General features: G+C 47.2%; 1 protein-coding gene and 1 long non-coding RNA gene across 2 annotated transcripts; both read left to right on the forward strand.

Annotated features, from left to right (window-relative positions):
* Positions 1-38,634: 38,634 nt before the first annotated feature.
* On the forward strand, positions 38,635-134,038 carry LOC138301823 (major histocompatibility complex class I-related gene protein-like). Its single transcript, XM_069242321.1, has 5 exons — positions 38,635-38,817; positions 81,604-81,873; positions 82,779-83,051; positions 127,044-127,313; positions 133,626-134,038. The coding sequence occupies exons 1-5, from the start codon at positions 38,754-38,756 to the stop codon at positions 134,036-134,038; spliced, it is 1,290 nt and encodes a 429-aa protein (XP_069098422.1). The 5' UTR covers positions 38,635-38,753.
* A 6,317-nt stretch (positions 134,039-140,355) lies between these two features.
* Positions 140,356-182,312, forward strand: LOC138302210 (uncharacterized). Its single transcript, XR_011205340.1, has 4 exons — positions 140,356-140,470; positions 148,418-148,447; positions 169,058-169,102; positions 181,939-182,312. It is a non-coding gene; the product is annotated as an uncharacterized lncRNA (long non-coding RNA).
* The last annotated feature ends 71,334 nt before the right edge of the window (positions 182,313-253,646 follow it).

Here is a 253,646-nt window from a genome sequence, read left to right on the forward strand (position 1 = left end):
CTATCAGGAATACTGCTGCTGCCACCATGGGGTCCAAACCCCAACCTCTGTCTCTCTTTTTCTAAGTCTAGGGATTCCCTGTCTAGAGCCAGCTGTTGCTGTTTAAGCTTCAGCCTGGACTCTTCCACTCTCAACTTATTGAGTTCCCTTTCTAACATATTGTCATCAGGGTGGGTGGGTTGGGAATGTTTTGACACAGAAGAAAGATTTGAATGAGCAGAGGGAGACCTGTCCCTAACAGTTGGCACCCTGACAACATGGCCTACAGGAATAAAGACATCCCTACTGTGATGGGAGCTTCTATTACTACCAGCATTGCTAGGTGGTCTGCTAAGGGGCAGATTAAGAAGGGAACCCTGTAACACTCTCTCAAGGGGCTCCCCTGAGTCAGAGTGTGAGTTATCTATCAACTTTTCAGATGAGGTGCGACCCTGGGCCTTATCATTCTCAATAAGCATATTAGACAGTAACTCTCTAGAAGGGTTCTTACCTACCAATAAACCTCTATCAATGCAGAGACTCATTAGGCTCTTAAAGTTAAGGTGGTCATAAGTAGTACTGACCAAATTAAGAGGGATTCCTACACCAGACATGATAGAAAAAGGTTTAGGGACAGATAAAAGAGAGAAAAAGTTTTTGGACTTTTTAAAAAACAGAAAAAAAAACTTTTCAACTTTTTAGAAACTTTTTGATAGTTTAGGAGTACTTTTCAGCACTTAGCAAATAGTGTAAGAAAAGAAAAGCAAAACCTTTTGGTTAGGTGAACATACACTGAACTTGTTTTGTATATTATTCTCTTATGAAAAGTACACAATGACAAAGTGGTAAGTAGTTACAAGTACTTATCCCACTGCTGCACAACCAATGTAGGAGGCTGGCTTGGCTTGTAGGGGGTACCAAGGGGTACTTACACTCTGTACCAGGTCCAGTTATCCCTTATTAGTGTAGAAGAGGTGTTTCTAGCAGCTTAGGCTGATAGAAGGTAGCTATAGCAGAGCAGCTTAGGCTGAACTAGGAGACATGCAAAGCTCCTACTATACCACTGGTGTTATATGCCCAATATCATAAGAAAGCACAATACACAGATATACTAAAAATAAAGGTACTTTATTTTTATGACAATATGCCAAAAGTATCTCAGTGAGTACCATCAGTATGAGGATGCCAAATATACACAAGATATATGTACACAATACCAAAACTATGCAGTAATAGGAAAAGGAAGTAATGCAAGCAATTTAAAGTTACAGTAGATTGCAATAGGAGCACATAGGTATAGGGGCAACACAAACCATATACTCCAAAAGTGGAATGCGAACCACAAATGGACCCCAAACCTATGTGAGCTTGTAGAGGGTCGCTGGGACTGTAAGAAAACAGTGAGGGTTAGAAAAATAGCCCACCCTAAGACCCTGAAAAGTAGGTGGAAAGTGCACCTATAACCCCCAGAGAGCACAGAAGTCGTGATAGGGGGTTTCTGCAAGGAAGACCAACACCAGCAAAGCAACAACAGTGGATTTCCGGACCTGAGTACCTGTGAAACAAGGGGACCAAGTCCAAGAGTCACGACAATGTCGAGAGTGGGCAGATGCCCAGGAAATGCCAGCTGAGGGTGCAAAGAAGCTGCCACCGGATGGAGGAAGCTTTGGATTCTGTAAGAACGAAGAGGACTAGGAACTTCCCCTTTGGAGGATGGATGTCCCACGTCGTGAAGAAGCTTGCAGAGGTGTTCCCACGCAGAAAGACCACAAACAAGCCTTGCTATCTGCAAGGATCACAGTTAGGGTTTTTGGATGCTGTTGTGGCCCAGGAGGGACCAGGATGTCGCCACTTGGATGAGGAGACAGAGGGGTTGCCCAGCAAGTCAGGGAGCCCTCACAGAAGCAGCCAGCACCCACAGAAGGTCCGGAACAGGCACGTAGAAGAGGAGTGAACCGGAGTCCACCTGAAGTCAGAAAAGGGAGTCCCACGACGCCGGAGGACAACTCAGAAGGTTGTGCACTGCAGGTTAGAGTGTCAGGGACCCATGCTTGGCTGTGCACAAAGGAAATCCTGGAAGAGTGCACAGGAGCCGGAGCAGCTGCAAATCACACGGTAACCAGCAATGCAGTCTAGCGTGGGGAGGCAAGGACTTACCTCCACCAAACTTGGACTGAAGAGTCACTGGACTGTGGGAATCACTTGGACAGAGTTGCTGAGTTCCAGGGTCCACGCTCGTTGTGCTGAGAGGGGACCCAGAGGACCGGTGATGCAGTCTTTTGTTGCCTGCAGAGGCGGGGGGAAGATTCCGTCGACCCACGGGAGATTTCTTCAGAGCTTCTGGTGCAAGAAGGAGGCAGGATACCCCCAGAGCATGCACCACCAGGAAAGAGACGAGAAAGCCAGCAGGATGAAGCTATACAAGGTTGCAGTAGTCGTCTTTGCTACTTTGTTGCAGTTTTGCAGGCATCCTGAGCAGTCAGCGGTCGATCCTTTGGCAGAAGGTGAAGAGAGAAGCGCAGAGGAACTCTGGTGAGCTCTTGCATTCGGTATCTGAAGAATTTCCCAAAGCAGAGACCCTAAATAGCCAGAAAAGGAGGTTTGGCTACCTAGGAAAGAGGATAGGCTAGTAACACAGGTATGAGCCTATCAGAAGGAGTCTCTGACGTCACCTGATGGCACTGGCCACTCAGAGCAGTCCAGTGTGCCAGCAACACCTCTGTTTCCAAGATGGCAGAGGTCTGGAGCACACTGGACGAGCTCTGGGCACCTCCCCTGGGAGGTGCAGGTCAGGGGAGTGGTCACTCCCCTTTCCTTTGTACAGTTTTGCGCCAGAGCAGGGCTGAGGGGTCCCTGAACCGGTGTAGACTGGCTTATGCAGAGATGGGCATCCTTTGTGCCCATCAAAGCATTTCCAGAGGCTGGGGGAGGCTACTCCTCCCCAGCCCTGACACCTTTTTCCAAAGGGAGAGGGTGTAACACCCTCTCTCTGAGGAAGTCCTTTGTTCTGCCTTCCTGGGCCAAGCATGGCTGGACCCCAGGAGGGCAGAAACCTGTCTGAGGGGTTGGCAGCAGCAGCAGCTTCAGTGAAACCCCGGGAAAGGCAGTTTGGCAGTACCCAGGTGTAGGAGGCTGGACTGGTTTGTAGTGAGTACCAAGGGGTACTTGCACCTTGCACCAGGCCCAGTTATCCCTTATTAGTGTATAGGGTGTCTAGCAGCTTAGGCTGATAGATAATGGTAGCTTAGCAGAGCAGCTTAGGCTGAACTAGGAGACGTGTGAAGCTACTACAGTACCACTTAGTGTCATATGCACAATATCATAAGAAAACACAATACACAGTTATACTAAAAATAAAGGTACTTTATTTTTATGACAATATGCCAAAGTATCTTAGAGTGTACCCTCAGTGAGAGGATAGGAAATATACACAAGATATATATACACAATAGCAAAAATATGCAGTATAGTCTTAGAAAACAGTGCAAACAATGTATAGTTACAATAGGATGCAATGGGGAAACATAGGGATAGGGGCAACACAAACCATATACTCCAGAAGTGGAATGCGAACCACGAATGGACCCCAAACCTATGTGACCTTGTAGAGGGTCGCTGGGACTATTAGAAAATAGTGAGAGTTAGAAAACTAGCCCTCCCCAAGACCCTGAAAAGTGAGTGCAAAGTGCACTAAAGTTCCCCTAAGGACAAAATAGTCGTGTTAGAGGAAAAATGCAAGGAAAACACAAATCAGCAATGCAACAACGATGGATTCCTGACTGAGGGTACCTGTGGAACAAGGGGACCAAGTCCAAAAGTCACAAGCAGCTCGGAGATGGGCAGATGCCCAAGAAATGCCAGCGGTTGATGCAAAGAAGCTCTTACTAGGCTGAAGAACTGTGAATACTGCAGGAACGACAAGGGCTAGAGACTTCCCCTTTGGAGGATAGATTCCCCACGCCTTGGAGAGTCGTGCAGAAGTGTTTTCCCGCCGGATGGACGCCAACAAGCCTTGCTACACGCAAATCGTGCGTTTGGCGTTTTTGGACGCTGCTGGGGCCCAGGAGGGACCAGGAGGTCGCAAATTGGACCTGCAGAGAGAGGGGACGTCGAGCAAGACAAAGAGCCCTCACTGAAGCAGGTAGCACCCGGAGAAGTGCCAGAAACAGGCACTACGAGGATGCGTGAAACGGTGCTCGCTGAAGTTGCACAAAGGAGTCCCACGTCGCCGGAGACCAACTTAGAAAGTCGTGCAATGCAGGTTAGAGTGCCGTGGACCCAGGCTTGGCTGTGCACGAAGGATTTCCGCCGGAAGTGCACAGGGGCCGGAGTAGCTTGCAAAGTCGCGGTCACCAGCAATGCAGCCCAGCGAGGTGAGGCAAGGACTTACCTCCACCAAACTTGGGCTGAAGAGTCACTGGACTGTGGGGGTCACTTGGACGGTGTCGCTGGATTCGAGGGACCTCGCTCGTCGTGCTGAGAGGAGACCCAAGGGACCGGTAATGCAGCTTTTTGGTGCCTGCGGTTGCAGGGGGACGATTCCGTCGACCCACGGGAGATTTCTTCGGAGCTTCTGGTGCAGAGAGGAGGCAGACTACCCCCACAGCATGCACAAGCAGGAAAACAGTCGAGAAGGCGGCAGGATGAGCGTTACAGAGTTGCAGTAGTCGTCTTTGCTACTATGTTGCAGGTTTGCAGGCTTCCAGCGCGGTCAGCGGTCGATTCCTTATCAGAAGGTGAAGAGGGAGATGCAGAGGAACTCGGCTGAGCTCATGCATTCGTTATCTGAAGTTTCCCCAGAGACAGAGACCCTAAATAGCCAGAAAAGAGGGTTTGGCTACCTAGGAGAGAGGAAAGGCTACTAACACCTGAAGGAGCCTATCAGCAGGAGTCTCTGACGTCACCTGGTGGCACTGGCCACTCAGAGCAGTCCAGTGTGCCAGCAGCACCTCTGTTTCCAAGATGGCAGAGGTCTGGAGCACACTGGAGGAGCTCTGGACACCTCCCAGGGGAGGTGCAGGTCAGGGGAGTGGTCACTCCCCTTTCCTTTGTCCAGTTTCGCGCCAGAGCAGGGGCTAAGGGGTCCCTGAACCGGTGTAGACTGGCTTATGCAGAATTGGGCACCTCTGTGCCCAACAAAGCATTTCCAGAGGCTGGGGGAGGCTACTCCTCCCCTGCCTTCACACCATTTTCCAAAGGGAGAGGGTGTCACACCCTCTCTCAGAGGAAGTTCTTTGTTCTGCCATCCTGGGCCAGGCCTGGCTGGACCCCAGGAGGGCAGATGCCTGTCTGAGGGGTTGGCAGCAGCAGCAGCTGCAGTGAAACCCCAGGAAGGGCAGTTTGGCAGTACCAGGGTCTGTGCTACAGACCACTGGGATCATGGGATTGTGCCAACTATGCCAGGATGGTATAGAGGGGGCAATTCCATGATCATAGACATGTTACATGGCCATATTCGGAGTTACCATGGTGAAGCTACATATAGGTAGTGACCTATATGTAGTGCACGCATGTAATGGTGTCCCCGCACTCACAAAGTTCAGGGAATTGGCTCTGAACAATGTGGGGGCACCTTGGCTAGAACCAGGGTGCCCTCACACTAAGTAACTTTGCACCTAACCTTTACCAGGTAAAGGTTAGACATATAGGTGACTTATAAGTTACTTAAGTGCAGTGTAAAATGGCTGTGAAATAACGTGGACGTTATTTCACTCAGGCTGCAGTGGCAGGCCTGTGTAAGAATTGTCAGAGCTCCCTATGGGTGGCAAAAGAAATGCTGCAGCCCATAGGGATCTCCTGGAACCCCAATACCCTGGGTACCTCAGTACCATATACTAGGGAATTATAAGGGTGTTCCAGTAAGCCAATGTAAATTGGTAAAATTGGTCTCTAGCCTGTTAGTGACAATTTGAAAGTAATGAGAGAGCATAACCACTGAGGTTCTGGTTAGCAGAGCCTCAGTGAGACAGTTAGGCACCACACAGGGAACATATACATGCACACCTATGAGCACTGGGGCCCTGTGTGACAGGGTCCCAGTGACACATACATATAGGCCACAAACCTATGAGCACTGGGGTCCTGACCAGCAGGATCCCAGTGACACATAACAAACATACTGAAAACATAGTGTTTTCACTATGAGCACTGAGGCCTGGCTATCAGGATCCCAGTGAGACAGTGAAAACAGTGACAAACACCCTGACATACACTCACAAACAGGCCAAAAGTGGGGGTAACAAGGCTAGAAAGAGGCTACCTTCTCACACCAGGTCTGTGCTAGAGACTTGGGGGATCATGGAATTGTCTCCCCAATGCCAGAATGGCATTGGGGTGACAATTCCATGATCTTAGACATGTTACAGGGCCATGTTCGGAGTTTCCATAGTGACGCTATACATAGGTAGTGACCTATGTATAGTGCACACGTGAAATGATGTCCCCGCACTCACAAAGTCCGGGGAGTTTGCCCTGAACGATGTGGGGGCACCTTGGCCAGTGCCAGGGTGCCCACACACTAAGTAACTTAGCACCCAACCTTCTCCACGTGAAGGTTAGACATATAGGTGACTTATAAGTTACTTAAGTGCAGTGGTAAATGGCTGTGAAATAACGTGGACGTTATTTCACTCAGGCTGCAATGGCAGGCCTGTGTAAGAATTGTCAGAGCTCCCTATGGGTGGCAAAAGAAATGCTGCAGCCCATAGGGATCTCTTGGAACCCCAATACCTTGGGTACCCAGGTACCATATACTAGGGAATTATAAGGGTGTTCCAGTGTGCCAATCAGAATTGGTAAAATTAGTCACTAGCCTGCAGTGACAATTTTAAAGCAGAGATAGAGCATAAACACTGAGTTTCTGGTTAGCAGAGCCTCAGTGATAAAGTTAGGCACCACACAGTGAACACATATAGGCCACAAACTTATGAGCACTGGGGTCCTCGCTAGCAGGATCCCAGTGACACATATCAAACATACTGACAACATAGGGTTTTTACTATGAGCACTGGGCCCTGGCTAGCAGGATCCCAGTGAGACAGCAAAAACGCCCTGACATATACTCACAAACAGGCTGAAAGTGGGGGTAACAAGGCTAGAAAGAGGCTACCTTACCTACACATCCCCCCCACCCCTCAAACGAAGGACAATAAGGCTAACCTTGGCCAGTTGGGTCTTTATTGTCTAAGTGGTGATAATTGGAGAGTAGCTCTGCAATAGATTGGTTATTACCTTTATCATTCACTATATGGTTACTTCCCTGTGGGGATGTAAACCACCCTGTTTGAAGTTGTTTAGCTAAGCAACAATGTGAAGATGTATTTTCAGAGTTTCTATCAGTAAGTTTTAGTTTAGAGCAGTGGGAATTGTCCACTGAACCTATTTGTAGTGATGGAAATGCCAGACAGGGATGCTGTCTCAGAAAAGCCATAGCTGGGCAAAAACTTTGTCCACATGGCTGTAAGAGAGAACAGGGATGCTGGTTCTCTTGAGTTGGAGCAGGGCAGGGATGCTGTCCTATGAGCTCCACACTAGGGCAGGGCTGCTGTCCTAAGTGTTTTGAGGCAGTGCAGGGTTGCTGCACTAAAGTTTCTCTGGGAGGGTTGGAGGGATGCTCCATGTTAACTAAAATGGTGCACTTTTTCTCACCAATATGAGTTATCCCACAGAGAGGTACTTCCACCTCAGGGAGTACAGCTATGCCAGATGATGTTTCCCTTGGTACAGGTGCCACCCCAGGAGAGGTTTCTCCCACCACAGGAATGGTATCCTGAATGGCAGGGTGGGTAGGGGAAACTTTGATGCCCTTTTCATCTGTTGTTGGAGAAGGATTCTGAGTTTTCAGGCCTTTTTCTCTCCTTCGCTTTTTCATTTCAGCTGAAATGAGAGGAAGCAATTCCCCAGGGATACCCATCATGGCTGCATGGGTATTAAGCTCTACCTCAGCCCAACCTGAGGCCTCTAGGTCATTACCTAAGAAACAGTCTACAGGTAAGCTAGGTGATACTACCACCTGCTTAGGGCCAGTAACTCCACCCCAACTAAACTGAATTATAGCTAAGGGAAGAAACTTAGTGGAGTTATGGACATCAATAATCTTGTACTGTTGTCCAATGATGTGTTGTGCAGGAGACACTAGGTTTTCATTCACCAAAGTGGTAGTGGCACCTGTGTCCCTGTAGGCCTGGGCCTCAACACCATTTATTGAAACTGTTTGCCTGTACGTATCCATTGTAAGGGGACAAGCAGCCAGTGTGGCAAGGCCAATGCCACTAGGTGTGACAGAAACTGTCTTGGGACTGACTACCCCAGTTTCTATGATGGACCCATAAGTGAACCCAACTACACCCTTATTTTGACTGTTGCCAGCAGTCCTACCACTATTACCACTACTGCTAGTGGCACTAGAGTTTGATGTATTAGTGGTGGTAGGCTCAGGGGGTTTACCTGGGCAGGACATATCCCTTGGCCAATGGCCTTTATTTTTACACACATAGCAGCAAGGCTTTTTAATGTGTGTGGGTTGTGGAGAAGAGGAAGAAGTTAATTTATCCCCACCCCCTGAAGAGTGTTTAAGATTTGAAGAAGGATCTTTGGTTTTACCTTTATCCCCTCTGCTTATCCTGAGATTTCTCACCATCTTTCTTCTTGCCATCCTTGTCACCTCCTGTATGAACCTTTCTGTTCACTCTTGCTCTGACCCATTTGTCTGCCCCTCCCAATTCTTGGGGAGAGGTCAGATCTGAGTCTGCCAAGTACTGGTGCAACAAATCAGAGACAAATTGTTAAGAATATGCTCTCTCAGGGTTAGATTATACAGGCTTTCATAGTCAGAAACTTTACTGTCATGCAACCAACCCTCCAAGGCCTTCACTGAACAGTCCACAAAATCTGTCCAGTCTTAAGAGGACTCTTTTCTGGTGTTTCTGAACTTAATCCTGTTTTGTTCAGTGGTTAAGCCAAATCCATCCAAGAGTGGATCCTTCAAAACTTTGTAATTATTGGCATCACTTTCTCTGACAGTAAGGAGCCTATCCCTACCCTTTCCAGTGAAAGATAGCCACAAGATAGCAGCCCACTGCCTTTGAGGGACCAACTGTACCATACAGGCCCTCTCAAGTGCAGCAAACCACTTATTAATGTCACCCCCCTTCTTGTAAGGGCGGGCTATCTTATGCAGGTTTCTGGAATCTTGCTCTCTAACAGGATTACTATCTGAAACACTGCTGCTGCCACCATGGGGAACTAACCCCAATCTCTGTCTTTCCCTCTCTATAGCCAGGGATTTTATGTCTAAGGCCAGCTGCTGCTGTTTAAGCTTCAGTCCAACCTCAGCTTTCTGAGTTCCCTTTCCAATAAGTTATCCTCAGGGTGGGAGGCTTGGGAATGTTTGGACACAGAGGAGATTTGGGATTTGGCAGAGAGAGACCTGCCCTAACTGGCTGGATCCTAATAACCTGGCCTCTAGGAGTGAAAGATGCTCTACTAATGTGAGACCCTCTAACACTACCAGTGTCACTAGCTGGCCTGCTAGATGGCAGGTCTTTGTAAGAACCCTCCCCAGTATCTTCAGGGAACTCCTCTGAGTCTGACTGGGCAGCTTCCCCTCCTACCTCCTCTTTCTGAGATGGGCCGGACTGGTTCTGGTCATTTTCTAAGAGCAGGTTAAAGAGGAACTCTTTTGTAGGGTTTTTAACCATTGCTTAAACCTCTTTCTAAACAGAGACCCCTCAAACCTTTGTATTTGAAACTCTCACAACTTTGGGAGTGAGCTCTACTGAAGACATGATAGAAAAGGTCTAAGACAGAGAAAGAAAAAGTTTTAGAACTTTAGAAAGCACAGAGAAAAACTTTTTCAAACTTTTAGAAAACTTTTAAAAGTTTTCAGAACTTTTCTGAAACGTAGTAAAAAGTTTTAGAGCAGAACAGTAAACTGTTTCGGTTCAATGTACATATATTGAAATATTTGGTATATGTTTTTCTTATGAAAAGCACCAAATGACAAAGTGGTAAAGCAGTTACAAGTACTTATCCCACCGCTGCACCACCAATGTAGGAGGCTGGCCTGGCTTATAGGGGGTGCCTTGTGGTACTTACACCTTGTGCCAGGTCCAGTTATCCCTTATTAGTAGAATAGAGGTGTTTCTAGCAGCTTAGGCTTATAGAGGTAGCTATGGCAAAGGAGCTTAGGCTGAACTAGGAGACATGCAAAGCTCCTACTATACCACTTATATCATATGCACAATATCATAAGAAAACACAATACTCAGAGCTACTAAAAACAATGGTACTTTATTATAGTGACAATATGCCAAAAGTATCTCAGAGGATACCCTCACTTAGGAGGTAAGTAATATACACAAATTATATGTACACAAACCCAAAACAGGTAAGTAACAGTTAGAAAAGTAGTGCAAACAATGTGGAATCACAATAGGACACAATAGGTAGAAATAGGCCTAGGGGCAACACAAACCATATACTCCAAAAGTGGAATGCGAACCACGAATGGACCCCAGACCTAGTGTAGGTTGTAGAGGGTCGCTGGGACTGTGAGAAAACAGTGAGGGTGTCCAAGATACCCCACCCCAAGACCATGAAAAGTAGGAGTAAGGCTACCCTACTACCCCAGGAAGACAGTATAGTCGAGATAGGGGATTCTGCAAGAACCACAACCACCAGCAAAAGACTGAAGACGGATTCCTGGACCTGAGGACCTGTAAAGGAAGGGGACCAAGTCCAAGAGTCATGCAAGTGTCCGGGGGGGCAGGAGCACACTAAACCCCGGATGAAGGTACAAATGGGCTGCCTTTGGGTGGAAGAAGCCAAAGATTCTGCATTAATGGAAGGTGCCAGGAACTTCTCCTGTGGTCAGAAGATGTCTTACGGCGTGGTGGAGGATGCAGATGTGTTTTCACGCAGAAATACTGCAAACAAGCTTCGCTAGCTGCAAGAGTCGCAGTTGAGGTTTTTGGGTGCTGCTGAGGACCAGGAAGGAACATGATGTAACCCCTTGAAGGAGGTGACAGAGGGGTTGCTCAGCAACTCAGAGAGCCCCCACAAAAGCAGGCAGCACCTGTAGAAGTGCTGTAACAGGCACTTAGAAGATCTGAGGACAGCGGTCGACTCAGAGTCACAAAGGAGGGTCCCACGACGTTGGAGTCCAACTCAGTGAGTTGGGCAATGCAGGAAGGAGTGCTGGGGACCCAGGCTAGGCTGTGTACAAAGGAATCATTGGAAAAGTGCACAGAAGCTGGAGCAGCTGCAGATCATGCAGTACACCGGATTACTGTCTGGCGTGGGGAGGCAAGGACTTACCTGCACCAAATTTGGACAGGAGGGCCACTGGACTGTGGGAGACATTTGGACCCAGCTCCTGTGTTCCAGGGACGCCCTCCTCAGGATGAGAGTGGACCCAGAGGACCGGTGATGCAGAAGTTTGGTGCCTGCGTTGGCAGGGGGAAGATTCCGGTGACACACGGGAGATTTCTTCTTGGCTTCCAGTGCAGGGTGAAGACAGACAGCCCTCAGAGCATGCACCACCAGGAAACAGTCGAGAAAGCCGGCAGGATGGGGCGCTACAATGTTGCTGGTAGTCGTCTTGCTACTTTGTTGCAGTTTTGCAGGCGTCCTGGAGCAGTCAGCAGTCAATCCTTGGCAGAAGTCAAAGAGGGAAGTGCAGAGGAACTCTGGTGAGCTCTTGCATTCGTTATCTGAGGAATAGCCCAGAGGAGAGACCTTAAATAGCCCAAAAAGGAGGATTGGCTACTGAGAAAGATAAGCACCTAACAGAGGGGGTCTCTGACGCCACCTTCTGGCACTGGCCACTCAGAGCAGTCCATTGCGCCCCAACACCTCTGTATCCAAGATGGCAGAGTTCTGGGACACACTGGAGGAGCTCTGGGCACCTCCCCTGGGAGGTGCTGGTCAGGGGAGTGGTCACTCCCCTTTCCTTTGTCCAGTTTCACGCCAGAGCAGGACTGGGAGATCCCTGAACCGGTGTAGACTGGCTTATGCATAGACGGGCACCATCTGTGCCCATCAAAGCATTTCCCGAGGCTGGGGGAGGCTACTCCTCCCCAGCCCTTCACGCCTATTTCCAAAGGGAGAGGGTGTAGCACCCTCTCACAGAGGAAATCCTTTTTTCTGCCTTCCTGGGACCAGGCTCCCCAGGCCCCAGGGGGGCAGAAACCTGTCTGAGGGGTTGGCAGCAGCAGCTGCAGTGGAGACCCCGGAAAGGCAGTTTGGCAGTACCCGGGTTCTGTGTGAGAGACCCGGGGATGCATGGAATTGTCCCCCCAATACCAGAATGGTATTGGGGTGACAATTCCATGATCCTAGACATGTTACATGGCCATGTTTGGAGTTGCCATTGTGATGCTACATATAGGTAGTGACCTATATGTAGTGCACGCGTGTAATGGTGTCCCCGCACTCACAAAGTCCGGAGATTTTGCCTCGAACAATGTGGGGGCACCTTGGCTAGTGTCAGGGTGCCCACACACTAAGTAACTTTGCACCTAACCTTCACCAAGTGAGGGTTAGATATATAGGTGACTTATAAGTTACTTATGTGCTGTGAAAAATGGCTGTGAAATAACGTGGACTTTATTTCCCTCAGGCTGCAGTGGCAGTCTGTGTAAGAATTGACTGAGCTCCCTATGGGTGGCAAAAGAAATGCTGCAGCCCATAGGGATCTCTTGGAACCCCAATACCCTGGGTACCTAGGTACCATATACTAGGGAATTATTAGGGTGTTCCAGTGTGCCAATGTGAATTGGTAAATTTAGTCACTAGCCTGTTAGTGACAAATCTGGAAAGCAGAGAGAGCATAACCACTGAGGTTCTGGTTAGCAGAGCCTCAGTGAGACAGTTAGGCACCACACAGGGAATACATATAGGCCACAAACCTATGTGCACTGGGCACTGGCTAGCAGGATCCCAGTGAGACAGCAAAAACACACTGACATATACTCACAAACAGGCCAAACGTGGGGGTAACAAGGCTAGAAAGAGGCTACCTTCCTACAACACCCCTCTACAAGGGCTGTTCGCAATGGTGCCCAGTACTGAGACAGAAGCAGCAATGCACCTCTATACCGAGCTGATCTGCACATGTCTAACCCTCTGCGGACACATCCACGGAGCTCTCGTGACACCCCTCTACCAGGGCTGTTTGCACTGGTGTCTCGGTACTGAAAATAAATTAAGGGAAATGGTTTTAAAAAAAAACTGTTTATGAATGAATCAAGGTCTGGGGAAAATACAAGAGAAAGTAACTTATAGGACTATCAATAACAACAAGTTTGACAACCTCCTAATGCTACAGGCATATGGGAGACTGACATTGGTACATTTGATGACCTAGACTGGGAAGCAGCGCTGATGTTCCCCCGAAAAGGTGGCTATTAGAGCCGGACTACATCTTATTCAATTTGGAATCCTGGATTGATCTACTGTGACAGAACTCACCTTCATAAACTGGGAAACGCAGCCTCACCACACTGCTTACGCTGTGGGTACGAACAGGGTGTCTTCATTCACACACTCTGGACATGCACAATCTTACAAACCTACTGGCATTATGTGCTCTCAGAGGCTGGCACCATTCTGGGGGTGCAACTCCCGAATGACCCTCACTATGCTGGGAATACCCAATAATGTGGATATACCACAATGTAGGATCGGACGATATTGGTGAGCGGTGCCATGTAGATGTTAAAAAGGGTCGGGCTGAGTGAGGTTGTTTGGGGAACGTCGCAGATGGTCTTGGTGGCTTCAAAAAGAAAGGAAGGGAGGGAGGCGGAATCTTTGGGTTCTGCCGGAGAGGAAGGATGTGATCCAGTGCAGGGCTTTGTGGTGGATCCCTGCATTGTGGAGACAGGTGCGAAGAGTGTGGTGGCAGACGGTGTCGAAGGCAACCGAGAGGTGTAGGAGGATAAGGGCCGCAGTTTCGCCTTTTTTGAGCATGGTCCTGATGTCTTCGGTTGCAGCGATGAGGGCGATCTCGGTGATGTGGTTGCTACGAAAACCGGATTGAGAAGTGTCCAGCGTGTTGTTGTCTTCAAGGAAGTGGGTCAGTTGTCCGTTGACGATCTTTTCAATGACCTTCGCCGGGAAGGGGAGGAGGGAGAGGGGCCGGTAGTTTTTTAGGTCACTTGGGTCTGCTTTGGGTTTCTTCAGCAGGGCGTTGACTTCGGCGAGCTTCCATGTTTCCGGGAAGTTGGCGGTCTCGAAGGAGCTGTTGATGATCAAACGGAGTTGAGGGGCGATGATGTAGCTTGCTTTGTTGAAGACATGGAAGGGGCACGGGTTGTAGGGTGAGCTGGAGTGGATGGTGCTCACGGTTTTGGTGGTATCCTCGTCGTTGATGTGGGTCCAGGAGAGCAAGAGAGCAAGATGGAAGATGGAACTGAGAGTTTAGTACATATTGCAATTCTATAATAAAATTTTAATTTATAAGAAACAATCAAAAGCAACTTTAAACATTTTATTATGACAAGACAATTTAACAACAATACACAACTACAACTATATTAACAAACTATAGCAACAGCTATAAAACACACAAAATAAAACAACTTTATTAACATATAACATTTTTCTCTGACGATCATCAGTGTGAGAAAGTAGCCTCTTTCTAGCCTTGTTACCCCCACTTTTGGCCTGTTTGTGAGTGTATGTCAGGGTGTTTTCACTGTCTCACTGGGATCCTGCTAGCCAGGGCCCAGTGCTCATAGTGAAAACCCTATGTTTTCAGTATGTTTGTTATGTGTCACTGGGACCCTGCTAGTCAGGACCCCAGTGCTGATAAGTTTGTGGCCTATATGTATGTGTTCCCTGTGTGGTGCCTAACTGTCTCACTGAGGCTCTGCTAACCAGAACCTCAGTGGTTATGCTCTCTCTGTACAAATTGTCACAAACAGGCTAGTGACCAATTTCACCAATTTACATTGGCATACTGGAACACCCTTATAATCCCCTAGTATATGGTACTGAGGTACCCAAAGTATTGGGGTTCCAGGAGATCCCTATGGGCTGCAGCATTTCTTTTGCCACCCATAGGGAGCTCAGACAATTCTTACACAGGCCTGCCAGTGCAGCCTGAGTGAAATAATGTCCACGTTATTTCACAGCCATTTACCACTGCACTTAAGTAACTGATAAGTCACCTATATGTCTAACCTTCACCTGGTAAAGGTTAGGTGCAAAGTTACTTAGTGTGTGGGCACCCTGGCACTAGCCAAGGTGCCCCCACATCGTTCGGGGCAAACTCCCTGGACTTTGTGAGTGCGGGGACATCATTACACGCGTGCACTATACATAGGTCACTTCCTATGTATAGCGTCACAATGGTAACTCCGAACATGGCCATGTAACATGTCTAAGATCATGGAATTGTCACCCCAATACCATTCTGGAATTGGGGGGACATTTCAATGATCCCCCGGGTCTCCAGCACAGTACCCGGGTACTGCCAAACTGCCTTGCTGGGGTCTCCACTGCAGCTCCTGCCAACCCCTCAGACAGGTTTCTGCCCTCCTGAGGTCCAGGCAGCCCTGGCCCAGGAAGGTAGAACAAAGGATTTCCTCTGAGAGAGGGTGTTACACCCTCTCCCTTTGGAAATAGGTTTGAAGGCTGGGGAGAAGTAGCCTCCCCCAGCCTCTGGAAATGCTTTGATGGGCACAGATGGTGCCCATCTCTGCATAAGCAAGTCTACACCGGTTCAGGGATGCCCCTGCCCTGCTCTGGCGTGAAACTGGACAAAGGAAAGGGGAGTGACCACTCCCCTGACCTGCACCTCCCAGGGGAGGTGCCCAGAGCTCCTCCAGTGTGTACCAGACCTCTGCCATCTTGGAAACAGAGGTGTTGGTGGCACACTGGACTGCTCTGAGTGGCCAATGCCAGCAGGTGACGTCAGAGGCTCCTTCTGATAGGCTCTTACCTCTCTTGGCAGCCAATCCTCCTTCCTTGGTAGCCAAACCTCCTTTTCTGGTTATTTAGGGTCTCTGCTTTGTGGAATTCTTCAGATAACGAATGCAAGAGCTCACCAGAGTTCCTCTGCATCTCCCTCTCACCTTCTACCAAAGGATCGACCGCTGACTGCTCAGGACGCCTGCAAAACCGCAACAAAGTAGCAAGACGACTACTAGCAACATTGTAGCGCCTCATCATGCCGGCTTTCTCGACTGTTTCCAAGTGGTGCATGCTCTGGGGGTAGCCTGCCTTCACCCTGCACCAGAAGCTCCGACGAAATCTCCCGTGGCTCGACGGAATCTTCCCCCTGCTAACGCAGGCACCAAAAGACTGCAACACTGGTCCTCTGGGTCCCCTCTCATCCTGACGAGCATGGTCCCTGGAACTCAGCAACTCTGTCCAAGTGACTCCCACAGTCCAGTGACTCTTCAGTCCAAGTTTGGTGGAGGTAAGTCATTGACTGCATTGCTGGGTACCATGTGATTTGCAGCTGCTCCGGCTCCTGTGCACTCTTCCAGGATTTCCTTCGTGCACAGCCAAGCCTGGGTCCCCGACACTCTATCCTGCAGTGCACAACCTTCTGAGTTGTCCTCTGGCATCGTGGGACTCCCTTCTGTGACTTTGTGTGGACTCCGGTTCACTTTCCTTCCAAGTGCCTGTTCAGGTACTTTTGCGTGTGCTGCCTGCTTCTGTGAGGGCTCGCTGAGTTGCTGGGTGCCCCCTCTGTTTCCTCCTCCAAGTGGCGACATCCTGGTCCCTCCTGGGCCACAGTAGCACCCAAAAACCTCTACCACTACACTTGCAGCTAGCAAGGCTTGGTTGCAGTCTTTCTGCGTGGGAACACCTCTGCAGGCTTCATTGCGACGTGGGACATCGATCCTCCAAAGGGGAAGTTCCTAGTCCTCTTCTTTCTTGCAGAACTCCAAGCTTCTTCCAACAGGTGGCAGCTTCCTTGAACCCTCAGCTGGCATTTCCTGGGCTCCTGCCCACTCTCAACACTGTGGCGACTATTGGACTTGGTCCCCTTGTCTTACAGGTACTCAGTTCTTGAAATCCACTGTTGTTCCATTGCTGGTGTTTGTTCTTCCTGCAGAATCCCCCTATCACGACTTCGGTGCTCTCTGGGGATAGTAGGTACACTTTACACCTACTTTTCAGGGTCTTGGGGTGGGCTATTTTTCCAACCCTCACTGTTTTCTTACAGTCCCAGCGACCCTCTACAAGCTCACATAGGTTTGGGGTCCATTTGTGGTTCGCATTCCACTTTTGGAGTATATGGTTTGTGTTGCTCCTATACCTATGTGCTCCTATTGCAATCGATTGTAATTCTACACTGTTTGCATTTTTTTACTTGCTATTACTTACCTAATTTTGGTTTGTGTACATATATCTTGTGTATATAACTTATCCTCATACTGAGGGTACACACTGAGATACTTTTGGCATATTGTCATAAAAATAAAGTACCTTTATTTTTAGTAACTCTGTGTATTGTGTTTTCTTATGATATTGTGCATATGACACCAGTGGTATAGTAGGAGCCTTACATGTCTCCTAGTTCAGCCTAAGCTGCTTTGCCATAGCTACCTTCTATCAGCCTAAGCTGCTAGAAACACATCTTCTACACTAATAAGGGATAACTGGACCTGGCACAAGGTGTAAGTACCTCTGGTACCCACTACAAGCCAGGCCAGCCTCCTACAGTCAGGCTTATCTCAGAAGCAATGTGCAATGCATTTGCACATAACACACAGTAATAAGTGAAAACACTACAAAAGGACACCACAAAAATAGCCAATATTTATCTATATAAAAGAAGACCAAATATGATAAAAATCCAACATACAGTAATACAAATATGTATTCTGCAAGATTTACTCAAAAATACAGTTCCTTGAAGTCGATAGCTCCACCTGGGCTCTCACAACATCGTGATCAACAAAACCAACAGTTCAGGCTGGCCGTGGCATTGCGGGCCAGCAACGGCTTTGGGAAGATCCGCAAACAGTATCTTGGATGTGCAGGGCTTCATGATGGTCGCGGTGAGCTCCGGAGAGCAACATCGCAGGTGTCGCGGTGTCAGTTCCAGAGGCAGTGCGGGAGTCGTCGGGCCCTTGAAGTTCACATGCATTGTGGATCGAACTCCAGGCTGATGAAGTCAGGTGCACCGGCGTGGATGGCGTCGGGGCTGTGGTGCAAAGCGGGACGATGTATCGTGCGGTGCCCACAAGTCACGGTGCAGGCAGCGGCTCAGTGACGGCATCCAGCGGCGTCGGTGAGACCAGGTCTACGGTGGGAAGCGGGCAGTGTGGCGTGCGGTGTCCACAGGTCACGGTGCAGGCAGAGGCAGTGTAGTTGCTGAAGCGCTGTCGTTGGTAGGCACAAGCCAGTGGGACGGGACAGTGCTTCGTGACCCTCATGAGCGGTGTCCACAGGCCACAGTGCAGGCAGGATGCCTGGTGACGACACGGGAGTCGATGATGCTGGCGTCGGTGGACCGGGGCTGCAGAGTGGGATGGGACGATGCTTCGCCTACCTCACGAGTGGTGTCCACAGGCCACGGTGCAGGCAGCGGCGCTGGTGTCAGCAGGAGTGTCAGGGATGCTCAGGCTGCGGTATGAGCAGGTGATGCCGGAGTGCTGGGGCCCACAGGTTGCGGTGCGAGCAGCAGCTCAGTGAACTCGTCCGATGACGGCGTCGGTGAGACCAGGGTCACGGTGCGAAGCGGGGCAATGCGTCTCCGTGCGGCATCAGCAAATCACGGTGCAGGCCAGCAGTGTCGCTGACGGCGCCGCAGTGGTTTCTCCTCTTGAACAGCACAAAACACACAGTTTCCAGTGCTGCAGGTCGAGGAAACTGAAGTCTTTGGTGTCCCTGAGACTTCCAACAGGAGGCAAGCTCTACTCCAAGCCCTTGGAGAACTTTTGCAAGCAGGACACACAGCAAAGTTCACCCTTTGCACTCTTTTCAGACAGAAGCAGCAACTGCAGGCCAGTCCAGCAAAGCAGCACAGCAAAGGGACAGTACTTCCCCTTCAGCTCTTCTCCTTGCAGAAGTTCCTCTTGATTCCAGAAAGATTCTAAAAGTCTGGGGGTTTGGGTCTTCCTTTCATACCTCTTTCTGCCTTTGAAGTTGGCAAGCTTCAAAGCAAAGTCTCAAGTGTTTGCAAGATCCTTCCTTGTTCAGGCCAGGCTCCAGACACACACCAGAGGGTCAGAGACTGCATTGTGTGAGGGCAGACACAGTCCTTTCAGGTGTGAAAGACCACTCCTCCCTCCCCTCTAGCTCAGATGGCTCATCAGGATATGCAGGCTGCACCCCGACCCCTTTTGTGTCACTGTCTAGAGAGGTGCAAAACAGCCCAACTGTCAAACTGACCCACACAGACAATCCACAAACAGGCAGAGTCACAGAATGGTTTAAGCAAGAACATGCCTACTTTCTAAAAGTGGCGTTTTCAAACAGACAATTTAAAAAACAACTGCAATAAAAGATGTATTTTAAATTGTGAGTACAGAGACCCTGAACTCCACATTGTTATCTGCTCTCAAGGGGAATCTGTGCATTAAGGATATTTAAAGGCAGCCCCCATGTTAACCTATGATCGAGATAGGCCTTACACAGTGAAAACCGAATTTGGCAGTATTTCACTGTTAGGACATATAAAACACACTGGTATATGTCCTACCTTAAACATGCACTGCACCCTGCCCCTGGGGCTACCTAGGGCCTACCTTAGGGGTGTCTTTCATGTAGTGAAAGGGAAGGTTTGGGCCTGGCAAGTGGGTACACTTGCCAAGTCGAATTGGCAGTTTAAAACTGCACACACAGACACTGCAGCGGCAGGTCTGAGCCATGTTTACAGGGCTACTCATGTGGGTGGCACAACCAGTGCTGCAGGCCCACTAGTAGCATTTGATTTACAGGCCCTAGGCACCTCTAGTTTACTTTACTAGGGACTTACTAGTAAATCAAATATGCCAACAATGGAAATGCCAATCACCAATACACTTTACACAGAGAGCATATGCACTCTAGCACTGGTTAGCAGTGGTAAAGTGCCCAGAGTCCTAAAGCCAACAAAAACAGGTCAGAAAAGTTAGGAGGAAGGAGGCAAAAAGATCGGGAATGACCCTGCATAAAGGACCAGATGCAACAAGTGCATTGAGAAGTATTCATTTAAAAGTGATAGTTTTCAAACATAAATTTAGAAACTTAAATTTGGAAACATTAATTCTTCCCCTTACCCTGAGAACAGCACCAACAGTAAATTAAAGAGGCAAGTCACTTGGCATGAGCACTTTATGGGCGGCCTGGGTTCCTATCATAAATTAACAACATTATAGTTTATTAAAGCAAACCTTGGTTTTGTGTAGATCACACCATGAAATCATGTATTTCGAGGTCCTCTTACATGTGATAATGCAGATAAAAGAGAGAAAGTGAAATTAAACAATTGCCTAGAATCACACAATTTGGAAAAGTGGGGAAGCGGGGATTAATTCCAGATTTTCTGGTTTTCCTATTGTTCATTTCAGCCACTAGATGTATATCCTTTGCTTCTCCTACACCTACCTTACTACCAATCCCCCGAGCCACCCCACCCAACCACCACTGCCCTGGCATCAATGCGGCCCCTGGGCACATCACAAACCAAGCTCTTTGGCCCTTGTAAAAATGCTTGCAAGTACCCATGGTCTAAGCTTTACTACACTTTTCACCCACAATCAAAATTTATATCTAGTGCACCAGAAACTTCTTATCCCTTTCTCCTTAAAAATTACACACCTTCAACCAGTCTATTTTTATATTTCTGCAATAGAATTATAACATGCCATGAACTCTGCTCAAACAACTGTTTAGAAAGTAACACATTGTAGGAAGCTGGCCTGGCTTATAGTGGGTACCTGATGGTACATACACCTTGTGCCAGGTCCAGTTATCCCTTATTAGTAGATTAGTAGTGTTCTAGCAGCTTAGGCTGATACAAGTAGCTATAGCAGAGCAGTTTAGGCTGAACTAGAATACATGCAAAGCTCCTACTATACCACTTATATCTTATAGGTACTATATCAGAAGAAACACAATACTTAGGGTTACTAAAAATAAAGGTATTTTATTTTAGTGACAATGTGCCAAAAATATCTCAGAGGATATACTCCCTTAGGAGGTAAGTAAAATACACAAAATATACACACAAACCAAAATCAGGTAAGTAAAACAGTCAGAAAGTAGTGCAAACACTGTAGAATACAATAGGATGCAATAGGCCTAGGGGCAACACAAACCATATACTAAGAAAGTGGAATGCGAACCACGAATGGACCCCTAGGCTAGTGTAGTGAGTAGAGGGTTGATGGGAGTGTAAGAAAATACTAAGGGTGTCCAAGATACCCCACCCCAAGACCCTGAAAAGTAGGAGTAAAGTTACCCTACTTTCCCAGAAACACACTAAACTCCTGATAGAGGATTCTGCAAAGACCACAACAGACTACAAAGCACTGAAGACAGATTCCTGGACCTGAGGACCTGCAAAGGAAGGGGACCAAGTCCAAGAGTCGTGAAAGTGTCCAGGGGGGCAGGAGCCCACTAATCCCCGGATGAAGGTGCAAAATGGCTGCCTCTGGATGGAAGAAGCTGAAGATTCTGCAACAACGAAAGGTGCTAGGAACTTTTCCTTTGTGCAGAAGATGTCCCACGGAGTGCTGGAGGATGCAGAATTGTTTCTTTGGAGATAGACTGCAAACAAGCCTTGCTAGCTGCACAGGTCGCAGTTGAAGAAAAAGGGTGCTGCCCAGGTCCAGGAAGGACCAGGATGTTGCCACTTAGGAGAGGAGACAGAGGGGGCCCTCAGCAACATGGAGAGCCCATGCACTAGAAGGCAGCACTGGCAGAAGTCCTTGAACACGGGTTCAAGAAGACTGAGCATGGCAGTTGTCTCAACACTACAAAAGAGGGTCCCACGAAGTTGGAGATCAACTCAGGGAGTTGAGCAATGCAGGACGGAGTGCTGGGGACCTGGGCTAGGCTGTGCACAAAGGATTCTTTGCAAAAGTGCACAGAATCCCTAGCAGCTGCAGTTCACGCTGTGCACAGGATTACTGTCTGGAGAAGGGAGGCAAGGACTTACCTCTTCCAAATTTGAACAGTTGGACCACTGGACAGTCTGAGTCACTAGGGTCCACCACCTGTGTTCCAGGGGCCACGCTCGTCAGGATGAGAGGGGTCCCAGAGTACCGGTGATGCCGAAGTTTAGTGCCTGCTGGAGCAGGGGGAAGATTCCGTCAACCCACGGGGGATTTCTTCATGGCTTCCAGTGCAGGATTAAGGCAGGCAGCCCCCAAAGCATGCACCACCAGGAAACAGTTGAGAAAGCCGGCGGGATTAGGTGCTACAATGTCGCTGGTTGTCTTCTTGCTACTTTGTTGCAGTTTTGCAGGTGTCCTGAAGCAGTCAGCGGTCAGTCCTTGGCAGAAGTCAAAGAGAGAGGTGCAGAGCAACTCTGGTGAATTCTTGCAAGTTGTTATCTGAGGAAAAACCCACTGGAGAGACCCTAAATAGCCCTCAGAGGAAGATTGGCCACCTAGTCAGGTAAGCACCTATCAGGAGGGGTCTCTGACGTCACCTGCTGGGACTGGCCACTCAGAGGCCTCCATTGTGCCCTCACACCTCTGGATTCAAGGTGGCAGAGGTCTGAGACACACAAGAGGAGCTCTGGGCACCATCCCTGGGGTGGTGATGGACAGGGGAGTGGTCATTACCCTTTCCTTTTCCAGTTTCGTGCCAGAGCAGGGCTGGGGGATCCCTGAACCGGTGTAGACTGGCTTATGCAAGAAGGGCACCATCTGTGCCCTTCAAAGCATTTCCAGAGGCCAGGAGAGGCTACTCCTCTCAGGCCCTTCACACCTATTTCCAAAGGGAGAGGGTGTAACGCCCTCTCTCAGAGGAAATCCTTTGTTCTGCCTTCCTGGGACTGGGCTGCCCAGACCCCTGGAGGGCAGAACCCTGTCTCTGGGGTGGCATCAGCGGTAGCTGCAGAGAAAACCCCAGAGAGCTGGTTTGGCAGTACCCAGGGTCCACAGTGGAGCCCCAGGGATGCATGGAATTGGCACCCCAATATCAGATTTGGCATGGGCGGACAATTCCATGATCTTAGACATGTTACATGGCCATATTCTGAGTTACTATTGTGAAGCTACATATAATTATTGACCTATATGTAGTGCACGCGTGTAACGGTGTCCCCGCACTCACAAAGTCCAGAGAACTTACCCTGGATTATGTGGGGGCACCTTTGCTAGTGCAAGGGTGCCCTCACACTTAGTAACTTTGTACCTAACCTTCACTAAGTGAGGTTTAGACATATAGGTGACTTACAAGTTACTTAAGTGCAGAGTAAAATGGCTGCAAAATAATGTGTGTGTTATTTCACTCAGGCTGCAGTGGCAGTCCTGGGTAAGATTTGTCTGAGCTCCCTATGGTTGGCAAAAGAAATGCTGCAGCCCATACGGATCTCCTGGAACCCCAATACCCTGGGTACCTAGGTACCATAAACTAGGGAATTATAAAGGTGTTCCAGTGTGCCAATTAGAATTAGTAAAAATGGACACTAGCCTATAGTGACAATTTAAAAGGTAGAGAGCGCATAACCACTGAGTTTCTGGTTAGCAGAGCCTCAGTGATACAGTTAGGCACCACTCAGGGAACGCATATAGGCCACAAACTATGGGCACTGGGCCCTGGCTAGCAGGATCCCAGTGAGACAGTAAAAACACCCTGACATATACTCACAAACAGGCCAAAAGTGGGGGTAACAAGGCTAGAAAGAGGCTACCTTCCTACAACACCCCTCTACTAGGGCTTTTGCACTGGTGTCCCAGTACTGAGACAGAAGTAGCAGTGCACCTCTATAGTGAACTGTCCACGCATCACTAACCCCGCGGACAGATCCATGGATCTCCCGTGACACCCCTCTACCAGGGCTGTTCGCAATGGTGCTCCAGTACTGAGACAGAAGCAGCGGTGCACCACTTTGCTGAACTGCCCTCACATAACTAACTCCCCCTATGGACACATCCACGGAGCTCTTGTGATACCCCTCTACCAGGGCTGTTTGCTCTGGTGCCCCAGGACTGAGACAGCATCAGCAGTGCACCTCTGTACTGAACTGTCCACACATCACTAACCCCCCTATGGACACATCCACAGAGCACTCGTGACACCCCTCTACCAGGGCTGTTTGCTTTGGTGCCCCAGTACTGAGACAGCATCAGCGGTGCACCACTATAGTGAACTCTCCACGCATCACTAATCCCCCATGGACACATCCATGGATCTCTCGTGATACCCCTCTACCATGGCTTTTGCACTGGTGTCCCAGTACTGAGACAGGAGTAGCGGTGCACCACTATAGTGAACTGTCCACGCATCACTATCCCCGCGGACACATCCATGGATCTCCCGTGACACCCCTCTACCAGGGCTGTTTGCACTGGAGCCCCAGTACTGAGACAGAAGCAGCGGTGCACCACTATAGTGACCTGTCCACACATCATTAACCCCCCCTGTGGACACATCCACAGAGCTCTCGTGACACCCCTCTACCAGGGCTATTTGCACTGGTGTCTCAGTACTGAGAATAAATTAAAGGAAATTGTTTTAAAAAAAATCTGTTTAGGAATGAATCAAGGTCTGGGGAAAATACAAGAGAAAGTAACTTATAGGACTATCAATAACAACAAGTTTGACAACCTCCTAACGCTACAGGCATATGGGAGACTGACATCGGTACATTTGATGACCTAGACTGGGAAGCAGCGCTGATGTTCCCCCGAAAAGGTGGCTATTAGAGATGGACTACATCTTATTCCATCAGAATCCTACATCGATCTACTGTGACAGAGCTCACCTTCACAAACTGGGAAACGCAGCCTCACCACGCTGCTTACGCTGTGGGTACAAACAGGGTGTCTTCATTCACACACTCTGGACATGCCCAATCTTACAAACCTACTGGCATTATGGGGGTTATTCTAACTTTGGAGGAGGTGTTAATCCGTCCCAAAAGTGACGGAAAAGTGACGGATTTACCACCAGCCGTATTACGAGTCCATTATATCCTATGGAACTCGTAATACGGCTGGTGGTATATCCGTCACTTTACCGTCACTTTTGGGACGGATTAACACTCCTCCAAAGTTAGAATAACCCCCTATGTGCTCTCGGAGGCTGGCACCATTCTGGAGGTGCAACTCCCGAATGACCGTAGCTATGTTTTCATGGGAATACCCAATGAAGTGGATGTACCAAGCATGAAACTGATGCTGTGTAACATGGGCCTGGTGATTGCTAAACGTGACCTTGCTAAGTGATGGGGTGCACCTGAGGCACCTACGAAGGCGGAAAGGAATGGACTTTATTGTGGCAGCGGAGAGAGTGACTTATAAAAGCAGAGGCTGCCCATGCAAATTTCAGAAAATACGGGGAAGCTGGATTGATTACTATGGTATGCCCTGGAGGATGAGGGTATTGCTGTGCCACACAAATAAGTATACGATGGCACTGACTCCTCAGTATCGTGTTACCCTTAATTGTAATTCTGCTCTCACTCGTGTTGATTAACAATATAACTGTTCTGGAAAACTGTAGTCTTGCCGACACAATGTTTTACTGGGGCACCTTTTGGTGTCCCCTATGTTTATCTTTGCAAAACCTCAAAAAAATATTTCTTAAAGAAAAAAAAAAAGAATGACTCATGGTCATCAGGGCAAGACTCTCTGCAGAACACGGCTGGCTCTATGAGGGGCCCTGGGCCTGAGTCCACTTTCCGAAGCCTTGGAAGGTCTTGGACAGGTATGCACGGTGGGCTGTGGGGGGGACTGCCCTGTTTCCTGACACATCTCCTTTGCATGGTATCTGCAAATTAGTGGGGGGCAGACTTGCCTCCATCTTGTGACCTGTGTCTTGGATGGTGGGTGTGCACATGAGTGTGTGAAAAGGGGCTAACCTCTCTGCCACAGCTCTCCCCAGGATGACAGGTGTACAGGTGAGGTGTAAGGATGAAATTACCTCTTTGTTAAGACATCTATCTTGCATAATAACTATAGAGACTAGGGTATAGAAACACACTGCCCTGTCAGCTGAGACATCTCCCCAGAGTCACATGTGCAAAGCAGGCTGTGGGTAGAGACCGCTCTCTCTGCACATACCTCCCTCCATACTGACGAATGTCTGTGACCGAGAATAAACTGGAGTATCTTCTCTGGTGAGCACTCTGCCTTGGAGAAGTGACATCCATATTTGAATGTGGGGACACACTCGCCTTTCCTTCAGATGTTGCCCAATGCAGACAGCTGTACGTAGTAGGATGTTCACATGAACATACCTCTCCACTTAAACTTCTCTTCAGCGTCACAAACATATATATTTACTTCTGCAGACAACTGCCCTCTCCACGATGACATCTCCAGCATCTGGTAGGAGTGCGTAGTAGAATATGAAGATGACCTGCCCCTGTACCAAACTACTCTCTCATCTCAGAGGTCCCTATACTACAGTCTGAACAAGGACTAGGCTCTCTCCTGACAACTCGCTGTGATGCGACAAGTCACCGTAGCTGGGTAGCAAAAGAATTGGTGTCTCATCACAAGTCTCTGTAGATGAAAGATTAGCATAGTACCATATAGATACATATACATGCAGCAGTATATTTACAGTCCCTGAAGATCAATCAATCAGTCATTTGTAGAGCGCTGGTTGCGTGTGTGGTCCGTGGGCGTTGGTGCAGTTCCTAGGGTGGCCAGCCACCAGGAGTCATCCCATGCAGAGAGGTTGGAACCGAGGATGAGGATCTCCGTCTTGCCTGAGTTCAGTTTCAGGCAGCTGCTCACCATCCAGTTGGAGATGGCCTTTAATCCGTTGTGGAGGTTGTTTTTGGCGGTGGCGGGGTCTTTGGTGAGTGAGAGGATCAGCTGGGTGTCGTGTCATAGGAGATGATGTTGAGGTTGTAGGATCGGATGATATTGGTGCGCGGTGCCATGTAGATGTTAAAAAGGGTCGGGCTGAGTGAGGATCTTTGGGGAACGTCGCAGATGGTCTTGGTGGCTTCAGATAGGAAGGGAGGGAGGCAGACTCTATGGGTTCTGCCAAAGAGGAAGGATGTGATCCAGTCCAGGGCATTGTGGTGGATCCCTGTGTCGTGGAGACGGGTGCGAAGGGCGTGGTGGCAGACGGTGTCGAAGGCAGCCGAGAGGTCTAGGAGGATAAGGGCCGCAGTTTCGCCTTTGTTGAGCATGGTCCTGATGTCGCCAGTTGCAGCGATGAGGGCGGTCTCGGTGATGGGGTTGCTACAAAAACCAGATTGAGAAGTGTCCAGCGTGTTGTTGTCTTCAAGGAAGTGGGTCAGTTGTCTGTTGACGATCTTTTTGCTGACCTTTGCCGGGAAGGGGTGGGGGAAGGAGTGAGATGGGACGGTAGTTTTTGAGATCACTTGGGTCAGCTTTGGGTTTCTTCAGCAGGACGTTGACTTCGGCGTGCTTCCAGCTTTCCGGGAAGGTGGCGGTCTCGAAGGAGCTGTTGATGATCAAACGGAGTTGGGGGAGGATGATGGAGCTTGCTTTGTTCAAGACATAGACGGGGCACGGGTCGTAGGGTGAGCCGAAGTGGATGGTGCTCATGGTTTTGGTGTTATCCTCGTCGTTGATGTGGGTCCAGGAGAGCAAGAGAGCAAGATGGAAGATGGAACTGAGAGTTTGGTACATATTGCAATTCTATAATAAAATTGTAATTTATAAGAAACAATCAAAAGCAACTTTAAACATTTTATTATGATAAGACAATTTAACAACAATACACAACTACAACTATATTAACAAACTATAGCAACAGCTATAAAACACATAAAATAAAACATCTTTATTAACATATAACATTTTTCTCTGACGATCATCAGCAGTTGCTAACGTTTCCCCTCTTTTTTGCTTTATTTGCCTATTGGATTTTTCAGTCTTTTTCCCACCTTAGCCTGCCAAAGCATCTTCAGTTTCCTGCTATTTCACGTCAGGCTAGGTGACAAAAGAGTGTCAGCAACATAGCATATCTATAAATTACAGTTTGTAAAAAAGAGTTCACAAAGCATAGCGCGTGCGGAGTTGGCTTGTGCTGCTGAAGTGGACGACTGTTCAGGCGACTCCACATCCTTCCGACCTGAACACACTCTGCCTGAAGAGGTAGTTGTTGCTGAACAGCACAATAATCCTGCTTGTCTTGTCAAGGCTCTTCTTTGCTGCTTACGTAAGCAGATCATTATTTCCTCTTAGACAAGTTTCCACTTTCCTCCTAAAATAACACAAAATAAAAAGGATAAAAATGACATACTGTTCAATAATTGAAAACAGTGACACAACGCTCTATTGTCTAAGCCATGGATACTCAAAGTACGGCCCGCGGGCCTCATGCGGCCCGTCTGAGCTTTACATGCGGCCCCCTGGGCAACCGGAGCACTGGGCAGCTGTGTGCTCAACTCGGCACTAACAATATAAATATTAAATAGACACACAGTAATTTATTACAAACTTAATTGGTGTTGAGGAAAGGAAGTAACTAGGAACTCCTGCGCTTCACTTTAGAAACGCCTTCATTTTCAAAGACATGTTGCAGCATAAGAGTAAAACTTTGACAGTCCCTTTAAAATTAAAAAAGTATGTTTAGTTTCACCTTAGTATAGTTTATTATATCAGTGCTGTTAGAAATGGGGTCTCTAGTTGGCAGTCGGTTTGGGCCCTGTCCAAGTATGGACACTCACTCTAGTCAGGATACGGGAGATACCCGCTTAGATAACCCCTGCTCCCCCCTTGGTAGCTTGGCTTGATTAGTCAGGATTATCTCAGAAGCAATGTGTAAAGCATTTGCACATAACACACAGTAATAAGTGAAAACACTACAAAAGGACACCACACCCCTTTTTGAAAAGTATCCAATATTTATCTATATAAAACAAGAGCAAATACAATTTAAATCCAACATACAGTAATAAAAAAAATGAATTCTGCAAGATGTACTCACAAATACAGTTTCTTGAAGTCGATAGCTCCACCTGGGGCTATCATGGCGTCATGATCAACAAAACCAACAGTTCAGGCCGGCCGTGGCATCGCAGGCCAGCTACGGTGTCGGGAAGATGCGCAAACCGTACCTTGGATTTACAGGGCGTCGTGGTCGGTGCAGGAGTCATCGGGCCCTTGAAGTTCATGTGCGTTGCAGATCGAACTCCGGGCTGATGAAGTCAGGTGCGCTGTGTGGATGGCGTTGGGACTGCGTTGTGAAGCTGGACGATGCGACATGCAGGTCATGGTGCAGGCAGCGGCTTGTGATGCCGTCCAGCGCGTCCTGAGACCAGGGCTGTGGTGTGAAGCATGGCGGTACGACGTGCGGTGTCCACAGGTCATGGTGCAGGCAGTGGCGTTGTTGTTGCTGAAGCGCTGTCATCGGTAAGCTCAAGCAAGCGGTGCGGGATGGGACGGTGCTTTGTGACCCTTACGAGCGGTGTCCACAGGTCACGGTGCAAGCAGGATGCCTGGTGACGACACTTGGGTCGATGATGCTGGTGTCTTTGGACAGGGGCTGCGGAACGGGATGGGACGGTGCTTTGTGTACCTCACAGGCGGTGTCCACAAGCCACGATGCAGGCAGCAGCGCCGGTGTCAGCAGGAGCGTCGTAGACAAGGATGCCCAGGCTGCCTTGTGAGCAGGCGATGCCGGAGTGCGGGCCCACAGGTCGCGGTGCGAGCAGCGGCTCAGTGAAGTCGTGCGATGATGGCTTCGGTGAGACCAGGGTCGCGGTGCGAACCGGGGCAATACAACTCTGTGTGGCATTAGCAGATCACAGTGCAGGCCAGCGGTGTCGTTGGCGGTGTTGCGGTGGTTTCCCCTCTTGAAGAGCACAAAACACACAGTTCCCAGTGCTGCAGGTCGATGAAAGTGAAGTCTTTGGTGTCCCTGAGACTTCCAACAGGAGGCAAGCTCTACTCCAAGCCCCAGGAGAACTTTCTCAAGCAGGACACACAGCAAAGTTCACCCTTTGCACTCTTTTCAGGCAGAGGTACGACTGCAGGCCAGTCCAGCAAAGCAACACAGCAAAGGGACAGTACTCCTCCTCCAGCTCTTCAGCTCTTCTCCTTTGCAGAGGTTCCTCTTGATTCCAGAAAGATTCTAAAAGTCTGGGGTTTTGGGTCTTCCTTTTATTCCCCTTCTGGCTTTGAAGTTGGCAAACTTCAAAGCAAAGTCTCAAGTGTTTGACAGATCCTTCCTTGTCCTGGCCAAGCCCCAGACACTCACCAGGAGGTCGGAGACTGCATTGTGTGAGGGCAGGCACAGCCCTTTCAGGTGTAAGTGACCACTCCTCCCTCCCCTCTAGCTCAGATGGCTCATCAGGATATGCAGTCTACACCCCGCTCCCTTTTGTGTCACTGTCTAGAAAGGTGCAAAACAGCCCAACTGTCAAACTGACCCAGACAGACAATCCACAAACAGGTAGAGTCACAGAGTGGTTTAAGCAAGAAAATGCATACTTTCTAAAAGTGGCATTTTCAAACAGACAATTTTAAAAAAACACTTCAATAAAAGATGTATTTTAAATTGTGAGTACAGAGACCCTGAACTCCATATTTTTATCTGCTCTCAAGGGGAATCTGCGCTTTAAGGATATTTAAAGGCAGCCCCCATGTTAACCTATGATTGGGATAGGCCTTGCACAGTGAAAACCGAATTTGGCAGTATTTCACTGTTAGGACATATAAAACACACTGGTATATGTCCTACCTTAAACATACACTGCACCCTGCCCCTGGTGCTACCTTGGGCCTACCTTAGGGGTGCCTTACATGTAGGAAAAGGGACGGTTTGGGCCTTGCAAGTGGGGACACTTGCCAAGTCGAATTGGCAGATTAAAACTGCACACGCAGACACTGCAGTGGCAGGTCTGAGTCATGTTTGCAGGGCTACTTATTTGGGTGGCACAACCACTGCTGCAGGCCCACTAGTAGCATTTGATTTACAGGCCCTGGGCACCTCTAGTGCACTGTACTGGGGACTTACAGTAAATCAAATATGCCAACCATGGAAAAGCCAATCACCAATACACTTTACACAGAAAGCATATGCACTTTAGCACTGGTTAGCAATGGTAAAGTGCCCAGAGTCCTAAAGCCAACAAAAACAGGTCAGAAAAGTTTGGAGGAAGGAGGAAAAAAGATTGAGGATGACCCTGCAAAAAGGGCCAACAAGTGCATTGAGAAGTATTCATTTAAAAGTGGTAGTTTTCAAACATAAATTTAGAAACTTAAATTTGGAAACATTAAGGGGGTAATTACGACCTCGGCGGTCTTGTAAAAAGACCACTGAGGCCGCGGGAGACAGAATACCGTCATTGCCGGTGGTATTCCTGGCTCCCTATTATGACAATTCCGCTGGGCCAGCGGACGGTAACAGTGTTACCGTCCACTGGCCCAGCGGAAATGTCACATCAACATTGCTGCTGGCTCGTAATAGAGCCGGCGGCACTGCTGATGTGCAGCGGGTGCAGTAGCACCCGTCGCGCATTTCACTGCCTGAAATTCGGGCAGTGAAATGCGCGACGGGGCTATGCCTGGGGGCCCCTGCACTGCCCATGCCAAGTGCATGGGCAGTGCAGGGGCCCCCAGGGGCACCCCAAGTCCCCTTACCGCCAGCCTTTTAATGGGATTATGACCGCCAGGTGGAATCCTGGTGCGATATTGGAGGGGCCGGCAGTATGGCCGTAGCAATTCCGCCACGGTCATAATTGCTGGCGGAACACCGCCAGCCTGTTGGCGGTGTTACCGCCACCTTACCGCCGGCCGCCAGGGTCGTAATGACCCCCTAATTCTTCCCCCTACCCTGAGAACAGCACCAATATTAAATAAAAGAGGCACGTCACTTTCTATGTGCACTTTATGGGTGGCTTGGGTTCTTATTATAAATTACCAACATTATAGTTTATTAAAGCAAACACAGAAGCAGGTTTTGTGCAGCGCACACCATGAAGTCATGTATTTCGAGGTCCTCTTAAATGTGATAATGCAGAAAAAGGAGGGAAAGTGAAATTAAACAATTGCCTAGAATCACACAATTTGGAAAAGTGGGGAAGCCAGGATTAATTCCAGGTTTTCTGGATTTCCTATTGTTCATTTCAGCCACTAGATGTATATCCTTCGCTTCTCCTACACCTACCTTACCACCAATTTCCCGAGCCACCCCACCTAACCGCCACTGCCCTGGCATCAATGCGGCCCCTGGGCACATCACAGACTAAACTCTTTGGCCCTTGTAAAAATGTTTGCAAGTACCCATGGTCTAAGCTTCACTACACTTTTCACCCACAATCAAAATGTATATCTAGTGCACCAGTAACTTATTCCTTTCCCCTCAAACATTACACACCCTCAACCAGTCTATTTATATAATTCTGCAATAGAATTATAAAATGCCATGAACTCTGCTCCCACAACAGTTTACAAAGTAACACATTCATCTCAACACACCTTTGCTAAAACTCACCACAGTGTTTCACTCTAGAAATATCACCACTCGAACATCTCTTAGGGCTAAAATATATATATATAATGAGATTCATAAGAACAATAGAGCTTGCATCATTAAGGGGGTTATTACAACCAACTTTGGAGGAGGTGTTAATCCGTCCCAAAGGTGACGGATATACCACCAGCCGTATTACGAGTTCCATAGGATATAATGGACTCGTAATACCGCTGGTGGTATATCCGTCACTTTACCGTCACTTTTGGGACGGATTAACACCTCCTCCAAAGTTGTAATAACCCCCTAAGTTCTTTGTTTTATAATTTAACAAACGCTGCTCTCTTTACTTACAAGTGTGTTCAGTTTGAACTCTTCATTTTTAACACACGCTGGCACCCTTGCTCACAACTATCTACGGTCTAAGGTCTACCTCTAGAAAGTTATATTAAGACATCTATACCTCCCCAAACAGCGTTTCACTTAGTAAATATGTTGTAGAATATGTTTACCAACATTAGTATACTAAGTGACACTTCCCAACAAAGTTTATAAAATGTATTATTAAATACCTAAACTTGAAGTTATTTTTTAAATACAAATAATCACACCGGTCTCTTTCAGCTCCACATAAATTCACTTCTGCTGAGCACAACTCAAACCGATTTCCTTCTCCTCCAAAGCACCAAGGACAAATGGATCTATCTCTGGTTCTGCAGCCATGCGCATCACAGCGTTTCCATGTAATGAGATTAGTAACTATTAGTTGAGCCTTGCCCTTTTTTTCTGCTTTCCCATTTGATCTTGCAAGCCTTTTGCGGGATCGTAAAACACCTTGTGGCAGGCTCAGTAGTTTTCCATTCAGGTCTCACAAAAGGCTCAAGGGATCATAAAACACCTTGTGGCGGGATCGGTAAAAGTGGGTCTCGTGCGTGTCTCACTGGTTCGAACAAGCCTCAGGCAGCAAGCCTCACTCCCTGAAGCTTGCAGTCTACTCTTGCGAGAGTCTTGCTGGATCGCAACACTATTGTAGGTAAACAGTAGTATATGGGAAGCACTCACCTCTCCACTGAGACCCCTCTCTTGAATAATGGATGTGCGTACTGGTGTGTGAGGCGCTGCCCTCTGCTTCCTTCAAATGACAGCTGTACATAGCAGGGCATGTGCAGGGCGTGTGCAGGGACTGGCCTCTCCGCAGAGACCCCTCTCTTGCGAAACAGGTGTACATAGTTGGTTGTGTGGAAAGATTCTGTCGAGCGACAGATTTGCCCAGTAGGGTGTGTGATAGGAGTGGCCTCTCCGCTGAGACCTTTCTATAAGATCGCATGTGTATGCAGTAGAGTGTGTGGAAGGTCTAGCCTCTCTGCTGAAAGCTACCCCTGGGGTGTCAGGTATAAGTAGTTGGATACAGAGAGGGACTAACCTCTCCACTAACACCCCTCCACAGTGTGGGAAGCATGTGTAGTATTGTGTGGTGAGAGACTGGCCTCTTCGCTTACACTCCTCTCTTGGATAAGGGGTTTGCATCGTAGGGTGTGAGGAAGAACTTCCCTCTCCGTTCAGTGTGGGGAGAGACTTGCCTCTCCGCTGACACCTCTCTGACAGGTGACGGGTGTGCGTACTAGGGTCCGTGGATAGACTGGCCTTTCCTTTCAGAACTCTGTCTTAGCTAAAAGGTGTGCGTAGTAGTGTTTGGGAAATGACAGGCCTGTCTTTTCAAGCCTCTTTCTCAGATGACTGTGTGTGCAGTAGTGCATGGGAGGGACTGGCCTCTCCTATCTGACTGCTCTCTCAGATGACAGGTGTCTGTAGTAGTTAGTGTGTGGAGGGACTGACCTCTCCTGTCAGACCTCTCTCTCAGATCACAGCTGTGCATATTATTGAGTGGGGAGGGACTGCATCTTCCTGCAGTCCTCTGTCTAGGTTACCAGGTATGCGTAGTAGTGTCTGAGGAATGACAGGCCTGTGTTTTCACACATTTCTCAGATTACATTGTGCGCAGTAGTGTGTGTGGAGGGACTGGCCTCTCCTGTCAGACCTCTCTGTCAGATGACAGGTGTCTGTAGCAGTTAGTGTGTGGGCAGGGACTGGCCTCTCCTGTCAGACCTCTCTCTCAGATGACAGGAGTCTGTAGTAGTTAGTCTGTGGCCAGGGACTGGCCTCTCTCTCAGGTGACAGGTGTCTGTAGCAGTTAGTGTGTGGGCAGGACTGGCCTCTCTTGTCAGACTGCTCTCTTAGACGACAGGTGTCTGTAGTAGTTAGTGTGTGGATGGGCTGGCCTCTCCGGTCAGACCTCTCTTTAGGATGACAGGTGTCTGTAGTAGTTAGTGTGTGGGCAAGGACTGGCTTCTCTGGTCAGACCTCTCTCTCGGATGGCAGCTGTGAGTAGTAGGGTGTGTGGATGGACTGACCTCTCCTTCAGACCTCTCTCTCAGATGACAAGTGTCTGTAGTAGTTAGTGTGTTGATGGAATGGCCTCTCCGGTCAGACCTCTCTTTCAGGTGACAGGTGTCTGTAGTAGTTAGTGTGTGGGCAGGCACTGGCCTCTCCTGTCAGACCGCTCTCTTAGATGACAGGTGTCTGTAGTAGTTAGTGTGTGGATGGGCTGGCCTGTCCTGTCAGACCTCTCTCTTAGATGATAGGAGTCTGTAGTAGTTAGTGTGTGGATGGGCTGGCCTCTCCTGTCAGACCTCTCTCCCATATGACAGGTGTCTGTAGCAGTTAGTGTGTGGGCAGGCACTGGCCTCTCCTGTCAGACCTCTCTCTCAGATGACAGGTGTCTGTAGTAGTTAATGTGTGAGCAGGGAGTGGCCTCTCTGGTCAGACCTCTCTCTCGGATGACAGCTGCGAGTAGTAGGGTGTGTGGATGGACTGGACTCTCCTGTCAGACCTCTCTCTCAGATGACAGGTGTCTGTAGTAGTTAGTGTGTGGGCAGGCACTAGCCTCTCCTGTCAGACCTCTCTCTCAGATGACAGGTGTCTGTAGTAGTTAGTGTGTGGGCAGGGAGTGGCCTCTCTGGTCAGACCTCTCTCTCGGATGACAGCTGCGAGTAGTAGGGTGCGTGGATGGACTGGACTCTCCTGTCAGACCTCTCTCTCAGATGACAGGTGTCTGTAGTAGTTAGTGTGTGGGCAGGCACTGGCCTCTCCTGTCAGACCTCTCTCTCAGATGACAGGTGTCTGTAGTAGTTAGTGTGTGGATGGGCTGGCCTGTCCTGTCAGACCTCTCTCTTAGATGATAGGAGTCTGTAGTAGTTAGTGTGTGGATGGGCTGGCCTCTCCTGTCAGACCTCTCTCCCATATGACAGGTGTCTGTAGCAGTTAGTGTGTGGGCAGGCACTGGCCTCTCCTGTCAGACCTCTCTCTCAGATGACAGGTGTCTGTAGTAGTTAGTGTGTGGGCAGGGAGTGGCCTCTCTGGTCAGACCTCTCTCTCGATTGACAGCTGCGAGTAGTAGGGTGTGTGGATGGACTGGACTCTCCTGTCAGACCTCTCTCTCAGATGACAGGTGTCTGTAGTAGTTAGTGTGTGGGCAGGCACTGGCCTCTCCTGTCAGACCTCTCTCTCAGATGACAGGTGCCTTAGTAGTTAGTGTGTGGGCAGGGAGTGGCCTCTCTGGTCAGACCTCTCTCTCGGATGACAGCTGCGAGTAGTAGGGTGTGTGGATGGACTAGACTCTCCTGTCAGACCTCTCTCTCAGATGACAGGTGTCTGTAGTAGTTAGTGTGTGGGCAGGCACTGGCCTCTCCTGTCAGACCTCTCTCTCAGATGACAGCTGTGCTCATTAGGGTGTGGAGAGGGAGTGGCGTCTCTTTTCAGACCTCCCTTTCAGATGAAGGGTGTGCGAGGTAGGGTCTGTTGCGAGGGACTGACTTCTCCGCTGACACCTCTGTCTCAGAAGACAGGTGTGTGCCGTTGTGATGGAGAGAGAGTGCCCTCCCTGCTTTCACCCCTCTCTCTGATAACGGGAGTGCATTGTGGGGTGTGGGGTGGCACCGTACTCTACTCATAACTCTTACCGAGCCGATGGGCGTAAATATTAGACTCTGATATACGCCATCTCCAGTAATACTCCTTCCTACAGTACCAAGTGTGTTCACAACAGTATATTCAACGTTCACCTGCCCCTTTCTACTTTTCACGATCCCGCGCCTTATCTCTTACACGCTTCCTCTCAGTAACAAGCTCAATATGCATTTCTACCAGGAGAGTGTATTGACAAACTCACACACTCCTTTTCACTATTCACAATCCGCAAGAGTCCAGGGAGATCATAAAAATTAGTTATAAACAATAGACATTTATAATCTTCACAGTAGTTATACCTTGGACACCTCTTCTCTAAATCTAAAGGGACAGCATGCCTTCCTGCGCCCCCCTTATATGGCTTTTTCCCTTCATTTCAACAACACCCCCAGTTCTTCACAGTAAACAGTGATGACCGCCATTTGCAACAGCCAGCCAATCAGAGTGCTTGCTCTTGTGAGACCCGTGGGAGCGTATCGCTCTGCGAGAACGTGAAGGTACACAAGAGAATGTGCCTCTCGACCAATCACATGGCTCTGTTTTCTATTTTGAGTTATCACAAGAGGCTCACAGGACTCATGCAAGACCAAATGACAAGCTATATAATTATTTTTCACCCTTATTTTATTAAAAGTTACAGAACGGATTTACACTAAATCACAAAAAGCACAATCTGCAAACCAAGAGATAGCTTCTTGCCAAATTTGGTGTAATTATGTTCAGCAGTGTTTGCTAAAACCTGCCTTAAAGTCTATGTGAAAGGCGTGGCGATTTTACGTTTTGGGACCCCCTTTTTTGGGGGGGTCCCGCTTGACAGTTCACCCCAAAACTTTCCAGGAAGGAGCAGAAGTGGATGAACTTTTATTTTTGGAAAGTTTCAAATTTGTCTGCCAGGGTCAAAGTTATGAGGAAACCCAAAAACGCTCCACGCCTCCTCTTTTTCCTTCCTCTCTCGCCGTCCCTGTTTAGGGTCGAGCCTGCGAGTGCGTACGTTAGCGCATGCGTCTCGCTTGCAAGAGACTCCTGTGTTCAGTACAGGGCTTGGAGCCCGCCTGTCGCTCACCCTCTGTTGGTTTGCGTCTTTTTTACAGACTCGTAATTCGTCAAGGCACGTCTCACATCACTCGTGTGGCGCAGGGGTCAGGCACTAATTAATGCAACTTAATGAGTGCCCGCCCGCTGCTTCCGATGTGATCGAGGTGCCATTTATTGTTTTTAACTTCGAGTGCCCGCAAACAGAGGCTTGTGAGTGTCAAAAACGTGCCCAGATGGCACAAAACTGCAAAGTTGTATTTTTTAAAGCTAACTTTATTTTATTTTGCCAAGTCGTCTTTTCTCAGTTTACTTTTTGCTCGCGGGCGCTGTTGTCAGAAGATGACAATGAACTTGTTTGCTGAGCCGCCTGTGAACCTTTCCCTTGGCTCTCGGGGTTCTCCCTCTGTGGTGTGTATCCCGCTCAGGGGTCACCTTGGAAGCCCCCGCGCCTGTCCTGGGTCCACAGCACAGTGCAGGCGCCCAGCGGTCCCCGCCTGCGGTGCTCTGGCGCCCTCCAGCGGGCGGATGGCGCATCTCTGAGAGGAAACGGGCTGATTTACAAGAAGCCAGGCTTGGCAGGGAGGGGCGAGTGGATTGGCGCAGTGACAGCGGGGCTGGGGCGGTCCCTGAGCCCTCCGAGGACTTGTAAACTATGCTCCTCATACACGGCGGTGGCGGTGGTAGTGTAACCACTACAGCAGCCGACCGTGCGACTGGGGAAGAGGGCTCAGCTCTCGGCGCTGGCCGGACACCTTGTCATCTTGGGCACATAACTGCATGTCCCCAAGCCTGAACAAATATATAATTCCTTTTGTGACTGGTACTCATGTAAAGCGCTGCAACGCCTGGGTCGACTTCGCGCTATATAACAACTGCAAAACAAGAAAGAAAGGAAAATCAAATATATATATATTCTGTTTTTGTGTTCGTTTACCACGCCCTGCTACCGTCATATCCCGCTATAGTTTCACTTTCTGTCTCCAAGCTGTCAGGGAGAGGAAACGGGGGAGGGAGGTGGGGGGTTGAGGGGCAGGGCGGGGGGTCTCTGTCTTCTGATTGGTGCTCGCCCCCCACTGGTGTGACATCGTGTATATAGAGTCCTGCTGGGCTGACTTTAGATGTCAGAAGTTTATTTCAAGGACTAAACACCCCAGGCCACCCTGTCCCAGCATTGCCCCCACCTCGCTATGACTGGCCCCCACTTCCTGCTGCTGCTCCTGGGGGGGCTCTGGCTGCAGCCAGCCCGGGCAGGTGAGTCATCTGAGGGGAGGGGGGCTCTACTCAGCGCTGTCTGACGAGGGGGGGGGGGGGCATTGCAATAGAAGGGGGGGTCGCCCACAGGGGGGGCGCTAATTAGTACCCCATGACGTCACGTGCCTGGGCTACTTCACTCCACAGCGATATATTACAGGTGTGTGATATTTTTCCATAAAGGGAAAAACTAAAGAAAGAATAGAAAATCCATCGTGGACGTCATTCCCCCTTGCGACCCTGGCACTCTCTTTGCGACCCCTGGACTCAGAGGTGCCAAAGTCAGCGCCAGAAACACTGGGGCAGCTTATAATAAAACAAACGGGTTTTAAATGCATGTTGTGTGTGTGCTTGCAGGTGTATGTGCAGGGCCGGCTTTAGTAATGGTGGCGCTGGTGCCACAATCTTTTTTGCCCCCCCAGGACTTTCTCCTCATATTCCCTCACTACCACCCCAGGCTATGGGGAGATGTCTCTCATCTCCCCATAGCCCCTCTCACGTACATTTCATTTGTTTTAACGTGCAGCAGTGCTTTAAATGGGCTGGTGCTGTCCGGTACGGTGTTCCAGCACTTGTTTATTTTGCGAGGGAGAGTACCTGCAAGTATCAAGACAAGCACTTACAATGCAATGGGTTTCGCGTGTGCTCGAGTTAGAGCCATTAGCGCTGTAAATTCTTAACTGGACTGTTCTTGCTACAAATTGAAAAGGAAAAGTAAAAAGAACTTCGCTCGCAGTCAGACATATCGGCAAAGTGCAATTATCCATGTAACAGGGTCGATGGCGAAGGCGGTAACAAAACTGCCCCAAGGAGGGACTAACGTAAAGAAAGCATTTACCAACGTCAAAGGATTTTTGAAAGGCAAAGCCCTCGAACAAGTGAAAGTGGTGGGCTGAGGTGGGTGTGGTTAAAAGCCCAGATACATAGCAAAACGTCGGCAATGGAGCGCTTGCGCGCTGCTACGCTCCACCTGGTGACACCAACTAATACTAGGCAAAGCGCAACAGAGTTAGTATAAATGAAGAAAAACGATAGGGTCAACTTAGCTGGGGAGTGCGGGGTGTAATGAGAATAGAAGCGACGCCTCCACTACGGGCTACCGGGGGCTTTTTAGAGTGTCGGTCTATGGTTAGCTTGGATGAAGATGCATTGGAAATACAAGTGGGCGAGAGGGACTCCCGGAGCTAGAATAACTGCGCACCATGGTACCCAGGTGGTGATTAGGAGCAACATGGAGAGAACCTCCACGCAGTCTAAAAGGTCCGCGTGCAGGACCCAGAGTAACACCAAGCGCAGCCAAGGTTAAGGAATGCATGTGGCTCCGGTGAATACCGGGGGCAGCTCATACAGAATAGTTTATCTGTCCGTGTTATTAACAGGCAGTCAACATGTCATGCGCACTGCGGCTGCGCAACAGAGGCAGGCCCTCAGCAGGTTAACAGCAGTCAGAGCAGGCGAGATGGCACAGCTTTCATTTTAAACAAAGCAGGCTTCCAGTAGCGAAACTACGGACAAACTGGGGGGGGGGGGGGGCAGAAACGTGCACCAGCATTGCCACAAAGAACAGGACGCAAACTGACAAGAAAAGGCAAGCCTGAGGGAGGGAGCACAGTGGGAATTGCATCAAGTGGTACCGAATTCCCGCCAAGAAAAATCCCACATACAACGAGCAGAACCGAGATGGTTAGTAGGGGTCACCAAGAACCAATCCCTTCAACAGATACAGATTTCTAACCAAAGCAACAATCGTACTGGTGTGTGCCATCAATCCATAGTCATGACCAGGCAAGGCGCAATCAAGACCTCCAAATCCCCGCCAGTACGCTATGCATCGTGGGCCCCTTAACCAACCAGGGCCAGGGTTTGTCCATCATACTGTATTGGGGGGGAAACACCCTGAAGGCTGACTCCGGAACACCGAAGTCATGGACAACAAAAGCGGAACTACGCTTTCCTTAACCACGACTTCACTGTTTTGTGCCTTAGCCACGCATGTGCTGAACAACGCACATGCGTGGTTAAGCCAGAAACAAGGGGGTCGGCTGAGGAGGACGACGCGACCAGGTGGGGGGTTTGGGGTTTTAGTTTTATGGGCGGGGTGGGGGGGTCGGGTATTTTCAGTTTTAGGGGCGGGGTGGGGGGGTCGGGGTTTTAGTTTTAGAAGTGGGGTGGGGGTCGGGGTATTTTCAGTTTTAGGGGTGGGGCGGGGGTGGAGGGCTCGGGGTTTTAGTTTTAGGGGCAGGGTGGGGGTCGGGGTATTTTCAGTTTTAGGGGCGGAGTGGGGGGTTGGGGTTTTAGTTTTAGGGGCGGGGTGGGGATTGTGGTATTTTACGTTTTAGAGTTGGGGGTGGGGGGTTGGGGTTTTAGTTTTAGGGGTGGAGGTAGGGGGTTGTGGTATTTTCAGTTTTAGGGGTGGGGGCAGGGGTGGGGGGTTGGGGTTTAGTTTTAGGGACAGGGTGGGTGGTCGAGGTATTTTTAGTTTTAGGGGTGGGGCAGGGGTGGGGGTTGGGGTTATTTTAGGGGTGGGGGTTGGGGTGGTTTTAGGGGTGGGGGTTGGGGTAGTTTAGGTTTTAGGGATGGGGGTTGTGATTGTTTTAGGGGTGGGGGTTGGGGTGGTTTTAGGTTTTAGGGGTGGGTGGGGGTCGGGTAATTTTAGGGGCGGGTTGGGGTTTAGGTTTAGGGGCAGGGTGGGGGGCTCGGAGTAGTTTTAGGGGTGGGGGTTGGGGTACTTTAGGTTTCAGGGATGGGGTGGGGGTTGGGGTTGTTTTAGGTTTTGGGGGTAGGGTGGTGGTCGCAGTAATTTTAGGGAGGAGGTGGGGGTTGGGGTAGGTTTAGGGGGCAAGGGTGGGGGGTTGGTGTGGTTTTAGGGGGGGTGGGGTGGTCGCAGTAATTTTTAGGGGTGGTGGGCCGGGGGGGACGCATGCAGGAACAATGCATGCCTATCACTAATGCCTTTACCAGGAATGCCTTTACAACGAAAAATCATTGTTAAGGCATTCGTGGTAACAACGAGGTCGTTGTTCCGACCTCGTTGTTCAGGCATTCGTTGTTCCGGCAGGCGTCATTCCGACATACATTCGTATTGGGGGAGAGGACTACGTACGGCAACAGCCCCTTGTTTTATGGAACCCTTGCTCTCAACAGAGGTGGACATTAAAGATGGTCGCCACTGAACTAACAAGCATTTTCAATGCAATGGGTCTCGCATTTGTTTGAGTTAGAGCTATTAGCCTTGTAAAGCAAAAATAAAACGCAGCGTTATCGTGCTGCATGTAAAATAAACAGATAAAGTAGTCCGGAATCCAGGCTGAAAACATCGAGCCTCGTATGTTTTTGGTACTTTAACGGTGCTGTGTAGGTGGGCTAAACCCCGGAAAAAGCATGACGTATGCATGCCTTTCACAAATGAAAGCAAGCGGATTTTAAAAGGCAAGCCCACGAACCGATGAAAGACAACTGATGTGACGTGACCAGGGCTCCGAGCCCTTTTCTAACTCCTAAAGCGCTTGGCAAGTGAAACACATGCGCAAGCGCATGTGACACAGGCTTTACCCTAAAAATGGAAAAAAAAGTGCACAATCGTGCTGCTACAGTTGACTCGTAGTGAAACATATTGGCAAAAGTGCAATTATGTACGTAACCGGCAAAAGTGCAATTAACTATGTAACAGGGTCGATGTCAAGAAAAGTCCGGTAGGGAGTTTACAACTGCTAATAGCTGTAACTCGGAGACATGCGAGACCCTATTACTGTGGGTGAGAAGTTCGTCAGGATACAAGCACACGGGGTGTATTAACATTGATTGGTCGTGTAAATCGAAAATTAAAACCCTGGTTTTAACATGAGAATTGGATTTTTTTGTGTGCAGTTATTAGCAAATCACCATAGTCTCCGTGAATATGCACACTAGGTGCATTTCAAGCATACATAACGTATATATTAGAGCATGATTCTGCAATATAGAAATATTACATGTACATCACACTCGACATTGTTAATAAAAAAAAAACACATTTTTATTCTTCAGGAAAGCGCAATCTGAGAGTGAGTGCATCTGTCTGCACGGTGCACATTTAGCAGTGTGCGCTCTGCACAGACAGTGACTGTAGCCTTGGAACTGTGAGCTGTGATTCCTCTGAACTGTGCACATCCTGCAGTGTGCACCGTGTTTACACACTTCACCTCTTAGCAGAGCTGCGTTCACCCAGCCCAGCCTTGTGTACAGTGGTGTGCACGCTCTGCTGAGCTTTGAATCAATCGAGGGGGTGTGTCCATGCCACTAAAAAACCCCTCCCCGCACCCAAAAGGTAGAAACACTGAAACACACTTATCTGTGGGGCCATCGACAAAATACAGATAAAGTTAAGATCTGTGAATTAATTTCAATTATTTAATGGCTACATACCTACAATAACTTTGCTTCTATCTTCTCAATTTCTAAGAAACCCTCCATTTATTTTGAAACCATACATATAAAATAAATATGAACATCACGCACCATGCATAAGAGATCGACGTACATAATAAATTAACTGACACCTGGTTGCTTGCTGAACAAGCACACATGACCTGTGTGTGAAATGTGTTCGAGTGCACACATACACACAACTGTGCCGCTTGGTGCACAAGTGGATAGGAGTGTTGTGTAGAATATGTTATAGACCTCACACAATTGTGTCACTTGCTGCACAGTACATCAGTGTTGTGTACAGTATGTTCGAGAACACGCGCACACATAACCCTGCTGTTTGCGGCAGAAGATAGTACGAGTTGTCTGTAGAATCTGTTCGAGTAAACAAACATACAACCTTGTCGTTTGCGGCACAAGTACATGAGTTGTTGTAGGAGGCTGGCCTGGCGTATAGTGGTACCTTGTGGTACTTACACCTTGTGCCAGGTCCAGTTATCCCTTCTTAGTAGAATATAGGTGTTTCTAGCAGCTTAGGCTGATAGAGGTAGCTGTAGCAGAGCAGCTTAGGCTGAACTAGGAGACATGCAAAGCTCCTACTATACCACTTATATCATATAGCACTATATCATAAGAAAACACAAAACTCAGAGTTACTAAAAATAAAGGTACTTTATTTTAGTGACAATGTGCCAAAAATATCTCAGAGGATATACTCCTTAGGAGATAAGTAAAATACACAAAATATACACACAAACCTAAATCAGGCAAGTAAACAGTTAGAAAAGTAGTGCAAACACTGTAGAATACAATAGGATGCAATAGGCCTAGGGGCAACACAAACCATATACTAAGAAAGTGGAATGCAAACCACTTAGGGACCCCAGACCTAGTGTAGTGTGTAGAGAGTCGCTGGGAATGTAAGAAAACACTAAGGGTGTCCAAGATTCCCCACCCCAAGACCGTGAAAAGTAGGAGTAAAGTGACCCTACTTCCCCAGAAACACACTAAAGTCGTGATAGGAGATTCTGCAAAGACCACAACTGACTGCAAAGCACTGAAGATGGATTCCTGGACCTGAGGACCTGTAAAGGAAGGGGACCAAGTCCAAGAGTCACAAAAGTGTCTGGGTGGGGGGGGGGGCAGGAGCCCATTAAACCCCGGATGAAGGTGCAAAATGGCTACCTCTGGGTGAAAGAAGCTGAAGATTCTGCAACAACGGATGATGCCAGGAACTTCTCCTTTGCACAGAAGATGTCCCAAGGAATCCTGGAGGATGCAGAGTTGTTTCTTTGAAGAAAGACCACAAACAAGCCTTGCTAGCTTCAAAGGTTGCGGTTGAAGAAAATGGGTGCTGCCCAGGCCCAGGAAGGACCAGGAGGTCGCCACTTGAAAGAGGAGACAGAGGGGGTGCTCAGCAACACAGAGAGCTCACGCACAAGAAGGCTCCACCAGCAGAAGTACTTGAACACAGGTTCAAGAAAACTGAGCATGGCGGTCGTCTCAACACTACAAAGGAGGGTCCCACAAAGCCAATGGTCAACTCAGCGAGTTGAGCAATGCAGGATGGAGTGATGGGGACCTGGGCTATACTGTGTACGAAGGATTCCTTGCAAAAGTGCACAGAAGCCCTAGCAGCTGCATTTCACGCAGTGCACAGGATTACTGTCTTCCGAGGGGAGGCAAGGACTTACCTCCGCATAATTTGGACAGATGGACCACTGGACTGTCGGGGTCACTTGGATCCAGCACCTGTGTTCCAGGAACCGCGCTTGTCACGATGAGAGAGGGCCCAGAGGACCGGTGAAGCAGAAGTTTGGTGTCTGCGTTAGCAGAGGGAATATTCCATCGACCCACAGGAGATTTCTTCTTGGCTTCCAGTGGAGGGTGAAGGCAGACAGCCCCCAGAGCATGCACCGCCAAGAAACAGTCGAGAAAGCCAGCAGGGTTAGGCACTACAATGTCACTGGTAGTCTTCTTGCTACTTTTTTGCAGTTTTGCAAGCGTCCTGGAGCAGTCAGCAGTCGATCCTTGGCAGAAGTCAAAGAGGGAGATGCAGTGGTACTCTGGTGAGCTCTTGCTTTTGTTATCTGAAGAATAACCCACAGGAGGGACCCTAAATAGCCCTCAGAGGAGGATTGGCCACCTAACCGGGTAAGCACGTATCAGGAGGGGTCTCTGACATCACCTGCTGGTGTTGGCCACTCAGAGGCATCCATTGTGCCCTCACACCTCTGCATTCAAGATGGCAGAGGTCTGGGACACAATGGAGGAGCTCTGGGCACCATCCTTTGGTGGTGATGGACAGGGGAGTGGTCACTCCCCTTTTCTTTGTCCAGTTTCGTGCCAGAGCAGGGACTGGGGGATCCCTGAACCATTGTAGACTGGCTTATGCAAGGAGGGCACCGTCTGTGCCCTTCAAAGCATTTCCATGGGCTGGGGGAGGCTACTCCTCCCCAGACCTTAACACCTATTTCCAAAGAGAGAGGGTGTAACACCCTCTCTCAGATGAAATCCTTTGTTCTGCCTTCCTGGGATTGGGCTGCCCAGACCCCAGGAGGGTAGAAGCCTGTCTGTGGGTTGGCAGCAGCGGTAGCTGCAGTGACAACCCCAGAGAGCTGGTTTGGCAGTACCCGGGGTCCATGCTGGAACCCCGGGGATGCATGGGATTGGCACCCCAATACCAGATTTGGCATGGGGGGACAATTCTATGATCTTAGACATGTTACATGGCCATATTTGGAGTGACCATTGTGAAGCTACATATTGACCTATATGTAGTGCACACGTGTAATGGTGTCACCGCGCTCACAAAGTTCGGGGAAATTGCCCTGAACAATGTGGGGGCACCTTGGTTAGTGCCAGGGTGCCCTCACACTTAGTAACTTTGCACCTAACCTTCAATAAGTGAGGGGTAGACATATAGGTGACTTATAAGTTACTTAAGTGCAGTGTAAAATGGCTGTGAAATAATGTGGACGTTATTTCACTCAGGCTGCAGTGGCAGTCCTGTGTAAGATTTGTCTGAGCTCCCTATGGGTGGCAAAAGAAATGCTGCAGCCCATAGGGATCTCCTGGAACCCCAATACCATGGGTACCTTGGTACCATATACTAGGGAATTATAAGGGTGTTCCAGTGTGCCAATCAGAATTGGTAAAAACGGTCATAAGCCTGCAGTGACAATTGTAAAAGCAGAGAGAGCATAACCACTGAGGTTCTGGTTAGCAGAGCCTCAGTGAGACAGTTAGGCATCACACAGAGAACACATACATATAGGCCACAAACTTATGAGCACGTGTGTCCTGGCTAGCAGGGTCCCAGTGACACATAACAAACATACTGACAACATAGGGTTTTCACTATGAGCACTGGGCCCTGGCTAGCAGGATCCCAGTGAGACAGTGAAAACACCCTGACATACACTCACAAACAGGCCAAAAGTGGGGGTAACAAGGCTAGAAAGAGGCTACCTTCCTACAGACAGAAGCAGCGGTGCACCTCTGTACTGAACTGTCCACACATCACTAACCCCCTGTGGACACATCCACGGAGCTCTCGTGGCACCCCTCTAGCAGAGCTACAGATGAGGAGAGCACAACCAGGGAAAATCAAATAGAGGCGTAGAAGCTCATTGGTATATCCTTGCGTGACTGAGAGCTCATGTTTGAAGCACACACGGCTCAGTAAGTAGTAGCATAAATACAGCGCCATGTGCTCTGGATGCCTGGAGGTTCTTGTATTATTTCATTTAAGTAAGATTTATAGACGAGTTGGAGATTTCTCGTTACTTTTTAGAACAACGCTAGCCGGTTAACGCGGTTACCTTCTCTTAGTAAGCACTCACATACTCTACATATTTATGCGGGGTGACGTCAGCCTCATTCACGCTACTTGCGATGACGCAATAGGCTTCTCTTTTTTATCATTCCGTTGAGTTATATTCATCAGTTTCAGTACACTTTTCGTTTAGTATGTTCCAATATTTAGAGAGCATTCTGTAGGGTGAAAGCTCGTTCTCTAGACGGCCTACCTGGCTCCTGCTATGTAATTATTGTGGTTCATTTTCTAGATATCTTAAACCATTCATAGGAAATTTCAGCTAAATGTGTCTTCATTTTATTAAACCATCAGGTCTGAGGAAGCTCATTATATTTTTAAGACACATGGGTGAAATTCAATTAGTGTTCGTTGATTTATTATCTTCTTTCTGTTATTGTTTTCGGGCACGTCACTATCTTACGGGTGTTATGTCTGCATGTGGTGGCGAATAGCTGTTTTTTCATAGATCACTTTTAGGTGTTTTTAATCACCCCATATATTTATAAAAAGAAGAATTTATGTATATTACAAGGTCTTTCAGCTATTTTGGCTGTATCATATGTATTTGTCTATCAGCTTTACTGGGAACTATACAGTTTTCCTTATGTTTTTATTTAGATGTCTCTGAAGGTTTACTGCCCTGTTTTGCATGAAATTGCCCTGATGAACGTGGCTGTTAAATAATTATAATAACAAGTTTCTTTGTCCACCAAAATGCACATCGGCAAAGGATTGTCCGTTGCACAGGATTGTTAGCAAAGGATTGTCCGTTGCACAGGATTGTTAGCAAAGGATTGTCCTTTGCACAGGATTGTTAGCAAAGGATTGTCCGTTGCACAGGATTGTTAGCAAAGGATTGTCCGTTGCACAGGTTGTTAGCAAAGGATTGTCCGTTGCACAGGATTGTTAGCAAAGGATTGTCCGTTGCACAGGATTGTTAGCAAAGGATTGTCCGTTGCACAGGATTGTTAGCAAAGGATTGTCCGTTGCACAGGTTGTTAGCAAAGGATTGTCCGTTGCACAGGTTGTTAGCAAAGGATTGTCCGTTGCACAGGATTGTTAGCAAAGGATTGTCCGTTGCACAGGTTGTTAGCAAAGGATTGTCCGTTGCACAGGATTGTTAGCAAAGGATTGTCCGTTGCACAGGATTGTTAGCAAAGGATTGTCCATTGCACAGGATTGTTAGCAAAGGATTGTCCGTTGCACAGGTTGTTAGCAAAGGATTGTCCGTTGCACAGGTTGTTAGCAAAGGATTGTCCGTTGCACAGGATTGTTAGCAAAGGATTGTCCATTGCACAGGATTGTTAGCAAAGGATTGTCCGTTGCACAGGATTGTTAGCAAAGGATTGTCCGTTGCACAGGATTGTTAGCAAAGGATAGCCTATTGGCAAGGAATTTTCTAATCGCCATAAAACACCTAAATCATGTGAATCTCGCAACAAAGCCAATGATGAGCTTTAATGAACATGAAGACTCATAAAACGAGCGGATCATTGCAGAATAAAGCGATTCTTGTGATTACTTAAAGGATACAACTATATTCAATTCAACTTACGTCTATCAATGAAATAAGCCAACAATGAAGAAATATGATAATGAATATACGCTGGGTTGCTCAGCATAAATCGATCGCGATTTCTGAACTTTATTTTTTGAGCGATAAATATTTTGATATGAACTATTTCCATTATTGTTGCAATTGAGTTTATGTTATGCTTGTAATTTTTGTTCAGCCTATTAGTGTATATTGTTTGTTCTGTTTGTAGTCATTGTCATGTATGCATTTTAGGGGGGAAAAAGTTTTCTTTCACTTAAAAACTCAGTTTAGGGTGAGATGTATAATTTGTACATTGGTCTGTATGAATGTTGGAGTGAGTGATGGTTTTTCTTTGTTTCAGCAGTTAGTGGTAGAATATTAGATAAATAAGAAGATTGTTTTGAGAGATATGTTTAATAAATGTATATATCTTTATATACATTCATATGCTGTAAGAGTCACACGTGGTTCCCATAATATCTTACATGAGTTTAAATAAGAGACATATGCACTTGTAGTACGCAAATTTGTAGAGACTTTCTAGCTACTCTAGTGTCACCCTAGAGAGCACAAAGGCCTTCACCCCATGGGGTCGGAAACTCGTCTGTTAGTGGCAGATTGGCATAGATGGGTAACCCTAACACTAAAGGGTTGGTTAGGGTACAGGGGGCACCTCTAAGATGCCCTCTAAAAGTGTGGGGGGTAACCGTGCCAAAAGGGGCACTTTCCTAACAGACGAAGAATCGCAAAAGATTGAAAAGCAAGGCAAAAGGCGTTCTCTACATACAAACACAGGATCTGGAACGATACGCCACCTAATTCATCTCGAGAGCCCCAGCCCAGCCTCAAGCGAGCTACAATGTAGGAAACAGCTGAGTGCTCTACTTTAACGAACAGTGCAGCATGTTGCAGCAACATCTAGGTATGCTCTATGTAAATACCATATAATAGTAAAAAGGTCTAATGTAGCCTCTATTCCATGGTTTAAGCATGTGTCAAGCTGGTTTCGCATTCTGGGGCTTGGGAATTATTGGGAGAATCCACAGGATTTAGGGAAGGCTCATAAACTGTCTCTGAAAATAGCTTATTGGTCTTACGTTAGGAACAACAATCTCCCGGGTACAACACACGGACGATTGACCAATGCATTCCTTAAATTCAAATGGTGTCCTCAGTATGAGCCCTATTTAGATCTCCTCTCTGATTCTTTGGGAAAGAGCTTGGATGCTCGTTTCCGTTATGGGTGTTTACAGCTATTGTCTTTTACTGGCAGTTGGGGGACACCGTCCGTGTCCAACTTATGTCCATGTTGCAATTCTGCTCTATAAACAATTGAACATTTTATGTTCTTCTCTCCAGTGTATGTCGCCCCCAGACGTAAGTGGATCCGACCATCATGTCAGATAATGGGTTTTAAACGATTTGCTATTGCCTTTAGAATTTTAAAGCATAACACTTCTGTTATTTTGATCCATGCAGTTAGCAAGTTCCTTGTGGCTGCATGGTATATACGGAAACATTGTAACTTGCAATTTGTATGTCTCAGGGTATGCACTGAGAGATCTTTTATTGGTGTTATTCTTAATCATTGAAGGTATTCTCCTTTTACATTTTATTATACATTATTTATTTGTAAATATTTGTTTTTATTTTGTAATTTGTATTTATAAGGAGTATTCTTTTGCTTTGATGGTTTTTTTATGATCAAATAAAGCTTGTTGTACTGTACCTAAAAAAAGGTACAAATTTGGAAAAGATTTGTTAGCATTGGAGTAAAGATATACATTTTGGAGAGAGCAGCGCCAGGCTCTTCTGCCCAGTGTGACGACTATAGTGTATGTCCCACCAACTGACCTTTAAAATGTATGTACTTCTTACCATTATTATTATTATTTATGTTTTTGTTTCATCCTTTCAACCCTCCTCTCCCCAGCCCCATGCTAAGCGTTTTGTTGGCTATTTGGGTAGTTTGTGCTTGGGCCTCCATAACATTGTGTGCACATAAATTATCCACACCAAATTTGTGTCTTGTTTTCCCAACATCCTGGTGATTCTAAAGGTACCCATGGTTTGTGGATTCTCCTAGAGGGGACTGAGAAAATAGGCAAAATAATACAACATTTTGAGTTTGTTGGGGAAAACTAGGGGAAAGTGCTCCACATAAAAATGTCTTGATTTTACCCCTAAAAAATGTCATCCACAAACAGTTTGCTGTACTCAAGTCACAATCTTCCCACCTTTCAGGAACATGCAGAGCTGAATCAAAAAACCTAATGTTGTATCACAAGTTTGGGATTTTTCTAAGAAATAACCTATTTTTCCTATTTTTGTGCTCTCAACCTACTTCCAGTTTGTGGTTGAAACCAGTCTGTCTGGAAAAGCTATAGATTTCTTAAAAGTAGTCAAAAATCCAAATTCAGCAAGAAGTCATATGTCAATCTCCTTCAAGGTTTTCCCAAGGAAAATAACTGTTGAATTGAAGAAATATTAAAAAGAATCAGGAAAAAATGGGCATTTGTGACAACATTTTCATCTGTAACTCTTTGTCACAATGGCCGATTGACAAAAGTAATATATCATTATGTCCGCTAGACCCTTCTGGTTGCAGAGATATATAGGGTTTGTGGGTTCTCCAAGAACCCAAGGCGCCCAGAGCAAACACCTGAGCTCCACTATACAATATTTTTTCATTGAGTACCAAGTATAGGCTAATTCTTATAGCGAAATAGGCAGGATGAAAAATGGGACTTGAGAAAACTTATGTATTTCTAAAATGGGCACAAGATATAGGCCCTCATTACAACCCTGGCGGTCAGTGTTAAAGCGGCGGTAAGACCGCCAACAGGCCGGCGGTAAAAAAAATGGAATCATGACCATGGCGGAAACCGCTAACATAGACAGCCACTTTAACACTCCAACCACCACGGCGGTAGAAACAAACACTGCGGCGGTCTCCGCCAACATACAGGCGGAAGACAATGTCCCGCCCACACTATTATGAGAGGCCAATCCGCCACGTTTTCAGAGGCAGAACCAACGCAAATATAAACATTGCGGAAACAGGACTTGGAAGGGAAAACACTCACCTCTACACATTCCACGAGGAACCAGAACGCCATGGAGCCAGAACTCCACATACTCCCTGCGATGGTATTCCTGCTCCTCTACCAGGAGCACGAAAGACGGCAGCGACGACCACAGTGTGTACTGCACCTACAACACAGGGGAGGGGGGAGGGAAAAGAGAGTGACACACACACGCAACACCCCCACCCTCACCCACAACAACATACACGCAAATACATGCTGCAACATTACATTAACCCACCTCCACCCCCCCTTCAAGAACGCAAGGACAAAAGGAAATGAGTTGAATGATTGTAATAAATAAAAATCCATTAGTCAAAACTTGAAATACAGTATAAACAATTATGTACACCAACTACACAAGTCCAGATAGTCCACCATTCACAGTCCGTGGACCACTGGGCCCAAAATGCATGGGCGAGGCCCACACTCGATACCAGACTCCAAACGGAGAAAACACTGCAGGGGCATCAGATCGAAATGAAACAGGCACCTCAGGGGGAAGGGAAAGGGGGGCACCTCAGCCGGATGAGTGCACAACGCCAGCTCCACGAGGGGGCCCCATGCCCACTGCTGTATCCTGGGGAGTGCAAAGCCACAGTCTCTCAAGTCTCTCAAGTGGATGGGTTGCCCACTGCTCTATCCTGGGGAGTGCAAAGCTACAGTCTCAGAAGTCTCTCAAGTGGGTGGGTTGCCCACTGCTATATCCTGGGGAGTGCAAAGCCACAATCTCTCAGGTCTCTCAAGTGGGTGGGTTGCCCACTGCTCTATCCTGGGGAGTGCAAAGCCACAGTCTCAGAAGTCTCTCAAGTGGGTGGGTTGCCCACTGCTCTATCCTGGGGATTGCAAAGCCACAGTCTCAGAAGTCTCTCAAGTGGGTGGGTTGCCCACTGCTGTATCCTGGAGAGTGCAAAGCCACAGTCTCTCAAGTCTCTCAAGTGTGTGGGTTGCCCACTGCTCTATCCTGGGGAGTGGAAAGCCACAGTCTCTCAAGTCTCTCAAGTGGGTGGGTTGCCCACTGCTCTATCCTGGGGATTGCAAAGCCACAGTCTCTCAAGTGGATAACAGTCTCCCCTGGTTTTGGAGGGGGCTTTGTGCCCAGAGTGCTTCATCCTGCCAAGGACTGAGGTAGTGGATGCCTTTCTCCACTGGTTCTGGAGGGGGTTTTGTGCCCAGAGTGCTTCATCCTGCCAAGGACAGAGGTAGTGGATGTGATACTCCACTGGTTCTGGAGGGGGCTCTGTGCCCAGAGTGCTTCATCCTGACAAGGACTGAGGTAGTGGATGTGATACTCTACTGCCGGTAGTGCAACATGCAAGCTGCTCAGGCTCCTGAAACTGACCACCAGCCTCGTACTACTGACCACTGGGGATGGCAGCCATGTCTGCGGTGGTGCCACTGGCTCAGGATGTCGTGGGCCGCTGGTGGTGCTGGCAACGATGTCAGTGGCATCGGTGCTTGCGGCGGACTCTGTGGCATCAGTGCTGGCGGCGGGCTCTATGGCGGCATTGCTGGCGGCGGGCTCTATGGCGGCGTTGCTGGTGGCGGTCTTTGTGGTGGTGGTGCTGGTGGCGGTCTTTGTGGTGGCGGTGCTGGTGGCAGTCTCAGTGACTGCGGTGCTGGTGGCGGTCTCAGTGACTGCGGTGCTGGTGGCGGGCTCAGTGACTGCAGTGCTGGTGGTGGGCTCAGTGTCTGTGGTGCTGGTGGTGGTGCAGGTGGGGGTGCTGGTGGCGGTCTTGTCCACCGTGCAGGTTGGCGTCGACGTGGACCTGCCCTTGATTTTCTGGCCCTTCCCCACCTTGGATGGTGGCGCAGCTGTCTTGCCACTATCCACTTTTGTTTTGCCTGAGCCCTTGGTGGCAGGTGTTTTCGCCTTCTCCCTCCAGGATGTGGGCAACTTTTTTACCTTTGGAGGTGGCGGAATGTCCTTGCCCTCGCTCCGTGGAACACTGGCAGCCCTGTTGCTTGGTGCACTCCAAAAGCCTGCAGTTGCTGCCACCACAGTGCCTGGTGATGTGGTGGCTGAGGTGCTGGGTTGGGACCTGGAAAGGCGGGCCCTAGGGGACAGAGATGGGGGAGGTTTAGGGAAGAGGTCAATATTAGACAGGAAAAGCTTTTAAGACACACTGGGACGGGTAGATGGAGGGGGTTTGTGAGTGGAGGAAGAGGGAGTGGTTGTAGGAGGTGTACGTTTGCTGACTTTGGGTGAAGGTGCATGGGCTGGAGGCTGTTGTGAGGTGGTTGGCTGTTGGGTGGGTGTTTGGCTGCGTTTGTGTAGTTTGGGAGGAGGGCTCACAGACACACTGGTAGAGGACACAGGATGTGTGAATGGTAGTGGGGGTGGTGAGTGCACGTGAGCGGAGTGTGGTGATGGGCGTGCTGGTGATGGAGGTAGTGGCTGAAGATGTAGTGCATGCAGGTGTGAGTTGAGACGAGACAGGGAGTGAGGAGGGAGACGTGGAGGAGGGAGACACAGTGGAGGCAGTGGATATTGGTATGTGTGCATGGGTATGATGCTTGTGTGAGTGCCTGTGGGATGTGTGGTGCTTATGTTTGCCAGAGCCACCCTTATGTGTTGAGGTGTGTGCATGCTGGTCTGATGGTGTGCTTGGGATAGGCTGAGGTACAGGGGATTGGGTCTGGGTGGAGGAAGTTGGAGGGGGAGGCTGGACACAGGGACAATGGCTGCCATCAATGCTGAGGCCAGAGCCTGAAATACTCTCTTTTGGGCTCCCTGGCCAGAATGAAAGCCCTCCAGGTATGCATTTGTTTGTTGCAACTGCCTCTCTACACCCTGGATGGCATTCAGAATGGTAGACTGCCCAACAGTGAGGGATCTCAGGAGATCAATAGCCTCCTCACTGAGGGCAGCAGGGCTGACTGGGGCAGGGCCTGAGGTGCCTGGGGCGAAGGAGATACCCACCCTCCTGGGTGAGCGGCCAGGGGAGCGGCTGTACCTGTTGATGCGGTGGGCACAGAGGTGCCCGCCACCGTAAGGGAGCTCCCATCAGAGGAGGAGTCGCTGTCACTGATGTCACCTCCTGTCCCCGCCGTGGAGCTCCCCTCGCCCTCCATCCCACTGGTGGCTTCAGACTCCGTTGTCTCGCCTTCCAGGGCCATGTGGGATGCAGCTCCCTACTGCTCCGATGCCACTGCTCCTTCGCCTGATGATGCTAATGCACACAAGAACAGGGAGACCACAAAAAGGGGGGGGGACAGAAGAAAGATATGTTCAGTGCATGCAATGCCACTACCGTTGGCGGACACTACAGACACAGCAGCCCTCTGCACTACGCTATGCACTTAGAGTTCCCTAATTAATCACAGGGACCAGGGGTACAAGGCCTAAGCCCGATTGCTGCACACATGGAAGTCACAGGAGCCTGACTAGGTGTAGTTGGCTCTTACCACTGGTGGGGTTGGGGTGCCACATAGCCTGCCTCACGAAGGGACCTTGCCTACAAAACTCGCCCTGGCCTAGGGGAACCCACAGCCCACCTCCCCCACCCAGACACCTCGTAATGCGCGCAGAGCTAGATGGATGTGACTGTACTCACCCCCTTGTGGCTGCTGTGATGCCCTCAAGCGCCCATCCAACTCCAGATAGGCCACCGCCAGGATCCAGAACATCAGGGGGGTCATGGTGCGATGGGCACCCCTCCCACGTTGGGAGGCCATCTCCAGCTGGGCCTCCGCCATCTTCTTGCTCCAGCGGTGAATGTCCTCCCATCTTTTCCGGCAGTGGGTGCTCCGTCTGTGGTGGACTCCCAGGGTCCGGACGTCCTTGGCGATGGCACGCCAAATATCCTTCTTCTGGTGGGCGCTGACCTAGAGGAATAGTACATGGAAAAAGGAAAATCTTTAACCGTCCGGACTGTCACAGTCATTGACCCACGTTCCCATCCTTGCCCTGACGCACATACACTCACCGTCTGCTCATGCAGGCCTCAGTCCCTCCCTTGTATCTTCCATCTACACCACTCCAAACAGCCATTGCCCATATAGCATGCTCAGAGTGTACTCACCTGTTTGTCTGGAGGACCGTAGAGTGGCGTGTACTGGAGGAGGACCCCATCCACTAACTTCTCCAACTCCTCTGAAGTGAAGGCAGGGGCCCTTTCCCCAAACACATGAGCCATCGTTCGTTCCAGACTGAGGTCACAGCAGCACTTGCAGTGTAGGTCCTCTCCTGTTGAAGGTCCGGTATCAAGTGAGTGAACAGACAGAAAATGGCGGTCACGTCTGCGGCGGTGCGTACCGTCACCGCCGGCGTACATCGTCATTGGCTCCTGGGACCCATAGGGTCCAATGTTAAACAATGCAGGATTGGGCCGCAGTCTTCGACCGCCTACTGCAACGGTGTACAACGCCAGGGCAGTTACCTCATATCCCCTTGTCCCACCTTACAGGTCAGGCAGCTGCTATTTCAGGGGGCCACATGGCATTAATTTTAAATGCATCACACCTATCTAGGCCTTGCATACACACAGTGACAGGCACATTGCGGATTGACAAATGTGTGCAATAATCATTTTTTTAATACCTCAATGTTGGCTGACTCTCTGCTCGCTGTTCTCGTCCATAGGGCACGTCCGCTGGGGCAGGTGAGGAGATGGCGGCATCCTCCGGTGTAGAGACCGCTGGTGGACCTGTCGACAATGGAAGAGAGACACGTAATAGTCACCTACAGACTTGATCGTGCAACAATCCATGAACTGTGTGCCCAGTTGGAGCCAGACCTGATGTCAGCTATCCGCCATCCCACAGAAATCCCCCCTCTAGTGCAGGTCCTGTCAGTACTCCATTTCCTGGCAAGTGGGTCTTTTCAAACAACAGTGGCCATAGCATCAGGGATGTCCCAGCCTATGTTCTCTAACGTGTTGTCCAGAGTGTTGTCTGCCCTGCTGAAACACATGCGCAGCTTCATCGTTTTCCCTCAGGTGGAGGATTTGCCCACAGTGAAAGGTGACTTCTATGCCCTGGGACATATCACCAACATCATAGGTGCCATTAATGGGACACATGTGGCATTGGTACCCCCTGCAGGAGTGAACAGGTGTACAGAAACCGGAAGAGCTACCATTCAATGAATGTGCAGATGGTGTGTTTGGCCGACCAGTACATATCCCATGTGAATGACAAGTTTCCAGGCTCAGTGCATGAAGCTTACATTTTGAGGAATAGCAGCATCCCTTATGTGATGGGGCAACCCCAGAGGCACCGTGTGTGGCTAATAGGTGAGGACAAGGACCCTATACCGTGTGAATAGTTGTCTGTGTCTGGGGTTCTCCCTAAGGGTTAGTGTGTGTCTAACAGTTGTCCCTCGACATTTGCAGGTGACTCTGGTTACCCCAACCTGTCATGGCTACTGACCCCAGTGAGAAATCCCAGGACAAGGGCAGTGGAACTCTACAATGAGGCACATGGGCGAACTAGGAGAGTTATCGAAAGGACCTTCGGCCTCCTGAAGGCCAGGTTCCGGTGCTTCCATATGACAGGTGGTTCTCTCTACTACTCACCAAAGAAGGTGTGCCAGATCATCGTGGCCTGCTGTATGCTGCACAACCTGGCTTTGCGACAACAGGTGCCTTTTCTGCAGGAGGATGGTCCAGATGGAGGTCTTGTGGCAGCTGTGGAGCCTGTGGACAGTGAAGAAGAGGAGGCAGAAGAAGAGGATATCGACAACAGAAACAACGTTATCCAGCAATACTTCCAGTGAGACACAGGTAAGAAGATGTCACTGGCTCACACATCTCATACATCTGTTAGACCTATCCCATGTCTGTCACTTTCACCCAGTGTACAGGGAGTGCAGAATTATTAGGCAAATGAGTATTTTGACCACATCATCCTCTTTATGCATGTTGTCTTACTCCAAGCTGTATAGGCTCGAAAGCCTACTACCAATTAAGCATATTAGGTGATGTGCATCTCTGTAATGAGAAGGGGTGTGGTCTAATGACATCAACACCCTATATCAGGTGTGCATAATTATTAGGCAACTTCCTTTCCTTTGGCAAAATGGGTCAAAAGAAGGACTTGACAGGCTCAGAAAAGTAAAAAATAGTGAGATATCTTGCAGAGGGATGCAGCACTCTTAAAATTGCAAAGCTTCTGAAGCGTGATCATCGAACAATCAAGCGTTTCATTCAAAATAGTCAACAGGGTCGCAAGAAGCGTGTGGAAAAACCAAGGCGCAAAATAACTGCCCATGAACTGAGAAAAGTCAAGCGTGCAGCTGCCACGATGCCACTTGCCACCAGTTTGGCCATATTTCAGAGCTGCAACATCACTGGAGTGCCCAAAAGCACAAGGTGTGCAATACTCAGAGACATGGCCAAGGTAAGAAAGGCTGAAAGACGACCACCACTGAACAAGACACACAAGCTGAAACGTCAAGACTGGGCCAATAAATATCTCAAGACTGATTTTTCTAAGGTTTTATGGACTGATGAAATGAGAGTGAGTCTTGATGGGCCAGATGGATGGGCCCGTGGCTGGATTGGTAAAGGGCAGAGAGCTCCAGTCCGACTCAGACGCCAGCAAGGTGGAGGTGGAGTACTGGTTTGGGCTGGTATCATCAAAGATGAGCTTGTGGGGCCTTTTCGGTTTGAGGATGGAGTCAAGCTCAACTCCCAGTCCTACTGCCAGTTCCTGGAAGACACCTTCTTCAAGCAGTGGTACAGGAAGAAGTCTGCATCCTTCAAGAAAAACATGATTTTCATGCAGGACAATGCTCCATCACATGCGTCCAAGTACTCCACAGCGTGGCTGGCAAGAAAGGGTATAAAAGAAGGAAATCTAATGGCATGGCCTCCTTGTTCACCTGATCTGAACCCCATTGAGAACCTGTGGTCCATCATCAAATGTGAGATTTACAAGGAGGGAAAACAGTACACCTCTCTGAACAGTGTCTGGGAGGCTGTGGTTGCAGCTGCACGCAATGTTGATGGTGAACAGATCAAAACACTGACAGAATCCATGGATGGCAGGCTTTTGAGTGTCCTTGCAAAGAAAGGTGGCTATATTGGTCACTGATTTGTTTTTGTTTTGTTTTTGAATGTCAGAAATGTATATTTGTGAATGTTGAGATGTTATATTGGTTTCACTGGTAATAATAAATAATTGAAATGGGTATATATATTTTTTTTGTTAAGTTGCCTAATAATTATGCACAGTAATAGTCACCTGCACACACAGATATCCCCCTAACATAGCTAAAACTAAAAACAAACTAAAAACTACTTCCAAAAATATTCAGCTTTGATATTAATGAGTTTTTTGGGTTCATTGAGAACATGGTTGTTGTTCAATAATAAAATTAATCCTCAAAAATACAACTTGCCTAATAATTCTGCACTCCCTGTATGGACCCTGACTTGTCACTCTGCCTTTCCATTTCACAGATGTGGGTCCCACTATGTGACCTCTGCTATATTACCTCATGGACTAGAGCTGTGTGACATAGGTATGTTGACAATACAATCAACATTGCTATTTTCCTTAGTTATTTCAAATACATATTTTTTGTGAAAGCACAGACTGACTCCAGATTGGTTTGTGATTCAAGGGTGTTTATTTCAGTGCAAGTTAGTGGAGGGGGTTGTAAAATGGGCAGGGGTGATGGTGGAGGATTGTCCACGGCAGAGTCCAGTCTATTTGTTTCACAGGTGCATTGTCCAAAGTGGCATAGGAAGGGGAGCTAGGGCAGTTGATGGATGGACAGGGTGACGAAGTGGGACAGAAGGATGACATTCATGGTGGTCTCATTTCCTGGCGGGGGTCTTGACATTGTTCTCTGTTTGTGGGGTGGTTCTCCAACTGTAGGGTGTGGGGTGCTGGTGTCGTGGTCCTGTGGCGGTGCCTCCTGTCCACTAGCGCCGGCGGAGGTGGTGGGCTGTTCATCATCCAGGCTAGTGTCAGGGACCCCATGTTGTGCCACAGTGTCCCTCCTGGTGTTCACAAGGTCCTACAGCACCCCTGCAATGGTGACCAGGGTGGTGTTGATTGACTTAAGTTCCTCCCTGATCCCCAGATACTGTTCCTCCTGCAGCCGCTGGGTCTCCTGAAACTTGGCCAGTACAGTTGCCATCGTCTCCTGGGAATGATGGTATGCTCCCATGATGTTGGAGAGGGTCTTGTGGAGAGTGGGTTCTCTGGGCCTGTCCTCCCCCTGTCGCACAGCAGTCCTCCCATTTCCCCTGTTTTCCTGTTCCTCTGTCTCTTGAACCGTGTGCCCACTGCCACTGCCCCTAGGTCCCTGATTTTCTTGGGTTGGTGGGTTTGCCTGGGGTCCCTGTAGTTGTGGACACACTGCTGCTTGACGTGTCCTTGGGACAGAGGAATGGGCCCGCTGGGTGGGTGCTGTGCTGGTGTTTCCTGAGGCGGGAGGCTCTGTGGTGGCATGTGCCAGTGTGAGGGGAACCGACTGTCCCGAGGTCCCAGATGGACTGGGCTGGTCATCTTGATCCAGTAGGACAGAGCTGCTGTCCTCACTGTGGGCCTCTTCTGTGGGGTGAGTGGACATGTCTGGAACCTCCTGTCCAGTGACGTTGGGTAGGGATCCTGCAAGGGTGTAAAGGCATGATTATTACATCTGTGTGTGCCATCGTGTACAATGGGTGGGTGACCCTGTACTCTAGTGCTTGCATTCTTGTGTAGGACCTTGTGTGATAGTTGGTTTGGGGATCTGTGTGGGTATCTGTAGTGGACATGCTTTGGTGATGGGTGTCCATGCTTTGTTGTTGCATGCAAGGCTTGGTGTTGGGATGGGTGGGTTGTGATAGTGGGGCATATGTGATGTGTTGGAGGGATGGAGGTGAGGGTGAGGGTGGGGTATGTGATGGCATGCAGGTAGGTTGGGGGATGTAATAGTTAAGATTTGACTTACCAGAGTCCATTCCTCCTGCTACTCCTGCGAGGCCCTCAGGATGCAGTATAGCCAAGACCTGCTCCTCCCATGTTGTGAGTTGTGTGGGTCCGCCGCCAGTCCTCTAAACTGCAATCTGGTGTCTTGAGACCACAGAATGCACCTTCCCCCGTAGGTCGTTCCACATCTTCCTGATGTCATCCATTGTGTCCCACTGCGTTGACCCTGTCTACGATTCTGCGCCATAGCTCCATCTTCCTAGCTATGGAGGTGTGCTGCACCTGTGATCCGAATAGCTGTGGCTCTACCCGGACGATTTCCTCCACCATGACCCTGAGCTCCTGTAGGAAAGTACCATCTTGCCTGGCATGTTACCCCCATTTTTCACTGTATATATGTTGTTTTAGTTGTATGTGTCACTGGGACCCTGGTAACCCAGGGCCCCAGTGCTCATAAGTGTGCCTGAATGTGTTACCTGTGTAGTGACTAACTGTCTCACTGAGGCTCTGCTAATCAGAACCTCAGTGGTTATGCTCTCTCATTTCTTTCCAAATTGTCACTGACAGGCTAGTGACCATTTTTACCAATTTACATTGGCTTACTGGAACACCCTTATAATTCCCTAGTATATGGTACTGAGGTACCCAGGGTATTGGGGTTCCAGGAGATCCCTATGGGCTGCAGCATTTCTTTTGCCACCCATAGGGAGCTCTGACAATTCTTACACAGGCCTGCCACTGCAGCCTGAGTGAAATAACGTCCACGTTATTTCACAGCCATTTTACACTGCACTTAAGTAACTTATAAGTCACCTATATGTCTAACCTTTACCTGGTAAAGGTTAGGTGCAAAGTTACTTAGTGTGAGGGCACCCTGGCACTAGCCAAGGTGCCCCCACATTGTTCAGAGCCAATTCACTGAACTTTGTGAGTGCGGGGACACCATTACACGCGTGCACTACATATAGGTCACTACCTATATGTAGCTTCACCATGGTAACTCCGAATATGGCCATGTAACATGTCTATGATCATGGAATTGCCCCCTCTATGCCATCCTGGCATTGTTGGTACAATTCCATGATCCCAGTGGTCTGTAGCACAGACCCTGGTACTGCCAGACTGCCCTTCCTGGGGTTTCTCTGCAGCTGCTGCTGCTGCCAACCCCTCAGACAGGCAGCTGCCCTCCTGGGGTCCAGCCAGGCCTGGCCCAGGATGGCAGAACAAAGAACTTCCTCTGAGAGAGGGTGTGACACCCTCTCCCTTTGGAAAATGGTGTGAAGGCAGGGGAGGAGTAGCCTCCCCCAGCCTCTGGAAATGCTTTGTTGGGCACAGATGTGCCCAATTCTGCATAAGCCAGTCTACACCGGTTCAGGGACCCCTTAGCCCCTGCTCTGGCGCGAAACTGGACAAAGGAAAGGGGAGTGACCACTCCCCTGACCTGCACCTCCCCTGGGAGGTGTCCAGAGCTCCTCCAGTGTGCTCCAGACCTCTGCCATCTTGGAAACAGAGGTGCTGCTGGCACACTGGACTGCTCTGAGTGGCCAGTGCCACCAGGTGACGTCAGAGACTCCTTGTGATAGGCTCCTTCAGGTGTTAGTAGCCTTTCCTCTCTCCTAGGTAGCCAAACCCTCTTTTCTGGCTATTTAGGGTCTCTGTCTCTGGGGAAACTTTAGATAACGAATGCATGAGCTCAGCCGAGTTCCTCTGCATCTCCCTCTTCACCTTCTGATAAGGAATCGACCGCTGACCGCGCTGGAAGCCTGCAAACCTGCAACATAGTAGCAAAGACGACTACTGCAACTCTGTAACGCTGATCCTGCCGCCTTCTCGACTGTTTTCCTGCTTGTGCATGCTGTGGGGGTAGTCTGCCTCCTCTCTGCACCAGAAGCTCCGAAGAAATCTCCCGTGGGTCGACGGAATCTTCCCCCTGCAACCGCAGGCACCAAAAAGCTGCATTACCGGTCCCTTGGGTCTCCTCTCAGCACGACGAGCGAGGTCCCTCGAATCCAGCTACACCGTCCAAGTGACCCCCACAGTCCAGTGACTCTTCAGCCCAAGTTTGGTGGAGGTAAGTCCTTGCCTCACCTCGCTGGGCTGCATTGCTGGGAACTGCGACTTTGCAAGCTTCTCCGGCCCCTGTGCACTTCCGGCGGAAATCCTTCGTGCACAGCCAAGCCTGGGTCCACGGCACTCTAACCTGCATTGCACGACTTTCTAAGTTGGTCTCCGGCGACGTGGGACTCCTTTGTGCAACTTCGGCGAGCACCGTTTCACGCATCCTCGTAGTGCCTGTTTCTGGCACTTCTCCGGGTGCTACCTGCTTCAGTGAGGGCTCTTTGTCTTGCTCGACGTCCCCTCTCTCTGCAGGTCCAATTTGCGACCTCCTGGTCCCTCCTGGACCCCAGCAGCGTCCAAAAACGCCAAACGCACGATTTGCGTGTAGCAAGGCTTGTTGGCGTCCATCCGGCGGGAAAACACTTCTGCACGACTCTCCAAGGCGTGGGGGATCCATCCTCCAAAGGGGAAGTCTCTAGCCCTTGTCGTTCCTGCAGTATTCACAGTTCTTCAGCCTAGTAAGAGCTTCTTTGCACCAACCGCTGGCATTTCTTGGGCATCTGCCCATCTCCGAGCTGCTTGTGACTTTTGGACTTGGTCCCCTTGTTCCACAGGTACCCTCAGTCAGGAATCCATCGTTGTTGCATTGCTGATTTGTGTTTTCCTTGCATTTTCCCTCTAACACGACTATTTTGTCCTTAGGGGAACTTTGGTGCACTTTGCACTCACTTTTCAGGGTCTTGGGGAGGGTTATTTTGCTAACTCTCACTATTTTCTAATAGTCCCAGCGACCCTCTACAAGGTCACATAGGTTTGGGGTCCATTCGTGGTTCGCATTCCACTTTTGGAGTATATGGTTTGTGTTGCCCCTATCCCTATGTTTCCCCATTGCATCCTATTGTAACTATACATTGTTTGCACTGTTTTCTAAGACTGTACTGCATATTTTTGCTATTGTGTATATATATCTTGTGTATATTTCCTATCCTCTCACTGAGGGTACACTCTAAGATACTTTGGCATATTGTCATAAAAATAAAGTACCTTTATTTTTAGTATAACTGTGTATTGTGTTTTCTTATGATATTGTGCATATGACACTAAGTGGTACTGTAGTAGCTTCACACGTCTCCTAGTTCAGCCTGAGCTGCTCTGCTAAGCTACCATTATCTATCAGCCTAAGCTGCTAGACACCCTATACACTAATAAGGGATAACTGGGCCTGGTGCAAGGTGCAAGTACCCCTTGGTACTCACTACAAGCCAGTCCAGCCTCCTACATTGGTTGTGCAGCGGTGGGATAAGTGCTTTGAGACTACTTACCACTCTTGTCATTGTACTTTTCATAAGAGAAAAATATACAAAACAAGGTCAGTGTATATACACATAGCCAAAAAGTTTTGCATTTCCTCTTTTCACTCTTTTCTAAGTGCTGAAAAGTACTTCTAAACTTTCAAAAAGTTCTTAAAAGTTTAAAAAGGTTTTTTTCTGTCTTTCCAAAAAGTTCTGGAAACTTTTTTCTCTTTGTCTATCACTTTAACTCTCTCTAAAAATGTCTGGCACAGGCCAAAAAGTTGAACTGTCCAAACTTGCATATGATCACCTTAGCTGGAAAGGAGCAAGGAGTCTCTGCATAGAGAGAGGTTTGAGTGTAGGGAAGAATCCTTCCTTAGAACTGTTAATTAATATGCGTAGAGTACAGGATAAGGCCATAAGTGCCCAATCTGTAGAAAAAGTAGCTAATGGTTCTCAATCTGATCCAGGGACTCCCCCAGGAAAAGGTTCAGGAAAGAAACTTCTCAGCCTGCCCATTACTAGACAGTCTAGCATAGTTGGTACAGAGGTTGAATCACATCATACTGATGATGTGCTCTCACATTATGCTGGTAGCCAAGCTGTTAGGGTGCCCTTGGTAAGGGACAGGTCTCCTTCTGTTCATTCCCATCATACCTCTGTATCTAGAAATGTCCCTCCCACCCACCCTGATGACAGATTGTTAGAAAGGGAGCTCAATAGATTGAGAGTGGAGCAAACCAGACTGAAGCTCAAGAAGCAACAGCTGGATTTGGATAGACAGTCTTTAGAAATAGAGAGGGAAAGACAGAAGATGGGTTTAGATACCCATGGTGGCAGCAGCAGTATTCCCCATAGTCATCCTGCAAAAGAGCATGATTCCAGGAATCTGCACAAGATAGTTCCCCCTTATAAGGAGGGGGATGACATTAACAAGTGGTTTGCTGCACTTGAGAGGGCCTGTGCTGTACAGGATGTCCCTCAAAAGCAGTGGGCTGCTATCCTATGGCTATCATTTACTGGAAAAGGTAGGGATAGGCTCCTTACTGTAAAAGAAAATGATGCTAACAATTTCCAAGTTCTTAAGAATGCACTCCTGGATGGTTATGGCTTAACCACTGAACAGTACAGGATAAAGTTCAGAGATACCAAAAAGGAGTCTTCACAAGACTGGGTTGATTTCATTGACCAGGCAGTGAAGGCCTTGGAGGGGTGGTTACATGGCAGTAAAGTTACTGATTATGACAGCCTGTATAACTTGATCCTGAGAGAGCATATTCTTAATAATTGTGTGTCTGATTTGTTGCACCAGTACTTGGTGGACTCTGATCTGACCTCTCCCCAAGAATTGGGAAAGAAGGCAGACAAATGGGTCAGAACAAGAGTGAACAGAAAAGTTCATACAGGGGGTGACAAAGATGGCAACAAAAAGAAAGATGGTAAGTCTTCTGACAAGGGTGGGGACAAATCTAAAAATGAGTCTTCATCAGGCCCACAAAAACACTCTGGTGGGGGTGGTGGGCCCAAATCCTCCTTTAATCAGAACAAGGAAAAGAAACCATGGTGCTATTTATGTAAAATAAAAGGCCATTGGACAACAGATCCCAGTTGTCCAAAGAAAGGCACCACAGCTCCTACCACTACAACCCCTACTGCTACACCTAGTGTCCCTACTAATAGCAGTGGTGGTGGGAGCAAACCTACTAATAGCCAATCCAAGGGAGTAGCTGGGCTCACTTTTGGTAATTTAGTTGGGGTTGGTCTGATTAGGGAGACCACAGAGGCTACTTTAGTCTCTGAAGGGGCTATTGACTTAGCCACTTTGGTTGCGTGCCCCCATAACTTGGAGAAGTACAAGCAACTAACCCTAATAAATGGTGTTGAGGTCCAGGCCTACAGGGACACAGGTGCCAGTGTCACAATGGTGATTGAGAAACTGGTGCACCCTGAACAACACATACTTGGACACCAGTACCAAGTAACCGATGCTCACAACATAACACAAAGCCACCCCATGGCTGTTGTAAATCTCAACTGGGGGGGGGTATCTGGTCCAAAGAAAGTTGTGGTAGCTTCAGATTTACCTGTAGACTGTCTATTAGGGAACGATTTGGAGACATCAGCTTGGTCAGATGTGGAGTTGGAGGCCCATGCAGCAATGCTGGGCATCCCAGGGCATATTTTTGCTTTGACAAGGGCTCAGGCCAAAAAGCAAAAAGGACAGGGAAGCTTGGATCCTGGAACAATGGACCAAGTGCTCCCTAAAGCTAGGGCTAGTAGAAGCAAACCACTTCCTACTATCCCTCCCTCTACAGTGGATTCTACTTCTGAGGAAGAAGAATTCCCTCCCTGTGCAGAACCTACACCAGAGGAGCTGGAAGCAGACACTGCTGAGCTTTTGGGTGAAGGGGGGCCTGCCAGAGAGGAGCTGAGTGTGGCACAGCAAACCTGTCCCACATTAGAGGGTCTCAGACAGCAAGCTGTCAAACAGGCTAATGGGGATGTCAGTGACTCACACAGAGTTTACTGGGAGGACAACCTCTTGTACACTGAGCATAGGGATCCTAAACCTGGAGCAGCCAGGAGATTAGTGATTCCTCAGGAGTACAGAAAGTTCCTCCTAACACTGGCACATGACATTCCCCTAGCTGGGCACCTGGGTCAAATGAAAACTTGGGACAGATTGGTACCATTGTTTCATTGGCCTAGGATGTCTGAGGACACAAAAGAATTTTGTAAGTCCTGTGAAACCTGTCAAGCCAGTGGCAAGACAGGTGGCACTCCAAAGGCACCCCTTATCCCACTGCCTGTGGTTGGGGTTCCCTTTGAAAGGGTAGGGGTTGACATAGTTGGCCCCCTTGACCCTCCTACTGCTTCAGACAATAGGTTTATCTTGGTGGTAGTGGACCATGCCACAAGATATCCTGAAGCTATTCCTTTAAGGACCACTACAGCTCCTGCAGTGGCAAAGGCCCTCCTGGGAATATTTTCCAGGGTGGGCTTCCCAAAGGAAGTAGTATCAGACAGAGGAAGCAATTTCATGTCTGCATACTTAAAGGCCATGTGGAAGGAGTGTGGTGTAACTTACAAGTTCACAACACCCTATCATCCACAAACAAATGGACTGGTGGAGAGATTTAATAAAACTCTCAAAGGCATGATTATGGGACTCCCTGAAAAACTCCGCAGGAGATGGGATATCCTTCTACCATGCCTCCTTTTTGCCTACAGGGAGGTACCCCAGAAAGGAGTGGGCTTCAGCCCCTTTGAACTTCTTTTTGGACACCCTGTTAGGGGTCCACTCACACTTGTAAAGGAGGGTTGGGAACAACCTTTAAAAGCTCCTAAGCAGGATATTGTGGACTATGTACTTGGCCTCAGATCAAGGATGGCTGAGTACATGAAAAAGGCCAGTAAAAACCTTCAGGCCAGCCAAGAGCTCCAGAAGCAATGGCATGATCAGAAGGCTGTTTTGGTTCAGTACCAACCAGGGCAGAAAGTGTGGGTCTTGGAGCCTGTGGCCCCAAGAGCACTCCAAGATAAATGGAGTGGTCCACACACAATTGTTGAAAAGAAGGGTGAAGTCACCTACTTGGTTGACTTAGGCACTGCCAGGAGTCCCCTTAGGGTGCTCCATGTCAACCGCCTGAAACCCTACTATGACAGGGCTGATCTCACCCTGCTCATGGCAACAGATGAGGGACAGGAAGAAGACAGTGATCCTCTACCTGATCTCTTCTCTTCCACAGAACAAGATGCTCTTGTGGAAGGTGTAGTTTTGGCTGATTGTCTTACTGCTGAGCAGAAAGATAATTGCATAAATCTCCTAGGACAATTTTCAGAACTCTTCTCCATTGTGCCAGGCACCACTTCTTGGTGTGAGCACACTATAGATACTGGAGACAGTTTACCTGTCAAAAGTAAGATCTATAGGCAGCCTGACCATGTCAGGGACTGCATAAAGCAAGAAGTTCAGAAGATGTTGGAACTAGGAGTGGTTGAGCACTCTGACAGTCCATGGGCTTCTCCTGTGGTACTGGTACAAAAACCCAATTCTAAAGATGGAAAGAAGGAAATGAGGTTTTGTGTAGACTATAGAGGTCTCAACTTGGTAACCAAAACTGACGCTCACCCTATACCCAGGGCAGATGAGCTTATAGATACACTGGCATCTGCCAAGTATCTAAGCACTTTTGATTTGACTGCAGGGTATTGGCAGATCAAATTGTCAGAAGATGCTAAACCTAAGACTGCATTTTCTACCATTGGAGGACATTACCAGTTTACTGTAATGCCTTTTGGTTTGAAAAATGCACCTGCCACTTTTCAGAGGTTGGTGAACACAGTCCTGCAAGGGCTGGAAGCTTTCAGTGCAGCATATTTGGATGATATAGCTGTCTTTAGCTCCAGCTGGGATGAGCACCTGGTCCACCTTTGGAAAGTTTTGGAGGCTCTGCAAAAGGCAGGCCTCACTATCAAGGCTTCAAAGTGCCAGATAGGGCAGGGTAAGGTGGTTTATCTGGGACACCTTGTTGGTGGGGAACAGATTGCACCACTTCAGGGGAAAATCCAAACTATTATTGATTGGGTTCCCCCTACCACTCAGACTCAGGTGAGAGCCTTCCTAGGCCTCACTGGGTATTACAGGAGGTTCATTAAGAACTATGGCTCCATTGCAGCCCCTCTTAATGACCTCACATCCAAGAAAATGCCTAAAAAGGTATTATGGACAGCAAACTGTCAGAAAGCTTTTGAGGAGCTGAAGCAGGCCATGTGCTCTGCACCTGTCCTGAAAAGCCCTTGTTACTCTAAAAAATTCTATGTCCAAACTGATGCATCTGAATTAGGAGTAGGGGCAGTCCTATCACAACTTAATTCTGAGGGCCAGGATCAACCTGTTGCTTTTATTAGTAGAAGGTTGACCCCTAGAGAAAAGCGTTGGTCTGCCATTGAGAGGGAGGCCTTTGCTGTGGTCTGGGCTCTGAAGAAGTTGAGGCCATACCTGTTTGGCACTCACTTCATTGTTCAGACAGACCACAAACCTCTACTTTGGCTAAAACAAATGAAAGGTGAAAATCCTAAATTGTTGAGGTGGTCCATATCCCTACAGGGAATGGACTATACAGTGGAACATAGACCTGGGAGTAGCCACTCCAATGCAGATGGACTCTCCAGATATTTCCACTTAGACAATGAAGACTCATCAGGTAATGGCTAGTCTTATTGTCCTTCGTTTGGGGGGGGGTTGTGTAGGAAAGTACCATCTTGCCTGGCATGTTACCCCCATTTTTCACTGTATATATGTTGTTTTAGTTGTATGTGTCACTGGGACCCTGGTAACCCAGGGCCCCAGTGCTCATAAGTGTGCCTGAATGTGTTACCTGTGTAGTGACTAACTGTCTCACTGAGGCTCTGCTAATCAGAACCTCAGTGGTTATGCTCTCTCATTTCTTTCCAAATTGTCACTGACAGGCTAGTGACCATTTTTACCAATTTACATTGGCTTACTGGAACACCCTTATAATTCCCTAGTATATGGTACTGAGGTACCCAGGGTATTGGGGTTCCAGGAGATCCCTATGGGCTGCAGCATTTCTTTTGCCACCCATAGGGAGCTCTGACAATTCTTACACAGGCCTGCCACTGCAGCCTGAGTGAAATAATGTCCACGTTATTTCACAGCCATTTTACACTGCACTTAAGTAACTTATAAGTCACCTATATGTCTAACCTTTACCTGGTAAAGGTTAGGTGCAAAGTTACTTAGTGTGAGGGCACCCTGGCACTAGCCAAGGTGCCCTCACATTGTTCAGAGCCAATTCACTGAACTTTGTGAGTGCGGGGACACCATTACACGCGTGCACTACATATAGGTCACTACCTATATGTAGCTTCACCATGGTAACTCCGAATATGGCCATGTAACATGTCTATGATCATGGAATTGCCCCCTCTATGCCATCCTGGCATTGTTGGTACAATTCCATGATCCCAGTGGTCTGTAGCACAGACCCTGGTACTGCCAGACTGCCCTTCCTGGGGTTTCTCTGCAGCTGCTGCTGCTGCCAACCCCTCAGACAGGCAGCTGCCCTCCTGGGGTCCAGCCAGGCCTGGCCCAGGATGGCAGAACAAAGAACTTCCTCTGAGAGAGGGTGTGACACCCTCTCCCTTTGGAAAATGGTGTGAAGGCAGGGGAGGAGTAGCCTCCCCCAGCCTCTGGAAATGCTTTGTTGGGCACAGATGTGCCCAATTCTGCATAAGCCAGTCTACACTGGTTCAGGGACCCCTTAGCCCCTGCTCTGGCGCGAAACTGGACAAAGGAAAGGGGAGTGACCACTCCCCTGACCTGCACCTCCCCTGGGAGGTGTCCAGAGCTCCTCCAGTGTGCTCCAGACCTCTGCCATCTTGGAAACAGAGGTGCTGCTGGCACACTGGACTGCTCTGAGTGGCCAGTGCCACCAGGTGACGTCAGAGACTCCTTGTGATAGGCTCCTTCAGGTGTTAGTAGCCTTTCCTCTCTCCTAGGTAGCCAAACTCTCTTTTCTGGCTATTTAGGGTCTCTGTCTCTGGGGAAACTTTAGATAACGAATGCATGAGCTCAGCCGAGTTCCTCTGCATCTCCCTCTTCACCTTCTGATAAGGAATCGACCGCTGACCGCGCTGGAAGCCTGCAAACCTGCAACATAGTAGCAAAGACGACTACTGCAACTCTGTAACGCTGATCCTGCCGCCTTCTCGACTGTTTTCCTGCTTGTGCATGCTGTGGGGGTAGTCTGCCTCCTCTCTGCACCAGAAGCTCCGAAGAAATCTCCCGTGGGTCGACGGAATCTTCCCCCTGCAACCGCAGGCACCAAAAAGCTGCATTACCGGTCCCTTGGGTCTCCTCTCAGCACGACGAGCGAGGTCCCTCGAATCCAGCGACACCGTCCAAGTGACCCCCACAGTCCAGTGACTCTTCAGCCCAAGTTTGGTGGAGGTAAGTCCTTGCCTCACCTCGCTGGGCTGCATTGCTGGGAACCGCGACTTTGCAAGCTTCTCCAGCCCCTGTGCACTTCCGGCGGAAATCCTTCGTGCACAGCCAAGCCTGGGTCCACGGCACTCTAACCTGCATTGCACGACTTTCTAAGTTGGTCTCCGGCGACGTGGGACTCCTTTGTGCAACTTCGGCGAGCACCGTTTCACGCATCCTCGTAGTGCCTGTTTCTGGCACTTCTCCGGGTGCTACCTGCTTCAGTGAGGGCTCTTTGTCTTGCTCGATGTCCCCTCTCTCTGCAGGTCCAATTTGCGACCTCCTGGTCCCTCCTGGACCCCAGCAGCGTCCAAAAACGCCAAACGCACGATTTGCGTGTAGCAAGGCTTGTTGGCGTCCATCCGGCGGGAAAACACTTCTGCACGACTCTCCAAGGCGTGGGGGATCCATCCTCCAAAGGGGAAGTCTCTAGCCCTTGTCGTTCCTGCAGTATTCACAGTTCTTCAGCCTAGTAAGAGCTTCTTTGCACCAACCACTGGCATTTCTTGGGCATCTGCCCATCTCCGAGCTGCTTGTGACTTTTGGACTTGGTCCCCTTGTTCCACAGGTACCCTCAGTCAGGAATCCATCGTTGTTGCATTGCTGATTTGTGTTTTCCTTGCATTTTCCCTCTAACACGACTATTTTGTCCTTAGGGGAACTTTGGTGCACTTTGCACTCACTTTTCAGGGTCTTGGGGAGGGTTATTTTGCTAACTCTCACTATTTTCTAATAGTCCCAGCGACCCTCTACAAGGTCACATAGGTTTGGGGTCCATTCGTGGTTCGCATTCCACTTTTGGAGTATATGGTTTGTGTTGCCCCTATCCCTATGTTTCCCCATTGCATCCTATTGTAACTATACATTGTTTGCACTGTTTTCTAAGACTATACTGCATATTTTTGCTATTGTGTATATATATCTTGTGTATATTTCCTATCCTCTCACTGAGGGTACACTCTAAGATACTTTGGCATATTGTCATAAAAATAAAGTACCTTTATTTTTAGTATAACTGTGTATTGTGTTTTCATATGATATTGTGCATATGACACTAAGTGGTACTGTAGTAGCTTCACACGTCTCCTAGTTCAGCCTGAGCTGCTCTGCTAAGCTACCATTATCTATCAGCCTAAGCTGCTAGACACCCTATACACTAATAAGGGATAACTGGGCCTGGTGCAAGGTGCAAGTACCCCTTGGTACTCACTACAAGCCAGTCCAGCCTCCTACAGCGCCTCCTCAGAGAACCTGGGGTGTCTTTGCGGTGCCATAGTGTGGTGTGGGTGATGTGTAGGGTGGTGTGTGTTGTGATGTGTGAGGGGATGTGTTTGTGTGTGTTGTCTGAGATGCGTGGATGTTGTGTGAGTGATGGTGTTGTGTGCCTGTGGATGCTAGTATTGCTGATAGTGGTGTCTCTCTGTGTGCTTCTTTCTCAATTTTTGTCGTAGGGGTTTGTGGGTGATGTGGGTGTGTGTTTTATATTGTATTGAGTGTGTGGGAGTGGTGTGTGTATGTGTATCAGGTGTGTGTATTTCGAATTGTCCAATGTGGTTGTGTTTTGTAAATGTGTGTATTTTGAGGGCGGCAGTGTGTACTGCCAATGGAATATCGCGGTTGAAAGACCGCTGTGTGGTTTCGTGGGTCGTGATAGTGTGGGTGTATTCCTCTTGGCGTGACGGTGTCGGTTTTGTTATCACCAGTTTATCACTGACCTTTGGTGTGGCGGACTTGTGTGGGTGTCTGGATTTTGGCAGATTCCGGGCTGTGGGTCGTAATAGCTGTAGCGGAATTCCGCCGCCGCAACAGTGTGTTGGCGGTCTTCTGCACGGCGGTAAGCGGGATTTACCGCCAAAGTTGTAATGAGGGCCATAGAGTTTAAGAGCAGTGGTTATTTCTACATCTCTGAATTTGTGGGTACCTGTGCTAGCGTAAGATTTGGAGGGTATTTTTCAAAATGCCATCTTTCCTATATACTGGCTTAAGGTTGAAAGGCACACATGCAGCAAAATCAGATTGGTAATAACAATGCTCTACTATTCTGTGCTCCTACAAGACTTTCAATAAAAATGGTACTTCACTTGTGTGGGTAGATCTAGTGCCCGCAGCAGGAAATGACCTAATTGCATCATGTATGCAGCACATTTTTCCACAGAAAACCGACCCTCTTTTTCTGATGCGGGTAGCTTTAGATTTTTCCGCACATTTCCGTGATGGAAAGTTTGGAAACTACGGGGACCACAACTTCCTACCGCCTGGAATTCCCCCAAGTTTTCCGATTAATAACTGTACCTTACTTGTGTGGGTAGACCTAGTGCCCGAGACAAGACACAGCCTAAAATGCAACTTTATTTCACTGAAAAGTGACCCTCTTTTTTCTATGTGGGTAGCTGTAGATTATGGACCCTAGCTTATCTGGCACCTAGGGAAACCTAGCCAACCTGTTAATTTTTTTTTTAACTAGACACTTAGGAGTATCCAGGGTGGACTGACTTGCACGGCTCTCACCACAATTTATTACTCAGCATCTCTTGCAAACCTCAAACTTTGACTTAAAAACACATTTTCCTCACATTTCTCTGATGGAAAATTCTGGAATCTGTGGGGAGTCACAAACTTCCTTCAACCTAGCATTCCCCCAAGAGAAGAGAGGATCAAACCAAGGACAATGGAAGCCCTTTTGTGGAGACTCCTATTGACCACGGTTGGATCTGTTCCTGTTGCTGGCACTAGGCCCAGTCAGTCAAGTGGGGCAGAGTTTTATCAGCACAGGTGGGGCAATGCTGGATGGTAGAAATTTTGTGGATTCCTGCAGATTCCGGAAGTTCCCAAAACAGAAGTGCAGGGTAAATGAGTGACTTCAGGCAAAGTTGGAGGTTTGCCAGGCATTGTGGATAAGAAAATAGATTTGGGGTGCATGTGAAGTACACCATCCTGGACTCCTCCAGATGCCTACTTTTCAGAAGTATCTGGGTCTGGTAGCTTTTTCCGCGTGGCAACCCTAAACCAATTTGCACTAGTCCAGGGACCCCCGGTCCCTGTTCTTGCATGAATCTGCACAAAGGAAAGGAGAGTGACCACTCCCCTATCCATCGTCACCCCAGGGGTGGCGCCCATAGCTCCTCCAGGTGGCCACTTGGTCCTGCCATCTTGAATTCAAGATGTGTAGAGGCCCATGGGAGCATCTGATTGGCCAGGTCAGGTAAATGGCATCACAGCCTCCTCCTGATAGGTGGTCACCCTGCTAGGTGACCAGTCCCCCCCCCCTCCTAAGCTATTTATGGTCTCCCTCTTGTGTGGGTCCCTAGATTTGATGTGCAAGATTCCAGCAGGACTCCTCTGCATTGTTTACTTCATGTTCTGGCCATTGGAACTGGAACTGCAACCAGACTCTACAGGAGCCAACAATCTGCTACTTCAGCGACAACTCCACTTTGCAACATTGTTTCTCTGGCTCCTTCCAGCAACTGCAACATTTCCCCAGCTGTGCATCTTCTGAGGTCAATGAGACACCAGACTGCACCAAGAAGTAAGAAGGAATTTCCCTTGGAGTGAAGGAGTCACTCCCCTGCATCTGCAGGCACCAACTTAAATGACAATGGGCTGCGTGGATCTGCTCTCCTCCAGAACTGCGTGGATCCTGCATGAAAGGTGGTAGCCTGGAGTGGTTACCTTGGACCTCTCTGACAACTGTCCAACTTGAGATACTGTAAGCCCTTGCCTCTCCTTGCAAGACAGTACCCCTGTACACCACAACTCTTGCATCTATCAAGGCTTGTTTGCTCCTCCTCCAAGGAATCTTCAGGCTTTGTGTAGCCCCTGACCCTACCACTTTTCCCTGCCAAGCACAGTCTTCTACCGCTGCTCCAGCGACATGGAACTCCTCTTTAGACTGCTGTGCCTGCTGCCAGTGGGTTGCCTATGGGGGCTGCCTCCTCTTCTTGTGACTCTCCTGACTGCTGAGGGTCACCCCGGACTCCCCTCCTCGGATCTCGTCCCTTGGGCCTTGATGGTCCTCTTCAGCAACTTGTTTTCTTCTTCTTTTGCATTTGCCAAGGCTTGTTGTTGGTAATCCAGCACCACTGACTGACTGCAACCTAACAGACAACGTGGGACACCATCTGCATCACTTCAGGAACTCCTTTTCATCTCCTGTGCTGCACAGCTGGTCTTCTTGGTCCCCTGTCGACCTGGTCCTCCATCCACAGAAGGATTGCGTAGTGGCTCCTCCCACAACCAGACACTCCATTGCGAACTGATGATGTCATTACCAGAACTCATCAATGATTTCCATCTCACATGCTACAACTATGCAGATGACACACAAATACTACTTAAACTGGAATGTCCCAAAGACATTGAAAACTCACAAATCTTCAGTTGCTTCAGAGCCGTTGATCAGTGGGTGACTTGGAGCCAACTGCAACGGAATATTTCCAAAACAGAAATACTCACATGTGGCGACTGAAAAAATGATGACCCACTGTGCGCCTGGCCTGACGATCTGGGACCACCTCCTCAAGTATCCAAGGAAGTTAAAAACCTTGGAATTACCATGGACTCCAAGTCAACAATGAATGCCCAAGTGGACAAATTAGCACGATCAAGCTTCATCACCTTGAAGACTCTGCAATGCATCTTCCCCCACCTCAGATTTCCACACAAGGTGCAGGCTACTATCTCGCTTGTACTATCCAAACTGGATTTTGCCAAAGGCTTCTACCATGGATCATTTCTATCTAAGGACCGCTTTTCATTAGAACCAAAATAACCAAATATATTCAACAAAGAAACCTCCACTCAAGATTGGCACACCGCCTTATAACACCACCATACAAGAAAAAGACAATAGGTGGTACATCCTTCTCCATTCAAGCAGTCAAACTATGGAATTCATTACTCTCAAATATAAGATCCACATATAACTATCTTGTCTTCAGAAGACTACTCAAGAGTTGGCTCTTTCCTTCATAACCACCGTATTCAAACAGCAACGGACTGCATGTGTCTGTGTTGATAAATATTTATAATCTGATTGTGTATATTCTAGATATGTATAGTTTTTTAAGAAATATATATAGTTACTATTTCATAATAATATATTATACACATACTCTTAAAGCCTGTTTAACAAATGTATATTTACTCACGGTTAAATATATATGTGTGTATGCGTGTGTGTATATGTGTCTGTATATACTATAATAATATTTGTGCATATTATTCTATGCTTAACATTTTCATACATCATTGCATAGCTCTTAGATACGTTGTTATATTAGATACTTATGAGTCCCTGCTTTCTTTTTTATATCACAATGAGCAAATGTTATCTTAACTATTCAGCAGCTACCATTTCGATATTGAAAATTGAGGAAAGAAAATTGAGGAAAGAAAAGTACACTTATTAATTAATATCAAATATTACAAATCTTGACAGTCTGTGTTTATACAATTCAACTTTACATCTCATATTTTTATACCCATTATTATATTCCTTGCACATATATTCCCTTACTATGTATTTAGGTATCTATTTATTACTCTAGTTCTACTGTACTCACAAAAAATAAAACAAAATAAAAAACATTAAAAAAATAAAGAAAAAAATAAACTAAAATTTACTCTCTCGTGAGCTTTACTGTGTCTCCCCATCACCCTATGTCACTCTCAATCTAGCCTCCATCTGGCTCATCCCAAACCCATTCTACTACTTTGATCTCGAAAATAACCCTGTTTAAGCTCTTCCCTCTTCTACCGCTCCTGGCTCACCCCACACCTCACTTTTTTACTATGATTTCCCAAACAACCCTACTAAACTTTCTCTCATTTATCTCACCTTTGACTCATTCAAAATGCCTCTTGCTACTACTCCAACACAAGAAACAAGAGTTGAAAGACTTAGCAGACAATAAGGCGCATGCCTACGCACCGGCCACACAGAGACGCGTATCTGATATGGGTGATAAAGCAAACAAATTGCTGGCCAGGCTGGAAAAAAGAGATATGGGCAGGCACTGGGTGGTTGGGATACGGGCATACTACAAGCGATACCATAGCTGAGACCTTTGCCAACTATTGTGAGCAAGCATATTCCTCATTGACTGCGCACTCCTATGCCAATTGTACTGAACTCCTTAGGGCCCACCTGCTTCAAGTCCTACCTAGTGTAGATAGGAAGGTGCTGGACCAAGACCTGATGGCGGAGGAAGTGCAGAAGGCCATTAGAGGAATACCATTGGGTAAGGCAGTGGGCCCTAATTGTCTGCCTGGGGAACTCTATAAATGCATGATAGATACCACTGCCCCAAACATGTTAGCGATGTTTCAGGTGGCCAAGGCAGAAGGTACCCTTCCAACAGGCCAACGAATGGCGGCCATTGTTGTCGTACCTAAAGAAGGCAATCCGCATGCTGCATGCTGTTCCTAAGGTTAAGGTATTGGCTAAAATTTTGGTTAATAGGCTGTGGCCTGTAATGGCCAACATGGCCCACTGAGACCAGACTGGATTTATGCACAATAGGAATACCAGATTAAAACCGAGGTGTCAGTATTGGATTTTGGATGCACGGAAGTCCCTGATGCGGAGGAAGCAGTGCTGCTCTCGCTGATGCAAAAATGTCCTTCGACAGCATTGGATGGCCATACCTATTTTCAGCCCTAACCACATTGGTCTTTTCCCCCCAGTTCTGCGCTTGGGTCCAATTACTATATCGTGTCCACGGGCAAGTGTTGGAGTCAAGGGGGTGACATCCCACTCCTTTGCCCTCCAAAGAGGCACAAGACAGGGGCTGCCCATTGTCCCCATGGCTGTTCACCTTAGCGCTGGAGCTGCTGGCCCTTGGGTGCATCAGGACCCCCTTATATGGGGTATACCCGAGGGGGGTGGTGGGAGGCTTGAATATCCCTATATGCAGACGCCGTCCTCCTTTATGTCACACAACCCCGCCCTTCAGTACACATATTGTTGCATGTTTTACTCCTATTCTGGACCTAGTCTGGATACCAAATAAATTGGGAGAAGTCTCGGGTCTTCCCTTTAACGGGTGGAGAGCCGACCCTGCCGTCTAGGTTCTTGGCTACATTAGCTTCTGATGGATTCCGCTAACTAGGAATGTTTGTAACAAGGAATTCGGCAGAATTTCTCAGAAAGAACCTCTACACGCAACTCGAACACCTCTGTGATATGTTCTTCAGAATACCCAATTTAAAGTGCCTCCAAACTTCTTTACAAAGATCACTAGCGAACTGCACAGACTCCTGGGGACTGAGGTGGCCCCTGCATTCCCTGTAGTAAGCTACAAAGAGGAGTATTCAAGGGTGGTGTAGTGGTTCCATATATACATGCATACTGTTGGGTGGCCCAGCTAGTCTTATAAATGATTGGGTTTTTGCCGGCATGGAGGAACTAGCCTGTAGGGTGGACAGAGCTCCAATGGCGGACGGTGGGTACCCTGGTGGGCTGTATTCTAGAAAACGGGAAGGCAGGATACCGTTCTATTGACAGCCAACTGTGAGAGTGTGGAGAGAGGCCACACAATTCTGGGGATGGGAGGGTAAATTAACAAATGTGACTCTGGGCTAGTGACCTACTAAGCAAACTCTGCAGTCAGAGGGGTTTTTATAGATGGGGACTAATTGTTTTTGATTACTTGGGGGGCATCAGGAGGGGAGGGGCACTGTTATCTCTTGAGGACGTACAGAGGGAATATGTAATGGGGCCTCAGGAAGCTTCAGGTACATCTAGCTGGGCACCTTCTCAGGGGACATATGTGAGAGGGCGAGTAGCTCCTGGATTCTACCCCACTGGAGGACTGGCTGCTCTTAGCCCGAAAACACGATCTCCCTGACCTATAAAAAACAAATGAATAACTCCCCCAATCCCTGGCGTTCTCTCCGTGAGGCATGGGAGGGTGGTATGACTACAATAGGACAATGACTGGCAGGAGGCCCTTTGAAGTCCTAGGGAGGTGGCAATTCATGCCAGATTGCACCTAATATTACTTAGAATCTTCCACAGATCATATTATTCCGGATCCCTTCTCCATCGCTTGGGCCACAGCCAATCTGACCCGTGCAGAAGAGGGTGTGGTATGCTAGGGTCATTCTTCCATATTCAGCAGGTAATTTATCAGAGTCGGGTTGGCCCCCAAAAGTATGACAAAACATGGACTTGATGGAGAGAAGACATAGGCTGGGCAGCAGGGGAAGGGCGGGGGGCCAGTTGAGTTCACACACGTCTGCCATTAGGGCATAACCCAGGGGTGTTCAAAGTTAAGCAACATTACATGATGCTGATGTGTTTTTATTTTTATTTTTCCTTTTATAAGACCGTACATTTGTGATGTATTAAAATAATGTGTTCTCTCCCCTTTGGCTAAGAACTATGGGCCAGATGTAGAAAGACAACATTTTGCAAGTTGCAGATTGCGAGCACTAGCGACTCGCAATTTGCAACTCGCAAAATGTAATGCAGAAAGGTGTCTCAGACACCTTCTGCGACTCGCTATGGGGTCGCAAAGACCCACCTCATGAATATTAATGAGGTGGGTCGCAGTTTGCGATCTCATAGCGAGTCCATGCACTCACAGGGATGGTGGCCTGCTGGAGACAGCAGACCACCATGTCCGTGACTGCTTTTAAATAAAGCAGTTTTTTTTTCCTTTTTGCAGCCCGTTTTCCTTAAAAGAAAATGAGCTGCAAAAATAAAAAATACCAAAACCATTTGGTTTCGCTTTTTTCAGAGCTCTGAAAACATATTTTTATTGGCATTCAGAAAGGGGAAGAAGGGGTCCCATGGGGACCCCTTCCCTTTTGCAAATGAGTTACCATCCACTTCAAGTGGATGGTAACTGCGAGTTGGTTTGCAACCGCATTCGCGGTCCCAAAGCAACTCTGCATGGCGATGCGGTCGCAAATAGGAAGGGAACACCCCTTCCTATTTGCGAGTCGCAGCCTCAAAGTGCGAGTCGGTACCGACTCGCAATTTGCGGTTGTGCATCACGTTTGGCCTTTTGCGCCTTGCAAACAGTGTTTTTTGCAGTTTGCGAGGCGCAAAAGGCTTGCTACATCTGGCCCATATTCATATAGCATATGGTGCTTGTAACTGTATTAAATGTTACAAACTGTTTACTAAAATAAAAAGAATTAAAAAAGAAGATTCCCGAAGCCTGAGGCAGCGTAAGGAGCGTAAGGGCACTGTTTAGAAGGAGCTGGAGTAGGGCCAGGGAAGACTCATGAAGATTTTGTATATGATTTCATTGCACATTATTTGAACTTTGTGTTCCCATTTGCAGAAACCAACAAAGACCCTGTTGCTGCTTATTTTTATTCAATGGTCTGATTCTAGAGATGTCAGGGAAATTAATAACACAACTAGACGTGTAGGGTTGTTGTTTGTTGTTGTAGTATTGCTTGTTTTCCTTGTAGGGTTTTTTGACCTACATTTTCCACGGTAACCGAGCGTAAGCCTAGTATTATCCCTGAGACCCAGAGCCCTACAGATAATACTTTGCACGCACTAGATTATCATGCTTTCCATGTAGAGTCCTCCAGAGGAGATTATTCTTCAGATGCTTATTGTAACTTGCTTTGTGAATATGTGCAGGAGGCTTGAATTGATTGGCTCCTGAGGGTGCACAGAGATACCAATGTTCCTGGAGCTTCTGTTTGCTTTCATTATTGTTCACACCGGTAGACGTTAGGGCGCATCCCCTTAGTCTCTGAGGAGAGCAGATTCCCGTAGACTTCCTCTCTGCTTGCACGTGTGAAGCTTTATGCTTCACTGGGTGACACCTCCCACACCTTCACGTTTCCTTCAGACTTCATTATCTAATATCATACCTAATTTAGAGCTCTTATTAGATCATTTAGAGTTAATAATCTTTAGGAGGGAGAATCGGAGTTTCTTTATGGAACACATATTTCTAATTCTCAGTTTCTCTATTGCAGTGGCTGTGACTGTTTTGTATTTGATCCTTTGGAGACTGAACCTATTGTGATATTTCAGTTTCCCGGCTATAATCTTGTTTCTTTTTCACATTCTTCTGACATGCACATTTACTGGACTCAATATGAATTGGTAATAAAATTACTGATTCCTTCTTGTGGGTTCAATTGGGATACACGAGAATTGAAATGTTTTATTATTGTTAACTCCCTTCCTGTTTCAGTCAACTTGAAGAGATCCACTGGATCAGAGATGGGAGATTGTAAAACACTCACATGCGTGCTCTCAGTGGCCATTGGGGGCATTCTGCAGGGGTGTGATGTGTTTTCTCCCTCTACCCATGGCACCTGTGGGTATGACATGTGAGAGGAGGGTGCACTGTGGGGTGAGCATCCTCACCCCTGACTCCTGCGCCCTCCGGCACCCCTACTGTTCCCTGGGCGGTAGGAATGTGCTACTGTACTGTGAGAGAGGTGTGTGCACTGGGATGGTCTTTGCTGATTTCCTGTCCCTCCCTTCTCTGACTGTCTGTTCCTCACCCCGAAACCAGGCTTGCACTCTCTCTGGTACCTCTACTCCTCAGCTTTTGGGCTCTTCCCCTAGATCCACCCGTTGTTTTAAAGGAGTACCATGCACCATAGACAGGAGGGAGGTTGCTGGGGGGACAGTGTTGTGAGGGGGTGGGGTTGGAAGGTATTACATGTGGGAAGTGTGTGCTCTCTGTTCACTGACCCGTTGTCCCTCTCTGTCCCCTCCCCAGGCTCGCATACTTGCCACTTTTCCCGCTCTTCCCTCTCGGGACCCCTCCCCGGGGTCCCCCAGTTCTCCTCTGTCGGGTACGTGGACGGTGTCCCCTTCTTCAGCTACACCAGTGAGAGCCACATGGCGGAGCCCCGGGCCCCCTGGATAGAGAGGATCACCATGGAGGACATCCATTACTGGGACACGTGCACAAATGTGAACCAAGGAGCAGAGCAGGTGCACAGGGACGATGTGAGGAATGCTATGGGCCAGTCCAACCACACCGAAGGTGAGGACACCTGGCGAGGGGGGGCAACCAGACCGGGGGAGAGGGCGAGGGGAGTGATTGACACAGGGGAGTTGAGGGGGTTTGGAGGAATAACAATGAGGAAGGGGGACTCAGTTGCACCCTGGTGTATGACCACGGACTGCACTTGACTTGGGGGGGGGCGGGTAAAGATTCAGGATGGTGGGGCTGTGAGAGGCCAGAGGGGAGACAATGTTTGGGGGTGTGAGTGACTGGAGAAAGGGGGAGGTAGGCACAGTCACACAAACCATTTTGAGGTGCACAAATTGTGACTGGCCTTTCTGTCTGCTCCTAGGCGGGGTACAAGCCACCCCTCTGCCTCCACTCATGGCCCTCGCTGCTCCCCGGTGTGCCCTCAGGCACACTGTATCTGCTGCCCTACTTGAGATCTCCCATTCGGCCACCAACATCCCCACCTTCTCCGAGGGACTGCTCCATGGAGGGCATGACGGAGGGGTGTTCTTGGCTCCTTCACTGTCTGCCTGGAGATGTCGGATTTTTATTCTGCTCCCTCAGCCCCTCGCTGTCCTCTAACCCTCCCTCAGGTCTGCACATTGGCCAATACAGGTATGCCTGTGAGCTCTGTGGGAGTGCTCCATTGAGGATTCTTGTCTCCAATTATTGTCTGTCTGGAGGTGTCAAACCCTCGCTTCCCCCTCAGGCTCTCACTCTGCTCCCCCAGCTCCTCACTGACCTCCACCCCTCGCTCCCTCAGGTCGCCGCATGGACCAGGTGATGTCTGGCTGTCGGCTCTGGGGGAACGGCTCCATGGGGAGGCGGTGTTGTGGCTCCACACAGTACCTGGAGGTGTTGAACCCTCACTCCCACCTCAGTCCTCTCTTTGCTCCCTCAGGCCCTCATTCTCCTGCACCCCTCTTCTCCCTCAGGTGTTCATGTTTACCAGGTGATGTTCGGCTGTGAGCTCTGGGACAACGGCTCCATCGGGGGGTTCCGTCAGGACACCTTTGATGGACACGACTTCATCAGCTTTGAGAAGGACAGACTGGTCTTCACCGCAGCTATGGATGGAGCCAGGATCACACAAGACCTCTGGAACTCAGACAGAAGCATCTGCCTGTACTGGAAGGAGTACCTGGAGGGGAGGTGCATCGAGTATCTGAAGAAATACCTGAAGCTGGGGGAGGAGAGGCTGCAAACAGGTGGGTTATGGGTGTTGATATAATGGTCACTACCCCTCACCAGGTACTCAAGCACTTGCGCGGACCTGCAGCATCCACGTCACAGAGCTCATTGTGGGGAGACAGGGGACAGAGAGGGATGTGAGAAGAAAGTGCTACACTCATTGGGTTATGGTTTGTTTGGAGCCCCTGTGTGAGGTCCAGTATGCACCTACCCCTCCCACAGCTCACAATCTTTCCTTTCCTTTACTACTCCATGTCACGTGGGGAATGGGTGCAGGGGGTGGGAGCTAAATAGGGGGTCAGGGTTCTGTCCCGTGTGAGGTCCAGTCTCCTCCCCTGGCTCCCCCACTCCACCTGGTATTTCCCTTCTCTCTCTCTCTGACCTCACTTCCGCGTCATGGATCAGGGACTTGATGTGGTAACGTGAGAGAGCAGTTCACGCAGGGCCATAGCCACGGGGGCATTTGAGGGCGGGGCCAGCCCATATTAATCTTTGCCGCCCCCCCTCAATGAAGGAGGCAGCTGGTACAGCACTTATAGAAAACTCAGATTAAAATTAGTTTGAACAAACTGCATTCACTTCTGAATGCATATAGTCTAACTGAAAAAAACATTCTGGAGTTCAGGACGTAAATTAGTAATTAAATGCATGTTTTTGACTTGTTACATTCCCTGCATGTCCAAAGACAGAGGTTAAATGTCAGGCTATTTCTTCTGACAAATTACTGCTCAGTCTTTTAATGTGGAGATTTTCTTTTCTTTTCTTCCTCTGACTGCAAAGTGAGAGTACTTTGGAAAGTGAACTATGAGATAAACTTGCTGGATAGAGGCAGGGCCACTGGAATTATGCGGCAGGGGAGGTCCAAATTATAATTATATGGCAAGGTTGAATAAATTATGTGGCAAGCAAAAACCCAAACTATGTGGCTTAACTGCGGCACATTTTGTGACAGTATTAATTCATTCGTTTGCCATTTTTGCACATTAGAGCTGTCGGGCCATCGTTTCACTTCGTTAGAACCAGTTCCACATCCAAATGGAACTATCAGGACCTGAAAGGTGACCGCCAACCTTTGCGAAGGACCTTACACTGCGCGGCAGCACATGATGCAGCATTTCTAGTACATTTTGATCCGTTTGAGCTAGAAACTATTTCTTTTGTTAAAATCTGCAGATTATGCAGCAGACGATGGATTATGCGATAAATGCAGCAAATTCATAATCATCTGGTAAACTACGCGGCTGCAGAATCCCAGAGTTCTAGTGGCCCTGCATGCAGGAAGTGCGAAAAGAAAGACTGCAGGATGTCAATTTGTTACTAATGCACAACAATGCCTGTAAATGGAGTGTACAAATATTTCAACATTTATCAGCAATTATGAAAGCAGAAATAACGCACATTTTGTTTTATAATTCTGAAGTGTGACGGAACCAAAGATTTTTATCAAGATCAAAGCAATTCTTGGAGATGCACATGTGCTAAATATTGCATTTTATTGTATTGCAGCATTTGTGTAGAAACTTACGACCCCTGTGTGTGACACTGAAGTGCTTACTCACATGAGCAGCAGCCTGCGCTGTGTGGGGTGCTGTGGGGTTGTTGTCTTTGTTTTATGACTCTATGTAGGACGTGCTTCCATGTCATGCGTGATGCCCACAAGGTGCAGTTATCATGTTATGGGATGCACGCCTAGCAGTGTGGTGGATGATGAGCTGAGAGAGACGCATGCACAATTTATGGCTTTTTTAACATCTTTGTAGGTCCCTTTATGGTATTTCTTATTATAGTCTTCTTAGCTGGTTGCTGCACTGGGTTGTCCAATCCTAGATATAGTGTGTAGTTGTGGGCCTGACTCGCATGGCTGAAGGGAGAGAGAAGTGGAGCGATCTGCTGGGATGTGCACTGTTACCATCATCCCATATCTTTGTATCATCGTGAGATGTAGAGAAGCAGCCGCAGTGTATTTTTATTTGGGACCTGCATGGCTGGACTAGATTAAAGTCCTCTTGTTGACCCGCAATATCTGACAGATCTCTTCAGTTGCTCAATGCATCTTCTTTTAGTGATATTTGGTTTATTGTCTGCACAGGACTGGTGGTGGACAGTCCTCATGCTTTATGTGAATATAAGATGTGCAAATTATAGCTCAATGCCGACTGCTGAGGGATATGGCATTAGTATTAGTGTGGGCTAGATGTTATGTATGAACTTAGATAACTATATTGTCTCCGGCGAACCATAATTCAGCCCTCTTTAACTTACCTGTCTACCAAAAGTAGTTTGCTGGTTGGGTTGCTTCTGTGGGTAGTAAGTTGAAGATTGCGCATGAGTGTAACTGTCTTTCTGGATTTTGTTGCTGCAATGTGTGGGTGTAGCTGTCTTGGAAACAGCAATATTTTCAACTATCTTCTGACACGTATATGATTCTGGATGCTTGGAATGCCGGCTGGTAGTGGGTTCCAGATCGTGGCATCTAGTTCTGAAAAAGCAGTGCCTTCCTACAGACTTCTTATGGTAAGCTGGTATGGTGATAGGTGATGCAACTAAACAATGATAACCAATCTCGGTAGGGATCAGGGGACCAAGAGGAACAAGTGGGCTGCCTACATTTGTATCCTCCCTCAAGTCATTGGGGAATTTTCCTGTGGTGACCTGAAGACTTGTGATGAGTGGTGCAAGCCCGGAGCACTTGAAAATAGCTTATAGGTATAGTGGTCCTTTTCCTCGGAGGCTTTGTTAACAATGAAAAGTGCCTTGAACATTGTTCTTCTTGCTATTGGTATCCAGTGGACTGATTGCAAGACTGGAGTCTTGGGTTCTCTAGCATGACGGTAGAGAAGGCTTGCATCAGCATCTTGGATGAGCTGTACTTTGTGTATGATGAATGCCTTTGCGCCAAGGTATAGACTGTTGACGTACTCAAGCTTGGAGATTCAAGTGTGAAGATAGCTTTCAGGTTCTGTTGGCATCCATGGCAATGGAGGATGCAACATAGTAGAAGGCACCTGTTTGATGTTATTAACATGTGGTATCAACTACTGGTCTGAATCCATGGTTACCCCTAGGTTTCTGTCCCCTCCTGATATTGTTTGGCGGGGACTCGTGTTCTTTAGGCAACATGACAGTCGGCTGGCATTTTTATCATTGTCTGCAGGTCGTACTCTCAGTCTTTGCTGTATTTCGCTTTAGATGGGTATTCATCATCCATGTATTTATGGCCCGGAGGCAGTCCTCATGTTTTCGATTGTAGAGGTCTTCCAGACCATCCTTTTTTCAAGTGATTTGGGATTCATCTGTGTAGTAGTAACAGGTGAGGTTGAATGAATTAATCAGGTTTGGTAAGGGGGTTGGGTAGATGTTGAATTATAGAGGGTAGAAGATGGACCCCTGAGAAATGCCTCAGTGTTGTGTGGGAGGAGCTGATGTGGAAGTTGGTACCAACACAAGTTGACAGTCACAGCTGAGAGGCCAAGCATTCAATGGGCATTAGCTGCACTCCCTTCGTACCTTTCACATATGGTATGTCAAACAATAATTTGCTTTGTGAAATGACTGCAGAGCTGTACAGGACACTGATGTTTGTATGTTGTTCTTAAGGCAACAACTTTCATGTTGTTTCCTATTCCTGATACTTAGGTGGCTGTCACTACCTTTGCCTACTAGCCTTTCAGGTGCAATGTCCAATGAGAAAACTTCAAATTCCAGTCTGGCATAGTGCTTTGATTAGCCTATTGTGCTAGGACAACGTCAGGTACAACTTACATTTCACTGTCACTGCTCCAGCCTACACCGGCCTGTTGTGAAATACGCCCTGGTGAGATGATGTGTCTGGTCTAGAGATCTTTATTTTGTTTGCAGGAGCCAAGTAGTTTTTGTAGGGTAATCCACCTATCACCAAAGGCTGCAAATACCTAAGTAGCTACTGTGAATCTGCAATTACCCAATATAGTCTGCCCTGCCACAAAGGGCTGCAACAAGAGTGTAGCTTTGAAAAATGACTTCATATTTAGATAACTGTGCCAAGGTCTACATGCTGAGGATTCATCTCCTTGAACCAAATGTTGTGGAAACCATAATCAAGACATCTGAGGCAGAAAGTGGTTATATCATAACTGACCTCTCTAAACATCTCAACAGAACATTGCCTAAAATTTTCAGAATTTTATATATTGTAATTTAATATCTGTGTGGTATGAATATCCTTTTGAAATGTACTAACACCTTTGAAATTCTGCTTTATCTTCGTCTAATTTATGGTCATAGCAAACAAATTGCTCTTATGAGGTCCTATGTAAAAATATACTAAATGCATAATTCTTGGCAAACATTGGGGATAGTGTTTTTATTGGGAGAAGTGTCGGAGCACCGGGTAGTAGGAATATTATGATCCACAAAGATTCTGGCATGAGGAATATCTGTGATTTAGCCACAGTTTGGTGTTTGCAGAGCATTCTGGGTAAGAAAAGATATTGGGATCCACGCAAACCACACCCCCCCCAGACTATTCTAGGTGGCTTGTTTTCAGAAATGTCTGAGCCAAGCAGGATTTCCTGGGTTCCAACAGAGCCCTGGCCTAATTACCACAGTTACCCATATATCGTGAATTGATCAATTCACAAGGCACAATTGTGATGTTTCTTTGTGTCTTAGGGGACTTGGGGAGCCTTTATTTACTCGGTTGATACCCCAGTCACACAAGAGGAGTAGTGTTGTTATTGAGAGAAGTGTAGGAACATGCACAGTGGACAGTTGTTGGCCTTTTGGGTGCACATTGAACGCTGCTTCTGAAGTGTTCTGGCGGCTAATATATCCTTGTGCTGTGACACACTTACTTTTGCTTTCGCCCTGAACATCATCACAAAATGGTTCTCTACCACACCCTTTGCATATCTGACCAATGGAGGGACACTTTACTTCATGTGTAAACGCCAATATAGATCTGAAACACAACTTCTTTTTGCATGTAGAGATCACTTTGTGTCCTTCAGGCTTTTGTTTCAAATTACTTTCCACACTCATCACTGACTTGCTCTGGGCACCTCTGGCCTCCATGTCAGCAGCTTGTCTTTCAGCACATTCCTCAGCTCTGGCAGCCATCAACACTCGTTCCAGACTAAGAGTTTCTCTCAGCATTCGTCGTCAGAGTTAATCAGACAAGTGTGTTGAGCCTTTCCACAAATTCCTCAATTGTTTTACCAACTCATTGACGTTCTTGAATGAAAACGTATTATTCATAGTCAATGTTTGGTGCTGGATTGTACCTGACATTCAACGCATTCTTAATCTGATGGTATATGACTTCTTCGTCAATTCTTGGTATTAACTTTCACACCAGCACCAGCAAGATTTTCAAGAAATTTGATATTCTTCCTGTTATTGGTCTCTTCAAGAGCATCAATGAAATGTTCAAATGTCTCTATCCAGGCAGTCCATCTATATTGTGCTTTTTGGCCGTCTTAAATGTTAGTGGTGGTTTCAGAAAGGCAGCAGGGTTGTAACTGTACATAGGCGTGGCTGACGTTGGGGGTGGAGCTGTGTCAAATGCTGTCGACTGTCCCTGAGAATCTGCATCATCAATGAGGCCTGCTGATGTTTCAGCCTCCGGTTCATCCAGAACAGTCTTTGGAGTTTTTACTTCTTGTTCTCCATCCGAGCTCAGTCATTTATGGAGACCTCTGGAGCTGGAGCCATCACCCGGCAGCTTTGATTGTGCGTCGCTTCAGGTATTAGACAGCTCAGTAAGCACAACCCCAGTGCTTCTTCTTTGGTCTCCCTGCCCGGTGCTGAGGTCAAGACTGGCTGCTTATCAAGACTCGGGTAGGAGTAATAGCAGTATGCTTTTGTGCTTTTTCTGTCAGGAGGTATTATTTGTAGTAATATGTGGCAACTTAAGAATGTCTTTATCTGTATTTTATAAGCCTGGTTGTATCTGCCTTCATCATTAATGCACCGTACAATGCATGACATTATTTTGCGTGACAGAGTGGTACCGTTTTGTAGGATCTTGGTCGTAGTTTCTTGACCAATGATGCGTGGATTTTTCTGTGAAGCTCTTTTTCCGTTCACACACTTCACAACAGCTGGAGTGATGCTTTGAGTCTACCTACGCCAACAGTCGACACAGAAGTTCGACGAAGGCACATGTAGCACACAAGCAATTTCTTTGGACCACGGCAAACTCTCCAGGAGAGCACTTTCTTCTTTGGGTTACTTAACCCTTAGCTCGTCACCAGTTGTAGCCTCGTCCCGAGCCTAGTACCTGCTGAATGACTAAGCCACACACGGTAAATCACACGTCTTTATTCCTTTGCATGTACCTGTGAACTCCAACATTCGAAACCAAGCTTTCATTACATTTTATTCTAGTGATTTCGTCACACTGATAAGGAGTCCTCGGGAAGCCAGGAAAGTTCTGTTCTCAATCATCCAAAGACACTACGGGGCATATTTATACTCTGTTTGCGCCGGATTTGCGTAGTTTTTTTTTACGCAAATCCGACGCAAAGCTAACTCCATATTTATACTTTGGCGTTAGACGCGTCTAGCGCCAAAGTTCTTGGAGTTTGCGTCTTTTTTTTGCGTGGACACCTACCTTGCGTTAATGATATGCAAGGTAGGCGTTCCCGTCTAAAAAATGACTCCCAGGCCTGTGCGCCTTAGTTAAACTCCCATGCAAAAATGACACACGGGAGTGGGCGGGTCAAAAAAAATGACGTCCAGTCGCGTTTGCGTCATTTTTTAACACCTGCTCAGGGCAGGCGTTAAGGGACCTGTGGGCTCGGAAGGAGCCCAGAGGTGCCCTACCATGCCCCGAGGGACACCCCCTGCCACCCTTGCCCACCCCAGGAGGACGCCCAAGGATGGAGGGACCCACCCCAGGGACATTAAGGTAAGTGCAGGTAAGTATATTTTTTTTAAAAAAATTGTGGCATAGGGGGGCCTGATTTGTGCCCCCCTACATGCCACTATGCCCAATGACCATGCCCTGGGGACATAAGTCCCCTGGGCATGGCCATTGAGCAAGGGGGCATGACTCCTGTCTTTGCTAAGACAGGAGTCATGTTAATGGAGGGTGGGAGTAAAAAAAAATGGCGCAAATCGGGTTGAGGCAGATTTTTTGCCTCAGACCGACTTGCCCCATTTTTTGACGCCAAAGCTCCATTTTCCCCTACGCCGGCGCTGCCTGGTGTGGGTAATTTTTTTTTACGCACACCAGTCTGCTCCGCCGGCTAACGTCATTCCATAAATAAGGCGCCCGCATGGCGCTTTGGAATGACGTTGGCCGGCGTTAAACTTTTTGAGGCACAACTGCGTTGGCGCAGTTGTGCGTCAAAAAGTATAAATATGGCACTACATCTCTCTTTCTTAAGGAGTTTTATCCAAGCCTTAAAATTACCCACTCCCATTTATCACAGCCAAGGTATGGTGGCAGGAAACAGGCAGTCAGGGAGCTCATTGGATCAGATTTTTCAACCAATATTTGTCTGTCGTACTCCAAAAATAATTGATCTTAGCTCATAGAAACAATTTGGTTTTCTGGTTATTCCTAAACACAAATTTTAATGCAACTCCAATAAAAATGCAGTGTGATAAAATTAATTACAAGGACTAGATATGAGCTTCCCCATAGTCATCATCTTGTTTCACCTTCATCGAGTCTCTGTGAGTGGGAGAATGGAGAATTCTAAAATTCTAAACTACTCTGCACCTCTTAGGGCTCATGAGGAGGATCTCGAGAATGGGTATAGGTGCAACCTGCAATTCTCAATAAAAATACATTGCAATTTATTTTATTCAGGAGACAAAAATAAGTCAATTTAAGTTTTAAAGTATTTTATCATAAGTTTTGAATCTTTTCTTTATTAGTCAATTCAAGTTAACAGAACATTGCATAAAATGTGTTCCTCAATCTACCCCTAGTCTAGTATTTTAGCCAGTATGATGTTTAGTTAAAATTAGCAAAAGAGAACAAACTTAGAAGAACACAGTCTAGTCAGCAGTGTCAGTAGTCTTAAAGAATACTGTAACAGAGTATGATAGAGAATAGTCTGGGCAGAGAGCGTTCTGTGTCAACAGCCCAGAGCGTCAGGGTCTGAGAGCGAATCACAACTCGAGTCCTGCCCAAGAATCACTCTCTATCCCTCTCTCTCTAAGAGCAACCCCTGTTCTTTCCCTAGGACACGTTTTATACAGACTGCATGAATAATACATTTTAGCAAATTTGTTTCATTCAAGATATTAAACAGCCAACCGGGAGTTGCGGATTCCTTGAGAACAAAACAGCTTTGGTTTGGTAAATAAAGAGCAGTTATAATCATCATCATCATCAACAATAACTCTTTATTCGATTATATAAATATAGATCATGAAAGAATCAAAAAACATTACATTAAAACAATACATATGTACAAATAAGACTTATTCAAAAAAATTGCTACAAATCCCTGTAAAACAGAGCAAATCATCTAATTGCCAGAATAGCTAAAACAGCATCTTGCGCCAAGCCATGGTACCTTTTAAAAAATAGCCAACAAAACAGCAACATACATCATAATCATTGAACTGTTGGAGAAAAAGTAGTGCTGCCCTACAATTAGTGAAATTCCTTTGCCGTGATGGAGGTACGAAATACTGTTTCTTAAATTCTTAAACATCTTATAAAATTTGCAGAAAAAAAAAACAAAGTGCAACAATGTTTGTGGAGATTGTTCATCACAAGGGCACACACAGATGTCTCTGGATGAGAACTTCCCTTGGGGAAAAGACAGCATCCAACTGGGAGACCCCAAACTAAAGCAGGTCAGTAACACTCGCTCATGCATGTTATGAACATACAACAGGAATGGGGCAGGCCCCATTGACATTTGGATCATACAATACTCCCTAACCAGGGCTTGAAAAATCTACTCAACCACTCGCTATGGTTAGTCATTTTTTATGAGGTCGAGCTATTTTTAGAAACTCTTCGCCCCTTCTGGTGAGTGGACAAAGAACAGGTGTTCTGTTCAGACAGAAACTGAATTAGCAATTAAGATGTCTTTAAATCTTATTCTTGCCAGAGGCAGAGCTCAAAAGTTAGTTTGTCTTCCTTGTGACTGCAGAGTTCAGGATTTTGTAAGGTGAACTGTCTGACCTGTGTGAAATCAAAGGCTGTGGCTATCAGGTCTTTCCTAACACAGCATTTATATAACTAAGTGAACTTAACAAACATTACAAAATATGTTTCAGTAGCAGTAAAAGACCATTTTTTTTGTACTTGTGTGATGAAAATAATATTTTAATAGAATGAAAAAAAGTTAGAACACTTCATTTGGTGATGTGCAAATGATAAATATTGTTTCTGAAACCTAATTCTCACAGATTATTATTAATACACTATATAGTTTTACCAGTAAAGCTGCAAGTTAGTGGGAAGGTTTTGGACATTTCTTGGAAATTTACTGTCTGTAAATGACAGTGCGCTACCACCTCATGCTTTATTAATCTACTTAAAAGTGAGTGTTTAAACATAAACTGAGAAACACTCCTGCCCTGACAGCAAAGTTATTAGTAATCTAAGGGGCAAGACATGCATGGATCATGTGTAGCCTATATGTGGGCTAGATTTATAATACATGGAGCAAATGTTTAGCGTATTTAATAAAAACAAAAGAGGACTGTAAAATACAATATTTGCATAGGATCACACATTTTGAGACCAGTTTCTGGGTCAAGTACATTACAGTTAGGTCGAGTAGATTTTTCAAGATGCTGGACCTGCAGGTCTAGTAACATTTTTTATGATTTTTCGAGGCCTGCTAACTGTCAGCTGCATTACCACATTACTCTCCTGGGCTGCCTGTCTATGTTTAAGGAAGCAATTCCAAACCCAAGTTTTATCCTTGTTAGATATTTAGGGCCTCATTACAAGTGTGGCGGTCTTACCACTGCCACACTCGCTGTAGCGTTCTTGACCGCTGTCGATGCGGGAGTCCGACCGCCACATAACAACCCTGGAGGTCTGACCACCAAGGAACCGCTGCACCGCTAGGATCTTCGATCCCAGCGGTCTGGCGGTTGTGCAGATCCTAATCTGACAGGGCAGCTGTAGTTTGCAACCTCGCTCTCTGCCTGCCTTATCATGGTGGTAACACCGCCATGAAAAGGCTGGCGGAGAGCAGGTGCAGGGGGCCATAGGGGCCCATGCACTTGGCATGGGCACTGCAGGGCCTCCCTGTCCAGCGCCTTCGCAATGTTCACTGTCTGCTTTGCATTGCGAGGGTGCTGGTGCACCCTGCTGGTTACAGCATTGCCGCTGGCTCGATTATGAGCCAGAGATAATGCTGTAGCCTGTTTCCACTAGGCCAGCGGGTGGAAACTTGTAATGACTCTGGCAGGGAGGTCACCACGTAGGCAGCAGCCACCCTGTCTGGAGTTTGGCAGACAGGCTTTCCGTCCGCCAAACTCGAAATGATGGCCCTAAGTGCGTATTTTCAAACAAATGAGGGTAGCCCAAGGCTGTCATAGTGGCCTTGATATATCTCAACCACAGGATCGAACAGGCAAGATCACTAGCGAGGCAGTCCTTAATAATCAACTGGTTAAGGACAGCCTCCTTGTTGGATCAAAGCCCCAGGGGAGCGACTCTAATTCTATCCTGTAAATATTCTAAACCCAACTCCTGATGAATAAAAAAGTGCAGTGTAGATGGCAGAACACCCAGCAACCGGCGGCAGAATCGATTTTCTTCCACCTAGATGGTCCCAACCTCTTTATAGCCCCACAACCCCATACCATAAGTCACAGCAGGTAAGCACTTCTTCTTGTGGTCTTCCAATATAGGGGCAACAAGCTTTCTCCCTATATTAGAAGCTAGGTAAAAGGTGATTCCCACTGTACTTACAAAACCTGAGACCCTGGCTTTCAAATAGGGAAGCCAACTACAAGCCTTGTTGAACTCCAGTCCCAGATATTGAAAGGAGCTTACTTTAGCCAGTGCACATCCACCCATGTGAACTGGATGGGTCTTAGTATTCTTAGGTCCGAAAACCATTACAAAAGTTTTCCTACAATTAGTTTCAAGGTCCAGACCTTTCATGAATTCATCAAAGCTGCTACCAACTGCTTAAGCCAATTGGGCGTTCTCGCCAGCAGAACTGCGTCGTCCCCATACAGTAAAGCGGGAAGGGCGCTATCACAAATATGGCGGACATCAGCTCCTACGGAGACCAAGGTTCTCTCTAGGCCATTAATGTACAAAAGAAATAGAATGAGGGTGGGAACACACCATTGGCGCACGCCGCGATTTACTCTAAACAATGAAGTGGTCTCACCGTTTAGTCCAAACCTAACTTTTGTCGTGAGATCTTGGTGTAAAAGTCTCAAAAGGTTAACCAACCCAACGTCGAGGCCCATTGACAAGAACATTTCCCACTGTTTCTGCCTATTAACACAGTTGAGCACACTCAACAAGTCCATGAATGGCAAATGGACAAGGGCACCCTTCAAAAATGTGTACTTAACCATAAGGAGGTGAAGATTAAAACACTCTTCTACTGTGCTCACACCCTTCCTAAAGCCATATCGGACCTGAGAGAGAATTTTATTTTCTTGCACCCAAGAAATCAAGTGCTCTCACAACCTGACATTAATTTAGAGGAAGAGTGTTACAAGGGGAATAGCATCTAGGTTCCAAGATGTTGTCCTTTTTAAAAATTGGAACCACTAACGTTGCCCTCCAAGACATTGGGGGCCCGACCCTAAACACAGAATAAAAGTTTTTAGTTAAAAGTGGGGACCAAAAATCTGGTTCCCTTATCAACAAATCCAGCAGAATCCCATCCGGCCCTGGGGCCTTATTGGGAAGGCTATCATGGATAGCCTTTGATGCCGCCGCTACCGAGAATAGGGGGGCTAAGATTCAAAGGCAAATTCACTTGAGAATCATCAACCCTCACATCATCTGACCCATAAGTGCTGGAAAAATGGTCAATCCAAGCTTCAGGGGTAATGTGTGACTCAACGACGTCTGGTGAGTTGCCATTAGCTAAGCCTGCTCGAACCACTCACCTAAAGGCCTGAGTATCCTTTTTTTGGCAGCCATTCACAATAGCTTCCCACTGCTCCTTTGATTTCGGCCCTCCTCTTCTTCAAGGCCCAGATGGAAGCCTTTCTACAGGCAGATACAACAGCTTGATCCGTAGAAGTTTGCCTGAGAGCCTGACTCAAAGTGGCATTTGCCTTCGTACATGCTTTTTCGAACCATGAACTATCAACTAGTGGACCTTTCTTTGTGGGTCTATACAGCACATCCCTAATACGAGAAAAGAGCTTGACAAAGCCTGATATTGAGTTGGCGGCATCACCACAATATGCTTTTGGACCTGAACCATTATGAGCGCTAAGTTGGCAGAATGCCAGACCACCCTCCTGTCATTATCCTTAGTCCTTAGTCCTTAGTGTCTGTTTAGGGTCGACCACCCTCGTTCCAACCTGCGGAGGAACTTCAGCAAGTACTGTTAGGGAGTTGTGGTCACTATAGATAGATGGTATCACTTCAGTCCCACACATCAATGCTAGAAGATTCTGTGAAGTGAAAACATATTCAATAGTCAAACTACACCCCGACTGAGGAATATAGGAACATCTATACCCTCTGAACTGAGAACAGGACTGGCTAATTCATGTGTCAGCAGAAAAGCATATAAGTGGCACCCCTTCAAATCCATGTCAGCCTGATCCACTTCACGGCTAACAGGATCAAAAGGAGAGTCCATTCGTAGAGACATATCTCCCAGCTCAGCATTGAAATCCCCTGCCAGTAAAAGATTAAATAGCCTATCTTTAGACTGGTCTCTGTCAGCTAAAGAGCCAATAACTGTGGAGAGGCCTGGGAAGGTAAAGTTATGTTTAGATGCAAAATCGTTATCCTAATAGTTCACCATAAAGATTCTTAACTTACCACCCCAACAAAACTCAAACACCTGCACTCCCCCATATCTGTTGGTACCAGAAGGTTTTTGCACCCAATATTAACCTTGAACCAGGCCACCAAACTCCCTTTAGCAAGACCTGAGGATGAAGGGGTAGCCAAATGGCTAAAACTATTATACCCATCAAGAACTATTTCGAATAAAGCCCTGATTATTTGCATGAAAAAAATATCATAGTTAGATATAAACAATCACCATCCCTCAACCTCTAACCTTGATGCCAGACCAGCTACATTCCAGCTAATACATTTTGGGTTTGATATCTTACTAAAGAGATGATGCGAGCCAACCAGCAAAACTAAAACCTCTTCGTGAGTTTGCAGGGAAACTAATCTCAGGCGGCGTATCAATGGTGCTCCCCTCCAGCGCCTGTACACCCCTGAAGACAGTTCCACTGTTCAACTTTGTAGGAATTACGGATAGTTGTCAGTCAACACCTTCCAGCTCTGATAAGACTGAATATCTATTGCTAAGTGGGACAGGAGTAGGGGGAGGACGGTTCTCTATAGCAGACATAGGGGCTTGTTGGGGGTTTTCAATAGGGCCGGCAATATAAGCAGGAGGTAGATGTTTATGAAAAAGCCCAAAGGTAATATTCTAATCCGCTTAAATCTGACCATGGCTAATGCAAGCACTTTCCTGGCGACACCAGGATCACAGAAACTAATAATCACAAGGTTGCCAAGGCCTTGCCTCGCCAAGGGACTTACGCCTCCCACCCTTTGGACAAAAAAAAAATCTCTTTAAATAAGTCCCATTTACCGCATACATTTGTGCTTAACCAAAAAAAACTTTGTTTTTGAGAGCTGTAGTTGTTTTGATGATATTGCCTTGAAGCCTAGGCACATTATCTAAAATAGCAACATAGAGACATGAAGCTGGGGGCAGGTCAATGGCCAGGAGCTGAGACTGAGAACGCTCTAAAGATCGCTGACTTTGTTGGGTAACAAAATGCAGCATATTATTAGCAAACTGAGGAATTAGCTCCTGCGGTTGGGGATTAACAGTATTTGTGGCCATCTGGTTATCTGAACCATCACCGTGACCACCATCTAACGAACTGGGGAACAGACTATGGGCAACTACAGCAGAAGAATGGCTAGAGCCAGAGGCAGCGAGCATGGAGGAAAACCAATCCGATTCCTTTGTCTGGATCATTACAGACTGTAAATGTACGGGCCCTTTTCTGGCTCAGACACTAAATTACCCAAGCTAGATTCTATTGAGTATAGTCGACTATGGATATGTTGCTTGCTTGGAGTGCAACAAGTCATTAAACCAAATCCTCAACGAGGCCCAGAAGTCAGCGTTGGGTGGTGCAGTGACTCAGGATTATCTGGATTATCAATTTTTGCGGACTGTATAGATTGAGTTGCTTTGGATCTCGGGCCTTCCTTCGCCTTTTTGCTAAAGGGCCAGAATGCAAAGAGCCACTTGGAAAAGAGGGGCAGTCAATAACACCCAGACCTTCCTCAGCCACTAAATCACCTGTAACAACTCCACCTGACTCACAGAGGGGGGTTTGGCCAGGGGGCACTATTAGAGAATATCTAAAGGTGCGCTTCCAACAGGGCCAGAATCGCATGGAACAGCATGCCTTAGGGAAAGAAGTCCTCCACCACTAAAGAAAGTCAGTGCTCCAGTAGTTTGATTTAGTTGGATCCCAGATCCACGGCCCGCACTAGAAAATTGTCAATGGAGGATGGTGGATGAGTTTGCAAGGCCAAAATAGAGCCACTGATTGCCTTCCTTTTCACCGTATTGACCAAGCTTCCCATGGAATACACACAAAATAAACTGCCTTGCACCAAGCGCTTACGGGGTGAAGAAAGCTTTGCCAGAGGGTAGGCCCAGCCTGGCCTTTGTTGGTCTATGATTGGCTTTGTCCGGGCATGTGTCGGGTTGCGTCCCATGCAGCGGGTTAGTTGCCACCTAATGAGTGCCTCCGCGCTCAAAAGTGAGCAGGAGCGGCTTCCCTGCTGGTACCTGTGGTTCGCAGCCCCCCACCACATGGGTGTCAGGAGAGCATCCCACGCAGCAGGTCAGTTGCCGCCTAAGGAGCACCTCCGGGCATGAAAGTGAGCAGGAGCTGCTTCCCTGCCACAAGGGTTGCTGGTACCTGTGGTGCACTAGCGCCCCCGCAGAGCTGTCAGGAGAGCGTCCCACGCAGTGGGTTAGTTGCTGCCTAGTGAGCGCCTTCGGGTGCGAAAGTGAGCAGGAGCGGCTTCCCTGCTGCAAGTGTTGCTGGTACCTGTGGTGCACGGCCCTCCCACAAGGCTGGCACGAGGGCGTCCTGTGTAGCGGGTCAGTTTCCACCTAATGAGCGCCTCTGGGTGCGAAAGTGAGCAGGAGCGACTTCCCTGCCACAAGGGTTGCTGTAATGATTCACCTTTCCCTTAATGCCTCTGTCAGATGCAGGTGGAGTACGGCTTCGGAGTACGTCATGGTCTGTCCATTATAAGGGTGACCCCTTCTGGTAGCCGCAGTGCTCCTGGTAAGATGAAAGCCCAAGCAGTCCGTGCCCTCTAGAAGGAGCTCCAGAGGAAAAACCCCCAGGGAAAAAACCTCCAAAAAGGAGCGCCAGAAAATGAGAAAAGGAACAGCAGAACTCCGGACTCCAAGACCTGGAACATCAGGAACCTGAAAAGAAAACCAGGCAGAAAACAATTCACAGGAGGAACAAACATGAGCTAGGACCACCAAACCAGAGTGTTGCAACTCAGAGAAGAAAGAAAGAAGCCCCTCATATATACCAGTAAAACAGGAAGTGAACAAACAGGAAAAGGAAAAAAGACCTATTAATTTGAGAAAGTATCATAGGACAAAATAAGAGAAACACCGTCTTGGAAAGGTACTAGTAAAAGGAAAGAGCAGTGCATGCTGGGACCAAGAAAGCATGGCCACCATGACCAAAAGGGCGGACAGCCAAAAGCCAAGAAAACAGATAAGTGTTATATATGCGAGATACGTGTCCCAACCCCGGGCTATCAGACCCCACCGCCATGTAAGAGTTGGACACTGCGGACGCACAAACATCCCGGGGGCCGATGATCTGCTCGCGGCATAACAGATGCTGGTACCTGTGGTGCACGGCCCCCCGACAGGGCTGTCAGGAGAGCATCCTGCACAGTGGGTCAGTTGCCCCCTAATGAGCATCTCCGGGTCCGCAAGTGAGCAGAAGCAGCTTCCCTGCCGCAAGGGTTGCTGGTACCTGTGATGCAAAGCCCCCCCTCCCTCCCCCAGGGCTGTCAGGACAGCATTCCGTGCAGGGGGTCAGTTGCTGCCTAATGAGCGCCTCTGGATGCGAAGCTGAGCAGGAGTGGCTTCCCTGCCACAAGGGTTGCGGGTACCTGTGGTGCGCGCCTGTCCCCCCACCCCCCCACAGGGCTGTCAGGAGAGCAGTCTAAACATGCAACATATTCTGTTTCAGTCATCATTACTCTGATTACTTTTTCTCATACACTAAATTCTCTAAAAAACAAGACACTTGTATACGTTTTATATTTATTCTCATTTCGTCACTTCCATTCTCAAACATCTCCACACTGTAAGCTCATTCATAAAGAAGCAAATTTCAGATTAGGTTAGCAAGTTTTGAAATTCAAAGGCAGGTCAGACAGATAGAAATAATAAAATAATGTAGCTTTCTTTGTTATAGCAGGAAGTTAGCATCATACATAGGCCATGCAGAGGTTACAATAGAAACATTTCTATTGAGTTAAAGTTTGTAGGAATTTGTCAATGTTTGCAAATGCGTGTCATGCAAAGTTTGGAAAGGAAAATGCACATCTAAATGCAGCTTTTATTGAGGCCTAGTTTTCACCCATACAAGTTATTACGTAAACAAATTAGATTTTCTAATAAAAAACTATAGCAACTTCCCCCCATTTGATGGTTTGGAACCATCACAACTTATTCACAAATGTTTATGTCAAAGTTCATATTCATTTTTTTTGTCAGTATTCTTTAGTTCTTGATGCAACAAGTAGATCTTCATTATATTGCATCAAGTCTGAACTTTGGGGCAGACTTAATATTTCCAGATTCTTTTTCAAGAACTGGTTAAAAATGGGCAAACTCTCAGTGTTCCCTTGTGGGACACAACACCATGCTAGTACTTTTTCTTGGAACACAAAAGAGAACAGGTACTAACTGTCTTTGTGTAATGGAGTCAAGAATAAAGCATGATAGAGAATAATCACCGAAAACCATTCAGCTATGCATGGAATTTGATAAAGTATGGTGACTGGATTAGGTCCACAGGACATCATGGGACTACAGTGTCATTCACCTTACTTAAATCATGCACTATCCTGAATTTACCATTTGGTTTTGTAATCCCATAATTAGCGAGTTGCATGGATACCCTTTTCTAACATGTCGATTATCAATGGTGTTACTCCTTCTAACGTTTCAGGTGTCATGTGATAAGTTGGTGTTCTAGGGAAAACCGCATGTGGTTTTACATTTATTTTGACTGGTTCAGCTCCTTTGATTAGTGGAATCTCCTTCTTGTGTGATCCCATATTTCTGGGTTGACTTTCTAAATTAGATTTGCAGGTCAAGTCCTTTGTTGTTAACATTAGGTAGATCCCTACTGTCTCTTGCTGAATTTTTTTTGTCTACATCCTCATCATGAGTCTGAAACTCCACTCCTTGTGGTGTTCAATAAATGGGGCAATTTAACTTGCACAGTAAATCTCTCCCTAGTAGGTTAACAGGACTTGAATCACATGCCACGAACTGATGATTTTCTTTGAAAGATCCTATCTTTACAGGTACCGCTTTTGAAATTAGATTATTCATTTGTCTATTTGTTACTCCCACAACTTGGATTTCTTTTCCCTAGAGAGGTAGGTCTGGTACTTCCACTCTTTTCACAGTAGACCGGTTAGCTCCTGTGTCAATCAGAAATGACACTTGGTGGCCATTTACCTCACCCTCTACAAATGGTCCACTCTGGTCTACCTCTAAGATTGCACCAAGCACACAATCTACCTCCCCTCTCAGGCGCCAACATTGTGCCATGCCTGAATTTAACATCAGGTTATCAGACATAGGAAGGTGTTGAACTACATCTTGATTTTGAACCTGCCTTACATTTTGATTCGTTTTTGGTAACTTGTTTTGATTTAATCTTGCATTTTTTCCATTTGACTGCGCCGTAGATGCTTGTGACATGGGTACCATTTGAGTTTGATTTTGCATTGGCCTTATAGGAGTATTTGGCACTTTCATTTGATTTACTCCCTGCATCTGATTATTAGCAACTATATCTTCATAGAGCCTACATTCGCACTATCAATGCCCCACCCTTTTGCACAGGGAGAAGGCGTAATTTTCTTTAGCATTGCAACATCAACACCTGTATTCGGATCACTCGGCGCACCTCTTCCTCTTCTTTGAGACGCAATCATTCCTCCCTGCACACCCAGCATTCCTGTTTGAAAACCACCTGCTTGCATTCATATCTTGAACAGCACCACCATTTCGGACAAACGGCTAATTATGAAAACCTCATTGCGCAATCTTAGGGCCTGATGTAGATCTTGGCAGAATTGGTTCTGCCGTTTATTTTCCATCGGATGATCCAACCGCTGACTAGGTGTTCCGCTGCACTATTTAAAGGCTGGGGGACCCATAGACGAAAGTCCATTGTGGACCCACCGTCATTGCCAGAATCTTTCACCCGCGTCGACGACGCCATCGGTAAAAGCACCACAGCCAGTTTTTCCTCGGGCCAATCATGATGTGCCTACAGCGGATGTAACTGTGGTGGGTAAACCTGCACACCTGAGGTGGTGGATTGAACGGGATATAAGCCTTTTTTTTCCACTTCCCGTTCCTTCATGAACCTGATCTTACAAGTCCTTCCTTTGCTGGTGCTTCTTGACCACGACGCAGATCAACCCCGTCGTCGCTGGACTCGAAGGTAAGTGTCTTTTTTACCTATAATCTGAATTGTCTATTTACATTGACCTTGGATTCATGCATTTTTAAGTCCACACGTGCAAGCAATATTTTAATGTTGTGCAATGCATATGTGTGTAATGTGCCTGTTTAAGAATTTTGAAGAAACACACCTCTATATTTAATTTACATTTACTAATTTGGTGCAAGCTGCCTTCATGCTAATGGACATATACTCAAAAAGTCACCTTAATTCCAAATTCAGCTGGTGGAACAACACAATTATAATGAAATGTAGAAATTGCACTAGACAAGGCGAAAAGCTGTTCACAAGAAATGTAAAATCAATGTTACTCCTTAGCTTAAAACATCTCATATATGTATCAATATCACATTTCACCTTGTCTAGTGCATTTTCTTGATATCATTAAATTGTAATTTGTTTAATGTGTAATGCATAAGTGTTTATTTTGATCACTAATCCATTTACAATAAACACACCTGTATTAACAAGTTCAAAAAATAAAACGTTTTAATTTGGTGTAAGTGTCCATTATCATGATAAACGCGTGCAAAATTACCATGTCCATTACAAATGTTTAGCACTAATGTAAGCACTGTACAAATGTTATTAAAACACCATTTTTGTTCACTGTTGTAATTGAAAGTAAGTTTGATACTCACATTTTCATAATTAACATTGTTACTAATCAATGAATTGTAAAGAAAAAATGTCAGCACACTGTGTGAAAAGAAAAGTATTTTATTTTGAAATGAGATAGCTTCTCACATATTTTTTATTAACATGAAAATAAAGTATGCACAAAACAAAGGATGCACAGCGTCAAATCTTGGTTTTGTGGCCCAGAACTTGCCTCCTAATTACACTGCCAAGGGACAGCCGACTCAGGAAGGGGCATCTAGTGGGCACAGAGCAGGCACCTCAAGGGTTCTTCTTGGGAGTAGTGGGTTTGGGTTTTACAGGGGATTTGAAGGTAGAGTAAGCTGGAGTGGGTGAGGTGCATGTGCCTGTATGTTAGGGTGTTGTATGTGGGTCAGGTGTATGTTGTGTTTGTTTTGATGTTTGTTGTTTAACAAGTGTTTGGTATTTGGGTGAGTGTGAGTGTTTGTGTTTGGTTGGTGTAGTTGTGGTGCCTGTGTCTGTATGCTTTGCAGCTGCATGTGTGTCTGCTGTATAGTTGGAAGTATGTGGTTTAGCAGGTGTTTGGTGTTCGGATGTGCATTTGGGTTTTGTGGGTGTTGTTTTGTGTGTTGGTGGGGTTTTGTGTGAGTGTGTTTGGATGAGTGTGCTGTTGAGGTGGTAGTTGTGGGTGTAGTGGCGGGTGTGGTGGTGGTTGTGGGTGTGTTGGTTGGTGTGGCTGTGGTGGTAGGTCTGGCTGTGATGGTTGTGGGTGTGGTACCTTTGGGTGTAGTGTCAGTAGTGTGTGTTTGTTATTTGAGTGTTTGTGTGTGTGTGTGTGTGTGTGTGTGTTTGTGTGTGTGGGTGTACTGCTTGTGTCTGTTGGAGTGGGTGCCTGTAAAGCAGCGAGTGTGCTTGAGATTGGGGTGGTAGTTGGAATTTGGGATGAGTATGGGACTGGAGTTGGGACAGAAGGTTGGGCTGGTTTGGGGGCTGCAGTCAGTGCAGAGGATATTTTTAGCAAGTGACCTCTGCATACCTGACATTGAACTATGAATGGCATCCAGAAATACAACCATTTGTTGCATGTGGCAACTAAGGCCCTGGATGCCATTCACAATCGCAGTCTGGCCTACAAAGATGCTGCATAAGAGGTCAATAGCCTCCTCCCTGAGAACAGCTTGGGGGAAGGGGCAGCAAGGGAGGTGCCTGTGGAAAAGGAGACCCCAGCCCTTTTAGTGGGGCACGTTTGGCCAACTTAGGGGGAAGGAAGAGGGAAGGTGGAGATGGGAATCTGGGTGGCGGACAAGGTTGCAGATGGTAAAGGTCCTTAATGGGGTGACCCCCACTAGGGACTGGTCACTTGTGGAGGCCTCCAAAGAAGATGGAGAGCTGCTGGCTTCTGTTCTAATCCCTTCACCCTCCATGCCACTGTGGCCATCAATGACTGAGGCTCCACCACCCGAAACACAGTGGGCAGCTGCTTCCCTGCCTTTGTGGCCAATGTCCTCTTCACCTGCTCCTGAAGATGCTGAAAAGGCACATCCAACATTTTTATTGTATATGCGTAAATACAACTGATCATGAGGTTTTTTCCAAAAACTTTCACATTTCACCTGCCTCTAGGCTTTCAAATGTAGGTATAGTTTACCATTACCTCCTGCATGTAGGGAACATTTTCAGGACCCATTTGCTCACAGTATTTGTTATTTAACATCATTACGCCCATTTACATTTTTGATAATTTCTCTTAATCATTTTCACATTTCTACAATAATTGTTTAACAACTCTCAATGGTACCGATTGATTGTTTTGAGTAGTGAACTCATTTCACAATAATCAACATATAGCAAAACACCTTTTGCACATTGTAGATTGTCCATCTGCAATACTCCCTTTCACTAATCTGTTTTTCTTCAATATTGATTTATCACCTAGACATAACAAAGGATGTAAAACAATTTTTGTTGGGTATGTGTCACCCTGTCACCAATGTGTACCTATTTCTGTATGTATTGTACAAACAGGTATGCCTACCAAAATCATGAAAAATAGAGACTGGCTTACATGCACATATGTGGAGGGGATAGCCATCATTGCAATCAGCAACTTTGAACATAAGTTGATTTGCAAACAATTTCTTTGAAAACCTACGTGTAACATGTCTTAACTAAAAAATGTTGCCATGGTTCATAAGCTTCCCCTCATTTTTATTTAAAATTAAAACGGTATAGTGTGACACGTTACTGTGGTTAAATGTGATAGTGGTGTGGTTTTACTTTATAATTCCGTTGATGGAATTTTAGAGATAATACATAGGCCCTCACCATGACATTGGCGGTGACGGTTAAAGTGCTGCTAATACCGCCAACAGGCTGGTGGTAATTGCCGCCAAATTATTACCATGGCGGTGATAACTCCCATAGACAGCCAATGTACCCCACCATGTGCCAGGGTGTTAACACCACTGATCACGGCAGTAGCCATCAAAAGCCAGGCGAAAGGCAAGGTACCGCCCACCATGTCATGACACAACAAACCACCAGGATTTCTAGGGCGGTACCAACGCCATCAAAAGCCTGGCGGAAACAGTACATAGTAGTTCAAAGACTAATCATCAGGGAAACAGAGAAGATCTATGCCGCCATAGAACTGGAACGGCAAGCCTTCCCCATGCTCATCTATGTCATGCTCCACCTGGAACACCAATGCCGATTAAGACGACGACGGTGAGTACAGCCGCCTAGCACACAAGGGAGGGAGGGAGCAAAAGGATGGGGACACACACACAGCACACACCAGACACACACACACCATACACGCAACCAGCTACAGACAATAAACAATGGCACATGAAACACAGTAGAATAATAGAAGGACCAGAGAACTGAAGCACTGAAAATGTATTAGAATAGCAAAACCCACCACATGAACCAAATATGTATAAATGTGCACAAAGGGCCAATGTCCAGTCCAAAGTACTAAGGGCTCACATGGCCACAGGGCCCAACTCGTTTCCTGACCACAGCATCACAGAACTGTGCAGGGCCATCATCAATTAAGTGGGCAGGTACCTCAGGGGGAGAGGGATGGGGGGCACCTCAGGCGAATACGGGAACATGCCCATTGGTTTTGGAGGGGGCTCCATGCCCATTTTCCAATGCTGAGGAGTGCAAGGTCACAGTCTCTGGGATGGGGAACATGCCCACTGGTTCTGGAGGGGGCTCCATGCCCATTTCCCACTGCTGGGGAGTGCAAGGGTCTATGTGTATGTCAAAGTATGTTTGCTGGACTTGGGTGCAGGTGCATGGGCAGTGTGCGTGTGTGAGGTGGATGGATGTTGGGTGTCTCAGTGCTTGCGCTTGTGTCCTTTAGGAGGGAGGGAGAGACAGGGTGGGAGAGGACACAGGGGACAAGTGGATGGATGTTGTGGAGGTGTCTGCTAGTGAGGTGTGTGTGCTGCTTGGTGTGGTGATGCTGGTGGTGAATGCCGATGCAGTGCATGCCGGTGTGAGTGTGGAGGTGACTGTGAGGGAGGAGGAGAAGGAGCGGGAGACAGTGGAGGCAGTGGATGTGGTTGTGTCTGCAACTGTCTGGTGTTTGCGTGAGTGCTTGTGGCCTGAAGTGTGGTGCCTGTGTCCCACTGTGCCACTCATGTGTGTTGTCTTGTGTGCATCCTCATCTGTAGATGTGTAAGGGATGGGTTGGGGTTGAGGAGACTGGGCCTGGGAAGTGGTAGTAGGAACAGGGACAATGACTGCCATCAGAGAGGAGCCCAGAGCCTGAATCGATCTCTGTTGGCCCGCCAATCCACCGTGGATGTCCTCCAGGTATGCATTTCATTGCTGCATCTGGGATGCCAGCCCCTGGATGGCATTCACAATGGTTGACTGCTCTACAGAGATGGATCTCAGGAGGTCAATAGCCTCCTCACTCAGGGAAGAAGGGCTCATTGGGGCAGGGCCTGAGGTGCCTAGGGCGAAGGAGATGCCCACCCTCCTGGGTGAGCGGGCAAGGGCAACTCGCTGAAGGGCTACTGGGAGGGCGGTGCTGGTACGGGGGTGGCGGCTGGACCTGCAGCAAGGGTGGTCACAGAGGTGTCCACCACCACCAGGGAGCTTTCCATCGGAGGAGGCATCTGAGTCTGTGTTGTCACCTCTTGTCTCCGCCGTGGTGCTCCCCTCGCCCTCCATCCCACTGGTTCACTCCGCATCAGTGGACTCTGCCTCCTGGGTCCTGTGGGATGCAGCTCCCTCTGTTGCCGGTGCCCCTGCTCCTCCGCCAGATGATGCTAATGCACACATGGAAAGGATGACAGAATAAAAAAGGGGGGGAGAGAGAGAAAGTTAACACTGGGTCAATTACTGCACCAGCACCACAGTTGGCATTATTAGCACAGTCACACACAGGGATCAGGATTGCGCTCTATGCATTGCACTGCCACTGATTTGGCTAGATGCCATGGCAAGATGAGGGCCAAACACTGCCAACTGCACACCTCCTGGGACCCACAAAGCCCTGACTGACATGGAATGCTAACAAGCTAGGTTACCTGCATTTGCCATACACCCATTACCCTTGAGCTGGATCACACTGCAATGTCTGACCTGGCATTAGGGGCACGCATTAACTCACACCCACCACCTGGATCCCATGCCACCTACCAATTATTGTTGTAACAGCCACTGTACTCACCCCCTTGTGGCTGCTGTGATGCCCTCAAGCGCCCATCCAGCTCTGGGTAGGCCACCGCCAGTATGCGGGCCATCAGGGGGGTCAAGTTCCGACGGGCACACCTTCCTTGTTGGGAGGCCATCACCAGCTGGGCCTCCGAGGTCTTCCGTGCCCAGTGTCTCAGGTCCTCCCACCGTTTCTGACAGTGGGTGCTTCGCCTGCCATAGACCCCCAGGGTCTGCACGTCCTTGGCAATGGCACGCCATAATCCCTTCTTTTGATGGGCACTGAACTGCAGAGGAAATACAGACAGAAGGACACCGTTACACATACAATCCAGCCTGTCACACATATGGCCCACCATTCCTGTTTCCATCACCATCGGCACACACATCGCCCAGCGCCTACCATCTACACTGCCACCAGACATTCACCCCCAATGGCACAATGCTTGCACACACATCCCCATGTATCCTTCACACATGCATCGTGCACAAGGTGTACTCACCTGTTGGTCTGGAGGCCCATACAGCGGTCCATACTGGGGTAGGACCCCATCCACCAATCGCTCCAACTCCTCCGTGGTGAAGGCAGGGGCCCTTTCCCCAGTCAGAAAGGCCATGGTAGGTTCCAGACACAGGTCACAGCAGCACACGCAGTGTAGGTGTTCTCCTGTTGAAGGTCAGGAAACAAGTGAGGTTATAGATAGAAAATGGCGGTCATGTCTGCAGCGGTGATCCCCATTGGCCACTGTACTCCATAGAGCCCCATATTGTCCAATGAGGAATTGCATGGTGGTGCAAGACCGCCTTGTGCCACGACGCCCAGCGTCGGCAGAGTTACCTCACCTCCACCAGTCGCTAGATACAGGACAGGCGGTCGCCATTTCATGGTGGTGGGCAACATTACTGCGTCAATGCCTATAATTGTACATACATTGCCATTCCCACTGCCCCATCACATTGCTGCTATATGTTAACCTAGGTGGTGTTCCCATTGTTCTAATTGTGACAGCCTACTCACTCTTGTGTCCCTTAGATATCTACCGGTTGAATAGGAGGAGGAGGCAACCCCCGTGTACAGACCTCTTGTGGACTTGGCTACACTGGAAGACAGGCACATTATACTCACCTATAGACTGCACAGGGTCACAATCACAGAGCTGTGTGCCCAATTGGAGCCTGACCTGATATCAGCTGATTCTTTCCAAGTGACAGTGGGCTTGGCAGCAGGAATGTCACAGCCAATGTTTTTAATCGTGCTAGCAAGAGTTTTGTCTGCCCTGGTGAAACACATGTGCAGCTACATCGCTTTCCCCCAGGTGGAAGATTTGGCCACTGTGAAGGCCGGATTCTATGCAGTGGGCCATATTCCCAATTTTATTTGGGCGATTGACGGTACACATATTGCGTTCGTTTCCCCCTCACCCCCACCCCCACCCGACCTCCCTACCAGAATGAACAGGTGTTCAGGAATCGGAAGAGTTTCCACTCATTGAACATGCAAATGGTGTGCCTGGCTAACCAGTACATCTCCAACGTCACTGCCAAGTATCCTGGGTCGGTGCATGACGCCTTTGTCCTGAGAAATAGCAGCATTCCAAATGTGATGGCCCAACTACAGAGGCACAGGGTTTGGCTAATAGGTGAGCCGGGTCCCCACCCACTGTATGGCAGTGTATGCCTTCAGGTGTCATCCCCATAGCATTGTGTAAGGCTAAATGTTGTCCCTCAATACTTGCAGGTGACTCTGGCTACCCAAACCTATCATGGCTCCTGACCCCTGTGAGGAATGCCAGGACAGGGGCTGATAATTGTTACAATGAGGCACATGGGCGAACCAGAAGAATAATCGAATGTACCTTTGGCCTCCTGAAGGCCAGGTTCAGGTGCCTCCATCTGACAGGTGAATCCCTGTGCTACTCACCTGGGAAGGTCTGCCAGATGGTAGTGGCATGCTGCATGTTGCACAACGTGGCCCTCAGACAACATGTGCCTTTTCTACAAGAGGAAGAGACTGGAGATGCCCCTGTGGGAGCAGTGGACCCTGAGGACGGTGAGGATGAGGAAGCAGAGGATGTGGACAGCAGAACATCAGTAATTTGTCAATACTTCCAATGACACAGAGGTGAGACAGTGGAACTGACCATTACTCTGACTATTGATGTTATCTGTGTGGCTGTAGCATGATGGCATTCACTCACTTATGGCTTGTCATTTTACAGATGTTGGTGATATGACAACAGTGTCCTGTTGTGATTACTACAGCCAGATACAGGTCATTATTTGTATGCTCTCACAGTGTTCAGATCACTTGCACTAGATGTGGCTGTTTTCATAAATGCACATTTCCAAAACATTAAAAACTAGTAGTCAAGCTGTGTTCAAGGGTGTTTATTGAAGTGCTATGAAATAGAGGTTAAAGTGCAATGGAATGGGGTGATGGTAGAGGAATGTCCAGGGTATTGTATCAGTCTGTTTGTAGCACAGGTCCAGTGTCCAAGGGGCCATAGGAAGGGGAGCAAAGGCAGTTCAAAGTGGACAAGGTGACAGGGTGGGACACAAGGGGGATAATCAGGAGAGTCTCATTGATACTGGATGAAAACTAAAAATCAAAGAACAGTCATGATGAATGAAACTATTAATGTAAAGCCAAAATTGTTCAGACTAAAAGACACAAAAATCAACTAGCATCCAAATGTGTCCATAAAATAGTCTACAGAGTGAATGGTAGTCACACACTGGATGAAATTAGGCTCTGTGTCTCTTGCTGGTAGTGATGGTGGTCTTGGCATCCACTTCTGGTGGTCCGGATGAATGTCCGGTGTAGTGGGCCCAGATCTTGCAGGGCTATATAAAGGGATAGATGTTGCTGGGAAAGTCCTGCACATGTGGTAGTAAATGTCAAACAGCATCCTAACCTAGGAGCTCAAATTAGAGTTTCTAGTTTGCATCTCTACATTGTGCTCCCTCTGCACCTGCTTCATGTCCCAGAGCTCCGTAAGCACCTGGCCTAGCATGTCAATTGTGGCCTGGGGAACAGTCAAGCCAGTGGCCTCACTTTGTTGGCCCACAGATTCCCTCCCACGAACCTTACCCCCACTACCCTGTGCCCTTGCGCCAGTGTGTCCCATCCCACTGGGCCCTGGCTGACCTGGAGTTGGTGGTGTTGGCTCAACAGCATCCACGATTAGGGGACACAAGATTGGGCTGATGTTCCTTTGGACACAGGAAGTGGAGGTATCCACGGACTGTGGTGTTGTAACAGATGGGGTGGGAGGTGTAGGTGTTGGCCGAGTGAGACTCCCTGGAGCTGTCTGCCCGAACAGACCAGATGGACCAAGCAGCTGATTATCATCTGAACTTGCAGGAGTGGAGTCCTCACATTAGGCCTGCTATTGGTTTGGAGTGGAGGTATCCTCATTGGCAGATGGTAGCCCATGTACTCTGGGTGTAGGACCAATTAAAAGTCCGGTTTATATATCAAATGGGTTATGATCTTCAAATAAAGCAACCTAAAATTAAAAAGAAATTTAATAGTTTGATTTGACCTTTCAGTGTTTTTGGGTAATAACACACACTTTATAAATTTGACACATACAAACTTCGAAATATTAGGTGAAGAGATGTCCTGAAAAAAGGTTACTTAGGAAGTGTACATAAAATATACCACACATTAAACCCAACACAGTGGAGTGGATAAATGAGAACTAAACTATACCAAGCCCTAGCAGGCTACAGTTCAGACTGTTAGACAACTTGGTAGGATTAATGGCATCAGTCATCATATAAACATTGCAAAGTACCTTTACTATCATTATATTCTGCATACAACATGACATGAAATAAATGTTTTGTCAACATACTTTGATTTGTGAAACCAATTACATCAATTCAATGAAATAACAAGAATTTGACAACATACAATATTAACTAAAATAATGGCATTTTAATACATTGAATAAAATTGGGTTTGACAAATGCATAACACTTTAACATATGTGCATATATGGAAGAAAAGAGAGAAAAACCAAGTTCAAGTTTATTTTAAGTGCATAGTTGATCAAAACCATTACACCATACAAAGTAAAAAGATTTAAAACACATAAATATATTCTTTACTGTGTACCCATAAAGTCATCATAGGAGTTATGTACTACATAAAAAACTATGAGTGCAGCAAAAGCATGTATTACAACAAAGATATTCTCCTAGTACCATACAACTAATGACTAGCAAGGTAACTAGTTTTAGAGTGCACCAGTGTTTAAAATGTAATCCTTATATATTTTAATTTACAGGGATTAACTCCCCTGTTTTGTTCTATAGGACATAACCACATCATCCCACCAAAATAATAATAAAGTGCAAAGTAAAATATTGACCTAAAAGGCTTTGTACTCAACACATGCCAACAGCCCTACCCACCTAAAATATTCAGAATAAAAGGCACAATCATTTCAAAACCTCTTTTAAAAAAACATTTATCAAACCCAAAAAACCTCACTTGCCTGCTCCGTTTGAATTCATCTTGCTTTGTATGTACAGTTTTTTTTGTTGCCAAACATAAGAATTTTGTTAATCTAGCATTCAACATAATATCTGTTGATTTAAAACTGGCAATCACCGCTTGCCTACACGATTGTATACCTCTCTGATTGAAGGCAGCCTTCAAAAGAATTATGTGTTCATTTTGCAACCCTTAACAGACAAACCAAATGGATAACATCTTCTACTCCACCTCCACACAGACTACACGAAGATTTTAAACCAGTCCGTTCCCAGGGAACTGTATTGACTTGAACTGAGAGGTGGCCGAAACGATATCTAATAAATAAATAAGTCCTTATCGGGTATAACTGGGGTTTTAGGGTATTATACTCATTTATTTTAATCCATGAGTGTGATCTATCAGCAAGGAGACCCTTATCCATAATTAAGGATTTGCTCTTCACTGTACGGTTTATGACTTTTTTGAAGTCATCATTAGGGAGACTTTTATCCCTCAATGTCTGAACCCCCAAGCCAGATCCAGATGGTGCCCGGACAGAGCAGATGGATCAAACTCATCTCCTTCCAAAGTGCCTGACATAGTTGGTTCCTCGTAGTTTGCTGTCAATTTTGCCAAATCTTAATGTAACTACCCTTTCTTGCTGTGGTTTGGTTCAAATATCCATACTCTAACCTGATCTGGGCCTGAGACGAGTTACCGGATAGATGGAACAGGGACCTAAAAACTTTTCCAACTATCCCATTCAAAATGCCAGCGTCTCTTCCTCGCAGAGCTTTGCTTCCGTAGCTAATACTTGACATTAATTTTGCTGCAATTACTTGTAACAGAGGCTGATAGCTAGGGCCATCTAGCGATCTTTACAAAGTATGGAAAGCAAGCAGCAATGTATTTCCTTTCCTCTGTAAATCCTCTTTTAAGGTAGAAAGGAACCTTTTCCATCAAATAATACGCCCAGATATCTGTAAAACAACTTGTTCTAATTCTTGCCCTTGTAGGTACCACTTGTACAATTTCTTCTGTATTTTTTTTACTTACATAACTTTAGTTTTTTTCCTCATTTATTATCATTCCATTTGCCTCAGCAAAATCAGATAGACTGTCACTAAATCACCGTAATTCCACTTTTGTTTGATTTAGAAGGATTAGGTCATCTGCATAAAGCAGATTTGAGAAAAAGATTTCTCCTATCTTTGGAGGATGCACATTCACCTCATTTAGTTTAGCAGTCCAATCTGATAAAAAAGAGATCAAACATATGATGCAAGCACACAGCCCTGCTTAAGTCCTTGTTTTGTCTTGATTTTCCTCGACAAGAAGTAACCATCCTCTATCCTCACTCTAACCCATATATCAGCATATAACATCTGTATGGCTTTTAATAACTGAGCAGGAATTCCCCAAGAGGCTAACCTTTCCCATAAATGTTTACGCTGTACCAGGTCAAAGTGAAGAAAGACCAACATCACAATGCAAAAACTATTTCCAGGTACAAAAAGAAGGCATCATGGTAGTTGTAGTCATTTCAATTTAACATTGGCAACACTTGCAAAATTGTAAGTTGAACATTCCTATTAAAATATATGCAGTGAAGATGTACATATATTTACTAATAAATAGTAACACATGTGAAATATGTTAGTAGGTGAGAGGATACTTACAAGCAGTATACCTTCATGGTAAAGTAGATGGAGTTTGCAACCTGTTATCTTAATTACACCAAAATACATTCAAATAAACAAGCAAATGCTAGCAATGATGAATGAAGAACAATACACATATTGACCTCACATATTACCGAGTAGTAAAACAAGCGATAGTACCATAAGGCTACTGATTTGATGATCACAATAGATTTGTGAATTTTAACTTTGGGTTTATGTGTTTTACAACAGCTAACTTAGGAGACACTTATGTTTAGTGAGATATTCAAAAGTCTAACTTGCCAGTCTATACTCCGCTGGGGATTCCTGTCAACCCATTAGGATCTAGGATCTGCAAGACCTTCTCCTACCAGGGAAAAAGTTGTAAGGGGGGGCTGGGAAAACCACCACCAGTCCTCTGGGCCTCCAGGTGCTGCTTGGAGGCCAGGGAATGCGCTCTACCACGCAGGTCATTCCACCTCTTCCTAATTTCCACCTGTGCGCAGGTGGTTTGCTACAGCACTCACTCTGCACTTGTAAAGTGCAACTCAACTGCATATTGGACGTGAGCTAACTTTGCCCATGTTGTAAAATTACATGTTTTTGATCAATAAGGTGAATAGCAGAAGAAACAATGTTATTTAAAATGTAAATATGAGTGGACAGTGTGTTCACACCATGATTCTGGACCACATTTGCCTTTTCTGAGCTATGGTTGTATTTTGGACTTGTGCTCCAAACAATTGTGGCTCTTCTCTAATGATTTTATCCACGATGACTGACAATTCTCCCTCTATCAAACAGGGATTTTTCTCCCCAGCCTTTATAAGCGAATGGAAAAATAAATGAGATAAGGACCCACAAGTTATAGGATTAAAAAAGAAAATTGAAACATGAACGTGTGGCAATTTCAGCAGAAAAATGGTGTAGTGCAGTGGAATGGCAAAGGATCATGGTCTGAAATGGAGCGTGTTTTCAAGCGTGGTATGTAGGTGTTAACAAGTAACCAAAATACATCAAGTGTGCGCTCCTAGCATTTAGATAGCCACAAGCATATTACACTTTTTAACGCATCATGCAATGGACTCCCGCTGTCAGGGATCCTCTTTTAGAACAACGCCAGCACAACTGTGAAATCTAAATATGCCTGGCACATTCATGCCATCTGGATGATGATGGAGTACTGTTAGCCAACTGAGGAGTCCATGCGTCAGCAGTTTACATAATGGAATACACTCGGACATAGGTGGAGGTTCAGCTACCATACATCTAAATACGGCCTGATCCATGAAGGCTGGCTCATAGAAGGCGTCACAGAGCAACCACAGTATTATTGGACAACTCCAGCAATGAACCATTATCAGGAACATCATCAGATTCATGTCCATAGAAAGTACCTGTTACTGAATAAGATACACTTCTGTTGCGTTCTCGAAAGGGCAACAATAAGCAATTGAAAACAGGCACACAGCAGAAAACTGGTCGAAATGATAATGACCAGTCCTTATCAAGTTCTTCTAACAGTAATACTCCAAAGTACTGCATCATACAGTCACAACTCAGACGGGCGGGTGGAAGCTCCATCACTCTTCTTGGTTGAGATGGGGCAGCTATTGCGAATCAGAAACAGCAAAATACTTCGAATTAGTGCCAAAGCAATCCGGAAACCTCCAAAAACACTCGAACAAAGGGAGTGAATTGTCGATGGTATAACCCCAAAGACAGTCTGAAATGTACTAACAAATCCAGACCTAAAGGTTTTAAAAAGTGTACAATCCCTGTGGTGTTAGATGCATTAAAAATGCTACTCACCAATTCACCAAATTGTCTTGGAAAGTTGGTGTTTAAAAGGGACTGTCTCAGCTGATGACCTCGCCATTGTAGATCATAGGTCTCATGGGCAGATGTGAGCTCCACGTGTTTTTGAAACAATAGTGCCTTTAGTCTGCTCAGCTTCTCAAAATTTACATTCAAAGTAGCAATGTGAGACCACAAATTTGCCACTTGTATCTGTTGCATGGGAGTGCAAAGTACATTTCCACAGCAGGTCACTTTTTAAGAAACCGAAATCACATATGGGACAGCTTCTCTTATCCCACAACAGCCTTGATCACTCAGCATCAAGTAACTCCCATCTGAGAGTAAGTGAAATACTGGGCGTATCACAGATACGGGAATACCCTTCAAGTAGCTGGGTAAGTTAGTGGCCAATGAATTACAAGCACCTGTTTACAAATCATTGAATGGCTTACAGAAGGCTCACATTAGTTTCCACTAAGAAGAAAACTTTTCCCCACTCATACATTTCAAATCAAAAGGCAGTTCTCACACCTCATGGATATAACTATCTCTTAAATATTCAACTGAACCAATAGGAAAATGTCTCAAACACAAAATGAACTGAAATGTAGATATCAACAGGAATATTACTGCTTGTATTAACCACACTTTCAGCTACTGTAAAAGGCAACTTTCCTAGCTTTTTTATATTAAGCATGATGTAACTAGCTTCCTTTTTTGCCATTATCTGTTGTTTATGTGTAAGGTTGAATGCGGTGAATAACTCTTTAGAGTTCTTGTGCTTTCATGACACTTGTAAAGTGCAACTCGGCTGCATAATGGATGTAAGATGACTTTGCCCATGTTGTAAAAATCACATGTTTTTTCAATAATGTGAATAGCAGAAGACAGAATGTTATTTAAAGTGTAAATACGAGTGGAAATTGTGTTCACACCATTATCAACAACGGCTAATGCTTTCTCTAAGTTCTCCTCATTAATTTGCCTTAAAAAAGCAGCAGCTTCCATTTGTGAAAGCTTTCATATTTCATTGCATATTACATACAGAAATCATTTAGAGCGTGGTTTTCTAGGACCTTACAAGCAATCTTGTAAGTCTATTTCCAAAGGAGAGAGAAGTGTTCTTAACAGCTGTTAATGTGGAGTGTTGCAACCACTGCTGACATAATTTTCACACGCCATACGTGGTGACATTACCTCTATATTGTGTGGTGACATAACGAGGGTCCTGTCTGCTCGCTCTAAAACCCTGCGTGGAGTTACATGACAACCATTTGTGTCCACTGGCCACAATAATTACCCGTTGGGACCCGAGAGTCATGAATTAAATGCACCATTCTGAACCATCCCGTTGAGCTGCTCTTTTGAAAAATTCCCAACCTTTTGCCAATTATCAAATTCAGCTATTGAGGGAGTACTGGACACATTAATCTCTTTTACTTTTGCTCACCTAAGGCAAGTTATTTGCTGAACATTGTTGTTCAAGAAAATCATTGGTAATGGAATTAAACATGCTTTAAATAAGGCTTCCATGCCTTGTAACTGCCAATCTTTTGTTCCCCAAACCGTTTTTAAATCAATTGCTTTTTACCAATAATTGTAGCCTTCTGGTAAACAAATGAGTAATAATAATTCAATCTAGTGTCTGTAAGCAGTGTTTTTCCTGCTCTTGCTGTGAGTAATTTGAAATAATATGACTCACCATTAGTATCATCATGCCCAGAAAAATCAGTTAATTTTTCTGCAAATGTTTTGGAACTCCCTACTGGAGACACTGGACAATGTTCCCATTGTGTGTAATTGAAAACTCTTCTTGGAGTACTAGCTCTATGTAAATAATGATGTCCATAATAATGGTAACAGGACATTTCACCATAATGTGCACTGTTCGTGTATGTCTTCACTTTTAAAACACAGTATAATATTCAAGCTCAGAAAGCATAGAATCAACTGTTTTAACACCCCAGTCATAAGAAACAACACCAGGTGTAACAATGTCATTCATGGAAATTTTAAAAACCCGGGCTCTGTATAATCTCTGTGGGGCTAAATATATCTAATAAAAATGTAATCCCAAGCAATCCCATCAGGAACTGGAACAGCAGAAATGCTCTGTAGGTACAAGTCTTTTCACACTTTGTGAGAAGACAAATAAGGCTTTAAAACCCCACCCACCAGTTCAGCAGCAAAGCATTCAGGAAAATAATGGCCATGGTTTAGCAAAAATAAGACAATAACAGATCCATTGCAAACAATGCCAATAGAATCCACAGGTAATACCATGGACAAATGAAATAAGTGTGTTTAAGCCAGTTAAAAAGCTTATGTATACCATGCACTGAGGCAATAGTTGATGCTGAAGAATTTGAAGAAAAATCATCAAGTCAGCAAAATAACCAGAAGCATTCTGTGCAAAAACTGGAGTTGATGCTGGTGAAAGAGAACTGGTAGAAGTATTCAATGGTGGCTTAACGTAGACAATCCCATCAAGTTGTGTTGCTTTAGAAAATTGCAGATTAAGATTTTTGACATTTCTTGTCATTGTAGTGATAACTGAAATCAACAAAAGTTCATTTTCCGTCCTCGTCAACCTCGGGGAAACAATTTCAGTGTTGTTTAATGTTTGAAGATGTATCTCCTGTATGGCAGTGTGAGGGGTCAGGGAACCACCCAGGAATCCTCGTGGTCTACTGTGCAGGATCGGCCACATGATGCAACTTTATGTGATCAATGGAGACAAAACAATTGTCTTTGGAACCAGACAGCGATGGTGGAATTACAATCCTTGTACCGTGTATTTCAAGAACCTGCACTGGTGCCGGTAGGATGGTCCTAACTTCTTCTTCACAGCAACTTCTTCTCAAACCAGAACCCTCATTTTTGGAATTCAGCTTGTAGAATTTGTTGAATCCCTCATTCCCAAACTGGCAACATGTGCTTAGGAATGTTCATCTCAGAACTGTTGTAATTCCTGCAAGACGGTGAGATGTTCATTTCTGCCACCAGTGCACGGACCATCAAGATCTGGGACGTACATATGTATGCCGAACAGGACTTCATAGGGGGTACAGCCTCCAAAAGATCTTCTAGGCAGATTATTTAATGCTCTCTGGACTCCATACAAGTGATGGATCCAACTATGACCTGAGCCTATTACTCTAGTTATTAAGGATTGCTTCAAGTCTGTTTTTTTTCTTTCCACAACCGAATTTTCCTCAGGATGGTATAGTAAAGAAAAATACACTGCTAACCCCAGCGTTCCCATGGCATCCCTGTAAGCCCTAGAGGCAAAAGCAGGGCTCTGGTCCGAATGGAAATCGGACAATGCATATGTTCTGATAAAGACTTGCAACTCTTTAATAACAGTGCGAGCGTCAGCTGATTGTTGTGGCCACACCCATGGGAATCTGAAGCAAGAATCTACTGCTAGTAGAATGTATCTGTATGCACCATCTGAATTTAGGGGACCACAATGGTCTAGGTATGTACAATGGATGGGCGTGTTTGATATTAAGAGGGTTGCCTACAGTGGGTGTTTGATGGTGTAACCTTTTATTTGTTGACAAATGTCACAGCTAAGGATATACTGTTTGGTCTTTTTGTATAGACCCTGCCACCAATAGCATTTTTGCAAAAGGGAAATAGCATCTGCTACACCAGCATGGGCAGAAGCAGCATCCTACTGAGCTGTAATGATTAGTTCTGTGATCTTGGTTAGGGATCATACGTTCTCCCAGCTCTGGTATTGTTACAAAGGGGATGTTTTAAGCACTCAAGTGGTAGGGATATTTTGTAGGGTATGCTTTTGGTAAAGGCTTGCCGTCAGCTGAAGTGTTTACAGCAGCTGAAATGTCAACATCCACCCTCGTATGAGAACAACTTATCACAGCAACAGTTGCCATGACAGCTGCAGATTTGGGAGCTTCATCAGCCAATTAATTTCCTACAATGTGTATTCCAACACGTTGGTGGCACAGTGTATCTAAAACATGAGCCTGTGGCAATTTGTCCTTAAACTGTGCCACCTTCCCCCATAATTTGTGTCTTGTGGTGTTTCCTTTTGATTCTCTGAAAGCATTTAGGTGCCAGTAGTGTAAGTTTCATTTAAGAACTGGACGCAGTAATACGAATCACACACAATAAGTGTGGGAAAATCAGTATTTGTATGTTTCTGTGCCAAGATCAGTGCCTTCAGCTCAGCAAGCTGAGCTGTACATTCCCCTACGGACTGTGTGTAGGTTTGTTGAGAGTGTAATTCACAATCCCTCATGACTCCGTAAACTGCTGTGCAAGCCGCAGAGTATTGGTGTTTGGTACCTACAGCAGGTTGTGCTGAAAAATCAGTGTAAATGATGTATTTGTAATGATCAAGAGGCATGACATTAGTAGACATGGGGTATTCAAGTTCATATTGGAGAAATTCTTGTGTCTGTCGTTTTGGATCAAAACCATAGTCAACATCAGTGGCAGTCAAGGAGGTAGCCCATTGTATCCATTGCGGATGTAATGCTTTAACGTTTGGAACGCTGGCTTTCGTAGCAGCCTCAAGGGCTAGTACTGGAGTAACAACAATAATGAGCTTACACTGGGACAGTGGTCTATCCATGATGATAGCCACCTGAACTGCAGCCATTATATTTTCTGTTGGTGCAAAACACATTTCTGCATTTGAGTATAAGTGTGATTTGTACGCAATTAGTACTGTCGCCTTCATTGAATGTGACATGTGTGAATCCTTTAGCACCGGGAATTACCCAGACCACCAAATTTGTTTTGTTTTCACGCATGTGTAAGTGTTTTGCTTCAAGCATGTCAGTTTGTATGACTTAAGTATTAGTGTGTGTTGTAGTGTTTGCTTGAGAAATCTGGAGGAAATATAAAGTGCTTTAATGCATGGTGCATAATCCGGAACATATGTTCGGCCAAATTTGAAGAATCTTAACAAGGATTTGAGTTTTTGAATAGTATTTGGTAGTTGTAATTGTGCTCACTTCTCTAGGAAGTGTGGTGCCAGAGACTTACCTTCATCTGAAAGCTCGTATCCCAGGAACAGGACACTGAGGAAAGCAATTTTAGTTTTCTTGAAATTGTATTTATCGCCATAATCAGCAAACCCCAATACAATGCAATCTACCCTGGTCAGGTGTGTGTTAAGGTGGTCGTCTGTCAGATAAATATCATCTACATAGGACAACGCCTCAAGATCAATATGTCATATTTATGTCACATGGGCTGAGAACAATCCTGGACTGTTCTTATACCCTTGAGGGAGTCAGCAAAAGTGACGCTGAGAGCTTAGCACAGAAAATGCACTTAAATTTCTGCTTTCAGGTGCAAGATTTTGGCAGAAAACCCCATTGGAAATATCCAGGGTTGTTTTGTGTTTTTTAACGGACAATGTTGTTCAGCTGTGCTATGTGAATTTTGAATAGCAAATGCACGTGTGACTATATAAATGTCTATAATCTAAGACTATTCTATATGAATGGTCCGGCTTAGCTATATGAAATAAAAGGTGATTGTTAGCCGATACACAGGGTTCAATTACTCTCTGGTACTCCATTTGAGAGAAAATTACCCTCACATTGTTTTTGCATATTGTTTATTGGATATTGCAGTTGTATTTGTGGGCTGAACTATATAGGTATAACATGAAAAGGAGAGCCTATATCCCAGCCCACATGGTTGTGGTAGAGTGCTGGCACCTGTACTAGAGCCCTCTGTAGCATAGACTTATTTTACCGTGTCTGGAACTAGGACTGAAAAAGTTTTCAAAATTACATCTTTCCCTTGTGGAAGCATTCTAACAAACTCTGGCGGCCAATCTTTCTCTACCAGAAGAATGTCATAACTGACCGTTAAACTTTCCCAGGAAATTACTTAAATAGTGCACATAATGTCACCCTCAATTTGAATATTTATGGCCTGATTTAGATTTTGGCGGATGGGTTAATCTGTCACAATAGGGATGGATATCCCGTCTGCCAAAATGTAAATCCCATAGGAAATAAAGGGATTTATATTTCAGCAGACAGGAGATCCATCACCAGTGTGAAGGGAGTAACCCATCCACTGATATATAAATCAGGCCCTTAGTTTGTAAACCCGATTGGGAGGGGTTTCAACTTTGAGATAGTCGTTAGTTGCTCTCACATCCAGAAACTCTTGAAGATTCTGGCAAACTATCATGACATCTGCCACGTTGTTTATCAGGGTCACTGTCCACATCCTGCTCTTCAGTAATGTTCTCAAAATATGTGTCGTACTTAGTTGAAATCCCCACAATTGTCTTCTTTATAAATGGAGGATTTAGTTGTTGAAGCTTCTATTCCTTTTTTATCATGATATCAGATGAGCGTTGGGAGTTTTACTTTGGTTCCATGTACTCGTTTCTGCATTCTGACCACCCACATCTCTCCATCTGTTTGTCGGATGAGTCCTGAAAGGTATGAGAAGGGCGTGTATCAGTATAATGATATCTGTCAGGGGTTTTTAAATTATCACAATTTCTTAAGTTATAGCTTTTCTCTGAGGTGTCTGACTGCAGAGATTCTCCTCATTGTTCTATTTTATTTTTATTATATTTTTGTGTGTCCCAGTAATTTTTGAACCCTCCTACTCTTTCTTGGTATTATCCTTTTCAGAATTACCAATAAGTTGTGGCTTATTTAGTATGGAACCCCGATTATCCCTACCTGTACTTGTATACGTTTCTGAGATAGTTTTTTGATAGCTCAATCTCTTGATCAATTTAAGGAACATCTCCTAGCTGCTGGGGTATTCCCAATGCTGCTGCTTCCCCTTTTATATTTTCTAAAATTAATGAGGACACTGAGGCAAAGTTGCCCATTAGTTTTACCCCCAAATCCTGGGCGAGGACAGTCTCATGTTAAATTTGTATTTTTTTAACACCTCTTGAAGATTTCACAGAGTTGGTGTACCATGTGTTGTGGTATATACTGCAGCAAATACTGTGCTCCAAGGGGAACAGTCATCAACTGAGGGAATTGTCCCAAATGGTAAGCATATCGTGAAAATTCTATGTTTAGCCTGGTGTCCCATATGGAGAAACACTGGTTCCAGCTGGTTTGTTTTTTCTGCAATCCGGAATGGAACATCTTCACGTCTGGTGGGAACCTTACCCCTAATTGCATTAATAGTTACCTGGTTTATCCCTTGTGTAGCCAATTGTTGTACAGCTGGAGCAGCCCTTGCTGGGGCATTATTTAGAGGTGGAATTACAAATTGTTTTGAGCATCTATATATTCTGACTAGATTATTATATATTGGGCACAGATCTGCTGCCTGTAAATTTTGTATTTTTGGAAATGGTGTGTAAGCAGCAAGAACTGGCCATGAGGCCCCATCCTTACTGAGGGGTCCTAATTTGACATTCTCAGTAAAGTGTGGTAGGGTGCCTTGAAACCAGTTTTGGTGTTCTTGATATCTTAATGGTATTTCTAAATATTGATATGCTCTTTACTGTGCTTGTATGTTAGCTACAGTGTATGTGTGAAAAGTGTTTGAATTAGCATCAACTTCAGGAAAAGTTACCCAAAAATAAAATGTTGCTGTTCTGTACTCTACACGTGCCTCTACTACAAATGTAACATCTCCAGTAAAGATTGTGTGACAGCTTGTCTACAATTAACCAGAATTACTACTGGTTGTGGTTGTGCCATATTGTAAGCTAGAATTTGGAGATATTAACACCAAATGGGTATCCCTTTTAAGCTTGAACAACCTACAGACTGATAAAGGTACTAACTATATTATATAGTTATATAATAATATAGCCTGTATAGCCTATATAATAAAGCTGAGGAGTTTTCCCGATACCAGGGACGTCCCTGCATACAAAGGTGCTTAGCGTACCTTTGGCATACATGAGAGAGTTCCTCAGGAGATCTGTTAAATATGTACCTAACTATAGTACCTTGGGAGAGCCATGTTGTGTGGTTACTATTAAGTTGATAAGACTGCATGTTTAGGACATCAGCAACACTGAGCATGGGAGACTAAGTTCAACCCACGTTACTTTGAAGCTGTCGGCCTAGGTCCTGACTAGCTTGCCATGCCTCACCTAAATCTAGAAAGAGATTTGTCGCAACTTGAACCCTGACACTGACTCCCCAGGGAAGTTGTGGAAACAGATCATACCTCTTTACTCAGTGACTCAAACATGTCAAGCCAAGAAACAAGATGCAAACTGGATTTTAATGCATTTATTAAAGCAATTGCATCCTAGTGTAAAAATCATGTACTGCAATAATAAGGCAGATAAAACAGAACACCTTAATCAACATTACATAGAAAGTGAAGAAGATGAACAACCCCACCATGTTGTGTGATTCTGTGTGATTAGAGATTCCTACCGAACCCTATGTCTAGATCTGAGAGCATAGTAGGGGTAACCCTTCCGCCTGTCCTGATCCAAGGGAGTGGTCCCAGCCCCATACCTGAAAAAAATAGAAGGAATCTGCCAGTTGTCTGGATGACATTCCTCTCGGGAAGCTTAAGTGTCAGCGCCATAATCAGCAAAACTGTCTGTTGTGTGGTATGAGTCCCAGGATGGTCATGACCTGAATGCCCTCCACCCAGTTATATAATAACCCATGCAGAGTTTGGAGAATAATCCTGACATAAAATAATGTAGTTTCTCAAGGATAGTTCTGGCTCCTGGGCTGGCAATACAAGTAAGCATATCATGTACCATACATGGCAGCCTTGGACAAGGGTACAGATTTTGTGTTGTGCAACAGCTGATACAATGTGCAGCATGGACTCTCTATACTTAGAAAGAGGCAGCTGATAAAATATATAAAACAATTTGTTAAAAGCATGTTTTCTAAAAAATATTAATAAAACATGTATGAATGTAAACTGCACAAACTGTGAAAATAAGCTAGGATGGGGTGCCCAAATCAGGCCCGGAAGGGCCCTCACAACATGTTTGCAGTGTAATCAATTCAGTAATCTGTGCTGGAGTTGCAATCACAGGTACAGGACCATCAATTTGAATTACCGTTTGTGCTGTACTCATTGGTGCTGGAGCATTTGCAAGTGCTTGCTGAGCTACAGGCCGTGTAATCACGGGTTGGGCAACAATTGGTAGAGTTATTACTGGGTGTGGTACAATTGGCTGTGTCAATACAGTTTATGTATTTGCAGGTTGTACTACTTAGATTGGGCTAGTAAGTTGTGAAACACCTGGATCTGTTAGAGCTGTAGCTGTGGTCACATTATTTAATCAATCAATCAGTTTTTGTAAAGTGTGCTGCTCACCCATGAGGTTCTCAAGGTCTATTTACTAATAGAGCTCTAGCATATGGCATAGGACCCATATATAGTGGTGGACGTGTAGCCGATAATTCTTCTAATTCATCATCAGAATAAGAATCTGAATCAAATTTTATTTCAGTTTTCACTTCTATATCCTCTTTAATCTTTTTCTTTACAGGCTTCTCAGAATCTTTAGATTTTATGCTCTCTTTTGTGAGTACAGGATATAATCTAGTACCTTCCTCCATACCTGTGCTCGTTCATTCCAAACTGCATCTGCACAATTTCTCATTGCTCCATTAGTTTGTTTTTTAAATCTTTCTCTATCATTGTTTCATGCTATTTCTCCCATGCACTTCAAATTGTGTAGGTCTAGGAAATGGCTTTATTTCATGTAATTTTTCTCGTAATCTGCAAATAATCCCTAAATTAAATGTTCCCCGTCTATGAAAACTCAATGACCCCTCTTTTTCAGTGATCTTGCACCATTTCCGTAGCTAAGCATATCTATTTAACCCTTACTTAATCATCATTTGATATTCTGGCGTATCCTCAGAAGGTACTTCCTCACCCTCTCTAACTGGTATCATTACATCACCTCTCATTAGACTTCATAAAGGTTTGAAAAACTTCATAATTTCAAATTTATTTGAACATTTCAATAATTAAAATTAGTGTTTCAAATGTTTTGAAATTGTTCCGTATATATCAGAAAACAAAACCCCTTTTATCAAATCACAGTACAGCAAAGTAATTCAGTCAACTAATTACTTTGCAACTCTTGCTGAGATTCAGCCAATCAAAGCATAGCTCCACACCAACCTACCAATACCAGCGCAGTACAGTGTGACTCAACAACTCAGTCCTTGCAGCGGTTCACTCTCCTTTACAATTGTCTTCTCTAAACGAAACAAAGACAAATCTGATAACTAAGCAACATAAAAAGACATCAGTCATTGTCGTTTTTTTTAAAATAAAACCAACAGCACAATTCAAAAACCAGAACTAGGTTTTACCGCTTCCGATTTTCAATAAAAAAATATTCGCCACTCACAATGCTGAGTTATTTTGGGCACTTTTTAATTATTGCAGCTTGTTTCCCTAACCATCCAAGCATAGCTCTGCTACTGACTTTTTGAGAGAGCGGAGAGTCCTAAAATTATAAAATACTTCTCACCACTTAGGGCCCATGAGGAGGATCTTGGGAATGGGTATAGGTGCAATTGTCAATGAAAATACATTGCAATCTTTTTTATTCAAGTTAGAGTGGATTAAAGTTTTAAAGAATTTATTTTATCATAAGTTTTTGGTCTTTTCTTTATTAATCAATTCAACTTTATAGAACAATGCATAAAGTGTGTCATACAATCTATCCCTTTTCTAGTATTTTAAATCAGTAAAACATTTAGTTGATATTTTCAAACGTGAACAAGCTTTCAAGAGAGCAGTCTAGTGATAAAGAATACTGTAACCGAGTATGATAGAGAATAGTCTTGGCGAAGAGTAATCTGTCTGTGTCAAGAACCCAGAGCGTCTAGATCTGAGAGCAAATAACAATAACTTGAGTACTGTCCAAAATCAGTCTCTCTCTCTCTTTAAGCTCAACCCATTTTCTTTCCCTGGGACACTTTTTATACATAAAACATGAATAATGCATTTTAGCAAATTTGTGGCATTCAAGATATTAAACAGCCAATCAGGAGTCGTGAGTTTTGTTAGAACGGAAAAACTTTGGTTGAGATAGGAGGTTAAACAAAGAGCAGTCTAAACATGCTACTTGCATTGTTTCAGTCATTATTCTGGTTACATGGGTACTTTTTCTTATGCGCTTTGCTCTCTGAAAAACACAACATTTGTATACGTTTTATGTTTATTTTCACTCCGTCACTTCCATTCTCAAACATCTCCACATCGTAACCTTATTCATAAAGAAGCAAATTTCAGATTTGTTTAGCAAAGTTTGAAATTCTAATGCTGGTAAACCAGATAGAAAGAATAAAATAGTATAGCTTTCTATGTTATCGGAGGAAGTTAGTGTCATACATAGGCCTTGCAGAGGTTACGATGGAAACATTTCTAATGAGTTAAAGTATGTTGGAATATGTCATCGTTTGCAAATCAAGCGAGGCAGGCAATCGCGAATCATGCAAGGTTTAAAAAAGGAAAGTGCACGTTTAAATGCAGCTTTGGTTAGGCATGTTTTTTTTATTCATACATGTTAGCAATTAAATGAATCCAATTTTCTAATAAAAATCTCTAGCACGGGTGAGCCCCAACATCTGTCACCTTCTTTGATCCTTTCCTTGAGCACCTGGAAAGCACCCACAGATATTTGTAGGATACAGCTACCAATGTAGTTGGGTCTGTGATCCGAGATGGCTGTGGTAAGGCCTCTTCTAGCAGCCCCTCTACCCAGGTTCCTCCGCTGTGCAGGTGCACACGGGGTCCTGGAAGTGATGTGACGGGGGTATTCAGAGCATGTGCCGGAGAAAAGTGTTACAGGTAAGTAATTCCAATGTACTGGGTAAATCCCAATATTGTGATTGTTGTGTAATTACAGATATTGCGTTTCCTTGCAGTTGCCCCAGAAACAATGGTTACACGAAGAAAGAATGGTGATCGCACCTTTCTCACCGGCTACGCGTATGGATTTTATCCCAGAGAAATTGAGGTGAAATGGGTCAGGAATGGTGTAGAGATTCCCTGGGAGTCGAGGGACATCCTACCACACCCTGACGGAACCTACCAGGTCAGGACAACAGTGGAAGTTCAGGAAGGAGATGATGAGAACATGTACAGATATGAGGTGTATCACAGCAGCCTGCCGGAGACTGTGACCGTGATGTATGGTAAGTGCACTATGGTCTGTAGCGGGGGATTTTGACAGTGGTGCACAAATTGACTTGGCATGGTCCCTGTTTTGACCTGTTTCTGTCACAGACGCCAGACCCAGCCACACAAGTGGAGTACCATTTTGATGAGTAGATTTGATGGAATACTGGGTGGTAGAAATTTCGTGGATCCCTGCAGATTCCAGAAGTTTCCCTCAAAGAAGTATGAAAGAAATGCGTGATTTTTGCCAAGAATTGAGATTTAAAGGCATTCTTGGAAAGAAAACCTAGTGGGGTCCATGCAGGTCACCCCACCAGAGACTCACTGCAACAAAAACAAATACAAGAAACTTTTTTACAAAATGGTGCTAGCCCCTCTAAAGTTATAGCTAGGTTTCACAAACATAGGAATTCCTCTGATTTTTGCCTGTTAATAACTTTGACAAATCTGTACGAAACTTTGCAGACCTATTACTTTTTCTGCATTGCCGGACAATGCACAATTTAGTGAGAATTCATCACGGGGGTGCAAAGAAAAAAGGTGTTCTTCCCAAAACACATTTTGGGTCCATATACTTTCTACTCGTGTATAGCGGGCAAAGGCCCAGTCAGATTTAAACAAATTTTGGCAGGATTATAGATTATGGTGTGCAGATGATCCTTTTTGGTAATATAGGTAAGTTGGATATGTATTTTATAAAGTTAGAAGTATTTTAACTTGGTGATTTCTGTTATTGAGGTAATTTCAGAACACTTCACAAAAGTACTGCGGTATGTGAAGATGACAAGGCGTTATGGAATTGGCTAAAGACTGCCTTTACAAAAGTTAAAGGCAGCCATGTTGTTTTAAGTACACTATGGCTAAATTCTAGGTTAGGGACTTAGATATAGATAATTAAGAGGTTTTAGATTTTCCCTACCTGCTACCACATGAGTAAAGTGGCAATAAGTAGAGGAACTTATTTATAAGTTTCTATATATTTTTTTTTTAAATAGAGTTTTGCAGTACTACCTAGAAAGTACTGCAGTACTTAAAAATGTTTGTTAAAGGAAATTTGTAAAACAATTAAAAAAATACACTGTACTACACTATATTTAACAAATATAGGCCCTCATTATGACCTCAAGGTCCCGCCACACCGAAGACCACCAGTTTTGGCGGTCTTCCGCCAACCATATCATGACTGCTGGCGACCCTCTGCCATATTTTGGGCGGAGAGCCGTCAGCAGCCATACTGGCGGTCGGCGGTGCAGTGGAGGTTCCTCGTCCGTCACTGCCACGTCATCAGAACACTGCCCACCGAATTAGGTTTCAGTATTCGGCGTGGTGGTGTTCTGGTGACAGGGTGCTGGTGGCGGAACAGGCCCCGTGGGACCCATTCCCTCCCGGATGACCACTGAGGCAGGTAAGGTGATCGTCCGACAGGGGAGTGGGGTGGAGGGGTGTTGTGTGGTGTGTGCGTTAATGAGGGTGTGACTGTGAGTGTGTGGAGGGGGGGTGTGAGTGCGTGTATGTATGCGGAGGTGTGATGTGTGTCGGGGGAATGTATTGTGTATGTATGTGTGCATGTGTGTGCGCGTGTATGTGTGTGAGTGGTGTGTGTGCGTGAGTGGGGGGTATGTCTGGGGGGGCCCATGGAGGTCAGGGGGGTGGGGGAGGAGAGGGGACCCTACCACCTTTGGGGGCGGTCGGGGGGTCGTGGCTGTTGGGGGAGGACTCTGGGGAGGGGGGCAGGGGAGACCCCTATCAGTGCCAGGGAAGGAATTCCCTGGCACTGATAGTGCCTACCACCATGGTTTTCGTGGCGGTACAAAAACCACAAAAACCATGGCGGTATGTGGGGTCACTATCCCGCAGGCGATCTAGAGACGGACGCCGGGCTGGAGACTGTTGTCTCCAGCCTGGCGATCGTAACCGCCGTGGCAGACGGTGTGGTACATTGGCCGTTTGGCATGTGCCAAAACGCCAATGTCATAATTTGGTGGTAATTACCGCCAGCCTGTCGGCGATGCTAACGCCAAGTTAACACCGTCTGCCAGGGTTGTAATGAGGGCCATAGTGTACTGCAGTGTATTTTTTTTTTTTTTACATATTTATGACAAATAAGTCTACAGAGAACTGTGGTAGTACCTATGCATTACAGCGATATTTGAAAAAAGCAAAAAAAAAAACATTTTTAACAAACCCAGTACTAGCTAGGTTCTAGCATGGTACTCAGTAAACCTTTTTAAAAAGTATAAATACATTTCCCTACATATTCCCACTTGAATACAGTGTTGATAGGTAGAGTATAGTGAAAAAACTACTACTTACCTATATCTAAGGCCTTGACACAGAACACAGGCAAAGTACAGTAAAAATAATATTTAATTTTGTAAAGACAGCCAATGGCCAATTATATACTGCTTTGTCATCGCCATGCACCTCTGTTAACCGCAAAGTTACATGCATGGGCTTATGAGCAGCACAATACTTAAGTTACATTTACAAAGCAAAACAAGGTCACCATGCTTGGCCCTGTAGCTTGGTAAATCCAGAGAAACGTGAGGCAACACAAATCGCTGTCTTGCATTATCCTGCACACCATAGTCTACATTCCTGCCAAATTTCACGTACATCCATATTCCACTCCACTCTACGCCATTCCACTCTATGGTATTCCACTCTACGCCACTGCAGTATGCTATTCTACTCTGCCATTCCACTCTAGGCCATTCCACTCTAGGCCATTCCACTCTAGGCCATTCCACTCAAGGCCATTCCTCTCAAGGCCATTCCACTCTACGCCCCTCTACTGTACACCACTCCACTCTACATTGTTCCAATGTATGCCACTCCATGCTATGCCACTCCACTGTAGACTGTTCCACCCTATGCTACTTCACTCTGAGCCACTCGACTGTGTCACTCCACTCTACTCTGTTCCACTCTGCCATTCCACTCTACCCCACTCCACTCTACTATATGCCACATCATTCTATGCTATTCCAGTCTGCGCTATTCCGCTCCACTCTATGCCACTCCACTGTACGGAATTCTGCTCTACCCAACACCACTCCACGCTATTGTACTCTATACCACGCCACTACACTCTACGCTATTCCACTGTATGCTATTCCACTGTATGCCACTCCACTGCTATTCCACTCCATTCCATGTCACTCTATGCCACTCCACTGTATGCTATGCCACTATACCACACTCCAATGTACAAAACTCCAGTTTACACCACTCCAGTGCATTCTATGCTATTCTGATCTATGCCGCTCCACTCTGTGTATTCCACTGTGTGACATTCAACTCTCCACCACTCCATGCTATTCCACTGCATGACACTTCACTATATGCCACTCCACTGTCTCCTATTCCATTCCCCTTTATGCCACTCCAGTCTAGATCAGTCCACTCTCCGCCCTTCCATGCTACGTCACTCTACGCCACTCCACTCTACCCTATTCTGCTATCTGCCAACTCACTCTACTCTGCTCAGCAACACTCTGCGCCCCTACACTCTACCACACAATACTCCACTCTATAGCACTCCAGTGTGTACTCCAGTGTATCTGAGTGTGCACCACTCTAGTTAACTTTATACCACTGTACAACACTCAACTCTGCAAAACTAGTCTCTGCAATACTCTATGCCACTCAACTCTACAAGGCTCTTCGTTACTCCACTCTACCACACTGTATCACACTCCATTGTACTCCACGCCACTCTAATTCAACCTGTAGCACTCCACTCTATGACACTTTCCAGCACTCTACAATGTGTCAATCTGCTCCACTGTACCACACAGCACTCAACTCTGACACTTTACTTCACTGTATGATGCGCCCGGCCACTCTACTCCACGCCACTCTACTCTACAACATAACACTCCAGTCTATTACACTTTACTCCACTCTACAAAGCTCTCCTATACTCCATGCCACTCTACTCTACAACATAACACTCCAATCTATCACACTTTACTACACTCTACAAAGCTCTCCTATACTCCATGCCAATCCAAGACACTCAACTTCACTCTATGCCCGTACATTCCACTGTAAAACACTCCACTCTACAATACCCCACGACACACCATGGCACTCCACTGTATGACACTTTACTCCACTCTACAAAGCTCTCCTATACTCCATGCCACTCCAAGACACTCTACTTCACTCTATGCCCGTACATTCTGTAAAACACTCCACTCTACAATACCCCACGACACACCATGGCACTCCACTGTATGCCACTTTACTCCACTCTACAAAGCTCTGCTACTCTCCATGCCACTCCAAGACACTCTTCTTCACTCTATGCCCGTACATTCCACTGTAAAACACTCCACTCTACAACACCCCACGACACACCATGTCACTCCTCTGTATGACACTTTACTCCACTCTACAAAGCTTACCTACACTCCATGCCACTCCAAGACACTCTACTTTACTCTATGACCGTACATTCTGTAAAACACTCCACTCTACAACACCCCACGACACACCATGGCACTCCACTGTATGACACTTTACTCCACTGTATGCTGCACCACTCCTCTCTACTCCACTCTTTTGCACCCTTGAACATAATACTCTGACACTAGATTGTACAACACTGTGCTCCACCATACTCTGACACTTGCGTAACAACGCTCGACTGAATGACCCTCAACAGTACGATTCAAGACACTTAAACCATTTAAATTCGATGAAAATAACAAAGATTAAGGATAAGTTATAGTTAAGAAAACTTTATTTATTCTTTCAATACAAACTTAACTTAAACTATACAAACATTAGAATTTCTAAAGTTATCGTTATAACTTAAATTCATAATTTACGCACCACCTTTAATTTACTAGAACTCGCGCACTTTGTCACCTCGCTCGCCACACTGCGTAAACTATAACTCGCCACTCTACCATGCACCGTGTTCTCAGAAATTGTCATTTTAGATGTTGTAAGTGAATGCTACGATTTCACATGCTGCAGATCATGTTCATGTGATGTGCAAAGGTATAACCAGTGCATGGAGAAGGCGCAAGTTATATTTAATATAGTGCGTGGTGCGCTGAGGTGCGCGATCCATCGCATGGCTGGGAGGACAATCCTTCCTTTAAATTTCAGTCTTAAAAATATTTTTGAAATTGCCCCTGCTTCAATGAAAGCCGATGGGCAAAATACATTCCCCCTGATATTATTTTTAAAATCTCCCTCTTTCTATTTTCAAAATGTTGTTGTATGAAATGAAGAAGACGCCAGCACAGCTTTCCATATTGCATCTGCTGAGATAAGGCATAGTGTATCTTTGTTTGGGAAACTCAGCAAATGTGTAAGATATTATAAATTTGAGGATGAGTCCTCTCTGCTTTGTAAGCAAACGTTATCTTACCTTAGAGTTTTGTGGCAGTGATTTTAAAATAAAGTCATACGGAGGCAGAACTGAAATAATGAATTTGCTTATTTGATTTAAATGGTGAATGAACTTGTTATGCAAGGATTACCAGATCTAACAGGGGTCAAGATCGTCTGTGGATTCAGCAGACACAGTAGAAAACCATGTACACATACATGGCTAGGAATCTCTGGGTTTCAACTGAAGGCTATTTAGTAATCCCTCTGCCAGGCAGGGTTTGTTTGGTTAGAACATGGAACATGGATGAACCCTTAATAAAAAAAAAGGCAATGAACACCACTCCAGCCATTGAGGACGCTACAAACAAGAGGAACAAATGCACCCAGAGGAGGCAATGGTTGTAATCAGCCATTTGTCCTGGAGACACAGACACAGTAGGCACAGGCCCTGAGCCCATCACAATTGGCATCGCACTGGCAGCAGAGCTCACTGGCGTGGCACCCCTCTCGAGGGAGAGGAGGCCTCAGGTTGCCACAGAAAGCGCACAATAAAAGTGACTGTATCAGAACAATCGCAGATCAAACAACACCCAGAAGTGGCAGAAGCCAATATTCCCTTGAAGAATGTAGACCGCTCACAATGGATGAATGAGCGTTGATCTTTTTCCTGCACCTTTATTTTTAGATTTAGAAGGTAAATGTATACGAAAGACACAAGCTCACAGCAGAGCCACACTGTAAAATAAAGTACTTTAGTTTTAGAAACAAAGCTATAGAGACCATACCACTGTCGCAAAGAACACAGGGGTGTACTCTCTATACTTCCTGCCAGTATACCAATGTGACATCCAACATTAAGATGAATTCTAGACGATAGATTAGTCAAGACACAGGCGTTCAAAATGACAATCAAATATTTACTACTTAATGCCCTCAGATAGTATGATTTGGAATAAAGTCATGTTAACAATCTAAAGAGGATCTCGGGCTGAAGAAACACCACTACAAGCAACTGGAGTGCAAATGCAGAACAAGTCAAGGCACCGCAGATAAAGACCTCTTTAAATCAGCTCTAAGGCGCTCTCACCAGCAGATATGTAACACCAAGCACACCACTCTTCAGATTGCATCGGCGCTGGCACTAACCACAGCAAGGAAATCTTCGGCATCATCAAAGGTTTCACTGTGCCTCCTGCCATCTCCATCAACATCCCACACTCAAAAGACCTTTGCAACCACCTCTCTGAGTTCTCCTGTAACAAAATCACCTCCAGATACAGCATCTTCAAGCTTCAAGACCCAGTCACTGTTGCAACTAAGTTTCCCAGTTGCTAGCACCACCGTTAAAATCACGACTACCATGAAGACCATCCACTCAGGGAGCATCTGATACTTGCCCCACCCAACACCTTCACCAAATGACTCTTTCCAATCAGTGAAGCACTAACACCCATCCTCAATGCCTCCATGGCTCCAGCCACATTCCCAAACATGCGGAAACAGGCCACCATCATGCCCCTTCTCAAGAAACCATCTGCTGTCCAAGCTGCGCTTTCTAACTACGGACCCATCGTTCTCCTACCAAACCCAGCAAAGGTCTTAGAGAAACTAATCAACCAATGCCTTACCAACCACCTCAATGCCACACAGTCTAGATTCAGGCCGAACAGAAACACCACTCATCACCACCACAGATGATATCAGCATGAACCTTGACAGATGAGACAGAGCAGCCTTTATTGTCCTGAACCGCTCTGTAGGAATTGACACTATCTTACCCCCCATCCTTATCAGGTGCCTGCAGGATATTGGCATCCAAAGACCCACTTTGAGCTGGATCTACTCCTTCTTAATGAATATGTGAGGACACAGGCTTTCTGGAGGTTCATTCCCACGTTTTGTTACTCTTTTGACCCCAGGTGCTGGTCTAATGGCTCTAAAATGCACTGATCCCTACTGAGCAAGCATCAGTCAATGTGCTCTGAGCTCTTTAAAAGTAGATTGTTAATTAGCTTGTCCCTCAATTGATATCCCTTAATCTGCTTGTAAGGCCCTAGTATATGGTGCCAGGAGTACCTAGGGCATGTAAGTTAAAATGTCTCTTGTGTACTGCAGCACTGGTTGTGCCACCACAAGGAAGACAAAACTCCCAGCCTTTAAAAAAAAAAAAGGAACAACAGTTTGTGTTCCTGTTGGACCCTGACTTCAATGAGAAACAACGGCCAATTTATTGGTAGCCTGCAAGACCTTTGTTGGTTCCTAAGCCAGCAGATATAATGAGCAGCGTGAACCATGCTGAAATATATGGTATTGAAAATGTTGCGTTAAGGAGCAATTTATTGACTGCTGAGATCTGCATCATCATAGCGGCTGTCTTGCTCAGGGCAGGAAAGGAACAGTAGACTTGCTAACGTTGGTTTACCCACGTGAACTTTGAGCTGCATGTTTTAAAACAACAAAGTATTAGATACTAGTTTTTTATCCCATTGGGCAAAAAAACAGGTTATTTGTATCATTATGGGTGACAGGCAATAAAAGCACAGCACCTTCAATGTACATAATATCAAATCCTGGATAGGATTAATGGTTTTCATTCAGTTATTGGTCCTGAAGAAGGTGGGATAAAGGTCAAAAAGCCTCCGAAACGCTGCGTCAACACAATAACAGTGTTAGTACTTTTTATACAGTTGTGTTTTTTGTGTTATTTTTGGACTAAACATTTTTGATGATGTTGTCTAGTGGACCATGACATATTAACAAATGTCAATAGTATTAAGTGCATTTTATTAAATATTTACGAGAGTCTAAATATTGTGGTTGGAGCATAATTGGTTATTTTTGATATCGAAGTTATACCTGTTCTTCTTAGGTTAATAACTAAGCATCTACGTAGCAAAAGATTGGATTTTAACAAGTCCAGGAAAAAAAAAATTGTATTGGTTTGGCTGACCCTATCCCCTGTGCCTTCGTAAAGGGGTCACTCTCTAAACATTTGATGAAGACTCCCAGCCTACCACAGCTGGCTCGCAGATCAGTTTTAAACTGCTAACTTTACGTTGCCACTAAACCCAGTGGCAAAGCCCAAACCTTCCTTTTAATATTTGTAAGTCACCCCTATAGCAGGCCTACTGAGCCCTGCCAGCAGATTCGTTATGTTGAAAGATTAGATTTGTACTTTCATGTTTTTAAGGCCCTAACAGTATAAACTGCCATTGTCGTATTTACTGCTGAAAGGCTGATTGCCCCATTGGCGAGTGAAGAGTTACAGGTTGACATCTCAGCCCTGTTAACTTCTGAATGGACTACCAGAGCTGGTACTTCAAGATATCAAAATAGTTAAATAAAATGTAATGTCTCTGGTGGGCACAGTACAACGTTAGTAAGTTGCTACTTTGTTGCCAAGGTTTCCAGTGCCCGTTTCCAGTTGCACAGAGCGGACGGTCCTACAAACAGACTTCTGGCCTCCTGGGGAGGAGTGTAAACGACTCCCATGACAGCATCCAAAGGGTCTGCTGGGGAATGAGGTATTATCTCCCCTGGCAGGAAAAATCACACAGGGTGTGAGCCCAAATAGTGAGCTTAAAAGGGGAATGTGAGAAAGTAGCCTCTTTCTAGCCTTGTTACCCCCACTTTTGGCCTGTTTGTGAGTGTATGTGAGGGTGTTTTCACTGTCTCACTGGGATCCTGCCAGCCAGGGCCCAGTGCTCATAGTGAAAACCCTATGTTTTCAGTATGTTTGTTATGTGTCACTGGGACCCTGCTAGTCAGGACCCCAGTGCTCATAAGTTTGTGGCCTATATGTATGTGTTCCCTGTGTGGTGCCTAACTGTCTCACTGAGGCTCTGCTAACCAGAACCTCAGTGGTTATGCTCTCTCATTTATTTCAAATTGTCACTAACAGGCTAGTGACCAATTTTACCAATTTACATTGGCTTACTGGAACACCCTTATAATTCCCTAGTATATGGTACTGAGGTACCCAGGGTATTGGGGTTCCAGGAGATCCCTATGGGCTGCAGCATTTCTTTTGCCACCCATAGGGAGCTCTGACAATTCTTACACAGGCCTGCCACTGCAGCCTGAGTGAAATAACGTCCACGTTATTTCACAGCCATTTTACACTGCACTTAAGTAACTTATAAGTCACCTATATGTCTAACCTTTACCTGGTAAAGGTTAGGTGCAAAGTTACTTAGTGTGAGGGCACCCTGGCACTAGCCAAGGTGCCCCCACATTGTTCAGAGCCAATTCCCTGAACTTTGTGAGTGCGGGGACACCATTACACGCGTGCACTACATATAGGTCACTACCTATATGTAGCTTCACAATGGTAACTCCGAATATGGCCATGTAACATGTCTAAGATCATGGAATTGCCCCCTCTATGCCATCCTGGCATTGTTGGTACAATTCCATGATCCCAGTGGTCTGTAGCACAGACCCTGGTACTGCCAAACTGCCCTTCCTGGGGTTTCACTGCAGCTGCTGCCAACCCCTCAGACAGGCATCTGCCCTCCTGGGGTCCAGCCAGGCCTGGCCCAGGATGGCAGAACAAAGAACTTCCTCTGAGAGAGGGTTCTGCCATCTTGGGAGGGGGCTTACTAGAGCACTCTGGGATTGCTAGATGCCACACTTCACAGGAAGCTTTCATCAGACGGTAAGGGACCTAGCAGCCTTTTGGCTAGTGACTGTCACCTCCCCCAATGGAACTTTATGGGTATCAACATGACACCCAGAGCTCAGATCTCGACTGACCGAAGAAGGACAGTCCTGCTAACCTTGGACATGGCCGGCAGAAGATGCACCAAAGTTGGACTGTAGGTGATGTACCATTGGCTGGCAAAAAGAGGAACATGCCTGTGGTGTCCTGCTCGTGGAGTTGTCCCCGAGCATCAGACTGAAACACACTCCGAGAGTCTGGGTCCCATTTACAAGAACTGACAGATCGGTGTATCAAATTTCTTGCGCCTTCCGCAAATGCCCTAACAATGCCATGGATGTGTTTTATTTACAATACAGTGTTCTGTGGTGCAAGTTTTCACAGAATTTCTGACGCATCTGTTGGCGCTATGGTGACACATTGCAGGAGTTGTGTCATAAAACTGATGCAACTTCAGCAATGCGTCAGAACACAAAGAAAAGTCCTAAGTAAAAAAGCCCTGCATCAATCCTTACACCTGGTCTGAGCAGGCGTAAGGATTTTGATGCAGTGAAAAGTTGTACATTTACGTGCAAACGTCTACCCTGCATACATTACAGCTGGTGCAGGTATAATGTGACGCATGTGTCAGTTTGTATGTATGGGGCAGTGCAGAGCAATGATTGCGCCAATGCTGCATCAAAGAAAATAATGCAACGGCAGCGCAAGCTCCTTGTAAATGAGGCCCTCAGTTTACTCACTTCTTTCAGGACAAGGGCACAAAAGCCGGAGAAGCTTGCTTGGGTGTGTTGGTAACTCAGAGTACCGGATCGTTACTCACGCCGCAGTGCAGCCTGGGAGACTGAGTCCTGATGCTCAAAAGTTGCACAGAGTCTGCTGGGCACATCAGAGTCGTGGCCTCCGGTATCATAGCAGTGCTCTGAGGAAGGCTGTGTTGTGATAGTGCTTTGTGACCTCTTCCAGGGAACTGCTAAGTACACTCTGTGCTTTAGTAACTGAGGTCCCCTGAGAAGGTTAAAAAGTACTGTGTATACAGGGGGCTGTGGTGTGATGGTAGTGCTTTGTGTGTCATGCAGGTTTTTTATTATGATGATAAGACTACATGTTTAGGGCGGCAGCACCACCGCAAACAGGCTGGAGATGAAGACTGCCACATTATGAGTGTGGCCGGTTTGCAGCTGTCAACCCGCCACATCTTCATTCATACCTCCATGGCGGTCATATCCGCCGGGCCGGAGATGATCATCTCTGGCCCGGCGGTCCACTTAAGACGCCGGCGGTATTAGGAGATGCCTTTCCACCAGGGTTTTCATGGCAGAAAACCATGGCGGAAAGGCTAGCGGTGACAGGGAATTTCTTCCCTGTCACTGGCAGACGACTCCTGTTCCCCAAGCAAGCACAATACTTCCCCCGACCTTCCTCCATACACAGCACTCCCATCCTCCACGCCCTATCCCCCCTTCAAGCACAGCGCCCCTCACAAGCAAACACAATATGCACCCCCATACACAACCCCCCCTTCCGCCTGCCCCCACCCCCATTCTAGTACGGTGCCCCCACCCCCTCAAGGAAGCACAATACCCCACACTCCCTCCATACAAAGCACCCCCTCTTGGTACAGCGCCCCATCCCCCTGCATACATGCACACAGACACCCATGCGCACCATACATACACTCATTCACCTACACACACGCATTCACCCACACTTACATACACTCATTCATTTCAACATTCATACACACATTCACTCACACGCATTCATACTCACATTCACCTCAGCACTCATACACCCATCCAAACACGCATAGTCACATGCAGACAAACACGCATTCACCACAATACTCACATACACACACGCATACACACTTACATGCCTACATGCACTCACTTCAACATTCAGACACACATACAACAATGCATACACACTTTCATTTACACACGCAGACACCACACACGCACACACAACATCCCCACCCTTCCTCCCCCCACCTCTGGGACGATCAACTTACCTGGTCTGGGGAGGAGGTCAACCGGCAGGGAACGGGTAAGGACGCTTCCACTGCCAGCTGCGCCCCGCCAGCAGGACACCGCCAGGTGGTATTATTGCACATAATACTGCTGGTGAAGTCATACTGGTGAGGCGGGGCCGGTGGTGGAACCGCCACAGCGCCTCTGACCGCTAGCACGACTACTGCTGGATTTTGGCCCAAAATGTGGAGGAAATCCAGCAGTACTCTCAATATGGTGGTCGGAAGACCACCAGCACTGTGGTCTTATGGTGCCCGCGGCTTTGGCAGTCTTGTACAAAGACCACCAAAGTCATAATGAGGGCCTATGTCTAGATCTGAGAGAACAGTGGTTGTAACCTTTATGACTGCCCTGATCTAAGAGAGTAACCCCGACCCCTTGCCTCGATAGGATGTCAAGGGCAATCCTTTCAGTAAGTGGAAGAGTCAGCCCCAGGATCAGCAAAGCTGTTTACGGTGTGGTGTGCGTCCCAGGGCGGTTATGACCAGAATGCCCCCTGTCCTCCTTAGGCCTATGTGTTTATATAATAACCAGAAGAGAGTTTGTGGAACAGGCCTGATGAACTGGTATGTTTAGTATATAGGGACTGGCTCCTGGACTCCTGGAATGGCAATGCAAGTTAGCATATCATGTACCATACATGACCGCCTTGGACAAGGGTACAGATCACTTGTTGTACAATGGCTGATACAATGCGCATCGTAAACTCTGTCTACCTAGGAAAAGGCAAGAGATTAAAATACTAAAACAAGGAGCTACAAGGCCTATGGTGTGAGACTAGTGCCGCTTGGAGGGCTACAAAGCTGTGGGTATACTGTGGACTATGGTGTGACAGGAGTGCAGTATGGAGGGCTGTAGTAGGATCAGACCTCTGTTCCCAGGCCAGGCTGTAGCTCTTGCTGACTCTTTACTCACAGAGATCTTCATGCCTGGCAGGTCTTAGTGTTACTGCATCTTAAATTTCATCTTTGAAGTGATTTCTGCTGTAACTCTGCTCCTGTCCGTCTCTGTCCCATGGAAGAGAAATCTCCTCCAGTGTGGGTGGTTATCGGAGGAGTCATTGGAGCCCTCGTGGGTGTTGGGACGCTCGGTGCGGTCGTTTGGGTTGTCTACTCGAAGAAGAACACATCAGGTAAGTGGAATCAGTTTGATTTTGTTAGTGGGAGGTAGTAATACTTCATGATTAGTGTGCAGGGGTGCAGGTGAATACTATCTGCCATTTGCAGCAGGGTGGTGACACATCCATGCTTCTAGATCTGCTTGCTTTACATGGAGGTGGGTGGAGCAGGGGTGGGGACACATTTGTGCTTGGAGACCTGGTTCTTTTACATGGAGGTGGGTGGAGCAGGGGTGGGGACACATCTGTGCTTGGAGACCTGGTTCCTTTACATGGATGTGGGTGGAGCAGGTATTTCCCTGCTGATTAACGACTGATGCAGGGTCATTGCACCATTTCACTACTCAGTCTCCAACCCCCAGTGCATAAACTAATATTAAAGCTGTCCTGAATTGTAACAGTTGGTGTGCACCAATCAGTTTGGCTAGTCTTTGGTCAATGAAAATTGTCTCCCATTTTTCAGCCATTCTGATTGGCTGCTCAGCTGAAACACCCTGTGCCTTCCTGGACCAGCTTCCAGTAGGATCAGCTCCAGGATACTGTGGAAGGCGGTAAAGCACACAGCATACCGTAGCAGGGTCCCCAGAAAAAGTACAACGTAGGCAAAATAACTTGGGCTGTTGAATGACAGCAGTGCCATGAGAGCCACACAGGTACTGTGTGAGGGCAGTGCCATGAGAGTCACACAGGTACTGTGTGAGGGCAGTGCATGAGAGTCACACAGGTACTGTGTGAGGGCAGTGCCATGACAGTCACACAGGTACTGTGTGAGGGCAGTGCCATGACAGTCACACAGGTACTGTGTGAGAGGGCTATGAGAGTCATACAGGTACTGTGTGAGAGCCACACAGGTGCTGTGTGAGAGCAGTGCCATGAGAGCCACACAGGTACTGTGTGAGCGCAGTGCCATGAGAGTCACATAGGTTCTGTGTGAGAGCCATGAGAGTCACACAGGTACTGTGTGAGGGCCATAAGAGATACACAGATACTGTATGAGGGCAGTGCCATGAGAGTCACATGAGAGCCACACAGGTACTGTGTGAGGGCAGTGCCATGAGAGCCACACAGGTGCTGTGTGAGCGCAGTGCCATGAGAGTTACATAGGTTCTGTCTGAGAGCCATGAGAGTCATACAAGTACTGTGTGAGGGCCATGAGAGTCACACAGGTAATGTGTGAGAGCCATGAGAGCCACACAGGTACTGTGTGAGAGCTTTGCCATGAGAGTCACATAGGTACTTTGTGAGAGCCATGAGAGTCACACGGGTACTGTGTGAGGGCCATGACAGATACACAGATACTGTGTGAGGGCAGTGCCGTGAGAGCCACACAGGTACTGTGTGAGAGCAGTGCCATGAGAGCCACACAGATACTGTGTGAGAGCAGTGCCATGAGAGCCACACAGGTACTGAGTGAGAGCCATGAGAGTCACACAGGTACTGTGTGAGAGCAGTACCATGAGAGCCACAGTGTGAGAGCAGTGCCATTAGAGTCACACAGGTACTGTGTGAGAGCAGTGCCATGAGAGTCACACAGGTACTGTGTGAGAGCAGTGCCATGAGAGCCACAGTGTGAGAGCAGTGCCATTAGAGTCACATGGGTACTGTGTGAAAGCCATGAGAGTCACACAGGTACTGTGTGATGGCCATGAGAGCCACACAGGTACTGTGTGAGAGCAGTGCCATGAGAGCCACAGTGTGAGAGCAGTGCCATTAGAGTCACATGGGTACTGTGTGAGAGCCATGAGAGTCACACAGGTACTGTGTGATGGCCAGGAGAGCTGCACAGGTACTGTGTGAGGGCAGTGCCATGAGAGTCACACAGGTACTGTTTGAGAGCCATGAGAGCCACACAGGTACTGTGTGAGGGCAGTGCCATGAGCGCCCATGTGAGCCACACGGTTACCCTGTGAGGGCAGTGCCATGAGAGTCACACAGGCACTGTGTGAGAGCAGTGACATGAGAGCCACAGTGTGAGAGCAATGCCATGAGAGCCACACAGGTACTGTGGAGAGCCACAAGAGCCACAAAGGTACTGTGTGAGGGCAGTGCCATGAGAGCCACAAAGGCACTGTGTGAGGGCAGTGACATGAGAGCCACAGTGTGAGAGCAATGCCATGAGAGCCACACAGGTACTGTGGAGAGCCATGAGAGCCACACAGGTAGTGTGTGAGGGCAGTGGCATGAGAGCCACACAGGTACTGTATGAGGGCAGTGGCATGAGAGCCACACATGTACTGTGTGAAAGCAGTGCCATGAGAGCCACAGAGGTGCTGTGTGAGGGCAGTGCCATGAGAGCCACACAGGTACTGTATGAGAGCAATGAGAGTCACCCTGGTACTGTGTGAGAGCCATGAGACCCACACAGGTACTGTGTGAGAGCAGTGCCATGACAGCCACACAGGTACTGTGTGAGAGCAGTGCCATGACAGCCACACAGGTACTGTGTGATGGCAGTGCCATGAGTGCCCATGAGAGCCACAGAGGTACTGTGTGAGAGCCATGAGAGCCACAGAGGTACTGTGTGAGAGCAGTGCCATGAGAGCCACACAGGTACTGTGTGAGGGCAGTGCCATGAGAGCCCATGAGAGCCACACAGGTACTGTGTGAGACCCGTGCCATGAGAGCCACACAGGTACTGTGTGAGAGCCATGAGAGCCACACAGGTACTGTGTGAGAGCCATGAGAGCCACACAGGTACTGTGTGAGACCCGTGCCATGAGAGCCACACAGGTACTGTGTGAGAGCCATGAGTGCCACACAGGTACTGTGTGAGGGCAGTGCAAAGAGGGCCACACTGGTACTGTGTGAGAGCCATGAGAGCCACACAGGTACTGTGTGAGACCCGTGCCATGAGAGCCACACAGGTACTGTGTGAGAGCCATGAGAGCCACAGAGGTACTGTGTGAGAGCCATGAGAGCCACAGAGGTACTGTGTGAGAGCAGTGCCATGAGAGCCACACAGGTACTGTGTGAGGGCAGTGCCATGAGAGCCCATGAGAGCCACACAGGTACTGTGTGAGAGCAGTGCCATGACAGCCACACAGGTACTGAGTGAGGGCAGTGCCATGAGAGCCACACAGGTACTGTGTGAGGGCAGTGCCATGAGAGCCCATGAGAGCCACACAGGTACTGTGTGAGAGCAGTGCCATGACAGCCACACAGGTACTGAGTGAGGGCAGTGCCATGAGAGCCCATGAGAGCCACAGAGGTATTGTGTGAGAGCCATGAGAGCCACACAGGTACTGTGTGAGGGCAGTGCAAAGAGGGCCACACTGGTACTGTGTGAGAGCCATGAGAGCCACACAGGTACTGTGTGAGATCCATGAGAGCCACACAGGTACTGTGTGAGACCCGTGCCATGAGAGCCACACAGGTACTGTGTGAGAGCCATGAGAGCCACACAGGTACTGTGTGAGAGCCATGAGAGCCACACAGGTACTGTGTGAGAGCCATGAGAGCCACACAGGTACTGTGTGAGACCCGTGCCATGAGAGCCACACAGGTACTGTGTGAGAGCCATGAGAGCCACACAGGTACTGTGTGAGAGCCATGAGTGCCACACAGGTACTGTGTGCTGAGGTGTGACTGACTGTGCTGTGTTACATTTTGATAATGTGGCACTTATACTTTGCTGCTTATTCAAAGGAAGTGGTAAGTACTTCACAAACGGGAATGGGTCCCCAATGGACCGCTTCCCTTTAGAGAACGGTAAAAGAATAATGGCCATATTTATTCCAATGTAATGCAGCGCTTGGAGAAAGCAGAAGTGCTCTATTTCTTTGAATATGTGCCTCAGGTTTGCTCTCTTCAGATGACACAACCCAGCAGTTTTGCTTGCCGCAGTGCTTTGCAGCTCTTGTCTGTAAATATGCCCCCTAGAGGCGGGTTTACAGATAAGGTAGCAAATCTGCACCCATGGGAGTACTCCTTGAATTCATGCAAATTTCCTACTGTTTAGAGTTCACAAACATTGGCAGCAGTACCTTGGAGCGCTGCAACACTCCCAGGTTTCCAGGCACTACTCACAGTCAAACACCCAAAAGGTAATGAGACAAATGTTTCAAATAGTCTAACCACTGGCAATCCCTCGGGTAGTAACCCAAACCATTCTTTTTCACTGTGCCACGCTAGAAAAGGGTCTTATTTAGGAATTAGCAGACGGAGTAAAGGCAGAAGGGGTGGCAGAAAACTTTACCGCCTTCCCTCCTCCCACCCAATTGTCTGCCAGCTCACCAGCCATCTTTATACATTGGCAGGCACAGCTGTCCTGGTGGTTCCTATCAGTGTGGGCAAAATTTTATGGATGCTCCATCGACCATGGTGGCTGGCTGTCATAGTTTTCTAAAGTTTTTTTTTTTCAAAAGCAAACTCCCAAAGCTAGAGTTGCTTGATAAATAAAAGAAATAACAGCTCACACCGGTTTTCCTCTATGGTGTGGGGTAAATTCCCTTTTGTATTCTCTTTCACAACCAAGATATACCTGGCCGTGGCAAAGAGTTAAAAAAAAGCCACTAACCGTCCACTCTAACTACGGTCAGAAGGCCTACTTCCGATGCACCTACTCCATCGGACCGCTGAAGGACGCTTTACCCTGACAGAATAAAATGTAGTCTGTAGGCGTAAAACCTGTGGCCTCCCCAACTCAAAATCGGGGGGCAGGTCTTGAATTTGGCTGGTTGCAACAGAGAACCTATCCACCAAACTGTAAACCAGCCCCAGAGACCTGCCTAATGCAAATCACTTCTGCTCATGGGAACAGTCCACCCAGGACTTTGGTAACTTCACACATCCACCCTGTGGGCAATGCTTTTTACTTAGAGATTGTGAGATTTACACACACAAACACACACACACACACACACACACACACACAATCTCACTGACAAAGCTTTGCCCCTGAGACTGTGCTTCCCTCAACCCCATCTGCACCAACCTCCTAATATGAACATTTGTGATTACATAGATGTAGGAGGCTGGCCTGGCTTGTAGTGGGTACCAAGGGGTACTTACACTCTGTACGAGGACCAGTTTTCCCTTATTAGTGTAGAAGAGGTGTTTCTAGCAGTTTAGGCTGGTAGAAGGTAGCTATAGCAGAGCCGCTTAGGCTGAACTAGGAGACATGCAAAGCTACTATACCACTGGTGTCATATGCACAATATCATAAGAAAACACAATACACAGATATACTAAAAATAAAGGTACATTATTTTAATGACAATATGCCAAAAGTATCTCAGTGAGTACCCTCAGTATGAGGATAGCAAATATACACAAGATATATGTACACAATACCAAAAATATGCAGTAATAGCAAAAGGAAGTAATGCAAGCAATGTACAGTTACAATAGATTGCAATAGGAGCACATAGGCATAGGGGCAACACAAACCATATACTCCAAAAGTGGAATGCGAACCACGAATGGACCCCAAACCTATGTGAGCTTGTAGAGGGTCGCTGGGACTGTAAGAAAACAGTGAGGGTTAGAAAAATAGCCCATCCCAAGACCCTAAAAAGTAGGTGTAAAGTGCACCTATGTTCCCCAGAGAGCACAGAAGTCGTGATAGGGGAAATCTGCAAGGAAGACCAACACCAGTAATGCAACCAAAGTGGATATCCGGACGAGAGTACCTGTGGAACAAGGGGACCAAGTCCAAGAGTCGCGACAAAGTCGAGATAGGTCAGATGTCCAGGAAATGCCAACTGAGGATGCAAAGAAGCTGCCACCGGATGGTAGAAGCTGTGGATTATGTAAGAACGAAGAGGGCTAGAAACTTCCCCTTTGGAGGATGGATGTCCCACGTCGTGAAGAAGCTTGCAGAGGTGTTCCCACGCAGAAAGACCGCAAACAAGCCTTGCTAGCTGCAAGGGTTGCGGTTAGGGTTTTTGGATGCTCTCTGGCCCAGGAGGGACCAGGATGTCGCCACTTGCGTGAGGATACAGAGGGGGTGCCAAAACAGGCACTATGAAGAAGAGTGAACCGGAGCTCACCGGAAGTCACAAAAGGAGATCCTACGATGCCGGAGGACAACTCAGGAGGTTGTGCACTGCAGGTTAGAGTGTCGGGGACCCAGGCTTGGCTCTGCACAAAGGAAATCCTGGAAGAGTGCACAGGAGCCGGAGTAGCTGCAAATCATGTGGTACCCAGCAATGCAGTCTAACGTGGGGAGGCAAGGACTTACCTCCACCAAACTTGGACTGAAGAGTCACTGGACTTTGGGAGTCACTTGGACAGAGTTGCTGAGTTCCAGGGACCACGCTCGTCGTGCTGAGAGGGGACCCAGAGGACCGGTGATGCAGTTCTTTTGGTGCCTGCGGTTGCAGGGGGAGGATTCCGTCGTCCCACAGGAGATTTCTTCAGAGCTTCTAGTGCAGAGAGGAGGCAGACTACCCCCACAGTATGCACCACCAGGAAAACAGTCGAGAAGGCGGCAGGATCAGCGATACAAGGTTGCAGTAGTCGTCTTTGCTACTTTGTTGTGGTTTTGCAGGCGTCCTGAGCAGTCAGCGGTCGATTCCTTGGCAGAAGGTGAAGAGAGAGATGTGGAGGAACTCTGATGAGCTCTTGCATTCGTTATCTAAAGAATTCCCCAAAGCAGAGACCCTAAATAGCCAGAAAAGGAGGTTTGGCTACCTAGGAAGGAGGATAGGCTATCAACACAGGTAAGAGCCTATCAGAAGGAGTCTCTGACATCACCTGCTGGCCCTGGCCACTCAGAGCAGTCCAGTGTGCCAGCAGCACCTCTGTTTCCAAGATGGCAGAGGTCTGGAGCACACTGGAGGAGCTCTGGGCACCTCCCCTGGGAGGTGCAGGTCAGGGGAGTGGTCACTCCCCTTTCCTTTGTCCAGTTTCGCACCAGAGCAGGGTTGGGGGATCCCTGAACCAGTGTAGACTGGCTTATGCAGAGATGGGCACCATCTGTGCCCATCAAAGCATTTCTAGAGGCTGGGGGAGGCTACTCCTCCCCAGCCCGACACCTTTTTCCAAAGTGAGAGGGTGTAACACCCTCTCTCTGAGGAAGTCCTTTGTCCTGTCTTCCTGGGCCAAGCCTGGCTGGACCCCAGGAGGGCAGAAACCTGTCTGAGGGGTTGGCAGCAGCTGCAGTGAAACCCCGGGAAAGGTAGTTTGGCAGTACCTGGGTCTGTGCTGGAGACTCGGGGGATCATGGAATTGTTTCCCCAATGCCAGAATGGCATTGGGTTGACAATTCCATTATATTAGACATGTTACATGGCCATGTTCGGAGTTACCATTGTGACGCTATACATAGGTAGTGACCTATGTATAGTGCACGCGTGTAATGGTGTCCCCGCACTCACAAAGTTCGGGGAATTTGCCCTGAACAATGTGGGGGCACCTTGGCTAGTGCCAGGGTGCCCACACACTAAGTAACTTAGCACCCAACCTTTACCAGGTAAAGGTTAGACATATAGGTGACTTATAAGTTACTTAAGTGCAGTGGTAAATGGCTGTGAAATAACGTGGACATTATTTCACTCAGGCTGCAGTGGCAGGCCTGTGTAAGAATTGTCAGAGCTTCCTATGGGTGGCAAAAGAAATGCTGCAGCCCATAGGGATCTCCTGGAACCCCAATACCCTGGGTACCTCAGTACCATATACTAGGGAATTATAAGGGTGTTCCAGTATGCCAATGTGAATTTGTGAAATTGGTCACTAGCCTGTTAGTGGCAATTTGGAAAGCAAAGAGAGAGCATAACCACTGAGGTTCTGGTTAGCAGAGGCTCAGTGAGACAGTTAGTCACCACACAGGGAACACATACAGGGCACACTTATGAGCACTGGGGTCCTGCCTGGCAGGGTCCCAGTGACACATACACTAAAATAATATATATACAGTGAAATATGGGGGTAACATGCCAGGCAAGATGGTACTTTCCTACAACAGAGACTGGGCGCGTGACCGCTGTGACCTTAAGACTCACGAAATGTTTTATTTTTCAGGAAAATCTACCTACACTGCGGCAAACAAAGGTGAGTGAGTCCTGACTTGTTTGTGATGAGTTTCGCTGGTTCGCTGAGAGCGAATAAGAGAAGACTAAGGGTGGGCGGCAAACTCTGCTCCGCTTGCGGAGTTCTGTGAGTGTTTGCGTGGAACACAGTTTGGCAAAAACTCTGCAACCAGCACTTGACGGAGTTTACTGCCCCCCCCCCACTCCCGTTGTTGTTTCCTCACTATCTGACACCTAAAGGTTCCTCCTCACGTATAGGGAGACCATCCTTCCGTACATTTCACAGACTGCCCGTAATTTCGCCCTGCCGTCAGTTGGCCGTGATGGAAGGCGTAACGGAGGCATTTGTGGGTAATTTTAGCCTTTCACCAAAAGGACAAGGGACGGCACGGCGAGATTACGCGCAGATGAGTTTTCCCAGCTTGAGTGGAAGGCAGGGGGTCTCCTGTGCTCTGAGGAAGGGAGGGGTGGACAGATAGGAAACAGACCTTCTTGCCAAGGTGTCTCCTTCCCTAAAGCAATGCGGTTGTGGACATTTGGTAAATCTGCAAATGCAAAGGGGCTTGGACACCTGCATCCACTTTAACCAAAGGAGTCACTTGAAGCTTTCTGATGGCAGAGGTACTGCAATGGTGTGTCAAGGTGAGCTGGGGAGTGTGTGGTTTTAATGGAGTGTTATAAAGAGTGTTAGTACTAGGTATAAACTGTATGTTGTTCAAATCAGTATTTGAGAAGCACTTTTTTGTATTTAACCGAAATGTATTTGCGCATTTTGTAGCGCCTATATATGATGTCATTGTATTTATATAGCGCTTACTATCCCTGATGAGTCGTCGAATGCATGTTCAAAATAAGGACTTAAACATTCACAGTTATTTCAGAGGCCTTGGTACCTCATAGTACTAACAAACATTGGCAAACCCAATAGGTATAGTCTACACAAGAGTTATTGGCTTTGCCAATGTGTTTTAGCCATGTTATACACCAGAGTGGCTTCTGTTCATAGCTAAATGTTAGTGGCATAGTGACGTGGAGTAGAGCAGCATAGGAGCAGTGGTATAGAGTCCAGTGGTGCAAGGTACAGTGCAGTTCTTTAGAGTGCAATGGTGTAGAGTGCAGTGGTTTCGAGTGCAGTGTCATGAGACAGAGTAGAGTGGCTTAGAGTGCAGTGGAGTAAAGAGGCCTACAATAGAGTGTCAGAGAGTGCAGTAATGCAGAGTGGTGCAGTGGCATAGAGTGCAGAGTAGACTTGTGTAGCAGAGTGCAGTGGCGTAGTGTAGAGTGGTGCAGTGCAGAGTAGAGTATAGTGCTGTCGAGTGCAGTCGCGTATGTTGGAGTGGTGCAGAGTAGAGTGGCGTAGAGTGCAGTGGCATGGAGTGCACTGGCATAGAGTGCAGTAGTACAGAGTAGATTGGTGTACAGTACAGTGGCGGAGAGTGCAGTGTTGCAGAGTAGAGTGTCAGTGCAGTGATGTAGAGTGACACAGAGAGCAGTGGCGTAGAGTAAAGTGGTGCAGAGTAGAGGGCAGTGACGTACAATGCAGTTGTTTAGAGTGCATTGGCGCAGAGTGCAGTGGCATAGAGTGGCATGCAATAGAGTGGCAGAGAGTGCAGTAATGCAGAGTGATGCAGTGTCATAGAGTGCAGAGTAGACTCATGTCAGATAAATGTAGAGTCCCAGACGTACACTCTAGTGCAGTGAGACTACAGACAAGTTGTGGGTACCTCACATCGTGACATTAGGTGTGAGACTGTCACCCACACCATCTGCCTCTTAAATTTTTTTTTAGATTGAAAGTCCATGGGCGGTTGGGGTAAGCCAGATGTTTTTGTTCAATTTGTTTCAACTGGCATAAGGTTAATTACCCTAATGTTTCCATATTAACCGGACTGGTGCACGGCCAGGGTGTGTGTCATGCACATAGGTGCATATATTAACCGAACTGGTGCACGGCCAGGGTGTGTGTCATGCACATAGGTGCACATATTAACCTAACTGGTGCATGGCCAGGGTGTGCGTTATGCGTCATGCACACAGGTGCACATATTAACCAGACTGGTGCACGGCGAGGGTGTGTGTCATTCACATAGGTGCACATATTAACCGGACTGGTGCCCGGCGAGGGTGTGTGCCATGCACGTAGGTGCACATATTAACCGGACTGGTGCACGGGCAGGGTGTGTGTCATGCACATAGGTGCACATATTAACCGGACTGGTGCACAGCGAGGGTGTGTGTCATGCTCGTAGGTGCACATATTAACCGGACTAGTGCACGGCCAGGGTGTGTGTCATGCACATAGGTGCACATATTCACCAGACTGATGCACGGCAAGGGTGTGTGTCATACACATAGGTGCACATATTAACCGGACTGGTGCATGGCGTGGGTGTTTGTCATGCACATAGATGCACATATTAAACGGACGGGTGCACGTCCATGGTGTGTGTCATGCACATAGGTGCACATATTAAATGGACTGGTGCACGTCCATGGTGTGTCGTGCACATATTAACCAGACTGATGCACAGCCAGGGTTGTGTCATGCACATACTTGCACATATTAACCAGACGGGTGCATGCCCAGGGTGTGTGTCATGCACATAGGTGCACATATTAACCGGACTGGTGTACAGCGAGGGTGTGTGTCATGCACACAGGTGCACATATTAACCAGACTGGTGCACGGCCAGGGTGTGTGTCATACACATAGGTGCACATATTAACCAGACTGGTGCACAGTGAGGGTGTGTGTCATGCACATAGGTGCACATATTAACCGGACTGGTGCACGGCCAGGGTGTGTGTCATGCACATAGGTGCACATATTAACCAGACTGGTGCACGGCAAAGGTGTGTGTCATGCACATAGGTGCACATATTAAACGGACGGGTGCACGTCCATGGTGTGTGTCATGCACCTAGGTGCACATATTAAACGGACTGGTGCACGTTCATGGTGTGTCGTGCACATATTAACCAGACTGATGCACAGCCAGGGTTGTGTCATGCACATACTTGCACATATTAACCAGACGGGTGCATGCCCAGGGTGTGTGTCATGCACATAGGTGCACATATTAACCGGACTGGTGCACAGCGAGGGTGTGTGTCATGCACACAGGTGCACATATTAACCAGACTGGTGCACGGCCAGGGTGTGTGTCATACACATAGGTGCACATATTAACCAGACTGGTGCACAGCGAGGGTGTGTGTCATGCACATAGGTGCACATATTAACCGGACTGGTGCACGGCCAGGGTGTGTGTCATGCACATAGGTGCACATATTAACCAGACTGGTGCACGGCAAAGGTGTGTGTCATGCACATAGGTGCACATATTAAACGGACGGGTGCACGTCCATGGTGTGTGTCATGCACCTAGGTGCACATATTAAACGGACTGGTGCACGTTCATGGTGTGTCGTGCACATATTAACCAGACTGATGCACAGCCAGGGTTGTGTCATGCACATACTTGCACATATTAACCAGACGGGTGCATGCCCAGGGTGTGTGTCATGCACATAGGTGCACATATTAACCGGACTGGTGCACAGCGAGGGTGTGTGTCATGCACACAGGTGCACATATTAACCAGACTGGTGCACGGCCAGGGTGTGTGTCATACACATAGGTGCACATATTAACCAGACTGGTGCACAGCGAGGGTGTGTGTCATGCACATAGGTGCACATATTAACCGGACTGGTGCACGGCCAGGGTGTGTGTCATGCACATAGGTGCACATATTAACCAGACTGGTGCACGGCAAAGGTGTGTGTCATGCACATAGGTGCACATATTAACCGGACTGGTGCACAGCGAGGGTGTGTGTCATGCACATAGGTGCACATATTAACCGGACTGGTGCATGTCCAGGGTGTGTGTCATGCACATAGGTGCACATCTTGACGAACCTTGCACACCCTCAGCGGTTTCCTTCGTCACGCGATAGTTTCTCAGCTCTAAAAGTTGGCGCTTTGTGACTAACCATGGCCCTGAATCTTCCCCGGATGTGACATCATGGAGCCCTCTAGGACGCCACCTTATTCGCTGGTCTCAGTTCCTTCTTGCCACACACCTCAGCACGGTTGGAGACCTCCTCTCCTTAGTTTGTGGCAAAGTCTTCAAACAATTGCTATGTTTGGGAATGTACTTTTAGTCACGGACTGCAACCAGTGTTGTTCCTGCCTCAAACAAATGCCTACTGCAGATACCCAGGCGTCTCTCTTAGGTGTTTAGGTCTCAAGTAAAAGTCAATTTCTTGTGATCTGTTTTGTAATTCAGAAGAGATGGCCAACTATGGAAACACTGTGAAGGCTGCAGGTCCTCTGATGCAGTGTATGGTGCCACTACTGGTGAGGGACGTGACGTCCATGGAATGCTCTGGGGTAGCGCTCAGTGCAGTGATATTTAATAAAAGGAATGTCCTGTGAGAGGAACGAGTGAGTGTATGCTGCCACTACTGGTGAGGGACGTGACGTCCATGGAATGCTCTGGGGTAGCGCTCAGTGCAGGGATATTTAATGAAAGGAACGCCCTGTGACAGGAATGAGTGAGTCTATGGTGCCACTACTGGTGAGGGACGTGACGTCCATGGAATGCTCTGAGGCAGCGCTCAGTGCAGGGATATTTAATGAAAGGAACGCCCTGTGACAGGAATGAGTGAGTCTATGGTGCCACTAGTGGTGAGGGAGGTGACGTCCATGGAATGTTCTAGGGCGGAGCTCAGCGCAGTGATATTTAATGAAAGGAACGCCCGGTGACAGGAACGAGTGAGTGTATGCTGCCACTACTGGTGAGGGAGGTGACGTCCATGGAATGCTCTGGAGCAGCGCTCAGTGCAGTGATATTTAATGAAAGGAATGCCCTGTGACAGGAACGAGTGAGTGTATGGTGCCACTGGTGGTGAGGGAGGTGGCGTCCATGGAATGCTCTGGGGCAGAGCTCAGCGCAGTGATATTTAATGAAAGGAACGCCCTGTGACAGGAACGAGTGAGTGTATGCTGCCACTACTGGTGAGGGAGGTGACGTCCATGGAATGCTCTGGAGCAGCGCTCAGTGCAGTGATATTTAATGAAAGGAACGCCCTGTGACAGGAACGAGTGAGTGTATGGTGCCACTGGTGGTGAGGGAGGTGGCGTCCATGGAATGCTCTGGGGCAGAGCTCAGCGCAGTGATATTTAATTAATGGAATGCCCTGTGACAGGAACGAGTGAGTGTATGCTGCCACTACTGGTGAGGGAGGTGACGTCCATGGAATGCTCTGGAGCAGCGCTCAGTGCAGTGATATTTAATGAAAGGAACGCCCTGTGACAGGAACGAGTGAGTGTATGCTGCCACTACTGGTGAGGGAGGTGACGTCCATGGAATGTTCTAGGGCGGAGCTCAGCGCAGTGATATTTAATGAAAGGAATGCCCTGTGACAGGAACGAGTGAGTGTATGCTGCCACTACTGGTGAGGGAGGTGACGTCCATGGAATGCTCTGGAGCAGCGCTCAGTGCAGTGATATTTAATGAAAGGAACGCCCTGTGACAGGAACGAGTGAGTGTATGGTGCCACTGGTGGTGAGGGAGGTGGCGTCCATGGAATTCTCTGGGGCAGAGCTCAGCGCAGTGATATTTAATTGGATGGAATGCCCTGTGACAGGAATGAGTGAGTCAATGGTGCCACTACTGGTGAGGGGGGTGACGTCCATGGAATGCTCTGGGGCAGAGCTCAGCGCAGTGATATTTAATTAATGGAATGTCCTGTGAGAGGAATGAGTGCAGTGTATGGTGCCACTACTGGCGAGGGAGGTGACGTCCATGGAATCCTCTAGGGTAGCGCTCATTGCAGTGATATTTAATGAAAGGAAGGCCCTGTGACAGGAATGAGTGCAGTGGATGATCCTGCTTGTTGAGTTGTGTTTGAATTTTACAGGATGCCCTCGAACTGGTAAAAGAGCAACAATGTTAAATTTGCAGAGTGCCCTTTGTTAGGGTGAGGGCCCTGGTGTGTGGCAGTGAATGCCCTAAAACAGGGATGAGTGCAGTGGTATGTTCCGCATGGATTCATGGAATGCCCTAGTACAGGGATGAGTGTGACAGTGTGTGCTGAATGGAATGCCTTAGTAAAGGGATGAGTGCAGTGGTGTGTGCAGCATGGAATGCACTAGTACGGGAATGAGTGCAGTGGTGTGAGTTCCATGGAATGCCCTAGTATAGGGATGAGTGCAGTGGTATGTGTTGCATGGAATGTCCTAGTACAGGGATGAGTGCAGCGGTGTGTGTTGCATGGAATGTCCTAGTAGAGGGATGAGTGCAGTGGTGTGTGCTGCATGGAATGCCCTAGTACAGGGATGGGCGCAGCGGTGTGTGCTGCCTGGAATGCCCCAGCACAGGGATGGGCGCAGCGGTGTGTGCTGCCTGGAATGCCCCAGTACAGGGATGAGTGCAGCAGTGTGTGCTACATGGAATGTCCCAGTACAGGGATGAGTGCAGCGGTATGTGCTGCATGGAATGTCCTAGTACAGGGATGAGTGCAGCGGTGTGTGTTGCATGGAATGTCCTAGTACAGGGATGAGTGCAGTGGTGTGTGCTGCATGGAATGCCCTAGTACAGGGATGGGTGCAGCGGTGTGTGCTGCCTGGAATGCCCCAGTACAGGGATGAGTGCAGCAGTGTGTGCTGCATGGAATGTCCCAGTACAGGGATGAGTGCAGCGGTATGTACTGCATGGAATGTCCCAGTACAGGAATTAGTTCAGTGGCGTGTGCTGCATGGACTGCCCTGGTACAGGGATGAGTGCAGTGGTGTGTGCTACTTGGCATGCCCCAGTACAGGGATGAGGATAGATGTGTGGCTGCATGGAATGGCTTCATACAGGGATGAGTGCAGCGGTGTGCACTGCGTGGAATGCCCTAGTACAGGAATGAGTGAAGCAGTGTGTGCTGCATTGAATTTCCTAGTAGAGGGATGACTGCAGTGCTATATGCAGCATGGAATGCCCCAGTACAGGGAAGAGTGCAGCGGTATGTGCTGCACAGAATATTCTAGTATAGGGATGAGTGCAGTGGTGTGCGCTGCAGGGAATGCCCAGTGCAGGAATGAGTGCAGTGCTGTGTGCTGCATGGAATGCACTAGTACAGGGATGGGTGCAGTGGTGTGTGCTGCCTGGAATGCCCTGGTACAGGGATGCAGGGATGAGTGCAGTAGTGTGTGCTGCATGGAATGTTCTAGGTCAGGGATGAGTGCAGTGGTATGTGCTGCATGGGATGTCCTAGTACAGGGAAGAGTGCAGCGGTATGTGCTGCACAGAATATTCTAGTATAGGGATGAGTGCAGTGGTGTGCGCTGCAGGGAATGCCCAGTGCAGGAATGAGTGCAGTGCTGTGTGCTGCATGGAATGCACTAGTACAGGGATGGGTGCAGTGGTGTGTGCTGCCTGGAATGCCCTGGTACAGGGATGCAGGGATGAGTGCAGTAGTGTGTGCTGCATGGAATGTTCTAGGTCAGGGATGAGTGCAGTGGTATGTGCTGCACGGAATGTCCTAGTACAGTGGTCAGAGCAGCGGTGTGTGTTGCATGGAATGTCCTAGTGCAGTGGTGAGCGCAGCGGTGTGTGCTGCACAGAATGTCCTAGTGCAGTGGTGAGTGCAGTGGTGTGTGCTGCACGGAATGTCCTTGTACAGTGGTGAGAGCAGCGGTGTGTGTTGCATGGAATGTCCTAGTGCAGTGGTGAGCGCAGCGGTGTGTGCCGCACAGAATGTCCTAGTGCAGTGGTGAGTGCAGTGGTGTGTGCTGCACGGAATGTCCTAGTGCAGTGGTGAGTGCAGCAGTGTGTGTTGCATGGAATGTCCTAGTACAGTCGTGAGTGCAGCAGTGTGTGCTGCACAGAATGTCCTAGTGCAGTGGTGAGTGCAGCGGTGTGTGCTGCACAGAATGTCCTAGTGCAGTGGTGAGTGCAGCAGTGTGTGTTGCATGGAATGTCCTAGTACAGTGGTGAGTGCAGCAGTGTGTGTTGCACGGAATGTCCTAGTGCAGTGGTGAGAGCAGCGGTGTGTGTTGCACGGAATGTCCTAGTACAGTGGTGAGTGCAGCAGTGTGTGTTGCACGGAATGTCCTAGTGCAGTGGTGAGAGCAGCGGTGTGTGCTACACGGAATGTCCTAGTGCAGTGGTGACTGCAGCAATGTGTGATTCCCAGACTGAATCAGACACTGGAGCAGACCCACCAAACACAGCTTGTGCCACTGACAATAACAAGGAATTACAACATAACGATTCCTGTTCTAGATCAATAAAAAATCTACTCAATTACATCAGCACAGAACACACCTTCCTCCTCAATGTAAAACAAGACAACAAGGAAAAACACACACATGCACAAATGACAAAAATGAAGAAAAAAACTAATTTGAAATATTGCAATTCAAATCTGACAAATTCCCGTGATCCATCAGGTTTGCGTCTTAGGCTAGCACTGCATCTGACAACCTGATGCCCTGAGACAGATCCATCTTGAAGAACTGCACCAGGCATCTGAACACATTCAGGCTCCTGGGAAGAAGGTCAACGTTCCCAGAAACACCAGATGGGACATCAAGAGAGACATTATCCTCAGTGGTGTCCAGAACAGGACAAAGATTGTTCCCACCCAGCTCAGTAGATACAAAACCCTGCTCAGGCTCCAGATCTGGCCGACCTCAAGTCTTATCACCTTACTGAGCATCAAAACTATTCCTAGACCAAGACCACCTAGGCACTCCTTCCCCAGCAGAACTCTGGGAAATGTAATTTGAACTCGCATCCCATCTTTGAAACCATTTCTTGATGGTTTTCGTCTATTATGAATCACATACATCTTCATCCTTTCTTGGTATCTTTCCACTCACTCCTTGACTCTTGCAAAATCAAGACTACCAACACTATTGCCAGCTTTATCACGGTTCTTAAGCGACCACGGGGCACACTTAGACCATGGCTCCCTATCTCTCAAGCAACTCAAATTATGATTCCTTAGTTATAGAACTTTGAGTATTTCTGTAAGTTAGCCAAGTATCTCTGAACCGCGTCCGCAAAGAAAAAACACTTTCCTCCCCCATCTATACAGATTCCCTCAACCTGACCATTGGATTGGGATGATAGTTGTTCCCTTGTGTACAATGCCATACCTAGACAAACACTCCTCAAACTCCTTGCTCACAAAGTGGGACCCATTATCTGAAATCAACATCTCTGGCAACCCTTACTGGAAAAAAACATCCTCTGAACATAATCATATCCCTAGATGCTACCTTCTCCATCATTCTAACCTATAGCCATTTTGTGAAATAATCCACTAGGACCAGGGCATCAGCCTATTACTCTGGAATCACAGAAAAGTGGCCCAGAACATCAATACCATGTCTTGTACTGTTCCGGGGGACATTCCACCATAGAACATTCTGTCACACACGGCTTGCCTGACTTATCACTGCACGCGCACATAGGACACTCCTGCCTATATATCCATACATTTACCAGTGCCCGCCCACCATAAAATATCCTTGATGTGCCTCTTATTGCCAGGTATTCTGACTTGCCCATCATGTCCCAAATTAAAACTCCTCTTCCTTAACACAACACAGAGAGAACTACTTTATCTGCACACATCAACATTCCATACTCAGCCAGATCATCCTTGACTTTGAAAAATGCACTCAAATCAGCATTAAGCTTGCATTCTTCAGTTTACACCTTTTTTTTTTTTTAAATCTGTTTATTGAACACAAACTTCCCACAACAATACAGCAGCTGTACATTCTTTTGCGATACATTTGCACACTTGTATAATTTTACACAGCATTGCCACACCGAGAGGTGTAAAAAGGAAGGAGGAGAAGGGGAAATTGGAAAGGGAAGACAAGGATAGCTGGGGGGGGAGACTTTTACAACTAATCCTAATAATGCGAAGGAGTTAAGGGCATGATAAAAGGAGAATGCGGCGACATTTAGCATGCAAGCTATTGTGATGACCGATTGCAGCTTAAGGGGTCTGGCCAATCACTGACGCTATCCGTAACTAATATAGAAAACACTTCAAGGCTGTAGAGGGTGTCTGTGGTGTTGACAGGTTCAGGGGCAGGAGTATTTTACATGTTATGATTGTATGTTACATGCTTGTATGAGCGTTTGGGGAGTAGTTGGGCACAGCTAAGAAATGTCTTTTGAGGAGGAAGAGGGATATTAGCAATGAGTGTATTTAAGGACAATCAGAGTTGGTGCCGTGCGGCTAAGGTATTAACAGTGTCAGCGCAGGCTGTAATGTACGTGAGTTGAGACCCGTTCATGGGGGATACATGTCGTCTCTGGCCTCTGTTGCCACCACGAATGTGTCCCAGACCTCCGGGCCATCTAGGATAAGGCCTCTGTGTTGGAGCAAGTGAAGTGTCTGGGCTTCAGCTTGAGATCGGCTATATAAGTCACGTAGCCATGTCGCGTGGGAGGGAGCATGTGGAGCGTTCCAATGTATTGCTATCAAGCGTTTATACACTACGAATGCCAGGTCAATGAATCTGTGCGTATGTTTGTCTGCTTTAGTGCGATGCCTTATGCCGAGTAAGCAGGAGTCAGGAGTGGGCGCTAGGGTGTGAGATGAGATCTCTGCTGTGACCTCCGTCACACGTTGCCAGGCCGAGTTTATAGAATGGCAACTCCAAACCATATGGTAGAAGTCAGCTGCTGGTGTAGCGCATCTAGGGCATGTTGGTGTTGTATTGGGGTAGATTTTTTGAATGCGGGCTGGTGATAGATATGATTGGTGAAGGTAATTATATTGAGTGTACCGCAGACGAGGATTACGAGATATTGATTTGATTGTTGCGAGGGCAGTAACCCAGGTCTTCTGTGGTAGTGGGGTAGGAAGGACAGCGTCCCACCGAGCCTTTGCGTGTGGCAGTGTTGTACATATTGCTTCGAGCAATGCTTTATATAGTATGGTAATAATGCTCTTTGAGCTGCCAATGGTTAGTATAGTGGTGAGCAGCGAGGACTCGGGAGGTTCCGAATCTCCTGCGCCCCAGATATTATTGAGCAATAGCTTTATGGCATTAAATGTTAGGAAGGCCCTATTCTGCATAGTGCCTGCTGTCACCAGTTCAGCGAAAGTACGCATCGCGGAGCCAGAATATAAGTCACCCAATTGGAGCATATTCATTTCACGTGTATCATGGTGTATTGACAGGATTTGGGTGCCCGGCAATTGAAGTAGTGGCAACAGAGGCGAGTAGAGGAAAGATGTGGACTTGGTTTGGACATATCTTCGCCAGCAGAATCGGGCTGCCTCTAGTAATATTAGTCTGGGAGACGTGTGGGGGGTACTAGTTAGTATCGAGAGTAACAGCTTCAGTGATGCTATATGTGTCTGTAACATCCTGCTTTCAGCCGACAGGGTGTCGCATAGCCATGTAGACAGCCATGATAATTGGGTGGCTGCATAATATCTTTCGAAGTTAGGCATTCCTAATCCGCCCATCTCTTGCGGATGTTGCGTTATTGACAGCGCCACTCTGCGTCTATCTTTACCCCAGAGTAAATCTGTTAGCATTGATTGCAGCTTATTAAAAAAGGAACGCGGTAAGCACAGCGGAAGAGCTGTAAAGTAATATAGAAACCTTGGAAGGATGAGCATTTTGGCTATTGCCACTCGGCCCATTGGAGACAGGGGAAGTGAGCTCCAGAAGGGTATTGAGCCGCGAACGGAGCCAAGGATCCTGTCTATGTTTCCTTCTTTTAGATCCGTGATAAATCTGCACTCCCAGGTATTTAAAGGTTATGTGTGACCAGGGTAGTTTGTATTGCGGCAATAACATATGGTGCGCTACCGGGGACGGAGAAATGGGGAATACGCTTGATTTGGACCAGTTGACGTGTAGACCAGAGGCGATAGCGAAGGAGTCCAGTAACTGCAGGGCCTCAGTCATATAAGCCGAATGATCACGCAGATATATTAAGGCATCATCCGCGTACATAGATATGATGTGGTGGGTGTTAGCCTCCGGGATACCCCATATGTGTGCATAACTCCGTAGTTTAATCGCTAGTGGCTCCATAGCAATAGCGAACAGCAATGGAGATAATGGGCAGCCTTGTCTGGTGCCTCTACCTATGGGAAATGCTTCAGAGATAACTCGTCCATTTTTGACCCGAGCAGTGGGCCTGGAGTAAAGCGTTTTGATCCAGTTAATGAAGCCGGCACCAAAGCCGAATGCTTTCAGTGTGTGTAAAAGATAGTTCCAGCTGAGTGTGTCGAATGCTTTTTCTATATCTAGAGATAGGGCCACTGCTTCCGAGTTTGTATTACTGTGTATTATGTGTAAGAGTCTCCTAATATTCAGGAAGGTGTTTCTGCCAGGAATGAAGCCTGATTGATCATGGTGTATTAAAGCCGGTAAGTAGGGGAGAAGACGGTTTGCGAGTATTTTTCCTAATAATTTACAGTCTGTGTTCAGCAAGGAGAGCGGTCTGTATGATTTGACATCTAGAGGGTCGCGGCCCGTTTTTGGGAGGACGACTATCAGTGCTTCGCACATTGAGTCCGGCAGTTGTAATTTATTGTGTGCTTCGTTGAATACTTCTGTGAGTGGGTGTAATAAATAGGCAGCGTGAGAATTGTAATATTCTATCGGCAGGCCATCAGAGCCGGGCGTTTTATTACGTGCCATTTGTGATAATGCAAGACGCAACTCTTCAATAGTGATGGGGCCGTCTAGCGCGGCAGTGTTATCGAGGATAAGTTGACTTTGTGGGACCAGACTTAGTGTGTTGATAATATGTTGTTCTGGAGGTTGTGGAGGGGGCGTATAGAGGGTCCGATAGTATGTGGAGAAGGCATCGTTTATGCCTGCTTGGGTATTAACGATCGTGTCAGGGTTTAAGCGTATTGCGCCAATGGGTGCTGGTTGTGGTGGTTGCCGAGTCAGCCAAGCTAATAGTCTGCCAGATCTGTCGCCTTCAGCGTGTTGCCTGATCATATAGTGTCTGTAATCGTGTTTGCTCAATCTATTGTCTGTCTCCTTATGAGAGGTCCTAAGCAGGTGCAGTGTTGCTAGTGCAGGTTCACTATTATCATTTGCATTTTCTGCGTTACGGAGCTTTATTTCTAAGTCTTGTAGTTCCTTAATGAGTACCTTTCTGACCCCAACCATGGCCGAAAGGCAGTGACTCCTTATTACCACTTTATGAGCGTCCCATTCTATGGCACGGGATGATGTTGTATTTTTATTTGATAGAAAATAATCGGTTAAACTTTTGGAGATATCTTTTTGAAAAGGAGGATCTAGGAGGGCTTCTGGTTACAAACGCCATGTTGGTATCCGAGTGTGTATGTGTCCCCATGCCAATGTTAAGCATAATGGGTTGTGGTCTGAGATCGTGCGTGCTAAATATTCAGATAAGCATATTTTGTGATTAACAGTGGTGGATACAAAGAATATATCTATCCTGGTATGCAGTTTATGGACTGGGGAGAAGTAAGAGTACTCGCGGTGAGTGGGGTGGTGCACCCTCAATATATCTCTTAGTCCATTGTTTGATGCCCACTGCGCCAAAGATTCTGAAGCACGATTGGCGGGGGCTGCAATGAGTGGGGGAAATGAGCGATCCATTTGAGTGTCCAGGACACTATTGAAGTCACCCCCCCATATGCATTCCAATGTGGGGTCGCTAAGGTTGCCAGTAGTGAGTGTGGATAAGAAGTCGCGCTGGTTCGTATTTGGGGAGTATAGTGCGACCAAGACTAATGGGGACCCGTCTAAGGCGCCTTCCAGTATTACATACCTACCGCTTGGATCACATTGCGTGCGGGAGGGTACGAACGGGACACTGGGTGCTATCCAGATGGCTACTCCGTGAGCAAAGGATGAAGAAGTAGTGCCATATAATTGGCACTTCCATTTTGAGCGTGCAGTGTCCAGGATAGATTTGGTGAAATGTGTCTCTTGTAGCAGAGCTATGTTTATTTGATGTCTTGTGAGAAAGGTGTGAACCCTTTGGCGTTTCCGAGGATTTGCCATACCCTTAACGTTCCATATGAGTGTTTTATATTTTAGGGTTCCTGGGTGCTTGTGAGTGGCCATAGTTGTTTTTTATGTGCGTTACATAATTGGGATTATGATTATCTGGTGACCCAATGTTAACATTATTATGGGACTCAGTCGCTGTGGCTGGCCGACAATCAAGAGACAGGCTGTGAGCTGTGTTTTTGTTGCTACAATTAGCGTCTCTTGTGTGTTTGCTGCTGCTTTTATGCTTGACCCGCCTTCTATAGATCCATACTCCTAATATAGAGGTGCACACTAAAACAACATACAACGAATAAGCTATTAACATATAGAAAACAATACCGGAAAAATCCAGTGTGAGGTAATTGTCCATATGGAGCTGGGGGGTGCCAGTTAGCGTTGATACAAAGGTAAGGTCTTACCCTGCCCGGGTTTCACATAGTTTAAAAGGCGAAGCGCGTCGGGCGGGGGGCACCCGTTGACTGCAGGACTACGTATAGGAGCCACGAAGAAGCTGTGATGAAACTTTTAGGCAGTAAGTGAGCCAGTCCGTTCATTCATCAGATGTCGTCCGCTGTGCGTGGTGTGAGAAGCGGACCACATGCGGACTCCGTTGAGTCAGAGTTTAGATCTTGTTCCTGTTCGCTTTCCGTTTGCAAAGGTAGGGCGGCGGAGGGAGCATTGACAAAATTGGATGTTGTTTGAAGGAGCCGAGAGCGCTCGGATTTTGCCTGCTCAGGTGAGGGTCTGGCTCCCTGTCTCTTGCGTTGTTTACGGTGCGGCGTGGAGAGAGATCTATTGTCGTCTTGAGTGCTTGCGTCCAACGGGTCCGCTAAGCCTTTGGCATGTAGCCAGGTCCAGGCATCTTCCGGGGTGGTGAAGAAGAGGGAACGAGAGTCATCCTGTATCCGAAGTCTGGCTGGGAACATCAGTGCATATTTGATATCGTGTTTGCGAAGGCATATTTTAACACGGTAGAAGGAGTTACGTTTTTTTTGCACTTCTGCTGTAAAGTCTGGATAAGCTGTTATCGTAGCATTTTCGTAGCACACTGGGCCTGATTTGCGGAATAGTTGAAGGATAAGATCTCTGTCTCGGTAGTTAAGGAGTCTTATTATCAGGGGGCCTGGTTGTGAGCCGGGTGCTGGAGGTCTGCCTGGAATTCTGTGTGCTTTTTCAACTGAGAAGAACTTCGGGATTTTATTTTTAAGGAGTGTGTCTATGAGCCATTGCTCAATGAACAGTTCCGCACTTAAGCCCTCTGCGCGTTCAGGGAATCCTACCAGGCGTATGTTGTTGCGGCGGGACCTGCCTTCTGCATCTTCTGTTCTGCACTTTAAGAAATCAACTTCTGTTGACAGTTGCGTTAGCTGTAGTTGCAGGTCTTTCATGGAGCCAGGTAAGGACGCCGTGTCTTTTTCAAGTTCAGATACTCTATCAGCTAGAGCGTGTTGGTCAGTGCGAAGGATATTGAGTTCTTCTGTTACAGAGCCTATTTTGGCTTCCAAGGTGGTCTTAGTGTCTAGAATAGCTTGCAGGGTTTTTTCAAATTGTGAAGTATGTGATTGTAAGGTTAGTTCCAGCTTCTGTAATGTTGATTGCGCATTGGGGTGAGCTTCCGGAGGAGGTGCTGTAGTGTGGTCCATTTTGGTAAGAGGTGCTCGGGTGGTCTTTGGCTTCACCATTTGAGAGATGCAGCAATGTCTGTGAGTTAGTATTGCATTGGGAGTCACTGCGGTGAAAGCCACCAGATCAGATGGTGTGACAAGCCGGCCGAACGGAGCTTGCGTCCGGTAATTAACTGGGGAAGGAGCAGCTAGAAGCGTTGACTATCTGCTTAAAGAGGCTGCAGTTAGTGGTGTCAGCTGGATATCGCGTTGCTGAGGAGGCGTGTATTTGGCGCTTTCAGGTCAGGCAGGGGCAGTGTTTGTGCTTATTATAAAGCTCCAACTCGATGAGTATCGCCAGGAGGCTCTCCTAATGTTTTTATCTGCACTACTTGTGCCCCAGAGATTCGTGCGCGATTTATTCTGCCTCTGCCGCAACACTCCTGCACCAACTACATTGGCTTCACTAATTCTAGCTTTCCTAATGCCTTAGGGAGGTGCAGTGGGGCTTAGGGTGATGTTGTTGCTCAATTGCGGTCAGTCAGTGCACCTGGTGTGCATCACGTTTAAGGGGGGCGTTTATGCAGTATAGTTTTCTTTGTTAATGAGAGCGGTATTATTGAGCCACAGGATCTCGGTCCCACCAAGGTTTGAGGCACCTAAAATGGCAGCTTCCGTTCCTACGAGTGTTCGATTATGTCTTTTTCCGGACCGCCTCACGGGTCGTCAGCAGCGCCTGTATTAGGTTCCAAAGGTCCCAGTTATAAGACAATGCCGTAGGGCGGAGCGCGGGCGCCCGATGGGTGCCCGCGGGAGAAAAGAGATCAGTATGAACAGGCGCGCTCCGGCGCAACGTTCAATAAAGCAGGGCTGTGTGCGGGAGGACTCGGCCGGCCCTGTGCGCGCCAGGCAGCCTCCCGCGGACTAGCGGACAGCTCAGGCGCACACGACGGGGTCGCGGCGTCGAGCCCTTACCTCACTGATGGCGACGGGGTCCGGGTGACGGCTCCGGTGCATCAAGTGCGTAGCCCCGATCAGCTGGGCTAGGCGGTCCTCGAGGTGAGCGCATATCTCAGCGATGTTTTTTAATTTCCACCGGGAATGCAGCGCTCTCGGTCGCGGTTAATGGTGCAGCCCTCTGGCGCCCCCCGAGCAGCCTCCCCACCCTGCCCCAGGGGGGGCTAGGAGCTCAATGACAGGATAATTGTGCGGGCTGGGCGACGGAGCTGTGGTTTACACTACCGCTCCGATCGCCATCTTGGCCACGCCCCCCAGTTTACACCTTGAGAATCAATCAGAATCACTCTATCCTCCTTTATCAATTTCACCCAAAGCGCCTTAGTTGTGGTGGACATTACTTTTCCGCTCCGTTGTAAAGGAGTACATCCTCTATCAAGAAACCCATCTCACATTCCTCGTCGTCATTCTCAGTAATCTGACGAACCTCAAATAGCAACCTGGACAGCCAGAGAGTACGATGGTTGACTCTGCCAGGAATATATTCCACATAAAACTGATATATCTGCAAATTGACAGCCAGGCGTGCCAACTGAAACATCAAGTATCTGCTCCCATGCTGGGATAACATGCAAATAGGCAGCTTGTGAACTGTTCTGACAATAAATCACATATCACATAAAGTGTCTGAAATAATCTATATCCCATGTGGACTCAAAGAGCTATCTTTCTATGGTGGAATAATGACACTCTGACACTTCAGTGTTCCCTACTACACCCTGGTCTGGGTAGGGAAGGTGGCTTTGCCCAGTGCCTTGACCCCTGGCCTTTAGGGACCAGGCCTCCCAGGTGAAAGCTATGGCTTTGCCGGCTTCTCAATGGAGATTACACAAGCTATTCAGGCTGCAGGAGCCCCAGACTCCTCTCTGGTCTGACTTTACCCCACTCTGGGATGCACCTGGTGACTGGGCCTTCTCGGGCAGGGATGGCAGGAGGTCCCATATCTGCTCCACACCCCGGAGGGGAACAAGAGTCCTTCCTAGTGTGCAGCCACCTTGCCCTAGATAGAGATTGTCACCCCAGTCTAATTGGCTACAGGAGCCCCGGGGGCCTTTCATCTTCCTGGTGACTGATGAGCTATGGAGGGTTTAGCTCTCTCCAACCCACTCCTCCCTTGGGACTGCCAGGGAAGCCTTTTTTCCTCAAATTTTAAGCCCCCCACACAGTAGAGGCATACAGATCCTGTGGGAAGGCACAGGTCAGAATTAGCTGTGCCCACTGGCCTGCCGGTAAAGTGGTCCGCAAGTCGCTGGCCGGTCACCTGGTCAGCCAGCCGCTGATAGGTAATGTGGTCAAGCAGCCTGCGACTAGATGGCTTGTGCTGACCCAGTGACCAGAGTGTCTAGGCAGCAGCCAACGACAATGCCAGTGCTACGGAGGCTCCTTCCTAGAGCCACCCACTGACTTCTTTTCTCAAGGCGACTCCACTGGTGCCCACTCCAGCCATCTGGTCATTCTCCTGACCTGCAACGGATCATGCCCCCATCCTTTTGCCCAGTGATGCAGGGCAGGAGTAGGAGGCCCCAGAGCCACACTGCACATGATGGAGGTTGCGTCCCACAGCCCGCACCCTATCACTCCTGCCCGTCTGGTAACAGAGGAACATCACGGGGCACAGGCACCCACGGTCAGTTCTGCTTTACAATGATGGGAAGAGCCAACATCGAAGGATCAGAAAGTGACATTGCTATGAATATTTGGCCTCTACAAACCAGCTACCACTGTAGTAATGTTTCTGACACCTCCTGCTTGAAACTCAAAAAGTCAGAAGGACCGTGAGACCCCACTTTCAGTCTGTATTCATACTGAAAATTAAGATCACGCCAGCCCTTGTGCTTGGTAGGAGGGTTCTGTACTCCCTTAGCTCAGATAAGTGAAAAAACAATAAGGGCCAGATGTATGAAACATTTTTGCAGATCGCAAATGGCCAAAATGCATTTTGGTATGTATCAAGTCCAATATGTGATTCAGTATTGCGACTACATACCGATTCGGTATTAGGAAGGGGCGTGTCAAGGGCGTCCCTTCCTAATACCGAATAGCAGAGGTATGTATGAATGTTGTGTGACCCAAATGCGGTCACAAAACATTTGCAACACTGCCTATTGAAAGTAGGTGGTAACCCATTCGCAAAGGGTAAGGAGTCCCCAAGCGACTACTTCCCCTTTGTGAATGCATGCAAAATCTTTTTTTTTTTTTTTGTTTAAGAGCAGGCAGTGGTCCGCTCTTAAAAAATGAAAAGAAAACAGGGTGCATTGAAAAAAAAAAAGATTGCTTTATTTAAAAGCAATCACAGACATGGTGGTTTGCTGAGCCCTGCAGGCCACCACCCCTGTGATTGTAGCCACTCGCAATGGGTTGCGAATTGAGAGCTACCTCATGAATAATAATGAGATAGGTCCATTTGCGAGACCTTGAGAATCGCTATATGAAACTCCTGGAGTTTCATACATTCCAATAGCAATTACTTAATTGCCATTCGCAACAAATTGCAATTTGGTAATAGCTATTGGAAATCATGATAAATCTGACCCTTAGAGTAGTGGTATTTCACCAGCAGCCCAAGGGCCTGAGTACACTGCCGCTGCTAATCCAGAGAAAGCCCCCCTCCCTTACCTGTACAAAAGGCAATTGGAGAAAACATTCCTGACCTCTGAGAGATCTGGCTGGGCTTGAAGAGGCAAATGATCCCTCTTTGGGACTGACCGGCCATCTGTGCATGCTATAGGGTGGTGTGCATCCAGATGCCCGGGGCTTACAGTGATCAGGTGTTCAGATTCAAAGGACAGTTATCTGATCGCACCATGTCTTATGAGAAAGGATTCTGCTCACCTGTGGAGAAGACAGGGACTCCTGGATATCAGGCAAATGGCTATCCTCAAGGACACCTCCCCGGGCTGTGGGACCCCATCCTGGGCACTTTGCAACACAGCAAGTTCGAGACGGGAACCCAGGGCCAGGTGCTTCCCTACCAAGGCCAGCTGGAGCTCTGACCCCGGCCAGATCAGAGCTTCTGAAAATGGATAAGCAGGGAAGACCTCCCGGTGCCTGCGGGACCCCATCTTGGGCACTTTGCGACACGATGGGCCAGAAAAGAGAGACCTTCCAACCCAGGGCCAGCCACAGCTCTGATCTGGGGCCTGGTCACAACGTCTGAACCTGGACAAGCAGGGGAGACCTCTTAGTGCCTGTGGGACCTCATCTGGGGCACTTCCAGCACGGCAGGCCAGGGGCTTCCACTCGCGGCCAACCGGAGCTCTGACCCGGGGCCCAGTCAGAGCTTCTGAACCAGGATAAGCAGGGGAGACCTCCTGATGCACTTTGCAATGAAGTAGGCTGGAGAAGGGTGCCAAAGGCTTGACATTTCCCACCAGGGCCACCTGAATATCCAACGTGGACAGAGCTTCTTATCCTAGGCAAGCAGGGGAGGCCTTCCAGTGTCTGCATGTCCAGTCCTGGGTCCTCACCCCAGGCCTCCCAGAACAATTCCAACTCTTGTAATCCATACACACTGAATGACAGCCTCTTGAATCCTTGACTGGGCTTGAATCTTCAAATGAGCCCTCATTGGGACTTCCAGGGCAGCTCGGAAACAGGCCTCTGCTTAGAGGGCTCTTGCAGGCACTATTTATTTACAAAGGTCAATATTCTGTCTTGTCTCCCGTGTTTGTGAAAGAGACACATATGTCATACGGTGGGCGAGGGACAGAGGAGTGGTTGTGTGTGGGTGAGACTGGGTGACTGGAATGGGTGGGAACGAGGGGCAGGATGGTGCATGAAGGACCGCTTACAGATGACGTGTGTAGTATTGTATGCTATAATGTTGTGGGTACTGTTAGTACTCACTGTGCTGGTGCAGGAACGCACCATTGTTGTCCTACTGCTGTGAATAGTTAAATTGCAAAAATCACAAATGAAGAATTAAAATAGAGACATATCTGGATTGGAAGCAGGATTCTCACTCTCTCTTCTCTTGGCAGACCCTCCTACTACAGACTCTTCTTCCAGCCAGTCCTCTGCCTGAGGTAGGTGATGGCCGGACTCCAAGGGGCATTTGTTACTCAATTATAACAATAACCTTCTCATTTTTTCCAGCTTCAGTGGTAACATTGTGACTAAAATACCTGCTTGTGCATTTTCCATCTATAAATGTATGACAGTAAAGTTTGCCGTCTCTATCACCTAAAGGGGCTCTGGGCTTTTGATGAGAGTTTTGAACAGATTTTGATTCTCTGCTGGATACATATGAGTCCTAAGTGAACACTACATCCACACGCTAAAACCGCGCTCCACTAACTTACGTATTTTTTATCATTGAAAAGTTCACTGTCCAAGATCACATCGCATCCACACTGAAGCAGCTAGGTCACAAAGAAAATGTTTGCACAGCAGCTACGTACTATGATGCTATAAGACTGTAAATCTTGTGGACACAAGAACCCCATTATAGCTTAAAGAAAGTGCACCCCAAGAGAAGCTAACCCTGGTTCACTGTCCCAGGTGCCAAAGCCAGAGGATCCTCAGAAATAATGAGACCTAAGCCAAGGAAACTCAGGCAAGAGTATTAGACATCATCCTAACAGCTAAATCCTCATGTATCCTACGAGCCAATTGTGGGCTTTGCCCAGTGACACATGCATTTTTCAGGCAAATCAAAAATCTATCCACACCTCAAAAAAGATCACCAGCCGCCCTCTGCAGAAATCTCCAATACATTTCTCACTGAGAAGATTTACATAGTAAGAGATAGGTTTGATCTGGACAGCACACTTCCCAAAATACTACCACAACTGAGACATGTTCAAACCTATCTCCACCAACTAGCTAGGAGAATCTTCTAAAAACCTCTGCCGACAAGCTGCTTCACAGGTCCCATCCCAGAAACAAATGATCAAACACAAAGTTGTTGCCTTCCAAGGCTTCTGGTGTAATCAGATCAATGCCTCCCACGATGAAAGAATATCTCAATCTCAAGAAAGCCAACCTAGGCCCAGCCAACAACCATCCTGCGTCCAACATCTCATGGCAAGGAAAACCCATTGAAAAGGTTGTACAGACCAACTAAACACCATCATTGCCAGAAAGCTAAGAAAGGCTGCTTGGCTACTAATAATTCAGGTCCAGTTTCAAAATGATTCACTTGAAGGTACTTGACAACAAGCACCACATCCTCGACAGAGGCAATCGCTGCGTAATTGTGTCAGTTGATCTTGTAGCCACTTTTGCTAGTGGCCGGCTACTTAAGACACTGGAACAGCTCATGGGTTTCAGAGAAAAGTTAAAGGGCTAGTTCACTTCACTGCTCAACAGACGCCTTGTGATGCAAATCAGTCTCCAGATCTCAGTCATACATCAGATAGGGTGCACTGAGCCTCAGGGCTCTATCCAGCTCCCACACCATTTATCCCTTACGTGGAGCTCCCAGGACTGATCATGAAAGACTCTCATGTGACTGTGCACCAATACCCTGACAATGGACAGTTGTATCTTCAAATATCAACATTATAAGACATCACAATGCTCCACAACCTAGCCTTAAATTGCATAACACTGAATTCCTCCTCCTATCTAGGTCCCTCTAACTAAAGCTTGATCTAACGATTCTGAAATTATTGAACCCAATGGGATTTTCACCTTATCCTCCACTAATGCCAATCCCTGAGGGCACACACTAGATTCATCCTTCACACTCATTCCGCACATTAACTGAATGGCCAAAGCAGACAACCTTTATCTACATACCCTGAGGAACATCTCCCTCAAGCAACCAAACATTTTAGAACCACAGTGCTCTGACTAGTCCTATCCAGACTGTACTTTGGCAACACTGACCTTCTTAGAGTACCACTTCCCTCTATAGGCCCACTCTACAGGTAGATTTATACACCCAGCAAAAAAGAACAAACAATTCAAATTATGCTGCCTTGTCCACAAGACAATCTAAAAGAATAACCAACCTTGCCTTGCAGAACTTCTGACTCTTGCTGGCGGCTTAATAGGACTATGGGGTGAAGACACATCTCTGCTGGAAGTTTCAAAGTTCCAAACTTCCACAACCAACAACGATCTTCTCATTGGCAGCATCACCAGCTTGAAACTTGCTACCCACTGACCTAAGGAAATTAACTCCAATCATTGTTTTTAGGGAAACACTTCAGTTCAAATGCGTTAAAACAATTCCTTAAACTAGTATAAGCCTCAAAGAACTCGATCCAACTTTTAGGTGACGTTCTACTTGTTACTTCTAATCACAGATTCCTCACCTTTAGTATATCCACCAGGCACTATACTAGATCAACAGATGTTTTCCATTAATGTTCTTGCACGCCAGCAGGTGGCACTGAACTGCCATGGAAGTGATGGAGTGAAGCAGCATATAAATGCCACCCCTGCACACAGATCAATTCATTTCTTTCTGCATGCTTCAACGCATTTCTGGAGGTCCTTACCGCACTCAGTGGTCCTATGATTTCAAATTCTTATTGTGACCGTGTGATATGGGAATTGTCCCCACCAAAAATGACATGATTCAAACCATGCTGAGCCTGCAGGAAGCAGATGCCGGTCATGACCCCACTTGATGATGTTAATGGTGCTTGTGCGCCGTTCACGACTCAGATTCGGCAATAAGGGTGGCCTTTTGCACCCAAAACTGATTCCAGAATGAGAGGTGCAGCTCTCCATCATCTGAACTTAAGAAGAGATTGTGGTTGATGCACAAATTTTTCTTCCTTTCCAAGTCGTGGTACCACCTGCGGTCCCAGTCACAAGGCTGTTCCTGTGAAAAGTCCAGGTCCCAACTGAAGTTGTTTGTGTAGGAGGCTGGCCTGGTTTGTAGTGGATACCTATGGTACTTACACCTTATACCAGGTCCAATTATCCCTTATTAGTGAAATGTAATCAGTGTCTAGAAGCCAGGCTGTCTAGAGGTAGCTCTAGGCAGAGCAGCCAAGGCCTATCTAGGAGACATGTAAAGCTCATGCAATACCACTGTAGTCACACAGTACTTACATACATACAAAAATACTCAGTGAAACAAAAATAAAAGTACTTTAGTTTGGTGACACAAATGCCAAAAATATCTTAGAGACTATACTCCCTTAGGAGGTAAGTAATATACCCAGTATATACACTAGAATGCAGTAATAGCTGTAAAAACAGAAAACTGTGCAAATTGTGAAAATCACAATAGATAGCAGTGGGCCTAGGGGGAACACAAACCATGAACTAAAATAGTCTAATGCGAAAGTCGGTTTCCCACTTAGGCAAGTGTAGTGTGTACAGGGGACCTGGGAGTGTAGGAAAATACCAAAGGCAAGTAATAGAACCCACCCAAGAGCCTAGGAAAGCAGGAGTAAATCACAGTAAGTTTCCTAGAACACACAAGAACACAAGATAGAAGATAATGCAAGAACCAGAAGAGACTGCAAGACACCAACGATGGATTCCTGGACCTAAAGACCTGTGGAAGAAGGGGAACAAGTCCAAGAAGCACTGAAGAGTCCAGGGTGAACATGAGCCCCTGCTAACCTGGATAAAGGTGTAAGAGAACAACTACTGGTGAAGAAGAACAGTCACTACTGCACCCAAGAAGATGGATGCGGATTCCTGCTTGGTGCAGATGATGTCCCACCCTGGATGGATGATTGCAGTCTGGTTTGCGTTGCTGGATTCTGCCAACAAGCCTTGGCACACGCAAAGCTCGCGATTGGAGGAAAATGGTGCATTGTACTGATGATGGCTTATAGGTAGATTTGGAAAATGCCAGTAGGGCTGATGCCTCCCCTGAAGCAGAGCTAGACTCTTCACTTGGGCCACCAGTGGGAGGCAGTGCCTTTGCAGTAGTGGAAAGAAGGGGGGAAGTAGCAGGCTTGCAGTAGTAGTAGTACGAAGACCTGAATTCCTAGGCTTACAATTGTCCACTGTTGAGTCAAAAACTAATTTATTAACTTACATTTTCTAATCCGGGCCAGTCTTGTCTGAGCCACTGCTACATTGAAGCGCTTACAGATACCCTGTTGGTGGGATGGACTGAGCCCCAGTTAGTTGGCCTGTGGCTATGTAACATAGGCTGGCCACAGTGATCCAGATTTCCTGAATAAACATACTACAACAGAAGGCCTGGATAGTTCAGGCACCAACCAATAGTGAACCCAAATTCTTTTCTGACCAATCCTCCAAATAGAGTCAAAACTAATTGATGCTTTTAGAGAGAACATGTTCTCCTAGACCATATTTGCCCTCAGAGCTCTCAAAACAGTAAGCTTCTTGGGTAGGTACACCCATGCTTTGTGGGACCTGGCCAGCAAGACCTTACCAGATGTCCAGAAGGGCTCAGGACTTTGTTGGCCAAAGTGGCATAAGATGGCCAGGATGCTACCTAGTATGTTTTGCCCGCCAGCGTGGAGATTGCAGACTCCATAGGTAAAGTTGTGGGCACCAGTGTCTTGCTTTGAAGGCACAGCCCAATGAAATCAATCAGATTTTCAGGAGATGTACAAGCGTGCCTAATGGACATGGCTTTTGATGATGAGTCTTGATTGTTTGAGAGTAAGCTGTTTCGACACAAGTATGATTCAGATAGTTGTACCACAGCACGATCTTTGGGGCTCTTGTATCTGGCCAAACAGTTTCGCCAACACTAGAGAAATCTCAGAGGCTATGCCAGGGACTAGCTTATACCAAACGCTAGCTGTTACAACCTGTCCTGGAGGACAGATGCAGTCCTTTGGGGACAAATTATCTAAAAGGACTACACCCTGCTTAAAATTTCCTTCCCTGCCCTTCTTCCCCCAAAGCCAGACAACTTTAAAAATATCACTCTGCAATCCTGTTGCAGAAAGTCAACCGTCTCCTCACCACAAGTGTCACTGAGCCGGCGCCAGACTCAGAGAAGGGAGACGGGTGTTACTGATGCTACTCTATCATTCTGAAGAAAGACGGAGGCCCCATGACTATATTGAGCCCCTGCCCATTGAATGCTTTTCTGAAGAAAGAGAAATCCAGAATGCTCACTCTTCTCTGACTCTTTCTTTTCTGGATTCTGGAGGCTGAACGGTGTCTCTGGACTTGCAGGACACGTATTTTCATAATGTGTTCTGCAGTCTCACAGTTGTTACCTGTGGTTTGTGTTGAAGCCAGAACACTTCCAATTTTCCAGCCACCCCTATTGTTTTACTTAGGCCCCTCACGTCGGGTGTGCTTGAATGTGATGGTAGTGGTCGCTGGCCATCTTATAAGGTTGGAGTTACATGTGTTCTTGTACTTCAACTTATGGTTGCTAAAGATGGGCCAGACTCAGTCAGTTGTGGACCACCTCCAGATGACAGCCAAAACTCTGACATCTTTAGGGTTTATCATCAAAGAGCCAAAGTCTCGCCTGAAGCTCATACAGAGGATCCCCTTCTTTGGGGCTATCCTGGACCCGGATGTAAAAGAAATTATCTTGATGTTTCAAGATCAGTCCTGGGTCTCTGTAAGAATGGCTACAAGGCTTCTTGGTCTTTTGACATCATGCCTTCTACTCATTCTAAACACCCGGTGGCATAAGCAGGCCTTGCAGTGCAACCTCAGATCCCAGTGGGCCTAGCTTCAGGGCTGCTTCTCTGACTCCATTCAGATCTCACGAGAAAAGGTCAGGCTATGCAGTGGTAAATGATAAGAGTCAACCTGCCTGGCGCAGGCCGCTCTTCCTTCCATACCCTTAGTTTACAGTTCATGGGTGCATCACTACTTGGTTGGGGTGGTAGGTCACCTGGGAAGGGTGGAGATCATATGCCTTTGGTCTCCAGTGGAGAGCCAGCCCCATATCTATCTTCTGGAGATCTGGACAAACCATCTGGCCCAAAACATTTTCTGCCATCCATCAAAGGGAGGCTCGGATCTGGCTGATACTTTTGGGACCAATTCTTGTCTCTGCAGATTTTTTTCTTCGACAAAAGTCTTTCAAGTCACAATATTTAGTGACTCCTCCTCTTGCTAGCAATCCACATGATCATCAACTCCATTGTTAGTTTGTTTTCTTCCACCATCCCATTTGGGCATGTGCTGCTCCTGCTTCATTTCAACACCATTGTCAATTATTCCTTTGACACCATCGGTACTGTTTGTGATCACAGCTTGATTCCTATCTTCATGTTATCACATCGACTATGAATTCATCCATGGCTTTTTCTATTCAACTATGGCCCTCTTGGGCCTTCACTCTTCGGGGTGCTATTTCTCATTGACGTTCTCTCCAACAGATGCCCACTTGGTGATGGAACTGATGCCTTTCCATTTTTGCCCATCTTGCCACACCAACTTACTTCAGGTGTGCAACTTGTCCTTGTCCCCCCGAACACGAGGAGCCAACCTGTGAGGCCTGCAAGTCTTTTTGATCGAAAAAGAAACTCAGAGATCAAAGAACCAGAAGACTCGAAATGTCTCAACGCAGCGCTGAAAACTCTGTGGACCTTTTCAGTTTGGAAGACCCAGAACTCGATGTCTGGCCCTACCTATCGGCTGCCAATGAAGGAAACTTTTCACCTGATGAGAGCTCTAGTTCCGGTATGGACATACAAGACCTCACTCCAGGGCAAACCGTGAGTACTGTGCCCTCTCCATGTAAACCCCGACCACAGCAAACATGTACAAAAACTCCATATCCTCTCACCCAAAACCAAAGACTCATTGGGCCACAATTCCCATCAAGACATGGTTGGCACCGACCAACTGATTCACACACACCCAGCCTTGGCACAAAAAAAAAAAAAACAGCCTAAGCAGCATATCATCAACCCAAAGCCCACTACATCGGATTCAAGTCGACCTTTGGCATCGAAAGCTTTGGAGTCGAAACAGCACTCCACCTTAGTGTAAAAAAAAAAAAAACACTATGAAACCAAAAGCACCGGCACCGAAAATAGTGTTGCCTGAACCCATGTCGGAGCCAAAATCTCTGCCAGCTGATGAACAGTTGGTGGAAACAGTGCAAACGGTGCTTGAGAAAAACTTCAACAGGAGTTGGATTCAAGACAACTGCACCTAATGATCCATACAGATACATGAGGTATCATAAGGAGTACAACCTGCAAAAAGAGAGCTGTCTTTTGAGGAGACACTGGAAATTCCTCTTCCACCATGTAAAAAAGAAAGAGGACGAGGCAACTAGCCCGCTGCACGCCTGGCTATAATCATCACAGCCTACTGTGCATACCCTGTGAGAAAAGGCCGCTTTTGTCATGGTTAGCTCCTGCTTTTTGCCTGGTATTGTATGTGGTCTCAAAGTTGCAAGTGCCCAGGGCCCCTGCTAACCAGGTTCCCTGGGCCAGATCTCTTTCCCAAAACTGTTGTGATGCATTGGCATAATTGACAACACCTTTAGCTGCCACTGTAAGTCCCTAGTAATTGGTACTTAGGTACCCAGGGCATGGGATACTAAGGGTAGGCCCCTGGCGGGGGGAGCAGCAGCATAGATTGTGGCACCTTCTAGGGCCATGCATCTAGATTGTTCTGATGCAATCCTAAAATGCAAAGTCAACATGGCACACAGCCTGTGTGCCCTGTCCCCTACACACTACATGTAATATAGGTAACTCACCCCTCTGGAAGGCCTTCCAGACCCAAGGCAGGGTGCACTATACTATATGTGTGGGCATCGATGCACGAGCAATATGCCCCTACTGTGTCCTTGCCAAACCTGGGACATACGAAGTGAACAGAGCAGCCATTTAAATGCACGTGCTAGACTCTGGTCAGTACGAGTTTTGAAGCTACATGATGGCCACTCTGAAGTCTGTGTTGTTTAGTATCAAACAACTCAAGTTTAGTATCAAACAACTCGGCTGCACCAAGAAAAAGGCGCCTAACCCTGCCTGCTGCACCCAGGACTTGACAATCGCCACGGAGGGTTTGCTCGGACATCAGAAGGACTCTAAAAAAAACGCAGAGGACCTCCACACTTCTGAAAATCACCAACAGTCTACCTCCAAAAAGAAGGCATCGCTCTCCTGCAACAAAGACCAAAAGCCCAGTGAAGTCCAGTTCCCTTACCAGCTGCTGACCAAGGAACTTGATGCTGCAGCCAGACCACATTTCACCCAAAAGACAGTGAGGACAAAACCTGTAAGTGTGCCAAGTTTGGTGGCACTGCAACCTTCAGTGGCTGAACCGTGCAAATAGCCCCTGGTACTGGTCACTCAACATCGGACACCCAGAAGGACAGTCCACTCTGGACTGAAAAAGAACCAAAAGAAAGCCCCAGTCAAGGGACTTCAGAAAGCACCAGGACCTTCCACAAGAGTGGCCCTGCTGACCTGCAAGCAACCCTCAAAGCGACCTACCTCCTGCTTCCAAGGACACCTTTGTGCACAGCTCCTGGCTCATTGATTCTTTCTGCACTCGGCCACCCTGTGCCCTGCACTGAAGATCCAGCTGTGCTCTAAGGGTCCCTCCCCCCTTGTGACTTCGACACTCCAAGGGGACCCACCAGACTCACCTTGAAGTCCACCTGTGCAGTTCTTTTCCAAGTGATCCCCCTCAATGGCCTTGCACTAGCTCCAACAATTTCTACAGCTGCTCCTGCCTAAATCAGGAGCAACCTGAACTTCTCCAGCTGGTCCACCAGGCCCACTGATGGCCTCGACCTATCTGCAAAAGGAGACATTGGTAAACACATTGCCTGATTTTATATGCATTTTTAAAGTATTTCCCCATTGATTCTCATGGTGCGTAATCACGCACAGACCTGAGACATTTTCTAAACTTAAAAAAATACGAGCTTAAAGAGTACTTACTCAATTTTGATAATCTTGGTCTTAAAAGTTTTATAAAACCTGAAGTATTTTTGTAAATTAGTCTTGAGTAATTCTCTTGAGTGTGTGTCTTGCTTTATTGATACTATGAGTACAATGAATGCTTTGCACTTCTTCAAGATTAGCCTAACTGGTCGAACAAGTTACCATAAAAATTAAAGCATTACGTTGTTTAATGTTTACCTCTGTAAGCCAATGTGTGGTTGCCCGGACTCTCTGCACAGTGTGCCTAGCTTTGCACACTACATAGAGAGCCAGCCTCCTACATACCCCATCACCACAACTTTCACCTGTTGATATTACTGGGTCACCTGAGGGTTCACTACATTCTTACACAGGGGATGAGGGGGATGCAAACCAGTACTTAACCCCACCTCAGGATGATCTGTGGGATGCGTATGATGTACACCTACCTGATAATACGGACCTGGATGTATATCCAGCTAGACCTTTCCCACCGGATGATAATGACCTCATAAGTAGAGAGGCTGAATTTCATAAGATACCACTATATACAGAGCCTCCAGATGATGACTTTTTATTTGAAACTGTCTGGTCCAATCAGCATTTGGCACAATATCTACCAATGCTCGAGGGTATGCTGAGTCACAAGGAGGACATTTTCAACAACCCTGTTAGGGCTAGAGTAATCACCCTCAGGGTTTATCCTATAAGCCCTTGCCAAATGACACCACATACATCAAGGGACAACTCATACCTGACTCCCTAGTGGTGGCCATGGCTCGTAAAAGGGCAAACATCTGGTGAGGTGCCCCCATCAGATAAGGAGAGTAAGAAGATAGAAGCTGTGGGTAAGAGAGTGGCTGCACAATCTGCCAACCGCTGGAGGATCGCAAATTCCATTGGTCTCTTATCGCGCTATGATGGGACCCACTGGAACGAGATGGAGAACATTCTCAAGCATCTTCTCGAAGAGGACTGCTGCAGAGGGTAAACATATCACACACAACTATATGTTTGGCCCTCAATGCAGCTGCCTCAGGAGGTGGGGTATTAATTCAACCCTGCTCCTTAGAAGACATGACTGGCTGAGGGTGTCAGTTTTCTAAATCTAAAGTTCAACAGAACTTCCTAGCTCTCCCCTTTGACAGAAAACATCTCTTTAGCCCCCAAGTACACACCCTTTTAGAAAAAATAATAAATGACACCGAGACAGCTAAGGCTATGGGGGCGTTGCAAACCTTATCACAACGTGCCTCCTTTCACCGCTCCTCTTATGGTGAAGGCTCCAAAACCACCTCCCCTGAAACCTCCAAATCATATAACAAACATACTCACCAAAGGGGTACTGTAGGGGTTCATACAGGAGAAACAGTTCCCAGGGAACTAGTAAAGACGGCTTACCAAACCTACCGCCTCCATTGGCAAACCTTGACTTGCCGACTATCCCCCTTCATCAAACTACACCTATCGTGGGGGGACTATAACAGTTTTTTCCCGCTTGGCAGAGAATCACCTCCAACCAGTGGGTGTTGGATATTATCCAACATGGTTATTATCTGGAGCTTACTTGCACACCTCCAAATATCCCACCTCACAAACACAGACTCTCAACAAAACACCAGCAGTTGCTCTAAGAGGACGTTCAGGCACATCCCAACAAAGGTGCCATAGAAACAGTGCCCATACACCAACAAGGCACATGGGTTTATCCACTCTACATTCTTATACCCAAAAAGGATAGGTCCTTAAGGCCAATATTGGACTTTAGAAGCCTGAAAGAATACATCCGCTCAGAACATTTTCACATGGTCACTCTGCAGGATGTCATCCCATTACTACATCAAGGAGACTTCATACAGTGCTCGATCTGAAAGATGTCCACTTTCACTGTCTCAGGCATTCATCATAGCTAATAAAGGTAGAGGTAATAGATCCCTCCTAATTAAAGTAGCACCTCAACATGCAAGTGACATGAGGAATTCCTACCTTGCCTGCAAAGAGATGACCGTCTAGGGAATGACATCATAATAAGTAATGAATGACAGAGTGATATAAAGTCATCACATGTGGTCCTTAAAGAGACACTTGATTAACCTCCAGTGAGCAACATTACGTCTAGATCAAGGGTGCTGGAGTGGAACCATGTGAGGTAATTTTGGGGTGATCTCAAATACTGAGGTAAAATTATGTGATTCTTCTCCCACACTCCCACCCATAAAAGAACCACAATGGCCTTTTACACAGGCTAGATACACTATAGGGTTGGACTGTCCCCTGTGGAATAGCTGGAAAGGAGTAACCCCTGGATTTCAGAGAAAAATGATATGTTTCCAATTTTTCCCCCAACTCTAACTTCCAGTCTTTTCCTCAGCCTCTAGATAACTGAATTCCCTCCCTAAATCTCCTATTAATCAATCAATCAATCAATCAAACAAATTTCTTAAGCGAACTACTCACCTGGTAGGGTCTCAAGGCGCTGGGGGTGGGGGGGTTACAGGTTGAAAAGCCATGTTTTGAGGTGCTTTCCGAAGGTTAGGAGGTCCTGGGTCTTGCGTAGGTTGGTGGCGAGGTGGGAGAAGGCTCTGCCGCTGGAGCTGGTACGTTGGATGGAGGGATAATACCTTCCACTATTCCATTAGTTTTGGGATGGTATAGTGAACACTTCTTGTGGGTAATTCCCACACCCCTCAAGGGATGAATTTACCATGGGGAGACTTGGCAATTGGGACAAAGCTCTCCACATCATAAAGTAGATTGAAAAATAAAAAAGGTTTATTTAAATTTTTTAAAAATTACTTTTGTTTATGTTAAGCTTCTTTTGGGTAAACCCCACAGCCCTAGAGGAATGAATTTATGATAGGGAAACTCTGCAGTCACAGGAAAAATAAAAAAGAATGATGTTAACATTTTTGTTAAATATTAACCTAAATTAATTGTATACATTAACCTTATATGTAGAACAAAACTAAAAATTTTAAAAAAAACTAGCAAGTTAAATTAGAATTAAAATTATAACGAATGGAAATATATTACATTAAATCAACATTATTTATTTGAAGTGTAAATTAAAAATTAAGTTCTCACCTAAAGCTTTTTTAATGTGCATTAATAAGTATCAGAAAAGATGTACAGCATCAATTAAAATTCATTTTTATTCTTTATTAAAGTGTATTGTGACATTATTTTCTAAATTTCATTTAATATTATTTCCGATGGGGCTTTATTTTGATTCCCTACCACCAGTATTTTCTCAGGGAGGATGTTGCAGTAGCAGTGACTGAACATGTGCAGTGGTGGAACTACTGCTGTGTTTTTAGTAGTAACGTACACTCTGAGGGCCTGCTTCACAAAGGTAAGATACACTTTTGAGTATGTTTACACTTTGTAATGAGTTTACTCCTTTCGGTATTCACAAACTCAGAGGCTTCGCATACCACAAAGGTATAAGTTGGATGTTTCCACCACCTGAGCAATGCAATTGGATTAGTCTTGAGTGGGTGTGTGACATCCTTCAGTAAAGCCCTCTGTGATCCTACCTAAACCCCTTTTAGTCCTTGCTCATCTCATCCCCTTTAGTAGTAAGTAGGACCCTTTTCCCACCCACTCCTCCCACATTTACTACTAAAATGTATACTTACATGTGCGGAGACTCCACAGTTGGAGCTTAGAACTGCAGAATGTAGTTTGTGAACTGCAATTTGTACAACATTGTGTAGTACTACAAAATGCAGTTTGTGAATCAGGCCTGGAGTTTGCAAATAATGAAAAGTAGTAAACGTACCCAAAAGTGTAAACTCACTAAAGTAATTGTAAACTTACTCAAAGTGTATGTTACATTTTAGGTTTGTTGTGCTGTTCAGGAAAGAAAACACCTATTAATATTTATGATAATTTTTTTTGACTTGGATACTGCTTTTGAGAATTGATGGATACGTTCAAGCGTGTTACTTACAGCACTCCTGGGAGGGTTGGCACAAAGTAGAACTGGAACGCAAAGTTTTTCGGTGATATTCATGTTTGTCCTGCACGGTTATTTATAATTTGTCCTCTGATTGAGAATAGAGCCCTTATTAAAGGAATGTCTGATCCTCACTCTGTTACAGGTCCAGGTCCTGGGCTAGGAGGCATCCATCAGCACCCTTGTCTAGAAGAGAACATCCTTTAACGGAGAGGAGGAATCCATCTCTGGGCCTTGGTTATCCTCCGCTCCTGAACGAGGCTTGCCACAGCGCTGCTGTTCCTTCGTGACCTGGAGTACTTGCCTCTGTAGCCCTCTTCACGCTTCTATGCGAGCTCTGGCTTAATTGTGCTCTTGATGAGAAAATGGTGGGGATATTCCCTGCAATACCCCTCTCCCTTGCATGTATCAGATTCCTGTACCTTGGTGAGGTCTGTGAGTGCTGAGACTGGAGGTGAATACAGGGAGATGAACTGTGAGTGATGAGAGGGAGGTGAACTGTGAGGGATGAGAGGGAGGGGAGCTGTGAGGGATGAGAGGGAGGGGAGCTATGAGGGATGAGAGAGAGGTGAACTGTAAGTGATGAGAGGGAGAGGAGCTGTGAGGGATGAGAGGGAGGGGAACTATGAGTGATGAGAGGGAGGTGAGCTATGTGTGGTGACACCCTTGCTGTAAGCCTCCACTTCCAGTCTTAGGAGCTACCTGAATACAGATGTCATCAATAAACCAGCAGTAGGCAGGTTTTCAGGTGTTGCATGACACTGTCTTTGGGCTCCAGAAAGACTTTGTGGAAGTTGTACAATTTGTCAAAGATAGAGGAAAGTCCCCAGACAATAAAGTGTTGCATATTGCTAGGTGCTAATCTGATGAGCGGATCGTTAACAGCATTTATGTAGTGCTTGATTAACAGGGCGCAGTTTCACCTGCATGCTTGCTCTTTTGGGGTTATTAAAGCCCGACCGGTACAAATGGGTGCAAAAACACCCTCACGCTTCTAACATTTGTGCCAGGTGCTCTGTATGTTTTTGCACTAAATTAACAGATAAAGGCCCTCATTACGACTTCGGAAGTCGCGGGCGCCTACATACCACCAGTGCTGGCGGTATGTTTGGCACCACAATATGACGTTTCCGCTGGCCCAGCGGAAAAGTCACCACAACATTGAAGCCGGCTCATAATGGAGCCGGGGGCAATGTTGAGGTTCGTCCGTCCCGCATTTCACTGCCCGTAATTCGGGCAGTAGAATGCACGATGGGGCTGTGCATGGGGGCCTCTGCAGTGCCCAAGCCAAGTGCATGGGCACTGCAGGGGCCCCCAGGCCCCCCTGAGTCACCCATACCGCCAGCCTTTCCATGGAGGTGTTTACCACCATGGACAGGCTGGCGGATGGGGACTCGTAATCACCAGGCTGCAGGCTGGCGGTATCAGCGGTATTACTGTCGCGGGACCGCCACGGTCATAATGTGGTAGTAAGTACCACCAGCCTGTTGGCGGTACTACTGCCACATTATCGCCTACCGCCAGGGTCAAAATGACCCCCAAAGTCTAAAAATGGGTTCTATCATTAGTATCTGCATGGTGGGTAGTGTCACAGCTGTACATCTGTGTGCATGGTAGATAGTGTCTGAGCTGTACATCTGTGCGCAGGGTGGATATTGTCAGAGCTGTACTTCTGTGTGCAGGGTGGATAGTGTCAGAGCTGTACATCTGTGTACAGGGTGGATATTGTCACAGCTGTAAATCTGTGTGCAGGGTGGATAGTGGCAGAGCTATACATCTGTGTGGAGGGTGGATAGTGCCAGAGCTGTACATCTGTGTGCAGAGTGGATATTGTCAGATCCATGCATCCGTGGGCAGGGAGGATGGTATTGGAGCTGTAGAGCTATGTAGAGTGGATGGTGTTGGGACATTCCCTGGGGGCTCACTTAACTTACGAAGCAACATTTTCATTTTTCAGTGATAGTCGCAGGGCTAGAAGTGTCTGAGTGCAGAGACCCGGTAATAGGCTTCTGGTAGTTACCGTAGACAGTGATGCTGGGCCTTCCAGAGGTTGTTTATGATGAATAGCAGGAGGTGCTCTGTTGTCGCAGGGGCTACAAGTGTCCGAGTGCAGAGACCCGGTAAGAGGCTTCTGGTAGTTACCGTAGACGGTGATGCTGGGCCTTCAAGAGGTTGCTGATGATGAAGAGCAGGAGGTGTTCCGTTGTCGCAGGGGCTAGAACTGTCCGAGTGCAGATACCCGGTAAGAGGCTTCTGGTGGTTACCATAGACAGTGATGCTGGGCCTTCCAGAGGTTGTTTATGATGAATAGCAGGAGGTGCTCTGTTGTCGCAGGGGCTACAAGTGTCCGAGTGCAGAGACCCGGTAAGAGGCTTCTGGTAGTTACCGTAGATGGTGATGCTGGGCCTTCAAGAGGTTGCTGATGATGAAGAGCAGGAGGTGTTCCGTTGTCGCAGGGGCTAGAACTGTCCGAGTGCAGATACCCGGTAAGAGGCTTCTGGTAGTTACCATAGACAGTGATGCTGGGCCTTCCAGAGGTTGTTGATGATGAAGAGCAGGAGGTGTTCCGTTGTCGCAAGGGGCTAGAAGTGTCCAAGTGTAGAGACCCGGTAAGAGGCTTCTGGTAATTACCATAGACACAGGTGCTGGGCCTTCGAGAGGTTGTTGATGATGAAGAGCAGGGAGTGTTCCGTTGTTGCAGGACTAGAAGTGTCCGAGTGCAGAGACCCGGTAAGAGGCTTCTGGTAGTTACCGTAGACAGTGATGCTGGGCCTTCCAGAGGTTGTTGATGATGAAGAGCAGGAGGTGTTCTGTTGTCGCAGGGGCTGGAAGTGTCCGAGTGCAGAGACCCGGCAAGAGGCTTCTGGTAGTTACCATAGACAGTGATGCTGGGCCTTCTAGAGGTTGTTGATAATGAAGAGCTGGAGGTGTTCCGTTGTCGCAAGGGGCTAGAAGTTTCCAAGTTGAGAGACCCGGTAAGAGGCTTCTGGTAATTACCATAGAGACAGGTGCTGGGCCTTCGAGAGGTTGTTGATGATGAAGAGCAGGAGGTGTTCCGTTGTCGCAGGTCTAGAAGTGTCCGAGTGCAGAGACCCGGTAAGAGGCTTCTGGTAGTTACCATAGACGGTGATGCTGGGCCTTCCAGAGGTTGTTGATGATGAAGAGCCGGAGGTGTTCCGTTGTCGCAGGGGCTAGAAGTGTCCGAGTGCAGAGACCTGTTAAGAGGCTTCTGGTAGTTACCTTAGACAGTGATGCTGGGCCTTCGAGAGGTTATTGATGATGAAGAGCAGGAGGTGTTCCGTTGTCGCAGGGCTAGAAGTATCCGAGTGCAGAGACCCGGTAAGAGGCTTCTGGTAATTACCATAGACAGTGATGCTGGGCCTTCCAGAGGTTGTTTATGATGAAGAGCAGGAGGTGTTCCGTTGTCGCAGGGGCTAGAAGTGTCCAAGTGCAGAGACCCGGTAAGAGTCTTCTGGTAGTTACCGTAGACAGTGATGCTGGGCCTTCCAGAGGTTGTTTATGATGAAGAGCAGGAGGTGTTCCGTTGTCGCAGGGGCTAGAAGTGTCCAACTGCAGAGACCAGGTAAGAGGCTTCTGGTAGTCACCTTAGACAGTGATGCTAGGCCTTCCAGAGGTTGTTGATGATGAAGAGCCGGAGGTATTCTGTTGTCGCAGGGGCTGGAAGTGTCCGAGTGCAGAGACCCGGTAAGAGGCTTCTGGTAATTACCGTAGACAGTGATGCTGGGCCTTCCAGAGATTGTTGATGATGAAGAGCAGGAGGTGTTCCGTTGTCGCAGGGGCTAGAAGAGCCCGAGTGCAGAGACCCGGTAAGAGGCTTCTGGTCGTTACCATAGACAGTGATGCTTGGCCTTCGAGAGGTTGTTTATGATGAAAAGCAGGAGGTGTTCCGTTGTCGCAGGGGCTAGAAGTGTACAAGTGCTGAGACCCGGTAATAGGCTTCTGGTAGTTACCGTAGACAGTGATGCTAGGCCTTCCAAAGGTTGTTTATGATGAAGAGCAGGAGGTGCTCCGTTGTCGCAGGGGCTACAAGTGTCCGAGTGCAGAGACCCGGTAAGAGGCTTCTGGTAGTTACCATAGACAGTGATGCTGGGCCTTCCAGAGGTTGTTTATGATGAAGAGCAGGAGGTGTTCCGTTGTCGCTGGGGCTAGAAGTGTCCGAGTGCAGAGACCCGGTAAGAGGCTTCTGGTAGTTACCATAGACAGTGATGCTGGGCCTTCCAGAGGTTGTTTATGATGAAGAGCAGGAGGTGTTCCGTTAGACGGAAGTGGATCCCTCATGGGGAGCCAGGGCACTTTTCGGGAGGATACCGCAGCTTGCGCCATCGCTTGCCCCCGCCAGCGCTGCCAACGACAGAATCAATACAACTACTGACCATCACATTCTTAAAAGTGTGACAAATAATACTATGCCTGGCCCTCAAAGCTATAAGAATAGCTTGGGTGGTACGCGTTAGTCATTGTTTAGGTATATTGTATCAATAAACAACTGTTGTGTTCATACCTAAATAAAGCAGACAGTGCCACCATGTGGCAGACTGCCATAAGCCCCAGTGCTGACAATTAAGTGGTGGTACCAAGCACCGGAAACCACCCGCTTAAATTAAGCACTGCCCTCATGGAACCAGTCCCAGGTTAAACACTAGAGCTTCCTGTAGGTCAGTCACCTATTCAGACTGTTTTGTTGCTCAGCAGATGTTGGGAGCTTAGTCAAGTCACATCAGTTCTACCCTCACTCTCCTGACGACATCTCTTGAAGAAGACCCCATCAGAAATATTTAAGGTAACTAATTTATTAATCTTGGAAAAAAATATCTAAGCTTAAATCTGACTTCAGATAACACTGATATTTTGCCTCTTTTGAAAGGTAGGAGCAGATGGCGGTTTAACAATTCCATTTTGTATGGCACTCATTTTTTGATAGAATTCCAGTATTTTTCCTCTGAATATATGGACATCGGTAATCATTAGGATTCTTTGATTACATATAAATGGTACATTTATTAAGGGCCTGATTTATATCTTGGTGGAAGTGTATGGACCGTCTAATATGGATGGTCCATCCATCCACTGCTGGAACCATACTCCTACCTGGTTTATATGTGGGCAGTGTGACAGACCAAAGTCAGCCAGGGACACGCCACCACCGTCACATGGAGACGTCTCCATGAATGGAGTCTAGAGCCGAAAGCTGCTGACTGCAGGATAACAGCCACAACTTGGCCCTCCCTATCATGATGTTGCTTTCTATCGGTGTACCTGATGCTGCTGAACCTCCACACCTGAGCTGGCGGTTTTCATCGGATAACGGGCAAGCCACCACTACAGACACCTTGTACTATGTGAGTGACAGTGAACCTGCTTTTGAGAAGTGCAGCGTATCTGCTGTTTGCTCCGGATGAGGACCCACCACGCCAGTGATGTCATAGGAGGTATGTGCACTTAATGTTAGAACTCGTCATTATCCTGTCGTAAATATAAGAACCTTGGGGCAGATTTAAGAAAAGTGGCGCTGCACCCAGGGCACCCAGTGCTGCGCCACTTTTCTTGTGCCCCCTTAGTGCCCCCAACCGCCACCATGTGTGGGTTGTATTTAAAATACGTGCGCCATTTCGCAGGGTAGGGGGCAATAGTTTAAAATTTGTTGCCGCTATTGATGTATTATTCAGGGTTAGTGCTAAAATGTTGAACAGTACATTGGGGCCGATTGTAACCAATGGTGTGCCCCCTTTTAACGCCTGCTCTGAGCAGGCGTTAATAATCCCACAAAAATTGGCGCAAAGAAACCTTTTAGATTTCTTTGCGCCATTTTTTCGCCCCCCACCCCCAACGGGGGAACGCCCCCCTTTCATACATTATGCCTGGTGGAGGCATAATGTGGTGCACAGGTTACAAAGTGGCGTAATGCCTGGGTTGAGCCATTTTGTAAACATGGTGCAGCATGTTTGCCTCAATATCACTACATTAGTGTAAAATAAAATGACGCTCATGTGGCGATAAATGGCGCAAGGGGCTCTTAAATCTGCCCTAACTCTGTTGATTTTTCACCAGATCTCCAGCAGAACATAGAAAAACAACATCACAGTCATTATGTCTAACTAACTGTTGTATTGGGTATTGGTGGTTGCTAGGAAGGAATGTAGAATGTGGAATGCGGGGTATGAGTTTGGCGTTCCTTGCTGTGACAGTTACGGAGCTGGCCGGTGAACTGGGAGCCGCACGTTCCTGTACCGAAGGACATTAAACTTGGAGTCCTTTCACCCGACCTGGATTGTGCTGTCTTTTTCCCACGACTGCTCTACAACATTTATTTGGCGACGACTCACCGGTCTACAGGTACAGCGCGTGCCGTTAACCCACATGTGCCTGTGTTACCTCTAGCCTTCAACGAAGCAGTAAAAGTCTTGCCGCTTCTGCCGTTTAAAGTACTTACGATATCGGCATTTCAGTTTGTGTTAGCTGCAATTACCAAATGACACGCAAGGTTATTTTAAGAGCGCAACTTCCATACCTGTGTTGTGTTGCCAGGGTTACGGTGACACCATTCGACGCGCGCCGAGCTGCGCATTTAAAATAAAAAGAGAGGGAACTTGTATCAGCGAAACGAAGTAGCTGAGAAAAAGTGTAAAAGGACTAAAATATTTCTCTTGGTTTAGCATGGACATAGAAAGTGGACAGGAGAGTTTAACAACGTTATTGCAGAACAGTGAATACTAGAAGGTCTTCTATTGTGTAAAAACACATTTTTATTTTCCTGGCTATAAAAAAAAAAAAAAAAAAAAAGAGATACTGAATAAATGGATAAGCATGAGTAATTCAGCTATTATCCCACCAACTATGTTTCTACAAGATGTAGGTTCACCTGATATTGAATGAGAAGAATGGGTGGATATGTTTGAAAACTATTTGGAAGCCTTAGATGGCCAAACATTTAGACCTTCGAGGAAGAAAGCTATTTTAATGAGTTTTCTAGGCAAAGAGGGCCAACATTTGTTCAAGTATTTACCGGAATATGTTAATGAAGATGGCACACATATTGAAGATGTGTTTCTTGAAGCCAAACTTAGACTTAAGAAGAGTTTTTCAAAGGAGACAAGTGTAGTTTTGTGCAGATATAAGTTTTATACACAGCCCCAGAGCATGTATGAATCTATTGATGATTTTGTCTCACGCCTGAGACAACTGTCCACCAAATGTCAATTTGGGAGCATGTCTGATGAAATGATAAGGGAGCAACTTATGGGTCAGTGCAAAAGCAAGAAAATCCAGGAACGTTTGTGGGCAATGAAGAATCCCTCACTCAGAGATGCCATTGAGGTTGCTAAAATAGTTGAACAATCCGAATACTACATGTCTCTGTTGTTGCAAAAGAGAAAAAGTCAGAAGAAAATCTCTGTAGTAATCGCGATAAAGTAATGCGAGCTCACAAGAATATCTCTAAAATGTGCTTCAGGTGTGGCAGTACTACGCACAACGCTGATTTCAAGGGTTGTAGTGCGTGGGGTAAAGAGTGCAGAAGTGCGGACAAAAAGGCCATTTTGCAAAAGTTTGTAGAGCGTCGTCGGGTAAAGTGGCAATGGTGCAAGATAGTATGAAGTTGGATGCTGATGAAGAATCTGAAGACAGGATTTTGTATGTGCAAAGTCAAATTAATGGGAGATGTTGCCGACCTAAGGCGAACTTCACGATTGATGGTAGAGTGATTCAACTTATGGTACACTCAGGATCCTTGTATACCATCATCCCCAAAAACATAGTGGATCAGAAATGGCAAGGCGTCACTCTACTGCCAAAAGATATAAAACCAAGTGGATATCAAGGAGAGCAGATTGACATTATAGGTTATATGCTTGCAAACATAACATTTCAAGATAGAACAGTAGAAGGCAAAGTATATGTTGCCAGATCTGGACCACCTATTTTAGGGTGGCAACACCAATATGATCTTCATATTGTCATCAACCCAAGAACCCCTTCGCAAGTCATGGTGGTGGAGAATTTGTCCATGGAAGATATTATTGATGGTGCAAATGAGGTCTTTGCAGATGGCATAGGAACACAAAATTATTCTAAAAGAGAATGCAGTCCCAATACAACATCCTCCACGGAAGATCCCCATAACGGTTCGTGGGGAAGCAAAGAAGCTCATTGAGGATATGGTAGCGAAAAAAATAATTGAGCCACCGGAAAGCTCAGAATTGATCTCACCAGTCATCATCACAAAGAAAACAGATGGAAATTTGAGATTCTGTGTGGACCTACGCAGCGTTAATCACAATATCGTTGTAGACACTTATCCTCTACCGAATATTAATGAGATGCTATTATTATTGAAAGGAGCGTTTTTTTTCAGCAAACTTGATCTCAAGTGTGCATACCACCAAATCAGGTTACATCGAGATTCTAAGAAACTTACGGCCTTTGTGATGTCGGAAGGCAACTTTCAATTTAACAGGATGCCATTTGGCTTGTCTTCGGCTGCTAGTGTTTTTCAAAGGATGATGTCACGTGTTTTTAAGGGAGTGGAGAATGTTATATTTTTCCAAGATGACATTCTGGTGTTTGTGGATTCTATTCAAAGTCATAATGTTGCGTTGAAAGCTGTATTTGATAAACTGAAATTAGCTGGATTAACTCTCAAAAAGGAGAAGTGTACGTTTTTGGTGGAGGAGGTGGAATACTTGGGTCATACTCTCTCGAGGGAGGGTGTGAAACCTAAAGGAGATTTATTAAGATCAATCAGACATGCCCCTCCACCAAATAACAGAGATCAGTTGAGATCATTTATGGGCCTTATTGAGTACTATTCAAAATGTATTCAAAAGTTTGCGGATAAAACTGAAGGTTTAAGGAAGTTACTTAGGAAAAACACGAGTTTCTTTTGGGGTGCGGAACAAGAGAAATGTTTTGTTTGTATCAAAGAAGAATTGTTCAATGCGGGGGTCTTAGCACCTTTCGATGTGAATCGCAAGTCTATAGTTACGGTGGATGTTAGCGCAGTGGGAGTTGGTGCAGTGTTATCACAGCACCATGCAGGGGGTGAGAGAACTGTGGCGTTTGCTTCCAGAACTATGTCTCCGACTGAGAGGAATTACTCTGTTATCAAACGTGAGGCCTTAGCGGCTGCTTGGGCATTAGAGTATTTCCGCACATTCAGCTGGGGGACGACAATTGTACTACGCACAGATCACAAACCCTTAGTTAAGATATTGGCTCCTGGTGGTGCGGGGAAAGGTTCACCTAGATTACTCAGATTGGCCTCTAAGTTACAAGAATATATGTATGTGGTGGAACACATTTCGGGTTGGCCGAATGTACAAGCTGATTGTTTGTCTCGGTTGCCAGTGCCAGAGGATGTTCGAACTACTGTGGAGTGTGAGGGAGATATTGTTGTAGCAAGTGGTGAGGACATTGTTGAGAGCACGCATAGGGCCGTTCCTAAGGGTGTGTGGGTAAGGAGTCTAGAAGAGGACGTTGTTCTAAGTGAAGTGATTGAAGTAGTGAAGTGTGGTGCGAAGAGAGAGAGTTGTGTAAGCACTCCTACACGTCGTATTTGAAAGTCTTGGATGAGTTGACTTTATGTGAAGATGCGTTTTTGATGAGGGGGGATAAATTCATTCCTCCATCGGGTTTACCTTTTGAGTTGTTTAAATTGACACATTTGGGGCATTTGGGTCAAACGTTGACCAAGAAAAGGTTGAGAGAATTTGGTTTGGTGGCCGGGCATGGACAATGATGTTGAGGAGTGGGTAGATGTAGGAAGTTGGCTCTGTATGTGCTATTTCAAAGTAAGGAATAGCATGCACAGAGTCCAAGGGTTCCCCTTAGAGGTAAAATAGTGGTAAAAATAGATAATACTAATGCTCTATTTTGTGGTAGTGTGGTCGAGCAGTAGGCTTATCCAAGGAGTAGTGTTAAGCATTTGTTGTACATACACATAGACAATAAATGAGGTACACACACTCAGAGACAAATCCAGCCAATAGGTTTTGTATAGAAAAATATCTTTTCTTAGTTTATTTTAAGAACCACAGGTTCAAATTTAACATGTAATATCTTGTTTGAAAGGTATTGCAGGTAAGTACATTAGGAACTTTGAATCATTTCAATTGCATGTATACTTTTCAAGTTATTCACAAATAGCTACTTTAAAAGTGGACACAGTGCAATTTTCACAGTTCCTGGGGGAGGTAAGTTTTTGTTAGTTTTACCAGGTAAGTAAGTCACTTACAGGGTTCAGTTCTTGGTCCAAGGTAGCCCACCGTTGGGGGTTCAGAGCAACCCCAAAGTTACCATACCAGCAGCTCAGGGCCGGTCAGGTGCAGAGTTCAAAGTGGTGCCCAAAACGCATAGGCTAGAATGGAGAGAAGGGGGTGCCCCGGTTCCGGTCTGCTTGCAGGTAAGTACCCACGTCTTCGGAGGGCAGACCAGGGGGGTTTGGTAGGGCACCGGGGGGGACACAAGCCCACACAGAAATTTCACCCTCAGCGGCGCGGGGGCAGCCGGGTGCAGTGTTAGAACAAGCGTCGGGTTTGTAATGGAAGTCAATGAGAGATCAAGGGATCTCTTCAGCGCTGCAGGCAGGAAAGGGGGGGCTTCCTCGGGGAAACCTCCACTTGGGCAAGGGAGAGGGACTCCTGGGGGTCACTTCTGCAGTGAAAGTTCGGTCCTTCAGGTCCTGGGGGCTGCGGGTGCAGGGTCTTTTCCAGGCGTCGGGACTTAGGTTTCAGAGAGTCGCGGTCAGGGGAAGCCTCGGGATTCCCTCTGCAGGCGGCGCTGTGGGGGGTCAGGGGGGACAGGTTTTGGTACTCACAGTCGTAGAGTAGTCCGGGGGTCCTCCCTGAGGTGTTGGTTCTCCACCAGCCGAGTCGGGGTCGCCGGGTGCAGTGTTGCAAGTCTCACGCTTCTTGCGGGGAGATTGCAGGGTCTTTAAAGCTGCTCCTTGAAACAAAGTTGCAGTCTTTTTGGAGCAGGTCCGCTGTCCTCGGGAGTTTCTTGTCTTTTTCGAAGCAGGGCAGTCCTCAGAGGAGTCCGAGGTCGCTGGTCCCTTGGAAGGCGTCGCTGGAGCAGAGTTCTTTGGAAGGCAGGAGACAGGCCGGTGAGTTTCTGGAGCCAAGGCAGTTGTTGTCTTCTGGTCTTCCTCTGCAGGGGTTTTCAGCTAGGCAGTCCTTCTTCTTGTTGTTGCAGGAATCTAATTTCTAGGTTCAGGGAGAGCCCTTAAATACTAAATTTAAGGGCGTGTTTATGTCTGGGGGGTTAGTAGCCAATGGCTACTAGCCCTGAGGGTGGGTACACCCTCTTTGTGCCTCCTCCCAAGGGGAGGGGGTCAAATTTCCTATCCCTATTGGGGGAATCCTCCTTCTACAAGATGGAGGATTTCTAAAAGTCAGAGTCACCTCAGCTCAGGACACCTTAGGGGCTGTCCTGACTGGCCAGTGACTCCTCCTTGTTTTTCTCATTATCTCTCCTGGACTTGCCGCCAAAAGTAGGGGCTGGGTCCAGGAGGCGGGCATCTCCACTAGCTGGAGTGCCCTGGGGCATTGTAACACGAAGCTTGAGCCTTTGAAGCTCACTGCTAGGTGTTACAGTTCCTGCAGGGGGGAGGTGTGAAGCACCTCCACCCAGAGCAGGCTTTGTTTCTGTCCTCAGAGAGCACAAAGGCTCTCACCGCATGAGGTCAGACACTCGTCTCTCAGCAGCAGGCTGGCACAGACCAGTCAGTCCTGCACTGAACAATTGGGTAAAATACAGGGGGTATCTCTAAGATGCCCTCTGTGTGCATTTTTTAATAAATCCAACACTGGCATCAGTGTGGGTTTATTATTCTGAGAAGTTTGATACTAAACTTCCCAGTATTCAGTGTAGCCATTATGGAGCTGTGGAGTTCGTTTTTGACAGACCCCCAGCCCATATACTCTTATGGCTACCCTGTACTTACAATGTCTAAGGTTTTGCTTAGACACTGTAGGGGCATAGTGCTCATGCACATATGCCCTCACCTGTGGTATAGTGCACCCTGCCTTAGGGCTGTAAGGCCTACTAGAGGGGTGACTTACCTATGCCACAGGCAGTGGGAGGTTGGCATGGCACCCTGAGGGGAGTGTCATGTCGACTTAGTCATTTTCTCCCATCAGCACACACAAGCTGGCAAGCAGTGTGTCTGTGCTGAGTGAGGGGTCCCTAGGGTGGCATAAGACATGCTGCAGCCCTTAGAGACCTTCCCTGGCATCAGGGCCCTTGGTACCAGAGGTACCAGTTACAAGGGACTTACCTAGGTGCCAGGGTTGTGCCAATTGTGGAAACAATGGTACATTTTAGGTGAAAGAACACTGGTGCTGGGGCCTGGTTAGCAGGGTCCCAGCACACTTCTCAGTCAAGTCAGCATCAGTATCAGGCAAAAAGTGGGGGGTAACTGCAACAGGGAGCCATTTCTTTACACAAGTCCCCCCCAGCCCACAGGCCAGGAGACTCAGCCAAAGCTGGGAGAGTCTTCCTAGTCTGTCAGGCGAGGAAGAGTAGAGGAAATAGGCTGGTTTGTTGCAGGGCCTACTCTGCCTTACATCCTCCTGTTCAGGTCATTCCCTCTGGGGAACTGACCCACTTCCACAGTGATAGGACCTAGTCTGAACTGCCTCTTGTCTGTGCTTTTTATGTCTTCACCCATTCTCTCTATTTTGGGGTTAGAGGTATCCACCTCTGCTAATCTTATCTTAGCCAGGGTCACCCCTAGCTTACCCAAAGAGGTTACCCAGAGCTGGAGTAACCCCACCATGACCAACAGGGTCAGGGGGCCTAACTTGTTATTTGGCATGGGGTCAGACCACCATGCCAAGGATAGTGCAGCCATAAAGGCTAACACCCAGCAGAGGCCACTGACAGCTGTCAGTGCCCAGAACCACACCTTTAGCTCTTCACCTACAAGGGAAGGGGCTAAGTTACAGGCTTCTTTGGGTTCAGGGTGCCTGTCTGCTGTATTAGAGTGGGGGGTTACCACATCTTGTAGTAAGCACCCTTCTTCCACTCTTTCTTCTGTTAGCTGAGGAGCCACCCACTCAGGCTTAACAGTTGCCTGACTAGCCAGGACTTCTTGTGGGTCAGGTTGGACTTTATCAGAGCCACTTTTGGAGTTCTCCTCTACTGGAGCAGAATCTCCTTGGCTTGCTGGAACCTTGGCTAAAGGTTGTCCACCTTTCCTACTCTGTTTCCTTTTCTTTTTCTTCTGGGGCCTACTTGCATTTACTGCAGAGGCAGGCACTCCAGAATCCTTGGGAGAGGCCTGGCACTGGACCAGTTCCTCTCTTGGGCTCTGACTAACCTCTGGGTAGTCATTTCCAAGGAGACAATCAAGGGGGAGGTCTGTACTGACTACCACCCTTCTCCAGCTAAAAGTTCCACCCACTTCTATGGGCACAAAAGCCACAGGCCTATCAGTGACCCTGTCTGGGCTAACTCTTACTCTGGCTATCTCACCTGGGATGTACTGGTTTGAGAACACCAGCCTGTCATGCACAATAGTGTGACTGGCACAAGTGTCTCTCAGGGCAGTGGCTGGGATTCCATTCACCTGTAGGTGGTGGAAGTGTCTACTTCCCTCTGGAATCTCCAACTCACCTGTTGGGCCCTTTTTCCAGTTGAAGGCTATGAAGACCTCCTCATCTGAGGAGTCATCCCCAATGGCTACACTGGTCACCCCTGGGATTTTGCTAGGGGGTTTGTTTTTGGGACAAGAAGTGTCCTTGGTGTGGTGCCCTGTCTGTTTACAGTTATGGCACCATGCCTTAGTGGCATCCCAGCTCTTACCCTGGTACCCACCTTTGTTTTGGGTTGTGTCTCTGGGCCCACCCACCTGGTCTGGTTTTTGGGGGCCTACAGGGGACTCTTTTTCTTTGTTTCTAGTGTCACCCACTTTCTCCTGGGGAGGCTTTGTAACCCCTTTCTTTTGGTCACCCCCAGTGGAAGTTTTGGTTACCCTAGTCTTGACCCAGTGGTCTGCCTTCTTTCCCAATTCTTGGGGAGAAATTGGACCTAGGTCTACCAGATACTGATGCAACTTTTCATTGAAGCAGTTACTTAAAATGTGTTCTTTCATAAACAAATTATAAAGCCCAACATAGTCATACACTTCATTTCCAGTTACCCAACCATCCAGTGTTTTCACTGAGTAGTCAACATAATCAACCCAGGTCTGGCTCGAGGATTTTTGAGCCCCCCTGAATCTAATTCTATACTCCTCAGTGGAGAATCCAAAGCCCTCAATCAGGGTACCCTTCATGAGGTCATAAGATTCTGCATCTTTTTTAGAGAGTGTGAGGAGTCTATCCCTACACTTTCCTGTGAACATTTCCCAAAGGAGAGCACCCCAGTGAGATTTGTTCACTTTTCTGGTTTCACAAGCCCTCTCAAAAGCTGTGAACCATTTGGTGATGTCATCACCATCTTCATATTTTGTTACAATCCCCTTAGGGATTTTCAACATGTCAGGAGAATCTCTGACCCTATTTATGTTGCTGCCACCATTGATGGGTCCTAGGCCCATCTCTTGTCTTTCCCTCTCTATGGCTAGGATCTGTCTTTCCAAAGCCAATCTTTTGGCCATCCTGGCTAACTGGATGTCCTCTTCACTGGGGTTATCCTCAGTGATTTCAGAGTTGTTGGTCCCTCCTGTGAGAGAACCAGCATCTCTGACTATGATTTGTGGAGTCAGGGCTTGAGAAGCCCTGCTCTCCCTAAGTAGGACTGGAGGGGGGGAATTTCCCTCCAAGTCACTATCTTCATTCTCTGAGTTGCCATCCTCAGAGGGGTTGGCCTTTGCAAACTCTGCCAACAGCTCCTGGAGCTGTAGTTTGGAAGGTCTGGGGCCCATTGTTATTTTCTTTATTTTACAGAGTGACCTTAGCTCCCTCATCTTAAGATGGAGGTAAGGTGTGGTGTCGAGTTCCACCACATTCACATCTGTACTAGACATTATGCTTCTAAAAGTTGGAATACTTTTTAAGAAATTAAAACTGGTTCTAGAATCTAATTCAAACTTTTACCAAACTTTTAAACTCTAAAAGAAATGCTAAACAGGATCTAACACAAGGCCCTAGCAGGTCTTTTAAGAATTTAGAAAACTTTTCAAATTGCAAAAATCAATTTCTAATGACAATTTTGGAATTTGTCGTGTGATCAGGTATTGGCTGAGTAGTCCAGCAAATGCAAAGTCTTGTACCCCACCGCTGATCCACCAATGTAGGAAGTTGGCTCTGTATGTGCTATTTCAAAGTAAGGAATAGCATGCACAGAGTCCAAGGGTTCCCCTTAGAGGTAAAATAGTGGTAAAAATAGATAATACTAATGCTCTATTTTGTGGTAGTGTGGTCGAGCAGTAAGCTTATCCAAGGAGTAGTGTTAAGCATTTGTTGTACATACACATAGACAATAAATGAGGTACACACACTCGGAGACAAATCCAGCCAATAGGTTTTGTATAGAAAAATATCTTTTCTTAGTTTATTTTAAGAACCACAGGTTCAAATTTAACATGTAATATCTTGTTTGAAAGGTATTGCAGGTAAGTACATTAGGAACTTTGAATCATTTCAATTGCATGTATACTTTTCAAGTTATTCACAAATAGCTACTTTAAAAGTGGACACTTAGTGCAATTTTCACAGTTCCTGGTGGAGGTTAGTTTTTGTTAGTTTTACCAGGTAAGTAAGTCACTTACAGGGTTCAGTTCTTGGTCCAAGGTAGCCCACCGTTGGGGGTTCAGAGCAACCCCAAAGTTACCACACCAGCAGCTCAGGGCCGGTCAGGTGCAGAGTTCAAAGTGGTGCCCAAAACGCATAGGCTAGAATGGAGAGAAGAGGGTGCCCCGGTTCCGGTCTGCTTGCAGGTAAGTACCCGCGTCTTCGGAGGGCAGACCAGGGGGGTTTGGTAGGGCACCGGGGGGGACACAAGCCCACACAGAAATTTCACCCTCAGCGGCGCGGGGGCAGCCGGGTGCAGTGTTAGAACAAGCGTCGGGTTTGTAATGGAAGTCAATGAGAGATCAAGGGATCTCTTCAGCGCTGCAGGCAGGAAAGGGGGGGCTTCCTCGGGGAAACCTCCACTTGGGCAAGGGAGAGGGACTCCTGGGGGTCACTTCTGCAGTGAAAGTTCGGTCCTTCAGGTCCTGGGGGCTGCGGGTGCAGGGTCTTTTCCAGGCGTCGGGACTTAGGTTTCAGAGAGTCGCGGTCTGGGGAAGCCTCGGGATTCCCTCTGCAGGCGGCGCTGTGGGAGCTCAGGGGGGACAGGTTTTGGTACTCACAGTCGTACAGTAGTCCGGGGGTCCTCCCTGAGGTGTTGGTTCTCCACCAGCCGAGTCGGGGTCGCCGGGTGCAGTGTTGCAAGTCTCACGCTTCTTGCGGGGAGATTGCAGGGTCTTTAAAGCTGCTCCTTGAAACAAAGTTGCAGTCTTTTTGGAGCAGGTCCGCTGTCCTCAGGAGTTTCTTGTCTTTTTCGAAGCAGGGCAGTCCTCAGAGGAGTCCGAGGTCGCTGGTCCCTTGGAAGGCGTCGCTGGAGCAGAGTTCTTTGGAAGGCAGGAGACAGGCCGGTGAGTTTCTGGAGCCAAGGCAGTTGTTGTCTTCTGGTCTTCCTCTGCAGGGGTTTTCACCTAGGCAGTCCTTCTTGTTGTTGTTGCAGGAATCTAATTTCTAGGTTCAGGGAGAGCCCTTAAATACTAAATTTAAGGGCGTGTTTAGGTCTGGGGGGTTAGTAGCCAATGGCTACTAGCCCTGAGGGTGGGTACACCCTCTTTGTGCCTCCTCCCAAGAGGAGGGGGTCAAATTTCCTATCCCTATTGGGGGACTCCTCCTTCTACAAGATGGAGGATTTCTAAAAGTCAGAGTCACCTCAGCTCAGGACACCTTAGGGGCTGTCCTGACTGGCCAGTGACTCCTCCTTGTTTTTCTCATTATCTCTCCTGGACTTGCCGCCAAAAGTAGGGGCTGGGTCCAGGAGGCGGGCATCTCCACTAGCTGGAGTGCCCTGGGGCATTGTAACACGAAGCTTGAGCCTTTGAAGCTCACTGCTAGGTGTTACAGTTCCTGCAGGGGGGAGGTGTGAAGCACCTCCACCCAGAGCAGGCTTTGTTTCTGTCCTCAGAGAGCACAAAGGCTCTCACCGCATGAGGTCAGACACTCGTCTCTCAGCAGCAGGCTGGCACAGACCAGTCAGTCCTGCACTGAACAATTGGGTAAAATACAGGGGGTATCTCTAAGATGCCCTCTGTGTGCATTTTTTAATAAATCCAACACTGGCATCAGTGTGGGTTTATTATTCTGAGAAGTTTGATACTAAACTTCCCAGTATTCAGTGTAGCCATTATGGAGCTGTGGAGTTCGTTTTTGACAGACCCCCAGCCCATATACTCTTATGGCTACCCTGTACTTACAATGTCTAAGGTTTTGCTTAGACACTGTAGGGGCATAGTGCTCATGCACATATGCCCTCACCTGTGGTATAGTGCACCCTGCCTTAGGGCTGTAAGGCCTACTAGAGGGGTGACTTACCTATGCCACAGGCAGTGGGAGGTTGGCATGGCACCCTGAGGGGAGTGTCATGTCGACTTAGTCATTTTCTCCCATCAGCACACACAAGCTGGCAAGCAGTGTGTCTGTGCTGAGTGAGGGGTCCCTAGGGTGGCATAAGACATGCTGCAGCCCTTAGAGACCTTCCCTGGCATCAGGGCCCTTGGTACCAGAGGTACCAGTTACAAGGGACTTACCTAGGTGCCAGGGTTGTGCCAATTGTGGAAACAATGGTACATTTTAGGTGAAAGAACACTGGTGCTGGGGCCTGGTTAGCAGGGTCCCAGCACACTTCTCAGTCAAGTCAGCATCAGTATCAGGCAAAAAGTGGGGGGTAACTGGAACAGGGAGCCATTTCTTTACAGTAGAGAAGTGCAGTTTGTGTAAACAGGGTGAGAAAAGGTTGAAGGTTGCCAGTCAATCCTTGGGTGGTGTTATTGAAAATCCTGGTACTGCTTGGCATAGTGTGTGTGTGGATTTTATAGGACCGTTATCGCAAGTTGGTAGTCATTTGAAATTCGCCTTGGTGATGGTTGATATTTATTCCAAGTGGTTGGTGGTGAGATTCATGAAGAAAATTACGACAAGGGCTACCATCAAGGTATTTGAAATGATCTTTAGGGAAGAAGGATATCCCTACAGGATCATTACAGATAATGGTACTCAGTTAGTTTCCACGGTAATTAAAGATTATTTGCAAAGGGCAGGTGTCAAACACTCTTGCACCAGTTTGTATAATCCCCGTGCCAATGGTGTTGTAGAAAGGGCTAATCGTTTGGTGAAAGGAGCAGTGCAATTGGCGGTGAGTGGCAGCAACATCGTTGAATCATTGGTTTCGGACATGGTTTGGGCATATCGCACTATGAGGAATGGAGTGACAGGGGAGGTACCTTTTGAGTTGACGAGAGGACGAAATGCGGGGGCAAGAATGTTTCCAGAGTGGATGAGAACCATGTTGGACAGGTGTCTTTGCGATGGTAAGGATAACAAGTCTAGTGAGAAAAACGAAGAGTGCTTCAAAATGTGCTCCAATGGAATACGAAAAGGTGACAGGGTAAAAGTTAGAATCAATATGGGCATGTGGAAGAAGTTTCGTGGCCCTTTCAAAGTGAAAGAAGTGCATCGTTTTTTTGTAATTTTGGAGAATGGTGAAAAATGGAACTTGAGGAGAGTAGCTAAGTTTGGTGGGGCGAGTTCTGTACGGATGGATGAGGATCAACATTCCGCAGACAAGCAAAGCAGTAAGACTGCGGATGGGTGTAGCAGTTACATGTTTGTTGGACCTGGCTTTTTGACAGGGACATCCCCAAACTTTTTGCCTCCTTCCTCCTATTTTTTCTGACCTGTTGTTGTTGGCTTTTGACCTCTGAGCACTTTACCACTGCTAACCAGTGCTAAAGTGCATATGCTCTCTGTGTAAATTGTACTATTGATTGGTTTATCCATGATTGACTATTTAATTTACCTGTAAGTCCCTAGTAGAGTGCACTACATGTGCCTAGGGCATGTAGATTAAATGCTACTAGTGGGCCTGCAGCACTGGTTGTGCCACCCACCTCAGTAGCCCCCTAACCTTGTCTCAGGCCTGCCATTGCAAGGCCTGTGTGTGCAGTTTCACTGCCACTTCGACTTGGCATTTAAAAGTACTTGCCAAGCCTAGAACTCCCCTTTTTCTACATATAAGTCATCCCTAATGTGTGCCCTAGGTAACCCCTAGAGCAGGGTGCTGTGTAGGTAAAAGGCAGGACATGTACCTGTGTAGTTATATGTCCTGGTAGTGTAAAACTCCTAAATTCGTTTTTACATTACTGTGAGGCCTGCTCCCTTCATAGGCTAACATTGGGGCTGCCCTCATACACTGTTGAAGTGGCAGCTGCTGATCTGAAAGGAGCAGGAAGGTCATATTTAGTATGGCCAGAATGGTAATACAAAATCCTGCTGACTGGTGAAGTCGGATTTAATATTACTATTCTAGAAATGCCACTTTTAGAAAGTGAGCATTTCTTTGCACTAAAATCTTGTTGTGCCCTTCAATCCACGTCTGGCTAGGTTTAGTTGACAGCTCCTTGTGCATTCACTCAGACACACCCCAAACACAGGGTACTCAGCCTCACTTGCATACATCTGCATTTTGAATGGGTCTTCCTGGGCTGGGAGGGTGGAGGGCCTGCCCTCACACAAAGGACTGCCACACCCCCTACTGGGACTCTGGCAGACAGGATTGAGCTGAAAGGGAACTTGGTGCATTTCTTAGAGACTCTTTGAAATCACCCCCACTTCAAAGGCACAACTTAGTATAAAACAGGGCCTCTGCCCTACCTCATCAGACACTTGCTGGAGAAGAAACCGGAACCAGAAACTACATCCTGCCAAGAAGAACTGCCTGGCTGCTCAAAGGACTCACCTGTCTGCTTTCTACAAAGGACTGCTGTCTTGCTGTTGCCCTGCTGCCTTGCTGAACTCTTGTCTGGCTGTGAAAGTGCTCTCCAAGGGCTTGGATAGAGCTTGCCTCCTGTTCCTTGAAGTCTCAGGACCAAAAAGACTTCTTCCTTTCACTTGGACGCTCCGTGCGCCGAAAATTTCGACGCACAGCTTGTTTCGCGGCGAGAAAAACGCCGCACACCGACGCTGATCGACGCGACGCCCTCGGGACGATCGAGACTTCGACGCACAACCTCGCAAGGACAAAGCCGCTCGACTTTCCAGGAGAAATCGAAGCGACGCCCACCGTGAGTGCGAAACTTTGACGCACGGCCTCGCAAGGACAACGCCGCCCGACTTCCAAGGAGAAATCGACGCGACGCCTGCCGTGAGACCAAACTTTCGACGCACGGCCTCGCAAGGACAACGCCGCCCGACTTCCAAGGAGAAATCGACGCGACGCCTACCGTGAGATCGAAACTTCGACGCGCAGCCCCGCAGAACGACGCGCAGCCGGAAAATAAGCAGGAGAATCCACGCACAGACCCGGGACATCTGGTAATCCTCGCGATCCACAAAAAGAGACTGTCTGCGCGCCGGAAAACGACGCCCGACTTCCCCGCGTGGAAAAGAACGACGCAAGTCTGTGTGTGCTGAGCGGAAAACGACGCACACACCCCTTTTTCCACGCATCTCTTCTCCTGTGGCCCTCTGAGGAGATTTCCCACCAGAAACCAGGTACTCTGTGCTTGAAAGACACTTTATTGCTTTTTAAAGACTTAAAGACTCTTAATATCACTTTTCAGTGATATCTTTACAAATTCGTATTGCAACTTTGATCGTTTTGACCTACAATTATCCAGATAAATATTCTATATTTTTCTAAACACTGTGTGGTGTATTTTTGTGGTGTTATACTATGGTGTTGTATGATTTATTGCACAAATGCTTTACACATTGCCTTCTAAGTTAAGCCTGACTGCTCGTGCCAAGCTACCGGAGGGTGAGCACAGGCTGATTTTGGATTGTGTGTGACTTACCCTGACTAGAGTGAGGGTTCTTGCTTGAACAGAGGGCAACCTATCTGCCAACCAAAAACCCCATTTCTAACATTGGTGATCAGCGGTGAGGATAGGACTTGTGTTTGTGCAGTGACATACAATAGCTAAGTATTTCACTACCTACCCACAGTTGAAGGTCAACTTGATTTTTCATCTTTTTTTGGCTTTTGGTTCTCTGATGTCCTCCTGGATATACTATTGATATTTTGGACTTTGGATTTTGGTTTTTGCTGGTAAGATCCTATCAGAATGGGATCGCTTACCTACTTATTCTTTTTGCCTACTGACCACCTCACTAAGGCTGACCTAAAGAAGCTTTGCAGAGAATGTGGCCTTCCTGTAGCAAAGAGATCTACTAAAGCAGAGATGCTACATGCCTACATAGTCTGGGAGGAAGACAGATGGGCAGAGAGAGAGGCAGCAAGAAACCAAATGACTAAGTACCCCTCAGAGGAGGAGGAGGACTACTCACATGAGGAGGAAGACGACTCAGATGAGGAAAGAGACCCAGTGAAAAAAGAATGGCTCATGGCTCAAGCACGGTGGATGGAAGAGCTAGATGAGTTTATTGAAAGGGCTGAGGCAGCAAGTCTCTTAGCCCTGGAAGAAGAAAAGATTGCAGCTCAAGAGCTGAGCTGTAAAGAGCTGAAACTGGAGGCCGGAAGGGCTGAGTCCAGTTCAGATGGTGGCAGCAAAAGTCTTGCATCTAGTACTGCTGAAGAAGGGCACAAGCCCAGAGATGTGGTACCCAACTTGAAGAAGGGAGTTGACACACCCCAGGCGGTTCAAGGGTATGAGGTAGTTCCCGTTATGCACAGGGTCCCTGAGAAGGATTGGGGAACTGGCACAGGGAGTCATATTCCTACTGGGGGGAGGGACACTTTACTGACTCTAGCAGAGAGTGACAGAGAAAAGGGTTCCCCCCTGGTGGACGTCCTGGATATAGAGTGTAGAGACATCCCAGAAGAGTTTGGGTTGAGTGTCAGGGACAGACAGATACTGTCTCACCAGTCTCAAGAGGGTGATGTAGAGTGCTTTTCCAAGGCTGAGTTACTAGGTGGTTGGGTGAAGGGTACTGTGGTTAATACATGTGAAGGGCAGAGTGATGTAATTGCTGGAGAGCATATGTCTGGTCCTTATTTTCCAGAGCTACGCCAACACCAGGTGGAGTGTGAGTTCTCTGACCCCAGGGAACTTACAATGGAGGCAGACTTCTGGGTGAGTACCAGAGAGTCTGAAGAGGCATTTGGGGGTGCTCCTGAAGGGAGTGGTCTAGGTGGTTCTCAACCGAGTAAGGTGGGAAAGGATTGTAGTGTCCCAGGTAGGTCCCAGGTCCTGGAGGGTTCCATGAGGGAACACCAGGAAGGAAGCCTAGTCTGTACCGTAGGGCCACCTTTTGAGGGAAGTCCCGCAGTGTCAGAAGAACTTGGGGGGGTGACTGTAACCAGCATCCCCACAGTTCTGGTGTCTGGCAGTACCACTCCTAGTGAGGGGGTGCAGAAGTCCAGACATAGGGTTGAGAGGGGGTGGCCGACCCCAGTGGAGGATCTTGAAAGTCAGGGGTCAGCTCTGAGAGCAGAGCACCCCAGGAATGACCCAGGTGAAACCGTTTCTGGTTTGGGGGAAACCCAGACTCTGCCGGATGGGCAGAGGTCGGGAGACCTGCGCCAACCAGACTCTTGTGTGGCCCTTGGGGACGGCGTGTCCCTTGTGGGAGGTGAGAGTGCCCCCCAGGAAGTCCTGGCATGCCAGGCAAAGATTCAACCTCAGGGTGGTGACTCTGGGTTGGATAACCGGGTTCAGAGGTTAAACTTTGACCTGGTGGGGGGTAGATGTGCCCCCCAGAAAGTCCTGGAATGCCAGGCAATGGTTCAACCTCAGGGTGGTGACTCTGGGTTGGCTTACCAGGTGAAGAGGTCAAACTCTGACCGGGTGGGAGGTAGGTGTGCCTCCCAAGAAGTCCTGCTGTGCCAGGCAATTGTCCAACCTCAGGATGGTGACCCTAGGTTGGAGGACCAGGTTCAGAGGTTAAACTCTGACCTGGTGGAGGGTCAGTGTGCCCTCCAGGAAGTCCTGGCGTGCCAGGCGATTGTTCAACTTCAGGGTGGTAACTCTGAGTTGAATGGGCCAGTTCAGAGGTTAAACTCTGACCTGGTGGAGGGTCAGTGTGCCCTCCAGAAAGTCCTGGCGTGCCAGGCAATTGTTCAACCTCAGAGTGCTGACTCTGGGTTGGATAACCGGGTTCAGAGGTTAAACTCTGACCTGGTGGGGGGTAGGTGTGCCCCCCAGAAAGACCTGGCGTGCCAGGCAATTGTCCAACCTCAGGGTGTTGATTCTGGGTTGGATGACCAGGTTCAGAGGTTAAACTCTGACCTGGTGGGGGGTAGGTGTGCCCCCCAGAAAGTCCTGGCGTGCCAGGCAATTGCCCAACCTCAGGGTGGTGACCCTGGGTTGGGGAACCAGGCTCAGAGGTTAAACTCTGACCTGGTGGGAGGTAGGTGTGCCTCCCAGAAAGTCCTGGTGCGCCAGGCAATTGTTCAACTTCAGGGTGGTGACTCTGAGTTGAGTGGTCAGGTGCAGAGGTTAAACTCTGACCTGGTGGAGGGTCAGTGTGCCCTCCAGGAAGTCCTGGCGTGCCAGGCAATTGTTCAACTTCAGGGTGGTGACTCTGAGTTGAATGGGCAGGTGCAGAGGTTAAACTCTGACCTGGTGGGGGGTAGGTGTGCCTCCCAGGAAGTCCTGGTTTGCCAGGCAGTGATCCAGTCTGAGGGTACAGACCCTGGGCTGGAAGACCAGGTTCAGGGTGTCCCCCCGGACCTGGAGGGAGGGGCTACTGATAACAGTGCCCCTACCATGTTGTCTTCTGAGGAGGCCACTCCTAGTTGGAGGGTGCTGGACCCCAGAAGGGAGGGCAGGGGGAGGGAAGCCTCACCCCGGGCCCTAGTCCAACCTGAAGGTACAGGCTCCAGGTTGGAGGGCCAGTGGCAGGTTAACAGCCCTGCACTGGTGGAGGAATGGTACAGGGTGACTTCTGTAAGCACCCTGACCATGTTGGACTCTGGGGGTACCGCTCCAGGAGGGAGGGTACAAAGCCCCAGAGGGGAGGACCAGGTTCAGGCTGTCATCCCTGACCTGGTGAAAGGGAGAGTGGTTAAAGGGTGCCCAGCACCTGGGGCTACCGCCCCCCACTCTCCACAGCCACAGTGGTTGGAGAGCTTTGAGAGGCCTGGGGCCTGGCTCTCATCCCTGGCAGCTGTCAGTAATCACTGTGGCTTGCTGTCCGGGTGGACAGAGTTATCCCTGGGGAGGGGACAAGTGTCACACCCCAGGGGTAGAGTGGGCAACACCACTATGTTGGTCATGGTGGTACTATCCTGCTCCTGGGATACATCTGTGAGCAAAGTAAGGTTAGGTGCTGCACAGATGGGATCCGCAGGAAAGGAGAAAGGTTCCCCATGGATGGGCTTAGTGGGCCCTGAGAGTATGGACAGAGGGATCCAATGGGAGTCAGGAAGGCGAAGAACTGGAGCATGCCCCTGCTGTTGTGGGCCTGGGTCCTTGTTCTGTCGCCTCAAACAGGGAAGTACATCAGGATAGTGATTGTTCTCCCCTGGCTTTAGGCTGGTGGGGGGGTCATGTTGGACCTGGCTTTTTGACAGGGACATCCCCAAACTTTTTGCCTCCTTCCTCCTATTTTTTCTGACCTGTTGTTGTTGGCTTTTGACCTCTGAGCACTTTACCACTGCTAACCAGTGCTAAAGTGCATATGCTCTCTGTGTAAATTGTACTATTGATTGGTTTATCCATGATTGACTATTTAATTTACCTGTAAGTCCCTAGTAGAGTGCACTACATGTGCCTAGGGCATGTAGATTAAATGCTACTAGTGGGCCTGCAGCACTGGTTGTGCCACCCACCTCAGTAGCCCCCTAACCTTGTCTCAGGCCTGCCATTGCAAGGCCTGTGTGTGCAGTTTCACTGCCACTTCGACTTGGCATTTAAAAGTACTTGCCAAGCCTAGAACTCCCCTTTTTCTACATATAAGTCATCCCTAATGTGTGCCCTAGGTAACCCCTAGAGCAGGGTGCTGTGTAGGTAAAAGGCAGGACATGTACCTGTGTAGTTATATGTCCTGGTAGTGTAAAACTCCTAAATTCGTTTTTACATTACTGTGAGGCCTGCTCCCTTCATAGGCTAACATTGGGGCTGCCCTCATACACTGTTGAAGTGGCAGCTGCTGATCTGAAAGGAGCAGGAAGGTCATATTTAGTATGGCCAGAATGGTAATACAAAATCCTGCTGACTGGTGAAGTCGGATTTAATATTACTATTCTAGAAATGCCACTTTTAGAAAGTGAGCATTTCTTTGCACTAAAATCTTGTTGTGCCCTTCAATCCACGTCTGGCTAGGTTTAGTTGACAGCTCCTTGTGCATTCACTCAGACACACCCCAAACACAGGGTACTCAGCCTCACTTGCATACATCTGCATTTTGAATGGGTCTTCCTGGGCTGGGAGGGTGGAGGGCCTGCCCTCACACAAAGGACTGCCACACCCCCTACTGGGACTCTGGCAGACAGGATTGAGCTGAAAGGGAACTTGGTGCATTTCTTAGAGACTCTTTGAAATCACCCCCACTTCAAAGGCACAACTTAGTATAAAACAGGGCCTCTGCCCTACCTCATCAGACACTTGCTGGAGAAGAAACCGGAACCAGAAACTACATCCTGCCAAGAAGAACTGCCTGGCTGCTCAAAGGACTCACCTGTCTGCTTTCTACAAAGGACTGCTGTCTTGCTGTTGCCCTGCTGCCTTGCTGAACTCTTGTCTGGCTGTGAAAGTGCTCTCCAAGGGCTTGGATAGAGCTTGCCTCCTGTTCCTTGAAGTCTCAGGACCAAAAAGACTTCTTCCTTTCACTTGGACGCTCCGTGCGCCGAAAATTTCGACGCACAGCTTGTTTCGCGGCGAGAAAAACGCCGCACACCGACGCTGATCGACGCGACGCCCTCGGGACGATCGAGACTTCGACGCACAACCTCGCAAGGACAAAGCCGCTCGACTTTCCAGGAGAAATCGAAGCGACGCCCACCGTGAGTGCGAAACTTTGACGCACGGCCTCGCAAGGACAACGCCGCCCGACTTCCAAGGAGAAATCGACGCGACGCCTGCCGTGAGACCAAACTTTCGACGCACGGCCTCGCAAGGACAACGCCGCCCGACTTCCAAGGAGAAATCGACGCGACGCCTACCGTGAGATCGAAACTTCGACGCGCAGCCCCGCAGAACGACGCGCAGCCGGAAAATAAGCAGGAGAATCCACGCACAGACCCGGGACATCTGGTAATCCTCGCGATCCACAAAAAGAGACTGTCTGCGCGCCGGAAAACGACGCCCGACTTCCCCGCGTGGAAAAGAACGACGCAAGTCTGTGTGTGCTGAGCGGAAAACGACGCACACACCCCTTTTTCCACGCATCTCTTCTCCTGTGGCCCTCTGAGGAGATTTCCCACCAGAAACCAGGTACTCTGTGCTTGAAAGACACTTTATTGCTTTTTAAAGACTTAAAGACTCTTAATATCACTTTTCAGTGATATCTTTACAAATTCGTATTGCAACTTTGATCGTTTTGACCTACAATTATCCAGATAAATATTCTATATTTTTCTAAACACTGTGTGGTGTATTTTTGTGGTGTTATACTATGGTGTTGTATGATTTATTGCACAAATGCTTTACACATTGCCTTCTAAGTTAAGCCTGACTGCTCGTGCCAAGCTACCGGAGGGTGAGCACAGGCTGATTTTGGATTGTGTGTGACTTACCCTGACTAGAGTGAGGGTTCTTGCTTGAACAGAGGGCAACCTATCTGCCAACCAAAAACCCCATTTCTAACATTGGTGATCAGCGGTGAGGATAGGACTTGTGTTTGTGCAGTGACATACAATAGCTAAGTATTTCACTACCTACCCACAGTTGAAGGTCAACTTGATTTTTCATCTTTTTTTGGCTTTTGGTTCTCTGATGTCCTCCTGGATATACTATTGATATTTTGGACTTTGGATTTTGGTTTTTGCTGGTAAGATCCTATCAGAATGGGATCGCTTACCTACTTATTCTTTTTGCCTACTGACCACCTCACTAAGGCTGACCTAAAGAAGCTTTGCAGAGAATGTGGCCTTCCTGTAGCAAAGAGATCTACTAAAGCAGAGATGCTACATGCCTACATAGTCTGGGAGGAAGACAGATGGGCAGAGAGAGAGGCAGCAAGAAACCAAATGACTAAGTACCCCTCAGAGGAGGAGGAGGACTACTCACATGAGGAGGAAGACGACTCAGATGAGGAAAGAGACCCAGTGAAAAAAGAATGGCTCATGGCTCAAGCACGGTGGATGGAAGAGCTAGATGAGTTTATTGAAAGGGCTGAGGCAGCAAGTCTCTTAGCCCTGGAAGAAGAAAAGATTGCAGCTCAAGAGCTGAGCTGTAAAGAGCTGAAACTGGAGGCCGGAAGGGCTGAGTCCAGTTCAGATGGTGGCAGCAAAAGTCTTGCATCTAGTACTGCTGAAGAAGGGCACAAGCCCAGAGATGTGGTACCCAACTTGAAGAAGGGAGTTGACACACCCCAGGCGGTTCAAGGGTATGAGGTAGTTCCCGTTATGCACAGGGTCCCTGAGAAGGATTGGGGAACTGGCACAGGGAGTCATATTCCTACTGGGGGGAGGGACACTTTACTGACTCTAGCAGAGAGTGACAGAGAAAAGGGTTCCCCCCTGGTGGACGTCCTGGATATAGAGTGTAGAGACATCCCAGAAGAGTTTGGGTTGAGTGTCAGGGACAGACAGATACTGTCTCACCAGTCTCAAGAGGGTGATGTAGAGTGCTTTTCCAAGGCTGAGTTACTAGGTGGTTGGGTGAAGGGTACTGTGGTTAATACATGTGAAGGGCAGAGTGATGTAATTGCTGGAGAGCATATGTCTGGTCCTTATTTTCCAGAGCTACGCCAACACCAGGTGGAGTGTGAGTTCTCTGACCCCAGGGAACTTACAATGGAGGCAGACTTCTGGGTGAGTACCAGAGAGTCTGAAGAGGCATTTGGGGGTGCTCCTGAAGGGAGTGGTCTAGGTGGTTCTCAACCGAGTAAGGTGGGAAAGGATTGTAGTGTCCCAGGTAGGTCCCAGGTCCTGGAGGGTTCCATGAGGGAACACCAGGAAGGAAGCCTAGTCTGTACCGTAGGGCCACCTTTTGAGGGAAGTCCCGCAGTGTCAGAAGAACTTGGGGGGGTGACTGTAACCAGCATCCCCACAGTTCTGGTGTCTGGCAGTACCACTCCTAGTGAGGGGGTGCAGAAGTCCAGACATAGGGTTGAGAGGGGGTGGCCGACCCCAGTGGAGGATCTTGAAAGTCAGGGGTCAGCTCTGAGAGCAGAGCCCCCCAGGAATGACCCAGGTGAAACCGTTTCTGGTTTGGGGGAAACCCAGACTCTGCCGGATGGGCAGAGGTCGGGAGACCTGCGCCAACCAGACTCTTGTGTGGCCCTTGGGGACGGCGTGTCCCTTGTGGGAGGTGAGAGTGCCCCCCAGGAAGTCCTGGCATGCCAGGCAAAGATTCAACCTCAGGGTGGTGACTCTGGGTTGGATAACCGGGTTCAGAGGTTAAACTTTGACCTGGTGGGGGGTAGATGTGCCCCCCAGAAAGTCCTGGAATGCCAGGCAATGGTTCAACCTCAGGGTGGTGACTCTGGGTTGGCTTACCAGGTGAAGAGGTCAAACTCTGACCGGGTGGGAGGTAGGTGTGCCTCCCAAGAAGTCCTGCTGTGCCAGGCAATTGTCCAACCTCAGGATGGTGACCCTAGGTTGGAGGACCAGGTTCAGAGGTTAAACTCTGACCTGGTGGAGGGTCAGTGTGCCCTCCAGGAAGTCCTGGCGTGCCAGGCGATTGTTCAACTTCAGGGTGGTAACTCTGAGTTGAATGGGCCAGTTCAGAGGTTAAACTCTGACCTGGTGGAGGGTCAGTGTGCCCTCCAGAAAGTCCTGGCGTGCCAGGCAATTGTTCAACCTCAGAGTGCTGACTCTGGGTTGGATAACCGGGTTCAGAGGTTAAACTCTGACCTGGTGGGGGGTAGGTGTGCCCCCCAGAAAGACCTGGCGTGCCAGGCAATTGTCCAACCTCAGGGTGTTGATTCTGGGTTGGATGACCAGGTTCAGAGGTTAAACTCTGACCTGGTGGGGGGTAGGTGTGCCCCCCAGAAAGTCCTGGCGTGCCAGGCAATTGCCCAACCTCAGGGTGGTGACCCTGGGTTGGGGAACCAGGCTCAGAGGTTAAACTCTGACCTGGTGGGAGGTAGGTGTGCCTCCCAGAAAGTCCTGGTGCGCCAGGCAATTGTTCAACTTCAGGGTGGTGACTCTGAGTTGAGTGGTCAGGTGCAGAGGTTAAACTCTGACCTGGTGGAGGGTCAGTGTGCCCTCCAGGAAGTCCTGGCGTGCCAGGCAATTGTTCAACTTCAGGGTGGTGACTCTGAGTTGAATGGGCAGGTGCAGAGGTTAAACTCTGACCTGGTGGGGGGTAGGTGTGCCTCCCAGGAAGTCCTGGTTTGCCAGGCAGTGATCCAGTCTGAGGGTACAGACCCTGGGCTGGAAGACCAGGTTCAGGGTGTCCCCCCGGACCTGGAGGGAGGGGCTACTGATAACAGTGCCCCTACCATGTTGTCTTCTGAGGAGGCCACTCCTAGTTGGAGGGTGCTGGACCCCAGAAGGGAGGGCAGGGGGAGGGAAGCCTCACCCCGGGCCCTAGTCCAACCTGAAGGTACAGGCTCCAGGTTGGAGGGCCAGTGGCAGGTTAACAGCCCTGCACTGGTGGAGGAATGGTACAGGGTGACTTCTGTAAGCACCCTGACCATGTTGGACTCTGGGGGTACCGCTCCAGGAGGGAGGGTACAAAGCCCCAGAGGGGAGGACCAGGTTCAGGCTGTCATCCCTGACCTGGTGAAAGGGAGAGTGGTTAAAGGGTGCCCAGCACCTGGGGCTACCGCCCCCCACTCTCCACAGCCACAGTGGTTGGAGAGCTTTGAGAGGCCTGGGGCCTGGCTCTCATCCCTGGCAGCTGTCAGTAATCACTGTGGCTTGCTGTCCGGGTGGACAGAGTTATCCCTGGGGAGGGGACAAGTGTCACACCCCAGGGGTAGAGTGGGCAACACCACTATGTTGGTCATGGTGGTACTATCCTGCTCCTGGGATACATCTGTGAGCAAAGTAAGGTTAGGTGCTGCACAGATGGGATCCGCAGGAAAGGAGAAAGGTTCCCCATGGATGGGCTTAGTGGGCCCTGAGAGTATGGACAGAGGGATCCAATGGGAGTCAGGAAGGCGAAGAACTGGAGCATGCCCCTGCTGTTGTGGGCCTGGGTCCTTGTTCTGTCGCCTCAAACAGGGAAGTACATCAGGATAGTGATTGTTCTCCCCTGGCTTTAGGCTGGTGGGGGGGTCATGTTGGACCTGGCTTTTTGACAGGGACATCCCCAAACTTTTTGCCTCCTTCCTCCTATTTTTTCTGACCTGTTGTTGTTGGCTTTTGACCTCTGAGCACTTTACCACTGCTAACCAGTGCTAAAGTGCATATGCTCTCTGTGTAAATTGTACTATTGATTGGTTTATCCATGATTGACTATTTAATTTACCTGTAAGTCCCTAGTAGAGTGCACTACATGTGCCTAGGGCATGTAGATTAAATGCTACTAGTGGGCCTGCAGCACTGGTTGTGCCACCCACCTCAGTAGCCCCCTAACCTTGTCTCAGGCCTGCCATTGCAAGGCCTGTGTGTGCAGTTTCACTGCCACTTCGACTTGGCATTTAAAAGTACTTGCCAAGCCTAGAACTCCCCTTTTTCTACATATAAGTCATCCCTAATGTGTGCCCTAGGTAACCCCTAGAGCAGGGTGCTGTGTAGGTAAAAGGCAGGACATGTACCTGTGTAGTTATATGTCCTGGTAGTGTAAAACTCCTAAATTCGTTTTTACATTACTGTGAGGCCTGCTCCCTTCATAGGCTAACATTGGGGCTGCCCTCATACACTGTTGAAGTGGCAGCTGCTGATCTGAAAGGAGCAGGAAGGTCATATTTAGTATGGCCAGAATGGTAATACAAAATCCTGCTGACTGGTGAAGTCGGATTTAATATTACTATTCTAGAAATGCCACTTTTAGAAAGTGAGCATTTCTTTGCACTAAAATCTTGTTGTGCCCTTCAATCCACGTCTGGCTAGGTTTAGTTGACAGCTCCTTGTGCATTCACTCAGACACACCCCAAACACAGGGTACTCAGCCTCACTTGCATACATCTGCATTTTGAATGGGTCTTCCTGGGCTGGGAGGGTGGAGGGCCTGCCCTCACACAAAGGACTGCCACACCCCCTACTGGGACTCTGGCAGACAGGATTGAGCTGAAAGGGAACTTGGTGCATTTCTTAGAGACTCTTTGAAATCACCCCCACTTCAAAGGCACAACTTAGTATAAAACAGGGCCTCTGCCCTACCTCATCAGACACTTGCTGGAGAAGAAACCGGAACCAGAAACTACATCCTGCCAAGAAGAACTGCCTGGCTGCTCAAAGGACTCACCTGTCTGCTTTCTACAAAGGACTGCTGTCTTGCTGTTGCCCTGCTGCCTTGCTGAACTCTTGTCTGGCTGTGAAAGTGCTCTCCAAGGGCTTGGATAGAGCTTGCCTCCTGTTCCTTGAAGTCTCAGGACCAAAAAGACTTCTTCCTTTCACTTGGACGCTCCGTGCGCCGAAAATTTCGACGCACAGCTTGTTTCGCGGCGAGAAAAACGCCGCACACCGACGCTGATCGACGCGACGCCCTCGGGACGATCGAGACTTCGACGCACAACCTCGCAAGGACAAAGCCGCTCGACTTTCCAGGAGAAATCGAAGCGACGCCCACCGTGAGTGCGAAACTTTGACGCACGGCCTCGCAAGGACAACGCCGCCCGACTTCCAAGGAGAAATCGACGCGACGCCTGCCGTGAGACCAAACTTTCGACGCACGGCCTCGCAAGGACAACGCCGCCCGACTTCCAAGGAGAAATCGACGCGACGCCTACCGTGAGATCGAAACTTCGACGCGCAGCCCCGCAGAACGACGCGCAGCCGGAAAATAAGCAGGAGAATCCACGCACAGACCCGGGACATCTGGTAATCCTCGCGATCCACAAAAAGAGACTGTCTGCGCGCCGGAAAACGACGCCCGACTTCCCCGCGTGGAAAAGAACGACGCAAGTCTGTGTGTGCTGAGCGGAAAACGACGCACACACCCCTTTTTCCACGCATCTCTTCTCCTGTGGCCCTCTGAGGAGATTTCCCACCAGAAACCAGGTACTCTGTGCTTGAAAGACACTTTATTGCTTTTTAAAGACTTAAAGACTCTTAATATCACTTTTCAGTGATATCTTTACAAATTCGTATTGCAACTTTGATCGTTTTGACCTACAATTATCCAGATAAATATTCTATATTTTTCTAAACACTGTGTGGTGTATTTTTGTGGTGTTATACTATGGTGTTGTATGATTTATTGCACAAATGCTTTACACATTGCCTTCTAAGTTAAGCCTGACTGCTCGTGCCAAGCTACCGGAGGGTGAGCACAGGCTGATTTTGGATTGTGTGTGACTTACCCTGACTAGAGTGAGGGTTCTTGCTTGAACAGAGGGCAACCTATCTGCCAACCAAAAACCCCATTTCTAACATTGGTGATCAGCGGTGAGGATAGGACTTGTGTTTGTGCAGTGACATACAATAGCTAAGTATTTCACTACCTACCCACAGTTGAAGGTCAACTTGATTTTTCATCTTTTTTTGGCTTTTGGTTCTCTGATGTCCTCCTGGATATACTATTGATATTTTGGACTTTGGATTTTGGTTTTTGCTGGTAAGATCCTATCAGAATGGGATCGCTTACCTACTTATTCTTTTTGCCTACTGACCACCTCACTAAGGCTGACCTAAAGAAGCTTTGCAGAGAATGTGGCCTTCCTGTAGCAAAGAGATCTACTAAAGCAGAGATGCTACATGCCTACATAGTCTGGGAGGAAGACAGATGGGCAGAGAGAGAGGCAGCAAGAAACCAAATGACTAAGTACCCCTCAGAGGAGGAGGAGGACTACTCACATGAGGAGGAAGACGACTCAGATGAGGAAAGAGACCCAGTGAAAAAAGAATGGCTCATGGCTCAAGCACGGTGGATGGAAGAGCTAGATGAGTTTATTGAAAGGGCTGAGGCAGCAAGTCTCTTAGCCCTGGAAGAAGAAAAGATTGCAGCTCAAGAGCTGAGCTGTAAAGAGCTGAAACTGGAGGCCGGAAGGGCTGAGTCCAGTTCAGATGGTGGCAGCAAAAGTCTTGCATCTAGTACTGCTGAAGAAGGGCACAAGCCCAGAGATGTGGTACCCAACTTGAAGAAGGGAGTTGACACACCCCAGGCGGTTCAAGGGTATGAGGTAGTTCCCGTTATGCACAGGGTCCCTGAGAAGGATTGGGGAACTGGCACAGGGAGTCATATTCCTACTGGGGGGAGGGACACTTTACTGACTCTAGCAGAGAGTGACAGAGAAAAGGGTTCCCCCCTGGTGGACGTCCTGGATATAGAGTGTAGAGACATCCCAGAAGAGTTTGGGTTGAGTGTCAGGGACAGACAGATACTGTCTCACCAGTCTCAAGAGGGTGATGTAGAGTGCTTTTCCAAGGCTGAGTTACTAGGTGGTTGGGTGAAGGGTACTGTGGTTAATACATGTGAAGGGCAGAGTGATGTAATTGCTGGAGAGCATATGTCTGGTCCTTATTTTCCAGAGCTACGCCAACACCAGGTGGAGTGTGAGTTCTCTGACCCCAGGGAACTTACAATGGAGGCAGACTTCTGGGTGAGTACCAGAGAGTCTGAAGAGGCATTTGGGGGTGCTCCTGAAGGGAGTGGTCTAGGTGGTTCTCAACCGAGTAAGGTGGGAAAGGATTGTAGTGTCCCAGGTAGGTCCCAGGTCCTGGAGGGTTCCATGAGGGAACACCAGGAAGGAAGCCTAGTCTGTACCGTAGGGCCACCTTTTGAGGGAAGTCCCGCAGTGTCAGAAGAACTTGGGGGGGTGACTGTAACCAGCATCCCCACAGTTCTGGTGTCTGGCAGTACCACTCCTAGTGAGGGGGTGCAGAAGTCCAGACATAGGGTTGAGAGGGGGTGGCCGACCCCAGTGGAGGATCTTGAAAGTCAGGGGTCAGCTCTGAGAGCAGAGCCCCCCAGGAATGACCCAGGTGAAACCGTTTCTGGTTTGGGGGAAACCCAGACTCTGCCGGATGGGCAGAGGTCGGGAGACCTGCGCCAACCAGACTCTTGTGTGGCCCTTGGGGACGGCGTGTCCCTTGTGGGAGGTGAGAGTGCCCCCCAGGAAGTCCTGGCATGCCAGGCAAAGATTCAACCTCAGGGTGGTGACTCTGGGTTGGATAACCGGGTTCAGAGGTTAAACTTTGACCTGGTGGGGGGTAGATGTGCCCCCCAGAAAGTCCTGGAATGCCAGGCAATGGTTCAACCTCAGGGTGGTGACTCTGGGTTGGCTTACCAGGTGAAGAGGTCAAACTCTGACCGGGTGGGAGGTAGGTGTGCCTCCCAAGAAGTCCTGCTGTGCCAGGCAATTGTCCAACCTCAGGATGGTGACCCTAGGTTGGAGGACCAGGTTCAGAGGTTAAACTCTGACCTGGTGGAGGGTCAGTGTGCCCTCCAGGAAGTCCTGGCGTGCCAGGCGATTGTTCAACTTCAGGGTGGTAACTCTGAGTTGAATGGGCCAGTTCAGAGGTTAAACTCTGACCTGGTGGAGGGTCAGTGTGCCCTCCAGAAAGTCCTGGCGTGCCAGGCAATTGTTCAACCTCAGAGTGCTGACTCTGGGTTGGATAACCGGGTTCAGAGGTTAAACTCTGACCTGGTGGGGGGTAGGTGTGCCCCCCAGAAAGACCTGGCGTGCCAGGCAATTGTCCAACCTCAGGGTGTTGATTCTGGGTTGGATGACCAGGTTCAGAGGTTAAACTCTGACCTGGTGGGGGGTAGGTGTGCCCCCCAGAAAGTCCTGGCGTGCCAGGCAATTGCCCAACCTCAGGGTGGTGACCCTGGGTTGGGGAACCAGGCTCAGAGGTTAAACTCTGACCTGGTGGGAGGTAGGTGTGCCTCCCAGAAAGTCCTGGTGCGCCAGGCAATTGTTCAACTTCAGGGTGGTGACTCTGAGTTGAGTGGTCAGGTGCAGAGGTTAAACTCTGACCTGGTGGAGGGTCAGTGTGCCCTCCAGGAAGTCCTGGCGTGCCAGGCAATTGTTCAACTTCAGGGTGGTGACTCTGAGTTGAATGGGCAGGTGCAGAGGTTAAACTCTGACCTGGTGGGGGGTAGGTGTGCCTCCCAGGAAGTCCTGGTTTGCCAGGCAGTGATCCAGTCTGAGGGTACAGACCCTGGGCTGGAAGACCAGGTTCAGGGTGTCCCCCCGGACCTGGAGGGAGGGGCTACTGATAACAGTGCCCCTACCATGTTGTCTTCTGAGGAGGCCACTCCTAGTTGGAGGGTGCTGGACCCCAGAAGGGAGGGCAGGGGGAGGGAAGCCTCACCCCGGGCCCTAGTCCAACCTGAAGGTACAGGCTCCAGGTTGGAGGGCCAGTGGCAGGTTAACAGCCCTGCACTGGTGGAGGAATGGTACAGGGTGACTTCTGTAAGCACCCTGACCATGTTGGACTCTGGGGGTACCGCTCCAGGAGGGAGGGTACAAAGCCCCAGAGGGGAGGACCAGGTTCAGGCTGTCATCCCTGACCTGGTGAAAGGGAGAGTGGTTAAAGGGTGCCCAGCACCTGGGGCTACCGCCCCCCACTCTCCACAGCCACAGTGGTTGGAGAGCTTTGAGAGGCCTGGGGCCTGGCTCTCATCCCTGGCAGCTGTCAGTAATCACTGTGGCTTGCTGTCCGGGTGGACAGAGTTATCCCTGGGGAGGGGACAAGTGTCACACCCCAGGGGTAGAGTGGGCAACACCACTATGTTGGTCATGGTGGTACTATCCTGCTCCTGGGATACATCTGTGAGCAAAGTAAGGTTAGGTGCTGCACAGATGGGATCCGCAGGAAAGGAGAAAGGTTCCCCATGGATGGGCTTAGTGGGCCCTGAGAGTATGGACAGAGGGATCCAATGGGAGTCAGGAAGGCGAAGAACTGGAGCATGCCCCTGCTGTTGTGGGCCTGGGTCCTTGTTCTGTCGCCTCAAACAGGGAAGTACATCAGGATAGTGATTGTTCTCCCCTGGCTTTAGGCTGGTGGGGGGGTCATGTTGGACCTGGCTTTTTGACAGGGACATCCCCAAACTTTTTGCCTCCTTCCTCCTATTTTTTCTGACCTGTTGTTGTTGGCTTTTGACCTCTGAGCACTTTACCACTGCTAACCAGTGCTAAAGTGCATATGCTCTCTGTGTAAATTGTACTATTGATTGGTTTATCCATGATTGACTATTTAATTTACCTGTAAGTCCCTAGTAGAGTGCACTACATGTGCCTAGGGCATGTAGATTAAATGCTACTAGTGGGCCTGCAGCACTGGTTGTGCCACCCACCTCAGTAGCCCCCTAACCTTGTCTCAGGCCTGCCATTGCAAGGCCTGTGTGTGCAGTTTCACTGCCACTTCGACTTGGCATTTAAAAGTACTTGCCAAGCCTAGAACTCCCCTTTTTCTACATATAAGTCATCCCTAATGTGTGCCCTAGGTAACCCCTAGAGCAGGGTGCTGTGTAGGTAAAAGGCAGGACATGTACCTGTGTAGTTATATGTCCTGGTAGTGTAAAACTCCTAAATTCGTTTTTACATTACTGTGAGGCCTGCTCCCTTCATAGGCTAACATTGGGGCTGCCCTCATACACTGTTGAAGTGGCAGCTGCTGATCTGAAAGGAGCAGGAAGGTCATATTTAGTATGGCCAGAATGGTAATACAAAATCCTGCTGACTGGTGAAGTCGGATTTAATATTACTATTCTAGAAATGCCACTTTTAGAAAGTGAGCATTTCTTTGCACTAAAATCTTGTTGTGCCCTTCAATCCACGTCTGGCTAGGTTTAGTTGACAGCTCCTTGTGCATTCACTCAGACACACCCCAAACACAGGGTACTCAGCCTCACTTGCATACATCTGCATTTTGAATGGGTCTTCCTGGGCTGGGAGGGTGGAGGGCCTGCCCTCACACAAAGGACTGCCACACCCCCTACTGGGACTCTGGCAGACAGGATTGAGCTGAAAGGGAACTTGGTGCATTTCTTAGAGACTCTTTGAAATCACCCCCACTTCAAAGGCACAACTTAGTATAAAACAGGGCCTCTGCCCTACCTCATCAGACACTTGCTGGAGAAGAAACCGGAACCAGAAACTACATCCTGCCAAGAAGAACTGCCTGGCTGCTCAAAGGACTCACCTGTCTGCTTTCTACAAAGGACTGCTGTCTTGCTGTTGCCCTGCTGCCTTGCTGAACTCTTGTCTGGCTGTGAAAGTGCTCTCCAAGGGCTTGGATAGAGCTTGCCTCCTGTTCCTTGAAGTCTCAGGACCAAAAAGACTTCTTCCTTTCACTTGGACGCTCCGTGCGCCGAAAATTTCGACGCACAGCTTGTTTCGCGGCGAGAAAAACGCCGCACACCGACGCTGATCGACGCGACGCCCTCGGGACGATCGAGACTTCGACGCACAACCTCGCAAGGACAAAGCCGCTCGACTTTCCAGGAGAAATCGAAGCGACGCCCACCGTGAGTGCGAAACTTTGACGCACGGCCTCGCAAGGACAACGCCGCCCGACTTCCAAGGAGAAATCGACGCGACGCCTGCCGTGAGACCAAACTTTCGACGCACGGCCTCGCAAGGACAACGCCGCCCGACTTCCAAGGAGAAATCGACGCGACGCCTACCGTGAGATCGAAACTTCGACGCGCAGCCCCGCAGAACGACGCGCAGCCGGAAAATAAGCAGGAGAATCCACGCACAGACCCGGGACATCTGGTAATCCTCGCGATCCACAAAAAGAGACTGTCTGCGCGCCGGAAAACGACGCCCGACTTCCCCGCGTGGAAAAGAACGACGCAAGTCTGTGTGTGCTGAGCGGAAAACGACGCACACACCCCTTTTTCCACGCATCTCTTCTCCTGTGGCCCTCTGAGGAGATTTCCCACCAGAAACCAGGTACTCTGTGCTTGAAAGACACTTTATTGCTTTTTAAAGACTTAAAGACTCTTAATATCACTTTTCAGTGATATCTTTACAAATTCGTATTGCAACTTTGATCGTTTTGACCTACAATTATCCAGATAAATATTCTATATTTTTCTAAACACTGTGTGGTGTATTTTTGTGGTGTTATACTATGGTGTTGTATGATTTATTGCACAAATGCTTTACACATTGCCTTCTAAGTTAAGCCTGACTGCTCGTGCCAAGCTACCGGAGGGTGAGCACAGGCTGATTTTGGATTGTGTGTGACTTACCCTGACTAGAGTGAGGGTTCTTGCTTGAACAGAGGGCAACCTATCTGCCAACCAAAAACCCCATTTCTAACAATGTTGATGGATGATGATGATTTGATTCACAGAGATGGTGATAGAGGAGGTAGAAAAGGAGGTGATTGTAGTGTTGGTGAAGGAGAGAGTATGGGAGAGAGGCTGTTGCAAAGAACTCAGAGGACTCACAGAACTCCCTTTTACATGAGAGATTATGTAAGTTATGTGAGTTAAAGTTTCTATATAAGATGTTATTCTAGTACAGAATAGTGCTCCAAAGCACCAAATGGGGGCTTCTTAGACTAATGTTGAGAAGCAAATTATTTTCTTCATGGTTGTTTTGTAAACAATGTTTTGCCTTGTCTTTGTTGGTTTTGTTTTGTTTTTCTTTGTTTTTTTTTTTGCAGTTTTTCATTTTTTTGCTTTTGTTTATTGTAAAAAGGGAAAGATGTGTTGTATTGGGTATTGCTGGTTGCTAGGAAGGAATGTAGAATGCGGGGTATGAGTGTGGCGTTCCTTGCCGTGACAGTTACGGAGCTGGATGGTGAACTGGGAGCCGCACGTTGCTGTACCTAAGAACATTAAACTTGGAGTTCTTTCACCCGACCTGGATTGTGCTGTCTTTTTCCCACGACTGCTCTACAACACTAACTATGACATCTTATGTGTACAAATAAACCATAAACTAAATGTACTGCATGTACGTGCAGAGACACTCTGGACAGATCAAATGAATGCTAAATCATGCCCGTGGTCAATCTCCATCATCACAAAATCAATTGTAGGTGGCAAAATTAACTCACCACTATAACAGTAAATACATTAAAGAATCTCCACAGTCTACAAGAGTCCTAGAATTGTAAGTGTACGTCACATACACCTGACCTTACATTTGCTCAAATGACTATCCCATAAAAAACTAGGTAACACAAATCGACACACATATCTAAGGGTGTAGCCTATTGTAAGATAGAGATCATTGCCCGCATCATAAATTACTTTGCCCTCCTGAAGAGTGATGACAATGAAATGCTCTCCATAACCTCTCTCTCATCTCGACATGCCTGTGATATGTAAATGAGATTGCCCCATTACCTGTGCAATTATTGTTTAAAGTAATATTTTCACTATTTTAGGTTCACCCCACCATGAAGCTCACATTGGCACTCACAAGTCCACAATAAGTTACAATCGATGTAGACAGGGATATGCATGAGATCTTAGGTGTCATAAGAGCACTTCTACTGTGAGCTACAGGATGAATGTGAAATGCTGGTTACTAGGCCTGTCAATACAGGATGAGATAACTCAAGGGCACCGATATGTAGGAGAAGAGGTTTTATCAAATCATGTGCTCAAAACCACATAGGAGCCAACATGTAGGAGCTAAATATCTTACTGTGACTTACAGCAAAAAAGTCAACTTATAAAAGTTATTCAAATATTTGCTGCACAATGTGATTGCTGTAAATCACAAGAAAGGACAAGTTATGCAGAAGAATTAGATGAACACAAAATGAGATACCTCTAATTTATATATAAATAATGATAAACCTACTCAAACATAAAATCGTAATTGAAAACAAATTCTCCCACGCAGCATTTATGGTGCCTGGTCCATACAGTAACCAAACTTAAAGGCATACAGTGTTTGAGGTCCTGCAAAAGGGGCATCTGTCACTCCATGAACATGCTGGAGTCCAAGCACCCCAGGTTACCAATCGGGTGGAGGGTTGGACCATTTTTTGACATCTTAGTAGTAAAGGCACAATAGAATAGTGAATCAGATATGTAGGTATGGAGGGTATAATTACAAACTACTTAATGAGTGTGGATTATATCGTCCACACTCATTAATCAAGTCAAACTCGGGACGTTAATCTGCACAGACGAGGATGGGCAGGACATACATTGCATTTGTGACTCTACATGACCACACATATGGAGACTCCATGGTCTTATTCATGACAGTCTCAATAATAGTGATTGCATTATGAATAGTCCTCTACTTAACAAAACCCATAATGTTGTTTTCTTTAAATGGTGCCCTCAGGGAAGATATGTGCCAAACAAGACTCTGAACCATAGTAAGCTTACACGCGAGCAGGAATTTGCACAAAATATGTTACTTACATATTGCATCCTTTCACATATGTCAATGTTGTGCTTGGTCTGCAAGTATACATTTTAATTTGAACTTGTCTTAGTTATTACTTGTACTTCAGATGTTTTTCCATGTTACATACTATTTGGACACAGTGGCAGTTCCACTGATCTGCACATCAACTGTTACAGTAAAAAAGGGCAATCATGGATGTTTCCATACTGAGGTGAATAGTTGCAGAAAATGTAAGCAGCCGTCATATATATGTGGAGGACCATCGTTAAATTTCCGATATACACCCTAGTCATATGTAGGTACCTGTTAGGTCAATGTAAGCAAATATCCACTGAGAAAGGGTCATCTTTTTGAATGAGTACTCAGAAATAGCTATATGCACACATCATACTCATGTTATATACTTACTCCTATATAACTAATTCTATCATCAATTTTGCTCTCCCACAACATATACTCCGACTTATGGAGTTCACAAACAACATAAATTTTACATCATACAACAGGCCATACCCTGACCAGCATTCCTCCCCCCTTGTTGCTGCTCTCAGGCCATCGGCTCCCCATCAACGAGTGGAAAGGCCACCAGCAGTGTGCGGGCCATTGGGGGCGGAGTCAGGGTGCTCCGGACCTGCCCTGCTTCCTGTGCCAGAAGGACTTCCCCAGCTGGACCTCTGCCACCATCTTGGACCAGCCACATAGGTCCTCCCAATGCTTACAGCAATGCAGGCCAGTCTGCCACCTATGGACCCCCAAGGTCCGCACTTAAGCAGCCATGGCCCTCCACATTTTTTCATATTGGGGCTGACTGAGATTTGGCAAAAACAAAATATGTACAAAAATGGTTATAGATGTCATCATTTGAACATGTCTAACTTCAAAACATCATAAGATTGTGCATTTACATTTTAGTAATATGAATTGCTCAGAAAACATATGCTTACCCTCTGCAACATGATGTCTAAAAAGATTTAACCTTCTATAAATACAATCATATATTTATTTCGTTTGTAATCGTGCACATTTTTTTAAAAGAAAATGTTTATTTTTCATGATCCCTGTATATAGGATGTGTGTACACACGTATGTCCATGCACAGATATATGTGTGTATACACACATCCTATTCAAGTCATATATGCATTAGGAATCATATCTGAATCACTACGTGCCTGCACATCTGAATAACTAATGTTAATGTAATTTTCTTCTAAGACATAACAATAGTATTTTTTCAACATCTAAATAATTAGCCCATCATTAAATACATAAGTGTCCTATCATGCACATCATGTAATTAAAAAGATATATTGGTATGTTCCCCTGAAAAGAAGTCTATCTGTTCCTAGTGGACATTGTCTGTGTCCCCTGCTTTTGTCAGTGTGTGTTTAGATTAAATGCTGTGCGGATATTATCAGGAGCCACTAAATTGAGACTTGAGCAAGAAAGCATTTTATTGGCAGCTTAGCATGATTTCTCCATGTAGCATATATGGCTTCGGATGAAACACATTTACATGTATATGCAAGGTCACAGAACCAATGTACTCCATTGCAGCATGTGAGTACAAAGAGAGAAATATGTATGTCTGCTTTGCATGTTTACACGACCATCTAATACTCCCTAATGGAAGCAAGTACCAAGGACAAAGTGAAATGAACTGAGGAAAGGCAACTTGAAATACCAGGGATCACATGATTGTCCCCATAAATACTTTTTACCTGTGTCACATAAGCACTATGAGGGTCATTATGACCCTGGCGGAAGGCGGAGAAGCAGCGGTAAGACCGCCAACAGGCAGGCGGTCTTTCTTTGTAGTATTATGACCATGGCGGTTACCGCCATGGTCATCCGGCAGTTCTCCGTTGCGCCCGCCAGGCTGTAGACCTGGGTCTCCAGCCCGGCGGGCGTCACTATACCGCCGGCGGTATTTTGACCCGGCTTACCGCCGTGGATTTCCTGCGGTTTGAACCGCCATGAAATCCATGGCGGTAAGCACTATCAGTGCCAGGGAATTCCTTCCCTGGCACTGATAGGGGTCTCCTCCACCTCCTACCCCCACCCCGACTCCCTCCCCTACTCCCCCCACCACCCCTGCCACCCCCCAAAGGTGGCAGGGCCCCCTCCCCACCTCGACCCCCAACATCACATCACCCATACCCACACGACACGCACGCACCACCTACACACTTACACGCACACACCGACATACATGCCTACATCCACACACAGTCAGACACGCACACCCACATACAAACATACACGCACACATCCATACAGACATACCCACAGACATACACGCTCTCATTCCCAAAACACGCAACACCCCTGCAAGCATACACGCACTCACACACCCCCTCTACATACACAGACGCACACCCCCTTGCACCCACACAACACACAATACTCCCCCCACCCCCCTCCCCTAACGGACGATCGACTTACCTGTTCCGTTGATCCTCCGGGAGGGGACGGGAGCCATGGGGGCAGCTCCGCCGACACCACACCGCCAACAGAACACCGCCACGGCAAATCACAGGACGTGATTCGCTGGGCGGTGTTCTGTTGGGGTGGCAGTGGAGGTGGAGCAACCTCCACTTCCCCACCTCCCGCCAGTATGGCTGTTGGCGGCTCTCCATCCGAAAAAGGACGGAGAGCTGCCAACGGTCATAATAGGCCGAGTGGCAAACCGCCACCACTGGCGGTCTTCCGCACGGCGGTCCCTCTGCGGTCTTGGAAAAAGACAGCCGAGGTCAAAATGACCCCTATATGTCACATAGAGTATGTAGGTCTAGCTGTGAATTCTCAAACGCTTTGGTTTAGTCATAGCATAAGAGCTATCATTTGCTTAGCTGCTGCTGTAGCATCTCATATAGCTGGGTATACTGGGACAGGACCTTATGAGTAACAATTTCCAGTAAAGACTGGAGCATGTTCCACCATCCACCATGGTTTCAAACAGTCCAGGAGCATCAAAGTCACAGGAGGTCTGCAGCCGTACCAAAGATGGGAGGCGAGTGAGAATCCACTGGAAAACATGAACAATACTGATATGTGTAAATGCATCAACAGAATGTTTTCTAAAATCATTTACCATTTTAGAAGCATCTGTCCCTCGTTTAACAATGGGTGTGTGGTGTGTTGCTGGAAGTAATATGTAAGAGACAGACTATTTCCATTTGTCTTGAAGCAGACATCGGGCACTCAATATTTAAAGTCAGAACTACATAGTAATAACTAAAATCGCAATCTTGCTAAATTAGAAAAAACATAATTTAATTCCACATAGATTTGATATCCATAAAGTTGTTATGTGTGAAATGGCGACTGTGTACTCTATACCCGTACTGTACAAGGGACAAAGTAAACCTCCATTGACAGATTTTAAATTAAAAAATAATAAAAATCTGCTAGAAATATTTCATGAAAAACTTTTAAATGTTCTGCAATTACATGCCTCATGAACATTTCCTGTTTTAAAATACATAGGGACTTCTGTGAGTGTTAATTTATATACTCTTGGCAATCATATTCAATGGTAATTCATTTGTTAAAGGCCATTGAAAGCATGTTTGGTGTAAGCATAACACACATGTTAGTTACAATGGAAAAGCAGAAAGGGAGCACTCTGCCTCACACTCCAGCATGTAGTCATGTAGTTACAATTGTGTTGATTTATGTGTTAAATTGTGAGTTAATGCATATAGATAATCCTTATGTTGTCTAATACAGAAATACTGTATGTGAATTGTTGAATTTGTTACATTGTAAACATTGTCTTTTTATACTTATATTTTTACACATTGTCTTTTAGAAACATCCTCCAACCTCAAGGCAAGAACCATTCATTCCAGCACACCATAGGTGATTGTGATGGAATGTCACAAGCTACTTTTAGTGGTGTGCTGTGGGAATTAATATACAAGATGCTGACCCACTGTAACCGCTTCATACAATTCCCAAGGACTGCGGAGGAAATAGACAATGTGGAGGATGATTATTATGGTTGGTTGGCATTTTACATGTCATCGGTGCCATTGGTGCACCCACATTGTGTGGTGGCACCATGTAGGAGGCTGGCCTTGTTTTTAGTGGGTTCCTTGGGTACTTACACCTTACACCAGGTCCAGCTATCTCTTGTTAGTGAATGTAGTAGTGTTCTAGCAGCTTAGGCTGATAGAGGTAGCTATAGCAGAGCAGCTTAGCCTGAACTAGGAGACATGCAAAGCTCATGCAATACCACTTATAGTTAACAGTACTTGTAAACAAGTAAATATAATACTCAGTGTTACCATAAATAAAGGTATTCATTTGGCTGTCACCGTACCAAAAATATCTTAGAGACAATACTCCTTCTGGAGGTAAGTATTATACACAATATATACCCTAGACACTAAACTTAGACAAGTAAATAGTCATAGAACAATGCAAACAGTAGGAAATCCTAAAGAATGCAATGGGAGAAAATAGGTCTGGGGCAACACAAACCAAAAAACTAAAAAAGTAGAATGTGAATCACAAATTCCCCCCTAGACAAGTGTAGTGTGTGCAGAATCACTGGGACAGTAAGAATATAGTAAACGTACGTAAATTACCCCACCTCATAGCCCAGAAAAGCAGGAGTAAAGTACCTCAAGTTTCCTTAGGACACACTACACCTCGTTTTGGGGATTTTGCAGCAGCCAACCAAGTCTGCAAAGAACAACTGCTGGATTATTGGACCTGAAGATCTGCAAAGGAAGGGGACCAAGTCCAGAAGTCAAAAGACGTTCCAGGAAGGACAGGAGCCCCTGCCAACCCAGAAGAGGGTGCAAAAGAAGAGTCCCCAGTTAGTTGAAGACTGCAGAAATGCACCCTAGGAAGGTGCCAGCGGGTTCCTGCATGATGCAAAAGATGTCCCACGGTGTGAAGATCATTGCAGGTGAGATTTCGTGTTGGAAGGCACCAACAAGCCTTGCCTACGGCAAAAGTGCATTTTTCATCAAAATGGCGCTGGATGGACCCAGGAGGGACCTTGGATCCTCAGCTCTGTGTGAGGAGGCTGAGGGGGCTCTCAGCACTTCAGAGAGCACTCAGGATGCCAGCCAGCAGCCCCAGAAGCCGCAGGATCTGGGTTCAAAGGAGGTGCAAAACACAGTTAATGCAGCACAGCAAAAGAAGGCCCCATGCCGCCGAAAAACAACTCTGCGAGTTGAGCATCACAGGGTGGAGGGCAGGGGAACTGGGCCAGGGTGTGCACGAAGGAATTTTGCAAAGAGTGCACAGAAGCCTCAGGAGGAGAAGAAGACACAAAACACAGGGGTACCATCGTTCTCTGGGAAGGCAAGGTCTTACCTCCTCTAAAATGCGTCAGCAGGACCTCAGGACAGTCTATGTTGATGATGTCCACCCTCAGTGTCATTAGGAGCATGCTCGTCGCAGTGACAGGAATCCCAGGGTACAAGTCGTCGTCTTGAAAGATGCCTGCTTTGAGCAGGAGAGTGACTCCGTCACTCCACTGGAGATTTCTTCGGTCCTTCTGGTGCAGGATGAAGACAGGGAGTCTCCAGAGCATGCACACCATGGAAACTGTTGCGGTTGCTGACTTGGAGCTGAGGTTGCTGAAGAAAAGTGTCTCTTGTAGACACTTTGTTGCAGTTACAGCGTTTCTGGATCAGGCTGCGGTTGATCCGAGGTCAGAGGATGCTGAAGTTGTTGCAGAGGATTCCTGAAGGAAACTTGCGCTCAGAATCTGAAGAGAACCCACAGGAGAGATCCTAAATAGCCCTGAGAGGGGGAGTGGCTATCTTATCAGGTGTGGACCTATCAGGAGGGGTCTCTGACGTCACCTGCTGGCACTGACCACTCAGAGCTCTCCTGAGTGCCCCCACACCTTGCAAAGCAAGATGGCTGAAGTCTGGGACACACTGGAGGAGCTCTGGGCACTACCCCTGGGGTGGTGATGGACAGGGGAGTGGTCACTCCCCTTTCCTTTGTCCAGTTTCCTACCAGAGCAGGGGAGAAGGGGTCCCTGAACCAGTGTAGACTGGTTTAAGCAAGGAGGGCACCATCTGTGACCTTCAAAGCATTCCCAAAGGCTAGGGGAGGCTACCCCTCCCCAGCCTGTAATACCTATTTCCAAAGGGAGAGGGTGTAACACCCTGCTCTCAGGGGAAATGTTTTGTTCTGCCTTCCTGGGACTGGTCTGCCCAGACCCCAGGAGGGCAGAACCCTGTCTGTGAGGTGACAGCAGGTGTAGCTGCAGTGCAAGCCTCAGAGAGCTGGTTTGGCAGTACTGGGGGTCCATGGTGGAGCCCCCAGGATGCATGGAATTGTCTCCCCAATACCAGATTTGGGTTGGGGGGACAATTCCACGATCTTAGACATGTTCCATGGCCATATTTGGAGTTACCATTGTGAAGCTACATATAGGTATTGACCTATATGTAGTGCACATGTGTAATGGTGTCCCCGCACTCACAAAGTCCAGGGAAATGGCCCTGAACTATGTGGGAGCACCTTTGCTAGTGCAAGGGTGCCCTCACACTTAGTAACTTTGCACCTAACGTTCAGCAAGTGGAGGTTAGACATATAGGTGACTTATAAGTTACTTAAGTGCAGTGAAAATGGTTGTGAAATACTGTGTGCACTATTTCACCCAGGCTGCAGTGGTAGTCCTGTGTAAGGGTTTATCTGAGCTCCCTATGGGTGGCAAAATAAATGCTGCAGTCCATATGGATCTCCTGGAACCCCAATGCTCTGGGGACCTAGGTACCATATACTAGGGACGTATAAGGGGGGTTCAGTATTCCAATAGAAATTGGTAAATGAAGTCACTGGCCTACAGTGAGAAATATAAAAGCAGAGAGAGCATAAGCATTGAGCTTCTGATTAGCAGAGCCTCAGTGATACAGTTAGGCACTACACAGGCATGCCCATTAGGCCAAACTATGAGCCCTGGGGTCCTGGCTGGCAAGATCCCAGTGAGACAGGCAAAACATACTGACATATATGTTTTTATCTATGAGCACTGGGGTCCTGGCTAGCAGGGTCCCAGTGACACAGTAAAAACACCCTGACACACACTCACAAACAGGCCAAAAGTGGGAGTGACCATGCTAGAAAGAGGCTACTTTCTCACACACCACACAAAAGAGAACAAGTCTACCGCAACAGGAAAAGCTTTTATTCCATTAATGTACAAGTGGTTTGGCTACCAGATTTGTGCATCTCTAGCATCTCTGAGAGGTTCTCAGGATCCACCCATGCGTTGTTTATACTACACAATAGCAGTACGCAGCAGTAAGTGGCACATCTTGGAAATGTGAAGGGCTGGCTTGTTGGTGTCATGATTTGATGTATGTGAAGAACCATTAATATAGTGCTGTAAACAATGTAAAATGTCTGTACTGTAACCTAATAATTTGTCCTGTAATATGTATTGTGGGAGTCTCAGCCTAGCCTAGTGGACCACGGCTGTTACCACGCCTGAGAGGTCTAACTATGCCAGTGTTATTCGGCTTCAATGAGGCACATGGTAGAACTCGTCGGGTTGCGGCGCAGGCTTTTGAGCTCTTGAAAGCAAGATTCTGGTGTCTGGATAAGTCTGGAGGACCCTTCTCCTTTCACCTGAAAAAGTAAAGCTAATAATTTCAATGTTTCTATCATCAAAAGAGGAGATTGTGTAACTGAAGATGCTCCATTGTGAAAAGGCCATTTAGAGTGTATATGAGTCTTTAAATTAGTTTATCAATGGTGTCCTTGCTTTTCCGGTAGGTGAACATCCACTGTCCTTTTTAGTAGTACAAAGGAGTAATTGGTGACCAAATAAATGGGTAAAGTAGCGTAATATTTATGTACAGACCTATGTAGTGAACGTTTTTGCAATAATTTGTTTTTGTGTCTGTAACCATGTATTCTGTTGTAACTGCAATCATTATTGCTTTGGTTGTTAGTAGCCCTAGCTGAGACTCCTCATATACTCCTACTATGATTTGTCCACATCGACAATAATATGTGCAGAACGGAACAGGATAATTTGCTTACATGTAAGTAATCAAGACCTTTTAAATACAATCTGAGTGCATTACATTATTTTTAATGGTCCCTGTGCATGTTGATTTTGTTGACAGTTTAAGCATGATTATTGACCTAGGATATTGAATGATTAACAGACAGATTCGAAGATTAAAGATATTTACGCAGACAATGTAGGAGGCTGGACTGGCTTGTAGTGGGTACCAAGGGGTACTTACACTTTGCACCAGGCCCAGGTATCCCTTATTAGTGTAGAGGGGTGTCTAGCAGCTTATGCTGATAGAAAAGGTAGCTTAGCAGAGCTGCTTAGGCTGAACTAGGAGACGAATGAAGCTCCTACAGTACCACTAGTGTCACTTGCACAATATCATAAGAAAACACAATACACAGGTATACTAAAAATAAAGGTACTTTATTTTTATGACAATATGCCAAAGTATCTCAGTGAGTACCCTCAGTATGAGGATAGCAAATATACACAAGATATATGTACACAATACCAAAATATGCAGTAATAGCAATAGAAAACAGTGCAAACAATGTATAGTCACAATAGAATGCAATGGGGGCACATAGGGATAGGGGCAACACAAACCATATACTCTAGAAGTGGAATGCGAACCACGAATGGACCCCAAACCTATGTGACCTTGTAGAGGGTCGCTGGGACTGTAAGAAAACAGTGAGGGTTAGAAAAATAGCCCACCCCAAGACCCTGAAAAGTGGGTGCAAAGTGCACCTAAGTTCCCCAAAGAGCACAGAAGTCGTGATAGGGGAATTCTGCAGGAAAGACCAACACCAGCAATGCAACAATGATGGATTTCCAGACTAGAGTACCTGTGGAACAAGGGGACCAAGTCCAAAAGTCACGATCAAGTCGGGAGTGGGCAGATGCCCAGGAAATGCCAGCTGTGGGTGCAAAGAAGCTGCCACCGGATGGTAGAAGCTATGGATTCTGCAAGAACGACAAGGGCTAGAAACTTCCCCTTTGGAGGATGGATGTCCCACGTCGTGAAGAGTCGTGCAGAAGTGTTTTCCTGCAGAAAGACCGCAAACAAGCCTTGCTAGCTGCAAGGGTCGTGGTTAAGGTTTTTGGATGCTGCTGTGGCCCAGGAGGGACCAGGATGTCGCCAATTGCGTGAGGAGACAGAGGGGGCGTCCAGCAAGACAAGGAGCCCACTCAGAAGCAAGCAGCACCCAGAGAAGTGCCGGAACAGGCACTACGAAGTGGAGTGAATCGGTGCTCACCCGAAGTTGCACAAGAGAGTCCCACGACGCCGGAGGACAACTCAGGAGGTCATGCAATGCAGGTTAGAGTGCCGGGGACCCAGGCTTGGCTGTGCACAAAGGAAATCCTGGAAGAGTGCACAGGAGCCGGAGTAGCTGCAAAACATGCGGTTCCCAGCAATGCAGTCTAGCGTGGGGAGGCAAGGACTTATCTCCACCAAACTTGGACTGAAGAGTCACTGGACTGTGGGAGTCACTTGGACAGAGTTGCTGAGTTCAAGGGACCTCGCTCGTCGTGCTGAGAGGAGACCCAGAGGACCGGTGATGCAGTTCTTTGGTGCCTGCGGTTGCAGGGGGAAGATTCCGTCGACCCACTGGAGATTTCTTTGGAGCTTCTAGTGCAGAGAGGAGGCAGACTACCCCCACAGCATGCACCACCAGGAAAACAGTTGAGAAGGCGGCAGGATCAGGGTTACAAACTCGTGGTCAGCAGTTGATTCCTTGGCAGAAGGTGAAGAGAGAGATGCAGAGGAACTCTGATGAGCTCTTGCATTCGTTATCTAAGGAATTCCCAAAAGCAGAGACCCTAAATAGCCAGAAAAGGAGGTTTGGCTAGCTAGGAGAGAGGATAGGCTAGAAACACCTGAAGGAGCCTATCAGAAGGAGTCTCTGACGTCACCTGCTGGCACTGGCCAATCAGAGCAGTCCAGTGTGCCAGCAGCACCTCTGTTTCCCAGATGGCAGAGGACTGGAGCACACTGGAGGAGCTCTGGGCACATCCCAGGGGAGGTGTAGGTCAGGGGAGTGAAAATAGAAATCATCAATATAACTTGCTTATCTTAACTTACTGGAGAACACTGAAGGTCAGAACTACAGAGCTGCTCTAGAAACCCTACTTCCATCCTTACTGAAATTAAAATTGCCAGAGAAATTTGAACTATAAAAAACTCTTTGCATACCCTCAGATCGTAAACCTAACCAGTCTAAACAATGTCAAGTGAGAAAAAACAGGCCGGCGAAAAAAGTACTGCCCACCGTAACACAACAGGCCTCTCTGCCACCTTTTCCGGGGCGGAACCAACGCTATCAAAAGCACGGCGGAAACAGTACACAGAAGGGAAGCCACTCACCTCTTGACACCCAACGAGGAACCAGGACGCCATGGAGCCCGAACTACACGTACTACCTATGCTGGTCTTCCTCCTGCTCTATCAGGAGCAGGACAAACGCCGTCCACGACCACAGTGAGTACTGCACCTCCAACACAGGGAAGGGGGGGAGGGAAAAGAGAGTGACACACACACGCAGCACACAACACCCCCACCCTCACTCACAACAACATACACACAAATACATGCAGCAACACTACATATACATCCCCCCACCCCCTGGAAGAACGCAAGGACAAAATTACATGATTGTAACCCTCCTGGGTGAGTGGGCACGGGACACACGCTGAGGGGCTGCTGGGAGGGCCGTGCTGGTAGAGGGGGGTGGCGGCTGTACCTATTGATGCGGTGGGCACAGAGGTGCCTGCCACCGCAAGGGAGCTCCCATCAGAGGAGGAGTCGCTGTCACTGGTGTATGCTCCTGTCCCCGTCGTGGAGCTCACCTTGCCCTCTGTCCCACTGGTGGCTTCACACTCCGTTGCTTCACCCTTCAGGGGCAAGTGGGTTGCAGCTCCCTCCTGCTCCGGTGCCACTGCTCCTCCGCCAGATGATGCTATTGCACACAAGAACAGGGAGACAAAACAAAAAGGGAGGGAAAAACTGAAGAAAAACATGTTCAGTGCATGCAACACCACTACTGTTGGTGGACACAACACACAGGGAGCAGCCCTCTGCACTATGCCATGCACTAACAGTTCCTAGCAAATTCACATACCCATGGGGTACGAGGCCTAAGCCCAATTGCTGCCCACCTGGAAGTCAACGGAGCCTGACTAGGTGTAGATGGCTATTACCACTAGTGGGGTTGGGGTGCCACAGAGCCTGCCTCACAAAGGGACCTTGCCTACCAAGTTCACCCTGGCCTAGGGGAACCCACTGACCACCTCCCCCACCCAGACAGCTCGTAATGCGTGCTGAGTCAGCTGAATGAGAGTGTACTCACCCCCTTGTGGCTGCTGTGATGCCCTCAAGCGCCCCTCCAACTCCGGATAGGCCACTGCCAGGATCCGGTACAACAGGGGGGTCATGGTGCGACGGGCACCCCTTCCATGTTGGCAGGCCATCCCCAGCTGGGCCTCCGCCGTCTTCTTGCTCCAGCAGCGCAGGTCCTCCCATCATTTACGGCAGTGGGTGCTCCGTCTGTGGTAGACCCCCAGGGTCCGGACGTCCTTGGCGATGGCACGCCAAATACCCTTCTTCTGGTGGGCGCTGACCTAGAGGAATGGTACAGGAGGAAAGGAAATTACTCACCCGTCTGGAACGTCATACTCATTGCCCACCAGTTCCCACCCATGCCCTGACGCACATACACTCACCATCCGCACATGCAGGCCTCAGCCCCCCCATGTATCTTCCATCCACACCACTCAAAACAGGCATTGCCCACGCAGCATGCTCACAGTGTACTCACCTGTTTGTCTGGAGGACTGTACAGTTGTGTGTACTGAGGGAGGACCCCATCCACTAGTTTCTCCAACAACTCCGAAGTGAAGGTAGGGGCCCTTTCCCCAGACACTGTAGCCATCGTCGCTTCCAGACACAGGTCACAGCAGCACTTGCAGTGTAGGTCCTCTCCTGTTGAAGGCCAGGTATCAAGTGAGTGAACAGACAGAAAACGGCAGTCACGTCCGCGGCGGTGCATACCGTCACCGCCGGCGTACTTCATCATTGGCTCCTGGGACCCATAGGGCCCAATGTTAACCAATGCAGAATTGCGCCGCAGTCTTTGACCGCCCACCGCGACGATGTAGAATGCCAGCACAGTTACCTCATTTCCCCTTGTCCCACCTTACAGGTCAGGCAGCCGCCATTTCGGGGGACCACATGGGATGGATAAAAACTGCGTCACACCTATCTATGCCAGGAATACAGACAGATACCGGCACATTGCGAATTACCAATGTTTCTGCAAATAACACATTGTGATACCTCTGTGTTGGATGACTCTCTGCTCGCTGTTCTCCTCCATAGGGCACGTCTGCTGGGACAGGTGATGAGATGGCGGCATCCTCCGGTGTACAGACCCCTGGTGGACCTGTCGACAATGGAAGCGAGACACACCATTATCACATACAGACTTGATCGTGCAACAATCCTGGAACTGTGTGCCCCGTTGGAGCCAGACCTGATTTCAGCTACCCGCCATCCCACAGGAATCCCCCCTCTAGTGCAGGTTTTGTCTGTACTCCATTTCCTGGCCAGTGGGTCCTTTCAAACAACAGTGGCCATGGCATCAGGGATGTCCCAGCCAGTGTTCTCTAACGTGTTGTCCAGAGTGTTGTCTGCCCTGCTGAAACACATGCGCAGCTACATCGTTTTCCCTCAGGTGGAGGATTTGCCCACAGTGAAATGTGACTTCTGTGCCCTGGGACATATCCCCAACATCATAGGTGCCATTGACTGGACACATGTGGCATTTGTACAGGTATGAACAGGTGTACAGAAACCGGAAAAGCTACCATTCGATGAAAGTGCAGATGGTGTGTTTGGCAGACCAGTACATCTCCCATGTGAAAGCCAAGTATCCTGGCTCAGTGCATGACGCTTACATTTTGAGGAATAGCAGCATCCCTTATGTGATGGGGCAACTCCTGAGGCACCCTGTGAGGCTAATAGGTGAGGCCAAGGTCCCAAAACACTTGACGTAGGTGTCTGGATATGGGGTTGTCCCTAGGGGTTAGTGTCTGTCTAACAGTTGTCCCTTGATATTTGCAGGTGACTCTGGTTACCCCAACCTGTCATGGCTCCTGACTCCAGTGAGGAATCCCAGGACAAGGGCAGAGGAACGCTACAATGAGGCACATGGGAGAACTAGGAGGATTATAGAACGCACCTTCGGTCTCCTGAAGGCCAGATCCCGTTGCCTCCATCTGACAGGTGGCTCCCTATACTACTCACCGAATAAGGTGTGCCAGATAATTGTGGCCTGCTGTATGCTGCACAACCTGGCTTTGCGACGCCAGGTGCCTTTTCTGCAGGAGGATGGGCCAGATGGTGGTCTTGTGGCAGCTGTGGAGCCTGTGGACAGTGAAGAAGAGGAGGCAGAAGATGTCGACAACCGAAACAACATCATCATGCAATACTTCCAGTAAAACACAGGTAATGAAGATGTAACTGCTACCCACATCTCATACTGTTGTTGGAGCTAGCATAAGTCTGTCATTTTCACTCAGTGTATGGACCCTGACTTGTTACTTTGGCTTTCCATTTCACAGATCTGGGTCCCACTTTGTGCCCCCTGCTATGTTTACTGCTGGCCTACAGCTGTGTTACATTGGTATGTGAACAAGTACATTGACATTGCTATATTCCAGAGATATTGCAGTTACACATTTGTGAAAGCACAGACTGACTCCAGATTGTTTTGTGATTCAAGTGTGTTTATTTCTGTGCAAATAAGTGGAGAGGGTTGTAAAATAGGCTGGGGTGATGGTGGAGGAATGTCCATGGCAGAGTCCAGTCTATTTGTTTCAGAGGTGCATTGTCCAAAGGGGCATAGGAAGTGGAGCAATGGCAGTTTAAGGATGGACAGGGTGACATAGTGGGACAGAAGGGTGACATTCAGGGGGTTCTTATTTCCTGGCGGTGGTCTTGGCAATGTTCTCTGTCTTGTCCCTGGATCTCAGGGACCGTTTGCGGGGTGGTTCTCCATCTGCACGGGGTGGAGTGCTGGTGGCCTGTTGTTCCTGTGGCAGTGCCTCCTGTCCACTAGCGCCGGCGGAGGTGGAGGGCTGTTCATCGTCCAGGCTAGTGTCAGGGGCCCGTTGGTGTGCCACTATGTCCCACCTGGTGTTGAGAAGGTCTGCCAGCACTCCTGCAATGGTGACCAGGGTGGTGTTCATGGACTTCAAGTCCTCCCTGATCCCCAGGTAGTGTTCCTCCTGCAGCCGCTGGGTCTCCTGAAACTTGGCCAGTACTGTTGCCATGGTCTCCTGGTAATGATGGTACGCTCCCATGATGTTGGAGAGTGCCTTGTGGAGTGTTGGTTCCCTGGGTCTGTCCTCCCCCTGTCGCACAGCAGTCCTCCCAGCTTCCCTGTTATCCTGTGCCTCTGTCCCCTAAACGTGTGCCTACTGCCACTGCCCCAAGGTCCCTGATCGTCCTGTGTTAGTGGGGTTGCCTGGGTTTCCTGTAGTGGTGGACACACTGCTGATTGACGTGTCCTGGGGACAGAGGGATGGGCCCGCTGGGTGGGTGCTGTGGTGGTGTTTCCTGAGGGGGAGGTTCAGTGGTGGTTTGTGACTGTGTCAGGGGAACCGAATGTCCCGAGGTCCCTGATGGGCCGGGCTGGTAATCTTGATCCAGGCGTGCAGAGCTGCTGTCATCACTGTGTGCCTCTTCAGTGGGGGGACTGGACATGTCTGGCACCTCCTGTCCAGTAACGTTGGGTAGGGGTCCTGTTGGGGTGTAAATGCATAGTTACTGTATCTGTGTGTGCAATGGGTGAGTTACCCTCTATTCCTGTGCTTGCATTATTGGCTTGGCCCTTGTGTGATTGGTGATTTTGGGGCATGAGTGAGTCTCTCTACTGGACATGCTTTTGGCAATTGGTGTCCATGCATTGGTGTTACATGCAGGGCTTGGTTTTAGGATATGTGGGTTGTGTTAGTGGGGTATCTGTGGGTTGTTGGGGTGATGGATGTGGGGGTGAGGGTGGGAGTATGTGATGGCATGCAGGTGGGGTGTTGGGGATAAAGTATTAAAGATTTGCCTTACCAGAGTCCAGTCCTCCTGCTACTCCTGCGAGGCCCTCAGGATGCATGATCACCAAGACTTGCTCCTCCCATGTTGTTAGTTGTGGGGGAGGAGGTGGGGGTCCACCGCCAGTCCTCTGTACAGCAATCTGGTGTCTGGATACCACGGAACGTACCTTCACCCGTAGTTCGTTCCACCTCTTCCTAATGTCATCCCGTGTTCTTGGACGCTGTCCCACTGCGTTAACTCTGTCGACAATTCGGCACCATAGCTCCATCTTCCTTGCAATGGATGTCTGCTACACCTGTGATCCGAATAGCTGTGGCTCTACCCGGACGATTTCCTCCACCATGACCCTTAGCTTCTCCTCAGAGAACCTGGGGTGTCTTTGAGGTGCCATGATGTGGGGTGGGTGATGTGTGAGGTGGTGTCTGTTGTGATGTGTGAGGGGATGTGTTGGTGTGTGTTGTTTGAGGTGCATGGATGTTGTATCTGTGGTGGTGTTGTGTGTCTGTGGATGCTGGTGTTGTGTTAGGTAGTCTCTCTCTCTGACCTTTCAAATTTTTGGTTGTAAGGGTTTGTGGGTGATGTGGGTGTGTGCTTTATATTGGATTGGGTGTGTGGGTGTGGTGTGTGTATGTGTATCAGGTGTGTGTATTTTGAATTGTCCAATGTGGTTGTGTTTTGTTAGTGTGTGTGTATTTTGAGCGCAGCGGTGTATACCGCCAATGGTTTACCGCGGTTGAAAGACCGCTGCGTTGATTCGTGGGTCGTGATACTGTGGGCGTATTCCTGTTGGCGTGACGGTGTGGGTTTTGGTATCGCTAGTTTATCACTGACCTTTGGTGTGGCGGACTTGTGTGGGTGTCTGTATTGTGGCGGATTCCGAGCTGTGGGTCGTAATACCTGTAGCGGAATTCCGAGGCCGCAATGCACGGGATTTACCGCCAGGGTTGTAATGAGGGCCTCAGTGTTGTGTCATCACCACTTCATTATGATACCCAAAACTCTCTGGGAAATTCCATCATTAATGGTGGAAGGCGATAGGATATTATACATCAGGACTTTGTAAAAGTAACTGTAGCTCTAAGGAAACAGTTTTCTGATTTACATCCTCAGCTTTGTGATGCAGTCTTCAAGTATGGACTGTTCGACCCTTTAGTCATGAGAATATGGAAAAATTACATGTTTAAGGGGGTCATTCCAAGCTTGGCGGGCGGCAGGAGCCGCCCGCCAAGCAGGAACCGCCAGAAGACTGTACCGCGGTCAAAAGACCGCGGCGGTCATTCTGGGTTTCCCACTGGGCTGGCGGGCGACCGCCAAAAGGCCGCCCGCCAGCCCAGTGGGAAACACCCTTCCACGAGGAAGCCGGCTCCGAATGGAGCCGGCGGAGTGGAAGGGGTGCGACGGGTGCAGTAGCACCCGTCGCGAATTTCAGTGTCTGCTAAGCAGACACTGAAATTCAAAGTGGGGCCCTCTTACGGGGGCCCCTGCAGTGCCCATGCCATTGGCCCCACGACACCCCATACCGCCATCCTGTTCCTGGCGGCCGAAACCACCAGGAACAGGATGGCGGTATGGGGGTCGGAATCCCCATGGCGGCGCAGCAAGCTGCGCCGCCATGGAGGATTCCCCTGGGCAGCGGAAAGTCGGCGGTACACCGCCAACTTTCCGTTTCTGCCCGCGGCTGTACCGCCGCGGTCAGAATGCCCAAAGGAGCTCCGCCAGCCTGTTGGCGGTGCTCCCGCGGACCCCGGCCCTGGCGGTTTTTACCGCCAGGGTCGGAATCACCCCCTAAGTTTTTTTTCTTCACGTGCAGATCTGGTTGCCTACTTGGATCTTCATGCTCCAGTATTGATGGATTCGCAAGCTTCTGTACTTAAAATGAGTTTCAGCCATCTTCTTTTCTAACCATTTTGTCTTCCTTCAGCAGGATTTCTTGACGCTCTACATCCACTTGGATTATACATTCACTGTCTCAATGTTTCAATTAATGGTTTCCTTCCCTTAGGGATACATCTGTTTTGTCTGTCTCGTTCGTTTTGTTTGTAGTTATAAATGGGCTGCATTCTATCTTCATCACTGTTGTCCACATTCAGCCTTCAACTTATTTTCTCTTTTTTCATTCTTCTTTCTATTACTATGGTAAATAATTACACTTTAAAAATTGCCTTGTTAAATGTTAAAGGCCTTCCTCATCAAAAAAAGAAGGAAAATATTAGACAATTTAAATGAATTTAAAGTATTTGTGTTTTTACAAGAAACGCACATTCATGATAATATTCTTGCCTATATGAAAACATTGTGGGTTAGTTATATAGGGTTAGATAATCCTGCAGCCGACAGGGTGGACTCCAGTGCTGGCACACAGCACTCCATCGAGGATGGGGAGTTTACGCCAACCATATTAAGATAACACAGTCATGCTGGTGGTGTACCAGCGGCAGTCCCCTGATGGCGGGAGTCCATGTCAGGACCCATTCAGGATTGTAATATGGCTGTGGTTATTGGGTGATGCTAGCAACACACACCTACTGTATATTGTGAACACCTTGAAAACACACTATAAAACACACTACATTTCAGACCATGAACCTTTGTCATTCAACGGCAGAACACCATTTTGCTGCTGAATTTGCCACTCAGGAGTCAGGTTGTTTCTCAGATTTTTACTCTTGTTTATTTTCCTTTCCTTTCATTTTTTCGGTATCATCAACTTTTGGGGCACTAGATAATTGTTTTATGTTACTCTCTATTGCAGGGAGTAGGAATCCACATCCTACAGAGGGAGAACTGTCAGTCATAGTGGATGTATTTATTAGAGTAGAGCCACAATTGTTTGGAGCCCAAGTACAAAGTACAACCATATCTCAGAAAAGACAAATGTGGACCAGAATAGTTGACAGAGTGAATGCTGCAGCAAACAATCTGCACACACTGGAGGGAATTAGAAAGAGGTGGAATTAGAGAGAGTGCGTTCACTGGCCTCCGCGTGTCACCTGGAGGCCCCGATGACTGGTGGTAGTTCTCCCAGCCCTCCCTTACAACACTTTCCCTGGGAGGAGAAGGCCGTCCATGTCCTACATCCTGAAGGCTTGAAAGAAATTCCTGGTGGAGTGGAGACTCTTAACCTGAACTTTGCAATATCTCACTAATCACAAATGTCGTTTTTGTCCTTAACTTAGCTGTTCAGAATGTTTCAGGACCCTTATCAAAACATATATATGTAAACTTAATTCATCAAAATATATTGTTTTATCCAAATCACTAGCATCATGGTTGTATCTCTCTTTTTAACAATGCTAATTATGTTTTGTCAGAATGTGTGTTTTTCTCCACGGATCATCGCTTGCATTTGCCTTTACTTAAAGAACAGGTTCCAAACTCCATGTATTTGCACATGAAGGAATAGTGATTGTGTGTTTTCACCTATTTACATCATTCACATAAGAGTGTGCATATTGTACGTGTGTTCATTTTCGCTGTAGATATTTAAATAGATATGTTTAACTCACATTTCAACATGCATTGTCAATGATGTTTACATATGAATGCAGCTACCATGATACCCTGTGCTATGCACTTCTCATTCACCATTTCATGCTATGGATGAAAATGTCATTTGTTGTGTTGATCTAGTATGTTATCACCTGTTCTTTACTCCATAGAATTGATGTAGTTTCTTACATAATTCTTAGTTTGTTGAATCAAAGATTTCTAATCATGTTCTGTGGCATGCTAAATATAAGTAGTTTTGATACACAATCCAGGCCCTGATTTATACTTTTTGACTCAAACCTGCACTAACGCAGGTTTGCGTCAAAAAGTATAGCGCAGGCTTGCGCCATTCCAGGACCCATCCAGGCGCCATATTAATGAAACGGTGCAATCTGGCTCAAAGGGTGGGTTAACGTCAAAACAATTGACGTTAGCCGGGTGGGTTTTGGCAGTATGGGAGATGGGTGTTTAGCACCAAAAACTGACACCAGTTTGGTTAGAGTACAAAAAGATGACAGATTAGCGTCATTTTACGGCACTAAACCTACCATGCCACATGACTCTTGCCTTTGAAAAGGCAGGAGTCATGCCCACCATCCCAATGACCAGCACAGGGGACAAGGGTCCACTGTGGCATTTAAAAACAAAAGGTAAATACTTACCTGTACTTACCTGGAATGGGGTCCCTCATCGTCCGCTGCCCCTCTGGTGTGGTTGGGGGTGTCCCTGGGGAGGGCACCTGTGGGCTCATTCATGGTGTTCCACCATGGAAATAGGCCCACAGGTCCCCTAACGCCTGCCCTGACCAGGTGTAAAATAATGATGCTAAGCAAACTTAGTGCCATTATTTAGGCCCAGCTCCCTCCCGTGCACAATGTTTGCCTGGGAGTATAAATAAGGCGCACGTGCCTTAGAGTCATTTTCTGCCCCAGGACGCCTACCTTGTATCTCATTGACGCAAAGTAGTTTTCCGCAGGCAAAAAATGACTTTAGCACCAATATTTTGACGCTAGACAGGTCTAGCATCAAAATATAAATATGGAGTTAAGTGTGCGCTGAAATAGCGTAAAAAAAACGACGCTATTTCAACACAGAGTATAAATATGTCCCTCAGTTTGCAGTGTTCATTTGATGGCCAATATCATTAATTGTATAAATTGTACTATAGTCTGTTTTTAAGCCTGCTAGGACTTATAACAGTTTCGTTCTCAATTCTCCTCTCTACTGTGCTGGGTTGAATGTCTGGTACATGTCATGTGGATTTTCTAAATAACATTTTTCAATTCAGGACATCTCTTCAATATTTTTACTGAAGTATGCATCTATGTAAAATAACCTGCATGTGTAAATTATTAAAATCACACAAAGGCCTAATCACTCCGTTAATCATAATTTTTACTTTTAGGCTGCTTCATTTGTAGCTGAAGACACATTTGAGGTATAATCCAGAATTTGAAATGTATATTGTTTGTAATTAATATTAGGTCCATTACCTAGATGGACCACCACCTGCAACTGAAGTGGACCACCACCTGCAACTGAAGACACTTCCACTCCAGACCAGGATCAAGCTTCACTGAAGACACCACTCCTTCAAGTCCAGATTATGGGGAGCTGCCTGGTCCATCTGGTCTGTCCGGGCGGACAGCTCCAGTGAGTCTCACTCGACCCTCACCTACATCTCCTACCCCATTTGCAACAGCACCCCAGCCAATGAATATCTCCACTGCCTGTGTCCAAAGGAACATCACCCCGGTCTCATGTTCCCAGTCCTGGCTGCTGTTGAGCCAAAACCAACACCACCTCCAGTTCTGCCAGGACTCAGTGGGATGGGGCACATTGCCTCAAGGGCACAGGGTAGAGGGGTATCAGTGGGCTAGCAAAGTGAGGCCACTGAGATAACTGTCACCCAGACCACCATCGACCGAGTCTTGGGAGCAGTACAGCAGCCCCCCAACATGATGACCCAGATCCTTGCAGAGCTCCCGGACATGAAGCAGATGCAGAGGTACACAATGTTTATGCAGAATCACAACTGAGATTTGTGCTCCCAGACTGGGGTGATGTTTGACATTTACCATCGTATGTGCAGGGCTTTTCCTGTACCATCTACCCCTGCCTCTGGTCCTTGAACATGAACACAAAATGCACCTTCATCGGCTACAGACAAGGAGGGCCTTCCACAACAGGAAACTACTCCACCCACCCCAGTCCCTGCAACTATGAACCCCCCCCCTGGCCACCAGAGGGGGCGTTCATCCAGACCACCAGGAGAGGATGGCAAGACACCATGGAAGAAGGGGAAAGAATCTAAATAAACATATTAAATAGGCAAACTATTATTGATTCATGTCTTCAGCTGGAGGCAGACATCCTGCCTCACAATAGGAATTTCACATAAATTACACCAATAGTCAAAATCACGTCAGTTCTACATTTTGTGACCACAGGATCATTTCAGTACACTGTGGCAGTATGTGGAGGCATGTCACAACCAACTTTCAGTGGTGGGCTACAAGAAGAACTTTCTACAATGGTGAGACACATTAACAGCTTCATACACTTATCACAAAATTAAGATTTACCCAATGTGAAGGAAGATCAGTATGATGTGGCTTAATGTATACATCTGGTTAGTGCAATTTAAGCAGCACATATTGCCTCTGTGGCAACATTCAATAGAAAACAGGCCTAATACAATCTCAAGAACTTCCATTTAATCACTGTGCAAGTTTATCTCTGTACAAGGTACGAACAGCCAAAGTGTGTGTCTGTCCCAGGTTCAACCCATGTTCCCTTTGCACTTTCCAACAGCAACATATCACTGCAAATGTCACAAATTTTAAATGTCAAAATGAAGATGACGGTGAACCATCCTCAAACAGACTAACAAGGAAAAATAACTCAAATGATAAACAAGCAAAGATAATCAATGTTAATAAACACAGTAGTAAATGTATGGAAGCTTTGATCAACAAACATCTTTGCCATGGACTTTCCTGAACTAACAATTACTACTAAATTACTCGCACCCTGAAATATTCTCTATGTTACAAGTTGATCTGACATTTGATGTTACAATATGTAAAAGTAAACTTAGACTCAGGTGAAGAAGTTGCCAAGAGCACCTTTAAGTATGTCAATTCCTTCCTCTTCACCACAGTCCTCTTCATTTCCAATTTCAACATCCTCACCCGGTGGCTCTTCATGGTCTCCATCCTTTGCGATGAATCAGATGTTCCATTGCAGGGCAAAGTTGTGCAACATGCAGCAGACCACAGTGATTTGGCACACCTTATCAGGTGAGTAGATGAGAGCTCCATCAGTCTTATCCAGATATTTCAATCTGGACTTCAGGAGCCAAAGCTCGCTCCACTGGCCTCCGTGTTCTCCCATGGGCCTTATTGAAGTGGACTTCCCCTGGTGTTGTTGGATTCTTCAGCGTTGTTAACAACCATAGTTGGTTAGGATAAGCTGAGTCCCATACATGAAAGAAAAAAATATATTGACCAACAATAGCTCATCCCATTGTACATTACTAAACTATTAATAAAGCAAATAATCCTTGCGTCATATTATACTTACCAAGAAGACAGGCCCTCTGTAGTCCATGTTGTGACATTTGACGGGTTATGGTGCTGTTCTGTAGTACAAGGAACCATGTGCTGACTCTGGGAATTGAGCACACACACTTGAGATGTGCAAACCAGGTAAGCAGACAACTTGCACATTGATGGGATAGATGTTCTTCCAATTGCGGTAGATCTGTTCCCTAGCATGAGGTGGCACCAAGGCAATTTGTGTGCCATCAATTGCTCCATCCACATGTGGTATGCCACCCAAAGCATAAAAAATATCTCTTCGCATTTGCAAAATCCTGATGTTGTCGAAACAGGATGAAGCTGCTGATGTGCCTCATCATGGAAGAAAGGACTTCTTGTAGCGCACCACTGAAGGTTGGTTGTGACATGCTTCCAGATACTGCCACAGTGTCCATGATTTTCACTTTTGGTGTTATTGCTGTTGTATTCTCATTGTGAGGCAGAAGATCAGGCTTTTGAAATGTATTATTTGCACAGTATTTTTTTGATTTTTTTCTTTTAAATCTTTTAAATCCTTCAACGGAATTATAAAATACACCGCTTCACTATCAATCTTAAACACAATAACAGTTTACATTTTAATGTGTCAATTTTGAAAAAAAATGTTGTACATATCTTGTATTGGTAAACAAACAAGCCAGCATTTTGAGTGGTGGTGGCGCACATCAAATTAAAAAATACACTGCTTCACAACCTAAAATAACCAGTGCCTGACCTTGATGCCAGGATATTCTCTATTCGACAGCCGTCTGCGGAAGTTGACTGCATAGTAGGTGTAACACTCCACAACGGACAGGGCCGGCTTCTGAGCGGTGCGACTGCACCTTGCGCTGACCTCAGGGGGGCGCTGTATTAGCAATAACTTCCAAAACTTGCGATTTAAAAGCACCTTCTGAAAAGTTCCTTGTGCGTGCAGCCGTCAGGAAACAATAGAAATGTCAAGATACCTCTTGTGATTAATGTTCCTGCTAGGGAGAGAGAGAGATGGGAGTTTTGCCTAGTGGCAGCTTTGACTCAACATAAAGTAGCATAGAAGGTAATATGCCTGCTGCAAAAAACAGAACTATGGGGCATATTTAAGAAAAGTGACGCTGCACACAGTGCTGTGCCACTTTTCTTGCACCCCTTAGCGCCCCCCCTAACGCCACCATGTGTGCGTCATATTTAAAATACACCATGGCGGTAGCTAGGGGACTAGCGTCAGATTTTTTTATGCTAGTCCGGTGCTTTGCAGGATTACCATAAAAAAATCTTGATGATAATCCTGCAAAGCACCCAGAGGCAGGAGTTAATAGTGCCTGAAAAAATGATGCAAAGAAATATGTCTGATTTCTTCGTGCCATTTTTTTGGTCCCCCCCTAACAGGGGAATGCCATCTTTGCATACATTATGCCTGGCGTAGGCATAATGCAGCGCAAAGGGATACAAAGTGGTGCCATGCATGCATTGTGCCACTTTTTAAATATGGCACGCGTTTTTTGCCTTCTAACTCCACATTAGTGTAAAAAATTATGCTAATGTGGCGTTAGAATGGCGCTAGGGGCTGGTAACTATGCCCCTGTATTTTATGTGGCTAGCTGAGTGGATTAGTAAAGCCAGCCTCTACAGGTGCTTTAAAACACATGAATGTATGTGAAAGGGGGGGATGGAGAGATGAGGGGCACATTTGCCAGGTGGTAGTGAGTGAAACCGAGGAGGAGGTCATTTGGTGGATGGTGCCACAATAAACTGTCGCACAGGGCGGCATCCAGTCCTAAAGCCGGCCCTGACAACAGACACAGCTATAAGCTAACCAGTGTGACAGTTATGCATTATAGCCAATGGCTGTGTCTGTCACTGTTGCAGATCGGGTACGCCATGTACTTGTACATGTCATCTTGAAAAAAGCTCACTTGTCTCCTAACACTGCAGCCAACAACACCTCCTCCACTTTTGCTGCAGCTACTGACCGCTGGGAGTCAGGATGCGGGCAAAGCAGGTGACAGAGCCCCTAACTTCTCCCTCTGGGATTTGGAACTCCTCACCACGGAGGTCCTGACCCTGTATAACCAGCTGTGTGGGAACCCAGCGGAACAGGTACATGTTTGAATGTTTTTCTAAGTTTTTCTAAGTAACTTGTTTCTTCTTCATGCACAGGCTAATTTGTCCCTTTTTGTTCCTGAGTGAAGTGTTGTGATTGGAGTGCAGTGAAGTGAATAATTTCGTAGGGGAACTAATGATGTTTGAAAATGTTTGAAATGTATGTAAAGTGTAATGAAAAGTAATGTGAATGAATAAGCTGACTTTTCAGTTCATTTTACTCTCAAATCCATATTTCATTTGACAAACCGCATGCCCCTTACTTCCAGTGGCCAGTAGACATTATACCAGTAGTATAAGTGAAAAACTGCAGCCATGTGTTGAAGTGAGAGAAATGTAAAGTGCAAGAAGAAACTTTCAAGTTATGGATTTGTCTGATGTTTTTGTTTCAACTTAAACTACATCCCATTTTCTGAAAGATGAGTGTCTGTATGTTTTAGCCATGTGCTGCAAGTATAAATGACACAGGCCCTCAATCACTAATACATGTATGTCCCAATGCTATATACACTTGTTCATACATCACAAAACACATGCTCTCACTGACACACATGGTAGCCCTTCCATACTGCCATTAGTCATTGTATGCGTTTTAAACCACAGTATCTGCCTCTAAAACAATTTGGCATTAAGCCGATGTAGCGGGGTGCTAATATTGGACAACTTGTTTAACCTATAGTAGCTCACACTGAGTTGTACTGCTCAGCAGTGACTCTCGCTACAGGAAAGGTTTCAGGTCCCTGGCATAGATGACGTTTGTGGACTGAATTAGTAACATGAGGACACCGGAAATGTTGAGGATACTCAACAGGTCACTACAAATTAGTGTGTCCTAGGAAATATAAGGTGTTGGTAAATAATCTGTTCTGATGTTAAATGCTCCAAAATTGTGTCAGAGCAGTATCTTATTTCTAATGCTCTAATGCATACAGGTCAATGCCTATCAGTAGACGGCAATATGGAAGACCATAGGCAAGAAGGAGCGGACTCTGGGGTTCTATAAGTGGTGCAGCGTCCATTGCCAGAAGAGGTGGGAGGGCCTATGACACTGGACTAGAAATTCATCTGAAGTCCAGCTAAGCCAGTCCTTCCAAGGTGGGAAGCGTGTGTGGCGCACCCTGACCTGCTATTGGCCCAAATACTTGTGGTGGCCTTTCCGGACCTTGATGGTCAGTAGAGAGCCCAACATCAGCATCAAGAGGGTAAGTTCTAGTGTGAGTTCAACATGTTAAATAACTATTTTTTGTTACAGCAACTAATTTTGCTATCGACATTAAGGTTGGCGTATGTCCAACGCAGAAGAAGAGTTCTTGAAAGTGTAAGTTTTGCCCAAGGTGTAGGATGATATGTTTAGTAGATTAAATTTTGGGAATAGATACCATCTGATTTGCGTTCACTATCAAAGGAATGGTTTGAGATGACACATTCTTGCCTAATCAAAACATATACATCATAGTTCTGGCCCCTTAATATGCCTCCGTAAAAAATTGTTGTCAAGAGATTTTCATTTTTGTTTTGTGTTTTTGTATTAGAAAAGTAGTTTAGCTTAGGTAGACATTGCTAATCCGGGCCAATTTTTTCTAGACTACATTTTTAAAAATGGCAGATGTGTTGCAGTGATGATGTAGTATTTCAAGAACTATGAGACCTCTATACTTCATTTTGGTGTCAAAAAATAGGTTTAGGGGGTCAAGTAGTCTTACAGAGACAGAAAATAACTCCTCAGAGGGACCCTTCTGCCATTTTCCAAAATGGTGGATCTATAATGATGTGTTTTAGCTATCATATTGGTAATTTACTTTAATATTGTTTTTGTTTCAAGTGTTGTGTGGCTAACTATAAAATCTGAGGACTCCCTCAACAGAGAAAAATCCCTCATACGCCAAACTAATCCGAAAGAAAAGCGATCATCAACAACAGCTTGACAGAAGAGAGTTTGAGATGCTGCAGAAATACAAGACAAAGTTTACCATTGATTGAAACTGATGGGTGAAGAGGATCAAATATTTTATCATTTTAACAACAAGTGCTACAACTCTATGCAATGGAAAAAAAGCCTGGAAACAATTGTCAAAAAATAGCAGAAACCAGTGAATCACAACAAACATTTCTGAGAAAGCTTCAACAACGAAACCCAGTGCCCATCCACTTAAAAGATGGATGGCTACCACTCGTCCAGCTCCAACAACTGATCAGAAAGCAGAGGATCTTCAATGTGTTATCTGTGGTTTAGCCAGAACAAGGGCCAAAGGGACTGATGAAAGAACAAAGTATGTGAGTCTCACAGGGCAAACATGTTTTTATCTGCAGCTACTTTCATCCAAGATGAGGTTTTCAGCAGAGTAGCTGATCTAAACAGAGAGGTGGATGTATTTGCACCAGGCCTGTATGCCCACTGAACTGCATGCATGCATACATTAAAAAATATGAATGTACAATGGGCTCCCAGTGTTAACGTTACCGCCAGCCTTCAGTTAAGATAGCACTCTTTGAAAAAGCAAATTAAATTTTAAAGCTACTCTTGAGTGCTGGCTACGTGTTCACACTCGGTGAGATCAGAGAAATAATAGTCAACGTTGATGAAACTGTATGATCCATAATAATGAAATTAAGATTTTTCTGGTGAGAATGTACAATGATAGAATTTGTTTTTGTCAGTCTAACAAAAAGAATTAGCAACTTATGGTGTTCTCAGCTGATTTGACTCCTGAAGTTCTTGCTGCCAAAAGAAGATCACAGGATGCAGTAAAATCAGCAGGAACCATTTTAAGAAACGTCCTAAAAGATTTAGATTTTGGACTTAATGACAATTTTTGTGATGCCCCAGAACTCTGCAATTCATGGGAGTCAACAAGAATGCGTGATGTTGTCTTAACATTTTTTAGATCATTGTTCGATATCAGCAAAGCAAAACTGTCACAGACTAAAGTTCTTGAGTTCGGAACAGAAGCCAACGACGTTGATGATGGCTTTGAAGATATAAGTGAAGCAGTGGAAGACTATCCTATGAACCGACAGGCTTACGCTGTGCAAATGTACTGTCTTTTCCAAATCATGTTTTATGAATTACATCATGGTAAAAAGAAAACTCCGCCTCTCATGATGACTGCCCACGCAATCAATGACAAATGCAAAAGTAGAGAGCTAATCACTTCAATGAATAGGGCTGGTGTATAAAAAGTTATAATGACATAGTACGGAGCAAGAACTTGTTACCAGCTCATGCTGTAAAATCTTGAGACTCCGACAGCAGATCACTTCCAAGTCACTTTACCAGGGAGGGATTCACAATTGCTGCTCTTGATCATTTTGATTTTGAAGACAGCTCTTCTATGTCGGGAACATCCAGCACACATGATACTGCTGTGGTGCTATTTCAAGACCGTACCAATGAAGTAGCTGCTGGAAAACAAGCTGTGCCAGCTACAGGTATAAACAAACAAAGCATCAAAATTATAACCCATCTGCCTTGCCAACATGTGCAAAATCATTACAAGCCATCAGCAAGTCCCAATCTACCAGAAAGTTCCAAAGTGGCTGAGGACATGGATCTTCTTCTACCTGATGCTGCCGTCCACAAAGCGTGATTTACCTGAATTTATCATATTGTTTATTGAATGCAGATGGAAAGATGAAGAAAAGGCAGTCCTCCATGGGCTGGAATTCATGCTCTGATTTCCCGAAATACTGTCCCACTGAAGAAGGTTGGGCTTTTACTAGTAATACCATCTCAGTCACAAACTACCAACAGTACACACAGCTCTAAAAAAGTTCCAGAATGTCTATGCTCAGCTTGAAGACCAGCCGATCCTGCCACGTTTCTGTGATGAAGGTGTTTTCTGTATTGTAACTGATATTTTTATGAGTAATCCTGTAGAATTTGATGCTCTTTATCCAATAATGTGCATTTTCCATATTATAAATGTGTTGCTGTGTGCAAGTTATCTCAGTGGATATGGCATAGACAATGCACTTATTGAGGCTGAAATCTTTGGAAGCAAATCTGACCAGTCAGTATTGAGTGGAACTCATTATGCCACTCATTACAAGGTATGATCATCATATCTAAGGCCATAGAAACATTGCGTTGGAATGCTTTCTGGAACAAGAACGACAAATTAGGTTTTGCATTTCTTATCTCAGCAGTGAACAAGGCACAGGGTGCGCTTCATTCAAAAGACATAATGCAAAGCCAGGGAATGTTCAATATACTCAGTTCAGAATCAGAAAACCTATAAACCAAGTTTGTAGAGATTGTTGAAGAAGGTGAAGAAAAATCAGAACTTTGCAAGTACTAGGGAGATGTTTTAAACATGATAGCTCCAGTGAAAAACGTGGTACATGCTGATCGGGAAGGGGACTGGGAGCTGCACGTGACTGTGGAGTCACTGATTGCTGTTTTGTCGCAAATTTGATTGCTTAAACTACCTGAGATGTGGGTCCTTGTATCTGGAAAGAGTGAAGAAGCTAGAGGTGGAAAATCCATACCTCTACAGAAAATTAATTCAAAGACATTTTGTGGTAAAGGACAGAGAGGGACGGTTCAATGATGTGGCTCCAGATCTGAAACTGAAACAGGCGATCCAGAGATCACAGAAAAGCTCAAAGGGAGTTGTTAGTCAGACACCTAACAGTGAATATGTTGCTCAGTGGCAGCTAGTTTACCATGAAGACCTTTCTTTTTCCAATGTTTTCAGAGAAGACAAATTCAAAATGAATGGACCATTGTGAAACTGTTCCTCACCACGAACTTGTGAGAAAGAGAGGGGAACGTTTTATTATACATGTTGACACCCTTCTTCATTTCATGCAGCAGCAAGGAAACCCCTTTGAAATGACTGAGCCTGTGCGACTACACAAATTCATGACCAAACAATATGTTGATAACTATATAAAGACACGTCTACTAGATGTCCTGGAACATGGATGAAAACTATAAGCAGAACTTAAGCAGGAGAGATTTGTATTGAAAGAGAAAAAGCTGTTTGATATCACTAAATCTAAACTTCCACGCTTTCACTGCCATAGTAGGAGTTTCATCCAACCAGCCACTACAAAACACATTAAAAAAAAAACATTTTTGCAGGCACATAGAGAGATGGATGAGGCAAAAGAAAGGGGTGAATTTATCAAGGACATTCTGTTGCATGATCTTCTTCCAACAAACGCACTATTTGATGGAGATGCTGCAACCAAACCAGTGAAGCACAGATTCATACAAGAGCCTGAAAAAAACTTTCACCTGAATAATTTCAATCAAAAAAGGTGTCTTCATGGAAAACTACTTTTGTTGTGGACTATATGTCACAATTGCAAATGGTCAAGATTTCATCCAAGCAAAACTTCGGAGTGGACGTTCAGACTGCTCCTCAGATATCAAAGTCGGTGTGCATCTTGCAAGAACTGCACATTGTCTTTGACAGTTATCTTAAGCTATCTGTCAAAGAATGTGAGAGAATCAGACCAATGTCTTCAAGTGGAACAATTGACCTTACCTGCATCAAAGCTTCCACATGTATACCTGTGCAACTTCAAATATTTTGGTCATCAACATCGAACAAAATGAACTTGGAGATGGTGACTCGCCAAAACATTGCTGAAGCTTCAGTGAATACTGAGTTTCCAGTTATTGCAAGTGTAATGATTGTCAATGAGGAGTTGGTGCCTGCAACGAGATATTCAAAAGGTACAGGCCGTACTGTTCAAGAACTTAACAGCAAATTGGAGAAAGCTGACCTTTGTGTTGTGCCACATGTTGAGTGGGCTGTTCGAAATGATTCCAGTCGAGTCATTGGTCTGTCAAATGACACAGATGGCATTATTGTGCTGGTTAGAACTGTTGCAATGTTCATAAGCCAAGCATTGTCAGAGGTGTGGATACATTATAGAATAGGCGAGAAAAGACACTTAGGCCCTCATTACAACCCTGGCGGTCAAAGGCCGTCAGGGCTGTTTCAGAGGAAGCACCGCCAACAGGCTGGCGGTGCTTCACAGGGAATTACGACTGTGGCGGAAGCGTTGTGGTCCCACCCCCGGGACCGGCGGTTTCCCGCCACAATGGTCCCGGCGGTTCTAATCCGCCAGGGCAGCGCTGCCCAGCGGATTACGAGTCCCCCTCCCGCCAGCCTTTTCATGGCGTTTTGCACCACCATGAAAAGGCTGGAGGAAAGGGGAGTCGCGGGCCCCCTGCCATGGCCCCATTCAGCTTTTCACTGTCTGCATGGCAGACAGTGAAAAGCACGACGGGTGCAACTGCACCCGTCGCACAGCCGCAACACCGCCGGCTTCATTTGGAGCCGGCTCCTGTGTCGCGGTTGAGATCCCCCGGCGGGGATCTCAAAATGACCGCCGAGGGAGTTTGGCTGCATTGGCGGCCGCCCGGCGGGCCAACCTTATTGAGAGGCTTCAGCCACCCGCCAAGGTTGTAATGAGGGCCTTAATCCCGCTTTATATTCTGTACAGGAAACTTGACCCAGAGATGGACAGTGTTCTGGCACATAGTGATGAGCAAAATTGGAACAAAGCTTGGAACTTTAACTGCTGAACATGTAAAGTGTCTAAAATTACTTGCTGAGGCAGAAGAAAAATTTAACTTTAAAGAAGTGGAAAAATCCCTTGTGGAAGTGTGGAAAACAAGTTCAGACGGTCACACATTGGACAATCTTCGGCACAGTGAGTTCAAGAGTTCAGTCCAGCTTAGTCACCTTCCACCGATGTCATATTCTATGCGTGGACACATTAAAAGAGCGTTCTAATTGGTCAGACGATGTGTAAATGTTTTGGATCATGCATATGTAGAGAAAAATCCGTGTGAATTTGATTGGGAAGATATTGATGGGGTGCTAAAGCACCTATCCACCTATCCACAGAACTTACA

Source organism: Pleurodeles waltl, chromosome 6, assembly GCF_031143425.1.
Source record: "Pleurodeles waltl isolate 20211129_DDA chromosome 6, aPleWal1.hap1.20221129, whole genome shotgun sequence".
NCBI classification, from domain to species: Eukaryota; Metazoa; Chordata; class Amphibia; order Caudata; family Salamandridae; genus Pleurodeles; species Pleurodeles waltl.

What these genes read in the sequence shown, in the direction of transcription:
- LOC138301823 (XM_069242321.1), top strand. Translation starts at nt 38,754, where the DNA reads ATGACTGGCCCCCACTTCCTGCTGCTGCTCCTGGGGGGGCTCTGGCTG. An exon ending in GCTGCAGCCAGCCCGGGCAG is followed by an intron (nt 38,818 to 81,603) that starts GTGAGTCATCTG and finishes TCCCCTCCCCAG; the next exon opens with GCTCGCATACTTGCCACTTT. An exon ending in GGAGGAGAGGCTGCAAACAG is followed by an intron (nt 83,052 to 127,043) that starts GTGGGTTATGGG and finishes GTTTCCTTGCAG; the next exon opens with TTGCCCCAGAAACAATGGTT.